Source organism: Gasterosteus aculeatus, chromosome 9, assembly GCF_964276395.1.
Source record: "Gasterosteus aculeatus chromosome 9, fGasAcu3.hap1.1, whole genome shotgun sequence".
Lineage (NCBI taxonomy): Eukaryota > Metazoa > Chordata > Actinopteri > Perciformes > Gasterosteidae > Gasterosteus > Gasterosteus aculeatus.
In genome coordinates, this window is record NC_135696.1 from 13,389,067 (window position 1) to 13,630,394 (window position 241,328).

Consider the following 241,328-nt stretch of genomic DNA (forward strand, 5'->3'; position numbering starts at 1 on the left):
ATGTCATTGGGGATTGTTTTAAATATCTTTGAATTTTCAAATTAAACGTTTATTAAGTAACATTTTATCTGGTTATTTGTGTATTGTATTTTTTATATATTTAAATGTCTTGCTATTTTTTACATTGAGAAAACATTTTACACAACCAAAGGAGCCAATAAAAGATTTTTTTTTTTTTCAAGTAGCAAATGAGGTTTTTTTTTTTTTTGTTTGTTTTTTTTTAAATACATTTGACAAAAACAAAGCTCATCTGAATGACATGATTGAGTCCCAGGCTGTAATATGAAATAATATTTGTTTGTACTGTCCACGCGATTGTCCCCGTTCTGCCGTCGCCATGGCGAAAGCTCTGCGGGGTAATGGATGTGCTCTGAATTCAACTAGTTTCTATCATTTTACTTTCATATATTTGCATTTATTCATGTGTTTATTTGCTATTGAACACTTGTTCATTTGATTGAACTTATATCTTGGTTTGGATCGAGTCATCAACCAGAAGAAGGGAAAAGGGCCTCTCATGAAGAGAAGAATGTACCAGAAACAATCGCTCCACCTCCCTGCGTCATGTACGATCCAGCTGAGATTTATGTCTGAGAGAACCCTTCTCAGTAGCTAAACCGGTATCTTCCCTTCAGGAAATGAGCTTTGCTGCACGAAGACCCCTCAGCCCGCCCTGTTCATCTCTCTGCCTGCACTGGGCCGGCCAGAGGTCAAGGGTCAAAGGCTTGATTTTGACTACTACACCCCGAGCAGTACAACATTTTTGTGACTACCGTTCAAAATGAACAATGCACGCGTACACGACGGAGACGACAGAAGAACATTCCACAACAGCAAAGCGCCAAGTGGCGTGCACATCCTGAGGAAACAACACTCACTTCCTGGCAAATTAGCCAAGCCAACGGCTGCTCGGGTTGATAACCGCCACTGTTCGCTGACCACTGGGTGGCCGATGTAGAGCACCACTTTTGTGTCTGCTCCCGCCCACCATCCTCCCCACACACACATCACCCATCAACCAGCAAAGTCACAATCCTGTTAACCAGCGGGACAGCCGGCAGCGTTGGGAGCCTCGGCGTTCCTCAAGACAGGATGGGCCTGCTACTACTGCTCACCTCCGCGCTCCTGTCCAGCTGTAAGACCAGTGACCTTCCATCTTCTCCTGCAGGAAGTCGTTGGACTTTGTGGATGTGGTTGAAAGATGTGTCTCTAACTTGGTGCTTTTACTTTCTTATCTTGCTCCAAGACTTCCATCCTGGCAGTGTGGTGAAGGCCCAGCGCGGTAAGTACAATGCGAGAGACATTACACTTGCACACATGCAGACGGATCGGAGATTTTTCTTTTCTGAGACGGTGGCAGTTGGAGGAGAAAGTTGAGTTTAGACAGTGCCCAATGTTGATGGAATATGATTGCTTTATTATTCATACACACTCAGTTATTGAGGTGAAAAGACTTTTCAATCTCCCAAATCTCCCAAACACGACGCCAGGAGAATCACATGGTCAGTCGATGGAAACGTCTGGTTTGTTATCTTGGATTGAGTCACTGGAGTCCGGTGAATCCTTGGAAAGAAGCGCTTGGGGACATGTGGGGCAGCGGCGTCGCACGCCTCCCTGTCCTCTTGTGTTGTTTTCAAATTCCACAAGACTGGAGGAAGTGCTCTATATTTTCAGTAATTTTATAAACTTTCCTTTCCTGCTTTAAAATAAAGTCAACAGGAGTATTATCGGTGAAAAGTACTTATTCTGCATACAAATATCTGTATGATGATAAAACATTAGATTGCTTGCACAGACATCGATGTTAAAGCATCATTTTATTGCTGTGAAGCTCATTTATATACAGTTATGTGCTTTCCAGCATGGGGGCAGGATTCACCAAAATGGCGCACAAGATAAATCGGAGGGGTCATGAAATGAGTGATGGAATAGGATGGAAGGAAAAACTAACTTTGTCATATAAATCTTCTGTATAAAACTAATATAATCTAAGATGTTCAGTGGAGAAATCCTTCTTACCTAATTTTTAGAGTTTTGTTTTTAGCTCTAAATCTCGGTGCTGACCTGTGAGAAACTTATCTAAATCATGACATTTATGTTAAAAAAAAAGTTTAAATCCCCCCTCCTCTCAGCCCTCTGCCCTCTTTTATTGCATTTTTCTAAATGATGCAGCGGATGGAGTTACGTTTTAGAAGTTTATAGATTTTTTTTTTTTAATCTACAAGTAAAACTCACATTGCTTCATTCTGAAATGTAGTGGAGAGGATCTCAAATTTGTACGTAAGCGCAGTAAATGAGTAAATGTCCGTTGTCTACCTGCCACAACTCACACGGCCTATCGAGAGCCGATAGCAAATCTCTGCCCCGCACGTCTCCGTCTTCTCATCATCAGCCCTGCCACGTCCCGCTGAGCGATGCTGGGTGCGGGCCAGATCCAGCAGGCTCTGAAATGGTGATCGGTCCCCCGGGTGGCCTGTTTGTCTGACAAAGTGCTTTTCCTGCCCATTTTCTCCCCCCTTGTTTTCAAGCTTTGTTTACAGCCTCACAACACCCTCGTCTGAGCCTCAACAGCAGCCTGTTGTCTCCAATACTCCACCAGATGGGAGATGTGTGGGGGGCTTAACGTTCCTGTGCAGATGCTTTCTGTCTGGTTACACTGGGGAACGCAAAGTTGTTTTACATTTAGTTTAGTTACTTTCTAAAAGACAAAAAGTTTTCTCCTCGGTGTGAGACAGTCGCTTCTACATTTCTCAATGTGACAACAAGTGTCCCGTGCGGACCGCCGATTGCTTTCCACCTGTTTGTGCCGTGAATCACGGGAGGATTTGAACTATTCACGGCTCCGGGATGAGGTGATCACCAGAGCGATGCACCCATCTGAATGACGCAGTCTGGCTGCTTTAATTAATCCAGTCCAGACAATGAGGCTGGGAACAAACTATTGTCGATAACTGAAGAGATTCACGCCGTTTTGATTTAGAAAAGAAATGCGCAATCATTCAGGTTTGAAACAAACACAATGTTTCTGAAGCTGTCGTGAACAAAAGCCACGGGGTTGGCTCACTTTTCTCCCGACGAGCTGAACCGTTTCAACCTACAAGATGAGTGAATGTATTGAACCATCCATGTCAAGGCCCTGAGTGTGGCCCAAGCCGGAGACCTTCTGATCGCATTCATCAAGCCCTCTATACTGCTCCTCTGCAACGGTGGCTCCAGCAAAGCCTCAAAGCTGCTTCTAGCTACTTATAGACGGAAAACGCTCTTTCTGATCTACCTCCTACTTGCATATACTGACGAAATTCCACAGTCACCCACCAGCTCCCTGAGTCCCGCATCAATTTAACTTTAATTAACTTTTAGCAGTCGTCATTTCATATGCCATCAAGACGGCCAGTCGGGAGGGATGATTGGAATGGAAATAGAAAGTGATAATGAGTACATTCGATTCAATCCCCTTTAATTATGTCTGAGAACCCTGCGCTTAAACAGAAAAGACAAAGAAAAGAGCATAAGGGTGCTGACTAATTACAGTAATGCAGTTGTTGTTTGTAATGGTCCCTCTTAGGCCCTCTTCAGCATCTAAAGCTGTAAACAGAGGACATGTATATAGTGTACGGCGCAGGTGTCTAGGACACAGACAAACTTTCTAGGGGTAAAAGAAGGACTACAACATATATTTGTGCACAGATTAAGTGGCATCATTCAAATACAGCAGTAAGTCTTCAATATACGATTCAGAGAAGAAGTAGGCTGTACTTATACATCATATAACTGTGATCGTATCTGTTTAAAGCCCAGTTTGTAGGATTTAGAGGAACATTGTAGCAGAAATGTAAGTAAGCAATTTCACTGCTTTGCTTGTTATTACTCTAATTTGATTGTTATTTCGGGTTTAATCCATTTCTTTCTGCGTTCACTCCCTAGTTGTCATATTAAAAGACATCAGCCTGTCCATGGAGCCTAGTCATGTCGTATCCCGCAACACCAATGTGACACTGAGATGCCGGGCCAACGTCGTCAGCGTCGAGAAGGCACTGAGCCGTGAGTACACAATATACAAGGACGGCAACGCAATCTACAACAAGACCTCCAGCACCTCGGAGGACCTCCTGTACCACCTGTCCGAGGTCAGAGTCTCCGACAACGGCAAATACTCCTGCAGGATCAGCGCTGAGGGGCAACAAGCGACGAGCAGTGCCAAGAAACTCGAAGTCACAGGTTGGTTTGTTGCTATGGATACAGGAGTGATGTCATCTGCCAATGTGGTCAGATACCAGTGAAAGGCTGGAACTAAATAAGAGCAGTGATCTGCAAAAAAAACTATATTTCATAGTTTTCATAAAATCCATAATAATGAACTATTGCATGCATGATTTGAAATCCCTTGTCCCGGGAGAAGTACCGCAACATTGGTGGAAGATCATATTTGTTTACTTTTTTTCAGCATGGTTGAATTCAATCTGAGCACATTTCTCGCATATTGGGTCTCCAGGGCTGTCAAAACCAGTTCTCCACGTTAACGAGCGTGTGGTCGCTGAAGGGAAGGAGATAACAGCCACATGCACGGCGCACGGCGAGAGGGGCTCCATCTTCTTCTACTTCTACGAGAACGCCACAGAGATCGAGGAGAGACAAGTCAACTCTAACCAGATAGAGGTCAAGCTACGCTTAAGCAGCGTCGGCACCCACAGGATTCACTGTGCCTACGCTGTCTTCGTAAGGCCAGATTCCTTTAAGTCTGAAGAAAGCAACGCTGTCTCGGTCACAGTCGAAGGTGAGGGGGCGTTTGAAAATGCGTGTTTAATTTTTCGCAGCATTCCGAGTCACCGCTGGGCTGTTCCTTCATTGTCTTTGTCTCCTCAGAGCTCCACATCGCACCCGTTTTGGAGATCTTCCCCCATTCCAAGATCTACGAGGGAGACGAGCTCTTCGTCTCGTGCAGCGTGAAGGGCCCTCCGCCCACCGACAAAATGCATCTCTATCTAAGCCGAGGGAACCAGCTCCTCGACAGGGGCAACACCACAGTCAGCCACCGCGGCATCGCCCTGGCGAAGGACATCGGGGACTTTGAGTGCAGATTAGAGATCGGAAGTGTCGTGAAAAATGACCAAGGGACGATATCAGTGACTGGTGAGTGGACGGAAGAAAGTTGACCTGTGTGTGCGCGCTGTACACAATCTGATTTGTCACCACCAATTTGGGTTTCATTTTAAAATTATTAATCAACTGTATCCGTATGGAGCTCCAAAACTGACAAAAAGGTTATCGGATGTCCAAAATGTAACTTTGTTTGTACTCTGATTTGTTGTGAATGCAGCCGAACTCAGCAGCTTATGGGGACATTGTAATCCAGGAGTATTGCTTATTTGTCTACTTTAACCTTCATTTTAAATATTAAAATGATCAATATTATTGATTTATTGTTTTTGTGATTTGAAAAACCTTTGGCTACATTTTCTGGGGGGTTTTAAGCTTTGTGTATGTCAGCAATTATACTGTAATATCAATGTAGATAATAACATTCCATGTTTTTTTAAATCTGTCCACAGAGCTGTTTTCGGTTCCCACGCTCACTGTATCTCCTGCGGAAGTCTTTCAAAGGGAAGATATTACTTTGACCTGTAAAAGTGAGAGCTCTGCTTCTGAGAGACTCGGCCAGGAGGGGTTGACTTATGCTCTTGAACCACCCAGAAGCCAACTGGTCCCCAAAGGCATTGGAATATTTTCTGGCAAATCCCCGTCGAACGATTTCAACTACACCTGCGTTGCTCGGGCCAAGAACATCGTGAAGCACAGTGAAGTCCTGACGGTGCGTCCTAAAGGTAAGCCGACTTGATCTCCATCAGGTGCAAATGTATATATGCAGATTAAAGGTAAGAGTGGTTTTAAACCCTTTCTAAACAAACACCCCATAATGTAAATGTTTTAATTTAGGCCTATTTTTAACTACACCTTAGTTACTTTTATGTTGGATGTAGTATCATTTCGGCTGTAAAACCTCCAATGCAGCGCAAATATTTTGTTTTATGTAAAGGCTACTGTAGCCGAGATTCAATGAAATGATGCAACTTTCCAGAATTTTTTTTATCATCCTCTCGTGTTCACAACAAATGCAAAACCACAAAACGCTGCTAGTGATCTGTCAGACCAGGCGGGGTTTTTTTTCATCACAGCGCATGAAAAACAGGGAGAAAAACTGTGTAGTACAGCTCTAAAATTGGTATATTGTTTTTACTCACCCTGACCGAATGTGACTGAATGTCCAGCAAAAAGCTTGATACAAAACATCTGAGCAAATAGGAATTAAATCCCAGCCCAAAAGGGCAATATTCAGTATTTAGAACAAATGACTGCGTGTCAAAGAGGTCACTCTGTAATGAGAATTATCACCAGCACCTCCTCACCTCCGCGGAGAGCTGCGTTGGCTTTGATTAATCATTTTGGTTCACTCTCAATGCTCTTCTGCCTTTTCTTTCACAACTTCCTTCTGTGGAAAGTTTCTGGAGACCCAGATAATTCCCTCAGAGTTGGTAGAGACCAGAAACCGAACTACAAGGGGACTAAATATTGGGACTTACATAGTCGGCAAAACGTTACCAAATAAATGTTCAGTTCGACGATAAGGTTTTTTGTTTACATCGTCTTGTTCATTTTAACGGGAAGAATAATGAGCTCTTTGATAACATTATTAACAAAACTCTCAAAGGCCAAATACAATTAAAATGACATCAACCCGTGTTGCTCGCTGCATGTGGAAACATTTGCCCAGAGGAATACAGTTTATGTTTCTCTTTCTCTGCAGTTCCTGTCACCACCCCAAAGATCTCGGTGGTGGGCAGAGCCGTCCTGGGGAGGCGTTTCACCATCCTCTGCCAGTCGGACATAGGCAGCTTGCCAATAAACTACACCCTGCTGAAGGGTTACGACCAACTGAACACCGAAGCTGTCACGCAGCCCTTTCAACAAGCTCTCTTCACAGTCAGCGTCGACAGGCCCGACGAAATAAGCAAGTTCACGTGCCGGGCAAAGAACAGCCACAGGGAAGCGCTGCTCAGCACAAGACTCAACGCTACCGTCATAGGTAAATGTTCCAATCCGCCGGTTGTTATCCACTGTTTCACATGGTGAGTGTATTCTTTGCGTTGCCTCGTCACCGCTGCTCAAAAGGTTCATTTAATGCATCCTCATAGTTCTTGATGAGCCACTGCGGAGCCAAAATCATTCCCAGTGATCTGTTGGCATAAGAATCTTACCTCAATGTCCACGCAGAAGTTGTCAGATCATATCACATGACCTTCCTCAGCTCATTTTAATCGCCACTTTAATTGCCAATCCATTTGAGGTTCAAGGTTCATTCCTGACCTCTGAAACAGAATTTGACGGATCGTTCCTTCAGTCTCATTTCATTGACAGCGTTGATTAATGTTTCCTCCGCTCTTACCTTCTTTTAGAGCCCCTGAGCCACCCGATCCTCACGGTCATCCCCGGCCTGTCGGAGATATCGGAGGAGGACAATCTCCACCTCATATGTGGCGTTCGAGGCACCCCGCCGGTCACCTTTAAGTGGTACCGCGTTGGCACCGAGCTGCCTTTGTCCACCACCACATCCGACAAGAACAACACGCACTACCAGGTGCACGGTTTGTCCAAAGAGCACAGCGGCGTGTACTACTGCGAGGCTCGCAACCACGCCAACAACGTTGTCCGCAGTGAGCACGTCACCATAGAGGGTGAGACCAATCGGTATTTATACCAAGTAGGCACTCCTGTCCTCGACCTATGGGGCAATGCGAAAAACACAAAGAAATTAAACAAGAAATGCATAAAAGCAACTGTTCTAGCGTAGTTTGAGTCAATGAAAACCGTTTTGGTCATCAGATTGTTTTGTACATTTCAGTCAGTCTAGTCTTAAGAAAAATATTGCATTGCTTCATTGTCCCAGGCCCTGTCGTTTAACCATCCAGATGATGGTCTCGTCATTATATTTAAGTAAGTTGGCGCTTGTGTCTGCCTCAGCGTTTCACCGCAACTGAACATGTTACGCACATCAGACGCGTTGTTTTGTTTGCCGTTGAAGTAAAAAAAATGTCGCCACAATCCTGAAAATGAAGAAAAACGTCTCAGGCACGTAGGAAGCGAGGACGGACCTGCCAGTTATTGTAGGTTTGTGCGATTTTATAGCGGGAAACAGCATTGTTTTGTTTCAAGGGCTGAATTTAGACGGGGCCTTGTTCAAGGATTGCTTTTGTATGAGCAGTTTGAAGTGTTGCTCCAAAGAACGTTCCGGAAAAACCTTCCATATCAAGGAGATGTTGACGCTATTGACGGGGGGGGTCCAGATGTAGAAAGCAGCAACGGTAAAAACGTTCATTCTCTAGTTTGTTTTCATTGACCCAAGTAACCAAAAATCAGACCCCAAAGCAGCAACAGTGGGGTCCAGGTTATGCAGTCAGTTTCTCTGAATTCAAAGAAAGAAGCACTCATTAGAAAGCTTTTCTACGATGCAAGTGTATCTTTTAGATTTTTCGCTTGGATTTCTGAAATAACTTTTGCCATCATGTCCCACTTTATTCGTTCCCCTCATGTTTTTCCTATTTGTCACTTGACTTTCTCTTCTTTCTTTGTGTGCGTCTCTGTCTCTCCCTCTCCATAGTGCGCATGGCGTTGTGGAAAAAACTGATGATCGGCGGTTTCTGTCTTCTGGTGCTGTTTTTGTTGGTGGTTGTGTCTGTGCTGTGCTTCAGATCCAAGAGAGGTAGAGAGACCTACAGTACTTCAGCCGCTCAGCCTGCTTTCGTCTAACCGTGTCTGAAAACCAACCGTCCTTCACCTACTTCCTCCTGCTCCTCTTCTCACATGTCCCCTCTTATTGTAGGTAAAAGAGAAGCAGCTGCTGAATTGTCAGTGTGAGTTGGCTCGACTACTTGATTCCTCTGAATGTGACAGATACTGTAGAAGTTATTGACAGTGTAGACGAGGGTGTATCAGTGGTATGTTTCCTTTTATTTTTAGCCTTCACAGAACCATACTGGTTGTTTTGTAACTCTGGCAAATAGTCACTTAACTCTCCATTAAACCAGATTTGTTTTATAATTAGTAGGCATTAAACAAACAAGATTTAACATGTCAGAATTATAGGTGCTAAATTGCAGATTATGTCATTTTAGTCTTTTGTTTAAGCAAAAAGCTTATCTATTATTATATAATAGATGAAAAATATATTAATCAATTAATCAAATGCATTAAAACAGCAGTTAAATCAATCAATAAGTTGTTAAAAGGTAAATTGGTCGGTGAAACAATTAATTAAATTCCTAAAAATGGCAAAAAAAAATCTTACCATTCTTAATTTCCAGTATACACTAAAAATATAGTTAAACATATTTTATTCTATTTCTGCCAAAAAAAAACTAAATTAAACCTTTAAATAGTTTTGTTGCACATCATTTTGTGCCACCACAACACAGTGCTGATAAGATGTCATAGTGATTTGAAGCGCATCACTTTGATTTTGTGCAAAATGTATTTAAAATACTGGACAAAGATAGTGTGACAGTGCACATAAGAGAAGTGAAACTCGTGATGTTATCAGAGGTGCTTTGATATTGAAATAGAATTAACTGTAAATGCATGTTTAATGGTAGAGAGATATGTTCTGTATTAAAGATAAAATAATCCTCATAAAAGTCCACGAAAACATTGAAAAAAAATTTAACTCAAAAACTTAAAGGCCACCAGTATGGTTCTTGAACTGCATCATTAGTTTGTTTCAGAATTAATTGCACATACTTTTCATGCTGTAGATTATTTTTATTTATTCGATTTTTGTCCGTGCTGCAGACTTGACTTTATTTTTACCATTTCTCAGAAAGCCTGCGAGCCCTAAATCAGATGACTCGTTAACAGTGAATCTAACCCACGACACAGAGGTTTATAACGCAGCCACAGGTAGCTTGTTTTTACTACTCTGCTTTCGTTCCGCTGATTGTCCTCATTAGTCATCATCTTAACATGAGTCATTTCTCCTGCCTCATTCATAGCGTGATTCCTGCTGTAGCATCCAAATCCATTCCCACCCCGAGATGTTCTCACATGCATGCAGGACCCATGTTGTGGTGGACCTGGCTACCACTGTTTACCAATGTTGCTTTCCAGTTGATATCCTGTTAAAGTTAATGAGCATGCGTTGCGTATTTGTTTTGAGCTCATTGTCTTTGTCGGTCTCTGACCTTCTTTTTGCATGCACATTGTGTGTTGTGTCTTAAGTGTGTATTTAAAGAGGCAGGAAAAGCAGGATTGTTGTTAGAAGAACCTACTTAAGTAGTTGTATCTCATTACATGAGATTCTCAATTGTTGCAAACTATTTAGGGCACCAATTATCATCTTCTTCCAGGCGCAGCACCAATCTATGATGGCATGGAGGGGAGAGGGACCAATGGGGTGCGATATAGCGTGGCGTCGCTTCCCGTTGACATCAGCAACAGGAGCAGCTACAGTATCCCAGCCACAGTGTAGAGATGCCCCCAAAACGGGCGGGACATTTTTTTTTTACTTTCAAAGCAAAAGGAAGTTGCATGAAAGTACGTTTAGAGCAAGAATGGAAAATAACGCAAGAGGCAGTAATGTCAAGGATTTGGACACATTTTCTTCAGTGATGGCTTTTCTGAGCATAAAAAGAGGGTCGTTTTATGAAGTGATATAAACCAGGACCTGCTGCTCCCTGTCCCCTCCACCTGCAATCCAGATGCATTTAATTTTACACTCACCGTGATAGTCTTTGTCTTTTGTTTCCTCAATCATGAAGTCCGTGTGATTTTGTGTCCTTTGTTGTCCTCCTCTGTTTGTCTCATGTGCATGTCTACATGGCCTTGATTGATCTGTATATACATTTCATCACCATCAAAGGAAACATGTGTATATATTTGTGGTCGATCCCCCGACTGGTTGGAAGAGACACTTGTAGAATAAAGACGATGGTTTTATTTAGAAGTGTGTCAGTAACATTCATTTTGCTCCATCAATTTTATCTGAGGCTAAAAACCTTTATGCTTCACAAAATGTTTGATTTTATTATCATGACCAAACTAAGACCAGAGTACCAACATAACATTAGGTTGATTCATGTCCTGAAAAGGAACACGCAAACAAACGACATAAAATGTTTAAACAATAGAATCTGCAAAAACGGTCTTTGGCAGAGAGCAGATCAGTGGGGGTGTGGGGAGGGGGGAGATTATTTTGTTAAAGGCTATGCAAGTTTGAATGCATGCAGCAGGCGGAGGAAATGAATCACATGCCTTGCCTGAGCTGTGTGTGAGATTACATTACCAACTGGGAAGTTTTAATGGGAAGTTGTTTTAGCCAGAAACTTATTGTGCAGCCGCTGCTCAATTAACACTCTATTGTGCACAATGCAGCAGCAGATTTCTGTGTTTACCAGATGAAATCTGCTCTTTTATTACTGGTTTTATTTAAAAAGAGTAAATATTGCCACAAAAAAAGTGTTCATCTCTGTAACTGCTTTGTGAACCGAATTTAATATTGATATTTTACTTTTAGTCTACAACTAGGAGGCAGTTAGCGTAGGTACGGTTAAAGCCTGATTACTGGCATGGGGAAACCATTGGACTAGTTTATAAAAACGTTTAAATAATACATAAATACATTTTGAAGTAAAGATTGCAAGTGACCCACTTTAAACCCGCAACTTTACATTTTAACACTGACATCGAACTGGTCTGTTTCTAGACTTAAAGCTAAGCTACGCTAACTTGTTGCTGGCAGTATCTTCGAAGTGAAAAGATGAAGAGTGGTACTGGTTTCACCATACAACTAACCATATACACAGCAAATACGCATGTTTTCTGCCACTTCCTTTAAGAATGACTTAAAAACACTTTGTCTACATGGCAGCTGGCATCATACTTGCTAGTTATTAAGGTATATTTCTTTGTCCCTATTAGTGTAGAATTCTTAATATCTCCTAAAGTCTATGTTTTGAGTGACTTTTGATGTTTGTCCTCGTGTGTTTCAGTGAGGTTGGACAGAGCTGCAGTCAGTGTGTGGAGCGAGCGACCGCCTGAAGAAGGTGAGCCCGGCTTATGATGAGTGCGCTGCCTTTATAGTAATGTTGAAGAAATGCAAGTAGACAAGAGTCAGTGATTCAGGAAGATCCGTAGCACAGTAACAGCAGTAATAATAATGTGCTATTCTGTCCTGTATCCTGGAAAACACTTTGTTTGCATCTCTCGAGGCAACAATAATCTATGAGTATTTCTCTCCCGACTCCTTCCAATATAAACACTATATAAATATATATAAAAACATTTGTACTGGTCCCAGGACTCCGGTCTCCACGTCAGTAACGAATGGTTTAATTTACTTCCGTGAATGTTTTTATTTAACAGCATGATAGCTATGTATAACTCCTATGCCTCGCAGCGCTCGTATATGTTTTTTTAATAAATGTGCCCATCTGTAAGCAACATCGGGACCTTAATCCACACCAATCCGCATTTAATGGTTTATTAGCTTGTAACTAATCAGAACATCATATTTTCGGGGACAGATTGGACACGATTCAGGATAACTGCACACTTGGTTGGGAGGCCTGCTCTTCCTACATGTACGGTCACACTTTATCTCACGGAGAATCTTGTTTGTGTATTTGCGTACAGTGAACGACGAGGAGAGCAGCGTGGCGTCCAACGAGCCGGATGTGGAGTACACAGAAGTGGTGCATCCTCGGCCAGTAGATCCTGAAAGAGGTGAACGAAAAAGAAAATATGTTGCCTTGAATCCTTCGCCTGCTGAGGACTTTTAACCATTCTGCACGTTCTCTGTCTATCGTCCCCACAGAAGAACATTTGTCTCTGTTTCGGCCTCATTCCTTTACAGTTGATGATACAGACCAACACTTCCTGGGAGGAGCATAATTACCCATAATTAATACATCTCCAAGTTGCTGCAACTGCAGGGATTTCAAACACAACATTTCAGACCACATAAACAGGAAGGGTTGAGCTAATTGCCCGGCTGGTTTATGATACTGACTCCTTCTTCACTGCGGTTCTCTGTACTCGGCGTCCCGGGGGGGGCTGAAGGAGGTCGTTATAGAATTTGACACAACCCGCCTACTTTTTTTCTGCTCACGATAGATCTAACACACAGATATCTGCTAAAAATGTTGTCTTTGATGTTCAAGGAGGCTAATGCGTTTCTTTTTATTATCAACAGCCCCCCTGAAAAAAGGCACAGACACTGTGTACAGCGAGCTGCAAAACTCACCAGATGGTGAGTTCAACATTGTGAAAGTTGCACAGATTAAATGGCTTCAATAACCTTTTTTAACTGTCACTTTGCTAGCGAGTTACTAAGAACCGTGAGACTACATTTCGTTACTGCTGGCAGGCAGGCGCTTCCTGCTGTAAGACTCAGAGGGAATATTTTAAGTTTTGACTCAGAGAAAAGTGCCATAACTTGAGTGGTTGCAGTATTGGCCTCCGCAGAGGAAGAAGGTGTGAGTCAGCCAGGCTCAGTCAAGTCATCGTGACTCTCAAGTGACCGATGCATAACTGTGAGGTGAGCAAGTGAGTGAGCAGGACACAATGCCACGCACTCTAAACTGTGTTGCTTCTGCCTTTAGGTGCTGCTGACCATCATGACTACGTGAGTTATTCTTTGCACAAACACACTCGTGTTCTTATGGTTGGTTATTTGTTTTGGTTTACTTCTCCTGAAGCACTAGATGTATTATACGTATGTGATTTGTACACTAAAATGCCCCTTGTGTGTCTGCGCTGGCCGCCTCCCGCTCACAACGAGGCCTCGCAGTCTGATAATCCAGAGCGGCGAGCAGGAAAACGGCCCTCAGAGTTTCCAGTCAAAAACAAAGGCTTTTAGGGTGGGGCTTCCTTCCCCATCGCCTGGTCAGATCAGTTCTGTGGTCAAATTACCTCATTGCCCATCTCAGGCCAGCTCAACTGTCTCCCAGCATGCCTTAATCACCCTGTTTGGCCCTACATGGTGTGAGGGGCAGCTAGAGAGAGTGGAGTCACACAGCAAGGATGTGACGTCACTCTCTAAAAATGGGGGATTCTTTCATCTTCTTGATAGAAGATTATGAGAGGTTTTTTCTAATAGTAGTCGGATTGTCTGTGGGAAACTGTTCAGCGGGCAGAGCATCCTCTAATTTATTAGGTTTTGCTCCATTAAGAACTAAGATTAGAACTTTGTTAAGAAGGTGGAGGAAAAATACATTATGACACTAATGAAGGAGCAATTGTTTTGCACATCAACAGGAGTCACAAAAACGTTTTTAGAAGCTCATGTTTCACATAGTACATAGAAGGCTCTAATATGTGCTTTGGTATGAACTGCTGTGTTTTTAGTGTTTAAGGATCGTGTTTCATTTTCTCTTTTGTGGGTTCGCAGGATTCTGTTCAGTACGCCGAGCTCAACGGTGAACAACCTGAGGTCAATAATTACCTTCTAGAGGTCAACAACCACCAAGACCTTCCTGTGCCGGTGGATTAGAGGATTATCGCCTTCTTCTCTTCACACACTGCTTTGTCTACACTCCCATCTCGAATCCACACTTTTTTTCACCCCATCTTTATTAAGTACAATCTCGGTTTCCAATGAGGGAAATAATTGAGTGCTTAATCAGTTATAAATTGTTGTGTCAATAAATCACAAATCCTTACAGTGTTACTTGGTTTGTGCAACAGCTGGCCATTTTATTACATTTTCGGAGATTTGAGAAAATATCCATATCAATGTCCTGGTAACTCTACTCAACTTCAGTTTAAGTGGCTTTTTTTCTATATGCATTTCTTGCAGCGTTCAAACTCACTGAAATGATGTTACAGGTCAACAAGTAAAAGACAAGCAAGAAGGTGTGTGTAAAATTAAATTAAAAGAGAGATGAACTGTCTTCACTTTCAGGTGAAAAATGGTTTTGGGGGGTCTTCTACTAGAAAATGTTGAAACGCATTAATGATCAAAACACATTATTTTTATCATACTATAGAGATACCTGCTGTAGAGATCTCTCCCTTTTCTTGAATCACATATATTTCCTTAGATTGGGGACTTATTTTTTTCTCAGCCTGCCTTTGGAATCTGAATGATTTTTCCATCAAGACATGAATGTATGAATAATTACAATCCAATATTGAGGTTATTCTAAATTGCAGCATTCTGGATATTGACTACTTTTTACCAGATACATACATAATATTCCTACTTTTACAGGTAACATATTACACCTCTGGTTTGACTGTTTTTACTTAAGTTAAAGATCTTAAAGTAAAGGTACCACAACATTTAAACACAACCAAAAAAGGTTTCAATCCTGTGATGCTGTTGCAGTGCCGTTTGATTTTCCTAGTATTTACCACAAGGGGGCGCCATTGCATTAGTAATATTAGCAAGCCGTTCTTCACCCTCGCTTTTTCCAGTGTTTGTTGGTACCCTACATGGATCCATGTCCATCCATGGATAAAATATATTCCCATAACAATAAGTGAACGGAAGATTGAAAATAAGGCAATGATTGCAATTAGCAGAAATTAATATAAAGTAATGCAAAATTATGAGGAAAAACATAAGTAAGAAATGTAAACGTATTTCACGTACAGGGACCAAAATGAAAAAGATTAATATCAGCGTGTGAGCTACTGAAACTACCACAGGGGGGGTTTGAGTAATTTGCTAGGTGTTAATGTCTGTCTGTCTGTAGAAAGAGTTTGGTCCTGGTTTCCTGCCAGGTCAAGCCCTGCTGCTCGGATCTCCCTCGGGCTCTGCAGTATAATCTTTTCTTGCTGTATTCCTGTCTCTCCCCACGTGTCTGCGCCGCGTTTCACCTGTTCAGGTGCAGATCTGCATGCAAACAGCAGCAGCACCACCCTCTCTAGATCACCTCCTCAGGTCCCTCGCTGATCAAAGAATCGTGCTCGAACAGCACGGCCAAACGCTGACAGCCCTGTTAACTGAGGTAACGGAGTTGTCAAGGACCTCGTTTAACTTGCGGAGCCAACACGCAGCGCAGAACTTCCAAGTCTGCCCTGACCTTTCTCAGCCAGCCAGCAAGCCCTCTCTTCTGCCCGATGAGCCGCTCGTCCTGCTCCTTGTGCTTTACGCTGGTGGTGTCTGAACTTGCCGAGCTTTTTTGGTTCAGTGTTTGTGGGTATTTGAGCAAGGTACCTGCTGAGCCACCTCGGGGGAGCTGCGTTGTCCTGGGCAACAGCAGACTGGGATAACAATCCTCTCTCTGCTTCAACTGTTCCCGCTTCACAGAAGGGATGATGAAAGTATTCGATCATCCCCTCCGAAGTAAGAATGATACTATTAGACTTTTTCACCATCCGTCGAAGCTCCCGCAACATTCAGAATTGCCTAAATGAGAGCGATAAGGATGCGTTGGTGTCGAGGGATGAACCCAGTGGGCTTGATGAACATATGTACCTCTAGCCATCCGGGTCGGCAACCGTCCCTGTGATGCTAGACTCTGGACTTTTCATCATTCCCCTAAATACTACAACCTTTCTCCTGTATTAAACAAGCCCGAACCCTGTTGCTGCTTGTAAAGGAGCATAACACCGACATTGCCTCCCTCCGTGATATTCCTCTGAAAGTTGACTCTAAAAGCCTTTCCCTCTGAATCATCGGTCCTTTCACAATCAACCCCTTGGTTGGAAAGATTCCGGCCTCCCAAAGAATCCCCCCCCCCCCCCCCCCCTCAGGATGGGATAGATGTAGAGGCCACATTTCATGTATGTACCTGTATGCCAATTCAAATACAATATAAGTGATGCAGAAATCACACCAACAGAGGATCTAACACATGACAATTTGTCATGATATTATTTATAAAAGACTGCAGAGCAAAAAGCAGAGGCTTACAAATATATTATTATGTTATGTACAGTATGATTTTGCCGGATGCTATAGGGAATAACTTCTAATGGCTCTGCTATGCATAGTAGGATGTAGTTAATTATATTTACCAATAAATAATGTAAAGATACACAAAAGTTGCAATACGGTACACATTATGAATGGTATGAACATGCTGGCACACTCTAATTTTCGGGCAAGCGGTCAGCGTCTGCATTTATTAAAAACTCGCCTCATTTTCTGAGAGCCCAGTGATTGAATGTCCGGCCTTCGTTAGCCTCAAGGACTCCAGGAGCCTGCAGTGGTGGTGTTGGCATGGCAACTGCAATTGCACTTTTTCTTTTTAATAGATTTATTTAGGGGTCGACTTTTTTTTTTGCCCGTCTCGGTTTGTCTCTGCCTACATCCTTCATTAATTAAGCTTTTATGACCTGTAGTCATCCGTTTTGGTCAAAACATCAGTTCATGCGCTGCATACACGGATCAGCGTGTCCTCGTCTTTTTGTCCTTTCATCCTGCTTATTACCAAACTTCCTTGGGCAGTTGTTTATTAAAAATGACGTTTCCTTTTTGCATGCATGCTTTTTATGTCTTTGGATCAGTGATTCTCAGGATCTCCTGTTGTTCAGGTTTAAAACACAGAGCTGATTATTTTGACAGATGTGTTCTTCATTCATAGAGTATCGTTAAATGCCACATTAGTTACTTTGCAGGAATAAGATATTACCTAAACATACACACATGTCATAAGCTGTGTTGCCTTTTCAGCCACACTAACAACATGGCCCTTAGATTACCCACTGGTGCTTGGTGTGTTGGTCAGCCAGTCCATCAAATTAGTCTAAATCTGAACTTTCTCAAAAAAATAATATCCAATATGTTCATTTTGCACAAAGAGAACATTTGATGCTTTAGGTACATTTTCTCTGTTTTACAGTATCGTTACTGAAAGTGGCTAAAATCAAACAATATATGCTTGAATTTGAAAACCTAGATTGATTAGTTGCTTACGTCAAATCCTGCAGTTTCCCTCAGCTGAACGCAGCACTTTAGTCTTTCAGCTGACTTGTTTTTTTTCCGTCCGCGATTTTACAGCAGCCAGCTTGTTAACGCTGTCTCGAGCTTCGTCTTCTGCCACAGGCTGCCGGTTTCATCAGAAAAGCTTAAAGAACTCATTGGGCGCTACTCCCCAACGGGAGACAAACACCATTAGCAGTTCTTATCAGCATTTGAGACAGATACTGTATGTCCCTCAGGAGTGGAGGGACACAATCTAAATAATATTATATATATATATATATATAAATTACAATAATATAATATTGATATTTGTAAATTGTTTATAGCCTGTTTTTGTTATATACAGGATTTTTATTGTATTGTGTTCCTGCTACTTTTTATTAACTTACAGGATTGGGGATATTATTATACCTGTATGTCTTTGGCTTGATAAAGTAACGATTCTTCAACTTGATTGTGAGTGTTTGGGCTTTCATCGGGTCACTTTAAGGTTGGTCTTCAGGCGTCCACCGATTATGGAGTCTTGACCCTTATACTACTCATTTGATTATTTTTATTTGTTCTTGAATTTACATTTCTCATAATTATATGTATTGAACCTACCTGCTACGTAAAAGATGAACAAACAATAAAAAAATGAGATTGTATCTTATAAAACGTGTACAGCGGCAAAGAGGCAGTAAAAAGACTATTAACAACTAGTATGTCGCTGAATCATCAACTTAATATCATAAAGTATTTTGGCATGAAGACATTTAGATTGTTCTTCAGTGACAGAATAGAGGATGTCGTCAAACCAAGCAAAACCATTTAGCCAACTGGCTCGCAGAGCTTCCTTCTTTTTAAACAGAAGTGGCCAGTTTCATTTATTTCATTGAATGTTGATTCCTTGCTGTAAAGAGAAGGTACGCTCTCGTGGGAGAATAAGGTGATTCAGTAACTGTTTTACAAGCAATATTACTGCCTGATACCAAACCTGCCTCTGTAAAATATTAACAGAATCTAGTAGAGTAATTACCAGTCCACACAATACTCAGTCATTTCCTTTGCACTTTGTGTACGCGGACTTTAGGTAAACCAGCTTATCATTTAGAGGGAAAAACATATCACATTTCATAGCAGCTCCAACGATGGAGATGTATAATTAAGGGAGCTAAGGATGAATATTAATTTGCCTTGACCTTAACTTGTTGCCAGGAAACTGAACCAACTTTTGATGAAAGTTCTTCCTTTGCAGGCTGTCTGCATGCAATCTACTTGGTGTGTTACAACTATTGCTGAGTTGAATGGTTTAAAATGTAAAAACTGACACTGTAATACCTTATGTAAATCTTACTCCAACAGATTTGTTCCCTAAGTCCGCAGTGAACAAGGAAGTTGTCTTAAAAAAGCTTTTGATTGACCCATGCAGACTAAAAGTCGAAATGAGTAATATAATTACAGGACATTCTTTCTTTCTCCTGAAACATGGGAACTGTTGTTTCTCTCCATTCTGTTCCTACTTTTTGACCACCGAAGGCTAAAAGGGGCTTTATTCTCTCTGCTCATATTAATTAGAAAACGCGGTCTTTTGAAGGAAGGAGGCATGATAAGACTGGCAAAATCAGACTTACTTGTTCGCAGCTTAACTCAAGATAAAGTGGAGGTTAACTTAACATCACTTAATTTCCCAATCGAAAAATATAAAAATATAAAAATAAAAATAATATATATATATATATATTATTCATTTCCGAAAACAAACCCCCTCCCAATAAATCAACGAGTTACAATTATATGCATAGAAAACAAGTAACCATCAGAAAACCATTGTAAAAACCGTAGTTACAGCGAAGTTTACCGATTTTATTTATGGCACATATCGCTTTTCACTTGCTTGTACAGACACAAAGAATAATGATGTGGCCACTGTATGATTAAAAATGCGTCCTAACCGTGTGTGTGTGTGTTGCGTTGCCACAGTTTTGCACTAAACCTCTCAGGGCTGATGTGTAGTAATGCCATTAGATAGCAGGGAGCGCCACTCATTCACTTCCAGGTGCAGGCCGCAGCGGTCCAGTCACAATTCAACACGAGCCGCTTTCGTCCTGATAAATGCGCATGCGCACAACGTCCGCTCTCCCCCTCCTCCGGTTTCTGCGTGCGGTGCCACGTTAGTAGCTGTAGACGCAAAAATACCAGCAACTCTTCCCCCCACCGGCCTTAAACAACGACAAGCGCCGCACTGACAACAGCTTGGCAGCCGACCGTTCGTCTGCAGCTCCCGTCAAGAAGAAGAAGAAGGAGAAGAAAAACACTCGAGAGCAACTATGTGGAAGTTCCTGCTCATCTGCACGCTCGTCGTGGCCGCCAGAGCCGAGGTCGGCGAGGAGGAGGATGTCCTGGTGCTGAAGAAAAGTAACTTCGACGAGGCTCTCCAGACTCACCCCAACATCCTGGTGGAATTCTGTGAGTAAGCCCGCAACTACGACGTCTCCCCGGGCCAGCCAGCCAGCCAGCTAGCTAGGTAGCGTTAGCCACGTTTAGCCCCGTTTAACGTTAGCAACGGAACTTTGACACTTGTGACAAGTTGCCGCCGTTAGCCGGGGCTAGCTCACAGTTTATCACGAATCTAGCGTTACTTCATCCGGGTTCCCCGGTGGGCCTGCGGCTTAAACCAAGTACAAATGCACGGGGCCATTTTTTGTCCGTCTGCGGGAGACTTGTCTTCCAGTAAACCTGGTGTTGACTAGCAAGTGTCTTCAACCGTTGGACACCTAGACGAAGCGACTCACTTGTATGAATGTCGGCGTTGAATCGGATCTGTGGTGTAGCCGCGCGGTAACTTGGGTGTTTCGCAGATAACGTTGACTTAAAAACCACCCGATTGCGTTATGAGGAAACCCGGCCCGGGCCGTGCACGGCCACCTTTGTTTGCTCTCATGATAAATGACGCTGTGGTAGTAATAATAATATAATAACGTTACACGGCCAGTGACCCCAGAAGCGAGAGGAGTGGAGTACAATGCGATGCTGTGCAATGTGTACAATGTACAATGTGATGCTTCTACGCCTCTTTTTGCCTGCTGTGGTTTCGGGGGTTTCGTGCAGGCCGGACCGCTCGTGCGCTGTCACGTTCGTGCGAATCTTGACACATTTCCACTATTCACAGGTCGTGTGTGCGTGTTTCACAGCACAGGCATACGTGAGTTCTCCTCCGTGGCACGCAGGCCCACACGCACGCACGCACACACGCCACCATACTTTGGTCGTTGACTGTTGTCTTGCTCATATTTTGATCTGACAGCCCAGTGAGCCACTCACAGAAATGGCCGTGGGGGGCATCAGCCAATCGGCTCGAGGTGGGCGGGATGAAGCTTTTTTTTCCTTCCTCCTTTCTCTCTCCACGTATTTGTCCACTGGGCGGGATCTGAGTGGGACGTGGATTTAGGTTGACGTGTACTTGGCGAAAGTTAATCTGTGCACTAGTTTGGAACAATTACTATTTATTGTCTAGCATTTCAGGTGATGCAATGCAGGTCAGTTTTAAGTGACGTGTCATTGCCGATTAGATGATTATCTGCGGTGTCCATAATTTTGTAGAATTGGACACCATGGCTTAAACAAGTATTTTATGCTAACTGGCTTTGGTCAAGAAAAATGTTATCAAACTAACTTCATTAAAATATGTAGACAAATTTACAAAGGGAAAACCTTTTTATAAAACAAGGACAGATGTAAATTACTGTTTGTGTTCCCTGGATATTTTCTAATAATAAAAGTGCTGCAACTTATTTTCATCAGGAGTCTTCCAATAATATTGTATACAATTTAGGTTGTAACATTTTGGAAGATCCCCAACTCGGTTTTTTTCCTGACCACCACTCTGAAATGTTAGTTTTAATGAAATATACTATAGAAAAATGACCAAATCCTCATATTAAAGTAGCTTAGATAAAAGCTATATAATGTTTGACAAACGTGTATAACCGGCATGTATTGGACATTGGTAATTTGCCCATTGACCACACTAATAATTTCCTCTCCACATTCTACTCTATAAGCTGAACAGATTCTTGGTCGAGAGCTTAGACAATCTTTATTTCATGACGTGTTTTTCTATAGATGATCATCCAATCATTGAATTTGGTGATCATTTGTGACGATGATAGCTCATTCGTTTGAAGTGTTTCAATCTTTTTTTTTTTCTTTTTTTTTTTATCAACTTCAATGCAAACATTTGCATGGTACTTTGCTAAATGTCCCCCTGACATGACCTCCTGCAGATGCCCCATGGTGTGGTCACTGCAAGGCCCTGGGTCCAGAGTTTGCCAAGGCCGCCGGCGTGCTGAAGGCCGAGGGTTCAGCGGTCCGCCTGGGTAAGGTGGATGCGACAGAGGAGACCGAGCTGGCACAGGAGTATGGCGTCCGGGGTTACCCCACCATCAAGTATTTCAAGGGCGGAGAGAAGGCGTCACCCAAAGAGTACTCTGGTGAGCATTACTGTGGTTTCTATTCATGCAGACCCCCTCACATGAGAGGTGTTACCTAAAGGTCAGAGGTTGGGGAATGTATCTATTGCACACAAGTGTTTGCGTGGTGTTGTATTAATGAGTAACTCCTGTCATAGCAAAGTATGCAACTATCAGTTTATAATGTAATCTTATAGATTCCATAAAGAATCCGCTAGGACCGCCCAAGACAAGCCCTATTGGCTGTTTTCGTCCAGGTAACATGATCTGCACAGCAGCATGAACTCCCAAGTTGTCCAATCAGCTTTGAACAAGTAGACTGCAATGGAATGTGGGCTGGGCCTCCCCTGCACAGTCCCCCCTTGCTGATTCTGAGCCAGAGAAGAGAGATGTGCAGTTCTTCACGTTTCCCCTTCCTGGCCGGTCTGGGCCAGTCTTAAGTTGGGAAGGGAGGGGGAGAGTGGGTTGGGAATAGTGGTGTAACAGTTAAAAAAAAAAAATCTCTATGTTTTTAAAAACCTCAGTGACGTATGTGGAAAGCCACATGTTTCGTAGTGAAATTGCTACAGTGTTGCATCACCGGTTCAGTCCGACAGCAAAGTCGTTTTTTTAAAAGTGGCCGTATTACTCCAAAGAAAGGTAGAAATATTTGACAACCTCACAAAGTTGACATATTATTTTCATTTTATACAATTCACTAACAGTGTTTGGATTTGAAACTGAAAACCAATGAGCAGTTTTGTGCCTGGCCATTTCAACCAAGACTTGTGAACCATCAGAAATGCGGAAGCGCTCTGTGTTTGCACATTACCGTTCATGCTAGAAAAAGAGTTCTTGTGTTCTCTTGCGTTGCAGCTGGCAGGCAGGCAGATGACATCGTCGCCTGGCTGAAGAAGCGCACTGGCCCGGCCGTTGTCACCCTCACCACAGTCTCTGAGGCCGAGGCTCTGATCGCTGACAATGAGGTGGCAGTCATCGGATTCTTTAAGGTGATATTCTGATCTCTCACGGTCCAACTATAGATACATTATTAGTCAATCTTGTAGTAAAGCTTCTTCCTTGGTTTTTATTTTGATTTCTAAATATTCTTTGTTCGAACCCTTCACTGGTGATAAAACTGCTTCTTTTCCCATTTGTATACAGTAGGATAACTCCAAATGCATTGCTCAGTTTATCATTTGGCTTTGCCAACGTCGAGCAATGTTTTGTCTTATCTAAAGCAAAATTAAAAACATTTTGGTCTACTAAGGGTGTTCTTTATTTCAAATGTATTTCTTGCATTAACTTTCCTGTTATGTTTAGTTGCTTTCAAAACATAGTTTTATTCATTGGAGATCACTTGCACACTGTTTTTTCTTAACGGAAGGGTTTTTTTTCAACGCGTTTATAGGATGCTGACTCTGCCGGTGCCAAGGACTACGAAAAAGCAGCAGAAACCACAGACGACATTCCTTTCGCTGTGACAAGTGATGATGCCATTTTCTCCAAGTTCGAGGTGTCCAAGGACGGAGTTGTCCTCTTCAAGAAGGTGACTTAAAGTCCTTGAGTTTTTCTTTTAGATGTTGTGATACATAAGCTGCATGCATTGATGTATATTGAAACATACTGTGTGACCACCTTGTTGTTAAATGACATTTCTTGAGCTGCAGATTCCTAATTACCTGACATGTGATGAGTGTTTACCCACTGACCCAGTTCTGGTCATATTGTTAATGGGTGTTTTGTAGCTTGGCATTGGCTTATGAAACACGGTCACATGTGAGCCTTTACTGAGAAACTGCTGGAGACACCCCAGTGTTTTTTGATCTCCGCTCTGGTAATGTGATGCTGTCAACCTCCACAGTATCCGCTGTGTATTACTAATCTCAGCGTTTTAGACGTGCATCTTCCCCTTGTTGTCCAGCCTCAGCTTGTTGAGTTATCGATTGTTTTTTATGATTTGAATACAGCTATTACTGGCAGAATAGGTCAAGAATTATTTAAGATGAATGAAATTTGATTCAGATCCAGCACATCTGTTGTAAGAAAAAAAAAAAAAAATCAATTTCCCAAAAGCAAATACGCACTCATCCTCCAGCCTCTCGCACGGCCTAAGAACATGAGGACTGCTCGACTTGAAAGCAGTTCAGCATTAGTGGGAAAAAATATCTCATTTGCCACCATGTGCTCACAATGCTCCGCTGTGTCTGCTTAAATATGACCACAAGGGTTCTAGTAACAGGGTTGATTTTAGTCATTTTATATTGTTTATTTAAGTCTTGTATTTTTGTTGTTGATGGGCATCATTGTTTGTGGCATTAAATGTTTGAAGCAGATCCAATAATTCATCCCCAGCTGCTTTCAGCTAGTGAAAAGGTAAACTCTGTACCTAACAGTGCTTTTCTGCTCTCCGTCCTTTGAGTTATGGATGATCTTCTTTCATTTTGGCACATGGACCAAGGCTCAGTCCTCCCACTGCCATTGTCTGGCCCCTGATCCATGTCGATATCTCTACTCTGAAACAAACACCACTGACATGTGGGGTTGTTGTTGTTCCAAAGCTGGTGCTTTGTCACAAATAAACACCTGGAGTCTTTCACTTGTTTAGTGCAACAGTGTTTGAGGCTTAAGTTCCCTGGCTTCGGTCAGTGCCCGAGAGGCTGGCGGCATGCCAATGGCCAAATGTCCTTTTTCCCGTTGTATTGCCGGTAAGGGCTGCTATTCTTATCTCCTAATGAAAGTCTACCGGGAGATACTTAAGTGGTTTGTCCGGTAAATCTGTTTGGTGTTCACAGGCAAACTAGGTGGGTGGATGAAAAGTGAACCGTTGCTATTTTTCTTTTTCACAGTTTGATGAAGGGCGCAATACCTTTGATGGAGAGCTGACCAAAGAGAACCTCCTGGCTTTTGTCAAGACCAACCAGTTGCCTCTGGTTATTGAGTTCACAGAGCAGGTAGACGCCATGCACCCCAACACAACCATTCCACCTCTTTCCCACACTGTCCCTGACGATAACAAGTACAAGTATTACCCTCACATGTCCCATTTTAATATCTTTTTGTCTTCAGACCGCTCCTAAAATCTTTGGAGGAGAAATCAAGTCTCACATTCTGATGTTCCTGCCCAAAACCGCTTCAGACTTCCAGGACAAGATGGACCAGTTTAAGAAAGCAGCAGAGGGATTCAAGGGTCAGGTGGGTGAACAGTCTCGAATCACCTTGCATGCAGTTGTCTTTAACCCGTCATGTATAAGTAGTGTGTGCAGAATACAAGTCTAACACTTGAACAGGATATTTTGGAAGATTTGTGAAGAAAGAATCAAGTAATAACCCCCTCTCCCCCCCGTCCCATTCCAGATCCTGTACATTTTCATTGACAGTGATGTGGACGACAACCAGCGCATCCTGGAGTTCTTCGGCCTGAAGAAGGAGGAATGTCCTGCAATCCGCCTCATCACTCTGGAGGACGAGATGACCAAGTACAAACCCCAAAGTGATGCCATCACATCAGAGGCCATCATCAGTTTCTGCAAACAGTTCATTGATGGCAAACTCAAGGTGAAGGCCGAGGAGTGATCCCTTATGCCACAACACCTGTGTTACAGATACACTTTGGTAATACAGTTCATTTTTCTGTCACAGCCCCACCTCATGAGCCAAGACATCCCTGGGGACTGGGACAAAAACCCAGTCAAGATTTTGGTCGGCAAGAACTTTGAGGAGATCGCCTTCAATCCTTCCAAGAACGTCTTTGTTGAATTCTGTAAGATCCTCGTTTTATCATTTCTTTTTGTTGTCAAAGCACAGTTGCTCTTACGTTGGGGGGGTTGGAATGGTTTCTAGCTGAAGGCATTCTCCATATTGACCGGCGCTCGGCTCTTTTCAAAGGCCAATGGTTGAGCCTGCATGGGGCATGTTCATAGTGAGTTTGTCTGCTATACATTGCAACAAGTTGTGCAGCCCTGTGGGGAAACTAACTCAAAAGTCTTCAATGGTCAATATGTAAATGAGCTGAAGCTAATCCACGTGTGAAATCATTTGAATTCAACTACTTTATTGTGTTCTAGATGCACCTTGGTGTGGACACTGCAAACAGCTCACGCCCATCTGGGAGAAGCTGGGGGAGAAGTTTGTGGACAGCGCTGACATCATCGTGGCTAAGATGGACTCTACAGCCAATGAGATTGACTCCGTCAAAGTCCACAGCTTTCCCACTCTAAAGTTCTTCCCTGCAGGAGAAGACCGCACGGTGAGTGTTACAATGGTGTTAGACCTTATTTCTTTTTAAGACTTTGGAATTGTGGGTTGTATTGATCTTTAGGGTTTAATTTGGATCCCAAATAATTCCCAATCATCATTAGTGCCTGTTGATTTAGCAGCGCTCACAATATGCTGAAATCTGAGCTTGCTGGCCTCCAAAGCTACCCCCTCATTGATGCTCCATCCTTCACTTTAGCAATCTTAACTGGGTGGTGTATATATTGGACCCGTCTCTTGGTAAATCCGAGGATTAGCCTGTGACCCCACTCAGATTCTAAATAAGGATGGCGGTACGGTGGTGCTTTGTCGCAGGTCATTATGGCCAGATTTAAATTTTATGGACAGCACCAACGTTTATTGGCTGCTTTTAAAGAAGGTTTGGAGCAGAGACTAAGCTTTTTTGTTTCTGAAATGAAACTCATGCATATGTGTTTGCCTTGTTCTTTTGTTGTGGAGATTAAGACACGATCTTGGACATTTATCAGAGCTGTGTTGGATCAATAGGTGATTGACTACAACGGGGAGAGAACACTTGAAGGCTTCACAAAGTTCCTTGAGAGCGGCGGTAAGGACGGCGGCGCCCCTGCAGGAGATGACGACGATGATGAGGATCTGGACCCCGAGGTAAGATCTTCTTAACTGCGTTTCATTCACACACTTTGCAAAATCAATGCTGTTACAGCCAAGTTGTAGCGTTAAAAGAAGAATGAATCAAGCTCATGGAAGGAGCCGTCTGAGTATTAATGAATGTATTGATGCTCATTAGATCCACCCGTGTTTTTCTGTTGATACCAAATAAAAGAAGCTGTATGCTCAGACAAAACCTGCTTTGTTTAGTTTATGTAGCGATACCTAAAACCAGACGGGACATATTCATATTGAGAGGCAGCCGTGAATGAGAGAAACTGGAGATGACCGGGACCAGAACAGCTGCTGCTACACTGTAACTGCAGCATGAAGTTTGGAGGCTCAATGTTTGCTGGATTAGTTCCGGGACTGATTCATTTTTTCGGGAATGGTTTCATTAACCAAAGTTTCTTGGTTTTCAATAAACAGGGTTCTTGCACGTTTCTCGCATACTATATATGGCTAGATGTTTATCTAAATTAATTGGTTTTGATCCAACTACCAACATGTAGACTGGATGCTGCTTACTGTTGTGTAGCTAAATATTTCCCGACGATGTTGCTAGTACACAAAGGCTGGCGATGAGCAGTATTAAGTGACTTTTCTTCAGCTGGATCCTGTGGCGAATAAGCTCTACTATTGCTGTGAGCCGCTGCAGCTGTTCGCTTTTTCCGGGGCTCTGCCCGGAGACCTGCTGGGAAAAAAATGCATTCCTGTATCGGACTTTCCTCCTTACATCATGTCCTCAGACATAACGGGAATTGTTTGGCAAAATGGAAGATAATCAATGTGCCAAACTGTATTTGTCACTACGTTGATCAGAGAACAATATGGCTGCATAATATCATGGAAACATTGTAATACAGCCGGTGATTAGGCGCTGTATGCTGTTAAACGTTTACATCTACATTGTGTAACTTGCAGATAAAGTTTCTTTTGCGTTAGGTCATTCATGTCTGCTGCAACAACTCATATTTTGTTTTCAAAGGTCCCAAATGCAACCAGTAGACCAATGCAGGATGAACCCTCCGTGAGGCTAAATTCAAATTAGCTGACATCTGATTGGACTAGACCCAGCAAGTCTGTCTGAGCTGGAGATAGTTTGACTGCAGGAATGACAGCTGCTTTATTAGATTGCAGCTATTATTATTATAGCTTACTAGCATAGCATACTGCACCATACTAAAACCACAGATGTATGGTTAGTCTGCAACACTCGTGCATTCACTATGAAGTAGACCTGCATGCTTGACGCCGATTGAGATTCGGTCTTGATAAACGGCCCTCTTCTCCTCTGCTTTTCAGGATTTGGATGGTGTGGACGAAGGACAGGGCACGGACTCTGATGGTGAGGGCGATGAACATGACGAGTTGTAAGAGCCTGTTAAAGGTGAGAGAGCGAGAGGAGACGAGTCCCGCCCCAACCCTTCCAACAAGTCACCATCACTACAGTCACTTCCTAGTGGGCCTTCCCTGTCCTGTGAACATTAATACTTCCGCTTAAACTGCTTGTCAGCAGCCTGCCTCCTGGCCGGCCCACCAGTTGGCCAGTCAGTCCATCGTGGCGTGGTAGGGCCTTTTTGCCGGCCACATTTCCAAACCTGGACCAGACTTGTCATGTCCCACCTTGGGACTCTGTGGAACAGCGCAACACCTCTATGGGAGACCTCAATGCCTTCTCTACAAAGCTCCACATCAGCTGTCTGCCTTGTATATTTTAAACCAAATGTAAAAATGGCATTGAGATGCAGTTTTCGAAACGGTTGGTTATTTTTCTGTTGACTTTGCTTCCCTCTTTAAAAAAAAATTTAAAAAAATACCCTTGTTATTGTTCAGTTTGGGTATGAGGTAATTGGTATTTTTAGGTAAAAGTGGGAGGGGGGGGGCTGGCAATGTTCTTTTTTTCCCAATGATGGACATCCAGAGGATTTTTGTGGTTTGTTGGCAAGGATGGCTCTCTCAGGGGACATGGGGACATCTTATAATTTGTTTATTTTGCAATGTCTTCATTAAAATAAACCCAATAGAGCTTGTCCAGTGTAGCACAAAGGACCCACCCCATCTGTAGCTGAGACCAATTATCTATCTTGTTAGGTGAGAACGCTCTTTTCATTTGTTCATTCCCAAATAATGTCTCTGTTGTCTCATTTCAGCATGGCTACTGACTTCATTTTTCTTTTTTCCTTTTTTGAAAGAAACACTTTTTGTGAGAATTTTATTTAATTGCTTTCACTATGAGTTTTTCATATTCTTTTGTTATTAAGGACTCCTTTTTAACAGTGTACCATTGTAGCCAGCTGGCCCTTGGACACACTCTCAGACTTGGGATGTTTTTTGGAGCCAGTTCTGATAGGTCGCACTGCATTCATGCCTAATCAGAGATTCGCTGTGGTCGCTAAAGACCGGTTGGTACAGTTTACTGGTCTGGTTGGTTTGAGAGAAGCGTCTGTTATATCTGAAGTGGGAGGAAACTATTGCACAGCCCCAGCCCTCACGTGTACTGTACCTCCTGCACCCCTTCGACTCTACACAACACCCTTTTTTGCCGCAACTGTATGTGCGTGCGTGCGTGCGTGTGTGTGTGTGCGCGTGTGTGTGAGGAAAAGAGAGACTGCAGAGTGTGCTGTGTGAACGTATGGTGTATGACAAGTTCATATTTTGTGGTTGTCTATGAAAAGGAGAATAAATGTGCTGGTTGTTTGGCATGGAGGGGAGGCTTGAGAAGAGCTAGATGATGGGTTTGACGGCTACAGCGGTGGGGGAAACTTAATATAACATTCCATCATATCCAAATTAATGTGGAAAACGTGAAATGGTGGCCAATAAATAATTAAAAAACATTGGAAAAAGGTGTCTTCAGTTATGTTTCTTTTTTCCCTCCTGTTGAAGTGCATCTCTAGATGAACTACATTATTGCGCACATGAACCAGGTATGGTCCAATGCCATTGCACTACATTGGAACTTTTCTTTTCGTACGGATATAGAGCTACTTAGAACCCTTTTTTTAATGTCTGTTCCATGTCTCACAAAACATTTTGGGTTTAAGTTTGAAAGTCAAGTAACCGTAGCAGTAATTGCTAATGGTTTGCTAGTGACCTGACTGGTGTCTTGTCTGTTAACAATTTTGGTCCTTAACCCAGAGGAGGAATCTCACTGACTCGTGATCCTTACTTTTCGTCAAGCACCATCATCCTTTACTTTGACCTAATACCTGCGAAGCTAATCATCTTCTTCCCATTCCTCAGCTGTACTTTATTGTGCCAATTTAAACAAAAATATAAATATTGTACCTGCTAAACCCCAGCCTGCTGGAATTAGCAACGTTTTAAACTTGTAGAATGTAAAACCTCAAAAGTACACTGTCCTCAATTGAAGGAAGTATTCCATATTTGGCGTTTGGTGTATATTTATACTTTGATTGATATACTTTATTTGTTTCATCGCCAATTTCCCACCACTGGTAAAGACGTAGAGCGTCGTTTTGGAAATGACCCTTGTGTCTCGCCTGTGATTCAGAGAAGTATCTTAAGATGACACAAGTGCAGTAAATGGTAAACAACCTACACACGTCGCTTGACGGCTTGCACCAAAACAGTGATACGGGAAGCTTCCAGACCGACCCCTCATCTCTAGGGATGTCACCGCTATTTTTAAGTGGTGAGTGTGTGTGATGGTGACAGCAGAGGTTGCTGGCTGTCTGGAGACACTGGAGTTGTGTCAGGCTTGTTGCGTGCTTACAGGCGATATCTGACCAGAGCGCTTCTCATCTTCCAAATTTCGCCACTGGCTCTGTGTGGTGTCGTGTCTTAAAATAGCCAGGCGAAAAGTATAAAAGGTCTGACACGGGGAGGCTTGTTGATAGACGGCGAATCACCAGACCGCAACTGAGCCGCTCTGAGAAGCAGGCTTGATCTCTGCAGGACTACGATTGACCTCTTCTGCTCAGATTTTTAAGACTTGAAGAAAGTCAAACTTAAAATTTGCAAGGGTATTGCTGTTAGGGTATTTTTTTTTTTTTTCCACGATGAAATACTTCCATTGCCCCATATCTCAAACTATGGGAATCAAGGCCCAGGACTGTGGCATCCTGGTCACCTGCAAGAAGGCTGCTTCTCTGAAGCCCCTCCGCAGTGTGCACTTCCCCGATGACGTTGTTTTCCTGGATTATGTTCGACAAGGGGAGCTGGAGAGGATTGGACTTTTCATACGAGCCAGAAGAGTTAACCTGGACACCATCTACCACTCTGGTAGGAGCCCCTGTAGCATTTACATCACCCTGATATGGTAAACCTTTGTGCGGTTACACATCCTTTTTCAACCCCAAAATGATTCGATTCTAAACCGATGGGTTATTTTTCCCTTCCCGGTCATCGCAGGCATGGCCGCCATACACGAGGCCGTCCTGTCCGGGAACCTGGAGTGTGTGAAGCTGCTGGTCAACCACGGAGCCGATGTCCACCAGAGGGACGAGGAGGGGTGGACCCCACTGCACATGGCCTGCAGCGACGGCTTCCCACACGTTGCACGGTATACAGTATTCTTTATATAAGTGTACAAGGATGTAGAAACCAAGGCAACCACCAAGTGTAATGAATTGAGTAAGATTGCATGATATTAAGTTTTACAAGGAATATTGCTAGTTAAGAGAAGCTGGCGGATTTGCTGCATTCTTGCACCCCACTGACCTGAAGTATAGCAGACGCTTGTATTGACTTTGCCAACGTGCCAACATTTGTGCCCTTTCAGTAAGCATGTTGTATTGTGTTCCTTCCAGCTACCTTCTCGAGCTGGGCGCCAACCCCGAGCTGGAAAACGACTGTGGGGAGAAACCGTCTGACCTCATCGACCTGGACAACAGGGAGCTGTTGGAGCTCTTGGGGCTGGCCGTCGACGACTGAAAACATGTGACTTTAAAAGCCACAAGCGTCCGGTCAATCGACTGTTCTACGGCGATCGACAGAAGAGGCCACGTCAGTCCAGCCATCTGATTGGGCAAAGCAGCCTCGGCTCTAGAGGTCAAAGACTCTGGATGTGTGGTGGAAAGAGGGCTGCTGGAGCCCGTCGGCTGACTCCAGACGGGAGAGAACTTCTGCTGGCAAAGGGCTTTACCTGAACTGCATCAGTAGAGTGTTGTGGAAGAGCTGCCGGCCTTTTGGTACTGCAATGAAGTAAATTGAACATTTTATTTTATTTTTTTATTGGGTTGTTGATGGAATTGTGTTTGTTTTGTGAAACTGTTTCACTGTCAGCTCATTAGCACCTCTCTGAAAACTAAGACAATCTTTTCATAGCTGACAATTACAAAACCATGTATTCTCTCCTTCAGACCACTTTCAACTTTATTCAGTAGTTTGTAAAATGACTTTTTATACCTGTCTTTTCAAATAGAACGTACATTAAAAAGACAATTGATGCACCATTTTAGTCGGTTTATAACTCACCTGTCCGTTAATGTTTTTTACTTGAATTATTTTATGGTCTCAAATCAACAATTTTTGCGGTTTGTCTGCTGTGATTTAAAATGTATGTTCGTTCCAGGTGCCTCACCTGACACCTACCTGCTACTTAAATCCCTTCACCATGACACAGTGCCCCCTAATGTCAGCCAAGAATGAATGCAACGACTATAGGTAACAAAATAATAAAACTAAAATACCATTGTCCTTAAATGAGGGACTAAAACATTTCTTAAGTGAACGTTTTCATCAGTTGGAGATCAAAATAGATGAGAGTGAATATTGAACTTTCATTAATCAGGTGGCCAAAAATTACTCCATATGTTGCCGTCTGTCTGGTGGGGTGAATAAATAGATCCACTTTAAAGGTACAAAAGTTTGTCTGGACATTTACATACATTTTATAAAACATTTCATTTAAAAAAAAAACCTCAAGAATCTTGACCCATATTACTGAAGAAAGAAAAATCTTCAGTCAAGAGATTCAGGCAGCTTCAAAGCCGCGCCAGAAGACTTGAGTTATCAACCATACTGATGAAACACTTTGTCACTAAGGGTACTGTGAAAAGCATGAGGCATACAAAAGTAGGTTTATTCTATTTAATCACATACTAAATCCGTCAAAAGAATAATCCAAGTTCTGAATGTCCTTTTGCATTACATGAGATAAGGAATACAAAAACAGTTATGTACAGCTGGTATAAAAATGAAATCCAAGAACAGCCCTCAGCGAGTCTCTGAGTTTCTGCAGGCACCTTGCGTTCATTCTTTGAACTTCCACTCCTGTCGACACATGGGGCACTGCTGCTGGACCTGCTGGGAGTTCAGCCATTTCAAGATGCAATGCATGTGGAAACAGTGGGAGCACTGACCCCAGACCAGTGGGCAGTCATCCCCCGGCACTTTACCTGTAAAATAGGGTCAGTATTACAATTCAGTTACATCAGTGAGAAAAGAATGGTACCCATCAGTACTCATTTAATACAACGCATATTATGTCTTTGTTAAGGCATCAGTCGTTTTACTATTACAGCTTAAGCATTAAAGAGAAAAGGGTATTCATAATGTATTATGTTTATAGGTGTGTTAGATTGAACTTTGCATTATACGTTATTAGTCCATCACTTTACATGATCTCATTTATGATCAGGTGTGTTTTCCCAACTAACTGTAACTGATCATGCAAAGATGATGGATAATTGGGAAAGGGAAAGCCCCAGTACATCCACATGTAACGAACTGATGGAGTTGCCGCTGCAGGAGGTTCTGGACTCAAAAGAAGCAGCAGCCTGGAACCGGTGTCTGGTTAATGCCAGACACCGGCCAGACACCTGCAGAATATGCATTGTATTAAAAGCACAACATCACGTAAGCTTGTCTACTCACAGTCCGGGCAGCAGCCATTGAAAGGCATCCTGCAGATCCCACAGTTGTCATCATTAGCCACCCATAACCAAGAGGCCACTCCGTTCCACTGTCGGATCTTTACCTTCATCGTGCGGTCTGACAACAGAAGAAAACTCAGTGACTCTCTCCCAGAAGGACCACGGCAGCTAACGTTAGCATGTGAGCTAATGCTAACAAGTGACTTGTGTAGCTACCCGAGCAGAATTATCAGCCAACTTACTCGTCGGCGTAGAACTTCTTCAAATGTTCAACACAATTTAGGTTATTGTGTTTCCACGCAGCTTAGAAATCATGATGTGCACAGTTTGATGCTGAACAAGAGCATGCAGCTGATACTTTAGGAAACCGGAGAGAATTTCTTCTTCTTCTGTTGGAATTACAGCCGGCTGTAAACTCGGCGGCTGAACGCTGCCCCCCAATGGTCAATTTAGGTATAGCGCAAATAAATTAGACAAGTTCGTTTGTTGTCCAGAAAACAAGGTATTGAAATAATAATAACATGTTTTTCATGTCAACCTGCTATCAACTCTCAAGTATTAAAATATTACCTATATATATTTATAACAGAATCCATTGTATGCCAACCTGTTTCATAATGGCAGGTACACAGTCACTAGTCTCGGCGAGTGCTTGTTTGCTCTTGAATACATTGTTTTATTTGTATCTGTCACTTCTTATGAATTCATTAATTAGGACCACAAACATATAATTTACGACAACACGTGTATTTTATTAATGTAGGATACAAACCTCTTTACCTCTAAAAACACCGCTATTATTCACACAAATCTGCTACTTTAATTAACTGGGTGGAAATTGTCAATACAATTTTTGTAAAAGAAAAAAAAACGAAAAGAGGCGGTACTTCCGCTATGTCGTCACTTCTGCAAAGTATTTATATCACTTCCGCTAAACGTAACACCGCGCCACCGGAGAAAGCAGCCGATAAACAACCGCGTTTTCTCAACGGAAAGGTTCTTTGTTCGCCCTCGGCCCACAGCACAGCCATCACGATGGCTGACAAGATGAGTATGTCTCTGGACGACATTATCAAGCTGAACAAGAAGGGAGGCAGCGGTCGCGGAGGACGGTCGTCTGGCGGGCAGGGTGGAAGTTCAGGTCGGGCCGGTGGATCGTCAAGGCCGATGCGGAGTCGTCAGAACAACTTCAACCGAGAAAGAAACACCAGATCGGAACCGTACACCAGGGTATGAGAGCGATACGCCGGTACAATGGAGCGGAAACTGAAATTAAAATGGCGCGTTGTTTTTAGAATTCCTCCTTCGTGCCTTTTTTTTGTCGTCAACTGTTAGCTTCTCCACCGAACCTAAAGCGCTAACGATATATATCCTCATTACTTACGTTAGTTACCCGAATTACCACAATCATACGCCGCTTGATGTACATTAACATTGAATGGCGAAATAACCCCCCCACCGTTGTTTCAAACTTTGTTTCGGAAACAATAGTTTCCAAGTAAGCGTCAATTAAACATGTCACCATGTGAGACTCGCGCAGGATGGGGATTTGCAACATGGCTGCTTTGTGTCCGAGTCGGTGCCTTTTTAAAAAGTTGTCCTGTGTTTTGACGAGGATTTGCTTTTGGTCGCAATTTGTTCAACATTAAAATAAAACTATCGTTATACGTTTGAGTTTATTTAGATGCTTTCTTGATTTTGACCACAAACGTGTAATTAAATCCTCAAAAGCTATAGTCATTGTTGTACCACGACACTAACGATAATTCATTATTTAAAATGTCCGTGTGCATAGATGTATGCACACACAGTGACATCTATCTTTTTACAAAAAATTTTAAATTTATTTTTATATAACTTTCTCCATGTTTTCCATTTTAAGGTGACTTCAGTTTTGTTTTTGTCTTATTCTAACAGCCCCGGGAGTTGCCAGACAAATGGCAGCATGACATGTTTGAGGAGCATGCTGGTGGGCACAGAGGACAAAGTGCAGTAGCAGAAAGAAGTGTAGGTGTAGACAACGGCGGCAAGCTGCTGGTTTCCAATCTGGACTTTGGCGTTTCTGACTTGGATATCAAGGTAATTTCTTTTAAAAAAATCCTGCATACCGTATATTGCGAACATCAACGTGTTGTGTACATGGCTGACGTTTCTACTTTGATCCCCAGGAATTGTTTGCAGAATTCGGGACGTTACAGAAAGCATCTGTACACTACGACCGTTCTGGTCGCAGTAAAGGAACCGCAGATGTCCATTTTGAAACCAAGGCGGAAGCACTCAAAGCCATGAAGCACTATAACGGTGTCCCACTTGATGGTGAGGATTCCTTTTTTCATTTTACAATAGAAATGTCATACTGTGGTTGCTTTCATAAGGTGCTCATGTTTTTGTGTATTTTGTTTTCAGGCCGCCCCATGAAAATCCAGCAAATGACTTCCGAAGTCGACATCGAGAGTAGACCTTCTACGCAAAGGTAGGCGATGTGGAAAGGGCCGTGTAGTTAACGTTTGGGGCGCTTGGTTATTAGGCATAATTGTTTTACTACCAAAAAATGTCTGGCTGCAGAACTCTGGCTTTATCTGTCTGGGCCTTTCATAATCTTTTAACGGGCCGTCATGTTTTTAGTTTAAGATGCAATTGGTTTGAGTAAGCCCCATCCTTCACTACTAAGACCAAGGAAACTCCTACAACGACAATATTTTTATTCTACTGTAGCAGGTAGTCCTGTTGTATTATGCAATACAACTTTTTTTTTTTGCCGGTGTCTTAAAATACTGATCTTTTTCAGTTCAAACAAAGGGTTTGACCGCAGTAGACTTGGACAGCCAAAGTTTGAGAGGAGTGATCGGGATGACAGGGGGGACCGAGGTGAAAGGAGGCAACGTGGCGGCGGCGGTTTCAGAGGTCGTGGACGAGGAGGCGGAAACAGACCCCAACTTTCAGCAGAGGAGTTGGATGCCCAATTGGATGCTTACAATGCAAAGGTGTGTATTTGGCTTGTGATTAAGTTTTTTTGTTTATACTTTTACCATACTGTGTTTTACAATTTATGTTCTCTTGTGTAAATTTCAGATGGACACCAGTTAGGAGCGTCTAAAAGGAAGATACTTCTGTCCCTTTTTGTTTAATTTCAATTGATTATGATCAGACTTAATTAAACTTGTCCCATTTTTAGAAAAACATTTTATTGTATTGGCCATTATATTCTGTTTTTTTTTTAATGTTTTTCTTTTCCATGTCATGCTTTGGGATTTTTTTAATTACATAAACATGATTTCAGTGGTTGGACAGATGTAATGTGTAATGTTAATGTGATGCAGTTCTGTATTTTGGTACCGTATACTTGACATGAACATATTTCAAATGGTTTTGTACATAAATAATTACATGGAGCGGTTTTTCTGGTGTTTTTGAGTACTCTGCCTGGGAATAAAGCCCTTTGCCCTTCATTGACAGATTTTTGCCCCTCCCCTTTATATTTCATAATACATCAGCTGCTGGATCATCTTTAGCAGATCAGCTGCCTCTGGTATTACCAGACTAAATTTCTTTAGTAAATATCCATTTTTAACCATGCACTTAAAAGCATTTGTTTCATAACTTAACTAAGTCATTATTTTATTTAACACATGTAAATTGTTAATGGTAGATCTATATTTGGAAATGTTAAAGCATATCACTTCCTGAATGGACTTCATTGTAGATGGGTTGATGGAATCGCTGCCCTGGAAAAGGAAATTGAAACATCTGTCTATAATCAGGTCCCGATAGAAAGTGATCAGTTAAGGAAAGCGGTTGATTCTGCAGGGCCACTAAGTGAGTTAGAACACTGGAAAAAGTTACGGTTCAATTCCATCATCACTCACTCACAAGGCCCAGAGTGGAAGGCAGTGGTAATGGTGCTCTATATCAGCCATTCCAAGATCATGAAGGTACGGAGGCTTGAGGGTCAAACTTAAACAATCCGCAGCTCTATTTCTGCCCCATCAAGAAACCAAGGCGAACAGACCTGAATTACATTACAGCAGTGGTGTTGCCGACCATGAAGTCCCAGTCCCCAGATCACTGGATCATGCATGGGGTTGCCTGCTCTGTGACATCAAATAAAACACAGCTGTCCATTGTTGCTTAAAGGAAAAATACAAATATTTTCAATCCCAAATGCCTGTGCATAAGTGTGTGTATACATGTATATATATATATATATATATATGGTATTTTTACAGTTAAAATATGTATGTCCTGCTATATGACAAACAATCTGGTAGCATAAAGGTATGAGTTTCTCTTTTAATGCGTTTCATTTAATTAGTATTAATTTAGTATCAGCAGTGAATTGGCCAGGTAGAGTGACCTCTCAAATATTGCAATTAAATTACATGTGCATTGTATTGTTGTACACAATCACTCTGCTGGGGTCTAAATGCTGTTGCTTGTTAGTCATCTCCATAACTATGAAACATGCTCTAGAGTTCTTTTCACGCTGGGAGGAAAGAGGAGGACGAAAAATGGTCACCAAAAGCACATTTAAGGAAAAAAAACTAAAATTGATTGATAGAATTCTGTACCAGCGTCAAATTAAACGCTAACACGCTTTCGTATTTGCCGTTGTGTTTTGCACTTCAGGGCCACCGTACAGTGTTGGCAAGTGCCCTGAAACACAACAAGTTAAGATACTAGTAACCAGGCAAGTTATCTTTGCATACATCATCCCATAGCACCAACTGATGAGAGGAAAGGAACCTTCCACCGACCACTTTTCGCACTGGCTCTTATTTGGAAGCCCGTTCCAACACGCTCCTACCGTAAACCCAAACACGTACCCGCACGGCGGAATGACGCGTGTCTACCTCGACTGGATCGAAGTGGAGGCCGAACCTGCCCGCAGCTTATGACTAATGTAGGCGCAGAGTTGCATATGCAATTTGTCAATTAGCCAGCTTCCTTGATCGTGTGCAAACTGCTGTTCCATTGGCTCGGCACCAGTGACGTAGTAAACCTTCCGTCCCTTGACGTAACCTCGACGTTTTCCCGGAACCGAGCTGCGCGCGCAGCCACCTGGGCGGGGCCCTTCCCTTGTTCGCCATACTTGCTCGGGAGCGCCGGGTAACACACGGGCACAGCGCCACTGCAAAGGCACCTGGAACCACGACCGCGTTGAATAAAAGGTAAGTGACATCCGTTTAGAGCACCGCTCATAAACGACCCGTCGCGTGACGTTGAAGCCTTTTCGGTGTCACTCCCGGTCTCCGGTGCGCGGTGGTGACTTGCTAGGCTAACGTTAGCCACGGCATCTGGTTAGTGCGGAACAATTGTTCCCGATTGTTCCCAGCGAGACAGCTAGCCACCCTGTGTCTGTCTGTCTCTCTCTCTCTCTCTCTCTCTCTCTCTCTCTCTCTCTGTGTATGTATGAATATATATGAGGTAGTAATAATTACTGATCCTCCTTAAAACACATGAGCAAAAGGAGAAAACCGCATTTCTTTTGTTTACATCGCCAACGTATTGTTCTTTTCCTTTGACATGTAACTGCTGATTGTAACAGGACTGGACAGGGAGGGCTGCTTCCCTGCAGTTTGCTCTTTCGTTTGATTCCGAAATAGATTTGACAGGAGAAGCTCACTTTCAAAGCCTTTAGGAACCGGTGCGAGCTGTGTGATGGGCTCAGTGCCCTTTGGAGGATCCCACGTTCTGTTGTGCAAAGCACTGCAGCTCATTTTCAGATCAAAGGAGGTTTTTAGTCAGAAATGTCCTCATCTACTTTGCTCTTTCGTTGAATGACCCATTCCCTGCCGCCTGCACAGTCCTTTCCATTCCTCTAATCCAATAACAAAATCCGCGCCGCAACTAAACCACAGACTAATCATCACATTGTGCATTATCTTCTTTAAAATAATCAATCTCAGAATCCTAGAAATCCCAGAAAATCGATGCAACCAGTTAAGTTTACTCTTAAGCATATTCATATTTCGCGACGCTTCTTTGTCACTTGTCATCCCTTCGTTCAGGAGGTTGGGATTGGTGTGTAACGAGGAGCGAAGGAGGTTTTTTGGACCCTGCTCTGGCACGTTTATGTTTGTGACGGCTGCTAATTTGGGCAGTTTTAGAGGATACACTTGTTCAGACAGTGACAATCACTGCTGCCTTTACAGATGTCCACAACAGCCTTATGGGTTTAAGTTATATATGGCTATTTCGCTGCCTCATTCAAAATGTGCAAAGCCCAACTATAGTCCAGATTTTATTTGCAGTATTCAGATGGTTGTGCAGCTCTACTTCCATGTCAAAAAACTGTCTTGGTGCGACGTGCTGATACGGTGATTAATACCGTCTCTGTATCGGTATGTATTTGTTCCATTAGATGTATAAGGATAGATTACATTTGAACACACGATAGTGCTGTAATCTTCACCCAATACCATTTCTTCCCATTTTTAAGATTGAACACACCATAATGTAGCTGGCGAGCTGGTTAGTTGTTTGCTTAGTCCTGAGCGAGAGTGGGACCTCGTGCTGCTCTTTCCACTGTGGTTACTGGGATCAGCAGGTCAATGGATCAATATAATGAGTGTTCACAATATTACTGGCCAAGCAGGACTGTGTTGCTCAGCTAATGGTTACCAGCTCTCCGGCAGATTTCAACTAAGATCACAATGATATTCCACAGCTGCATGAGGCATTTCGCTTGTCCGAACACGTCGCCTATTTCCTATTTACCATCCTAGTGATGATGGTAATATTTCAGAGGAAAGACAGTCGGGGCAGCAGCAGGAGTGTTGGGAGAAACGCTGCCTCAGCACAACCTCCCCGCTGCAGATAAAGTGTGCAGGCGCTCTCTATCTGCAGTCCTCACTCGCATTATTGTTTGGTCATCTGTGCTTAAAGGAAAACTCGCAAAGCGACAAGTGTGTCCATTCAGAACACTGGAGGTTTTATCTGCGTGTTTTACGCTAAAAGGTGTTTCTTTTCTTTTCTCTTTCCTCCGCTTTACCCGACGTATGTGCAGACATGGCTGAGGATGAGGTGACTCCAGAGCAGCTCACAGCAATCGCAGCTGAAAACGAAGAGCCGGTGCCGGTGAACTACCGGCCACCAGCCCAGAAGTCCATGAAAGAGATCCAGGAGATGGATAAGGATGACGAGAGCCTACGTAAATATAAGGAAACGCTGCTCGGCGCTGGGGACTGTGACGCTGGTAATTCATTGTACATCTAATTGTGTGTGTTTGGTTGTTGGAGAGCTTCTAAGACTCATAGATACATGAATCCTCCATCTTTTTTTCTGTTTTCTGCTTTGATAATGAATTTGATAATGTCAGGAACGATGCTCCATTGTTTGGGATAGGTTTGCTTATTTTGGTTTAATCTAAATTGGTGCTGAACAGTTTGAGGAAATATCAAATTGCAACTTTTCCCTCCAATATTGGGATTTTAAAAGGACCTTTTATATTTTATGAACTGTGTCTAAAATGTCACTGGTGGGGCTTCTTTGATCCAGTCTCAGACCCTGATCTTCCAAATGTCCAAGTGACCCGGATGTCTCTGCTCTGTGACACGGCCCCAAGCCCCCTGGAGCTGGACCTGCAAGGTGAGTTCCTTTTCATTAGATCCCTTAATTGTTAAATGAAATGCCTTCTTTTAAACTCGAGTAATACTGACTTGTTGTCGTAGATCGTTCGATCGCCACATGTGTGTTAAGGAGGTTTTGGGACGGTTTAAAATTGTGACTTGCCGCCGTTGGCGTAAACCTTCCCGTAAACACCGCGTAAGAACTCGAGCACGTCGCACCAGTGTTTAGAGTCACGACTAGTGGTGTAACGTCCCATCGTCCACCTGCACGGGGAATGAGTAAGGCTCTGTTTGGTTGCATTCAGGCACATTTTGATTGAAGGTAAATTAGATATTCTCATCATGTAATATAGTAACATTTAGTTTTGGTGCTATTTTGGATTAAAACGTTGGTTTTGACGAGATGTTTTCATAATATAAATAGATAAGAGAGGCAACAATGACCTCCATTGATTTACTCTAAGCCGCTTATAAAACTACCAATGAGAAGATGAGATTTAATCAATTTAAATATCAATCTTTCAAACATTAAAGTATCGCTCATTTCTTAATCAGAAAATCCTCTATTTGGAACACTCTGTTTGTGGAGCACAGAGACAAATCTGTCCTACGCTAACTTGTTTCTCTCGCTCCAACATTAGCTGATCTGTTTCAACAATGTTGGGCTGAACAAACGTGCATGCAGGCTGAAACTCAACCGTTGGGGTTCTGTCGGGAGATGCGGTGACTTGAACCAAGTAAGAGTGGAAGAACAAGTCGGCTAGCTGCTTGGCCAATTGATGCCGTGTGCAATGCCAAATGCATTAAGAAGGGAAAAACTATTGAAACCATGTGTGGATGTTACAGCACACTTGTGGATTTATGTTCTGATTATGTATGTATGTACATTAACTATTAACCGTAGTAATTATTAAGAAAATATTGATGCCTGTGCCTTTTTATTGACAGGAGACCTGGAAGTCTTTAAGAAGCAAGGGATTGTTCTGAAAGAGGGCGTTGAATACAAAATAAAGATCAGCTTTAAGGTGAGATCTGTGCCGTGGAAATAAGAAAATGGATTTTAAGGCCAAGAAAAGACACCGAATTGGTATTGGCTAAATGTATTGTATACATATATCCATGACATTGATCAAGTACAGATCAGGCTGTGCACATAGGACATGTCTGCAGTATTCATTTATAAAAAGCGAGTCATGAGTTGCCATCTCATGAAAGAAGAACTCAGCGTTTTTCCTCCATCTGATGAGATTTAGAGTTTCAGGGCCCTTAAATCGTGAATTTTTCATCCCTGTTATTTCTCTTACCGTGTTTGTCTCTGCAGGTGAACAAGGAGATTGTTTCAGGACTGAAGTATGTGCAGCAGACATTCAGGAAAGGAATTAAGAGTGAGTGAACATGTCTGGAATTAATCCACTGTTGAAATCCTTAAATGAACAGAAGTGAAATAATAACATGTGACACTAATGTCCATTGTCATCTGTTAACAGTCGATAAGTCTGACTACATGGTGGGCAGCTATGGGCCTCGTCTTGCTGAATATGACTTCCTGACTGCGATGGAAGAAGCTCCCAGAGGCTTGATGGCCCGCGGCAACTACGAGATAAAGTCCAAGTTCACCGACGACGACAAGCACGACCACCTGTCCTGGGAGTGGAAACTCAACATAAAGAAAGACTGGAAAGACTAAAAGAGGCCTTCGTGTTGTTTGGGGCGAGGGAACAAAACTGCCCAGTCCTGTGCGTTCCTAAGCCCCCCCCCCCCCCCCCCCCATTCCATATCCACCATTTCTGCCTTCTTTGTTGTGCATTTCAAGTCATAACACCCCACCGTCCTTCCCACCTCCGTCAGCATCCGTAGCAGCAGTCCTCCACCCCCAGACTCCGACCCCATCCAGCACCGCCCTGTTTACTTGACGTTTTATTTATTTCACACGGTCCACCCATGTTCACTGACCACCCCAGCCCCCCCCCCCCCCCCCGAGCTGTTCCATGTAGCACCTTATTTCCTCACACCTAGATGTTTTTTTAAAAAAATTTTTTATTCTGGATTGTTTTGCTGCTTGAAGAGATTAACCCGCCTTCCGCCTCTCCAGAATGGTGTCTTCCTCTCTCACTATGAAATAAGTGGAAAAGCAACTGTACAATCGACTTTTGTTTGCCTTTTTTTATACAATTGTATCAATGGTTGGGTAATGTGACTGTATTCATATCACTGTTAATCAGTGTTGTGTCCATAGCTGACCCCACCACATCACCCCTCCCCACAGTTTTCCTTTTGGTTGCTGTCTTGTGATATAATTACCGATACCTGCCTTGTGAAAACAATTCATTCAGAGCTGCGCCACAGCGCCTCTTTCTTCCCCAAATGTATTCACCCACTCAAATGGGGGCTTGGGCGACGGTGAACACGGTATAGGAACGAGCTGCCTTATGCATCAACCAACGGTTAAAGATGTTTATTTAGCGCGCCTTGTGAGGGAAGGCGGCGCTTGCTGGTCTGTAGTCCAAGAGCTTCTTCTCCCTCCCAACCTGTAACCTCCGGCTGTAGTGGAGAATCTTTATACATGTCGGCAAATACGGCCCGTGGTGTATAAACCGTGACTAGAGGGCACCGAATGCTACAGATCCCGGCTCTCGTGTTCCTCTTCAGCCATGAGGCCTTTGCGCCAACTCTTAATTGTTTTGCATTGTTTTCTTGTCGTTCCCCTTTGCCTTAATGCACATCATTCCCCCTCGTTCGTTTGTAGCCGCGTTCGGGACATCTCGGGTGCTCAGGAGTTGTAGCGGAGGAGGTTGAGCTGCTGCTGGACGCCGTTGTGCAGTCCGGTCTCGCCTACAGAGAACTGAGCAGCCTCTTTACCCACGACGTTCCCACAAAGAAAGCAGCTGACTAACGATGGAACATGCTCACTGGTTAATGAGAGGAGGGTTTTTAAACGCAATGGACCAGATTTTTTTTTTTTTAATCACCTCGTACATATGGATGTAAAACTTGTTTTTGTTTTCCGATAACTATGTATTCATTCTCCATACATTGCTTCACGTTGTACAGTTTCTATGAAAACACTGGCATGCTGGTGGGGTTGTATATTCTCTCATTTGTGATTGCTCTTCTCAGCCAATAAAGATTTTGCTCAACTTGGTCTCCAACCCTGGTGTTTTACAGTGCCGCTCGGTGACGTTCCTGAAACGCGTCACAGGTCCAAGTCTCTGCTTTGGCTCCACAACCAGCTTCAAAGTTTCATGTTGTGTATACAGATTATTTTACATGACAGAACCAGTCCAAAGGGATGTAGCAGTTGAGGCCTAAAATATGAATAATCTGTCTTTATGGAGGCTGCAGGCTAAAACAGTAGTTTATCTAATAATTTATTAGAAAAATACTGAGAAGTTGGAAAAGAAAAACAAGGCCATAATAAATTCATACCCATACTGTATTTTATACTCGGTGTACATTTGCCAAAGCAAAATAGAAATATTACATAAAAATGTATATTGAAAGGCACAGCATCAAAATACAATCTGACATGCACGTTTTCTTTAAAATGGGAGTAAACATTCAAATGATGACCCATCTGGCCTGTCTGTTGAATACTAACAGCCGTCCGTCACAGGGTGAATACTTAGCTTAGGGCTCGTAGCTTTCAGAGGTGTCCAGTCAAAAATGATGAAGCAGAATTACGGCTGACTCAAAGTACTACGGATAGAAGGGAAACGAGTCTGCACTCTCAAGCTCTTGAAAGATCTCACATTTGGAACAAACATTTTCTGTAGAAATCCCTCTGAACACGAGCTGCGACTGACTTGAGCACCAAGAGCAGTCCTTTGTACAACAGAGACCACGAATACGTCAGAACAGATGCCCCAATATACATATTAAATATACATTCAGAGGAGCGGGGAGAAGTTAGCATGCGAATTTGGTCCGCTAGTAGTCAGCCAAAATGGAAAAGCATCCACCCGAGGCTCGTCCTGAGAAACGACACCGACCACTTGGAGTTGTCTCCAAAAGGACAAGCTGAACGGGGGCTGGGATTTGGCACATTTTCGGTACAATTTTTTTCTCCTGTCATTTCATAGTAACAACCCCCTCCATCCGACTGACGCTATTCTTTTTTTCCTTAACCCCTTCAGAGGTCAAGATGGCTATCTAGCACTGTGCATGGCTTAAAGTCTCTTGATACCGATTTTATACAAAGTTTTAGACGGGAAAAGCACATTAAAATATTCAGGTTAAAAAAATACAACATTGAAGACTTAATATAAATGTGGATGTGAGCAGGAACGTCCCGTCAGTCCACAGGCGGTGCAGTTCAGCCTGTTATACAGTAGATCTGCCAAAACATAAAGGCCCGAGCGGGCTAATAACCCTGAAATCTACACTTGTTCCAGTTACTGTCGGATGTGCTATGCAGGGCTCTAATTCTGCAGTCTCCATTCACGATTTTCGTCTTCTGAGTTTGGCAAAAGAAGAAATCCAGTAATACTATTTATTTCAATGTAGGGGTTTTTTTTTGTTGACATTTCATCTCGACAGTTTGCTGATGACTCGAATGAGGGCGGCGTTCTCATCCTTGAGCCTCTGGTTGTCGGCTCTGAGGTCCCCCAGAACCTACAGAAAAGTAGTGAAAGATTTGCGTTTTTAGCTTTAACACGTTGCCAAATGTAACAGCAGAGTTCTGCTCTTTCAGCATGAAAGTGAACGTTTGACTTCATTCAAGAGAAACACGTTGTTAATGTTTGCAGCATTATTTCCCGTTGCCGTCAAGCGAGGTGGTCCAGCTCGGCAGGAAACATTGCGTGATCTTATATCTACAGAATATATATTACATTTTTTTTGTATAGGGTCCCCGCTAACTTTGAAACCCAGTTTGTCTCATAAAATGCTTAAGAACAAATTAAAAGACGGAGGACAGCGCTCAGAGTGGGTGTAGGAATGAGTAAAGAAAGGAATGGTGCGATTGTCTACTTATGTGACACTTGCATCACACATATAAAGATTTTTTCAAAACCCTTCTTTTTGGACATTCTAGTTTTCATCAGAAAGCTGTTTGTGGATCTTATAGTGAACGGAATCACTTGGGAATAGAGCATAGAAATCATCGCGCTAAAGTAATCAGCGATGTGGTCGTCTGTACCTTGAGCTCATCCTCCAGTTCCACCGCTTTCCTCTGGAGGGCCAACTTCTCCTGTGAACAGCGGTTTGAACAAACGGACAGTGGTTACCGGAGCGCAGTGTGTTCCTGCTCCGTTCAACTAGTAGAGCCCTAAACATTAAATCCTACTCTGGTTGTTTATTTGATGTACAAGCTGTTTAACTCTCAAAAACATTTGCTTCTCCACTTACTTTAAAACAGAAATATTAGGTTCTGTATATATAATACTACTGATGTATATAGAACAGGAGGTTTGTTCAGATGCAAAAATAAAACAGACTTACAAATCTCTCTAGTTCCAGGAGAGCTGGTCTGTCTGTGCTGCACTCTTGACTCTGCCAAAGATAAACGGTGTTTAAACAGCTGTAGAACAACACACCTAATGCAATCTATGGCAACTAAAACAGACACAAATCCAAACATAAAATAGTTTTACAGATGATGGGGGGGTGCTGCTTTGGAAATGTGCAGCACCTCCAATCTTGATTGGATTGGAATGATTTTTTAAAAATCTCATCATGGCAGACAAACGAACGCCCATATAGCACAAAACACATTCTTTAAAAGGTACCTGTTGGAGTCGCTCCAGCTCCACTTTGTTTTGGCTCAGCAGCAACTCCTTTTCTTGCAGCGTATCCTTAAGCGCCAGGTTTTCCTGCAGAACCTTTAAGTATAGCTAGTGGGAAATACACAAACATATTCAGACTACGACAACCTGAAGATAGAAGCTATATGTGCAGGTGGAAATATTACAGCCTGCTGCACACATGCCAAACTCAAGTCTCCCAGTGGATCATCTTTGGCCTCCAGCTTTAATTGTAAATAGCTGCTGTCCCTAACACGTCCACCGAGGGGCGCAGCGCGAGTGAGCGCATGCCACATGAAAATGATGGCGCATCATCCGCATCTCTACAGCTCGTTTGGTATCACCCCTGTTCTGACTTGTCTTGTTATCGGCCATAATTCACTTTCAGCCCCGAGGTGGGTTTTCCAGAAATATGTGAGCTTTTCTGAGCGAAAATGGTCGGACACATACCGTTCTGTAGTCAGCTGATAAGTCTCCCAGTCGACTCTCACTGCAGAGACAAACAAGATACTTTTAGAGACGGGACAGAGAACCCTTCTCACAAACATTGGTAAGATTAAGAATGTACCTTTAGTCCGTGAAAATAATACTAAATCCAACTACCGGGCCAAACCAGCAGGTGCACATACAAGTTCAGAGCAGCTACTATCAAATGGTAGAGAGGAAAAAACACTCACAAGGAAGTACTGTTACCGATTCTATCATCCAAATGATCATCCTCGTTTTCATTCTGAAAAACAAAAAGGCGCACAATGTCAGCGGCATTACACTGTTAGAACAGTTAATTTTCCCTTTAATAACTTTAAAGTTGATAAAATCAACGTATTCTTCTAAGGAGTCTGACAGTACAATTTGTATTATCTTGTAGCAGCATTTCATTAACCCTAATTTCAGCAAAAAAGACATTTTTGCTGGTCAACTTTGGCTGAATGAATGAATGTGCTACACTGTTAAGCATGGGTGTTTTTATTTGTGCTAACTATTTTATTTTAGGCCTATAGGCTGGCTACAGTTTGCATGGACTAATATATTTCTTGCCCTCTGAAGCAAATTTGTAATTTGCGATTTTGGGCTATACAAAATAAAATGAATGGAATTTCGAAATCTTCTATGACCAACTTTATTTTGGTTGTTGTCACCCCACCCTCCTCACACCTCCTAAAAATAAACAGGCTTCCTGATTGTCAAGCCTAAAGGCTCTATGTGTGAAGACGTGCCATTATTTTGGCTCTTCTTTTTACTTTGACAACATCACACATGAAGACTTTTATTCTATTTTTAACACTGAGATCTGCTTCTCCTACCGACCTACTGACAAGTAAATAAGCGTTAGTTAAGAGATATAGCTACACATCTATCAACCCTTTACAGGCCAACGGGAGGCGCCCGGTACCTCCTGCTGATTTCAAAAGTTGAATGCATCAATGTTGTGCACTTTAACAGCAAAAACAAAAAGGCTTGGTCAAAGACAAAGAGGAAGTTGAATACATAACATTTTTTCTTTCATACCTCCCCGCCTGGCTGAACGATGCCAGTGGAGCGTCTCTCCCTCCTCCCTCTCCTCCTGTCCTTCACTCCGAGACGCTTCTCTCCCTCCGACTCCACCTCGTTCACCACGTCGGTGTCTGGAACACATGGAAGACGACAAAAAAACGCTCGTGTCAAGACGGTAACTAACCACTTCCCGTGTCAGTGTAAAGTTACAAAGAACAGAGAATTTCATGTAACCAACGTGGCTAAAAGACAAACCGTGCTCGGCAGATACATAACTGAGGCTCAGTTCAGGACTTATCAAAGCAGCCATGCCATCTATGAGCTATATTTATCTTATTTTTCTCTGTTTCTATGTTTCTATTTCAGATTTCTGTTCACTGAGACCATTGAGCTCAGTTAAAATGAACAAAATGCTCTTTTGCTTTGTGAGAAATGTTTTTTTTAAAACTGACTAGGTGTATTTAACTGATCCAAACGGCTAATCTACGTAAACATGGTGTGATCGGATATGGAAACGCTCAGTTCCCCATTTAAAATAGAAAAAAGCACTATGTGTGGGAAAAAAAGGCAACCAAAAAATAAGAGGAAGAAGTAAACTACCCCAAACACCATCAGTAGCAGCCCTTGCATGGAAACCTCACACTTTCAAAACTACCTGGAAGAGAACTCCACCCAAAACATACAACATGTTTATTTTTGTCAGGCTAGGGTTAGAAGTGATTCTAGCACTTCCTCCTCACTCACCCCTTTCAGCAGACGTGACGGTAACAATGGGGCTGACAGGATGAATATTGCGAGGTGGTGCATCTGCAGCTTTAGGCACAGTCTTCTCTGCTTCTTTAAGGTCTGTCAGAGTCACACCCTGCCAGCACAGAGCAAAAACAAACCACTCAGAGGCCTTGTATTGCACTCCGATATGAGCAGTTTCTCTGGGAAATAACACTGTCCCAAGACTAACACTAACTCAAAAAGGTATTATTAAGTATTATCCTCAAGTGCGGGAATTATAAAGTCTTCTGTTGAGCGTATTACTTGTTATTGGTGGGAAATGAGTTTCCCCACAAAGGATTAATAAAACCTTCTAATCTAATTATGTTCACAAAACAAATCCACAGGATATTAAACACAATATGTATAATTGGGGCCTTTGTGTGAGTCTCTGTGGCCAACTCACTTTTACAATTTGGATGTTTATATCGACTGATCGATTATTCATAGTCAACAACAACAAAACATGTCTCTATTGCATCCCCTTCCTTTCCTGCGCCAGAACAGTGGGAAGAATGAAGGAAAACACAACATTTCCTGCTAAAATATTTTGAATTTCAAAATAAGGGGGGCTTTTATTTTGAAGACTTTTTAGAACATGAACTTTGTTTATCATTAAAGCAGAGGGTAAAACCGATGTGAGGCAGTACCTGAGTGGAGCGACGAGACCGCCGCATCAGCCGAGAGCGAGCTTTCCTCTGAGATTCAGACTCTTCGTCTCTGACTGGAGCCTGGAACCTAAACGCAAAGAAAATGTTCCATAAACAGTATCATATAACCACGATTATATTATAATCAGCATTTTCTTTCATATCACTCAACCATTTGGGGACGGCTTTCTATTCAATTATTAAATCTACTGGGTTTTCATGTTCAAAACGCTGTGGTGCGTCTTACTTTCGCTTGTCATTGTTGAGAGCGTTGGGGCTCTCAGCCTCAGGCGCCCTCGTCTGAGGGGTCGGTTGGACTCGGGCCGTGCGACTGGCCTTGTCCTGCTCAGGCTCCTCCTTACTCTTCTCCTCTGGTGTCTGCACCTTGGAAGACACCGACAAAACCAAAGGCTCAATTGTAATCCCCTGTCCAAAATTGAACTGTATATTTTGTTGTGAATATTGAGGATGAGAGCTGAGCTGAAAGAGCTGATTGAATATTTTAAAGCATTGAAATTAAAAGAATAGTAACGCATTTTAAAATCACTCCGGCTTTTCTATGATGTACTTCCAATCAGACACCGATTCTCACCTTGTCGGCAGGACTGGCTGTGGAGGTGGTCACACTCTCTGGACTGGACACACTGAAGTTTTCTGAGAAAAGAGAACCAGCGTCTTTTTACTCGGTAGTCATTTACATGTGATTCATGATGTGTTTTTAATCCACACAGCGGCGAGCTTACCAGGGCTGCTCTCCTTCTCCTCACTCAGCTCCAGGCCCTCCGAAACACCCCTCTCTTTAGACTGGTCCTGCACGTTCATCTTTTCTTTACTACTCATCCTGCACACTGAGCTCCTGCAAGACACGAAATGGGGACGGATGGTGAAACTGGGGAACAGTATATTCTAGTATAGTCTCCTGTGTGACACTGCTAAAAAGGAAAAACTATCTTGCGTTAATTGAATTTCAATGTTTGTCTCACTGCAAGTAGGTAATAATATTTAGCTAAAGAATATGGAGATGTTATTGCCATGTTCATTTGATCTTAGTTTACACCTAGTCAGCGAAAACTGCACTATTTGTTAAAAGGAACCAAAACTTTAAATGTTTTTAATCAGGAAACTTCAAGGACAATTTACAGGTGCACACTAACCTCCGACGTTTGTTTGGTGCGTTTGCAGCGGGGGAGCCTGGTTGGTTTTGCTTGTCCAATATGGACTGCGGAGAGAGACACTGCTTTCAGTACTTAAAAAAAAAAAAATCCATAAAGTAATTTCATGCAATACCAGGTTTAGACAAACTAGCTCACATTTGCTTGTTTCTGTGATAACTCCTTCAGGAGCTCCTCCACGCTTTCATCGGCAACATCAAATGGCGTTTGACCCTACAAAGTAAAAAAAACAATGTGATGAAAAGGAAATTAAAAAAAAAAACACAAAAAAAAACATATACAGTAAGTTCCTCTACAAAGGCTTTGACTGTTATGGTAAATTCTGCTTCTGCAAATGAAAGCAGACTCAATAAAGACATTATGTAACAAGAAACGATTTTCTTGATATTTACAAATCATACCGCATTACTGCGAGCCTCCATATTGCACAACTGTTCAGCAAGGATGCGACAGGCCTCCCCCTGACCCCAGTGTGCTGCAGCATGGAGAGGGGTCCAGCCATCAAGGTCCATAGCAGACACATCCAGACCACATTGACACAGTATCCTGAATAACACATAGAAAATAATATTTCAAATACGTTCACATGTTTTATTATATCCAGTATGACAAATAGTAGGAGATGCTTACTTGAGAGCCTCTAGATAGCCTTTGGCTGCAGCCACATGCAGTGGGGTGGCCCCGGTCCTTGGGTGTCTTACATCAGCTGGTGAGCCCTCAATTAGCCAGGTCCGGGCGTCCGTCATTATCTGTTCCTCCTCCAGCCGCTTGGCTGCCTCCAAGTCCACACCTGGACACAGATAGAAAATGTCACGGTTAGGCATCTTGCTCGGGGACACTTTGACCCGGGACACGTAGCAGCCGGCAACCTTGCGATTACTGGCGTACCCTTTCTACTCCACGCGCCACGGTCGCCCCCCAAAAAACATGGAAGATTACACAAATTAACCTAGTCTTCACATTGTTTCATTTTTAAGATTATATTATTGGTATCAATCACAACAATATTTAGGGCTTACAGTTGGTTTAAATGATACACTAATAAAGAGCATTATACTATTTGTAGAATTAGATTCCAATGATTTATTGTGTGTGAATGTGGTCAAAACTCTTTGCTTGTCTGCTTGCTGCACATAAAGGGATAAACCAACCCGTATTAAAGGGGTAGTCTAGCTGTAAACGAAACACAAACAACACTTCAATTTTTTGGGACATTGACGTCATGAACAGACATTTGAAGCATGGTCCAAAAATCTCAGTAGAAGCTTTGAATGTGAGCAAAAGATAAAAATGACATTTGGTGTATCCCTACAGATCACAAATGATCTGTCATGAGATCCAAAATAAATGGGTGCAGGATTTTAACCACCAATAAATGATAACGGGGTGGCAGGCAGTGAAAGCGCGGCACTCACCCTGTTTTACAGTGTAACGCTGAAGGAGGGACTCAGTGGTCTCATCCAGAGCAATGTCCAGTGGAACGTCACCATCACAGTTCACAGCAGAGACAGATGCACCTTCCCGCAGGAGAAAACTGTCAAAACAAACAAGGACGGAGTGAGAATCCATTTAACTGCAGAAACAGTTACACAAGGACCACCAATTCTAGATAGAGACACCAAATCCCATTACATTACCCTCAAAGCAACGCCAAAACGGCTTTATTTATTGAACAAGAGACTGTAGTGAAAAAAACAATTCATCAACCACTAAATGATTTGAGCTTCATTTATTTGTGCGGCAGACCAGCCCACTTTGCCAAACTGGAAAACAATGTCAGTATTGTCAAATGCATAAATACTTTGGCACCCACGCTGCCTTCTGACGTCTACAAAGCATTACACAGCTGTTACGCTGTGGCATTCTGCTAATTGTAGAGAGATTTACTACTCACTCTACAATGTCACTGTACCCACAGGACGCAGCGACATGCAGCGGTGTCCATCCCTCACTGTCAACCTGGTTTACGTTGGCACCTTGTTCCAAAAGGAAGGACACGATCTCCATGCTGCCATCTATGCAGGACTGTGTGGACGAGAGGAAAACAAAAAGTAAAACGATGAACGCGACTATAAATGTTTCTAATTCATCTCAGCGTCGACCAATCGCTTTGATAAAAGCCCCGCCTCACCTGGTGGAGGGCAGTTATTCCATCGGCATTGGAACAGTTGATGATTTCTGCCACCTCCTCCCCCATTCTTGTTTTGGTTTCTTTAGCCTCTTTCAGCATCAACTGGGCCTCCTCTGTGTCTCCGCTGGCACAGGTCGCCAAGAACTCCGCAGCCCGGTCAAACCTCACCCTTTTCCTACGGACAGAGTACACAGCTAGGTGACCTGCCTGGTTCTCAGTTTTGACATTTTAAAAGAAGAAACTCCACTTGTTGTGAAACGCTTCACAAAAGGAATAGACAAAAAAGAAAAAACCTTAAAATACAGGCACACAGTAGTTTAATTATAGGGTAAATTTGGCAATATTATTTGGCTTTGTTCCTGTCAACAAATCCAATGAAAATACTTAAGCCAAAAATGCATTTTTACAATCTCTTCATATGTTCAGACATAACTATCCTATCAGGGGATCTTTGCATTTCCAAAGCCAGCAAGTCTGCACTGAAGACTTACATATTTGGAGATGTCATATGTACAAAGGCCTAAATAGTGCTCTCAAACGGCTGGTATTTCTGCAATTCAGTTTGTGTGCAATCGATTCAAAGTGAACCACAGTAGGCTAGTTTATTGAACGGAGTTGGATGATGTCACCAGATGCAACAGTGGGACTAACAATCGCAATCTATGGGGAGAAAAAAAAGCTAGAGCAGACTTTTAAACGCAATACTTGCTTTAAGATCAGTTTATCGGGGCTTGTGGCTTCTTCTCGTAGGTTTTGTTGACATTATGAAAAAAGGAAACAACGTTAAAAAATGCAGCAATATTTCCAGCAAAATAACACCTATAAGCAGCCTCGAAAAATGTCAATAGGCGAAAATGGGTTAAGCAACACAAGCGACAAGCGGACCCTCACCAGGACTGACTGTTAGGACCTGCTAGCTAGCTAGCTAGCCACTACAAACACTACAAGTTATGGCCACACAATTAACGACCATCGACCAGTGACAGTTGAGTAAATGTTATTTAGATGAACGGGGCCGGATTGATGCACTTTGAAGACATGTAAATTATGTTATTTCGTCAACCCCCCCGCCCCCCAGTCCACTTCCGAGCACATCAGTCCTCTTTTAGTAAACTCTTCAGATGGTGAGATAGCGGTAAGCTAGCTGGGTGTTAGCCGGTTGTTATTTTAAAACGTTTCGACGTAACGTTTCCTCACCGTCGTTTGAGGAGGGGACTGATTTCATCAGTGGCCACACAGACCGACTGGTCCCTCGGCGGGTCGCCGAACTGGGCCTCCGGCTCCCCTGCTCCGTTCTGTGCATTGCCCCGCCACCTCCGCCTCGGCACGGCCGACGCTTTGTTGGTACACGAGCCGGCCCAGCGCTTCAGCTGCTCCCGCCGCTTGGTCCTCGCCGAGTCCCCCATTATTAATCCGAGGAGGACTCAGTTTTTAAAAAATAAAACATTCGCTGGCGGGGAACGACACACCCTCCATGTGTACACTTCCTGGTTCTTGCTGTAGCTTCGGGTGAAGAGGAAGCCGCTGCTCGTGTTCGCTGGCGTCGGGAGCGCGCAAAACTGCTCAGGCCGGTCTGACGTCACCGCTACCGTTGTTTAGTACAACTAGACCACGTAGCGATAAGAGGGAGGCCGTGAATAAAATAGACCACAGACCGATGATTAGGAGGGTTTGCACGATGGAACCGGTGTGTGGGGGTTGAGGGGGAATGTAATGAGGCGCGATGTCTCGGAAGTGTCCTCACGCTGATGCACACACAGTTAACACACCACGTCTATTTGTTGTGTAACGGTTCAGCATAAAGGGCACGGAGATAAACACACTTGATGGGCAGTGTTTTGTCCAATTTGAGTCAAAACTAAATAATTTTGGACATGATGTGAAACAACATTATAATAACATATCCAGTTACATTACCGTACTGTTTTTAATTGAATTTGAAAGATATATTACCAAATTATAATCTAAACATGTTAAACAAACTGTTCCGTAAAATATCATAAAAATAGGCATGGACATAGCAGGGGTCCTGGTGAACAAGAATACTGTGACACTTTTCTAACAAACATCTAAGGATTTGCTTTAAACAAAGTTTGAATATTGGTTATACTCTACAGTCATAAGGCCACCATGGGTGTTTAAAGAGAAGCAGTCCATATCAGTAAAAGCAATCCAGTTGTTAATCCGATGTGCTCCCGGTTGAGTGGTTTGTATTTCCTAATAATGAGGTGAGTGTTCATAATCTGCACACTGCAGACGATCACCACATCCATGTCGGCACATAACGAGAGTAACGGAAGACCACAAATAACCATCAGTGAAAAGCCTGTTTTAGATAAAGAGGCAGGTAAATACCAGAAGGCAAAATGCAACAGACAACAGAAAATATTGCTAATACAAAAAAAATGTCATGTTGTAATTTTCATTTGTAGTTCAGCAGGCCAATTTTCCTCAAATATGCATTCTGACCTGAGAATCAGAATTGATTTAAACAATCAATTTGAGGTCTGAAATCTCTACAAGATAGCTTGTAAACATTCCAACTTGAACACAGGGTCAAATTCCATGTGCTTTTTTTCCCTGTGACTCTTTGTGCGCAGCACCACAACTCGTCAGTCCGTAACCAGCGGAAATAAGAGAGCCATTGTTGGAAGTAAGTAAGAACCTTATTTGCATTTATTTGTCCTGTTCCAATATTGTGTTGGTGAAAACTATGAAGTAGTCCATGTGTTTCCGAATATGTTGTGGTTGTAATATTTCATTGAAAGCTCTACGTGAAAACAGACACCCTTTGAATGCTGGTTATTCTGAAAAGGAGATGAGGGTTTCTAGTTTTCTACCCATGCTTATGAGACTCTTTAATAGATTAACCTCATGATGTTTCTGTTGTTGCCACTCTGGCATTAATTCTTCTGGAGTATAATATCTGCGTTGGTGTCTTTGCAGGTGTTGTTCTGCTATAAATGATCCACTGTCATTCTTATTTGGGAATAAAAGAGTGAGATAAACATTACAAATTCAGCATCAATCTTTGAAAGTGAAAGGATTTTTCTGTTTTTAGCAGTTCTTGGGAGACAAGAGAGTCCATTGAGTTATATCACCTCACTCCACTGGAGTTTCCTCCACTTTCACATGTATCAGAATGGCTCGGCCCTCAAACAAAGCAGCACACGCCGTCCCCCCTCACACCCTGACTCGGCTGGCACGAGAGTGGCTCGCAGAGGACACGCCAAACTTTGACCTGGCAGGAGTGTCCGTGGGGTCGCAGGAGGTCGAGGCGTGGTTGCTGTGTAAAACCCCACGCAGCGTCCTGGCGGGGAGCCCCTTCTTCACAGCAGTGTTCGCCGAGGTTGGCTGCAGGGTGGACTGGATTCATCAGGAGGGAGCTGAGATTGGTACGAATCAACACATTGTCTTCCAAAGCACCAATATACTAGATTAGAAGTATATTGTCCTTTGAACAAAAGATACAGGACTCAGACTCAACTACATGGTGTAGCTAGAAAGTTTTATCATGGAAATCTATCCATGCGGTTGACTTAAAAGTAAGAATATTTCAGTTTGTGCGGCATCACTTTTATGTAAGTTTGGTGTCTCTCGCGAGTCTCCCAATTTAGTGACAGGGCAAAACACTTTAACCCTGTTTAATCAGCTCAAGATGCCTCTGTTTGCCTTTTCAAAGGTCGACGACTAGCTGCTTGGACCTGCATGTATAAGGTTCTGGTCATTTACATTACTTACGTGGCACGCTGCACCTGTGTTACTTAAACTTGCTGCCGTCTGGTACCTGGCCAAGTTCAACCCACACTCCCCTGTTACTCCGGACCCTGCATGGGTTTCCACTGGCTGTTAACTGGTTATGGTTCTGGTAACTCCAAGCTCTAAACGCTCCAAAGTTTTTGCCTCACCTTCACAGGTCAGGATTCCGTCACGTTGACGGCTGTGGTTCGAGGCCCAGCCAGGTGCCTCCTCCTCGGGGAGAGGCCGGCTCTCAACTGCCTGGCCCGGGCCTCGGGGATCGCCACGCGCTCTTCTCTGCTCCAGTCAACCGCCACAGCCAGAGGTTGGCCCGGAGAAGTGGCCGGCACGCGCAAAACCACACCGGGCTTCCGTCTGGTGGAAAAGTACGCCATGCTGGTTGGCGGCGTGTCCATGCATAGACAGGACCTCAGTGGAATGGTGATGCTGAAGGACAACCATGTCTGGGCATCAGGAAGTATCACACAGGTGGGTGGCAACAGTTTTTTTTATTGACAAAAAACAAAAAACTTTTGCAAGTTTAGCATGTGAGAAAGAAAAAAAGGAGGCATTTAAATTTGTCATTTTTATTAAAAAAACAATATCCACTGTTGAAATTTAATCACCAATCTGTTTCTAGCATTCACATATTTTATTTTCAAAAGCATGTATTTTAGGATCAAATTAACTACATTAAGAAAAAATACGTTTTTTTTACAGGGTTCATGGCATCAGTCTGGCAGGTATACTTGAAAAAAAACTCAAAAATAGCCACCTGATCATTTATTATTTTCATAGAAAAAGATTTGGATCCAACCATTACATCATAATTACAATGGAGAGTTCAAAAAGGTTAAAAACTCAAATGACTGTTTATGGACATAAGTGGCGTCTTTTTAGGGAAGTGTGGTGTCTCTACTGTTGAAACCAGTTGACCGAGACGTGCAACTGTCCTAAAGCATCATGTGCTTCAAACTACAAAATATTACCACTGTTCGTTCTCTAGGCAGTGAAAGCTGCCCGGTCGGTGTCCGGCTTCAGCAGTAAGATTGAGGTGGAGTGCCGCTCTGAGGAGGAGGGCAGGGAGGCGGCTGCAGCCGGAGCAGACATTGTTATGCTGGACAACTTTCGACCTCGGGTAAAGATTATGAAAATAACACAAGCGGTCACTTCTTTTAATTGCCTGGTTTGAACCTACCCTCCCACTCAACCACTAAATCAGGCAATGCATCTCTACTCCACATGTCTCTCACTGTAGGAGCTCCATGTTGCAGCTTGTGCACTGAAGAAGGAGTTCCCAACACTCCTGATCGAGGCCAGCGGAGGAGTGACTCCAGAGAACTTGGCTACGTATTTTTCCCCGCATGTTGACATTATTTCTCTGGGCTGCATAACACAAGGATGCCCCGTTGTCGACTTTTCTCTCAAGGTTCAAAAAGGTTGATGACAAATCCCAGAAAAATGTTGCTGACTTTTCTTTTCACATCAGCTATCTTCTGTCTCTAATGGTCAAGCAACCACTAACATCCCGTTTCCTCACTGTGATTAAAAATAAAATGAAAACAGAAACAAACTTGTACTGGGATCAATGACAATTGTTTGTATTTCTTCAAAAAGAAAATATTGTTTGCTGCATTGCCATAGAGTCACAGTGATATCAAATAAATACAGAATAAAGGGACAATTAAGGAAAATTAAAAGGATTTTATAGGTTAGCAGGCAATCTATGATATGGCCCAAAGGAACATTTTTGTTGTTACCTAATTTTTCCAATATTGGTGTCAAGCAACGCCTGAAATTTTGTCCGTTTTCCAGGTTTTGAGGTTTAACATCTGGTGTTACTCCACAAAATAGAGATGAGATCTATCAATTGAATAATGCCACGATCACCTTGAATCTACATCAGACCATTGACTTGATTATTTTCCCCCCTTTTCAGTAAAATGTTCTTCTGTTGACTCAGTTAACGATATATCCACAAAAAGGACTGCATCCGAATTTGATCAGACATTTTACTTGAGGAACTAACCAACAACACCCATAACAATACGGTGTAAACTGAGGGATTTAGGAGTTAGAAAAGAAAACGGAAGAAGTAGAATTAGATTTTTTCTTTTGCTGACAACTTTTCTGTGCAAGCAGAAGTTTCACAACCACCTGCTACGGAAACTCCCCAGTTTAGAAGCAAACACACACAGGATGTAAAGTCACATGTCTTGAGAACAAGCTGCAGTGCTGTAAGACTAAGAGAAGAGTGATGAGAAAAAATGCACGGGCGGCGTCGCATCTTTCTGCTCACCTATATGGTGGCTGTTGGTAAGATCTCAATTTTTTCTAAATGTGGGGGGATTGTTGTAGACAATATTCATCTGTAAAAGGAAGGATACGGACGTTTAATAATTGAGGAGAACGACTTGATGGTTATTTTGGGTGAGCTCCTTTTGGGGGGTAAAATAATAAAACAAATATTGCATTGCTTGTAAAGTTGTAGAACCATTTAATGTTTTTATTTAAATGTTCATGATACAGATATACATACTCAATCATTTGGTTCTCAAAATTCAGTTTGATGTAATACTGAGCTTTTGCAAAAGCTCAGGAAATCGGTTGTGGTAAACCTACTTTTTACCCTAGAATGGTGCCAATAGAAATGAAGAAAATGTCGGTTTTATAAAGAAACAAATTGTTTTTAAAATGTTTATTCTTTTTAAATGTTGAGCAGCACAACTCTTTATTTGCCAGACGGCAGCAAAAACAAACAAACATACATATTCCCAAACTTCAGAACAAAATAACAGAAAATGACTAACATCACAACTTAACAAAGTCATTTAGGTGAGAGGATGTGAATTGTCAGCTCGTTAATCATCGATCTCGCTGATGGGTGGATGTGACCTTCTATGGTAGCGTCTGTGTGGAGTGGAAATTCAGATGTGTGTGTTGTGTAGTGTTAAAGCGCCTTGAGTTGTTGGAAGACTTAAAAAGAATAGCCGTACTTTTGCCATTCTATTCAGTAAAATTTGAATATTTTATCTTTTTCTCACAAATTGCAGCTATCACTGTCTCTTTGACTTTTAACATTGATACAAAAAATCCAGATGTCCGTAAGGGGGAAAAAAAGGATTTCTTTGGATACAAAGTGCTTCAAAGTGCGGACAAAAGGTAAGTTTCATATGATGAGTAGTGTTTGCAAAATCAGTTATGAAGTTAGAGAGAAGTGTTTCACTTTCTTTGGTGACAACTGTGGTGGTTATGTAAGGCCAATAAAATAAATGAACCACCCAACAGGATAATCGTAACTGCACCGCTGCAGCTAAATGGATCCGGGGGAATATGTACATTCAACCAAAACGAAACAAACAAAACTGACTGCTTCAACGTAGAAGGTATATAAATCTCATATTTTTAATATTATACGATGGATCCTTCAATAAAAAATGTTTTTTTTCGCAGACCAACAAACACCAGTCAAGCTCTTTGGTCTGTCAATAGCTGGAAACTCCAACCGCTCCAGCTTCACTGTGAGAGAAAAATCCCAATGCTCAATCATTTCTTTAAAATAGCCAATACACTTTCTCTGTGGCTTTGAGCAAAACAAATCAGTGTGATGGATTAATATCTTTCACCTCATGCGTTGGATTCTAGGTGTGCAGTCCAAGTCTAGTCCATGAATGTAATGGGAACTCCTATGTGAACAGCGTGTGCTACAACATGACAAGTCAACTTGAGCCAAACTCCTCTTTCAGACCTGCTTTCCAAGGTAAACTTCCAAGTTTAAACTTCTACAACTCTTTTGTTACAACTCGTTCTTCCGCGCTGAAATATGTTCTCAACGCCTTTGTCCTGACTAAAAACCCTTAAAAACTTGCCCTTTTTTCAGAGTGCACAAAAAAGACAGTGGACCTTGTCTTTTTAGTCGATGGATCATTGAGTATGTCCGATAATGAGTTCAACCAAAACAAAGACTTTATAGTAGATATAATGAACACCCTTAAGAACTCTTCAATCAAGGTTTGTGTGTTATTGGAAAATTAAAGCATTCATAGCAGCTGTTTGTTGAATCATATAGATATAAAGTTGAATACTGCACCTTATAATATTGTATGTTTTTATCAGTTTGCAGCAGTTCAGTTCGCCACAGTACCTCGAACTATTTTTGACTTCAACGACTACCAAGCTGGTGGTGATCGCGCGAAACTTACAAATGAAGAACATATGAAATTACTCACCAACACACACCAGGCCCTCACATTCGTGTTGTAAGTTACATCACAAAGTTCTCGGATTCTAAATAAATAACGTTTAAATATTAAATATTTTAATGTTACTTTTACATCTGTTTCAGGAAGGAAATCTTGGAAAACGACGAAGCAGGTGCTTCTGCGGATGCAACCAAAGTTGTGGTACTAATCACGGATGGAGATCCCACCGATTCAGATGGAAATGGCATCGTTAAAATATATGATGATAAAAACATCATTCGCTTTGTCATTGGGGTAAGCTGTGCTTCGATCGATGATCCCAATAGTGGTACATCTTTTCATTCAGCTAAAACACAAGCACATGTAGTGCCTCATGCTTCAACTCTTACTACTGTATCACTGTGAACACATTACAGTCAGACAAAATGTCAGAACATTTTAAAATATTTTGTCCCGTAAAATCTGAATGAATTCCTGTTTTGAGATTCTACGAAATTGTATTGATGATCTGGCTGTCATTAGGACTATCGGATACTGCACTTTTTTTCAAGAAGCATTCTGGTTTCAGATCAAAGCAGCCAATCTAGAAAGATTCCGAGCCATCGCTTCGGAACCAAAAGACAAAAATGCCTTCAAAATTGAGAACTATAACGGACTGAAAGATGTGCTGGAAAACTTCCAGAAAAAGATCTTTAAAGTGGAAGGTGATGTTAATTTCCTTTTTCTTGTATTACAATAATGCTACAAAATTCCTTTTTATCCACCCCGGTGAACCTTTGCAATAGCAACATAAAGTGTGAATGGTTTCTGTTTAGGCTCCAAAGTGGCTCGTGCAGGCGAAATGACAAATGAAATGGCTCAGAGTGGTTTCAGTGCTGCTTTCCACAAGGTGAAAAAAGACGTACTCTATATTTTATGCCCATAAGAAGCCACTACCACAACACTTGACCATACCTGCTTATTTCTGTTTAACAGGATGCATTGATCCTTGGTTCGGTGGGGTCAAACAGCTGGCGCGGGTCTCTCCAAGACCGTCGTGGACAAATAGAAACTCAAATTGAAGATCCACACATGCAGATGGACTCCTACATGGGTACAGAACATAAAGTTATCTCTTTCTTTTCAGATGATCTACTTTATCTTTTTTTTCTTATTTGGTTAAAGACGTTGTTGCTCCGCTTTACTAGAAGACAAGCTCGGCAAAAACGCCTCAGTTAGTTACCAATCTGACCATATGCGACTGACACTTGCAGGATACTCGGTTGCTGTGGGAGAGAAGAGCGGCAATCCTCTGTACTTCGCAGGGGCCCCGAGGTTCGAGCACAAAGGACAAGTTGTACTTTTCAGAGACACTGGCACGAAGTGGAACGCAACCCAAAACGTTTCTGGGGACCAGGTTGGTAACTGTCTTGAGAATTTATTTTTCAAATATCATTTTTTAATCTGTTTTCTACATTCCGAACAAAAAGGGTGCAATACTCTTAGCATGTGTATCTGAATCTGTCACTGCTTTTTTGTTGTACTATTAGAGCTATTGTCAAGACTTTTGTCAAGAATCTATGCTGTTTCTGAAAGAAGATATTTTTTTGTTTGTCAGACAAGTGCTGGGCGTGAAAGGCACATCATATATTGTGTGGTTGCAGGGTGAAACCAGACCACTTCCTTCCACTTGCACCACCTAGTTTTGCTTGTAGAAGAAACTGTGAGAAAATGACATTTATTTATGCAGGCTTTTCAAAAACGGTTAAGAGAGATACCTTTCTTTGAAAAATATTAATCCATCATACTGATTCGTAGAACTTTAATTATATGAACTTTTCAGATTGGTTCCTACTTCGGTGCAGAGCTGTGCTCAGTAGATGTCGACTCAGATGGCAACACAGATTTCTTGCTGGTGGGAGCTCCACTGTATTATCAGTTTCTGGAGAAGAAAGAAGGCAGGATCTACATCTACATGGTGACTGATAAGGTGGGCTGTGATAAATGGCTACGACTATGTGATGGTCAGCTCGCTACTATGACGTTCCACGATCTGCTGGTTTACAATGATTAATTGTTTTGGTTGTACTTACGACCACCCTCGTGAACCAGTGTGTGAGGTCACAGTGACTAAAATCTACTTGATATTCATAGTATATGTAAATATACTGTTGTTGTTTTTTTCAACAGATGGAATTGAAATTTGACCAGCAAGTGTCCGCACCATTCACGGGGAGATTTGGTTCCACCATATCCAGTCTTGCAGATTTAAATGGAGATCAACTCAGAGATGTAGCTGTTGGAGCCCCCCTTGAGAATGATAATACAGGCACTGTGTACATCTACCTGGGGGACAGACACAGAGGGATACGCAGCACTTTCAGCCAGGTGAGATAAACTGAGAAATGATATATTTTTAGCTTTGTCGCATTTTTTGAATAAAGGTAGTCGGCCCTATGCACACATGAAAGAACCCTTTGGTGACCGGTCACTCTGGAGCAGGTACTTTCCTACCCTCTTTTTCTAAATACCTAAAAATGAGATAAGAATTAAGCATTACTCAACAAGACGGTTAGACAAATAGATTTTTTTGCAAAAAGAAAATCGGGTCGGATCGGTAGAGAATTAGATCATCATCAAGGTATTCATCAATGATAGTTTTAAAAACCCGTATCTATCTCACACAGGGCATCTATCAGAGTAACTGAACACAGAACCTTCGAAACAACCATTATTCCAATGCTCATCATGCCCTGTCTATGTTATTCCAGAGAATTATGGGACAGGACCTAGATTCTGGGCTGAGATTCTTTGGTCAAGCCATTGACGGGGACATGGACCTTGGAGAGGACGGACTGCCAGATATTGCTGTCGGATCACAGGGCGCTGTGGTTGTCGTGCGGTATGGATATTGTGAACATCGTGTGTGTACCATTGCTACCTCCTACTTCCTCAAAGCAGGTCTTTATCTCAATGATGAGTTTTCACAACAAAAGAGTTGAGCACATTGCCTGAGAATCCACAAAACCCCACGATACAGTATACGTAGCAGGACAATCATCATGTGCTGCTTATGCTACATGCTGACTGTCTACATGAAGTCCTTGGCCTCTTTTTTAAATGAAAATAAAGTTGACATAAAATGTCATGTTGCCAAACCAGCAGCCATGAACAGTCCAGTGACAGACTCATGGCAGCTTTCTTCAACCAATCAGGTGTAAGGAGTATTGAAGAAGGGAACCTACAGAATATATCATGTGATTAATCATTTTCATTTATGTCTTCCAGGTCCAGGCCGGTCTTCAATGTCACTGCACGTCTGTCTTTCCTACCTAACAAGATAAGTATTGACAACATTGTCTGCCCGAGCGACGAAGATAGACCCTTGGAAATGGTTGACCTCACAGTCTGCTTTGAAATGGTAGAAACAACAAAGCTCAAACCAGGTACGGGCGTGACCCCATAAAGTTATTCATAAGCAGCCGCTGATACACCCTTTCAATATTGGAATCCTGATGTATGCTTTTGCAGCGGCAAGGAGCTCCAGCATGAACATCTCTTACATGCTCCATGTGGATCCATCGAGACTAACATTTCGAGGTTTCTTCAATAAAGCCAACAAGAAATCTAGAAATCTTATCTCCATCTGCGAACTGAAGGGCGAAAACACCTGCTTCAACTACTCCATCTACATGCCAGTATGGGGATCAATCGATAATATATACACCGCATAAACCAATGATCCAATGTACATCTATACATTCCATCCATGTCTCTATGCCCTAGCTAGTTATTCCTCGATATTTCTTTTAGCTCAATGTTGCTAATGTTTGTTTTTTTAACCATTTGATTTTGTCACCGTTTCAACAATATGCAGATGACTCGTATTTCTTTCTTTCAGGTATGTGTGGTAGACACGTTATCGCCAGTCGCCATGAAATTAAACTTTTCCCAGGTTGACAGCGAGCACATGAGTGCCGTCCTGAACAGTGACAGCAAAAGGCACGCCGATGTTATGGTATGTTCAGTGACAGGCTGCTTTGAGTCCTCGCAGGTTTTCTCTTTGCATGTGCGCAAATCAATCTGTAAAAAACGTTTTACACACAAATACATAAAGAAAAGGATCTAGGAGATGAAATGGAAATGGGTTTTTTGTACGGATTTGGCCATGACATTTGTCAATTTGTCTTTTGTTTTATTTTCAAGTTGGAATTTACCTTTAACACTGTGAGAAAAGACCGCCTACTGGAGACCGGGATTAGTCAAACAGTCGTATTTTTGCCCAAGCCAGCTTGACTTTTTTCAAGAAAGTTGAAATGACTTCTCTGATTAACTCAAACATCAGTACAACAATTCATAGGAATACATACAAATTTGTTGAGAAATGTTAGTAGTGGGCAAGGTAGTGGAGCGGTAAACTACCGTTGAGCCTTCGAGCCCGGCACGGCTAAAGTCCGGCACATTGATTGTGGTGAGAGACGGAAAGCGTAAATCCAGGGGCGAGGGCATTCCTGTTGTGTTTCAGTAAAATCATCAGAAAAATCATCTGTGTCCTCAAATAATGCTAAATGACAATTCGGTTTAATTGATACCGTTGTTATCTGGCTTGTTACGTATTTATGAATTAACTAAACGTGCCTTTTCTTACAGATTCCCTTTGAAATGCGGTGTAAAACACATAACATCTGCATTGCTGAACTTGACGTGGACTTCAACTTCACGTATGTATGCATTTAAAAAGTAGCACACAACGGTAACATTACATTATATGACCAAATGCACTCTCTGTCTCTCAGGACTCCAACCTTGTTGGTGGCAAAAGATAACTACTTCAACGTGACTGTTAAACTGTCCAACTTTGGAGATGATTCCTACCACACCGGCCTAACAATATACTATCCCCAAGGCCTGTCCTTCTCCAGGATGACTCTCGTAGAGGTAACTTAAAGGTTTAAGCGTTATATACACACACCTGTTAATCGGCTTGTTAAAGAAGAATATGAACACTTGCGTCAATGTCAGTCGGGGCTTCAGAAAACATTCTTAACTTACACAAATCTGTGTGTGTGTGTTCAGTTAGAAGAGTGCGCACGCGGCCGGCCTCCGAGTTCTGTTTAATGGTGCAACATGTAAATTCTGGCCAACATATTGATTTAGAACATTAAAAAAATTAACCAACATCACTAACCCTGTAGAATGAGTTTACAGTTTTGACGTTATGTTAATGTATAGTTATGTTTTGCTACAATTACTCAGTGAAATTAGCAATAACCTTATCTGTCGCAACAGCGTGTAGCACTGGTATCGGTTTAACTGTGAGTCTGTTTGTGAAATGTTGTGGTGAAATGTGGCACTGGTACTGGAAACTACCGCAGATGCAATTCAAAGTATTTTACCAGTAGCTTTGTGAGAACAGACTTTGTGTCCAAACTTTACAAGTGATTCCTTCAGATCAAAAGTGTCCCAAGTTCCAAGATGGTCTCTAATTTATCTTTACGTTCATTCCATTGGAGAATATTTGAGTAAGTTGTTGCTGAACTACTTGTCAGAAAAAACTTGTGTACATGAACACAATTCGTAAAGCACAATTATTCACTTGCTGCACCTCTTTTATTTAAGATGCATGTAAAGAACAACTAGTCAAAAGTCATGATTTTTCAATGCCACAAAGAACCTCTGCAGGAATGGAATTAATTTAATTAACTTCCCCTTAAGTCAAGTGCAAAACAACTGCACTTTCAGCACCACTAAAAGAGTTGATGACCGATTTGAAACCCATTCAAGATCGACATCGAACCATGAGAACAAATGTTATATTAGATCTTTAGACCTGAAAGATTATGCTAAAAACATACCAACTCGAATCCACACAAATATAGCATCAAAGTAAAACTTAACGCTTTTATTGTCTTAAAATAGGCTACGAGACCCACAGTCTACAGCTGTCAAGACATGGACGGAGTACTTGACAGAACCACATGTGGTGTAAGCCGTCCGGTGTTTCGCAGCCGATCAACCGTGAGTCATTTTGCAACACGACACTCTCGTTCCATACAGAGGTTTCACAAGTGTAGAGGTTTCACGTTTCCTGAAATGAAGAACTGGAACAAACCTGCTGAACTCTTGACATTTATAAATTGTGGCAACTTCTCGTTTAGATATTTCAGTTATCACTCACATCCAACATCATTGTCTGTTTTTCTGTGAAGGCAACATTCCGAATTTCTTTCCACATCCTGAATGACTATGAATGGGATGAAAGCATTACGATGAACGTTACTGGTGAAAGGTAGCGGCTTTCTGGTTTAATCCAAAACACTGATCAAAGACCAAACATTGTCAATGTATCACTAAAATACTATTGATTACTATCCTTACATATTTACTGTTTCAACATTCACAATAAATGCTTTTTATGTCCTCAGTGATAATACAAACTCCTCCTTAGCGGCTTTCCGGACCAAAAGTATCCCAGTGCAATTTGAAATTCAAATGGCAGTAATGGTGTAAGTGTCGCTTTCCACATTTTGGAACTTCTGCTTAGTCATTAGCATCATTTCACTTCTACATTATAATCCAACCCGTGGTTATATTATTCTGCAGCTACCTGCATGTTGTGATTGTCCTCTACGCTTTACAGGAAGGACGACCCGATCAACTATATGAACTTCACAACAGAGGACACTAGACCTAAAAAAATGTTCGCTATATACAAGGTGAGGCTTTAAATGAATGTGCAACAAGCAACTATCAAAGCTCATTTTGACCAATCGTTGAGAAGTTCACTGATCGAGCTGCAACTTTAGACCTGTATTGAATGTTTGGCCTCAAAAAACACTGACGCATCGTCATTACTATAAAAATTTTGTGAGGAAATTGCCACGGCTTACAGTTTCCTATTTACACATCCAGCAGGAACAAAGCAAAAGTAGCATTCATTTGGAGGTTTCAGTTCACTTGATAAACTCTTGAGGTCCCTTTCGTGAAAAAGTCCACCTGAATAAGTTGGTGGTGCATCACTGGGAAGGTAAAGGGGTTTGTGTGGATTCACTCAAAGAGACAAAACATGGCACTTGTGGGCCGGATGTTGGTGCGGGTTAAGCACCGGCACACAGCAAGAGGGTGCGATTCCCAAAATGTCTCTCTTAAAACTGTCTCTCGCTCTTTGCAGGTAGAAAATATTGGTTTCAAGAACTTTCCAGTCAACGTGTCCCTGATCTTCCCGACTAAACTGGAGCATGACTTCGAAATGACAAACTATCAAGTCCAAGTCCAGGAGGTAACTACATTTATTTGATCATACTGCTGCTTTCTTTGTGATTAAAATCACTGTTCTTAAATACCTTTTCAATTTTGTTTTGTTTTTTTAGAACAAAACTCAATGCTCAGGCATTAGTGACGCAACATCTGAAGTACGTAAAATATAATTAGTATCAAGCATTTCTAACTGAACATGTGGAAATTACAATTCCCCATAATAACATGAATTGTTGCTGTGTTTCAGTACTGTTCGCCAGAAAAATATTGTAAAATCATAGTGTGCGACACGTTCCTCCTTGAATCCTCCATTGAGTTCACGTTGTCAGGAGACGTACAATTCAGGGATCTCCAACAGCGCGCAGCAGTACGTAGCAATGCACACAGACAGAATACATACACCATTTAAAGTGGGTACTATTTCATGAATTGATACACTCTTACTTTGCAGAGTATGCCCTTTCTTACGCGGTATTGTGGAGATACCAGAGAGGTTAAATTTAAGAGCTGTATACATGTCAACTATGACAAGCAGCGATATGTGCTGCACTCCCATAAAGAACAGGTATGTCCACGTTTGACCAAAGTTACGCCATTTTAAATATATGACATTTGTTGTTGTTTAGGATAATATGTTGTATATATTAACAGAACTATGACTACATGAAGACGTCCAGCAACGATCCAACAGCGAAAGAGGTACATTCCTTTTAGTACATGAGCAGCCAACCTATTTTATCTACCACACATTTTATATTGTTGATCAAATATTAAGAAGCTACACTTATTTGCATGTTCTCTGCCAACAGACTGAAGTCCGGGTTGAGTTCATAATCCCCCCGGATAAAATGCTGATCATTTTAACTGGAGCTGGATTGGGATTGTTGCTTCTGATTATAATCACTGTCATCATGTTCAAGGTGAGTCGGCGCCCACATTTAATTACAAAACACAACTGAAGAAAAACCTCTGTGTGTCTTTTGGTCTAACGATGTTCTTGTCTCCTCCGTAAGTTGGGTTGCTTTAAGAGGAAAACGCATGGGGACTATGGAGAGCAGGAGGCCGACGACGCTCCTGAAGCGGGGCCTCCCACTCCGTCCACGTCCGCCCCCGCCAACCAGAGTGTCACCCAATCAGAGACTAACGGCAACTGTGACAAACCCTCAGAGAAAGACACGCTTCTTGGTGACGGAAACAACAGCACCGCTCTTCTGGCGGATACAGAGGTGGAGCTGGATTAGAGGGCTGCCTGCATTGTGAGACGCAGCAAGTTTATGGGCAACAGAGATTTGAGACATTTTAATGTTTTCTTAATGCTTTCTCAGCATTGTTTGTCCATCAATAATTGAGGTGGCTAAGTAGGAAACCTCAACTGTTAAATCCAAGTATGGTATCAGGAGAACAAAACTCTTAGAACAAAGTTGCCCCTGAAAACTCCCCACTTGTATGAGCGAGGACAATGAGCAGGTGACTGATTGAACACCAGACAGTGAAGGTGTTCCCACAGCCTCCACTGGGAGAACGTCATGGTCATTGACCAGTTGAAGGAGAGAGAACGAACATTCAGATGCCACAGACATGGATTAAAATCTCCTCTCCATCTAGAGCAAACTCTCATCAACTCTCATACAGGCGTCCGTAGCTACAAGAAATAACAAGATATGAACGCAAAATCTATGGGAAAACATTTACTTATCAATTAATAACATGGTGAAATGCTTTTATATATATTATTCATTTTAAAGATGCACTGCACACATAAGCATATTTCTTTGATGATACACATTTACTCTGTTGATTTAAATCATATTTGCTTTTGTTAAATAGGTGCAATAAGATATACTATGAATTTATTTTTTTGACTACCATTGTTTGGGTTCTGTACAGTATGTATATTTTTCTAATGCCTTTTATTTTATATTTTGAGGGGCAGTGTTCATGTATCAATGTTGTATCAAGGCACAAGTCTGCGATGTGCCAGTAGTAAACAAATTTTAAAAAACACAGGATACCCTTGTACTTGCAAGAGATGACATACAAAGATCTTCATTTTCCAATATAGAAGGATAGATACATATTGAAAGTATGTGTTGTGTCACGCTGAGCCTCCAAACAGATTAGACATTGACGTCCACCTGACGGGACGAACACCGTTCCTCAGATTTTCCCTCATCTTGTGCTTCGATGATGATGGAGGAGGAGAGCGTGGTGGAAAGATAAGATTCCCAAAATGTTCCTTAACTTATTTGACATATACCTTTGTCATTTGGGGATTCCCTTTAATTTATCTCCAATGTGTATAATCAATCTGTTGGGTTCTGAAGTTGGCAAGTCAATCAATTTATGGCACAACTTCAAACTTTAGAAGACAATAACTTTAGAAGGCAATGCTTTTTTAAGTTTATTTACTTGACACGGTCAAATATTGTATTTTTGAGGGCACAAAGTAAAATGTAATATACACTTGAAAAAATCTTTGTGTTGAATTGCAATTTTGATATTACAAGTCTTAAAACTGCATAAAGAATAAAAAATATGATTTAAACACGTGTGCTCTCTTAAGACAGCTGTCAAAACTGACCACGATGCAAACTTAATAAAGACCATGAGTGACATGGAAAAATAACCCAAGACTAATGTCCGAAGTGGAAAACAGAAGTTTCTAAAGTCTTGAAAAGGTCTTTTAGTGGGGTGACCTCCACGTCCCCATTGACCAGCGGCACTCCCTCTGATGCGGGTTTCCGTTGTTGCCCCGCGTGACGCTGCCTCGGCGGCGCCACTGGTATGCGCAGCATGTTGTATGCGCGCCGCATTTTTTCACCTGGAGATCAGCTGTTCCTGGACTGCAGAGGGAAGATCCCCCGGTTGCCTCTGAGGGATTTGTGCAATATTTTTCTCAGTGGGCGGTCGTGCCGGGAGTCTCGAGTCTGAAGATTGCAAGCAGCACCGGGAGAAAAGAGGCACACAGTTAAGAGCAGCCACACAACATCCAGAGTAATGTTGGATACAACACAACTCAAACTCTAGAGCTTGAGATTCCTAAAATCACGCCCAAAGCATCCAAAGTGTGTTTAAATTCACGTACAGAATGTTTCTGACCAACATTAACTACGACGTGGTCATTTCTCCGGGGCAGATTTGGTCATTTGGGGGTTGTAGGAAACCCCGTGCTTTTGCTCTACCTTCAACCCTTTCTCCAACAGGGAATGTTGGTAAAGGGTGGCAGAATATTACTTTGTTTTATGAAGTAAAACTATAAAAGTGAAACAATAATACTGAGCAGTACATGTTTTACATTTAATATTCAGAAGGGAAGAGTGAGTAGAAAAGGGACATTTAGGGACATTGTGCGGATTATCTGCACAATGTCCCTTTTCCAGGTGGAGCTTTCTATTCAAATAAAATGTTGGATATTTTATTGTGTAGTTTGAGTCAAAACTGACGCAGCAAAGTAACAGGGAGCAGTTTTTCAGTGACAATTAGTACTGCACTATTATCCTTCACAGTACAGTAAATTGTGTACAGTCGAGTTGCATAGTGTTAGTTTAGGGCACCAAGGAGTTGCTTGGATGCCGGATCGGTTTAGTCTTTTATCCAAACCAGTTTGTAGTAGAGCAGTGCTGAGTGTCTTTTACATGAATGTCTCTCAGAAGCAGAAACTCTGCTGGCTAAACAGTCAGCCTGCTCTGAACGCGCATGTTTCCCAAACGGCCCAGCACAAGCTCATATAAAATCTCCTCAATTGGAATGAGTAAACATTTTACCTGAAGCGGCCCTCATCCGAATACTGTCCTGTAGCTCTTGATACTATTGGTAGGGGTTCAGAGTCAGGAAGAGACTCTTCAGAACTGAGCCGGCAGTGTCTGCGAAGTGAGGCATTAACAACATAAGTCAGGATTTCCCGGTACATTTGGTATGCGTTGATTATTCCCATACCTTTGCGGGATGCAGCGTCAGGCGGCTGCTGCGGAGAATGGGCTCTGGTTGGACTGGTAGATATCTCCCCGAGAGATTCAAGGATACAGACAGGATTAAGCTGCCGCTTCAAAGGGCCATTCGTTTTCTCCGTTGAACAGTCTGCACTTTTTGTTTTAGCATCAGAAGACAAACAGGAAGATCTTGTTGCACCAGAGATTTCTTTGACAGATCTAATCTGGTGTTGGAGAGTTGTCTTTAAATTAGAGGCCCTTGGTTTGGAGTCTGAGAAATGAGATGTATTATCAACTAACTGGTTTGACTGTTGAGAGGAGGAGGAAGTCCTTGAAAGATCTGGCTGAGGGGCATCACTGAGAGGAGCAGCAAAAAGCCTGAGGAAGGAGCTGGCAGGAGCTTTAACACCTTTACTTCTGGAACCTGCAGGCTGTAGAGCAGGACAGGAAGACTGAATAAAGTCTTGAGGACAAGAGGAACTTGGTTCAGAATCTTCTATAGGCTGCAGATTGTCAAAAAGGGGGCTTGCGAAAAGGCTATGAATCGTTTTTTCGGGGGTCTCTTTACATTCAACTGCAAGAGCACCGTGATGTGCCGTCTCACTACGGCCCTCTGCTCTGATCTCAGATGGACAAGGTCGTTGTGCGTCATGGCTGAGGACGGCTTGTGGCTTTTTAGAGTACAGGCGGATCTCAGTGGGTTGTTTTTCTACAAAATGATGACTGCCAGTGTTTGCAGAATGACTTGTCTTAACGGAGCTGGTGACAAGTTCCACAGGAGCAGCAGCTCTACATTTAAAGTCTGGGAAACCCGAAGGGGAAAAGTGCTTTCTTGGGGCTTGTGGGTCAAATGTCACAACAGGCCTCAACTCTGTAGGATGTTTGGAAGTAGATGTCCGAGTTAATGGCTTAAAAAAATAGCTTTTGCTATTTGTGCATCCAAAAGGAGGAGCACCTTCACTTTTGCAGGCTGTAGTAGACTCATCTGCTACGTTCACAGTAGAATGCAGCAACTCCAACTTGACTTCATCAGCCACTCTTCGGGCAGCTTTCATGGAGTGTGGCACATTGCTACCTTGTGTCTTGTTGTGTGTGGAGGCCAGAGGTAGACTTGGGATGTTCTTTGAAAGCAGACTAGTGTCTACATTGAGCGATGACAGGCCCGTGAATTCCTTCCCCTGGGAATTATTAACGTCCTTTCTGGGATTTATTGAATGCAAGACAGTCTCCTCTTGGGTTTCTGAGCTTGGTATAGGAACAGGGATCTCTGCAGAGTCAGCTTTTGGGGTATAGGATACAGTTTTTGCAGCATAAAGGGTAGGTGTGTGTCTAAAGGTGGAGTTTTCCACTGAATTAGACCTGAGAACAGCATCCACTGAGTATGGAACTTGGATTTGGTTTGAAAGGACTGAACTGCCAGATTCTTCACTTCTTTGAGATGTAAAGAAACTAGGGAATGGTTTGAAAAGTTGCGGTCCAAGGACTGCTGCAACTGAATAACAAACTGGCTCCTCGTGTTGAAGGTCACTTGACGGCAGGATGTGAGGTTGGGCAACATCAGCTGCATGTGCCGGGGAAGCTTCCTCGTGGTCATCAGCCAGCTCTCGAGTCTCACAGAACACGCTTTCCTTCTCAGCATTGGTTTCTCCGCTGTTGTAAAAGTTAGGCCTAAAAAAATAAAAATATCAGCATGGTATGAATGATTGATGCAATAATTACATGAATGTATTTGCAGAATCACATCGACAATTTCAAGTTTGTGTGTGCGTACCTGAGTGGGTGCACAAGTTCATTAGAAGTCCTGATTGGTTCCGACATTTCTGACTCATCTTTGTTCTCTGGCTGTCCGGACGACTCCTGCTCAGCTTTCTTTGCAAGTGCATTGAGTTCATCATCACGTTTTAAAGCCTGCGGTGAGAAGAAGGGAAGACTGATTTGTAATTTCCGCACACATCAATGGCTATGAAACATTGTCATGAAAGGATTGTTACACACGTCATGTAGCAGCTTTTTTGAGGCGTCATTAAGTGGCTCGTGGGAAAACCGGCAATCTTCTCCTTTAGAGCATTTTCCGTGTTGGTGAAAGAACTTGCAAGGAAAGGACTGTGCAACTGAGTAAAGGAAATATTAGATATTTGTTTCTGGCAAAGAGTACAATACTTATCACTGCAATGAGTTTATGAAAAAATTGCGATTTCATTGCGGTTCAACCAAAGGATATTATGCATGTATGGGCAGGTCTCCCCCTTTAAGCAGAATCCTTGAACGTAAAACTTGCACACTGCTTGGATGAGATTGTTGTGTCCTTTAACATGTTCCAGCTGGCATTCGCCTTCCTGTGTGCAGTTATAACCACATTCAATAAAAGGCAATACAAACAAGAACAACACGTGTTTCTATGTTGTGAGTTAGTTTAAACATGTCAACATTGGTAACATATCACTTTTTAAACACATACATACACACAACATAACATAACCTGCCTTGATGCACCGTCCCAAAAGGAAATGCCGACAGATTAACCGCCCATTGGCCAACACGGCGTTCTGGTCCTTAAACTCCTGGGTCATCAACCTTGTACGTTGCGCTCGGAAGTCCTGAGCGGAAAGATAAGCATAATTTAAAAAATTCACAAGTATGTTAATTAAAAGAATTCACAAACATGTTAATAGAGCCATGATGAAAAGGTTTTGAAGGAAGCATTTTCTTTTCGAGACTTGTTCTGAACCCCTCAAGTTTAGACTGATTCCTCTGTATGACCTACAGAAGTGCACAAGAACATCAGCAAGTAGCCATTTTTATCAAATTACTGACCCCATTTTAAGTATTTGGGGGTTTGGATTCCAATACAGTTATCCCTGTTTTGATTGGACATGCAAAGGGGCTAAAAATATCGTAGCCGACCCCTCTCAGCCCGGACAAAATCAGTTCGTGCTGCTTCCATCTGGCAGGAGGCTGAGGTCCAGCAGGACTAAGGCCTCCCGCCACACAAACCGATTTTTCCTGTCGGCAGCCGGACTCATCAACAGAGCCCGGTTCCCCCACTGACTGACTGACTCTGACATCCCCCCCGGTCACTCCCTTCACCCTCCATTTGCACATAGACATACACATACACTTGTCATTTTCACTTGTCACTTTCTGTTCGCTGGTGCGCTTTATTTTTAACTTTTTATTTTTTATTTAAATTCATATTGTTTTGTCTTATCCGTCTTGCTGTCCATTGTTCCAAGTCAAATTCCTTGTATGTCTAACATATTTTAGTAATAAATGTTCCCGATTCCTAATCTTGAATGCCTCCTCTACCACAACAGTGGGTGGGCATGGTGACTGTGTGCTTTGATTCAAGCTGCAACAGATAACTGGCCGATGCTCTTGCTTACCTGCTTGTAATTTGTATTTTGTCTGTATCTTCCACCTTGTCCTCGAGTAGGTTGAGTGTGAGAGCTTCCACCTCTATTGGCAGGTCTTCCATCCTTCTGTTGCTGATTTTTTTGGCGCTTTGGCTTCTTTTTGTGCGGTTGCTGTTGTCGCTGCTGTTGTCGTTGGTGCTGCTGAAATTGTTGTTGCTGCTGCTGCTGTTGATGGTGGTGTTGTGGTGGTTGTTGTTGCTGCTGCTGCTGCTGCCGCCGCCACCGCTGCTGCGGCTGCTTGTTCACCTTGCGGCTATTTTTAGTTGTGTAATTCTGACCTATGTTATTGTGGCCAGCTTTATAACTTTGATCAGCGTTGTGTACGGCCTCGGAGGCATCTTCATAGAAGGACGTAGCATAATTACTTCTGTCTCTCTGGGCTTCATGACATAGCTTCTGTGGAATGAAAATGCATCGAAATCAAATGTCAATGACATGCATTTTGATATTGAAAGTCAACCTTTTGAAGTTTGGGAAGTACAAATACATGCTGTGCAGACGAGCAGCACAAACCGTTTGGGGTTTGTATTTAACAGCATTGGCTAAGTGTATCACATACTGGAAAAAGAGTGTATCTACAATGATACAGATATCTAGAGCTTTCCATGTGATGTAATGGTCAACAAAATCATCTTCAATATTAAAGATTGAAAATAAGCAGAGAGGATTATCACTGGAAACAACTGGCATAAAATGGGCTCAACAATGGACAGCAGGGCTCAGAATATCTTTAGTATGAGTGAACAAGGGTGCCTGCGATGAGCCCGAAGGAAAGGAAAAGGCAGCTTTTTTTCTGCAGAATGTGAGACACCTTAATTATTCCTGCACCCTATACATATAAATGGATTCCGTTTTTTGTCAGTGCCTTTGTTATGTTAATTAGCAAAATGCAACTAATTAAACAGCATCTGGTTTCCTGGCCTGTCGTACCATGACAGGTAAAAGTAAACATGAATCTCACCTTTTCATAAGGTTCAGTGTGCTCCACTGGGATTTTCCTTTTTCTGGCATTGTCTCTTTGACCACTCCCAGCCTCGGTCCTGTAAAACAACATCATTATTATTATTTAATGAATGCCATGGTCATAACATAAACGTCAAAGCTAACTAGAAATCGTTAGGAACCTTTACCAGTGTGTTAAGGTGGGTGGACCAGAGCTCGTGACACCGTCAACGACAGCAGCTAGTCCCGTGAACAGGTTGGAAAAAGCCATTTTATTTTTAACAAAAAAAGCTGCATTAGTCTTCACCGGGTATCCCTTGACTGTTTAGGCCTGAAATTCAAGTTGGATTTGCAGCACTTAAAGGTGTGGTTCACATGGCTTACTCCATCGCTTGCGCGTAATTTCTTGTTCCGTGTTTGAGATAAACGTACCGGCTCTGGACTGTACCAAGTGTGGACGGGGGGGTAGAATACCCTGGCACTTTATTCAAAAACGTTTTTATTTTGACATGCGTTCTGGTGAATTCGTGAAACGTCATCAGTCGCATTCTGAATACTGGTCCAATTCTAGAGTCCGCGTCCCTTCGAGAACGGCCATAAAACTCGGATAGGACTCAACCCGCCCCTTATAATACCGATAATGCATCGGAGCCGACGTCATGTCCGTTCTTGTGAGAGCGACATATCCCAGAATGCATTTCACCTCAGCAACAGGAAACAATGGCAGAGGAAAAGAAACACAATTTTAAATACTACTAGATTTAAGAATTTGATTGTTTCTTACAATTGCAAATTCCATATGTTTTAAAATATTCTCTGCCGGTAATGTGTGGGTTGGCTCATGTAAACCTTTCATGACTTAATGAGACACTTAAATTAAACAAAGGATTTATAATCATTAATATTATCAGTAACATCTGTGCTTTTTCTAGAATGAGTCAAACGTCTGACGCCTTTGACCATCTAAATGTTTTATGCCATTAGATAATGGAATGACTCACTAAAATTTTACCCACTAGTAATATAATGTCAGAGAAAAGTGCCAAGAAGTATTTCATGACTCAGTTTGTATCATTTTGAGGCTTATTTTACATGTTATTTTATCCGTCTTTTGTTTATGAAGCCTTAATTTTTCACCCATTACCTCTCTTTGACACTCCGACTGCCTGGTTGTTTTATGTCCCCCAATTTGAATTGTGCATGTTCCTTTGAGAAAATAAACTGTGCTTTGTGAAAATCATGGTCGTACATGAAAAGTATCTGCTGTTGGGTCTTCCTTGTTGAAATCATCAACTTTAGCCCAAATATAACCTTTTCAGGAAGTCTGTTGTTTTGTACCGTGAGTACACTTTTCTTAATTTCCCCATTGTTCTAGGTTACAATACCTTGCGATTTGGGTAGGCTGAAGACTGACTATAAACTAAACCAAAATATAATATGATGTGGTCTGTACTACAACACCCACAACAGTCTCTTTTAAAAAAAAAGGTTCTATGGTTTCGGTTAAAATCAAATCCAGTCTTTCCAGTTCTAGTTGACACTGTCAAGAGCAATTCACTTTAAATTTGAAACGTGATTGAATCGGCTGAATGGCGAACAGGCACTCTGCCTGGTTAATCAGAGAGAATGACAAAATCTGATACAAGTCAAAAGGACGAGATAGAGGCTGGACTTTGTTCTTCCACATAGAAGGCTGTCCCTGTGTCGCGTTCAAAGTGCAGGGCACACAGAGTTTGATTTTTTTCCTCTGAGTGTGCTAGTTGCCCCTCAGTCTCTCAACTCTTTAGTGTCGATATTGAGCTGTCTGAGCTGCAGGATGACCCGTTGGGCCCACATCGCTCCGCTCCTACTGGGTCTTCTCATCCACGGTGCTGTCAGTCAAGATGCTGAGGATCCTGCTGTGGCACCAGCGCAGGGCCAGGCCGCTGATGGCTCACAGACGGAGGAGGATAACGCAGAGTGGGCAATGAATTCCATCAGAGGCAGCTTTGAGTCGGTCGGCGGATACTTTGATTCAATGCTAGAGTTCATGGGCGGACGTGATGGAGTGTGCCAATACCACTGTCGCTACGGTAAGTCGGTTAAATGGATGAGTAAGTATTGTTTAAGGTTAGAAGAATAGCAGTGATATATCATTTTAGAGGTTGAAGATATTTGATCATTTTATTTTAATTGAAAGGAGGAAATGTAACATTGTTCTCCTGAACACTTATAACATGCAGTGGAAAAGGTTAGTCTTGTGCTGATGTTGTACGATCCGGGTAAATCCACCCTAACAACAATAAAAGTTCTTCAAGAGAAGAGGAAGACAGAAAGCACTTCCTTTTTAAAGTCATTGATAAATGTGATAATGAGTCTGACGATCTCTTGAATGGAACAGCAACGTAACATTATAAAAATCAATAATAATAATGCAATGACACTTGCATATCACCGGTGTACTTATCATAGCCGTTATCATTTGGAAGAGGGCCTGGATGTGGACTATGAGCCCGGAATGATTCATGCAGTGACTGGGGAATGTTACTAATAACATGCTGTATGAAAGGACCAAATAAGTAACCTTTGGCACTATGAGCAGACGTGGGTCAACTTTAAACCCATGAGGTTTCTAAACTGTGGTACATGACACACATCTGATGTTGAGTTTGGTTCCCCTTAAAGGTAAAGATCCTCTTCCTCGTCCTGGTTACCAGATGGCAGAACCTAATGGATGTGGCTCCTACATCTTTGGTCTTCCTGTTCCAGAGGGGGTATGCTTCTTCTGTCTGTTTAGGCCAAAGCCGTGTGGATATATGGAACTTGGACATTTTATTGATATAAAAGCCTGAAACTCACTTCCCATGGGACAATCCCAAACTTAGCACTGTGATATTGTTGCTTCCCCCATTAGATTGTGCTGACTTTGCATTATATTTCAGTTAGTTAAAAGTTATGGCAAATATTGGCTAGTGAAGTAATGGCCTGCACCTTAAAGATCTATGATCCATGTCTACTCTTTTCAAAACTTGCAGTATGGTTGCACCAGAGACGTGTTAATTGGGAAGTAAAGACCTGATACAAATAAATAATTGATGAATCTTTGCATTCACTAAAACACACCTTTATGGACAACGGCACACACAAAAGAGGATGGCTTGGACATGATTATTTATGTTTGTTTTTCGTCCAATGTAAATCTTGAAAGACAACAATCAATTTTATAAAATGCACAATAAATATATATATATATATATATATATATATATATATATATATATATATATATATATTCGCTAGGGATAAATGTTTATATATATATAACCATTTATCCCTGAAAGTCTTTATTTTGCTCGATAACGTAATCTGTTTTGAGTGATATTTGAGAAATAACCACGTGTGAATCCTCACCCTGCTGTTTACCAGATGGACATGGGCATCCCTGCCATGACCAAGTGCTGCAACCAGCTGGATATGTGTTACGACACTTGCGGCTCCAACAAGTACCGCTGCGACTCCAAGTTCCGCTGGTGCCTCCACAGCATCTGCTCGGACCTGAAGAAGAGTCTTGGCTTTGTGTCAAAAGTTGAAGGTGGGTTTTTTGTATTTTACACAGAACCGAGTTACTGATCCCGACTTTGCATCCAATGCACCATTCTGCCTCAACTTCAATTTTAATGATTCAACATCTGATTTGAGTACACGGTCTACTTTCATACAGTGACTCAGTAACTGCCTGAGTGAACAGCTTAAAAAGATGCCATGATTACCAGTTAGGATACTTATCAGCATTTTTTTTTTTTATTTCCCTCCGTGGCAAAAGCGGTTGAGCCCGGAAAAGTTCCCAGCTGGTTTGGGAATCTTTCAGGAGCCTGTTGCATCCCATTTTGAAAGTTACGCCCCTTCCTCAAAAAAAGGAGCCAATATTTAAATTAAATTTTAATTTTTATGCAAGCAACTGAAATCCTCAAGTGATTAAAACCTACTAAGCACTGATAAATCAGAGATTAACTGCTTTTAGAACATTTAAAATGTCATCTTCTTCTGCCCTCTGCTGACGGCCACTCGTGCCTCTGCACCTTTCTCTCCTCAGCATGTGAAACGGTAGCGGACACCTTGTTCAACACAGTGTGGACTCTGGGCTGCAGACCCTACATGAACGGCCAGAGAGCCTCGTGTTTCTGTCCAGGAGAGGAGAAAGATGAACTTTAAAGCATGAAACACTCTCCTATTTATAGCAGTATCAACTTAGCAGGTCTTGCAAAGACGACTGTGTGACTATTTGAGTAACTTATTGTTCTGGTTTTGTTCAAAATGAAGACGTAATTGTTAAACAGTTCAACTTTGTCGCAACCCAAACTGTATTTGTTTATTTGTCAATAGTGTTTTTGTTTAAGCACAAATGTTGGAAAAGAAAAGCAAAATGATTGTGATTGTGAATTTATCTTAAAGACCGATACACACGTATTACATCTTGTACTTGATGTTCTGTAGGAATAAATGTTATGGAAACATGCGTAGATGTGATTATTTCATTTCACTTATGTATTACCTACACGTTGAGCTGGACAAAAGTGTTTTTATAATTCAAAAGCGAGGAGGTTATTTTGTGTTAACTTAATGGACTTCAATGAGCTCGGATTCATCAGGCTCAGCTGGTCTGTTTGTTCTACTTAAGTTAACTTGTAATTAATGTCCACAGTTTTGACCCGGTCAGAATGACCTCGAAAGAGAACTGCACCAATTTAGACTATAAATAAAAATACCATTTGACCCAGACACTATTAAAATAAAAATACATTCCTCATCAGATTAAGACAGAGTCTGCAAAACATACTTTGTTTAATCAAATACATACAGGACCAAGACAAAGAAAGGCTGTTTAAAACAGTAATAAAGTGGTAATATTCACAGAAGTCACCTCACCCAACCCAAAATGGGAATTGCTGGCATAAAAATATATTTTTTTAAATGTTGTTTTCATTTTTTTAGAGTTTGAAGATGATTCAGTGAAAAACTGGAAATATGACTAAACAATAAACAATATATGTTGCACATGATGTCCACATGGCCTGTAGGGTCTCAGAGCGGTTTCAAATAATCAGTCACGAAGAGCCACATATCTACAGACAAGAGAAAAAAAAAGTGAATAAAACGCATGACCGCTACTCAACGGCAAATCTCAGTTAATAATGATGTACATCTTTTATTTCAATCAACATTTTATATTATATAAATTATTACAATATGATTTCAATGTGCCGTTTTGCTGTTTTAATCGCTTAAAAGGAGAATTGTAAACGGATAACATAAAATAGCATAATCACACAATGGTTAATGATTGCTGTGGGAAAATTGGCAAATTTCTTATTCGGTGCTTACGAAACAAAAGCATTCTCAAGCTAGAACATTTACAATGAATAAAGAGACTCCCTGTCAGCATCAGTGTTCTCACACTGTGATTTACTCACTTCACCGGTCGGAGAGGTAAGGGGATAACCAGGCTCTGGCACCTTCTGCTTCATCTTCAGGTTAAATGCTTTAAGCTTGAAATCCAAGAGGAGAAGTTGTTGAACAATGCAGGCATTCATTATTGTGACATTTAGGCTGCAGGGTCAGCATATGCCTCAAACTATAGAATAATCCAAGAACCGAATGAATGTGTAAAGGATTTAAACTAAATATGCAGTTAAGGCAGTACATGAGCAAACACTAACAATTCTAACAAGAACACTTTCTGAAAATAATGAAAAATCCTAAAATATTTCTGAGTGATAATTCATCACTCACTAAAAGTAAATGTTGTTTAGCCAATCGTGGCCCCACTATTCAGCAGATTTCAGAGAAACACATTTGATAGATCTTGCTAACAAGCAGACAAAGAACATGAGCAAAAAGCATTTGGAAGCTGATAAATTGAATATTCCACCAACCTTTTTCCTCAAGTTAGCTTTAATTTCCTCTTCCGTTGGCGGCCGCTGTTCCCCAGACTGCTCGGTTGACGGCCGCTGTTCTCCTGACTGCTGGGTTGGCGGCCGCTGTTCTCCTGACTGCTGGGTTGGCGGCTGCTGTTCTCCTGACTGCTCGGTTGACGGCCGCTGTTCTCCTGACTGCTCTGCTTCAGGGTCATCTTCAACTGGCTGTGGAGTATTCATCTCCGCCTCCATCTGTTTTGCTGCCAATTTTCGTAGTTCCTTCATGTATTTTTTCCTTGCTTTATGTACATGAACAATCTGTAAGTGAACTTTTGTCTTCATATTCATTTGTTTTTGTTGACTTTTTGGGGGTTCCTGTAAACGGCTTTCAGCAGTTGGCTTCTTAGGGTTGACTGTCTGCAGGTAGGATTTGCGTGAAAAAAATCCAATTTGGCCTTCACTCCCTGACAGATCTGGGTTCATGAACAGGTTTGTGTCCAAATACGGGGGGGCATGAATTCTAGGGTGCACCGCAACGCCAGTAGGTTTTTGTTGTTGGTTCTTTACATTATTATTATTCTTTTTCTTCTTCTTCTTCTTTTTCTTTTTGGGGGGGGGTTCCTGTACACAGCTGCCAGCGGTTGGCTGCTTAGTGCTGATAAACTGCAGGCAGCGATTGCCTGAAAAAGATCCAGTTTGGCCTCCGCTCCCCGGCAGATCTGGATTCCAAAATCGGTTCTTTTTCAAAGACATACGTCTATATGGGTCACAAACGACAGGGGGCACTTCAGCGGCAGGAGAGTGTTGGTAGGTGTTTTGTGGATAAGGAGGCCCACTTGTATAAAAGAAAGGCGGCGTGGCAACTTGTGTAGACGTCCAGTGAGAACTTGAAGCAGTGCCGTAGGAGCCACTGTGGTAGGCAGTGTACTGGCAGCTTTGGTAGAAACTGTTTTGTGGAAATGCAGGAGGAGCAGCGGGCTGGCTATACGTATGGTTTTGTTGATAAGAAAACATTTCTTTGGGGTTTTTTTCGTGGTGGTCCCCGTAACTCGGCTCTTCTTTGCGGTCCTCGCTACCGACATGGCAAGCCAGTCCATCTGCCCTCCTGTCACTCGAATGGCGACCGCATTCAGACCGTTGTCTGCTGTGGGAGGACCGACGGCGAGCAGGGTTCGGACTATTGCTTCTGGAGCTTGATCTTGAGGAGGAGGAAGACGAAGAGGAGGACTTACTGTAATGTCTTTGAGGAGCCCTCTGCCGAATCTCCTGCTCTAGTCCTTTGCCTTCGTGCTTCTTTCCATACAGCCTCTCCCGAGTCCGGTCTGCTAATTTGCTCATCTCCTCTACTTCCAGGCTCAACCCCAGAGATTGAAGAATGTTCTGGAGATGTGCACGCTGCTCGTCCACCTCTGGTTTTTCTTCTTCTTCTTCTTTCTTCTTCACTGCAGCGGGAGACTTGGATCGACTCCTCTCCTCGTCGTCATTAGCGGGCGGGGAAAGTCTCTCACCGAGGGATCTCTCTTGACTGGGCTTGTCACATTCCCCTTCTTCACCGTTGGCCCGATGGCAGCCCGGCACTGAGGCTTCACTATCGGATTGTTGGCTCGCTCTCCTGAAGGTTGGATCTGACATGCTCTCTACAGCAGGAACCTCAACGTTGAGGAGCTCCTCACCTAGAGGAAGATCTGGATGCTCATCGTTAACAATCCTGCTGAGGAAGTCCATGTCCACTCCTTCGTTGAGAATGCTGAGGAAACGCTGGAAACCCTTGTGGACGACATCCTCGTTGTCTGGTGAAGAGTTGCTTCGGCAGGGAGCAGGCGGTGTGAGGTCAGGGGCCTGGGATAAATCACACATACAGAAGCATTACTCTTGTATAAAAGGCACTGTCTGTTAAGACATCTTGACTCCAGTTTGAGATAGATGCTGTTATTTTGCTGTTGGTCATTTGGACGGAAGCTATTCCTTGTAGAAAGAAAATGTAATTTGGGATTAAACCATAACATTAATCTCATTGTAATTAACACCGACGACCAAGTGCAGTAATAGAGGTGGTGCCGGGGCACCGCCTACCAGCCTAAAAAAAACGCTAGGTGGGACACAGGTTTGTGATGGGAGTTGGCAAAGGGGGACAACAAGGTTGCCGGGGTTACAAATTGGGTTAAGACAGAGCAATGGTTCCTATAATGGGTAGTAGAGAGGAACAGACCTTCCGGAAAGAGTGGTAGGAATTGGTGAAACATGGAGCAAGCCTAACCATTAAATCCGCCTGTCTTCCCCCAATATGACCTACATGCTACATGGTCCTACACCATTAACACTAAAACACAACTCAATGGGTTGTAAAACCAGCCTCGAGGCCCCTAGCAGCACAACCAGGTGCTGCTGTGTCTGGCAGCAGTGCTTGAAAGGGGTGGAAGAGTGTCAATGCCCTTCCTCCTCACGACAACAGAATTTGTCCAGAAAGCAGAGTTTCATACCAGACTCATCAGATTCAGGCCAGAAAGCTGGGTGGGTCACATGATTGGAAAATGGTGGCGGATGCAAGCAAGAGGCGCTGCTTCACAACTGAGATGGAATCAAAAAACCTCAGGACATTACAAACCTCTTCTCTTGCTGGCAAAAAAAATGAATCGCTAAATCTTCTGTGCTCAATCAGTGCCTTCACTCTGAGCTTCAGAGGATGGTCGTCCCGCAGCAGACCATTTTTAATCAGGCTGGATGAGTTCATTCTCTCTTTGGGTGAACGGACCTGAGAAGAAAAAGCAAAACAGAGAACAGTATATTAATTGGAAGAGAGTTGGCCAGCGCAAGCTGAAAATATTGATTTTCAAAGTAAAATAATGATCAAAAACCAGCTGAGACGCGACAAGCTTTTACCCACCGTTGACAGAAATCCCGAAGGATGACGTCGTTGCAAAATTAAATTCACGCGGTCTTTCAGACTGGCAACGTTGCATGTAGCCGATTCATTCAAGAAAAAGTCTGGAGAGGTTGTTTTCTTTAAAAGCGGTTCAACTGTTTTCAGGGCAATAGCAGCTCTCTTAAACATAATTTGCTCCTCTATCTCTCTGAGCTCTTTCCGCTTTCTCTTGAGCTCTGGATCCTCTTCATCGACTTCAAGTGATTCTCCATCCGGGTCCTCAACTTCAGCGTCCTTAACGTAAAAGTTACGGGAGGGAACACGGAGCTCCTCCCTTGCCACATTTCCTCCCACCAAGCTTTGAGCTTCATCAACAGTGCGTCTTGCATATCTGCAGAAAGTGCGCCACTCCTCACTGGTGATTGAGTCGACCCCCCGACTGTTGACCTCAGTCCGGCGATCTGGAATCAGACTTCTCTGCAAAGACTCACTCGCAGCGTGATTCCAGTCAACTGGATCCATCCTCACACCAGTTTATGCAGTCAGTGCTCTGCAAAGTAAGATCATGGTGGAGGAATTAGTGACCAGTGTGGTATAATAACTTAATGATAGTTGTATACATAAGGCTTTGTTAATGTGGTGGAAATTTAGAGTATAGTGTTCCTGTGAGAAATCTTGAGCTGGTTTGTGATTAACATATAGAAACAAACACGAGCTGTTTGTTTAAGAAAAAACAAATGGATCGATCCAGAACAAATGGGTTGCAGCTGTAAAAACAAGACGCCACATTGAAGTAGTTTTGGGTCACAGAGTTTCAAGAAGAGGTCGCAGTGTGCATGAGGTACATTTTGACACAATCAACGTTATTCTTTCATCAATCCCCCTACATGGGAGCTGGTAACGTTTTCAGTACCTCAGGTCTTCCACTTGGTGTCCACTGACTAGTCTAAAAGACCGATCCTTGCATTTGTATTAGAAAACCCAACTTCTATACGAAATGCTGTGAAATAACACGTAATGATACGCGTTGGGCTAAATTACAGCCTGTAAAGTGACTGGCGTTATAGGTTGTTGTCAGTTAGCTTAGCTTGACTGTTTACCTGCTGACGCGGGTCGAGCTAGCATCTGCTCTCTCCCACCGCGCAAAGGGCGTTATTTTAGAAGGACGTTACTTCGAAAAACAAAGCATTGAGGAGTGAACTGTCAAAACTGACCTTTAGTGCGCTTCAGCAATAGGTAAGGAAACCCGTAGTTAAGTGTTAAAAAAACACAACAGCTAGAAGTAAGGAAGAGTGGCCGAGGAAGGCTCTGCGTGCTGCGGTGCTGGCGGGTGGAGAGTAACAGCGCCTCCTGCTGGACGGAGGCCCGACACCGCAGCGAATGAGTAAAGGCCATCAACTAGTTAATGTAGACGGGTACCAGTGATGTTCTGGGCCATTCGTATAAAATGCCAGATTTTATTGTTCCCATTCAAAATGTTTTCTATTGAACCCCTGCCAAAGCTAAATAGAACTTTGGTCTTGTGGAAACAAGAAACAAAGCTGCCTGACTTGCAGTGATGCCATCCTGATCTCACTGCTTTACACTGTTACATGCAGACGATGCCATGCGACATGTGGATACTATATTCAATGTAGTCAACCTGCTTGTTATAGAAATGGAAAAATGTTATTGAAACATACCAAATGCTAACAATTTGTTATGTTTCAACATCCTGATTTCTCCCATTCTGATGTTGCATTCTTCTGTACAGTCTCAACTGAAGGTTTTTCATAGCCTGTCATGTAGGATAATTTCGACTTCAGTACATCCCATCCAGTTCCCTTCTCTAAGAATCTTCTTCCTATATAGTCAGGAAAAACTGGTGCAATTAAATGTTTTTTAGCAGCTTACATACAATGATTGACTTTAACATTATGCTAATCAAATATTTACAACCCCTTTTCTGCATGTGTACAAAGAAAAGAAAATAGCTCAGCTATGATTATAGCACATTTTTTATTAAATTTAATGTCCAAAACCCTACAGGGACCAGACTATGGTGCTATTTGATTACAATATTTCAACAAAAGTGATAATTGATCAAATCATGAATAACAAAATCAATCAAATAAAGATGTTCAGAGATCAATAAATACTTTATACACTGTGTTTTTCTTCAATGTAACATTGTGTTGCGGTTATAAGGACAATGGACTCAAAGACCCACAAACCAGGTTTGCCAATAAACCGGTTCATTTCCGTGTCAGTGAGATTTTGTCAATGGACGTGTGAACTCTGTGAAGGCCCTGCAGTTTATTTTATGAAGACCTTTTACAAATCTCCAGTGGGAAAAGACCATTTGCATTACAATTGTCAGATTTCCGCCCCCTGTGCACCCATCTTCATCCCGGTTGTTTGGTTTCAATGACTTGCAAAAAGCGAGGCCTTGACAATGGTTTTGATTTCTGTGTGTTGTTCAGTGGTGGATTGGGGTTATTACCTGACAAGTTAAAAAAGGGTGGATTGCCAACGCGCTGTGGGAGTAAGTGTCTTGCTTGAGCCAGTACTGCTGGAAAGATACTCACAGGTGGTGCATGGGGGAATGGGAAGAAGGGAGGCATATGAAGCCCGGTTCCAAGGTGGGGCAAGTTAGGAGGAAAGGGTGGGTATGAAGCCGATAAGCAGTCTACTGGCGAGTACACCGGCATTGCAGGTGTAGGAGATGGCTTTAAGAAAGTGTATGCTAAATTTTGAGAAAATGCTTGAGGTGCAGCAGTGCTTTCCTCAGACCAAGTCTCACATTTGTCACTCTGCTGTAAAGTGCTACTTGTGCTCTTCCGGCCATATTCAACACCCTCATGCACCGGGTCTTGGTGTACCTCGGTTACATCACTCTGAACGCTGTAGGAGTCTTTTTTCTTGTAATACTTCTGATTTAACGGACTATAACTAGATCTGCTTGATGAGGATGATGATCGACTGTCAGGTCTTGGTGAAAACGCTCGCCTGGTATCCATTTCCCTGCTTTCTCTACGATTGCAGTCTCTATCCTTTTTTCCATATAACCGCTCTTGGATCCGATGAGACATCTGGCCCAGCTCCTCAGATCCCAAATTCATGCCAATGGCTTGCAAAACACTCTGCATTTGCCTCTGCTTGTGCTCCTCTTCAGGAGACAGTGTTATCTTTTGTTCTCCTGAGGGGCACTTGGATCTACTGTTGGAGCTTAAGTTACTTGGTTCTTCGTTGCCCCTTTGCACAGACTTTTCGTCAGACAGAGACTGCCTCCTTGGGCTAAATGACCGCTCACGAGGCTGTGAAGAAGCCAGTCTCTGAAATCCTTCGCTGTCACTCCAATGGCCGGTATTTTGGTGGCTTCCATGTTGCCCTTCAGCATAACTGGGAGACCAGGAAAAATCAGTGTTCACGAAAGAAGGAGGACTTGACCGATCACTCACTTCTGTTGAGGACTGAGTCACTATTTTGGTGAGTGTGGCAACATTTACACCCTTGTTGAGCACATTAAGGAAACGCTGGAAACCCACGGTTGACTCCTGCTCTGGTACAACAGCACTTTGGTTGGTGACATCACTCTCAAACGACTGATGGGAAACACAGAAGAAACTGGTTTATGGAAACAATCGTGCATTATTTGGTTGATAAAGAAACATGTGCAATATGAAACATGATCTTTGAGAAATTTGAAGCTAAAAACCCACAAAAAACACTTTGTGTAATGATTCTACAGCTTGGGTAATGGTCTCCAGAAGTGTAAAAGATATCCATCCGATATTATGTAGAGATAATAAACAACCTATTTGACTCTGATCCAATGCTAAATCTGTTGAACCCTGCACTGCTGCAAAATTATAATAAACCCACCTGTCCAGAAGATGCACTCAATGGAAATCGTCCTATATTTTGACGATACTCCTCATGATCCAGGGAGGGGCTGTCATTCCGCACTCTGGGTTTGACATAACACTATTGGACATGGAGGAAAAAGTTATCAAACTGCATTAAAAATAAGATTTCACATTCCTTACAGGAACACCAATTCATTGTGACCAACCTTCTTGGAGCGATCACGTGACTTCCTCTCTTGTGAACGATCTCGGCTCCTTTGGTGACCCACTCTATCTTTGTAATATCCAGACGATTGTCTGCAGTTATCCTGTTGTTGCCTATACGTGAACTCATCATGCACATATTTGTGCCTGGAGTCTTGAGGTGTTTTCCTGTGTTGGAAATCCTCTTCTTGTGTTAGCATTTGTTTAAAATCCTTTGTCACGTGCGCCCGTGAAAAACTGTTGGGTGACCGCCTGGTTGTATCGTTCTCAGGCTCGAGCCTGTACCTGTTACCATCCTCTGCATTTCTTTGACTTTTCTTTTCAAAAGAACCCCAATCAGGGGAAGACATACGTCTCCTCGCTGAGGTCTTTCTGCTCAAGTCTCTGTTCAAAGAGTCTTCGCTGTACAGCATCTTAGGCGAGTCACTGTATTGTCTACTTCTGCTTGTCCGCTCTTTGCTACTACAGCCATTTCCACCATATTTCTGATATGAATCCTGCGGTGGATCTCTCGGAGGTTCACGCCTTTCTTCCCATCTATGATCATAGTCGTCCTTTAGCCTTGGACTTCTGTCGCGGTATTGCCGCCTGTGACTGTGCTCAGACCGCCTCGATTGCATAATCTCACAAGCGCTCCTGCAGCAAAGTGGATGTCAAAGCCTGCAGAGAAAGGAAAAAAACTTTAAAGTAAATACAAGAGTTCAGACAGATTTATATGTCAAACATAAATGCATGTTTTTACATTCACTTATATCACGTGGATTTCTTGCAAAACGGCGTACAGAGGACTAAAAGTATACAATCAAATACAGTAATGCTTGTAGGTCAAGCCACTTCAAATGTGTTGCGATGTTTAGAGGCGTTAACAAAAGTGCATGTAGAAACATTTACTGTCAGTTGTCATAAATCATGGACAACCGCTAGTAGTGTTGATTTCAGATTAAAGAAACGAATGTCTTCAAATACAAATATATCATTTCTTTATAGTAATGTTAACTTTGGTTGGCTAGCTAGTTAGCTCCACTGGCTATTTGCTAGTGGGTTTGACGCTAACGTTACACAGCAGCAGATGGTATATGCTTTGCGTTTGTTGGCTTTTTCGAATACCAAAATAGGCGAAATCCCCAAACGGGTTTTTAAAATTCCACCTACAATCAACAAATTTGCACGAACCCCCTCGTCCTGATGTTTTTAATACGTCGAAGCTCGGGTGCGGGGAGCATTAACGTAACGTTAGCAACACTCACGTTGAGTAGCAACCCAGCGTTACGTTACCTTCTCCGCCGGACGACTCCACTTTCTTTAAGAGGATAAACAGCCGAAAATAATTAAACCAGCCTGGCCTAAATTCAAAAGTTCTTACAACAACGAATTGTTTAGCGTTTGGCTAATATTTGTGGCGAAGTTGGTGCACCTCGCTCACCACCAAGCCGTCGGAGTGCCCCCCAAACACAGCAACACGGAATGCGACGACACCCCCCTGCTGGATGGAGTGTGAACAGCCGGCCCTTTATTATTTTAGTGGGTTGGAATGTCAAACAGCGGACACTGGGAAACGATCTAGAGAGGAAATCCACCAATAAAGTCACATGTAAGTTAAATTTAAAAAACGCAAATTAGGGTCAAATACTGCTGGGTTTTTTTCTTTGGGGATTTTCACCGCTTGTGGTTCAAGAAGGGGGTTCATTTCCACAATTTAAACAGCTGCACAATGTTATATAGTAATTTATAAGTGTGTAACGGTTTATCGGTATGTACGGTATGTATCGGTAAGTCACTTTGAAACGTCACAATAGGAAGTCACCAAGTTGTAGTTATAAACAATTCAACAAATGAAAGTAAGAGTGAATAATCAGTGAATAGTGACATAAATCCACAAAATAATCCATACTCCACTTTTAGTAAGTAAGGTGCAGTGATGATGAAAATAAATAGCAGTAGTACCAATCATTAATGATGCAAACAGCTGCACAAATACAGTGGCTAGGAAGCTCACAGCCCTCACAGAACAGACTATGCACATTCTTTATTGGATCATTCCCTACAGGGAGCCACAAATTACCCCCCATTCAATTGCAACAACAAACTAATTGTTAAACAAATTCCTCACTCCATTTGTGCAACTTCACATAGCTCTACATAGGCGCTTGTGTAGTCTACATCATTATACTCACTAATAAAAGTGCACTCATTGCTCCCCGGGTGATAGAGACGATACATTCGCTCCAATCAGTGCGGTTTAGAGACTTAGTGTGTGTTAATGATAGACGTGTGTTAATTCAGTGAGGCAGAGCCCAATCAGAGGACAAACACAGCTCGACCAGCTTAAGAGATATCCACCTGAGGGCGCCATAGAAAAACGTTAAACACAGCACACAGGTTAAGCACCTAATGAGATATGCTGGGAACACAGTCACAAAAGGTTGTTTCTCTCTTATGTTGGTTTTAGGTGCTTTACACTACGAAAATTGTCACAGTATTGATGAAGAAAAACCAGCACGATCACTGTTACAATGCCGCAGCATGCTGGACAGGTTTCAGCAGTCAAGTTCATTGAGATTAATTTGAATTGTCTCATATTCAGTTAGGGGGAAATAATATTTTTAAACACAGTGTATCAGCAAAGTCTGTTCTTTTTCCACATACAAAGGCAGACTTCCGTAATCTAAAAAATCATCATCCAATTGTGTTTGACACAGATGTTATAATGTGTTTTCTTAAGTTATGCACGACCCTACATTAGTTAACACAACACATAGAAATGATTGACTCAACTCTTCCTACAATTATTTACTGGTTTATAACCTAACCCAATGTGTTCCTTAATCCATAGTGTTACTGAAAGTGATTCTATCTATCGATGGGTATTTATCACTATATTACAGTTATTGTGTCTTCAGGGTTGGAGCTTCTCTGCTCCCAAGTGGCAGTCGAAAGTTTTCCTTCAACAGCAGGAACACGTTCATGAACAACCCACAACCCCAAACGGCTCCCTAAGCCTCCCACCCCCTCACTGGTAGAACTTTATTTCTGTGTCCACGGTATCAAAAAACAAGTCCCCCAGTTCTTCTCCTGGTATCTCTCCACTCAGCATGGCTGAGATCTCGCTCAGACACTGCGACTCCAGTTCCCTCAGAATCCCAAAGACAGATGAACCCTCGTCCTGGCAAACCGAGAGAGAGAGAGAGAGAGAGAGAGAGAGAGAGAGAGAGAGAGAGAGAGGTCAAACAAAAGCAATACATTTTGCATTTTGTATGTTTTAACAGAAACAAGCAACAGAGTCATTGACCTGACGCCTAAACTACGGCCAAGTCCAACAACAAGTACATATAATGTTACATAGTAACAACATGTACATTTGTGAGAATCCAGAATTCAGTTTCAGTCTTTTGAAAGTCTGGAGCTAAACTCAACCAGGCGTTAGTGGTGGGAGATGCAGACCAAATGACAGTAGTTATCTGTCAGCTATCACACACCTCCATTTACTCTACAGGCTAATCTTGGTGTGTACAAACTCTTGTTGCTCACCAAAACAGCAGGTAACAGTTGCGTTCCAATTCCATACTACATACTGATGATGAAACACATCAGTATGTACATGAAAATGTACTATATACCAATTGCCAGAGTAAACTGTTTTGCAGCTGGTAATCTACCATCCAATTTAATCACGGGAAAAATAAATCTATCCATTTAACTGCTATCTATAAAATATAAAAATCCATGCACCTTAATACATTAATACAAATGTCCACAGCCAGACGAAATCGTAAAATAATAAAATTATTACACGCTGTTTAAAACGCATCACGTTGGCTAAACGGCTTAGAAGGAAAATGTCACTTTGTTTTGAAGTGCTAATCCTTCCCGTGAGGTAGTCGTGATTAAAACCCTGCTTTTTGGCTTTGAACGTGTCCTTGTACTGTGCTCATTTTTAGCCTGCTACTCTTGCCATGTGTCTTCTGTGCACTAACTTGCAAGGCCCTGGTTTGTTTTACTCTGCTCAGTGAGTCTAAGTTGGCTGTAATTTATCACCAATAACTGAAAAACAATAAAATCCATTCTGCTTTGGATGTATTTTAAAAAATGAATAAGAGCTTCCAACTCTGCCAGAATGTGCACATCACAATCATTGACCCAGGTCGTCCATCAGTCCCCACCGGGTTGTTCTCCATGGTGCTGACCGCCTCCTGGTGGGCCTTGTACAGGTCATGTCTTCGGTCCACCTTGCTCTGAAAGCGAGGCTGCTTCCTGACGGGGTCGTCTGGGCCAAACTGTGGGGAGACCACCCTCAGCACCGGGGTAGAAAAGTCCGAGAAGATAAAAGGCTTGAATATAGACCTAAGAGTAGGGACAGGAAGGAGAAAAAGAGACGGAAACTCCCATCAACACAAAGTCAAGACAGAACGCAGAAAAGGCTAAAAAGGAGGAGGGAAAGAATGGAGGGTAGAAAGCAGGGACACATGTGTGGGCTTAAGGCCGTGTTCACACTTGACCTGTCTTTTTTTAATTAGAAAAACATTTTTGAGCGTGGGAATTCTGCAACATCAATAACGGGAATCTTTCTAGCGATACATCATCATCCATTGGTTATCGACTACTTATTGTTAGCTAGCTATTATGGCGAATGAAATGCAATCACTTGCTTTAGCTTTAGTTTGAGGAATCTGTGAACAGCCGTTTATGGCTGCATGAAATCCTCCTCATAGGGAGTTGCTGCAGCTCGCATTCCGCAACCTGTTTCAGGAGCTCCGCCCAGGCGACGCTAGGTTTCCTTCTTGGTCTATTTTGAGGGAACCGGTAATTGAGGTGGTAGGTAACTAGGGAAGGTGCATGCGTACTTACCCTCCTCGTCCTGATTGGTCAACTGTCAGAAAGGCACCTGATATCACCTCTACTAAAAAGTGGAGAAAATTGGGCGGGGCGCTATTTTAAAAATGCATCTGCTTTTTAAAAAAGTGTGAACACGGCCTAAAGGTATTTTCTGTGTTTCATGTTTAATTGTGTTGACTGTGTAATGTTAATTTTTCCTGTTTGGTTGAAGTGTGTTTCAAGTTTTTAGTCGGTGGTGTTGTTTTTAACATTGAATCTGAACAAATCACGATATTAGAAATCCAATTGATATAAAAATCATTTTTGTGAGCCAATAGCGGCTAAAGATGAATGGATTTTGCCATTGGTGTAAAGATTTGTAATTCTCTTTAGTTTTTTTATTTTGTTTTCTAAACTTTACTCGGTCAAGGCGTGTTTAAGGTGTGACATACTTGCTAATTGCTTGCAGCGAAAATAATTATGCCTGTAGACTATGGAATGTGTCAACTAAAGCGTAAGACGTTTGGATTGTGCAGTGGAACTTGCAGTCCTTGCCTGTAGTGATTCATCAGTAAAAGGCTTAAATAATGTGTTGTTTATATATCCCCCTCTCTGTTAAAAAGAACAACACACAGAACGCTTTTTCTGCACTATAAGGCGCACTTAAAAGCCTTTAATTTTATAAAAAAAACGACTTTACATATGGATCAATTGGTTATCAGTTGATCCATACTGGTTGTACACGGCGCTCAAGGCGCTCGGCCAAACATGCCAAAGCTCGGTCTACGACGGCGAGATGCTGAGCGGCGCTCAAGCGCGTGAGATATGGAGCTTGTTTCAGGGCGCGTCGGAGAAACCAAGCTGTTGTTCTCGCCGAGCACTTCATGAGATTAAAGAGCGAGAGACGGTGCCCTTTTCTTTACAGTAGCTGAACCATCTTAACGGGGAAAATAAGCTATTCTAAAGGCTGGCGCATGTTTCTGCTTCTGTGTCTGCGTCGTTGCGATGACGCACTCGTTTCAATTCATGGTTCTAAAGTCTTGCGTGTGTTGCAGAGCAAATCACCGCCAGAACAACAGGTGGAGTAACGTGTTTTTGTGAAAGACGACCTAGAGAGTCACGTCTTTGTGTGTGGAAGTCGTTGGTTTGTTTGTTTATTTATCATAGACTTTATTGCCCCGTGCATCGCCACTGCTGCTTTTCATCGCGGACACATTTGTCCCGTATTTTCCTCCACAACTTTGTTCCCCTCGACCGGCAAACCGCCGTTTGCGGAGATCTCCTTCCGTGAATCGGGAAGCCGTCCGCGCGTCCTTATAGTCCGCCAATGACGGTTTGTATAAGCGGTCATATTTACGCATTTCTACCGACAAAAGTTCTTCAATCTGATCTGTTTTCTTGTAAACATTCTTCCTTTTAATAATGGCGGTATTGTGCTATGAACCTCACAGCATCGATCGGACCCTGAAAGCACCAAACCAACGGGGAAAATAAGTTATTCTAAAAGGGGCTCTTGGCAGGCGGCGTGGCCGGAGAGCAGCCGAAGATTTAAGGCGTGTGTAAGTTGTTGTTGCACAGGTGTTCCGGTGTGGGGGCTTCTGTTGTGAAGGGGGAGATGGAAGGAGAGGAAGTTGAGGTGGTGTTCAACTGGGGGTGTGGTGAAAAGGGTGATAAAATTAAAGTTGCGGCCGGTTCGGCGCAGAACTGGAGCTCCGGGTTGTTTCTTTTGTTATCGACACGAAGTATAGGCGCACCCGAACCACTCGGCTACATGTGGATGGCGAGGGGGGCGGCGGGAGCGGACGCACCTCGCAGCATCGATCGGACACCGAAAAGCACCGTCTCCACCTCCCCCCCATCCACCCGCCCCGACATCAAAACTTTTGACTGCAGTATCTTATGCGCCTTATAATCTGGTGCGCCCTATATATGAAAAATGATAAAATGATAAAATAGGTCATTGATTGAAGGTGCGCGTTATAACCCGGTGTGCCGTATAGTGCGGAAAATGCGGTACACTAATTGTAATTTCATGTTGTGATACTCATGGTTTATTACGGTCTTAACAGCTGTTGATAGTCTATTCAGGGACGTACCGGGAGGGGTCTGGGGTGGCGGTGAAGAAGTGGATGCAGGGCAGGCTGGGGTCTCTGGGCAGCACAGATACCATGCTGCCTGTGGTGCAGAATCCTCCAGAATCCATGCAGATACCGCTGGGCTTGTCCCTCAGAATAGACATCATCACAGCTGCCGTCACTGAGCCTGAGACCAGAGAAAATGCCGGAGAGACGAAAAAACAGTAACTATCATGTTCAAATGACTGCTGTCTATGACTGAATGCTACATGGACAGTAATGCTGTAAAGGAGGGTGTCCACAAGCATTTTTGGAAATGTAGGACTCGACCACCCTCACCGTCGTGTTGCTTGAGTAGCTCTGTGCCTCCCTTGTAGCGCTGTTTTGCCAGCTCCATCCTGGCAGGCGGGTTCTCGGGACTGAACACCCGTGAGAAGTTGAACTCACTCTCGCCGTCCCACCAGCCCTGAGCCTGGGCCGCACGCCGCAGCTCTGGGTGCTCTGCGGTGACCTCCGCCCCGATGGTCAGCTGGTTGGAGATGTTCTTCACTCCCTCTGGGAAGAGAGAGTGGCCGTTGGCAGGTGAAGAAGGAAGTAGTGCAATTTGTTTTGCAATCCGAGAACTCAATGCATAATTCTTTTTCCTGAAAACGCTTTTAGCTATGCTAGTGTTTGTAGGAATAGAAGTGGCGGTCTGCCGGTTGGTCCACAATGGAGGTCCGTTCTGAAGAATCTGAACTACTAGATACGTAACAAATTTTAGTGATCCGTGACTCCATCTGGAAAAATTGAATTTGTTTAGTTTAATTTGTGTTTGGTCTACGTCCACAGCCTGATCAGTAATTTTGTAAGTGTGATGGGCAATGCAACTTATACCAAGGCAACTAAATGGTGCCTTTACTTGTTTTACTATTTTCAGCCTTGGATTAATACATATTTGAGGGTATCGGGACTCTGGACTTTTTAACCATCCGTGCTTACCTGTCACTTTTTGGGCCACCCACAGACGTCCAGCGGTTTCCAGGACCCAGGCCTCGTTGCGGTCCACCAGGAGGAAGGTGTTGTGGTAGCTGAAGGCCACGGGGTCCTCCTTGCACTGCCCCCCCTGGCCATGCTGCTCCAGGAGACTAGTGATCACTGTCAGTGCCGACCAGGCACTGTCGCCACGCTCCAACCCCAGCCTGGTGATGACGAGTCATGCAAGATTACTTAAAACAACAACGTTCACCACAGGCTTTAGTAATGTAGTTAGAAATGCTATGCTTTGATATTTAGGCATGTATCTTTCTTAAGTTCTTAACCAACTCTGTAGACCAGTTAAGCCTGTAGGCAATGCTTACACATACTACACTGCTATTTTCACACGCACAGATGAATACATAAGTGCTACTGTTTTCAACAGCATTTACTACACATATTATAAAATGACAACCTACACTCCGATCAAACCCTAATAGGTTTAAACTGTATTTAATTAGGATGCAGTGAATAGCTGATTCCAGTCTGGAGATTTTAATTATTTATTGGTAACATTAACATTATCTTTTTTTAAGCAATACAGAATCAAAAGGTTTTCTGTGCTGACCTGACAAGGTCCATGCCAAGCAGAGCATCTCCGGGGCAGACAGGCTCCCTGGTCCAGATCGCCTCATTGCCAATGCAGACCCCCTGGTCATTAGCTCCCATTTCAGCGCCCCACATCCAGGCAGGTTTGCTGAGGACGACGGCGCGGGTCCGCTCCACCTGAGGGATCTGGATGTATGTGCACTGCAGAATAAGAAGAATGCTGTGGTTCAAATTAAGGTCCCTTTGCATTGCACAAACTACTTCACTGAAATATGTACTTTATGCGGTATGTAAAGCTGAAACACGTGTCTGTGACAAACTTTCACATAAGTAAAATGCAATGGTCAAAATCCCTTCCTCTTGTCACATAAATGAACCAAATCATACTGATCTGATCAGTGATCAGGTCGATCAGTCAGTGTTTATTATACTAACAGTATAACACAAATGGTAAACACGTGTTTCTACGTGAGTCCTCTGTATAATATTTTACCATGTTCACACAGGTTCATTTGGAATATTAACATATTGTGGGCAAATATATGATTGAGGATTTGTTTTTAATGCATTTTCACCAATACACCGGGCCGTGTGCGTGTGCTGCACGTCTGTTAATATGCGTATTTCTTTGAATGACTCATGGGGCCGGTTTGGGACGCGTGGAGGGCAGGACCGCTTCACCTCCAGCGTGGCGCCTGCAGGGTGAGACGCTCCGGGGTAGTGGGCCACTTCTTGCACCTCGTCCCGGGGACGGTCTGCGTTCTTGCCGAAAATAACGTGGTCATCGCGGGAGCCAGGCGGCAAGGACACGAAACAATCACACGACACGGGGACCTCTGCCATCCTGCAGTTACAAAGAAACAGAACAAAAATGAATAACAACAGTCGTGTTTTGAGGAGGCGTTTAAAGTGGTCGCGTTTAAAATACGCACCCTGCTCGGACTGCCGAACTGGTCATGAGAGTCTGACCACGCGTTTGACATTCAGCCCGAGTGAGACTACACCCTGTTGACCATAATGTGCGTGTGTGTGTGTGTGTGTGTGTGTGGAGTCAAGAGGAAGAGTCTCCCTGTACTCCCCGCCCGGCTTTCGGCGGAAAAATCGAGATTCCGCCGGTGCAGCGCGCGTCCCGTTCACACAGGGATTAGGAGGCAGCACTTTATTGACTGTAATCTTCACAAATCCGACCGCAGCGTCGGTGTACCGGGGGCCACTCGTCGCGCGCGCTCGGGACAATTGAACCGCGTACAACCTGGAAATAAAAAAAAGCCCCGGAAAAAGTGCGCGGGTGGCGGATCCATCCGATAATAAGGGCCGCAAGCGCGCGCCCACACCGACGGTCACTGTCGGCGCAGCGACACGCCTTAATCGTTGCTTCGTGTGGTTCCGCCATTTTTTTTGGGTCATTTTTTAGTCTTGGGGGGAGGGGTTAAGTACAACCGTGAAGTTCAGGGTTTGCTAGTCTGGGAACTAAAATCTAATCTGCGAACGCCGCTACAGATTTACGTTTACCTTCTTCTGTTTTGTGTGTGTTTGTATTCGCCGGTGAGAGCGGGCGACCGGGCTGAGAGGAGGAGGGCAGGTTGGAGATGCCGGGTCACGTGACCGAGCGATCCAAAAGGTGTGTACTTAAAGGTCTCGTCTCGTCTGGCCGCAAGCACGCGGCTCACCGTGTCCACGACCTGGGAACGACTCCTGCAATCGTGATGTGGCTCCTCGTCGGGAGTCGCTGCTTCCGCCGCATCACAAACCCATTTACTCTCAATCTTTTTATCTTCGGCTTCATTTTTATAATCGTTTCACCACATTTGTCGAAATAAAATAAGAATACAAATACTTAAAAATATTGGCCCTTTCATATCACAGCACAAGTTCATGTATTTAAGTAAATACAGGGGAGGATTTGACTGCTAATGTGCTACCTTTTCTCTCAGTAATCAAAACCTGTTCGTAAAAATGTATACGAAAATCTTGAACATACAAATTCGTAGTGATACATACGAAATAAATACGGACTGCAACTGATGACGTCACCCTATTCAAAGTGAATGGAGACCTGCACCCCGTAAACACACATTGCAAAGTCTAACGATGTAAAATAAACGTGTTATGATTGCATTTTTAACGAGAAATCAATGTTAACTTGTAAGAATAGAATACTAACCCTAACCCCCTCAAAAAACCCAACATGGCGGAGAGACGTTCACTCAAGAATCCGACATGGTCCGCCATGTTGTTCACTCAAGGGGCGTGTTTAACCACCGCCAGTTCGTATGTATTGTTACGAATTTCGTATACATTTTTACGAACAGGTTTTGGAGATTACGTTGCAGTAGTTGGTGGAGACCAAAGCAGAGCTATACAGGAGGTGAATGAATATTGCACAGGTGATAGAAACACAACACAAGGATAATGTTGCTCTTCTAGATGTAGTGTAAATGGGTAGCTTAGTCGAGTTGCCTCCAAGTGGCCCACAATTCCTGAATACTCTTAAAGTGAACAGCTCTTAAACGCTATCCATAACTAGCTGCTGTTGTGTCTGCTTAAACATTAAATCCATTGAATAGATGCATCATCAGTACAGACTGAGTAGGGCAAAACTTCTTTCCAAACCCAAATAAGCCAAATCCGACTGAATAATGAAGGGTATTATAGGGAAATGTTATGAGCACACATAGAATTTCTTTCACTTTCAGTGTGAATGAACAATGTGTTTTGTGATGACTTGGATCACAGCAACGACTGTTGGTGGTTAATGTTAAAAATGTTTCAGACAACATGAAGTCAAACTAATAACTTCCCCGGTGCTCACAAGAGTTGAGAAAATAACTAACCTGCATTGCAGTGACGTCCAAATCAGACGGCTGTCGTGTCAGTAGTTATTGCTCATCAATATGCACGTCAGTTGTCCTCATTCCTAAAACTGACTCACGGTGGATCTTATGGCGGTGCAATCAGTTTTATGGCAGTAGAGTAATAACAGCTCACACGCACACCTGAGCGCATAGGGAACAGGGAGCGCCATCCAAGCCGATTTAAAATGTTTGACGTATGTTTGTGTTTTGACATCGAGCACCTGGGCCTTACTGGCATTCAGTTATGGCCAAATTTCTTAGGAGGTGTTGAGTTAGTTTTTGAAGCAGCTCGGTGGTGAGTGGCGCTCTCTCGCAGCCCAGCGGGAATGCTGAAGGCAACACGACTGAATACTTGAGAGGTTTCTGTACAGACAACCTGTTACCTGAAAGGCACCCGGCTTCTTCCACACCCTCTCCAGCCTTTCATCTCCTCCAGCATGCTGACAAGCACCGCACATCCTGTCTGCCCTCGCACACAAACAGTAAAAACACCATGAGAAGTAAACACCCACCTGAGCCAAACGCAGACACACCCAAACGAGACCTTGCACACACACACACACACACACACACACACACACGCTTCAATACAGCTGCAAGCACAGACACAGTTGAACTACAACCTGCTAGTGGGGGGAAGCAACAAATAAAATCAGGTTGATGTGATAAATTGTGTGATCAACTGATGGAAATGGAGATTAAATCAAGTAAAACCAAGATTGGATTCCTTTACTTTTTTGTAATAATTTATATTTTGAACCCCAGCTCCAGTGTGGAGAAGTGACTGCACCAATAGCAGAGAAAGAAATTGAGACAACAAATCCGGATAACGCTTCAAATTAAGACTGTCTGTGTTTGTCCTTCTTTAAGTGGCTGTTTTGAGTTGCGTGGACTTCATGCCGTTTAGTGAACTCACATATCGACACACACACAAACACGCACACACACACACACACTGTGCTAAGCCAAATAACTCTCCTAGAGCCACGCAGGCATTGTGGCCCAGTTTGTAAACCCTGCCATGTGAAGCGGAGGGCCGGCTGGAGGAAGATGAGTGGGTGTTATGGGACGGAAACAGCTGGTGAGAAGCCCAGAGGATATTAATCTGAGGGGGGAGACAGGATGGCAGGAGAGGCCGTCTAATAAAGCATGGTATTACTGCAGCAAAGGTGTGTGTGTTTGTAGGTGTCTGTCTGTCTTCCTGAAGGATTACTGGTGATCTAGAAAAGAAAATGTAGGGACATTTGTGTCCATCTGGCTACTACCAACTTTAAGTTCTGCGTTTGAAAAGAACATTCAGGTTTGAGTTCTCTGTTCATAGCTGGTAGGAAATCTGTAATCGGCTCCAGTTCATCCAGTTAATCCAGCAAGGCGCATTTCAAGTTTTACAACCCTTCACACACACACACACACACACACACACACACACACACACGCACACACAAAAAAGGCTTTTTGAAAATTAGATAAAATAAAGCATCCACATTTTCTCTGAGCAATTAAAGTTCCGGTTGAAAGGCAGAGGTGGAAGATGGGAGGGGAAGCTGGGCGGCATCAGTCGCACAGACAGTAATGACGGCGCCACTGCTGTTTAACAATCAAAGATGGGAGGCGGGGGATCGCAAGGAAGTCTCTCCTTGAAAAATACAGGTGTTTGGTACAATCAAAGCGCAGCTTGCAGAAATGACTGGGTTTGAAGTTTAAAGGGTAGGCAGGAGGAGAAGGGGGGGAGGCGTTGTGGTGAGTGAGTGAGTGCATGTATGAGAAAAAAAAAAGTGACTCAGTCAGAAGACGACTGTGGGCAGGTCTTTCCTCCGGGATTTTGAATAATTAACAAGGATAAGGAAGTTGACTACTAGGTGCTCACTGTTTACTTTGTTTAGATTTTTCCGCCTCTGGAAGGGAAGTGAGGCTTTAGCCGGCCTAGCTCTCTGGAGGCTGGCGTGTTGGCAGGAGGATTTGTCTGGGACAGCGGTGCGGTTCCCGTGGGACTAGAGAGGAGTCAAGCCAGCCAAAGGCCGGTGAATCAGAACCAACTTTATATTGGGAGAATCTTGTATACAAAACAGCTGTTCTTTAAGAAAAGACCCAAGTTGTACACACAGAAATACAAATCACACACAAACCGTGAGCTTGTGAATACAGACTGATGTCCCGACTAATCACTGTAATTAAAAATTACAATATACAATGTTAAGGTATGCTCAGGCTGTGAAGGACATGGGCCATTTTTTTAAATTCCAGTAATAAAAACTATTAGTTTATTGGCTTTCTATCATCTTTGGACTTCAGCTTTACATTCTTCGGAAAGTAATTTATGTTCTTTCTTCCCGAAAGATTGATACAACGCTCTATATAGACTTTGTCAACTGAATGGCTCCGGCCAACGATAATAAATAAACAAAAAACTTATGACATGTAGGTGAATTTGACTACATTTTGACTAGTTTCCATCACCCAGCTGGTATTGTTTTTACCTGTCGAACAGTGTGCATCATTAGAAAATAGAAAATGACCACAGAAAAGGTTTTGAGCACTGTTCCATATCTAGTATATGCATCTAGTTTCTGACTGGGACAGCCTCATAAATGTGCAGGATGCAGTCACTGAACTACGTGTTCATTTTTAAAGGAACTACATGTCTGTAGCCGAGCTCAACAATGTTCGAAGATGGGTGTGGTCCGTGCAAGAGGGCCCACGAGTAGGCGGGGTAGGAAGTGGTCGCAATATCGTCTGTGGTTAAAACAGTTTTCACCATTCTGCTCCCGAAGGACCGTACACACAATAGGACAATGAAAACTGCACTTTGAAGCACATTCATTTTTCGAAGGCTTCACGGCGCCAGGACGCCGTCGTCGTGCAAAGAGAGGGTACCTCGACTGAACAGCTGGATTGTACACGCACACAAATTCACACCATAAAAGATAAAATAATCCCAATTTAGAATATTTTCCATCTGGTGCTGCTAAACATTGTAATCCTGGAGTACAAATCACAAAATGAAACCAGCAAGAAAAACAAAATGAGTATTTTCGCTTGAGGTGAAGCTACTAAAAAAACAATTCCGAATTCTTGGAAAAGAATTCCACTATTCATGACGCTTTCAAAGTTCAAGCTGTGGCACACGCCCTGTAATACTCTGGACTACATCCAGCATCTGGATCTGCTTTATGTGTGCCAAGCATTTGTATTAATTGATAAGTACATTGTGCGTGCTTTCTACCGGTGATAAGTGACAACCGTTGGTGGAAAGGTGTGATCTGAAAACAACACGTCAAAGGTCAAATGTGCTGCAGTTATATAAATAGATGCCGTTTCACCGCTTTGACACGGCAAGGCTTTTGCTGGATTGATGACAGGAGGACGAGCTTCCTTGAAGGTTTTTAAAGAACTACAGACAATTTCATCTACAGAGCAAACGACAGAAAAAATATGCAAGCAGTAAATGATACAAAAAAAACCTGTCAAACAAGCTATCTAAACACATCTAAATCATTAGGAGAATTTGTAAGCCCCTTCTTGAATTTGCACTGTAATTTTATTTCAGGCAGTCGCTTTCTGATTGTGCTGCATTGTATTCATGGGGAAATATATTTAAAGATGTCTGTAAACAGCATTTAAACAGGGTGTGTGGTCTTTCTTTTGGAGAGATGATCCGTAGATAAAGCAGGAAGTAGATAAAAAGGTATATTAGATGTATAAGAGACATTTTCCACATTTGATTCTGAAGTTTTTTTTTATATGTGTCAGTGAGAAATTAGCAATGTTTCAATATTTCTGTCCGTTCTTGCAATTATATCAGAATGCTCTTTGATGTGCTAAATTCTAATTTGTGGTCTTGTTCTCGCTGGCCAAGAAATGCACTCCTAGAACATTTCCTAATTAGTGCGATGACACTTGTGTGATGTATAAATCTGCCAAGGCGCGTGCTGAATCAAGACTTTGTCTATATTTGCTGATCGCGCTGCGTTTCCATTATATGACCGACGGGTAATCAGTCTAAACTCAGTGGCTTCGGCTAAAGAGCAGAAGAGAGGGTAGGAAGTCACTTCCCGCCGGCCTGTCTGTGGTCTGTGTTTGTCTGTCGATTTGAAGCTGCACCACCAACATGTTGTGACAGGAAAGGAATTAACTCAGTGAGGAGACAAAATTAAAAAAGAGCCCTCAAAGGAAGATGATCTTAAAAACTCTCAAATGTGTAATGCACATTCAATGCCATTGCAATCAATTGAACTCTGACAAAGTCAAGATTTGGCCCTTAGAACAAGTCTTTAGTGGGCCTTTCGATTGTGATGCTGAAGACAGTTGGTACTAACATATGCAGTTTTTTTTGTTGTTCAGGACCTTAATAAGTAGAATCGGTGCACGGTTTTCTGCAAAGTAAGATCTGAAGATTTGCGTATTGCGCCTGTGTTTTGGCTCGAGCCAAACCACCTCTCAGGAGTGTCCGCAATCAAAGGATTTCCTGGTCTCAACGATATCTGATTCACAGGCTGCAGTCGCTTTACCGACCAGGTTCCTGCGTCAACGCGTCACAGTGTGTGAGGGTTCGTCTAGATTTAATACACTAGTGTAAGTACGACAGGGTCCAGTCAGACAGTACTAGGTTCCACATCTATTTTGGTTTGTGTTTTGTATTTAATGTTTTTTTTAAATAAAAGTGCTGCAAAAATAAAGTAGAATACATTAATACATGAATACATTAAGTAGAATAAATTTTGAGTGCTCCAATTTACCGGACCCCAACCTCCTGGGGACCAGCAAACAGCAAAAACAGAAGTTGTAATTTGACCCCCCCTACCCAAAAGTTTTGAGCTTAGACTTTATGAAACTGTTTTTCAAAATGTGTAGAATTCTAATGCTAAGAAGTTACAAAACCGATCACGTTACTTTGATATGAACCTAAATGTACATTTTGATAACTAAAATAACTGTTCTTTTCATGTTTTTATTTTTGAATTGTTGACGGAGAACTCTGGTCTTTTACTTAATCAAAAGCAGCAATACTAAACTAAAGAAAATAGTTTTGCAACAGTTATATTTCAGCAAAGGTATTAGCAACTAAATATATTTTAGACAGTTAGAAGTTTCACAAGTAATCACTTATGTAGAATGAAATCAGTTATGAATATATTATTGTCATCATTATGCATTAAGTTCTAGACTGATGTTGCAGATTGTCAAAGTGGAATTAATTTGAACGACCTCATGTGCTTTTTAGATTTTAACAAATACATAAATCCAATTCATCTCTTTTTGTGCGTATTCTTGTTATTTGTTAAATTCCTTGAATTTTACATGTTAACGTTAAAATATTTTATGAGATGAAATAAGACAATATGTTTTGTCTGTGAAATCTCAAACTGAAGATTACGTTAAGACAGCTGACAAATACATGTGTTGGAAAAAAAACCCTACAATAACTAGAATATTATCATAAATAATCATATCATCCTTTAAATATATACAATAGAAGCGTACAACGGGTAACAAGACAAACTTCGGAAAACTGTTTCTTAACGTTATACTTTGAACAGAGTCCCAACGAGCCGTTTGCTCACCTCCAGTCTCAGAAGGCGCATCTGCAGAGGCGGAGACGGCGCGGCGGCGGGGGGGCGGAGCCTAGACGCACTCAAGACGCGCAGCCTATCGAAGAGTTCGTCAGTACTCAGAGCGCTGCTTACCTGTGCGCCAAAACGCAGATGTTACCTCAGTTGGACCGTCTGCAATGAAGAAAACCAGATGAATATATGATGAGGATATTATTTTTCTGCGCATGTTTCTCGACGGAAGGAGGAAGCAGCAGAGCTGAGCTGAGATAAAAGTTCCTTATTCCGAAGTGCATTTATTCCCAAAAAGATAGTAGCAGTTGCTCCAAGGACAAACAGGTAAATCGGGATTTTTTTTCCTTTGCAATTACTGCGACCTACATTCAGCGTTAGCGTTATGTTTAATATTCTAAAATTGATTATCAATGAACTGTCTAACATTGAGTAATTTATTAAACTGCCATTATACATTATTGTATGAGAACATGAAAGTAATGTCCTATTAAATGCAGACAAAAAGAAAAACTTTATGTACATATGGAATAAAAAGAACATTTAGTACAGAGGCCATAGGAGCTGCTACCTATATATACACATTAATTAAGATTTATTCATTAAGATTTGTTTGTTTATTTATTGCTCCTTATTTCCCCGTGAAGAACTGCTTTAAGGTTTTCATAGGAATGATTCTGCAGGGAGCCTGTGAGATGTATCAATAAAAGACAAATATATAATACATGCAATAAAAGGAACATTTGAATTAAGATTATTTAGCACAAACCGTGCGTATACAAAGTATACGTGACAGGTTTTGATAATATCCATCCAATTAGTGTGGTACTTCAATATGGGCCTTCTGATTGGAGTTTTAATTCATTCTCTTTGATTAGCAAGCGTTATATTTTAGTAATAAAATATTTTAACACATGCCCTTATTTGATGGCAGAGAGATGGAATATTTGGAGGAAAAAGGAGGCACAACATGCTTGGGTCTCAAAGCTTATGTCTTTTACACCAATCTGGTATAGATAAATGAAATATAAGATGTCTACAAATGTAAGAGATAGAATAGAAAGATATATGTGCATTTGAGAAATAAATACTCAAATAATTTACCTAAACCAAAAAGTAGTAATGCCACAAAGTAAAAGACAAGTAAAGATATCAAATTGTCCTATTTGCAAAAATACTAATATGCAGAATGGCCGTGTTCCACATTATCATATTTGTGGATCATTATTATTGGTTGAGGTGGAACTTATGCTGTTGGGAAGTTTAATTGAAAAACAATGCACTTTTAATAAACTCAATGTGGGTTTTGAATTATTGTAATTCAGAAAATAAACAATAATTATTAGAAAAAAAGGTACTTTATTACATGTTCATATAGTACAATTTGAAGTGTAAAGACAGACCTCAAATTAATGTTGTTAGTATCTTTGCACCACATATCAATCTTGATAACCTGGATAGTAATCAAAGCTGAACTTGCTGACTCACATTTCGTAATGTCATTTGATTGTACAACAGGTTTAAGATTTGTAAATCAAACAATTTTCACATTAACTGCAGTGAACACTGCTTATGAATGAAGAAGTGTCTCACAGACCCTTAAATCAGAGGTGACATAAAGAGGTCATCCGTAAAAACCTCTCTAGTCTGCACTTTATCTTGCAGTTAGTTCAGAGAAGCAGAGATCAGCCTTTGCCTCTGCAGCTCTGTATCTCTCTCAGCGGTGCAACTGACATTTTAATTCATACATTTCAGTATGGAATCAATGTTGTACCTCATTATTGCTCCCACCAGATTTGTTACCTGTGGGAGGTCGTACTTTGGGCAACACACCGCTTGTTTGCGTCTGCTTGAGTATGTTTTTGAGGTGCTCACAAACAAAGGTCCCTGAGCAAAGGTCAGAGAGCTTTGGATCTAGCAGAAACGTTTTTGAAGTTCATTGTTGTACTTTCGTCTGACAGCTTACCTGACCCCGGTTGAAAAGGGGGCTTCCATCTTCTCCATCCATTTTGTCCTCTAAAGCCTAGTTTATGCTTCTGGGTTTTCAGAGCGACGCAAGGACACGCAGACGCAAGAGCCCCTTGCGTGCATGTGCAAGCCTCCTGCAGCGCACAAGGCTGTGAAATGTCTGCAAACTACATCCTTTACGGAGTCCCACATTTCCGTTTTCATAGCACAATACCGCCATTATAAAAAAGAAGAATATTTAAAATACGGGACAAATGTGTCCGCCATGAAAAGCAGCAGTGGCGATGCACGGGGCAATAAAGTCTATGATAAGAAACCAGTTGAATTGGTGAATTCAACTGGTGAATTGCTCTGCAACACACGCAAGACTTTTAGAACCATGAATTAAAACGAGTGCGTTGACGCAACGGTGCGTAAAGACGCAGACGCAGAAGCATGCGCCGGCCTTAAGCAGGAACAAACTACGTACTTGTAAATGCCATTCGACCCAGACTGGTTGGTTCCGAGTGTCCACAGACAATCAGCGCAAATTGGGCCTGTAAATTATTTATAAAAGTTGACGTCAAAATGTAATAATGCGAAAGTTGAAACAAAGAGGTGAGGAGTTTGAAGCAAGCAACTTATGTTGGAAAACACTAATCGTTCGGCTCTCGTATCAGAACAAAGGTTTGTCAAAACTAAGGAAGACTGCACTCGTGTTCTCATTTTAAAAATGAAGACGGATGTTTCCTCCCTCTTTTTTCCAACAGCAGACATGTAAACCGGGGTCTGTGCTGGATCTTGGTCGGGCAGGTTTTATGACCAAGCCTCTGTCATTGCTCAGTACCATCTTCCTCCACCCAAGCTGCCGTCCCCCTGGGGGCCCCCCTTGTGCCAGCTGTTTCCCTTAGGAGCTCGTAGCGCTCCCAGCACTTTGGAGAACGGAGGAGGATGCTGCTGTCGTCGCTTGTTTACGGTCATGTCACGAAGAGCAGAGTGGGCCATTCCGTCGAGTGTCTGAGTCGCATTCCCAAAAGATTAGAGAGCAGCGGCTCTGGCTCCGGGCCGACATAAAAATAAATCAGCTTGACCTTTAACATCAGGCCTTTCATTTGGGAATTCCAAACTAATTGCTTTACAATTTCATTGCATCTACAAGCATCTCTGAGTTGGTTTGTGCGAACCTTTGTGTATAAACCCCTTGGTTTTGCTGTATTGACCCAACAAATTGGGATCTACCAAGGGGGACCCTTCGCTGTCTGTCAAAGGGACACCACCGGTGTGTTGAAGCACATGCATGCTCCTCCTCACTCTAACGTAACTACACACCAGACAGTATGTACGCCACTGGAGCCACACCCCTTTTTCGGGAACCTTTGCTATACATGATAGTAGATATAGTTGATATAACAAGGGACTCGGACGTCAACCTCGAAAGCTTTAGTTGTCTCTACTATTTCCTGCTCTAAAGATAATTGTGGATGTTCGAGGATGTGGGTGTGGTAGAAGTCAACAACATTGTTCGGGGCTAGAACATGTTTGGAGCCAAGTACCGGTCTTGCAAGCTGGTAGCTTCATGTCATAGATTTCTACAGTCTGGTCCAACTTTAACAAGCTTTGTGACACCTTTGGAAAAATCAGAGCCAGGATGGGGACGGGATCCTGTTTTGGAGCGTGTGCCCCTAATCATACGCATAAAGCAATGTGATTGCTGGTCTCCCATTCTCAGGCCGTGTAGAGGCATTCTGCCGTTTTTACGGGGCTCCTTTTGTAACTGGCCTGGAGGGCTGTTGTTGTAAATTATGTGTGATTCATAAAAAACAGGTTCCCTTGTCTGCCAGGTTTCACAAACCTCAGAGACGTACAAATAGACTTTGGCCTGCAGCCATACCTCCCTGGAACTTCTTCTTTTACCGAACTGCTCGCCTGTCAACACTCCCCTTCACTCTCGTCCCTCCCACAATCTCTCCAGCATTTACCCCCCCTCCCCGCCTTTGCTTCTGCACAGGGCCAATGATGTTGTTTTCTTTGCGCTTGTCTTTGACTGTCCTCCATGGGAAGTACCTGGCAACGGATGCATGTGGCAGGCTTCTGCCTGGACACGTCTGTCTCCCCCTCTCTTCTGTCTCCTCGACCATGCAGCGTGAGAACTGCAGTATCCATGGCAATGAAGGTGGTGTGCTCAGGGTTTAAACGTTGTAGACAGGGAGGCTTTAGGCCTGAAAGTCTCACTTCTGAAGTTCCGAAACGTTAGATCAGCAGAAGCTCAGCAATTTCAAAGCCTTTCAGACTTGAGAAAAATGACCTCAAGGCTTTAAATTCATTGCACGTGGTTCCGTGAAGTCATTGAGAAAATGCAACTGAGTGAGAAGGTCTGAGTTGATACCATTTCTGAAGGTAACAGTTTGTCTGTTCTTTATTTCTGCAGGTTTTTTCCATCCTACCATGCGCTAAACTCCTCAGCATTACCCAGATAAAAAGTAAACATCTTGAACAGCCAACCTCATCGGCAGTCTTGCACCTGCACGAGCTTCTCCCATGGCCCACCCGTACGAGCCTTGGTTACGGACAGCCCCACCGAGTGGCAGCCAAGAAGACATGAACATCCCCTCCTGGTGGGACCTCCACAGGGACGTCCAATCAGGGAACTGGATAGACCTGCAGACGGGGCAGGGTGTCAGCTTGCCTTCAGTAAATCAAGGGAGCTCCATGGGGTTGCAGCACTCTTTAGGGCCCTACGGATCTGACCCACAGCTGTGCACCCTACCTCCTGCTCAACTTGCTCACGCCTCACATTCATCTCATCTATACCCCCAGGATGGCTTCAAGATGGAGCCAATGGCTCCTGAAATGCTGCAGCAAGAACCGTTCTCCATGGAGGAGCCACAGGAGAACACTGTTTCTGCCCGCCCCAAACCGCAGCGCCGCTCCTCAGCCAGAGGAGCCGGCCAGGCAGCGTGTCGCTGCCCTAACTGCGTTCACGCTGAGCAGCTGGGCCAGAGCACCGACGACAGCAGGAGGAAGCACATGCACAACTGCCACATCCCTGGTTGCGGCAAAGCGTACGCCAAGACCTCCCATCTGAAAGCTCACCTACGATGGCACAGCGGGGACCGTCCGTTTGTCTGCAACTGGCTCTTCTGCGGCAAGAGATTCACACGCTCCGATGAACTGCAGCGACACCTTCAGACGCACACTGGTGCTAAGAAGTTTAGCTGCTCATTATGTCCTAGAGTGTTTATGCGGAACGACCACCTGGCCAAGCACATGCGCACACACGAGTCACCACCGGGACACGTGGAAGAGAGATTAAATGGAGAGGGGAGGATGGATAAGGGCTTTGATGCACCTGAAACTCCTCAATCCTCCTCAAACGTGTCCGGGTCAGATGCCACGGAGCCTCTGCTGAAGCTGAAATGTGAGACAGACCCCTCAGTCTCAGGTGTGACAGGGTAGACCGGTTAATTTCTTCAAACTTCATAAGAGTTTTATTTGTCTGTTGTGTTTTGCTGTCATAGTTTTAAGATAGAATAGAGAATACAAAAAAGGTTAGGACAAACTTTTTTCTGATGAAAGCTGGACAGAGAGAGTGTTCGTCTGTGGTCCGGTAAATTGTAAACTGGGCTAACTCAGTGATACTCATTACAAACATTATTGCACACAGAAAAAAAAAAAATTTAAACTTTTTTTTAATACAACTGTGTTTAAAATGGGAGGTGGCTAAAGGATTGCTGCTCAAGCTACAGAGACCATTGAACTAAGAGAGTGGGATGAGTTTAATAGAAGGTGGCTTGTTAACTTGTTTACAAAGGAATTAATCAAACGTGTCAATGGAAGTTTTGGAGAGTTGTTTGACTCCATGCTTAATATAAGAATTTTAAGGGCAGCATGCCAGCTTTGGCCAGCTTTGAACGGAGAAAAGAGACAGTGATACTTAGTTTTTGTCTCCAATTATGTGTGTGTAGTCTACTCTGCGAGGTGTGATCAGACACTGGAATACAATACAGAATTGTATCATTTTAAAAAGGTCAATAACCATTTGGAAGGTTGAAATGCGTACCACAAAACGGTGTGTGTATGTTGGTATGCAATAATTAACGCTCTGGTTTACATAAACAAAACACAACTGTACAACTGACATAATACTGTGCTGTGGCAACTTGCCATAATGTTGATAATATCCTATGTAAAAATGGTAATTCCATCCACTACAAAGAAGTGTTCGTTCTGGTGCCACCTTAGGTACGATGGCCAATCACATGTTAATCAGAATAATCACGCAGTGGGAGGATGTGGACGTTGGTTCTAGGTTACCAGGTGGACCACGACTATGCAAACGAACATGAATTAAGTGTGACGAAGATGTGAAAAGAGGAAACTCACAAAATCACAACTAATGTAAACTAGAAATGAAAAGTGGTTAGAGCTGCTGAGGAAATAATGTGATGCACTTGACTTTTGGCACGTCAATAATGACAATAGTGTAAACTGAGCTGTGTGATAATTTTTGCTGAACATGGACAAAAATGCTGCATGGTCAAATGAATCTGTTACTGCTACTAACACGACTCCACAGGTCCGTCAATACAGGCTGCTGGTGCAGCTCAATGAAACTCGATTGGGACATTTTCTACAGTCGCCTCTGCAGTCACATAATGTAAAGGTGAACTAATCGCCTAATTACTACACTAATTACTCTCACACAACTCAGCGGTGTTTTTGATATTTTAGGATATTTGAGAAAGTTTGGTTTTCAGGCCTCCAATTTTACCTTTTAATTCAGCCTTGCCATATCTTTGCACGGCGATGAGATATCAATTTTGTAAATACAGTTAGTTATGTTGTCATCACATGTCTAAAGAGTAAATCGGCTTTGATTAAGGCAACAGAAGATCTTAAAAGAGCTGTTGTTAAATTCATGCCTGAAGAGGTTCCGGCGGTGGTTGAAGCAGTAGGTTATCCTACCAATAGTATCCAGGTGTACCTCATTTAGCCCCAATCGTCAGCAAACAACGTGCGAGGGGCTTGTCTATCAACATACTATATGAGGAGCCGTTGGTGTGTCAGCAGTTCTTTCATGTTCAATGACATAACTCCTTCAACAAAACATGTTTTGAAACATCTCTGAATTAGCATGCAGAGAACTACTGTGTTAGCATAGAATCAAATGTAGGTTTAACAACACAAGCATCAGAGCAAGCATCACTTGTTTGAAATAGTCAACTTTCATAATCAATAATATGTGATTAGTAGTTCTCTAGCAAGCAGTGTAGGCAGCTTTACAGTTTAAAATACTATTAGGATGTATGTAACCCATCACAGACACTAGGCGGAGATTTCTATATATTTAGGGAGCTTGCATTATTGGAAGCTCACAATTGCTGTATTTATGTAAAAGAGATAATAAATGGAAGACTATGCTTCACATGACATTAGTCAATTGTTGTGTTTTGACTATTTATATTATTTCTAATAATAATAGTCTTATTTTATTTTGTTCAGTAGAATAAAATGGACAACTCTATTATGGATTTGTTGATGTAGTGAATGTTTAGTTGACTTTTAAAAAAGTTCTAATACTTTGAATAAGTTAAGTATCATGGTGTTATAACTTGTATTTAATCTATTTTTGTCCTTTTAATAAAAAAGAAATATATATATTCTGTGTCCATGTTGAATATTTATTTTGATCAAAGATGTGCAAATTTGTACTTAAGTACCACCGACCCACTATTATTACTATTATTATTATTATTATTAGCATTTATAATAATATTATCATCATTATCAGTATTAGTAGAAGTAGTAGCAACACGTGGGATGTCTCTCACAGCCTGTAAATGTTTATCAGATATCACACAATTAGATGTGGCGTTAGAAACCTGAAAGGAGTATGAGCCACTAATTAACGCCGTAACAACCCTTGAAACACGCACAAATAAAAAGTCAAAGCGAGGCGTATAGCTGATTGTTTTGGTTTATTCTTGGCGATGGTGCTGTAATGTCACGACATAACGATAGGGCGCCTGAAGCCACTTAGAGAGCCGGAACCGGAAATAGAATCATACAAAACCGGAAGTATATGAAACAAACAACTTAACGTTCAGGCGTCCGTGGCTCCATTTTCTCACTTGCGTTGAACTTCGTTGTTCTACCCGTTTCGGTATAGACGGTTTGGTCTTTTTCAATTTATCGCTGAATTGAAACCACAAAGTTTCCAAGATGGGGGGCGGCGATCTGGTAAGTTTCTCATCCAAAACCGGCGCCTTCTGTTCAGAGACGATTGATACCAAACTCCCGTTTAACGTTACATGTTCGCTAGCCTATTGTTTTCTACCTGTGTCTGTTACAACATGAAGTATTACTTACTGTAACTAGCTCCAGTTTATCAATATTCACTTTAACTTCGGACGTGTCCTATTATTTTAATAGCGGTTGCGGTAGCTAACTTAACTAATAGCGTAACGGCTAGTTTGCGTTAGCTTAAGGTCAACTGACTGATCATCCAAAACAGTTCACTATTCGTATGGATGTATTTTAACAAGGTGGTACAATGACAGGTAATTTAAGAGAGAACGGGTCTGCTCACCAATAAAACGTACTAAGGTTACTCGTTACAGACGTATCAATCCTATATAACGTTAGACACACGTTCAGAGTTAACTGTCAAATTGACGAATTCAATGATTTTCGTTGGAATATTCAGTTTCACCATCAAATATTTCCTTGCCTAATTTACCAGAAGAGGATATTTCGTCTGGTACATTATTTATTGTATATATTTGTCTGTTATAGTCAGTGTGTACATGAATAATTGTTTTCTTTCTGCATGTCCTGCATGTACCCAATGCTACTCAGTTACTAAATGTCAACAATCGTTTCTTCTTGCAGAATTTGAAAAAAAGCTGGCATCCCCAGACTATGAAAAATATTGAGCGTGTTTGGAAAGCTGAACAGAAACATGACGCTGAATGCAAGAAAATCGAGGAGCTCCAGAAAGAGCTGAAAGATGAACGCGCTCGAGAAGAAATAACAAGATTTGCACAGCAAGCCGGTTCCATCAAGTAAGTTCTGATATTATTATGGAAGTAATTTTGTTGTCGAAGAAAAACGTAATGTCAAAGTCAGAATATCTTATTTCATTGTGTAAGGAAGAAGGATGACCGCCTGGACTGGATGTACCAGGGCCCTGCTGGTCAGGTCTCCAGAGATGAGTATCTTCTGGGCCGTGCCATTGACAAGCAGATCACCGACCAATATGAGGAGCCTGAGAGCGGTCCATCTGCCGAGACTGGCCTCCTGCCTGGGTCCATTTTCAACCCCACAACTCCTGCTTCAAACCTCGACCTGGCTGCCAAGATCAGAGAAGATCCACTGTTTGAAATCAGGTTGGTATAGTCCTTATTTTTTGTAATTTGTTCTAGAAATATGCCTGAAGTTGCAATTGTACTATTTATGTTTTGTTGGTTTTCTGAAGGAAACGTGAAGAAGAAAAGAAGAGAGAGGTGCTGAGTAATCCAGTGAAGATGAAGAAAATCAAAGAAATGGTAAAAATAAAAAATGACTTTTTCATGTATTTTCTTTCATTGTATCTTTTGGCAAAGTTTAAACTAACTTTATTGTCAAACAGCATTTGTGTTTGAGATTTGTTTAGTGTCAGGGGGGAGATTGTGAAGAATTTCTTATTTCTCTTACAGCTGCGCCAAAATCTCAAACAGAAGGAGAAGAAAAAGAAAAGGAAGAAGGACAAAAAAGAGAAGAAAGGGGACAAAGAGAGAAGAAAGGAGAAGAAGCATAAGAGAAGGAGTTTAAGTTCCAGCTCAGAAGAGGAGGAAGAAGAGAAAAAATACAGGTAAGGGGATTGTTTTCTATTTTCCATAGATGTCCGCTTGATCAGCAAAGCCCACTGCACTGATTTTATCTGTTTTTAGGTCACATTCCCGAGATGATTCTTCAGCCGATACTAAAAATCGTTCCCATCATCATCATCATCATCATCACCATGCAGGCTATGGCCTACTGGTTAGTAAGCAGCAAGGCAATTTTTCACCATGTCTTCCATTCTTGCTCTGGATCAGAACCCATAAGTCCTAACAATTTATATCTTCCCTCTTAGCTGCCTGCTGGCAGACACCACCAGGCCTCATCTCCCTCCAATCACTCGGGGCGCCGTGGGAGGAGCCGCTCTCAATCGCCGCACAGAAACAACAAGGAAAGTCACTTCAACTCGTCTTCAGACAGAGGTGTGAAGAAGGTCGAATCGAGAGCCTCCAGCCAAAAAGGCGAGCGCTACCAGAGATCGAGGCACCCTGTGTCCAAGTAAGACTTCTCTTAGTCAAATGAAGATTCATTACCTGCCTGCATTCAAACACGTGCTGATAATGTTTATAAGTCAACCATTCCTCAATAAAATGCAGTGTTGGAGTTTCTCTCTGGTATTTAAATGTAAATCCACAATTTTCTGCTGCCACAGTATATATCTCTTTAACCGTAAACTTTTTTAGTAACACAACATTTTATTCAGGCTAAGACAGAGTTATTCTACTCGGTATATTAAAAAAAGGGGGTAAATTTGCCATAAAACAGTTTGGTAGCTGTACCATTTATGTCTCAAGTTACTGAGCGTATTAATTTTATTATGCTTACTCTATGGTTTGGTTGAAGAAACCAGTTTTTCAGAGCATTGTCGTAATTACCACCCACATTGAATTGATTCCTGTAATTTTCTGTATGATATAGGAAGCTCTCTTCAGATGAGCTGGAGCGCAAGAGGCGGGAGATGATGGACGAGGCCAAGCAGAGGGACGAGGACAGGGAGAATAATGTGAAGCGATACAAGAGGCAAGATGAGCAGGAAAAGCAGCGAGAACTAAATGTCAAGCATGACCGCTATGCTGGCTTCATTCAGTAAGTTTCTGAGCAACTAGGACACAGATAATCAAGGGTTGTGACATGCATGTCTACTACAACTGTTATTAGTGTTTTATACTCAAATAAAGCCTTGCTTGAATCGTTCGCTCCAGTAACAAATCTCCTTTTTTTCCTGTCGCAGTAACATGAAACTGGACAGCGCTGCAAGCTCTACTGTAGAGGACCGAGTAAAGAGGAACATCCACTCCATTCAGAGGACAGCAGCCTCACTGGACAACTTCATGAAGAGATGAAGACACAACACATGTATAATACAGATGATCTCAATAGAAAAAGCTCGGCAACCAAATGCGACACCCACTCCTTTATCTGTCTTTTCAATGTATTGAAGCAGATGTGCATTTATTAATGCATTGAGGTTTGATTGTGGTGGGAATCTGTCAGGAGTTCAAACAAGGAACTACAGGCTCCTGCCTACCTACGGATGCTTTTATTTTGAAAAGTATTCTCCATTATGGTAACAGAATGTATATTCATGGCTATCATGGCTCATCTGTTACTTTCTTAAAAGGCCAATACCCCCTTTTAATGTTCATGTAATCAGAACGTTGTACACTGTATTGTTTTAGTTTTTACTTGATAGTGTGACCGGTTTTTACAGGTTTTGTAATATGTTTGTTACTTATGTGAGTGGCACATGTAATAAAAACATATTCCCCACTTTGGCGTTAAGATACTAAAAGAAAAACCACCATCAAACATAAACGTGGCTAAATGTCAACAACAACACTTTATTGCTGGAACATATCAGGTCCAGCAACATAAATGTCCTATTTTATACCATAGCACAGTACCTCTTATATGTGATGATGTGTAGGGACAATTTAACTAACGGTTACAAAATCCTCAGTTGTAGGACTTCTATGACTCAAACATCACCCAACAGTTGGTACTAATACATTTAGCCAAGTTATTCTACCGCATACATTATATTTAGTCGTTTACGGTTTACTAGCCCTTGGTAAAATATTTTTTTTGTTTTGTTGTCATTCGTTATTATGCAACTAGTAGAACTAACCAATCATTGGGTGCAAACTCAATTTATTTTAGTAAACTCTGACGCAACAAATAATTTACTCACATTACTGGATCAGCTGTTTCCGCACTCGTTTTTCTCGATATCTCCGGACAAAATGACACGAGCAACTAAACTTGCACAATTGGATCAAATCTGGAGAACTCCTTAATTTTTTGATATTACATAGGTTAGAATATAGATTGAGTTAGTTAGAAATACTTAAAAGAAACTGTATTGTTTCCGGTTTGCAAACTGTTCTTCGTCTCATTTTAGTGCCAAATAAACACCATGCGGAGTCTCTGGCGCCAACTTCTGACAACAACGTTACATTGCAACTGAGTTTTTTGGGTCGGTGTACCGACACGCACATTATGGACAGTTATTTTTGTCCGAAATATTCACTAGAAATACGGTTGACCATTAAATAAAACACTGCTACTGACAATTAAGTCTTACAAAGCACATTTCAAAGTATGGAACTACACCTCGGTTTTTAATTTCACTTTAACGCCCATCGAACAAACTATGCACGCAACGATCGCCTCTGACGATATCCTCCAATGAGAGCAGCGTTTTGCACCCGGTACCATTCGTCCAGCCAATGACTTCTGCTGAAGCGGTGACGTAGCAGAATCATGTTTCTGTGATCGCTGTGTTTCTAAATCGTGTAGTCACTCTTGGAAACAACCAAGTAATTCATAATAGTCAAGAAGAAGTGGAGTTTGGCAAGTTCTATCGTTTGGGAATTCACTGCAAACCTTCACGATGGTAAGAACCACATACACCAGGTTATATGCTAACGGATTTTGAGGGAAAATCGTCCAACTAACCAGTTAATAAGGATGATGGTTACAAGAGCAAGGCTAAGCTAATCTTCGTAGCTAACTAGTGATGTGCATACACATCTCTAGAATCCACACAGAAGTTAATATTAGCTAACGACTCTCAAATGTATTGATTATCAATGTAATTGTTTCAATCCGCAAAACAGAAGAAACATGGTTATGGCTGCGGAAGATAGCTGTACAGCTAAATAACGTGACAGCTAACGTCACCCAACACAACGTTAGCTGTACATAAGCTAACTTTGCCTTTTGTACAATTCCGGTGTCTTGGTTTGCTTTCATCCAATAACCGTACAGACATTTGATTGTATTCCAAGGTTAAGTTTAAACAGTCGTTCCCTTTGTGTCATCATTGACTAACGTTTGATTGGATTGTGTCATCTTGATTAGCGAAACCCTCCATTTAATGTAGTTAACTTTAGCTAGTTAGCACTTGGATGGGCTAAAGTAACGTAATGACGTTTTCCACCGTCTTTTCACATGGGTTTGACATAATCAGCACGTGCTTTATTTTGAACGTATTCTGAAGTAAACTCATTTTAATAATTATATTTTGAATACAAATGCATAGATTATTATTAATATAATAGACATGGGCCAACATAATATAATTACAGTAGTCTTTCAAATACCACTGTTCTGTGTTTGAAGTTACTATTTATTTTGATTGTTTTATTGTTAATTATGTTTATCTCCTAGTAATTCATTATCATTTTATGGGTGTTTTCTCAAGCAACTGATTGTTTGGTCAGTTAAATATCAGTTACAACATAACATGTTAAAGGTTTTTTTTTAAGGTGAAAATAAATTAAGTGAATTCTCCTTTGTCATCCAGTCTATTATGTCCTATAATGGAGGGGCGGTCATGGCCATGCGGGGGAAGAACTGCGTGGCAATAGCTGCAGACCGGCGATTTGGCATTCAGGCTCAGATGGTCACCACGGATTTCCAGAAGGTCTTCCCCATGGGAGAGAAGTTGTACATCGGGCTGGCTGGACTGGCCACTGATGTTCAGACAGTGTGAGTGTGTTTAACCTCTTTCTTTCTTGGTGGCAAAACAGTTATTTCCCCACCAGGGCATGATGACGGCACGTGAACAAAACCACTTTGACTACTTTCAGATTTCATGAATTGGTATAACTGAGAATGATGGGGAAACTGGTATTAGTTATACTGTCAGTGGCAGCTAAGAAAGTCATTTAAATGTACGGTCTTTGTGGTTTATTAAAACAATTTTGTGAAATGTCTCAGGAATGATGATGTCTTTTCCTTGTGTGTAGATCCCAGAGGTTGAAATTCAGACTGAACCTGTATGAACTGAAGGAGGGTCGGCAAATCAAACCCAAGACCTTCATGAGCATGGTGTCCAACCTGTTGTATGAAAAGAGGTGAGATTGCCACGGTTACTATCGACACAATTTAGTTTAGACAAGACCCAAGTCGAACTTGCAATCTGCAGATAGACGGCACACTGTTGGCATACATTCTTACAAAAGAATACCTTGTTGATATGTGACTTTTTTATAAGGTTTGGGCCATACTATATTGAGCCTGTGATTGCTGGACTTGATCCCAAAACCTTTGAGCCATTCATCTGCTCTTTGGATTTGATCGGATGCCCCATGGTGACCGAAGACTTTGTCGTCAGTGGCACCTGCTCAGAGCAGATGTATGGCATGTGTGAATCTTTGTGGGAGCCAGACATGGTAAGTAGTGTGTTAAGTTTGAGCTCACTGTTGAGCTGGTTGTTTGCAAATGGCTATCGCAAAAGTATGATGTTCACAAGATCCCACATGGTAATGAGAAGCCTTGTTTCTGCATACACATGTATTTGCTAGTAGTCTCATTTTGGTAAATTGTCTGCTTCAAACTTTTGGGGCGGCGAATAATACCATGAGAATGGTGTCTTTACGCCGCTGACAAATGGCAATTCAACATAAAGTTTAACTTTTGCTTGAAAAAATCTGCTGCCTTTTTATAGTCGGGACATCTATTGTCTGCTCAAAACATTTGAACTTCGGAGGCCATTTTCTAGAGACATAACTCCTCTAGTAAAGTGTGATGTCTAGCTAGAGTTCAGACATGCTGCAGGAATTCTTCAAAAGTATTTGATCGTGCAGGAACCAGAGGACCTGTTTGAGACCATCTCCCAGGCAATGCTGAATGCCGTTGATAGAGATGCCGTGTCCGGTATGGGAGTCGTTGTTCATGTCATGTAAGTATAGTGAGCACAGGTTATGCTTAAGTGGAATTTCAGCTTTGGAGGGATTGACAAACTTTTATTTTCTTCTTTGCAGTGAAAAAGACAAGATCACCACACGAACCTTGAAAGCCAGGATGGACTAGAGCTTCTGTTTCTTCCTGTACGTCACCAACACACACGTTTTGTATAAAAATAATAAACAATCCTTGTTCTGTCTTTCTTCAATAAATGAACGAATGAACTTGACTGATGTCATTAATGGAATACATTTGACTACATTTCCGGCATTTTTTAGTTTTCATTAATATTGTGAGAGCTGAATTTACTGGTTCTGCACCAAACCAAGACCGTTATCCACCTCTTTATACAATAACTAGCTTGGACTGTACACCAGTTTGAAAATAATAGTTAATATTCCAGAAACCGTTAAGTGACTCATCATGTCACACTGCCAGTAGCAGCCGACTGAGACGTTGTAGAATGACATCTCCATAATTTATGATGTTCTTTTAAAGAAATCCCATTCTTTATTTTAATTATGAACCCTCTGACCAGATGGGGTGAAAATACTGTAAAAGTTGCATTCTGGGAAATGTAGAATACTCAATTTTTGTGAGTTTGACTCATACTGAACTCAGCAACATTAACTACTGTAATTAAATGTTATTGCTTAAATGTTTTCTGGTGTTTTGATAAAAAGCCTTATTTCGTCTCCACTTATATTCATCATTCGCCTTGGTAGATTGAATTGTCAGTTATCTAGTGATCTAAATAAAAGTCACTGAAGAAATAAGCATGGCCAAACAAAAACAAGATAAAACTCCCTTTAATATGCAATGAATAGTTTTCAAGTAACTTTTTCCTCTAATGTCTGTTGGTAACAAAACAATACTGTATACAAACACAAAATTGCTACATTAATGTAAACAAGATATAAAAATGACCATTATGGTAATAAAACAAGTATTTGCTGCAGAATTCCCCTCTCTCTGTGAATATTTTTCTTTGACCAACCTCCACCGAGCTCACGGGTAAAATTTCAAAAGTAGTCAAAAACAATATGGCAACGTAACATCCAAACACCAATGTTTATCTTTTTTCTTCTTTTGTCAGAACACTCAGATGCTAAGTTCAGTGGTATGATGTTTTGACTTACTGGTGGAGTCTCATGTACACATCAGCCATGCATTTTTGATATTGCATTCATTTACTTAATACACCATTATATATTAAAGTGTATATCCCCCGTTACAATTTGTCAGCAGTGTTTTAGATTCTTTTTTACTGTGAGAGAAGCCTGATGGCAACTGTCAGGAGTGTTGGTCATGCGATCGGACCATTCAGCGCCTGTAAAAGTTGTTTACACTTGTGTTTGTGTCTAATAGAACTGAGAAGAACAACGACGACATGAACAGAAACGAAAGAGACTGTACTGACGGACCGTTAACAGCTCGTTCAAGGCATTAGTGAGACTGTTTCCGTGCTGGCGTGAGGAGTAACAAGGTGGTGGAGGAGAACTGGGAGGCAGAATATTAAAAGAAAAAAGAAAACAGCAAGATTATCTCACGACTTCAGTGAGCGGTTTCATGGGTTTTTGCAGTCGGCTCGTACATGAGGGAGTTGGGGAGGTGTGTGTGCTTGGAACAGTGTAACAGGCGCGGTGCATCCGTCCTGCCAGACTCAGGCTGGCTGTTGGAGGACACTGGTGCGGTTTTTATTCTGGGCGTAGAGATGCAGGAGGGGTGGGGGGGGGGGGGGGGGGGGGGTGGACCTACACTGAGGTGAAGGAGAAGAGAAATAAGTGCGTGGAGTCTATGATAAGATGTTGGACATGAACTCGTAGAATCGTTTCGAGTACTGCTCTGGGTTCACCGTCGATATTTCTGCCCCCGCCTAAGAAACACACACACAAAAAAAAGCTCAGCAACCCAAATTTTAGCAGCTAAATCCTGTTAGCATACATGTATGTGAGGCTAAGGGCGCATGCGATTGGCTGAAACTCCCACTGTCATCTAAAAGGACTAAAGACAGACGCCAGGAAAGGGGACATTTTTTAAATAACGATGCAATCAAATGAAACGGTGAAGAAAGAAAGAAAGAAAAGCATTCCATCATATCGCTGTATTTTGTTTCAATGACTAAATAAACATACAATTATTATGTTGTATGTATTGCTTTACCAAAAGTATTTTGCCAAAGGCTTAATAACAGTTTAAGAAATAATTCAAATGATAAATACCACTGTAATCTGAATTGTAGCCCGAGAGGGACGGATCATAATGCGTTGACACTCACCCCGTGTTTCACAGTTTTGGCAGCATGTGCAGCCTTTTTCTTTGCGTCATAGTGTGTGAGGATGTCGATGATAGCCATGAAGTACACCTCCTTCTTCACAACACCTAACACAAGAACAACACATCGCAAGAGGTTACATGACATGGTTAGATTACGCTGTACGGCGAGACACACAATTCTCTCTTACGAGGACTTGAGCCTTGAGTTTTAAGCGCTCCAGACAAATGATAAAAATGAAGATAGTGCTTCTCGTTTTTCTTCTAATTAGCTGCCAGCGCTTTATTTAAAGCTAAGCGCTGCGAGTCAGATGGACGTCCGAAGCGACCCTCACCGTCTTGGCTCTTGATTGCGTAAACGTCCACAGAGGGGTCGAACTCCCCGGGGCCAAAGAATCCTCCACAGTTGAGAGGGTTTCCGGGGCTGTCGGGGGGCGTGCCGAACGAGCCGGTGAGAACGCCTCCGCCCATCCCGTCGTTCTCGTACTCCTCCTCCTCCCCCACGCCCTCCACATCCATCTCCTCCTGCTCTGCCCGCTCCACATCATGGATTCCCACCAGGAGACTGTAGTCCATGATCTTTAGGGTGGCCAGGAACTGAGACACACAATACACAAATAACAGGGTGAGAGTGAAATGCCTGCTTGTCACATCCACATGTTTTTGTTGTTGTTCATGATTAAGAGGGCTGGACTGTGATGCTTCATTCATATTGTTGACACTGAAATTCTAAATAAACATTTGAAAACTGATATGAAGATGAAGCAACACCGAACGCCATTAGTATTAAGTTGTCTGTGGAATTAGATTTCATTTCCTCAATGTTTTAATACTTACATTACAATAATAGTACATTACAATAGCTGAGTTACCAAGATATTGTTTTATATGCTTGACGTCTTCTAGTAACTACAATATAAGTTTATAATGTAAATCAAAGAACAAGTAGAATACAGATCCCACCTGAATTTGATGTGTGTTGATGTTGGACGCAACAGACACAAACGCATTAAGGTTTGATGAACATCTCCAGCAAAGTAATCAAATTATGATTTTTTCTTTTAAATGTACAAACTTCTTTTAGTTTCTTAAATTTCAAAAATGTTTAACATTTTTTAGATGTTCAGGAAAATCTGGATATGTTTTTTACCTCTACATCATGTTTTAGCTTCTCCAAAAAGTATTTCTTGTTGTCGTCTCCTATCGGCAGCTTCTGGCCTTCATTCAAGAAGTCGTTGTCTTTAAAAGTTGGGAGTTCTTTTGCCTGAAGAGAGACGAGTAGTTATTTATGAAATAGCAGCAATAATGTCTTTATGAGGATGATTAGTGGTCACGTACAAGGTACTGATACTACTGCTAAGAGTTACAATTACACGGTGATTCATGTTATATTATGGCAGATACATAACGATTAGATCAAAATAAATCGTTCAATGATAAAGATAAAGTTGCATTAAAAAAAGAATTACAGTGAATAGTTGTCTACTGACATTTGTAAGTACCAACTAACAAATAAAAGTATTACACACCGACTCCATGAGGCCAGTGCAAAAGGGTGCGAGTAGAATAAATCTGCTTAAACTTGCTTAATTTAGCTGCCATTTGACAAGTTTGCCTTTGAGGTGAGCTCAGAGCCTTTGTGTTTGTCCCATCATGTCAGCAGCCGTCACTGCACAGAAATAAATAGTACCTTCTCCTTGTCACTGGCTTCCCTCGAGACCGTAGAACCCTGCAGATGAGAGAAAAAGAGGATAATAATAGAATTCATGAAAGCAGCTCAAGACACCTTGGAGGCATTGTTGCATTTTACCCGAGACAGACTGTCAATAGCCATACGGTTGTTTTCTCCAGAGATCTTTTTTTTAAAAACGAGTTTCTGCAAATTTTAACATGAGGGAATGGACTTTTTCCTATTTGTTCCTCCTGGATAATCACTGCAAAATGATTATTGATTCTAGGATGTTGTAGGATGTTTAATAAACATCAATTATGATGTATAGAAAAGAAAAAATCGCAGTGCTCGGACTGTTTTAATGTAATTTATTGAATTGCTTTTCCATTTATTTATAGCAAAAGATATTAAAGTAATATAAAGTAACCACTTTGCAAACGGAGAAAGCTGGAGAGAGCAAATGTTTTGAATTTTGGCTTGACCTGTACGAATGATGAATTAAAATGAGTGATTTTCACCAGATTAATCAACTAATTGCTTCAGCAGTAAAATTAATCAAAAGCTCGTCCCCTCTGATTATATAATTTTCTCGTGGTATTATTTTTCTTGTTGTAGTCAATTTCTCAATTTATTTCGTGCTAATTTGTGTATGTATTATATATTGTTACGTCCCCATGTTATATATTTTAATTAATCCATAATTTTACAAATTAAAGATCGCTCTCTGTATTCACACACTTTCTCTTCATTGAATTAATTCAACGAGCGGTTACAGATGTAAAGAGAGACTGATGTGTGATTTAAGTCTCTGCTTATAATGTTCAGTGTGTAGTTTTGTCCTGTAAAGATTGTGTGATCGATACACGTTTCCGCAATGTAGGAAAGCAACACGTGTTTACCTTCAGGTCATATTTGCGGTGCACGGTGAGGCGGTGGCTGAAAACATTCCGGGTCACCACCATGTACGTTTCTACCCCGTCCACTGTTAGCCTGTACATGCCCAGGAACTGCGGCAGCAGCGTGTTGCCATGACACTCCACTATAAACTGGAGAGAATCAGGGGAGAAGTGTGGGAGTAAGGCATCAAATATACAGTACAGATTGAAACCGGACACGGCAGCGCTCCACAAGTCATTTCATTATCATTTCAACACTTCTGCATCATTTACATGCATGAGCAACTTTCGATTCAAACTGAGGAAGCACATCTTAAATTAACATGTCTTTTCTGTACTCCATCTATACAAACAGTGAACATTTACATTAAGTAGTCCATCAAATGGGGAGGGGGTGTGTTGTATTATGATTGGCATTTTTTGTGTGGGTGTGTGTATGCGTATGTATGTTCATTGTAATGGATGGCTGATTTTAATGCATATCAATAAACAATATGTGATCACAGGAAAAAAGTATTGCATGAAATATCAAAACCTCATTCCCAACATTACACATAGTACAGATGTCTTAAGACGTACGTTCCGGTCGGCCTGTGTGTGAGGAGTGTGGACTTCTACCTGGTGATATTTCTTTAGGATGTTGTGCATCTCAGCGATATCCTCGCTGGACACTGTTTTAATAACAAAGCGGTGGTCGTAGCTGGACAGGAAGCGGTTGCCGAAGCGACCCTGGGAATCGCTGTTGAGCGGGGCGCTCCTCGTTAGAGAGTTCTGCCAACAACAAAAAAACACAACATCCAGTTGTATTCTTACCTAAGAGTAGACATTTTGCAGGACCTCGCTCCCCAGAAATCCTTTGATTGTAACCTCTGACCAGGGACGACTTACCTGGTAGTCCTGGTCATCGATGCAGAACCGCTCCCTCAGGTTTCTGAACACCATGGGGCAGTACTCTTTGAACTTAAAGCGACTAGGCAGGTTTTCTCTGACAGGTAAAAGACACAACCAGTGAGTACGACAAGCTCGACGCTTATTACGGAAAATGTGAAAGAAGAATGTTGAACATCGGATTCATTTCTGCTATTGTGTGCAGAGACAACAATTAAAATTCAGTTGACATTTACAGCATCAAGACAGCAAGACATTTTTAATGCCATCTGAGCGAAGGTTTTCTATCCACAACTGAAGACAGACGTGTAGAAATCTCTCATCTCTTTACGTAACTATAGCACTCTGCTATACGTGGTCTCAAAGCAGTTGTAAACGGACAACAAAAAAAGGTGCATTAATCAAAGAAGCTACAAGATAATCGAATGTGTAAAGACAGCAGATACATAGGATGAACAAAAAGGGAGAGTAGCCAACCGGGTTGACTTTTAGGAGTTACGTAGGATGTTTTGAACGCTGCCGTTGGGTCGAATGTGCCTTTGATAGACTGAGCTGACAGTGCATAAGCTGTGATGTACCTACTTGTTAAATAGGTGGTTGTCCACTTTGATCTTACTGTAGGCTTTAAAGTCATCTGGCATCAGCATTACTGGTACAGGCACATTACTTAACTCGTTAATCTGGGGGAGAGAGAGAGAGAGAGAGAGATCAGACAGGAGCCCGGAGCTGATATTCCCACTTACAGACTGTAATTAAGAAATCAAAGCAGAAATATTGAATTTCATCATTTCACAGTTATAAATTAAACTTAAAACAAACACCCGCATGAAATACCCCACTGTCATGCAGTTCCAGACAAACTCAATATGTGCTTCATTTGGCCCTCATGTACCGAACCTGCTCAGCTGTGAATACCTGCAACAGGCTTCAGTATTCAAAGACAACGCCAAGTGTTTCCCAGCACCAATCGCCCTGTGATTGGTCCATAGCTGTCTATGGACCAATCACATCGGTCCATAGACAGCTGATGAACACCCAAACTCTGATCGTATCTGCTGAAACTCATCATCACACTCATGGACCTCTGAGAAAATGTAATTGATTAATACACCTCCATAAAAAGGGGCCACAAAGCCGTAAAGGGGAAATGGGAGGGAAAGACTGAAGAATAAAGATCCACAGTCGGTAGAGTGGAGTCAAACCGCCCGGAAGTTACCACAACGTGATGACCCGCGATGAACTACAAAGGGCGACGAAGGAGCAGACAATTATTGAATATTTTCCTTCATACACATCTGATTACGTTATCTTAAAAGGTGTTATTTAATCATGCTGAATGGGCCCACTCATTAAAATACAAACACTCCCTCAACTTGAAGCTCTGATGAACCTCAGTGGGCAATTATTATAATTTTGGACATAAAAAGAAAGTCCATGGGAATGGCAGCATCACACAGGCGGTGTACAGCCGTACATCATTTAGACACTAACTGACACTGTGCGGGAGTGAAGTCTACATAAAACTACATAAAAGCAAGTGCACTATTAAACATAACACACAACTCCTGACTGGAAGAAGAGGACTTTGATGACCAGTCTGTTTGATGTATTGAATTGGCTTCCCCCCAAACACCTCAAATCACCCGGCCTGTGAGCTGCAGCCACACGCCCACCGCCAAAGTTCACCCACCGAATCAGGAGATGCTGCAGGGGACGACAAGATCATTAGCTGCTGGCTTAATTCCTGTGTTTGGATGATCCTACCATGTGATTGACAGCTGAGCTAGTATTAAGGATGATGTTTTTTAGAAGTGTGGTCAAGACACAAACACATCTGCTGTGGCTATTATCAATTACATAACAACCATATTAATGTTTGGAAGAGGAGTCAGTTTACCACCCAATACTGTGGCTGCATCAAAACGGTGTATTTTAAACCCAAAAATGAAATAAGTGAAAAATGACACCGGACAGCAACGATGAACTCTAAACACAGATAACAGGCTCATCTTGTATTCAGAGCAGATCAAAAAGTTTCCACCCTGGGAATAGTGTGAGAAGCGCTTTTAATGCACAAGCAAAACACGGACAGTGTGTCATGTGTGTTGCACAGCAGGTGAGAGGGAGCTGCTGGTGCAAACCACCTCCATCACTGGCGTCCCATCCGCCCCTCGCTGCGCGTTACCACACCACAAGAGAACGCGATTTATTGCTTACTGTTAGCTGTCGATACGTGAATGAAGCGATGCAACGAGCTGCAGCAGGCAGACGCATGCACCGTTTTTGTTAAACAATGGCCAGGCTGATTGTCTGCAGCTGAGCACCAACCTCCTGTAACCTGCTGCTCCAGCTGGCGCACCCCTCCCACTCCACCAGCGCAAAAAAAACAACACAAAAACGCCGCTCACGACTGGGCTCCCAAACACTTCACCGTCCACGACGGCAGATTGTTAGCGCACCTTCAGATTGTTAAATGCCCCTTCAGTGCACAACCGGGCGCGGTTGTGCATTTTTTTTCTCCCCCACAGCTGAGACACGCGTCAAATCGCTGCGAAAAAACCCCACACACGCTTCAGGCGAAGCAAACCGCGGTCGCAAGCAGCGAGCTATTTAACAAACTGTGCGACAACAGGCGGCTGGGGGTGCAGAGTCGGCCAGCAGACGTCTGCGTGCGTGCGCTTTAAGCACTTTGTCAAAATAGGGAACCTTTAGCGAACACCGGGGCGCCGCTGTGACAGATGAGCGCAGCCGGCTAACGAGCTAGCAGGCTAGCGAAATCAAAACAGCGGCAGCGTCAACAAACCAAAAGAGAACCGTGGCGTTCGAGACCAAACTCACCGTGTGGTTGACCCCCCACATTAAAATGCTGAGGATGGGCTCGCTCGCACGGAATAATTTCACTTTCTGTCCTATAAAATGCTTCTTTTTCGTCTTGGTTTTGCTAGCGCTGACAGGCGCCGCGCTCGTGCAGTTGGATGACATGTCTCCGGCTGAGAATTTGTAGGGGTCCGCGAGACAGCGCTCACACAGCCTCACCGCACACAAGAAAGAGCTAAAAGCTAAAGGGGGCGTTTTTTTTTGAAGAAGAACAAAAAAGGGTCTATAAGTGCATCTTGCTCGTCGTCTTGACTCGCAGCGAGCCTCTGGTCTTATTGGGAGTCAGCGGTAGAGCATTTTGCGCCGTCACCACCCTTCCTCCTCCCGAGCAGGCCGCGGTGGAGTCCAGAGAGCAGCTAGCCGGTCATCGGGCCACAGCGCTGAACTCTCTCTTTAAAAACAAAACAAAAAAACAACAACAACCCGGAATGGTGAACGCCCGCCGGACTGCGCCTCTCCCACCCCCCCTCCCTCTCAACGTGTGCAACGCAGAACCGGTGTGCTGCTGTGTTACTGGTTGGTGAGTAATCCCATCATGATACGCCTGGCCTGAGATTGTTGTTAGTCACCAACCAGTTCGGGGTCTCCTCAAGATGGCGTCTGTGATGCTCTCAGCGGTCAGCAGCGCCCCCCGCAGGCCGCCGGTGGAGCTGCAGGGGTTCCCACATCTCACGCGGGACCAGACCTGCAGGGGAGATACATGGGTTGTAGGCTGGGGTCGAGGGGTAAAATACAGACACCAAGCCCTTCCAAATTTTGGAGTTTTTATATTTCATATTTTAATCCAATTCAATTTCCAAGATGTGGGTCTGAATGCCGTTTACATTTTATGGGGTAGACTAGCTTTGAATAGTCTAAAAACAGTTATACTGTATACCACTGTAGAAACACCAAGTGTTTTTATCCCTCAATGTTCTTGTTTAATTTAGATAACAGCTTGTCTCCTGTTTCTATCATTTAGAATTGGACATGCATCAAAGCTGTTTGATAACGAGTCACAACAATTTATGTCATCGTGGTTAAAACTGTTGGCAAACCAGACGAAATCCCTCTTTACCACATGTTTCACATACAAAAACAATAGAAATAAATGGTTAAATGATTTCAATGCACTATGTATTCAATTATGAAGAAAAAAACCCGAAACAGACATTAAGACGAAGGATCTTCCATGCAATCTCCATATACCTCACCACGTTGCATTTCCGTTTAAAATGGCCATTCAGTTAGAAAGCTTTCATCGTAATGTTTACATCACTCACAGTATTCATAATTCCAGCTAACCCTGGGATTGTTACGAGAGCTTTGATGTTCTCTGCATGTTCCCAAAGTCTCCATTTGTACATCGTATTGTTCGTTAGTATTCAGCTGCCATATAGTCATCTTTATTTTGTCCAATCTGTATGATATTTTGTCCCATATGTGCTGCTATTGTTGTGGTTACAAAGTACGCTGTAAAAGGAGATCTCCAATCTCAAATGGTAAGATTTTAATTTAATACAATGAAATTAAAAAATCCCCGTTTCCCTGAAATATTATAAGAATTGTGTGTGTTTGATAAGGCATTCATAACATTTTCTGACTGTGTAAATCATAGTTATAAATATTTTTTATTGTGCATTGATTTATGGCTCCACCCGCCATTTCTTCTATTGATATATTACATGCAAATAATGCATTTTAATACATGTAAAAAAACTGGAGCGACAATTTACATTTCAAATGAAATCCCACCACCACACCTCTTTGTGGGTCAACCTATGGCTCGGGCCCCCGGGACAGAGGCCTGCAGGGCCTCTGGGACAAAACCATTTAACATTAGAATCTAAGTGAGACAAGCACAGCGCCTGGCTATTCCTTCTCCCGTGCAACATATTGAAATTAATTAATTAACAAAGACAGTAAAATAAAGAAAGAAAAAATGTGAACGTGTTGTCGGGCTCATGCAGGGAAACTGAATGTGTAAAAAGTCCGCGGGGCCTGATAGCCAGTCTGCCCCGTGAGCGAGGCGACAAAATAATATCACGTGATCCAAAATGGGCAGTCCTCTGACGGTGCTGAAAAAGCCATTTTCTGGCGCTGCTGCAAATTCTGCCCAAGTCCAAGTAATTTACCCGGATCCTCGTAGGGAGGAGAGGGGGGGGACCCGTATGTCTAAACCAGGTAGGAACGATGCATCAGCGATCGCTCTTTGTGCGGCGCGTCGCGCCGCCGTTCGCCGCGGCGCGCACAGAGCGCACGGTGTCACATTTTGAGTCTCTCTTGTTCGCCTCCTCATACAGCCCTGTCAGTAAATTTAAGATGGCTGCTTTGTGTACCAGTGTGTGTGTGTGTGTGTTTTTTTCTTTCTGTGGCTCCTGCATCCCACTCCCCTCACACAACCCCCCCCCCCCCCCCCCCTCCCCGATCCCCAACATCAGTGTCCGTGTTTTCTCTGGATGCGTTTTGTGGGGAATTGCTGCACGCGGAGCTCCGCTCTTTTGTTGGGTCCGGTGGTCGCGGGGCAGAGCTGGATGCACAAGCCGAGGCCACTACAGGGGCGACTCTGCTGCCCGCAGGCTGTGCACTAGCTCACCGCCTGCATTCAGCTGCACGACACCACTCCCCTTCCCTATCCCCTGCTCCACACGCGTTATTACACGTCGTTACAGTCGGACTCTTTGCCCACCAACCCCCTTTGTTGTGGTTTCCCCAACCTGCTGTCCCAAGGACGAGCCGCAGACATTGTCTGAGGACACTCGCCGACTGCACGGGAAAGACCTCGTCTTCTCACCGAGGACGCGAGCGTGTGGCTGCTGTGTGTTTCTCTGTCACCAGAAGCTCTCATGTTGTTGTTTGTTTTCCACTGCAGATCTGTCCAGATGGATAAAATGCAGCCCAACCGGATTAAAATCACAGATCTGAATCCACACCTCTCGTGCCCGCTGTGTGCTGGTTACTTAATTGATGCTACGACCATCGTAGAGTGCCTGCACTCCTGTAAGTTGCTCACGTGACAGCGTTGCCTTACATGCATGCATACTGTTGGCTTCAACGCCGGCATGACATTAGCACAAATCTTAAAACTGTATGTGCATTTAGCAGAGCTGCGGTAGTCGCACACTGTGACCTCACCTTAATGTTCTTTTTGGGTAATCTAACATCTGTGTGCACAGTAATGATGCGTGTGACATACTCCCATTCATGTAGGCAATGTGTATGAGATGTAAGACGACGAGCAGCGATGTAATATTGTATTACATTGAATTGAAAGTGCCCATGATGGTCCACGTCACACTGCAATATACACAGCAGTGGCTTAACATAAGTCGATGTCCTTTCTTTCTCCGTCCAGTTTGTAAAACTTGCATCGTTGCCTTCTTGGAGACAAATAAGTTCTGCCCTCGATGTGACGTTCAGGTCCACAAGACATGTCCACAGCTCAGCATCAGGTAAGTTGTGTTGATGTATGAAGGGCATCCTATGAAAATACCTCTGGGTGTCATTCTTATCAACAAGCATGTCTTATTGCTTTGCAGGGCAGACAAAACTCTACAAGATATTGTTTATAAGCTCGTTCCGGGGTTATTCAAAGGTAGGACCATGTTTCTTGAAGCAAGCTATACCACTTTATGATGCCTTATGTTGCAAATGGACACGTGTGTGTGTGTGTGTGTGTGTGTGTGTGTGTGTGTGTGTGTGTGTGTGTTTGTTTGTCTGATCGCAGATGAGATGAAACGGAGGCGGGACTTTTACGCGGAGAATCGCGTTTTGGAACCGGGGGAAGTGGTGGAGACGTTTAACATCGCTGAGGATGAAATCATCAGTCTGTCTATACAGTTCTACGAGAGGAACAAGTGAGTCAAACACATCTCAGTTTTTTACAAAACACAGCACTGTGGATTCTTAGACAATTTTACGAACAACGCAATGCAACTATATGGTCATCGACAAAGCAAACGAGAGAGGAACGACTTAAACATGCAATTAATGAGTAGTTACGTAAACAAAGGGGGAATAAGATCTGTGTTGCCACTCAAAACGATTCCATTCACACCTGCTGTACGTCTCTCTGAACATGGATTTCTGTATGTGTGGAAAGAATTGTTCATTATTATTTAACACCTTCTCTTTGTATTTGATATTTCCCTGCAGAAATAATGAGAGGCAGCATTCAGAGTTGGAAGGGGACAAGGTAAAGCCTGATCTTTGTATAAAAAAAACAATGTTGGTTAAAGCAGTGGTTGAAGCCCGCTACTCTTCATGTCTAATGTGGTTTTGTGGTCTTCACCCTGGATTTATGTGTTCCCCTCTCAGTCCAATGGTAAACGCTTCCTGCAGTGCCCAGCAGCCATGTCCGTCATGCATTTGGCAAAGTTCCTCCGTAGCAAGATGGATATTCCCAACAACTATCGGGTAAGCGGACACTTGGCAATACACAAAAACTCCTGCCGTATATTGATTGGAGTTACAATTCATTCCACACAAAGTCAAGTTGTTATCACCGTCACAAAAGGGGGTTGAATTTGATTGTATGCAATTGTCTGCTTTTAAAGAGAAACCCGTACTGTTATTGGAGCTGTGAGAACATGATCGCTAACAGAATTCAGAATACACCAAATCATATGTGCTCAAACAGAGTGGCATTGCTGCAAAATCAAAACTGCAAAATTGTTGCAACAAAGCAGCAACTTTGCTGCTTCAGTTGGCTTTCAGTGCTTTCCCCGGTTTTATTTATTTTTAGCCAAGATATTTACTTTATCAATGAATAATTAACAGTTTTGTTCCTGGCTGCAGTCGTAGCGGCGAATGAGGCCCAACTTTCGCCTCATCGTTTAGCATTTAACAACTGTGGTTGACTTGGTGCATGCGGTCGGTGCCTGAAATATTCAAGGACATTTCCTGCATGGAGAGATGTGTGAATGGGATCAGGGATGCATATCCAAAAAATTCTGCGCTGCCAGCGTCAAAGCCCTCGGAGCATTTCAGGGAAAATTGCTTGGCACCAGTTCAAGTTAAGCCGGGATAACGGCCCAGTTAGTATTCCCAGTACTGATGATGACTTCAACGAAGGATTCGTATTTTATACAGTGTTTTCTTTTCACCTCAGCTCAAAGATACTGGTATCAGCCTTAGATGATCAACAATGATCAAACATTTGCGTAGAGTAGATCTAAACTTCCAAATGAAGAAATCTAAACATTGTGTTTAGTAGTTTTTTTTTCAAATGTGTGTTACAGGTGGAGGTGTTGTATGGAGATGAACCCTTGAAGGACTACTACACACTAATGGACATTGCCTACTTTTACGAGTGGCGACGAGTGAGTTGCATCTTTCATTCCTTTTTTTAACTGCAAACCGCAAATACAATGCTGTCATAGCTCTCGGCTTCCTGTAGCTGGAATGCTTTCGTTTTTATTCCCATCTTTGCACTGACTCAAAGTTTACATATTAAATGTCCCTTGACATTACTGCTGGCAATAGTTTTTCGTATTTTATATGTTCCTAAATTGATAATGTGAAGGGTAGCCAATAGGATAGGCCCACACGTTTGATCAAATGTGTGTTTCTTTGACAACGGGTCAAACGATATTCCGTTTATATGAAAGATCGTGTGACCTAATGTAATACTGGGTCTCCTTGATGTGTTTTTAGTTTCTTTTAGATAAAAAATAACCACTGTGGCAAACAAACCTTTGACACTGAAATGTTTTGTTCAGCAAAATACTCTACAAATTAACTCAACTTTTATAACTTTTGCGAGAAGTAAGAAAACTAACACTACAGCAGAATTAAATTACGTCGGAGCAAAAGAGCGACTAGTCCTGTCATTGTGTGTACGTGTGTGCAGACTGGACCCATCCCCCTGCAGTATCTGGTCAAACCCAGCAGGAAGCGCCGGAGGCCCCCCCAGTCTGCCGTGCAGGGCCACTCCGACGGCGTCAACACCAGCCCGACATCGGAGAGCGATTCCCACAGCGACAAAGTCCCCAGTCCCACGGCGGCCCAGCCGCCCAGAGCCTCCTCGCAGTCCAGCCCGGCGTCCCACAACCTCTCCCCCGCCATCCAAAGCTCCAACGGCACCACGGTGACCAACAACACTCAGCGACACACTCTGGCCTCCAAACAGGGCGCCAACGCTCGGAAGGTGACTGTCAACGGCACGAGCTCCGGGGCCAGCAAAGAGGAGGCGAGAGGAGGCGACAAAAGCGGCTTGCCCCCGACGACCTAACGTGCAGGAAAGGGGGGAGCGGGGAGGACAGTGTTTGAATTGCTCCCCCGACCGATCTTTCTAAATGGAGAGGAAAAGACGAGCTCGAGCCTTCTGGACAAAAAAAGGAGGCAGATTATGGTTCTCATCTTTCAGCGGGAAAGACTGAGAAGGGCAGCCAAATAGACACCTGTGTGCGTGTATGTGCGTGTATGTGCGTGTGTGTGTGTGTGTGTGTGCGCGCGTGTGTTTGTGTGTGTTAGACTAGAACAGTGCACACATACAAACTGTACAGTATGTATCAAATGTGGGCATGTGTGCATACATATGTATAAACTTATCTTTTATACAAGATATTGTAATCGTTTTGTATTGTATATGCAGTGGGTCTTTCATTTCCATACTGTAAATGTATCAACATCGATCTGCCTCCATAACACGGGACAAAATGCTAAGAAGGCATCGCAGTGTTCGTCGCTGCAGGAGTTGGATGTAAAGAGAAAAACAGTCATGTTAATTACTGCTGTATGTGTCCATTAAAAGCAAATGTTCATCAGGTAACAGGTACATTACATTGAACGGTTGATGCACTTTGTCACGGTCAGCTCACACAATCCAACAAGTATTTTCCAACTGGAGAAGCATTTATATTTACAAAGTTCCTCGCACTACCACGCTTGTGAAAAGACGTTTGCCATCAGGCCGTGTTCTTTTCTCTCATGGCAGTTGAAGAGCTCAAAAAGGGATTCGAATATTTGGCCGTGTATGTTGTAGTTCCATACATTTCAACATTCCTTTTGTTTCTTTTCAACGATACTTTTTTTTTTTATCAGCCATATGTGCATGTTTTAGGTCAATAAAATGTTTACTTACTAGGTTTTTCTGACCTGATTGTGCTGTTTATGATTCCCTGAATGTGATAGGTTGTAAAGCATGTAGCAAGAATGGAGCTTTAGATTAAATAAATTTTGCTTGACTTTTAATATGAACAGCTTGTTTCTCACAGGGAGCTAACCTGTGTATGAAATGGAGGGACTGAAGTGTTAGTCACTCCATTACAATAATATACATACTCTATACATTATTCAATTAAAATTTATGAGTAATAAACTAAACATGCCATGACACATATCACTGTTTCCCAACCTTTATACAGCAATAACATTTCCTTGTTGTGGTGAGGTGGATGTTCAGCTGGTCTCTCTTTTGAGCGGATCGAACTGACACATGATTAAAGTCATGTGACCAATAAAAGGCCAAACCCTCTGCTTACCAGAATGAATTTAATCACAGTTCTATAATATCACCACAGAAATCTAAAAAGTAATGTGGTATATACGTCACTGAGATTTTACTCAAGCAGCCTGTGCTGAATCTGAAAACATAAGATTTTGACAGATCTTTTTCACTCTGCATGTACAGCAAAATGTCAGTCGCCAACAAGCACAGCCACCTGCTGTGGGATGCACACAGGTAAAGTCTTCTCTCTCTCGATTTGTTATCAAGGTTTATGGTTTCTGCATGCAGTACATGGCATTCTCAATACCGAGGCTCCATAAGGGAAAGTGTCTTAAATAATCATGGCATCAAAACCTGCGACCCAAGTGACTGCTTATTTCTTAAATTTAAATTAACAAAATAAATTAATCTCGTAAACAGAAAGATATTTTATACATGGGGAAGCATCAGCCAAGTCAGATTGTAGTTCCAAAAATCACACTTATAGGATGGTAAAATATACAGTGTACAGTCTATATATCTTCAAAATCTGATCCATAACACGAGTCAACCACTCTTTAACATCCCTTTTATATGGACTTCCTGTATCATTTATAACATTGCCCAATATGGCGTAAGAAAATAAAGATCTCACAGCAATCTCAGTACAAAACAGTAAAATGTCTCTGTATGCTAACCTCTATTATACAACAGATTATCATCATATAGTCCAACACTCAGCGTTAATGCAACATTTTGTCTCCCATAGAAAAGACAAAGCAAGAAAAATCGAGATTCAAAAACTGAGATGTACAATGTACGAAAATGTGTGCAACAGCAACATAAATACGCAGAGCAAATTCATCTGACTCTCAAGAGTCTTTATGTTTGTGCAATGTTGCAGAAAGAACGAAGGCTTGCTTGTGCGTCCCGTCACAGTAAGGCGGGTTGTTTGAATACTTGCAACCACACAGCCAAACTGTGGCATCTTTCTCTGGGACAAAACGTAGCGGTGACAGGCCTTGGGCTTTGGTCTTGTGGGCTCCGTCGCAGAAAGGCTGAAAGATGATCAGAGAATATTTAGGACCTGTAAAGGACTCGACAGGTGTGATGCGAGATGAGAAGTCAACGAGCGGTTTTCACCTGATTCTTGCTGTGTCCACAGGCGCACCACGAGTAACGCTTCCCACCAATGAGCTCCACCTTGAAAGGCTTCTTGAAGGGGACAACAGGTTCTGGAGGAAGCGTGGAGAGCTGCACCTGCAAACAGAGGAACAGAAGAGTACTTGGTTGCATTTAAAAAGTCATGCAGTAACGTTGTAGGGTGGGAATACTCTAAAGTCAACATGTTCCACATCGTCAAAGTTGGTTGACATAAACACATTTGAATTCTCAATTATTTATTATGAAAAGAAAGCTTGGTGCATGCTCTTATAGCAGTATTTTAACAGATGCCTGCATGATTGAACATTCAAGGAGCATTCTTTGTCTTATCTGAACTACCTGCATCCACATTCTCTGTGATCAGGTGTCTCAAATCTAACATTGAACGGCTAACGAAGGCCAGAGACAACGTTCTCTTAACGTTAGCCCAAACATGTCTTATTTACAAAAGCCCAGGGCAAATATAGGACTTCACTTACCTTGGTACCTGCGATAGCGGTTCTCCAAGGTTGCCGCAGGGTTAAACGCGTCCATTTGAAGTCTATTCTGGTCACCAGAGGGTTCATGTTTCCAAAGACTTTTCACGTCGCGTCAATGTGACGTCTACTTGTGAGGCGCTGCTAAGTGTCGCTCACAACGGGATTGGAGGAATCACTTCCGGTAGAGTGACGTAGGAGAAATTGAACCAATCCTGGGGCGGATACCGGTTAGCGGCGGATTAAATGGATGTGATTTACTGTCAAAACATACTGTAGGCCGGACCTTCAAAAAAAGCTATAGGGAACCAGTACACATTTTCGCAGTCTTTATTTTTTTTTTTAGAATTTGGTAACTTTCATCATTGGAGCGGAGGAACAATTTGTCTTCTAATGTAATCATATTTTTAAAAAAGTAAAAATATTGGTTAAAATCTCATAGGAAAAAGTATTAAGATTAATTAAGAGAATGCTATAGAGAAACCCCTGGAGATATGACTTTTACAATAAGATATTATAGTCAGCTGTCACTGCTCCGCTTAAGGTAGCTTCCACCACTGTCAATTAATAACTTGCTACAATGGTGTGCAAAAATGTTGGCCCCCCTCATCAACACGCTGATCAGGCGATTAGCCACCCAGATCATCATTGGTCCTCATCTACCAAGCAGGCCGTTTGTGACATCAGCTTAAAAAAATGTTTTTGTCTTAAAGGACACATCATTACTTTATAGCATATTTTTTCTTTCTTTATTCTTATTTTTTAAATTTATTTTTCTTTGGGAGGGTGCCCAAATCTTCACATACCACTTCATGCATGTCATCTTCAACACTTATTTTTTTCAGCCATGTTTTAATGGGTAGACGATATTCTGTTAAAATCATATTATCAAAAAAGCAATGTAATTCCTACAAACAAAATATAATTTTGAAAAGTATGAAAGGAAAACATCACAAAGTGTCACTTTGTTTGTTTACTGCACCTTAACCTCCAAGGTTAGACGCTTTGCATGCTCTTCATTTAGACGCCTTTAATCGACTTCACTAAATCCTGGAAGATGACTTTCAAGTGTGAGCCGTCGCAGTACGGTGCGCCCTTGGTTTGCTTGCAGGCACACAGCATGACGGCCTTGTCTTTGTCAGCGGTGAAGCGCAGAGGTTGGATAGTCGGAGCTTTTGACACGTGAGTTCCGTCACAGAAAGGCTGATAAAGAAAAAAAGAGAACGCGTGAGGGCTGTAGGAAACAGTCTTGGGTAATGTGCACATATTTAAATGAGTCATTTACAGGGCCCTACTTCTGATTCAGGGATAGTTTAGATTATTTGACGTGGGCTCGTATGAGATACTTATCCATAGTCAGTGTTTTACCGTAAGCAGAAAAAGATCTGATTGCCCCCCGGTGGGTAAACAAACAGGAGTAACAGCACAAAGGCAAAACGTTTTATAGACACCTGAAAAAAGACTCAGCTGTGTTGTTAATTTACAGATTTTTATCAATGGAGTCATGGGGCTTAGATGTCTGACACCAAGTTAAAGCGGTGAAAGTAATCTACAAATAATGTACGATTAAACCTTTTTTTTTTTTTTAGGTAGCTAAAAACATATTGGCCATGACAGCTTGCTGCTTTGATCTCGTGCTGGTACACGTGTGTGTTTCTCCAAACCGAGACAAGCAAATAGAACAAGACAAAAGTGTATTTGCGTGGTTACACCTCCTGCTAGTCTGTAATGCAAACAAAAAATAGCACAACCCTGATTTCTGTCTAGATATGTGTTGATTGACCAGGATTTCTGGATTGGAATCTTCATCTGTAAGATATATATATAATTATATAATGGAGTTGAGGATCTCTGGAAATATCAGACTAGTTTGAAGTGAAATTACATAAAAAAAAGATGACCTCAGCCACCGGTTGGTGATCTTCATTGTGGTCAGTCACAACATTTAATTTGATTCTCCACCAGCAAACTGCTACGCCCCATTCGAACCGGTCAAACATACTCACCTGTTTCTTACTGTGTCCACAAGCACACCAGGCGTAGCGTTTCCCAGCAGACAGCTTCACTCTGTAGGGCAGCCGGGCTGCAGCCACAGGTTGTGTGGACTGCAGGCAGCACGGAACCTGCAGGCAGAATGATAATCACAACATGTGACACAGCACAGAGAATATGTAAGCAAATTATATATATATACAAACATTACATATTTATATAAAAATATTGATACATCTTTTGTTACATACAACAGTAGGAGAGCTGGTCTAACCGGTAGGTGTCGTTTTGGGGGTTTACATTGAAGCGAGAAAGCCCACATTAGATTTCGTATCATGACTGGGCACTAATTGTGAACGGGAAGAACTAAAGGAGACCGGGCGACGGAAGCGGGAAAAAACGCTCGACATAGAAATACTTTGTAGTTTGTAAAGACCGCTCACCAGGGAGGGAGAAGGTCTCCTGAGGCTCTGCGTCCATCCTCGGCGCACTGCGACTAAACAGATGCTCGCGTTCATGTTCACGCCACCGGACGGGGAAGATCCCGCAGGACCGAACGAAAAGGTGCCTCACGAGAACTTCGGACGGACTTCAGTGGAAGCTGCAATATGGCCTCTGCTCCGCTGGTAGCGCGTCCCGAAGCCCCTCCTACTACTTTCTGCCTCAGCCGACTTCCTCGTCAGACACCTTCATTCATTACGTTTAAAAAAAAAGGTACACGTGATCCGCCCGTCTCTTAAAACTACTGTCAAATAGTGCAGTGTTTGCTTATAACGGTAAAAACTCAAATATGTGAATTCATCTCTACTCGAGCGCACAAACTACTAACAAAGAGAAATCATTCAACACCGGAGAGAAAATGTCAAACAACTCGGTAAAATACATTTATTGACAAAAAAAATCGTCTTAACTCAGTCTTTTTAATTCTACACACAAAAATATCCAAAATACTTTACAGGGCTTTTAATCTGAATAATGTCAAATTGGTTTTGATCAATTCTCTCAAGCAAATACACTGTACAATAACAACATGCTTGTCCTTTTTTTAAATTTCAGTGCTCGTTTCATTTAATTTCATTTTTTCAGGAAACAATGCATTCAAAACTATGCATAGTTATTACTTGGTACTTAGCAACACATCTGAGATATGTCACTGCATTTCATGCAATTCGTATCTCAATAGGTAACTCCCTCTCCATCAAACCTCATTCAGAATCAGGTGCTTAAATGTTGTAACACATAAAAAAAGATACACAGTACGACATTCAGAACATGGATTATCTTAGTTACCCAAACTTCAAAAGCTTAAAAGAACGAATGTGTTTCTACACAAACATATTAAAATATACATTGCTTATTCCAACAGAATTGAAAAGGTACTAAAAAACGATTTTACAATTGGGCCCAAAGCGCCCCAGTGCAACATGAGAAAGAAACCGCTTCAGAAAACCCTTGCACCACAATCTCTGGAACACGGTTGTGTGTCTGAACTTTGCCTCACTTGAGAGGTGACTAATGAGGACGTACTCGGTCGACTGCAGACCTGCGACGCGTTGGCTCACGTCTCTACGGACAGGATCAACATTCTCCTTTTGTCACTGCTACAGTGTTCCTTTATGACGTCTACAGTGGCTGCTAAACAAAATAATCTAGCACTCGAGATATCACATGTAAGGGAGATCATGTTCAAGATTGCAAACAAGTGAGAAACACAGGAGAAAATATAATAAAAGTAATCCCTTACTTTGCGAATAGCCTCCGTTGATAGAACAGAGCCAAACGGAGGCATCGTATGATGAAGTGAAGCTGGAAAGAAAGACACGCTTATCTCTACATTGGCTTCAGTTATTAAACGGACTCACACGGCCCTGCAGCGAAGGTCGACAGTAAAGCCGCCGACCATTCACCGTCTGATAACAGCTACACTATGCATCGCACAACGTTGTGACGGAACAACAGTTAACATCCTGTCTCCTATGACCCCTGCTGTGCAGGAGCTTCTCCTTCAGTCCCCGTAACTCACTTCTCTGAAGCACAAAACAACTAAAGGACATTGCAACTCAGCACAAAAATGACCACTTTAAAATGATCTGACACTTCGGTCACCACTATACGGTTATTCACACAATTCCACTTTTGAAATCCTCGCTTAGCTATCAAAAGTATAAACAGGTTTTTAGGAAAGGTCTTTTCACCCTCCTTGTACCCCGAGATAAAAAACACTATCAAAGAAAGACGACAAGAGAGTAAAAGCCTTTGGGCTCGTGGTTTTCTCTGTAAATCTAGCATCATTAAGGCATTATCTATCCAGTATTGCTAAAAGAACTAGTCAGTGAACATGAAAGGAATATATATGCATGGAAGTAACATAATAAACGGACACTTCAGGAAGAGGAGTGCAAAATATTCACATAACTCAAAAAGCTGTCAGTCCCTAGTGGGCTAGTAGGTACCGAGCATCCTTCATAAAGGTACTGTGTTGATGACTAATTTGCTTTGTTAGCTACTAACATGCAAAGTGCACACTTGTTTAAGAAAAAAAAAATCATTTCTTACTTACAATTTTCCAAATGTTTGGTTTCGTCTGCTTAATCTCGATTGCAACTGGGAAAGATATACAATTCTTTAGAAACTCTCAGGGAGGTTTTGAATAAAATCTGGAGCCCAACATAATTCACCGCGTTGAATCCAGGCTCTAGTGGAGAACGGCGCCATTTTGGACACGTTGGCTAAGTGCTATTTTTACATTTACAGGGGTTATTACCTTTCAGATAGCAGTGACATTTTTGGTGGGCATTTATATCCAGTGAAGGCTATTGCGGTAATAACTGAGCACGAAATGTTAACAAGTGGCAGAAACATCTGAGGTAATAACTAGCTTAAAGTTGAAATGCCACTAACCATAGATCAGAAATGAGTATAATTATCCTTTACATAGTAAGTGCCTTTGAGAGGCTGCAACATATTAGAAGATCTGGATGAAGATTTAGGTGGGGTGAACACAAAGGGAAGACACAATATCAAGGAAGACAGTTAAAGGTTGCAAGAAGTGCCAGACGTTTGTGAGTCTCACTGACAGAAGGGAAACTCTCAGTGCTGTAGAAGAACCGCTCTGACCTCAAGTTCACTCTTTAACCCCAAATCCTCCACAGCACCTGCAGGGATGAGCAGGAACTCGGGCTCTGCCTCCACAAGCAGCCCCGTTGGTCTGGTTAACAAATTAGTGCAATTTAAGAAGAGACCACCGTATTCATGCTCTCTGAAAGCTGCCTACATAAAAAAAAAAAACCTATGAGAAGAACCTCTGATTTGAAGAATTCCAAGAACACGAAAAACTTCACCTCGACGTTTAAGTCCATCCTGTTATACATTCATTCCAGAGGGTGGAATATAAAGATGACAAAGGAAGGAGACGCGTCCAGGAGTCACGTCAGATGACCGTAGTTCTTCAAGCAGGCTGCCGCGCACCGTTTCTTCATTTTCGAGAAACGTCACCCGTTCTTGTCTCCGCCCTTCTCTCCCGGCGCCTGAGGACACAAATCACACGACGCTTCTTCAATTCAACCCAAAAAACGTCTAACGCCGTCGATTCCCAACGAGAAGGCCCGCGGCGCCGCTCACCCCGGGCTTGTGCAGTGCATTGTCCTGCAGGCCGAAGAGGCCGCCTCCCTGGCCGCCCTGCAGGGGGGAGGCCGTGGCGGAGGACAGCAGGGTGGGTGACGGGGCGATCAGGGGGGAGTTCGGGTTGGAGGCCAGCGCTCCCGTCAGCGTGAGGCGCTGCAGCTCCCTCTGTCTCTGCTGCTGCAGCATCTGGCACACCATCACCTGCTGCTCCTGGTGGGTTATGCAAGGGGGGAAGATTTTAAATGTGACCATGAGAATATCCATATGCTTTAAGAATGGCATTTGCTAAAAAAGCATCATTACAAGTATTCATTCTGCCCAGCATGTTACATGTTTGTGAGAGACTCTACAGTTCCTTTATCGTGAGCAACACTTTAATAGTAAACAGTGGAAACGTCCAGTTCTCTGTGGTCTTAAATGTACCATAATGTCACCTCAAATAAACCCTAAGCCACCAGACACTAATGAAAGAACCAGTTGGCAATATTAGTCCACAAATGAAATTGTCATGCTTACTAGACAAAGTAAAGTAAATTGAATAATGACAGGATGCTTTGACTCCCCAGCGTATCAAAAAAGAGAAATCTTCATATTGGATGATAAGATGTAATGGGACAGTAAGTGTAAATGATTACCGGAGTGAAGTTCTGTGAGGTGAGGAAATGTTGCAGCTGCTGCTGCTGTTGCTGCTGCTGCTGCTCGAGAAGAAGCAGCTTCTGCTGCTCCGACAGGAGAGACGTCCTGAAACACACGTAACGACACGCGGCCTCATTACACACGCGGAGACCAGTCGAAACGATTTGATTACTTCTACCGGACACAATGGCAACGCTCCCTGAAAACAAAACAAGAATTTGCTTCCAAGTGACTTTTCTCCCTCGGGCCGATTTGAGGGCAGACTTGGTACTTACGCGCTCACACCCTTGGGGAGCTGGAAGCCCTGTGCCAGAGCCTGGGGGTTGAGCGGTGGAGGCTGGGGGCGCAAAGCAGGCAGGGTGGGCTGAGGGGCGTTCTGCACAGGAGACTGGATCACGCCGTTCAGGCCGCCCAGCACGCCGTTCATATTCAGCTGAGGACTTCCTGCCAGCGACGACATGAACCCGCCCACCGCCGGCAAAGAGGAGCCGACGGCCTGATTGGAGGGGCCCAAGCCATCAGTGAAGCCTCGACTCAGGCCGTTCGGCACGGGCTGGCCGAAGGAGGCGGGACTCTGTTGAGGAGGAGGAGTACTCTGGAAGGAGAGGGAGGAGCTGCTGCGGGACGGACTAGCAGAGTGGAGCTCCTGAAACAAACGCATGGTGGCGATTCAGCGCTCGGCTTCAGATGTGAATTCATTGCCGTCGCGCTGACGTTCACAGTAGGGCTGCACAGTGCATCACATACAAATCGTATAGAAGCTTTCAAATTGAGCTTTGAATGTCTGTTCTATCTTATGACATCATCAAAGGAAAACAATAGTATTTAAATAATTCCAACCTCCCTTTGTGTGCATCAAGCAGGAGATAACTATCTACTTCAGGGAAACTGTTTTTGAAAGGTTAAATGCCAACAAAAAGCTTTGAAAGCAAGATTTCTTTTTAGATAAAAACATTTTAGGAGTACTCGAAATCATTACATTAACATTTTTTACCTTTTTACAGCAGTAGTTATTGGAACATTTTGGTTCAGAAACCGTACAATGCAGCCACAACTAGAATTTGATGTAAATATCTAAACAGTATAACACTAATATTGGTAGTGTGGTATATTCTCTGTGCAGAAAGGCCAGAATGCAGAATGCAATACAAAAAAGCATAAAAAGCCTTATATTGATTAAATAATGTTTGTTAATTTGAAAAAGTCATGATTGAGGCTTGGAACTACTCAGCAGTTTTCTTTACATGATGTCATCAAGGTCAGAAAAGTGTCTACAGGTCCTCACCTCAGATGAGGTAACAAAGGAGGTGTCATTCATGAAGCAGCCTTTGGACAGGGGACTCTTATTGGTGCCCAGGAGGTCTGAAGAAAAAAGCGGCACACGGTTAAAACTACCCCAAATGTTTTTTTTTGTTAAATGGATGTTAAACTGCTTTAAACGTCCAAACAAATCACCACAGCATCTTCCATTTGCAGCATTTTGGTGTACATGGACATAAATGTCAAAATTACGTACTGCCTCCGCACTGCATTTTACAATATGTTATTTTTGCGATACCAGACATGATTTTATGGGACATTAATCTAAGGCATTGCGGGATATTGCTTTGAATATCAAAATCAGAAGAAGTGCCTAATTTCCAGTGCAGAATACGTAAATTAACAGTCAGTTGAAGGGACAGTTTATCCCCCATCTGCCATTCATATAATTTCTGTCCTTGTTTGAGCGGCGTATAAGAGACAAACAATCGAACCGTGGCTGGATGACAGGAAGTTGATCTGGGCTGAGGTGTGCACGGGGCCGTGGCCGGAATGAAAGTGTGGAGGGAAAGACACGGCCAGGTCCGTGTTGAGCAGCTGGAGCCGCTCTTTCTTGGCCGTCAGGCCGAGGATCTGGTCCTGCAGGCGCTGGTTCTCCTGCTGCAGGGAGTGGAGCGACTGGAGCATCTCCACAACTACAAAACGCAGGGAGGACAGACGCGTCAGCATAAAGGAACAGCATCTCAGGGGAGGCATGCTTGCGATATTTGACTGTAGTTTGGAGTGGGATGTGATGCGGGAAAGGACTTTCCAAATGAGTTGGGAAACAACCACAAATCATTAAATGTGAGGAGTTTGGAATTTGGGGCCGTTTTTCTGTTTTTTGTTCTGTTCCAAAAATTGTTCTGTTCCAATTTTGTCAACAATTCTAAATTTGTCAGCCCTAAGTGTGTTGTTGATGTCAATAAACTGAGGACTGAGAACTGATTTTATAATGTTCCCATTAGCTGTTGCTTAAAAAATAAAGTGCATGGGGAAATCTCCATCCTAAAGAGGGGACAACCCTACAAATGATGATGACTGGTAATCGTCTGACAGGTCAATTTACTGCTCACTAGAAACTAACTAGTGTTTATTACGTAGGATAATTATCGTCAACTCGTGGCCCATAAATTCGGCCTGCTGAATATTATTTCTTGCAAATTGAAAAGAGTGCGTATTACAGCTATCTGACAATTCAAGCAACATAAAAAATAGTGAAGCAAATATCTTAATTAGGAAAATTAACCAACAACACATATCTGCGCCAGTTTCGAGCTTAAAAAAAAGGAAACAGGAGAGTGAGCAAGACATCAGTTTCTTTAAGTGTGCACACATCCACAAAGTCCTTTCCTGCTTCTAAGGCTTTAACAAAGCAGAATATGTAGAAACATGGTGGCGCATTAGAGGTATATGAATTATTTAAAAGGCTAGTAGTTTTAATACAATAGCATTTGTACACACTTTTAGTTATTACCACTCAAACACTTTCTATTTGGGACAATCTTACATGCTCAACCAACCTTAGATAAAATTGTTCTGAAACAAACATTTGTAACTCTTTCTCAAGTTTCTATAAACCGTTGTTAAAGATGTGCAATTGAGAAATTACACTTCACTCTGGAATAGGAAATGTTAAAATGAGCTTGTGGTTCCTAGACTTGCTTTCATACCTGGCATTACTTCACAGCAGTGCCATGAGGTCTGAAATAGCAATCCAACCCCGTCCTCTTAATGCTTTCTAATTGATATTCTATGGAGCTGTCAGTGCAGCATGTCCTGCATCACAGACTGGGAGAACAAATATACTTTGAATGTAAAAATGTAAGTGTATGTTGAAGCTTGAAACGTCTTGTGTCATATTTATGCATCATCCCCTTAAAAAAATTATTCTTTATGTGCCAAATCTGAATGCATCAGACCGACACGTTCATAAATATAATGCCTTAAGCTACACAAGTTAAACAAATTCATCATTTTAAATATGTTGAAGTGGTACAAATTATATTACTCTTTTCTTAATATTCAAGACCAACTTTACAATTGCAATTTTTTATTGTTTTACGTTATTATTCGACATAATTATGAAAGGCAACCTGTTAATTATCTAAAATATGTTATTGTTTTGAGATTGCAAAGTAATAATAATAGAAACTCATAATAAAAAAGTGTTTTATTTTTTAAGGTTTATTTAGGACATTTTAATACCAATTAGGCCTTATTTCTATATTAATGAAATCAACACCTTTCAAGATTTTGTAAAAGGATTTGCAGGGATGGTGAGAGTAGCCTGAAACTTTATCTATGCTGAAATACCGGTTTTACACACAATGAATAGACGGGCAAAGACTAAAACTAACGCAAACATTTTATAAGAGACCCGACGAGGCAAAATGAACAAATCATCTGTGTAGTTTTGCCTGGGAACCACGAGGTAACCGCTGGTTCATCCCACTCACTGTTGACTCCCATCTCTCCATTGCCGTGTTTCTCCAGCAGGAGCTCGATGTGGGAGCTGGCTGGAGGAACGTTCTCAGGGCGAGCTCGCACTCCTGCACTCAACACGTCCCTTTGGTCAAACAGAAGAGGAAGACAGCTCATAGGAGACCTACGTGTGGGGGAGGAGAAGAAGAAACCCACCGGGGAGTCAGAAAGAAAGACGCAGTCATAGCTGGGAAACTACCATCAAAATCCTGTGGCTGTGGTTAGTATTTCTTTCAAATCTAGTCGCTTTGTTCGTTAAATCGCTGCCATTCACGTCCTGTTTCCTGTTACTGGTTACAGAAATAGAAACAGAAACTTCATCCAAAAGATGTTTCCTTTGATGGATCTGAGAGAAGCATTTTGAGATTCCCGCCTGCATTTTTAATACTTGGCATTAAACATATCAATAAAAATGAAATGAGACATACTGTGAAGAAAGACTCTCTCTCGGCGAGATCCCCTGACACGGGAAGCGACAGTCATCGAGGTCGGACTCTGAAAATTGGGACAAAGAGTTGTGAACTTTACTTAATTTAGTTATTTAATGCAAGCTCGTACCAAATTGAGAGATTGCATTCATGTGGGGGAAAATATGAGTAAGAAGGCATTTTTAAAAAAGCTGATCTAAAACTAGCTTCAGTTTCTAGACAAATGCAAATAGATCCCGTTGACTTCTGGACCCTGATGTCCCGCTCACCTGGCAGTGACGTCTGGGCCTGGGTCAGTAGCGGCGGCAGTGTCGGGGCTGTGGAGAGACACCCGGCGAACGGCTGGGTGGAGGTCAGGCTGTAGCTGGTGCTGGAACCCGGATGGACCTACGAGACAAAAAAGAAATCTCTTTATACGGCCGACACAAAATAAGAACAGCGGGCGCACAGTGGAGCACGAAGGAAAAATGTCTCTATTTATTAAATCGTTATGTCTATGGGGAGAAATAATTTATAATAATAATCAAATTATGAAAAATGTGCACAATAATTTTCCAGAGAATAAGGAGATGTTACCCAATATATCCAGCAAATACTTGAGACATTTACTTTACTAAAATGTATATGACAAAGAAAACCAGAGGATAAGCTGGTACTGTTGGTCTTTTTGGCTTGTAAACTAACTGCATGGTGATTTATTATTTATTTATTTAAACTTTCCCAAGACGCAGAGATAAAGACGAGGTGCGGTGGCACTGATAAGAAGCGTACAAAACCGATCCCACTGGGAGCCTTCGCGCTGACGCTCTGAAATACCTGTGTGCTTGAGACCGCGTTGACTGAAGGAAGTGAGAGTCCCGAGGACAGAGGGGTGCTACACATGCCCCCTCCCAGGGACAAGGAGGTGTTACACACCCCTCCACCCAGGGAGAGAGAGGTACTGCAGACACCCACGCCCAGTGCAAGAGGGTCCTTCAGACTGGAGTAGATACCTGAGGGACAGGGAAGATAAATTTAGGTAAAAATGTATATATATATATATATATATATATATAACTATTTTCCTCTGTGAGGTTGGAACACATGGCAGCTCTTGTGCACACAAGAGAATCAGTCTGTAAGTAGGGCAGGAAATGTGTGCAGATCACACAAAAAACACCATCTAGGGCAATATACTGAATTTTAAACCCCTGTGTATGCAAACAGTGACATTTACATCAACAGTGTCTTATGGCTTATTATAATACACTCTGATGTTCTGAATTACAGATATGCTGCTACTGTGGACGCTGACATGCTAAATGTGAAATGGAAACATTTCATCACTGTAGAATCAACCTGTAAATGAAGTGTTGTTTTTTCTACACGTGCTCTCTCACACAGGAAGCCGGAGGGCTACCACACAACACCCACCCACGAAGACTCACCAGAACTGAGCAGAGAGTTGCCACGGCTTGTGGAAAAAACGCCGGCGGAGGAGGAGAAAGAAGAGGAGGAGGAGGAGGAGGAGATGGCTGTGGGAGGCAGCGTAGAGGGGAAGGCGGGGTGAGGGGCGGAGGACGGGCTCGGGTGGAGCGAGGAGGTTAATGCTGGAGGAGGAGGTGGCGGCGGCGCCGCGCGGTGGTGGTGATGCTCCTCTTCCCTCCTCTCTCGGTTCTTGCTGCCGCGTGGGCGCCCTGGCCCGTGGCTGCTCTTCTTGTTGCCGCGGTGCCTCCTCTCTCGGGGGAGCGGAGGGGGCGTGGCTTTGTCCTCCTGGGCCGCCTCCTCCAGGATGGGCGGCGTGCTGAGTTGAGACGGCTTACAAAGACTCTTGGAGGGCTTGTAGTCCCCGGAGGAGGAGATCTTTCGGATCTTGCTACTGCTGCCCAGCCCCGACGAAGAGGTGATGCGCATGATGGACCCGAAGGTGGAGATGGTGACCTTGTTCTCGAAAGGGCTCGAGTTGCCCTCTGACCGGTCGTGACCCTGTGACCCTGCCAGCGGGCCATCAGCAGGAGTCAAAGCTGGTGGCTTGTGGTATTTACTGTCCTCCTCCTCCTCCTCATCTTTGTCCTCCTTTTCATCGTCCTCTTTGTTCCCCTCCTCCTCCTGGACTGCCGGCCTCCTGTGGCGCTCCTCGCCACCGTGGTCGTCACCTCTTTGGTCGTGCTCGCGCTCCAGCCGCGCGGACGACGAGAAGGAGTGGAAATCCTGGGCGGAGGTCAGCGAGCCACCTCCAACGGAAACAAAGACGGGATTCGAGTTAATTGCTGTTATTACCCTCTGTGTCACCGGGTCGACGTCGTACTCCGTCTCCGGTTTCATTCGGCACGTCGTACCTGTGTTGAATGGACTGGAGGAGCAGGAGGAGGAGGAGCAGCTCTTGCCGGTGCTTCCCGTCTTCTTGCTGCGATGACTGTGGCTGTGTGAGCTCAGCTTCTTGGACTTTCCTTCACCGTCCTTGGTGTTGTGGTGACTGGAGGATATCTTTACCGCGACACACATGTTACATCTAAGATTAGCGGGACGACTTGCCAATGTCGCCAGAATATCAATAGTCCTCCTGTGGGCTGGATTTTTATACCTTTTCTATACTGCTGGTCATCACGGATGAGCCCAGGCTGTCAGAGGACTTCTTGTGCCGCTCTTTCTGCCGGATCTTGTCCTTATGACTCTGAATAGACATCGAGACGGGTGTTTCAAAAGCCAAACCGGGTTGTGCAAACATAAACACAAACAAGCATACACACAACCATAACTACATGGACTTCAATTTCTCTAAATCAGTATTTTAAAAACCTTGAAATTTAAGAACTTTAAATGTGTTTCACACATTTTCACAGTGAAATGTGTTTTCATGTGAAGTTATAATGTTGCTTTCAAACTGACAGACAAGAACTTTATCTCCGTAAATGGGTGAAAACTGGTAAAGTTTTACATTCAGCACTAACGCTTACCTTCCTCGGTCTGTGGTGGTGATGTTTGTCTTGTGGCGGAGAGCTCGACAGCCTCCGGGCATGACTGAACGAGCTACTTGTGTTTTCACTGGAGCGCAACTTCTTCTGCTGTAAAACCCCAAAGGAAAAAGTAAGCATGGTCTCAAGACCAAATAAAACTTTTAAAATGTGGGGGCCCCCTCAACTAAGCAATAATGTTTCGCAATGTTTTGTGCGAGGATGTCGGTTTGTAGCCTTTAGTCCATCTCACCATTTTGTTGTAGTGGTGCTTGCAGTAGCCGCAATATTTCACATTGTCAGCTTCTGGGCCTTCCTCCTCGCACAGCAGACCCGCCATCTGAGCACTGAACGCAGGGGGTCACGGGGTCAGACAGGAGAGGAAGAAGAAGAGAGATCACACACACACACACACGAGAGCTTTTGTCATTGATCAAGACAGGATGGATCAAATGCCTCTGGAAACATTATTACAGAGTTGATTTTAATGAATGCGATGCGATAGGAATAGCTGCAGCTATGTGTTTTATAATAACTAAGGAGATAGGGGGTCGGGTGGGAAAAGTACAGCACACAAATCCTCTGCGGGTGACTGACTGCAACAAGCCATCAATTGTGCAGCTTTTTCACCACTCATTGCACCAGTCAACAAGTAAAATGAATCACGTTTATCTGAATTCAGACTACGCCTTGACCATAGTTTGTGTCATTGTGTGACTGTGTGAAATTTGAATGGTTAGTTTGCGTTCACCAAAGTCACACAATGACACAAACAAACCTGATTGATGGAGGCGGCGTTAAACCAGCAACTCATCCATTCTACAACGTCCGTTTACAGTTATTTTACCAAAGGTCATTCTGACCACACCACTACATTCTTCTTCTTTTTCTTTCTTCAAAACTGAAAGTGGTACCATGGATCAGCAGCTCACTCACTCCACTCTAAGACTTACCAGGTGACATGGAAAGCCTGTCTGCAGCCCTGTCTGTTGCAGGTCATGCAAGCTCCGCAGGCCGCCTTGCTCTCCCTCCCGTGGTCCTCACAGATATAACAGGTCTGATGGACAGAATAGAGGAGGGGGGGGGGGGGGCAGAGACATATCAGTGATTAGTATTATTAACAGGTGCTACATTCCGCTGTAGATAAAAACAAGCCTTTGCCATTAAAACAAAAAAAAGAACAGAACGTGGAAAGACGGGTAGCCCTCATTCATTCGCATGATTTGGCAATTGAAGATAGCCATCGTGATTTTATTACTTTGAGTCCGGCCGCAGCTGTACTGTAAAAGAGGTTTTGTCAAGACAACAGATGGAGCTTTCAAGCAGAACAGTGCTTTCCACTTAGTGCGGCAAAACTGTTAACCAGATGTTTGGGAATGTTGAATGAAAAAAACAAAGCTGACACTGAAGAGCATGTGGAGCGCTTTTACTTTGAGGTTTTTCTATCAGGAGGCTACTAAAACGTCATCATTTCCTTCTAGAATTGGTGTAAAATGGCTTCATGAGAAACTGCGGGGAACTTTGATGAAAAACAAAAACATATGAATTACGCGCAGCCGTGATAAAAGAAAATATATTAGATACATAATAGAGCTTCAAGCTTTCCTCCAGCATGACGGCAGGATCAGGTTCCTCTGACACATGTCCCCAAAATACTAAGCAAACACACAAAAGCAGACAAACACATGAACGCACACACAGAGCTTTTGTACTTCTTTCTCAGCCTCTCCCTAGTGAGCGGGGCAGACTGCTGGTGGGGGGGGGGGGGCAGAAGAGGCCTAGCAACAGGTGCAGGACAAAGGAACAGCGGGCTCTTTACCTTTTTGCTCCAGCTCTCCCTTCATTTTGCCTTTTCTCTGTCTTCCTCCACTTCCACACACTAACTCTACTTTCCGCTCTCTTCAGGGGGATGTCGACAATGTGGTGAAAGGCCACAGACACAACGCACACAGAGCGCGTAAAAAGGAAGATCGGCGTCTCAGGTTTTCACTGTGCATTGAAACGCTGTCTAGGAATGCAGGCTGCAAAATCAGGACGAATGGCTCCGACAGGCAAGGTCTGCATGCAATTTACTGTAGCCAACACAGTAATATGAAACCGGGAACTCGAGCACCCACATGTGTACATTTATATGCAGGCACACAGACAAACTCACATTGCCTACACACAGCACGTAAGCCACTGTCTAGTGAGTACATCCGTCAAATATTGATTTCTTTGCAGTGGGCATTGCTTTGCTTTGCCTGCTCTAATGCACGCTGGCCAGACCGGCGCAAACTACTACCGTGTGCCAGAGACTAAACAGAGGTGCAAATGGATAAAGTCACAAAACAGCGATGTATCTTAAGGGTATAATGGTCTTAAACTCTTACACTATTAGCAGAATACTTTGGTATCCCTTCTGAATATCCGAGGCTTGTAGATTCAATTGTTAACTATGTAAAAATTATTTAGTGCATCAACTTCAGGAAGTTCTAATTCAGGAAGCTTCCAGTGCCTTTGCATGATATTTGACTTTAAACTAATCTCTCCAGAGAAAATCAGTTGATTACAAGGTGTATTTTAGAGCCGTACTCAAGCGTCAGGATTTTATCTAGAAATATTCTCTTACAATCCATCTTTGTTGGTGTTTTGACTCTCAAAAACATTTTCACTACGGTTCATTCACTTACTTATTGCCCACAAAGGGAAACACTCGCCTGTATTAACAGGGCAGTCTAGCAGCAAACAGCACCAACAATTGCGTCTATATAGCCACAATAACAAGATATCAAAATTGTTGGTGAATCATTACGTGCACATGAACCATTTGATGTACTTTTTCTGTACTGTTCTCTTGAACAGTCGCATCTACTTTCGGCGGTTCCAGTAGTTTCATGGAACCGTGGCTGAAAGAAAATAGCTCCTACATGAAGCCGCTGACAATGTGGTCCGTGGATCATCTCCAGTAATCGAGCAATGATTCCTGGAAAGAGACAAATCAAATTCTTTTTGCCCCTTCAAGCCCCCCAAGCTGAGCGCCATCCAGTCCCTTTGGTCAATACCTCCAAGGAAAGAGAAATAAAACACATTTTGCATTTTGAGGTCCCTTTGAAGGATGAAATATCGCCCACGTTTCCCAGAATGACTTTAAACCACCTCCAGAGGAAGGGCGTGACCGTGCCACATTCCGCAGGGGGTTTGTACGGCGCGTGTAGGTGGAGAGACGGTGATGCGGTGGAGCGACCCATTTTTTTTCTCGGTTCACAGGGGAAAGAAGAGTTGTGCCGTTTCCCAGATGACTAAAGCTGTGTCTGTTGTAGCTGCTGTCGCTGCTAGAGAACCTTCTAAGGCTTTCTTCTTTTATGATGGATTTCTCTCTGTGGGATTTGTGACGCTAAAGAAAAAACCCAGAAAGGCACTGCTCTGTTTGGTCTGACACCAAAGCTGACAACATCTGGGCTTAGATTAGTTTCTATAATCCTTGCTCTCAGTATGCAGCTCTTTAATGGGGCTCTTAAACAAGTACAAGCGCCAATTCAACTTTGATGTTCAATTCAATGTTCTTTTTCTTAAAAAAAGTTCAACATAAAAATCACAGGTGCAGGAAGTATGAATTGGACCAAACATTTAATGCAATTTTAATTGTTTGGTTGGAAATGATGGATGTCTGGTCATCGATTGTCATAGGTGTTTTTTTTCATCAGTGTCTCAGATGCTCCAACAGGTTAAAAAAAAACCTGTTTACATGTGGATACCACATGTCCAGAAATAGAAAAAAAAGCTGTTCTGAATATCCTTAAAATAAGTTTCTAAGCAGGGCACCAGACCTCAATGAAGTCCCGCTCACTAAAACTGTTCATTTTCCAATATTAATACTGTTTTTATTCAGTCATTTGTGTGTGTGTGTGTGTGTGTGTGTGTGTGTGTGTGTGTGTGTGTGTCAGTACCTTGATGTATCGGTCGTGCGGGACGTACTGCAGGATGATGGGCTCCATAGTGAGGACGTTGGCAAACTGAACCTCGGGGATGTAGAGCGCGCACACGACGTGCGCCCAGCCTGACGGAGAGATCGGCAAAGGTTCAACGACATGATGAGGTTTGTAATGAATGTGTGAAGTGAAAAACGGGTTCAGTAAACTCAGGAGAAGCAGTGGGACGGGCAGAAGGTGGGATTTACCTCCACTGTCTGTCCTCTTGAGGGCACCATCTTTGTGGGGACACAGCTCGCACCTCTGAGGCAGGACAGGAGAGAGCAGAGCTTGCTGTGAGCGGTGAACAGCTGAAGCAGTGGATGGGTGGATGAATGGATGGGTGGGTTTTGTGTCACGTTATGTTTTGGCACACTCACCACGCGGGCTGCCCTCTCCTGCGATTCACACTTCCGACAGAACCACGGACCGGTGGGAACCTGGACTATGCCGTAACATGCTGGGAGGGAAACACGTGCACACACACACACACACACACACACACGGGAGAGGTTGATGATACTATTTTTAAAACATGGTCCTCTGCAACTGTTTGACACATACGTGACTGTGACACATTTTTGATACATACAGACATAAAAGATGTCTTTCACATTGCTATGGTTACCGTTTTCCACTTCCACTTATTTTTTCACATATCTGTTATAATGTGTTAAGTGTTTCTGTAATATTGGTCAGAAGATATTAATATTTCCAGTTGGAACTTTAATTTGAGATTAAATAGGAAATAAATTGACCCCGTGAAGACCGCTCTCAACTCAGCCTCCTGCGTCAGCATCCAGCTCATCTTTCTTTAATTACATTTTGCAGCACTTTCACTGACTTTTACAGGAACAAAGTAATCACCGCTTTAAAAAAATAAAAAAAACCCTGCATATTAGGAAAGTCAGCCAGGCATAAATCCGCAGCAGCCTCCTCCGCAGACGATCAGCGGCAGAGCTCATAAAAGTTAACAACTCACACACTTGTTTTGTCTCATTAAAGCAACAAAGCAAGTGGACACAGGGCAACATAATCGACCCGGCGGGCCTCAGTTTGGTCGCAAAAACACGCTTCTCGCAGTGTGTCGCGGGGCCACACGGCCGCGCACGCACGCACGCACGCACGTACGCGGACCTGAAGTGGCATCAAGGCGCCATCCGGACTCGGTGTCACACTGCGCCTCTCGGCCCTGTGTGTTCAGTCCTGTGCGCGCGGAGGAAACAACAAACCGCACGCCCACCTACCCCTCCCACACAGACACACGCGCGCGCGCACACACACACACACACACACACACACTCACGCGCGCACGTACGCCGCGATGAACCCGCTGAGAAGCGCCCCCCACCAGCAACCTCTGGCCGCCTCCAGCCGCGACAGCTGCCCGCCAATCGAGGCTCCGACGGCGGCTAAAACGTTACCTTGGTGAACGGCGACGCTGCAGCCGTGTCCATCACAGTAAACCAGCGGGTTCTCCGCCCAGCCTCGCTCGTCCGAACACACGCAGCAACCTCCAACCATTTCCCGCATGCTGCTCCCATACGAAGAAATGTATTTCCCCTCCCAGCTTCCACCCACCCCCTCCCCAACCCCGGCGACGGCTCAGACCTCGCCCGGGCCTGTCAAGCGGTCGTCCCGCACTTTAACGCCGCACCGGGCATGGCCGTGGGGCCGCTTTGGTCGCGCGCTGTCGGCGCAGCGGAGAGGCGAAATCTCGGCGTGGGGTTGTTTGTGGTGCTGCTGCTGCGTTTTTTTGTTGTTTTTTTCCGTGATGTCCTCCCCGTCCCCATAGAACCGATGCAGTGCGCATGCTCAGACCCGAGCTTGTGGTTTGGAGTAAAGTCACAGCGAAAGGTAGCAAGTTATTGTTATTCTGTTAACGGGAAGCGTTTATTTTCTTTTTCGCACCACGTGTTTTCAGGCTTTAACGTTTAAAAAAATAATAATAATTTAAATTTTTTATCAGCGTGGCAGTATATTGTACCCGAATTCGTGGAGTAGTTCTAGAAATTAGATTCGAAAGAACATGTCGATCAATCCGTCAAAACCGCTGGCTGCGTTTCTTCATTCAAGTTTGTTTCAATAGCGCCATCTTCAGGATGTCCACGGAGAAGCGGGACGAGAATTACAAGCTATTTCACCATCCGACGTCCTGATCTGAAATTCAAAACACCCAGTGTGAACGATACAACTGTGTGTGTGTATCGACATTTATATTTTACTTTATTGTGATTCGTTCCATTCCCAAACAACTGAATCTACATCCATTGTGTATTATTCTTTCTATCTGTGGGATAAACTCTTTCTATTCACAGCCCAAAACATTACATATACGTTTGGATCCAGTCAACCTATATTTGATTCCTCGGTTGGTGTGTTATTGTACCAGTTATACTTCATCACCATGGATCTCGTTCCTCTTTTTTTTGGGACATTAAGTTGAATCATTTAATTCAGACAGCAGATGTCACCAGAAGCCCCTCGTTTTGACGAGCAGGCCTCTTTTATGGTGGATAAGGGACTCCAGAGACACACAGTTGGTGCAGGGCCCGTCTAGAGGTACGCCCAATGCTTTTTTGTTATTTGGTTATTTCTTTGTTCTGGGGTGATGTTTCAATACGTGTTCCCTTATGAGTCTGTACAGAGTCCACTATCTTCCTCAGCAAACAACAAAAAAAAGAGAAGCTGCTTTTTTTTTTTAAATGACATGGCTTTTTAATCTAACCTACAGACACAACGCTGTCATGACAGTTGTCACTTCTCATCAAGCCCAAGGAGAGAAAAGGGAACTGTCTCTGATGGAGAGGACAGATAGCAGGGTGGCAGCTGGATGTAGCTAACACCCTGTTCTGGTCGGAAGGCCGCAAAGGCGTGACCGAGTCCCCTGTAGCGCATCCAACTTCATCTGCACACGCGGCTCCCCGCACTGACTCAGTTGCTAGTCAGAAACCCGTTCTGCGCGTGCAGCTCCACTTCAGCGGAGGTTCCTTGAGTCTGTCATATCCAAAATGACCTCAAACCCTCGATTGGAAGCTACTTTGTTCCATCACACACACATAAATTCCATCCCTGAGTGTTACTGGCAGCCGTCACTTGCTACCATGTGTTCTGGGGGTGAAGTGAAAGTTGGTGGGAAGAGTGAAACTATTGATTGGAATCATTCTCTCGTTGAGTTGTCGTCTAGTTGAAAATGAGCGCTATTCTCTGTTTAGTTTGGGAGCCCCCTCCTGCCCCATTTTAAAGGGTCCCAAGAGTATACTGTAAAGCACTTTGGGATCCTACGTGTTGAGAAGTCATCTCGTGCAGTACCACGCTTCTCCCAGCAGATGGGAGCTGGTGTGAAGAGACATCCACTCACATTCATTTCCTCACCGTGGGGCTGGGAAGGAAGAGACGCTGGTGTCTATTGACAATGCCTCCACATAAGACAAGTGTAATTTGTTATTTTTTGACCCTAATTTGATCATTTTCATATCGTACCAATCTTCTATAGTGCAGTGGCTGATATTCCTGGTTACCGGATTAGTGTGAACGCGTTAATATGATTTCAGAGAAAGCTTTCGGTGTTCAACAGCACTTGACTTTAATTTTAGAATGACCTCAACGTTCATTTATATCCCCGATAGTCTCTAACTGCTAAGTATATACACGGTTTTGTGCGCCGACAACGTGTCTGTGAGTCCTTTCTAACTTTGTTTGAGTGTTTAATGTTGTGAGAAACCAACACATGCTGCAGAGCGAAGTGATGTCCTTTGAAGCTGTTTTCTGCACTTCTCTCAAACCACAGCCTAAAAGGAGACATGTGACCTTCTAGATAATAGGATTTTTTTTTTCTACAGTCTTGAATTGGCAAGTGCTTTTAAGAGAAGATAAACCTCTCGCAGGAATTTGCAGGTCTTCGTTAGGTGAAGGAAAAGGAGTTGTTGTCTTTTATTTTAACATCTTTACACATATAACAGTGAAAAAAAGAGTAAATACACAAAACATTCATTCTCTTTTGCTATCTTGATGAACATTTAAATGCATGTATGGCTGACAATATTATATAAACAGTGATCGTTGACTACTAATGTAAAGGAAAAGGAAGTAGAATTACTCCTGCATTAACTTCAGGCACGCATCTTTTCAGATGAGTGCAGTATGACTAAGAACACACTGACAACGCTCCTATAACGTCTATCTCAATAGCCCGGTCTTACACACAAACTCATGCTCCCACACACTCACACAAACACCACACACAGCCACCCACAGACCCTCATACACACACACACACACACACACACACACACATACACACGCACACAAAAGACTTCATGCTTTCATTTCTAATACTACCAGCTACTTATATGAGTAAATCTGTGTGTGTTCTTCTACAGTGTTATCTTTCTGAGCATGTGTGTGTGTCACAAGCATGAATGAACGCTACTTCAGTTCTAGGCGATGCTCGCCGCGGGCTATGTGGGAGGAGAACTCGTAACGGTCCCGACTGCGGTGGCCGCACACGTTGCACTCGAGCGGGTCACGGAAGCCGTGGCACCCCATGTGGATGGTGAACATGACATAGTCCAGGAAGATCACCCTGCAGTGACCGCAGGGGTACACCGCCCCGGGCAGCGCTCCGCCCTCGCCGTCTACCCGCACCACCCGTAAAGCCTCCAGCGGCGACAGGGGGATGGGCTGGGCGTGCGGGTGGGGGATGCCGTTCTGGTGGTTCAGCCCCCCCAGCAGGTGCCCCAAGTTGTACATTACAGGCTGGGACATCTGGGAGCCGTCGGCGTGGAACGAGTCCACGCCGAGGGGCGGCTGGTTGCCGTGAGGGAGGCCGAGGACCGGCATGCCCAGCTTGTTGCCGTTAGTGAGGCCCATGGGGCTGAGGTCGTTGCGGCCCAACTGGATGGGGTAGGGCCTGCGGGAGGCAGCCGGGTTGCTGTCTGGCCGTGTTGGTTGTTGGTGGGCGTCAGGCCCCGGGGAGCCTGCCGGAGGGTCTTTGACCTCAGGACGGTAGACGAGCTCCCTGTTAAAGCTCAGGTCAAGGCAGACACCATTGTCGCCTAGACCGGCGGCATGAGAAAAAAAAAAAGAGCATTGAAGACATTTTTTATCATAATTTATTCAACACCTTACCCAGAGAAATACCACAAGGATGTAGTTGAAATAGTAAAATCAATCTTTAAAGGACTCTTTAAAGTGTTGGTGTTGACAATACGCAATTAGAAACAATGTGCACCTACGGGGCCACACAAAGGAAACCTGGAAGATTCCCAGATCCCAGGACAGAAGAAGCGTTAAAGCACGAGGGGACCCCGAGGCAGCAGTGGAGCTGGGAGGCGTGAGAGGACAGAGGGCTGAGAGGAAGCAGGAGACGCAGACGAAGGCCTCTAGTGCAGCTGCACCACAAAGAATAGTCAGAGAGGCACCTGCTCACGTTTCTCGCCTCCCGCCTGTTCTCTTTCTCTCTCTCTGTGGTTGCAGACATTACTTCTCTTTTCCCCCTGTGGTTGTCATATTGAAAGATCTCACTTCATTTGTCAACCTGATAGAGACATGCAGGAGTTTTTTTTTTCTCACTTTGTGAGCAGTTTGAGATATGGTCTACCCAGTGTTCATGCTTAATGAGAGAGGGGGGAGCGAACTACTAAAAACATGCAGCTATTTATTTAACCATGCATGGTTACCAATACCCACCTACGGCATATTTCCCACAGAGAATTTAGGACAGTGTAGGCCCCTCTGCGGTATGAGGCAGGTTTTCTGCCCTCAATTCCTGTTTGGCAAGAGATGAAGGCCAGCAAATACAAACAGACTGACAAACAAGTAGCGTATACAGACAACTTGAAATGTAACTTCTATAAAAGCATAAGCACAGCAATAAGCATAAATGGCGTAAAAACGTAGAAAAGAGATCTGCATCTTAGAGCTGCACAAGATGAACACAAAAGTCTGTAAAACAACTGAACATATAAAATATGAAGTAGCAATTAGGTATATAAACATATCAATAAAACCTAGAGAAAATGTAGAACATTTTAAAACCACAATGCTGTTTTTATCTTGAGGTCAGTGGCCCTACTCAGCCCCTTTGTGTCTGTGGGCCCAGCTGCTCTTACCGGTGAACTTCTGTGGCATTGAGCTCTTCCGTTTGGCCACGTTGCTGGCGAGCCTGTCGAGCAGCAGAGCGCGCTCGGTGCCCATTTGAGTCCTGGATGTCTGGCTGTCCTCTGCTCAACGGCGACAGAGCGAGAGAGTAAGTGCAGTGAAGAAATGAGGACCTCTGCTCGATCGAGCAGTTTTAAAGATACAGGCAGTGCACCGAGCTGCAACTTTCCATCTGGCGAGGCTTTTGAGGTTGTAAAGTGAAGTTAAAAAAAAAAAATCAACCCCACAAGACACGCCAGCTGTGCTCGAAGCTGAGTCACACTGGGAGGAACAAGATATTAATTTCTGATCAGAAGATCCTTTGACTTTGCTTCCTTGTGGGTTTTTACATCAGCAGTGCAGGAGTGGAGACCACAGGATGAGGATGTACTTCCTCAACACTACGGCACTATCAGGCATAAACTTACAACATTTTGGTGACCACAGAGGCATCTTGTGTGCAACCGTGCAACTGTCCTATACATAAAGGCATTTTTGGGGGGAGGCCAATTTAAGTTCTGTTGATGTGTGGACTTAATTTGTTACTCTGTATTGTGTGGTTTTCTTTTATTGTATGCGTGCAATCAATGTTGAACTGTGCTGCTTCCTTTGCCAGATAGATTGTATCTTAACGGATATTATCTGATTAAATAAAGGTTAAATAAATAGAATTTGGAGGGTTTTGTGTGTGTGGGTGTGTTGAGCGGCTGGGTTGAAACATTTGCCCTACATATTTGGCTTCCCCTTTGCCGCTTCAGACATTAGAAGCGGTCTTCATACGCTGTGCCTCCAAACCACAGCAGCCATAACCTATTTAGCTGTAATGATGGGGTAACTGTCATAAGCTCATTAATGCGCACGAGGCTATCATAACAGAATCTGCTAGCAGTAACAAGCTATAACTGTGCCCATTTGTTGCAATGGGCCTGTGTAAGCTGTGCCGTGGTCAGATGACATCAGCAGTTACGTGTGCATGTGTGAGGTGTGTCTTGCTGTAGTTTCAAAGCTGTTGGCGACGCAGAGAGTGGCTGCGTTGGTGGCGTGCGCTCACCTCTCTCAACGGGGCCTTTGCTCTGAATGTACACATGGCACCTCTCTCTGTGCTCCTCCAGGGAGCTGCGCTGCTTGTAGCTGCGGCTGCAATGGTTGCACTTGAAGGGTTTCTCCACTGGGAGCAGAAGGTTCAGTTGATCACCAACACATTAAACATCCACGCCGCCTTAATGCTGCTGTGAGTGTTTTTCCTTGAGTAGGCTTGTTTCATACAAAACTGACGGTAAGCATACTCAGGTAAAACACGTGAACTGAAAATGAATGAGTAAGTTTCCAAAGGGAAATGAGTAACACGCCATATGTGATGAGCGTAACCATATGAGAGGGCATGGCAGGTTGTTACTGGAAAAGCGCACACGGCAGACCTCGTGTGATTCAAAAGGAATGAGAAACCAACACCAATGGGTGGCAAACCAACAAACATAAAAGGATGCACAGGTGCATACAGTATCAGTGCAAATCAGCTTTACACGTGAGTGAGTGTGCGGCTGGCTCGTACCAGAATGGGTGCGCAGGTGCCCGCTCAGAGCATCGCGCCGGCGGCAGGCGTAGCTGCACATGGGGCATTTGAAAGGCTTCTCCCCGGAGTGCAGTTTGATGTGGCGCAGCAGGTTTCCCTTCTGGGTGAAGGAGGCCCCGCATTGAGTGCAGTGGAATGGCCTCTCACCTAGGTGAAAAGAGACACGCCATGAAGAACGAGCCTGCAACATGACATCTGCACATTCTTTTTATCGCTGTAAAGGATCTGTTGCTGTAGATGCATTGTGTCGGGCTGGGTTACAGTTGAAATGCATGTAGTGTACAGATCTTCTTAAGTAGAAATGAGGATATCTTAAAGGTTAAAGAAATGTTATGTGTGTTCATGTGGCTGACAAGTGACAGTAGTAGTACAGTGTTAGCATGCACCATATATACAAGTTATTATAATACGAGTTATTAATCAAGAATTGCATAACAGGGGAAAAGTACTAGCTGTAGATGTACTCTCATGTGCTCTGTTCACAAACAAATCACAAAATGATTGCGTGCGCTGCACATTTGAACAATGGAGAATATGTTGCAACCTCCTGCTGTTAATGCAGCACTGGTTAGCTCGTCTACGTCACGTGTGACACAGACCCTCTCGTTGTTAAACGCAGCTGCGCGATGAAACATCTCGACCTAGTCAACGCGAAGGCGATATCTGATAGTGCTATCGACAGAGAGGAATTGCGCAACGGTTGTGTTTGAGGTCAGGTACTTAGGGCTGTGTTCCTGTGCTTTACCCGTGTGGCTGCGTTTGTGCACCAGCAGTACGTTGATGCTGACGCAGGACAGGCCACAGATGTCACAGTTGAGCTTGCCTGTCGTCTGGATGCGAGGGGCCGCGGCTCCAGACACGTAGGTCCCTTCTGCGCCGGCCGCCGCTCCTGCGTGGGTGTCCAGCAGGGTCGCGCTGTTGTATCGCGAGTAGTCCATCAGTGACAGGTCCTGTGGCTCATTCAGGGTATCTCCCTCTTCGTCCCCCTCCCCGTCCCTCTCCTCGTCATCGTCCTCCTCTGTTCTCTCCTCGTCGAATCCTTCCTCCGTGCCGTCCTCACTGGCCCCCTCCGCTTCCTCTTTCAGCGATATCTCTCGTTCTTTTTCGGCCTCAGGGTACAGATCGTCTTCCTCCATCTCCTCTGCCTCGATCTTTATCGCATCTTAGCAAGGAGGAAGCAAGGGAGAATAGATTTGGAGTGACATCGGATGCAAACACATGCAGAGACTTAGACATGCGAGACATGCCGTCCATATTTAACGGTCGATTTTTGTTGTAATTTCCAAATAAGGCGCTAACTATGCATGATTAGACTCCAACCAGAATGTAAAAACCCAGTCACATCTTTACTTCTACATTTGTATTTATAGCTGATACAGTTTCATATTAGTACAAGCACGTCTCCAATGCGTGGAATCTTAATTTGGGCTTATGTGAAGTGTCACAAAGAGATTCAAAAGATGTGCACACAAGATAAGGGGGAAGGCATTTCCTCTGAATTCACAGAAACTAGAACCAGGGCAGGAGACAGAGAAAACAGGCGCCTCGCACAGACAACACCAATTCCTCATTGCTGTTTTCAAAAAAGATTGTTTGTTGCCTGCATCACCGAGGTTGAAAAACATTCATCTGCAACAAGCCAGCAGGGCTCAAACTCGAGTCCATTTCTAGCATTTAGTTTTTGTGTGTGTGTCTTTTTTGCGGACTATTTCGTCTTGGCCACGGGTCCCTTTCCCCACTGTAGGTCAAGCTTCCACACCTTACAGGATCTGCTCAACTGTATTTCAATTTCTCAACGCCCACGTTGCACCTCGAGGCCTGGTTAGCAGGACCTCTCACCTAAACTCTTGCTTAGTGTCAGTGTGCTCGGTTCCATCCAGAAACCACACTGTGGTCTTGGCGGCGACTGGTGATGAACTGAAGAGCGTCGGCTTTTATCGTGGAAAGCGCTCAGAGGTGCTATGGAAACTTTGCAGATGCACAGCTCAGAGGGGCCCGATATAGAGTCCAGGGTCTCAGAGAATGAACCGCAGGCTGCTCATCGCATGCAGAGCAGGGCTTTAGGAAGTGCACCCATTGGGGCAGATGGGTGGCGGTCAGAGAGAAATAGGAGTGCTATCTGTCACACCGTGTTCTTTTTGAGACAAAAAAAAAACTAAGGCCACAAGTCTGAGTGAAGACATTTCCCAACTTGACATACAGTACTGTGTGTGAAACAATGTTTGAAGAAATGGCCATAAGAGGAATCAAGATGTAAGTTTCATCGGACAATACAGGACAAAAACACGACTGGTGTTGATTGAGCCGTCGCGTTGCTCACGTTCCTGCTCTGGATCTACACTTACTGTGTGGAAAGCAGATCAAATCATATTCTCAGAAGGGTTTTCTCAACCTTGCATTGACTAACAAGGAGCCTTTAACTCTACCCGAGGATGACTACGTGACCTTTCCTGCCTAATCTGTGGGAGGAAATACAAAAGGATCCAACACTTGTTCATCATATGTAATCTGTCACTAGTTGAAGATATTTTATTACACCCACTGTTTATTTTAAATCATTTTGAGTGAAAAGACTTCCCCTTGTTGCAATTGGTTTAGAAAAGAATCTCGAACACTGGTTTACAAAATCCCCCCCCAAAAGTTTGTAAAATAAACATAGAAATGGTAGTAACTAGAACACTAAATCTTTTTCTAGCGTTCTGGAATTACAGTGGACCAAAAGATAAATTGTAAACTGCTGGATGGTGTAAACTTGAAAGCTAAAATGCAAAGCAGAATGGAAAGATGTCACATGTGGGCGTGTGTGTGTGTGGGTGTGTGTGTGTTGGTGGGGTGTACATACGTGAGGCCGTCACACCTTCAGCACACTGCATTCCATTTTCACCAGATGAATTATCTTCCCTCTCTTCTTGTTCTTCCTCCTGTGGCTTCAAGTCTGCAACATCACTGCAAACGTCTAAAAAGTGACACATTGTGCAAATGCTCGGGTGTTACTTTTTGTTTCATTTGGAGAACTTCAACACAGTAAACTACTGATGCCTGTTAAGAGTGCTGGAGTATTAAAATCCAGTAAATGCGCAGGAGGACTTTTTCACGCGGGTGAACGAGGGAAACAGACGGACGGCCGTTAAATGCAGCCGGTGCCCGTCCAGTTCTCAATACTTTTCAGACCTGTGTGTTGAGGCTGTGTGGCAAGCAGGATGTTGGAAGCTGTGGAGAAATGTGTGCAACCTCATAGCGCACATCGTCACCATAAAGACGAGGAATCAGACACTCACCCATCCCGTTTCCCTCTGTGGCGGTAAACTCAGGATCTTTGTCTGCGTTCATGATGAAAAATGTTCTGTGGAGAGGAGTTACAACGCGCATCAATCAGAGACAGATAGGAATCCAAATGAATGCAACCAAGTCAAGTTACATTTGTTTACGGTTTAAGTTTAAAGAGCAATGTGGAGAGAAAACATACTGTATAGCACTTTAAACAAAAAAAACAAAGACGTTCGCTGGATTTATTCAAAATGTGGACTTGACACATTGGCACTAATATACCTTCTTAAGGTTTTCAACACCATTAAAAGCCTCCCTTACTATTGTGAAAAAGTGAAGAAACAGAAGCAACATGTGCATCTTACTGTTCCTGTTGGTCGGACAGCATGAAAAGAAGTTTATTAAAAAAATATGTGTGGGTAAAAGCCTACGGTTGATTGCTCAACTGTGTCACTACATTTAGCCTTATGAGAAAGAGATGATGTTCACTGCACATCTACTTCCTGCCAGATCTGTGCACAGGAGCAAGTGTAAAAGCGCTTTCAACCCCAACAGCCCGTGAGACTCCCAACACTCACAAATGAAATAGGAAACAAAAGCTTTATAAACACTGTTACCCTTTTCATTGATCGACCAAAAATTCCCAGAGCACGAATTCTCTTGTAGGAGAAATATATATTTTACAAGAGAAACCGTAATTAGAATAGAAACTGGTTACGAGGGACACTTTTAACCATATAGAGAACTACTCTTACATCACATTCCGTGAAGAAAATACTGCAATAACAAACTTTCTCACAAGCTCAAAATGAAATTGAAAAGCACATGTCCAAACCATACAAAAAGAAAAAAAAAAATCCACCGCACTTTTTTTTGTGCTTTCTAGTTTGCTGGACGACGACATTAAGTTTGAGTAAAGATGAAATGTTCTGACCTGCTTTTTGCTCAGCACCTGGAGGAGACTGCTACCACAGGGAGGAGATTCCACACTCCGCCGCTGGACTTTCTGTGCGTATGGAATCCACTGCGAGCGGCGTCACTCCGGTGAAGCTGGAGAGATCCCTTAAAGGAACAGGAGCACGCGGTCTACCGAGGTTGCGCAACAAAGGACCGAGGCGCGTTCACGTCGGGTCCTCCTCGGCGAGTCCGTGGTCGCGACATGAGCGCTCCTCTGCTAAACCTTTACGAGTGGAGTTTATAACACGGGACGTTATTTAGGAGTAAAACAAAAGCACAAAGAGCTGAGTGCGGGTTCAGAGTCGATTCAGGCGGTCCAGACCGTCGCCGAGCGTTCAAGGAGCTGTCGCTCCACCTTGTGGCTGAACTAGAACACTACTCCTCACTCGAACTTTTCTCTCCCCAGTTGAGAGATTTTAAACACATTTTTGTTTTGTTGCGTCCCTCTTGTTGAGTTTAACACGTGTATGTTGCTTTGGACAAGAGCATCTGCCGATGAGATGAAAAAAACAACAACATTTTTAGTAATCAATCCATCACATTTTTGTTTCAGACTCACAGTCCAGAGAGTACAAAACAGTAAAGAAATAAAGATGTACAATACATAGACGGTACAAGTAAAGTACATAGACCTACAAATGCCTTATGAACAGACAACTGTACCAACGTCTCCAGAGCTCAACAAACATTTCACTGGCACTTCACCATCTCGGCCTCTCTAGTAATATTCTCATGGCATCATTATAAGCTTCTTGGAGTCTCTGTAGGCTTGCTTTTTTAGAATTGTAACACAATAGTGCAGAGTGCGGTACAATAAGCTCTAAACGGAGACATCGTCACCCCACCTGCACACATACTGAATTTGCGTGAGCGAATGTTAGCTTGTGCATACAGCTTACGCCGTTCCCTGTAGATATTATCATCATCGTTCATCTGTTCTGTAATAAAAATGTCCAAGATATTTTACCTTATCACAGGCAATGAGGTAATTATCAGACAATTTAAAATCAGGGATTTTTAGAATTCTGTCCTCTTTTGATCTTTTGTTCTACACATGAAGATAGCACTCTTACTGGTATTGCATTTTATATCATGATCCACACCATAGACAGAACATGTTGTAAGATCACAAGATCACCTGCGTACATAATGTGATTAACTAAGTTATTACCAATCGTGCACTCAGTATCAGCTTTCGACTGCTTGGAAAATCATTAATGCATAGATGATCATAGAAAAAAGACTGTGGACAAAATCCCTTCTTGTTGGACACCATTGCTGCCCCCAAATGGGGCTGAGACACTTTGGCCACATTTTACTTGCATTGTCTGGTGGACAACCGGTAAGTCAGAATTCTCACAATGTGTTTGACACGGTCAAAAGCTTTGGAGGCATCAATGAAACACATGAGAACGTATGAGCTTTGACAGTTTCCTTTAAGGCATATATACACAAGTGAGTGCCATGTTTGGCTTTAAAGCCAAACTGGTTATCTGGGAAGTGAATAAATTTATTCAGTCTGTCCATTAGGATTATTTCCAGGACTTTTGACAGAATACTGGTCAAAGCAATGGGCCTGTAATTATCTACTTTACCAGCTTTGTTTTGACAGCATTGAGTCCGGTAACAAGCCGTGAGTCATGAGGCCGGTAAAACAGATGGCGGGAAGAGGAGTTATGCTCGGACTTGCATATTTAAGATGTTCAGCAGTAAAATAGTCTAAACCACTTGCTTTGCCATCAGCCAGCGTATTCATAGCTTGGTACACCTCTAGTGACATGATCGTCATTGGCGCGATCGTCCCCACTAATAGGGTTAAATAAGGTACCATAGTGCTGCCTCCATAACTCAGCAATGATGTCTGCTCCTAAAATTCCGTGCACGGCAAAGAGGTTTTACAGTTACAGAACTCTCACTTCTTCCCAGAAATCAACTACTTTAACCAGGCTTATCATTTCAAGGTAAAGATACACCAACTAAGAAACTCACACCACAAAACCGCCTTAAAATAACAAAATCAATACACTATCTCAGCTAATAGTGGAGTATTGGATTAAGGGGCATTGAAAGAACAAACAAAACAATCAAACCATTTCCTATACACTTACATCAGGAAAGAGATCAATTAGTCAACTAGAAAATGCATTTCCTGCTGAAAATGCGTTGGAATGCAAAAAGCTGAAAGCTGAAATGAACTTTTTAAAATAGCTGAAAATACAGAAAGTTGAAGGGAATTTGAATACATTTGCTGAAATTATAGATATTAGAAAAGCTGAAATGAATTTGAAATTGCTGAAAATACAGAAATGGGAGAAGCTGAAAGGAATTTCAATAGATTTGCTGAAAAAGCAGAAATGAAAACAGCTGAAATAAATTTGAAATATTGCAAAAAAATACAGAAATGAATATTGAAAAATTGCTGTTGATAGAGGCATAAGAATAGCTGAAATTATTTTAAAGAACTGCTGAAAATACAGGAAGTGGGGAAGCTGAATTTCAATAGATTTTCTAAAAACAGAAGTTGCAGGAGCTTAAATTTGTTTAAAATTGTTTGTAGTAATATTAGTAGTAGTATTAGTTATAATCGTGGTATTAGTAGTACTAGCAGTATAAGCAGTAATAGTAGGTTTAGTATCAATAGCAGTAGAAACAGCTGGAATACTATTAGCCATAGTAGTATTTGTAATAACATTAGTAGTAGTTGTAGTATTAATAGCAGTAGAAATACTAGTAGTATGGTAGTAGAAGTATCAGTTGTAGTACTAGAAGTACGAGTAATATTCGTAGTGGGAGACAGAATGTTTGTTATTCACACTTAAAAGTTTTTAATTAATAGGCCTCATCACAGACATTACAGTAAAAATTCCCTCCATGGGGCTTTTATTTTGAAATTATTGGATTGGGTGGGGTGGGGGGGAGTAGATAGAGGGAGGGAGGGTGAGAGGGTGAGGAAGGGAGGGGTGGTGAGGAAGAGATAGAGGGAGAGAGAGAGAGGAGAAATAGACAGACTGACTGACTGAGTGATTAACAGTAAGTAGAGGTCAGGGTGGAGGGGGGAGGGGGGGCCAGTGTCTTTATTATATTGGTCTGTTGACAGAAAGCATAGCTGCGTCATGTGACTCCACTAATCAGGTCATAGGAGCAGCTGTGAGTCACACACAGAGATACTGCAGCATGTGAGTGCTCGTAACCACGACAACGCTGCACCTGTGATCATTAACGAGCGGCTGCAAAAGACAGAGACATGGCAGCAAGTTACACAGAATCCACACCTCAAACAAATGGGAACCAGCGCAAAACTATAACAGCTATCTAAAAAATACGGCGTTTGTATGAGACCCAAGACTCTACCGAACGCGTGGATGTGTTTTTATGTCTGTCCGGTAATAAATACGGCTCCTATGGCCGTTTACAAAACGTGTACCTTGTGGATTTTTGTGAGAAATATGTCGGCAGATTTGTATTGGAGCCTATGGGGCTTTTGGCAGAGGTTGTGTCACTCAAACACACCTTGCGCCAAAACTAAAGAACTCTGGGATTCCATGAACACATTAATCCAATCAGCACAACCATACCCTCATTAATCTGAAGAAATGAAGCCTCTAGAGTATATACTTTGGCTGCAAGGACAAAAGTTCCATATTTTTTTAACCAGATTCCTGCGATGCCCCACACTCTAGCCTCGAGCTCTCCACTCTAGCAGACGCAATACACACTCATGTAAAAGTCAGAAACGGAGCGAAGAACTAGTGAAACATAATCAGTGATTATGAAAAAAGTACAATAGATATCAAGAAGCAGTTTTTTTCATAAAATAGTTGAGACTTGTGTCAACATTTGAAAGTTTAAATGGTGTCTGTAGCTGAAAGATTGGGGAAGCTGAAAAGTCTGAAAGTTGAAGAAGTTTAAGGAGGATTTGAAAACAATTTCCATTGGAAAACCATGTTAAAATATTTATGATTATTGATTTATATAAATTCAAGCATAAGTGGTAGAAAGCTGAAAAGTCATAGCCTTAAAGCCAGAAAGGAGCTGAACATTTTAATATTTGAACGGTTTAAATAGCTGAAAATGTGAAGGAGTTGAAAGGTCGCGCGGAAGAAATAGAATAACTAGAAAAAGCATTTCCTGCTGAAAATGCGTTGGAATGCAAAAAGCTGAAAGCTGCACTGAATATTTAAAAATAGCTGAAAATACAGAAAGTTGAAGGGAATTTGAATACATTTGCTGAATATTTAAAAATAGCTGAAAATACAGAAAGTTGAAGGGAATTTGAATACATTTGCTGAAATAAAAGATATTAGAAAAGCTGAAATTAATTTGAAATAGTTGAAAATACAGAAATGGGAGAAGCTGAAAGGAATTTCAATAGATTTGCTGAAAAAGCAGAAATGAAAACAGCTGAAATAAATGTGAAATATTGCAAAACAGAAGTTGCAGGAGCTTAAATGAATTTTAAAAAGTACAGAAATAACAAAAGCTGAGATGAATAAAAAGAGGTTTAAAATTGTTTGTAGTAATGTTAGTTGTAATTTGGGTATTAGTACTAGCAGTAGAAGTCGGTTTAGTATCAATAGCAGTAGAAACAGCTGGAATACTGATACTATTAGCCATAGTAGTATTTTTAATAACATTAGTAGTAGTTGTATTAATAGCAGTAGAAATACTAGTAGTATGGTAGTAGAAGTATCAGTTGTAGTTCTACTAGAAGTACTAGTAATATTCGTAGTGGTTATAGTAGTATTTGAAAGAGCAATGCGTATTTCAACGAAACCACTTCATGGTTAAGGTACAGATAATCATTGAGGCTTTTAGTTTGTAATGATGGAATTGGGTGAGGGGGGGTTGGGAGACAGAATGTTTGTTATTCAAACTAAGAAGTTTTTAATTAATAGGCCTCATCACAAACATTACAGTAAAAATTCCCTCCATGGGGCTTTTATTTTGAAATTATTGGATTGGGTGGGGTGGGGGGGTGTAGATAGAGGGAGGGAGGGTGAGAGGGTGAGGAAGGGAGGGGTGGTGAGGAAGAGATAGAGGGAGAGAGAGAGGAGGAGAAATAGACAGACATACTGACTGAGTGATTAACAGTGAGAAGAGGTCAGGGTGGAGGGGGGAGGGGGGAGGGGGGGCCAGTGTCTTTATCATATTGGTCTGTTGACAGAAAGCATAGCTGCGTCATGTGACTCCACTAATCAGGTCACAAGGAGCAGCTGTGAGCCACAGACAGATCCTGCAGCATGTGAGTGCTCGTAACCACGACAACGCCGCACCTGTGCGGCTGCAAGAGGGCAGACACAGAACAGCAAGTTACACAGAATCCACACCTCAAACAAATGAGAACCAGCGCAAAACTATAACAGCTATCTAAAAAATACGGCGTTTGTATGAGACCCAAGACTCTACCGAACGCGTGGATGTGTTTTTATGTCTGTCCGGTAATAAATACGGCTCCTATGGCCGTTTACAAAACGTGTACCTTGTGGATTTTTGTGAGAAATATGTCAGCAGATTTGTATTGGAGCCTATGGGGCTTTTGGCAGAGGTTGTGTCACTCAAACACTCCTTGCGCCAAAACTAAAAAACTCTGGGATTCCATGAACGCATTAATCCAATCAGCACAACCATACCCTCATTAATCTGAAGAAATTAAGCCTCTAGAGTGTATACTTTGGCTGCAAGGACAGAAGTTCCATCTTTTTTTAACCAGATTCCTGCGATGCCCCACACTCTAGCCCGCGAGCTCTCCACTCTAGCAGACGCAATACACACTCATGTAAAAGTCAGAAACGGAGCGAAGAACTAGTGAAACATAATCAGTGATTATGAAAAAAGTACAATAGATATCAAGAAGCAGTTTTTTTCATAAAATAGTTAAGACTTGTGTCAACATTTGAAAGTTTAAATGGTGTCTGTAGCTGAAAGATTTGCGAAGCTGAAAAATCTGAGAGTTGAAGAAGTTTAGGAGGATTTGAATACAAACTCCATTTGAAAACCATGTTAAAATATTAATGATTATTGATTTATATAAATTCAAGCATAAGAGGTAGAAAGCTGAAAAGTCATAGCCCTCAAGCCAGAAAGGAGCTGAACATTTTAATATTTGAACGGTTTTAATAGCTGAAAGTGTGAAGGAGTTGAAAGGTGCCGCGGAAGAAATAGAAGAAGTTGAAATAAAGATTCGAAGAACAATACTTGGAATGCATCGTTAATGCATTCCAACAATAACTAGAAAAGGCATTTCCTGCTGAAAATGCGTTGGAATGCAAAAAGCTGAAAGCTGCACTGAATATTTGAAAATAGCTGAAAATACAGAAAGTTGAAGGGAATTTGAATACATTTGCTGAAAAGCTGAAATGAATTTGAAATTGCTGAAAATACAGAAATGGGAGAAGCTGAAAGGAATCAATAGATTTGCTGAAAAAGCAGAAATGAAAACAGCTGAAATAAATTTGAAATATTGCAAAAAAATACAGAAATGAATATTAAAAAATTGCTGTTGATAGAGGCATAAGAATAGCTGAAATTATTTTAAAGAACTGATGAAAATACAGGAAGTGGGGAAGCTGAATTTCAATAGATTTTCTAAAAACAGAAGTTGCAGGAGCTTAAATTTGTTTAAAATTGTTTGTAGTAATATTAGTAGTAGTATTAGTTATAATCGTGGTATTAGTAGTACTAGCAGTATAAGCAGTAATAGTAGGTTTAGTATCAATAGCAGTAGAAACAGCTGGAATACTATTAGCCATAGTAGTATTTGTAATAACATTAGTAGTAGTTTTAGTATTAATAGCAGTAGAAATACTAGTAGTATGGTAGTAGAAGTATCAGTTGTAGTACTAGAAGTACGAGTAATATTCGTAGTGGGAGACAGAATGTTTGTTATTCACACTTAAAAGTTTTTAATTAATAGGCCTCATCACAGACATTACAGTAAAAATTCCCTCCATGGGGCTTTTATTTTGAAATTATTGGATTGGGTGGGGTGGGGGGGAGTAGATAGAGGGAGGGAGGGTGAGAGGGTGAGGAAGGGAGGGGTGGTGAGGAAGAGATAGAGGGAGAGAGAGAGAGAGGAGAAATAGACAGACATACTGACTGACTGAGTGATTAACAGTGAGCAGAGGTCAGGGGGGAGGGGGGAGGGGGGCGAGTGTCTTTATCATATTGGTCTGTTGACAGAAAGCATAGCTGCGTCATGTGACTCCACTAATCAGGTCATAGGAGCAGCTGTGAGCCACAGACAGATCCTGCAGCGTGTGAGTGCTCGTAACCACGACAACGACGCACCTGTGCTCATTAACGAGCTGCTGCAAAAGACAGAGACATGGCAGCAAGTTACACAGAATCCACACCTCAAACAAATGGGAACCAGCGCAAAACTATAACAGCTATCTAAAAAATACGGCGTTTGTATGAGACCCAAGACTCTACCGAACGCGTGAATGTGTTTTTATGTCTGTCCGGTAATAAATACGGCTCCTATGGCCGTTTACAAAACGTGTACCTTGTGGATTTTTGTGAGAAATATGTCGGCAGATTTGTATTGGAGCCTATGGGGCTTTTGGCAGAGGTTGTGTCACTCAAACACACCTTGCGCCAAAACTAAAGAACTCTGGGATTCCATGAACACATTAATCCAATCAGCACAACCATACCCTCATTAATCTGAAGAAATGAAGCCTCTAGAGTGTATACTTTGGCTGCAAGGACAAAAGTTCCATATTTTTTTAACCAGATTCCTGCGATGCCCCACACTCTAGCCGTCGAGCTCTCCACTCTAGCAGACGCAATACACACTCATGTAAAAGTCAGAAACGGAGCGAAGAACTAGTGAAACATAATCAGTGATTATGAAAAAAGTACAATAGATATCAAGAAGCAGTTTTTTTCATAAAATAGTTGAGACTTGTGTCAACATTTGAAAGTTTAAATGGTGTCTGTAGCTGAAAGATTGGGGAAGCTGAAAAGTCTGAAAGTTGAAGAAGTTTAAGGAGGATTTGAAAACAATTTCCATTGGAAAACCATGTTAAAATATTTATGATTATTGATTTATATAAATTCAAGCATAAGTGGTAGAAAGCTGAAAAGTCATAGCCTTAAAGCCAGAAAGGAGCTGAACATTTTAATATTTGAACGGTTTAAATAGCTGAAAATGTGAAGGAGTTGAAAGGTCGCGCGGAAGAAATAGAATAATAATAAGTCGGAAATAAAGATTCGAAGAACAATACTTGGAATGCATCGTTAATGCATTCCAACAATAAGTCGGAAATAAAGATTCGAAGAACAATACTTGGAATGCATCGTTAATGCATTCCAACAATTATTCATCCCTCTTTTTTTTTAGGTAAATCAACTTTCCGGCATAGAAGCATTTTATATGGGTCAATGGACGATGAGGACAACCGCAAGATCAAGATAATTCTATGGGCCCCGTGAGACGGAAGGTGGCAAAATACTGGGTATTTTCAGCTGAATTCTCGACACGCAAAGTCAAACCTTTATTGCCTAACTATTAGGCTATTATTGCACCACTGCTTAACTTTCATAACAGGCACAGCAATTTACAATTGACAAACTGCAGACGCACACTCAACTACAGCTGTTTGACACACTTTGAACACCTGAACATTCCGTTATGTAGGGTTATGTATTGTAAAATGACAAAAAGCACACACGCACGCACGCACGCACGCACGCACGCACGCACGCACGCACGCACACACACACACACACACACACACACACACACACACACACACACACACACACACACACACACACACACACACACACACACACACACACAGTAAAACACATCATAAATGACACATGATGAAACTGCTGGCTTTCTCATGAGCTCCAGAACCAGAGAGCAGCTCCTCTTAACTACCGACTGTTTTGGTACATTGTTAGTGAGTAAAGCGATTTACTTTATGTCAACCAGATGCTGTTTGGCTTTAAAACCTTCGACTTGCAATGTGGAAAGTGGCTGAATCACAGCGGAGATCTCAAACAACTCCTGATGATCTTCCAGCGCCGGATGAGGAATCTGGGAGCGGTGAAACGAGCAAACACACCCTGCTGCAGCCACCTGAGTGGTGGACGGCCTTGTAAGGCTTGGCTGCAGCCCACGGACCGCCTATGGCAACCGGCAACCGGCAACCAGACGGAAAAGCAAAGCTGAAAGAAAAGCACCCTCACAAAGGCGTTACAATACATGCTGGGTTTCCATGGCGAAACGCAGGCAAAGGAACACGGGGGGAAAGAAAGAGACGTGGAACCAATAAAAGCCGCGGTTCCAAACCCTAAAAAGAGGAGTGTGGGGGGATATCTGCACACACGGGGCAAACAAGAACAAAGTGACACACTGATTTACAGACTCTTTCAGGATCGGACACACACACACACGCACACACACACACACACACACACACACACACACCTAGTAAACTGGCCCTTTTTGCAGCGTTGTTATGACTTATCCTGCGATCACACTGGTAGGAGGCTTATTTAGGACCGGTGGGGGCAGGGCAACAGCGAGGAGGAGGAGGGGGGGGGGGGGCACTTCAGCTAGTAGGAAGAGAGAGAGAGAGAGAGAGAGAGAGAGATATCAGGGGGAGGATATGATGGTGGGGGCAAACACACACATAAGCACACACCGGGAGCAGACATGAGGCTGCTTTGTTGATTGAACAATGTTTTGACCCCAGAGGCACATACGTACGTGCGTGTGTGTGTATGTGTGTGTGTGTGTCTGTGTGTGTGTGTGTGTGTGTGTGTGTTAGGCATTGGGGGTTGTTTAAAGTAAAAGGCTGTTATGTGTTCTGTCTTTTGTCGTGTTTTTTTTTTTAATGGACCCACATGTTTTATGAAATCAATGTATCCGATTGATTGGGACATGAAGTCACATGCGTATGACTGATGAGGACAATAATGGAGGGCTACGCGTAATCAGTGTGTGAGCAGGCAATTCAGCTGCTTCGTTTCTCAGCCTGCACTCAGGGTTGAGAAAGGACAAAGTGAGGGAGTGTGTATTTAAGCTTGTGTGTCTGAAAAAGAGAGCTAGCGAGTAAGACAGAGGGAGACAGAGGGAGACAGAGGGAGAGCGCTTGAGCCTGGGTTTTCTTTGCCGTGCTTTTCAGCTCCTCTCTGACTGGAGAAAGAGGCGTGTCCATGGACCAGTATAAAGTCCAAGGAGAGCCACTCGTGTTGAGCCATTCTCAGCAGTGAGCCCTTCACACTGCACACCGGCAAAAGGAGGAAACTGCAGCTGTTATTCAAAACGGTGCCTTTTTGATTCCCTGCTTTGCATTTGGACACTTGTAGACCAGATTCTTTTTCTTTTTTTTTTGTGTGTGTTTCAATACAGGGTCGGTCGAGCCTCCGGACTCAAACTGGAAGAGAGAGCAAGACCCACCTGAACACAGTGGTGGATATCCGTCCTGCAACTGTTCATTCCAACATAACAAAAACTACTTCTTATCACTACTACATTCGCCAGCCGAGCAGCTCAAGCGCAGGCTCCAATTTCCACGCTGTGAAATTGAATTAGAGGAACAGAGAGGCAATACAGCAGAGGATTTGTATCTCTGCAATTGAAACACAACAACCAGCTGAAAACCTCCTGTTGAAGTAGAAAGCGCTCACAACATTCAGAGGAGAAGGAAGCAGAGGGGAGCGCACACGCGGGTGAAGGATTGCGTGCAGGCGCCTCCTGGGCTGCCATGGTGCGCGGAGGTGCCGCAGCAGTAGCGCCGTCCTGCTGGGGCCTTTGGGCATTTGGCGCCCTGTCGATGGTGGCGCTGTGCTGGTCGGACCAAGCCATCCGTTGCCCGCTGTGCTCCGAGGAGAGGCTGGCCAGCTGCCGCCTGCCGGACGGCTGCGAGGAGACCGTGCGGGAGGCCGGCTGCGGTTGCTGCCCCACCTGCGCCCTGCCAAAAGGGGCGCACTGCGGTGTCTACTCGCCCCGGTGTGGCACGGGCTTCCGCTGCTACCCGCCGCGTGGCGTGGACAGGCCACTGCACTCACTGATGCACGGCCAGGGGGTGTGCACTGACGAGAGGGAGGTGGAGGAGAACTCAGGTGAGACTGAAGGGGTTCCGAGTCTGTGTGTGTGTGATCTACCAAAGCGTTCGCACAGTGCAGATGTGTATGTCAACATGCTCTCATAGTACCAAGGCTCTCCCCAACTTGTATCTATGTCCCTTACGTTCTGTGGACCCGGGCGGACCAGAATGTTGTCCCTCTGCGCTCCCTGGGCCTTACCTCCGCCGGGGCGGGGTCGCAGTTGGGCGGGTGTGGTGGGGCGGGGTCGGGGAGGGGTGACAATGTTCTGCTTGTTTACACTAATCTCGGCTAAATCCTCAACCAGAGGGGGGACACACACACCGGCTCCTCACGCATGGCCTGATGGGAGAGCGCGCACAGTCCCTCCGCTGTCTTGCGGGCCGCTCGCTGGTGAAAGGGGGGGCCCTGATGTGAGACGCAGAGCGGGCTTCAGAGGGGACAGCGCTGTGGGGATAGCTGAGGTGGGCATGTGTGCATACGAGCGTGCATAAGGACTCATTCTACTGTACGTGTGCTGCACTCTTAATGCCCGTGTGGCCTGCAAGTCAGTTGCATGTTTTAGTAAAGGGAAGCATGCGTTTATTTAATGCAGATCTCCTCTCCCATCTACCACTGGATGTGCAATTACCTCATCAGGCCAACGTTAAACTGAGATCCTTTAGGCAGTTGTGTGGTGCAGGCAGTGAAATGAAATGCATTGTAGTAGTACTGGGAACGTGAGAGTCTAAGGTTGTGTGAGGAAGTGTATGTGTGTGTGTTTGTAATGGGAGGAGGTAATAAAAGCTGCTGTATGAAATGAATGTAATGTGGCCAGCCTGGGGCTATTAGAGCGCTCAGTAATTCACTTGGTGCTCTTTTCATGGACGCCTCCATTCCCCCGCCTGCTGCTGCAGATGTTTTACTCTTCATTTACTGATGATGCATCTATCCCACTCTTGTGGTGTGGCTTCCTATTCTCCCCTTCATTGTTGCATTTTTCTTGCACAGGACAAAGTGTGTTTCCACTTTCGCACGGTGGAATATCTAATACTGGATGTCATCTGCGGCTCCAGTTCCCTGCTTTGACGTTAACTTCTTTCTACTGACGAAACACTCTCCACTGTTTGTTTACCTCCTCTCTCCATAAAGGGAGGGGTGTTGGTTTCCATTATGCCGAATGAGACAATTGTTATAATGTGTCACGCACAATGTGGTTTTTGCATTTGTTCCAGATGATCGACTAACAAGCCTGCTGAGCCCAGGCTCACAGATAGTTACTAGTTATGGTAGTTGGCTATTGGCTGGCGCCAGAACACCACGGATTTCGATTAACTGCCAATTGAAAACTCCCAGGACTCTCATCTTCATTGCAGCATCTGTCCCCCCCCCCCCGCCCCAACAAGCCTTTGAGCGCATCGCCCACCACGTCCAGCTCCTACATGAGGATGAGCTCATCGGCACTCTTGCTGCCAGAGCTGAAATGAGAGCCTTCTGCTCTCCGTGCAGGGCCAGCGTAGGTCAGGCCGGCACAAAGCATGACTAAATGGAATCAGAAAGAAGAGGAAAGCTGGTCACGGCACGATAAAACAGAGGGGTGCAATAGCTTGGCATGGCTCTGTCCCTCCATATCAGTTCATCTCGGGGAATATGCATTAGTTCCTCTCTTTGATGCTGCGTTGTGTGATCAGCTGGTCCAGAAATGTTTTTTTGTGCTCTGGGGGAGGAGGGGGGGGGGGGTGGGGGGGGTCTCGGGGTCCCCTTTCTAGTAGTAGACGGCAGTGGATGGTCGATTTTTGGAAAGTTCATAAGTTTTGTTTTTGGTGGTCTGTAATCTGAGTGCTGAGTTCTGTTTACCTTCACGCTCCTTCTCGCCCCCGGAGTTTGTCATAACAAAGCGGGGAAGGTACTGCCCAATAAGTCTCTCCGTAAATCAATTCTTCTGGGCAGCAGCTCAGGAGCGCTGCATAAGAATGTTCTATGTAAACCGTGGCAGCAGAGAGACAATCGGAGAGGCGTGGGGGAGAGCCGGGGAGCAGCTCCACTCACAAGCAGGAGATCTCCTTTGTGGCGCATTCACCGTACTTATGCATTATTAAACAAGGGGGTGCATCTCCTGAATACGTGTCCGGTACTGCCCCACTCCTAGCAACAGTGAACATGCCGGATAAAAATAGAAGAGGGTTTTCAAAATCCGAGAGAGCTCACGATGAAAAGAATTTAGCAGCCCATTAAAAGCATTTTAGGATGTTGGGGCTATTAGTTGAAACTACTCGACAAAATGCAGCATAACACTTGTATCACAAAGAGTAGTGCTACTTTCTGAGTAGATCCATTTTAAGGCTGCTTTTCTTCTAACTACCAACGAAAGAAGCTGCAAAGTTATTATTTTAACCAGGCCGTTGCCACAGATATGCCATTGGTCTATATCTCGTGGGTCAAAACGGTGTTGTTCTCTTAGAAAAAGGCTAATCTTGAACCACATTTCCATGGCAACAAAAAGGATTACCATGTACCTTATGACAGGCCTCAGTGCATCTTAATATTGCATTGTTAGAAACCCTCTCTATTGCAATACTTGGAATAAATGATCACGCGTGTACTGGCATCTGTTCCTGGCACACTTCCTTCTGACAGTGAAACGGATGTAATTTAAAGTCTTACACCTACAGGTGGAGCTTGAATGAAGCCGTCGGTGGAGACAAACTCTGCCCAACTACACCCCGGTTCACTGTGACGCACACAGGTCTTTATGAAAGCAGCGTGCCAAGCTAGATGTTTCTTTCTCACATGAGCGAGGGACCCTCGGTATGTTTTGGGAGATGTTCCCCAAACCTCAGATGTCCCTTGATGTCGCGTACTTGCTTTTTTGGGGTTGTGCAGCATATTAGTACCACTGAGCATGATTTCCCCCCCTTCTAGTGTTGATATATAGACAACCCGACATTGCCATGGAATCCAAGGAGAACAGTTAATCCTCATAAACTGAGATTTCGTAAATTAACCTATTAATTTGGTAAGAAAAAATTGTAATTCGCAATTTAAAACAATTTCAATGTTTGTTACAAATAAGGTAAAACATATATTAAATTTCCTTTCCTGGGATTTGAACTCAAGACCCAGATTCTGTGCATATATTAAAACAGGAGCAATCCACTCCAAATTAAGTTAATGATGTAGCTCAAAATAGATTGACCCAATTCACAACAGCTGCAGGTTTCTCTCTATTCCTACAAGTATTCATCACATGTAAAGGTAGTACGAGTGCATCAGCAAGGGATAGATTAGCCCAGCTTGCAACTGCACAAAAGCAGGTTTTCTTTCCACCATCCAGTATGTTTGAAGTATTTGCTATGTAAAATATTGTGTGAAAGATGTAATCAAACCGCTCAGCAAACTGTTGCTGCTCTGCATGTCGGCATCGTCGGCCAGTGAGCAGCTTTCCTCTGCGCTAAGGCTGCCTTTGTGATTCACCGTGGATTTACGTAGATTTAACTTCAGGTCACGTCTTTCCTTTTGACAAACGTGTTCTAAAAGGTACCATTGGCCTCACACTAGTACTAGACACGAACGGAGATGATTAACCGATTCAAAGAATCCTCCTGCCTGGAATCTAATATTGACTGAAAAGAACAATTTCTTGGTAGCGAGCCCTTGTGATGTTTGAGCTTGCTGCCAGAATCTGCTGAAAGGACATTCACTAAAGTGTTGCAAAACCTTTGGAGTAGCCTCCCCAAAGACAATACATTTCAAGTATTTCAGGTGATTAGTTGCTGTCCATGCGCTATTCCACTTGGTATCAAGGACGGTTTTGCTTTTAAGCCAAAGTCGGCGAGCTGTGTTTTGTATTTTGTTAAAATCAATATCTGTGAAACATAGATGAATAAGAAATGAGCCTGGCTAAGGCTCAGACCTCGGTAATGGAGTTGATGCCTGCGTGCTGAGCAGAGGCTCTACGTTGCACTGAACATGTGGGATCTATTAAATGCCGAACAAAAAAGACTGTATATAAGATTAATAAAGTATAACTTAAGATCACAGCAATGCTGCTTTCACCAACCACAATTCAATTTCAGCCTTTTTTCTATTTGACTACAGTAATGCTTTTACTGCTCTCTAAGGTTACATGCTTTAATGTGCGTTTGGTCATAAAGTGCTATGGCTGCAGTATAAAGCTCCAAGTGTATCGAAAAAAATGGATACCAATTCTTCACGAAATTCACAACATGTTTTTGTTGAGCAAAATATTCCGCTTCGATCCGTGTTTGTTGGCGTTCAGCCTTTCAAATGAAACACGTTCAGAGAAGGAAACTCCCCCTGCGTGCGACACACAAAGGGAGGATCACACCTGTCTTAAGGGAGCGGTCCAACATTCTAAAAGAACCACACCTTACATTTAGGTAACCGCAATAAAAAGGGGGGGGGATGGTGTCAGAATATGTAACAGACTTAAAACAACAAGTTCCATATGAAAAGGCCAATGGAAACCGTGATTGAAAACATTCACAGTTCTGCTGAGCCGCACCTATTATAACGGACCACACCCAAGAGTCATGTCACATTCCTACATCTCTGCAGCTAATTAAGAAGTCGAACCACAAACGGTCAGAAAGACACAAGGATCTTCGTCTATATAGGAAAGTAGCGGAATAGGAGTTGTTTTTGTTAAGAATTGACCTGTGACTGAGTGGGAGATTTCACGGTTGGTAAATATATCTGTCAGTATTCTCACATATGTTCTCGGATTTATTGTTAGGTCAAAACAAATGCCAATACAGTGATATCCATGACAAGCTTATATCCATGCCGGTACTTCAGCCAGGCTCTATGTAAGCAAGCAGTTCCTCTCTCGCTGTTTTCAAACTACCGGTAACAATCCTCAAAGGTCCGACGCAGTGGATACTCTTTTGTTTAAGACCCAATATCTGAGCTAGTGGAAGTATAAACCATAGGAAAGCCCTCTGCCAATCTCCCTGAGCATAAGTAAATATTCATTCGAGAAGGATATTTATCGCTGATGTTTTTCCAGTTCAGCCTTAAAGCCGCGAACACTGGAATTTGAAATCTGATGAGACTCTGCCACTTTTTCACAGACGGAAGACTTGGCATGGGCTTGTAATAATGTAAATTAAATGATGTATACCTTTTCAACAATGTCTGATTATGTGACAACAAATGTTCAAAAAGGATTATTTGTTAACTCAAGATTTGTCTCTATCTTTGCTGTGCACCTGACTGGCAATATGTCAGCCCTGGCTAATGCACCGTAAGAATAATATTTTAAAAGACAGCTGCTCTATTGAAACCACACAGAGAAGTTGCAACTTCCTCCATCGAAAACAGCAGTGGTAGCAAACAGGACATGCCACCCCTGACCCACTTCTAAATCACTTTGACTCGCCCTGCAAAACTGCGTCGAATGTTGCAAACGAGGCGAACAAACAACTTCGAACAAAGGAAACAGCTGAGGCCCTGTTTGCTCTTGGGAGAAGAAAGCGCTGATGGGCAAGACACTTCTCCCTCAGACAAACACTGTCACCTCCGAACCCCCGGTCTTGTTGTAAGAACAGAAGGTGGCCCAGGATCGATATCCTGAACACACCAGGGCCAGGATTAGCTCACCAAGTAGAACTACAACGAAAAGCTCACTGCTTTGGATTGTGTGTACGTACACTTCATGCACTGTGCACCTGAAGGGAAGGCTGCTCACGAGGCTACGAGGCCACCTCCATTTCTCTCTCTGCCAACGGCAAAGCGTTGAACGCCTGGGAGTCGTCTTAAACGTTAACCAGAGCTCGGATCGCGTTCGGAGCAGGAACGGCCTCCAAAACGCAGCGCTCTGATTCTGGTGCCAATCTGTAAAATGCCTTTGGTTACGAGCGGAAAGTGTGTACTCTGCCAGCTTTTACAAGCCACAGGTGAAAAGCCGCACGCACGTGCACGCAGCCAGGCACACACAACTGCTGTCCTTCATCTTGCCCGACTTGTGCCCCCCACCCCTCTCTCCCTCCCACCCTCAGCCACCAACCACCTCGCGCACAGTTGTGCCCACTGCAAACATCCTCTAACGACCTCCATCTGGCACAGTCCGACGTTGTTGTGGAGGGCCGGGGAGTGGAAAGGGAGGGGGGGACATTTCCTGAGGAAGCAGCTGGCTGCCTGCCGGGCCACGGCGCTCCAGCTATCGTTTGAAAGGCCTCAGAGCTGGTGCCATAGCTGTGGTGTGGTAGCTGCAGAGCAAGAGCCGAGATGCAGAGTGAAGAGTCCTCCCCTTCGCCCCCCCCCCACCCCATGAGATTGACCTGGCCTAATATTTAGCCTTCATCTCGCCGTGCTCAGCGATGCAGAACGACAAAGCAGAAAGGCAGAAAAGCGCTGGCTCTGCTAATCGTTACAATATGCTGCCCTAAATATTGCCCGTATAATTCAATTGTGATATTAAAAGCAAATGTGTTTGACTAACTGTTTATGTTATGCTCGAGCACACCTTTGTTGATGGATTTAAGTAAGTAAGGTATCATTCATTTTCTTTCAGCGATGGACAGGCAGGATGAGATCATTCCTGACCACCCAAACAACAGCAATATCCGCTGCAGTCCGCAGGACAAGCGTTGCATACAGAAGAACCTGGCGAGGCATCCTCCCAAATCCACTAATCAGAGGAGCAACACTGCCAGGGAGGAGACCAAGGCAGCGCTGGTGAGAAAAAGAGTCCCTCTGACGTCTTATCAGTTTCACAGGGAGCTACGAACCTGAGAAATCTCCTCTGCAGCAGCACATGCCTCCAGCCGCAGCACGTGTTTTATATTAAGGCCTTTTTTTTAGTTCCAAAGCCACAAGCGCAAATGTCCGGTTGTAAATGTACAAATTAGTTATTTAAAGGCCATAACATTTAATTGCAGTCTTGCAAAATAACGTGCAGGTGCACATTGACATCAACATCAGCAATTTGCTGTTTTGAGATTGGCGAGGGCAGGATCATAAAATCCACGAGAATGTGTAATAGGCTTTTTGTGCTGTATTTTGTACATTCCTTTACCATAGAAAAGTGTATTGTGAATGCACAGTAACACCACCGTCTCCCACACATGAAACGAATGATGTTTTTAAAGACTTTCTAAGAATGCCGCTGGCGATTGGTTGAAGAATCTGCCAGAATGGTGCGTTCACATGGACTCATTAGTTGGCTCAGGACTTTTGTGTGTCAAATCAAAACCGTACCTCACTAAAGCACTTGGACTTTGACATCAATAAATAAATAAATTATTGTAAAATAAAAGTTTATATTTTCCCAGTTTGCTTCCTCTGAATGCTTTACTTAAAAATGGGCATTATTAAAGAACTGGGATTTTTTAAAAATTCATTATAAAAGTGCATCTATGCATATTTTATGTACACACTTTCTATGTGGACATGAGGATGATCGTGGAGAGGAAATATTTTTTTCTTTTTTATACTGGTTTCCACTTTATCAATGTTTTATCACAGAAATATACAAGATAATAATTAGCATTCTTTTATAAACAGCAATATTTTGTCAAAACGGTAAATGTCTACAAACATCAATTGACGAATGATTTCTCCTACAGGCGCCGTGTCGTGCTGAGCTACAGAGGGCGTTGGACAGACTGGCGTCAAACAGCCGCACACACGATGATCTCTTCACCATCCCCATCCCCAACTGTGACAAGAACGGAGATTTCCATCTCAAACAGGTGTGGGAATTCAAGCCAACGCCTGTTATGAGCTTTAAGGAATTAATGAGCAGACCGCCATTTCCGCTATTTGGCAGAGTTTCGCGCAGTAGTTGTATTAAACATTCCTATCTTTGTACTTTAAATAGTTTCTTTGAAACAAGCGATATGTGTGGCTGTATCCTTTGGACATTTATAAGAACAACACAAAAGTGTCTCCAAGCAGACCGTTGTGGGGATGCCGTGTCCTTTCTTTCCTCCTGAACCCACTTAAAAAGTGATCAGTTTGTGTCCAGGAACAAGAGTTAAACATCTTGTGCAAAGTGGTTTCCCCCCAATCATTAACGATAATCCCTTTATTGCTGTGATGGATGAAATGTTTTGTTGTTGTTATTTTGTCTTTGCAAGATTGGGCAACTATGCAGGTAATGGGGGAGAGAGAGAACACAAAAACACAGATAAGACTGCAGCGACTCGTCTAAGCAATCAAAGCAGCAGACGCAGAGTGAGAGATAGAAAAGAAAGCTCTGCGAAGGCACCAGTCACCAAGCGCCTGAGTTGATTGTGTAACATGGTTAAAGGATCTCTGTCTGCTCAGAATCACAGGCATCTGTTTACTGTTTAACTAAAACTGCACTGCGGTAAACCCTGTTGGGAAGTAAAGCACAGCTCAGGGCGGACGACTGGCGATCATTTCATGGCAGGGTTGCAAGTACAAAATAACACTCAACTTTTTACTGGCGGAACGTTTCAAAGTTCACAGAAGGAATCATATGATCTCAGCTGTCAATATAATGATTTATATCTATATCTTTAGATATATACATATACAAACGTGTAGAAACAGGATACCACACCACAATTTATGCAGGACAGGGTGTGCAAAACAATCAAAACATCTGCAGGTCTGATGCTAACATTGGAGGAATATGGCCCGCCAACAGAGCATCGAGTGCTATTCTGTAACCTCTAACTTAGTGCTCAGTTTCATATAAACCTGCATTACTTGATTTCTAGAAGGAAGCACAACAAAGCTGTAAACACAGCACGAGACAAATGGTCACCTTCACCAAACATGTTCACAAATAGTTGCCTATTTACACATCGAGCAGAGACAGAGAAACACTCCAAACAACATGGAGTTGTGTTTCATCCTCCTGGCAAACTAAATATTTGCCCCGTTTCAGCTCTGTTTTGCTCTCCACCAAATGTCAGACTGTGCTCCGCGGAGGCTAACATGTTACTTTTTCCAAGTCCAAGTCTCAAATGTTTCAGCAAAGGTAGAAACCAGCTTTTTTTAATAGTCTCAGTCCAGTCTCTGGTCTTTGTGTTAGAGTAAAGCCCAAATAATCGCAAGTCGACTTAAGTCCAAGTACCCGTCTGCGGTCACCAGCTGAAATTAGCAGCAACGACTTTTACGCTACTCGTGCTGCTTTAATCCACCGTTGAAAGAAAACAACATTTGACTGCCTTTGTATTATTTGAACCTGTAGTTAAAGACGTCTTCATACTATGACGTTTGACATCCCTCCCTGGCCACAGTGTCATCCTGCACGCGACGGCCTGCGGGGAAAGTGCTGGTGTGTGGACCAGAAGACGGGCATGAGGCTGCCAGGCCCACTGGAGCTCCGAGGGGATCTGGACTGTCACCAGCTAATGACCGCAACCCTGAGAGATTGAAGGGGGCAGAGGCAGCGATGGGTGCAGCACCAGCGGGATTCTACTGCGCGTATACTAGTAGAACTACACGAGGAAAAGACTTTACTCTAGAGCCTCAGCTTCACCTGAGGCCAACTGTACTTTGAGCCTGCGCAACAAAAAGGAAACTATTGTTTTGAGTTCTTTTGCTATCTTGTTTTTGTCCGTGAGAGTATGTGAGTCTTTCCAGCACTTGCTGTGTGTTGTGTTGTTTCCACTATGTGAACTTAACAGCGTTACGTCTTATGGCCCGTGTGCTTTAAAGTTACGTGTGGAAGAAGAAAAAAAAAACTTTCCATAGATAACAGTTGTAAATGTGACTGTTGTTGGAGAGCAAAATAGAGTCAGCCGGGATTTATTGTAAAAGTATGAAAATGTTTCAACCCACCAGATAATCAGACCCACGCTAGGACAGGATGTGTAAACGTTTGTTTTAATCTCTCTGGGAGCACGAGGCCAGGTGCAATCACCGCATCAGGGCAATCCACAAAGATTCGTCAAAGGATTGCAAACTAGTTTCTTCACACAATTGGCGGAATTGGTTGTAACGCATCGCTCTGGTTCAACTGCCCTGTATGTCATAAACGCCGCTCATCTGGTCAGAAGGTGAGCGCAAAGCACAAGAGTCTGGTTTAAGAGCAGCGATAAAAGAAGGGACGAGAACAGATAAAGTGAAGGAGGACACAGGGGCAACAAAGGGATCCAACAAACCCCCGCTGTGTGTTACCAAATGATAAGCCATAGCTTTTCACAGCATCAAAGCCAAAGTGAAAAGTGAGATTAGTTTGAACGACTGTATCTCTGAAAGGCCAGAATAGATTTGCTTCATGTCCCGGTCGTAAACCCTTGTTCTTCCTCTCTATCATCGAGCTCCAAAGGACTAGAAGCTCTGCGCGCCGCTGATAGGATAAGTTACAGTGTGACTTTCATTTCTGGAAGAATGTGGTTCAAAACACAGGATTCCTCTCCAAACAGACTGCTTGGCAGACCTTTGGTGGTGCTATGTACTTACTGTGCCAAAATACATAATAAACCTTTTGGGGCATTTGGGGGGATTGTAACCGAAAACTTACCATCACTATGTGTGAGCAACAGCAACATGTGTGACGGTCTGCACTAACTGTTGAAAATGGCTTCTTTAAATGAGTGTTTTGAATGGTAATGTTAAATTATATGAGAAACATCCCGCCATCACCGCGGCTACAAATGGCCTATTGTTTCATTGGCCTGTGTTTTAAATTGCAGGCGTGATGTCTCTTTAATATCCAAGTTTTAATGATTAAACTCCCGTCTTGGGCAACATGTAGCTTTGAATGGAGGAGGTGCAGCAGTAAAGATAGTGTGGTGTTTATGTGCAAACAATAATTTCCTTTTTAATTTGACTGGTTTTATATTGTCTGTAGGGCCTCACACAAATAATTAAACAAGTGTTTTACCAGTACAAGTGACGTAGTGACTCATCAAATATTTTAGATACTGCAGGCAATATTATTAAAGTTCAGGGCAGAGCAGCAGGTTTAAGCTACTGATGGTGTTTGGACAGCCTGCTCTTTCAGTTTGACGGAGTACCTTATAGACGATACAAGCACAAATTCATCTCGTGTGGATAGAAGGACAGTATTAGCGTTGCTGCCCGCGCAGAACATCAAATGTCAACCTTACAAATCAACGGCGTGGGTTCTGCAGTGTTGTGTTCTTTCTATGCTTCCACATGCTGATATCATCCAATAATCTTAGAAGTATTAAAAGCACAACCCTCTGACGGGAGGTCCATTCAGCTATAAACAGTTATTAACAAGTGCCATGAAAACTATTGATGTTATCATTATTATAATGTATTTTTGCAAATTTTTTCATTATTCAGTTTGGTCAAACCCACCCATGCCGCCCCACCTAAAATGCAACAGTATATGCATATATGTAGATGGCGGTAAAGGAGAAAAGTCAATTCTGGTGCTATTCTAATGCTGTTCAGTGTTTCCCTTTGGTTTACACCATCAGGGGGGATGGAGGAGGGGTAGTAGTCAGTCCGCTGGTGCTCTCTGTCCAATGGTGTGTGCACAGACCTATTCGCACTCGTGTCGGTGCAGAACTATTAGAATTATTATTATTATTTTTATACCAGACCTATTAAGGGGGGAGGGGGATGGGGTTATAATGATAGGGGAATTGTGCAAAGTAGAAAAACATGACAACTTTAGCAGCGATTTATTGTTGCCCTCCCCCAATCTATCTTCAATGCGTCCGGAAGTAACATTTTGGAAAACAGGCTTTCTACTATTTGTTAACCTAAGAACTTGAATGGTGTGTTTTTTGTGCACTATGACTTCTATCACTCTGCTACAAAACAAACGCTTTTGCAATATATTGAAATCCTGTATGTTTAGCCGGTATAAACTAATCTAATAGAAACAATGTAACAAAACTACATAAAGGGTGAAACATTATCAAATCACTGAAACCACTAGTTGTTAGTCGCTGGAAATTGATGACCAATTTTGCTTGTCACTACAAAAATAAATGTGTTCAAAGGCACTACGGTGAACTACCGTTCACCAAAATGCAGACAAATAGACAAAGATGGCGTGGATGTGGATGTGGAATCATTGCTACGGCTTAAAATGGTCAAACACCAAACAGCACAAAACTTTGTTCAGTTACCTACATGCATAAACTCTTTCTAATCATTCATCAAGTAATGCATAGTTACTGAACACAGGTGACATCTGTCGAGGGTTTTGGCTTTGACATTGTAACTTTTAACTAACATAAGCTGTGTATTACGTAATCTATAGTAAGTTGCTTGATCTGTAACTGCATTTCTCTGGAACAGACTGTCATGTTTGGCTTTGATATTATCGATTGACGTCTAGAAGATATTCATTCATGTTTGCATGCATACATTGGACCAGGGTTAGAAACAGTTACGCCGTTGTGTATCTTGTCCAGAACAGGACCGTCTGCATCACTGTGTGATGAAAGAAATGAGACGATCAGTTACGTTGAACATGTTAACCAATGAAACAGTACACATTGTAATACATCAATTAAAACCCTTTTTAAAAATACATTCTTTTTCCTGTCGCCGTTATTAGTAGCAGTAGTTAGTAAGTTGTAGCATTGTAGTATTTTAGCTGATCGCAGATATATGAGAACTAGCATTTATGTTGGCCTATAAGTCACAGGAACTACAAAACGCCATTCTGCAGGTTTGTTTTCTATTAGCTTGTATCACATCAACTACATACAAAACGTACAGATACATTAGGAATGAAGTAGTACATAAAGATGAGCTCCTCAATGGCTATTTGGTCAAAAATGTAATTAAAAGCCAAACCTTTGAGATAGCACACATATGATATGATATATGATTAATTGTGTTTAATGTTCGCATAGCTCAGTAGTCTATTATAGTTTTATAAAAGTTTATTTACCTTTACGTTATTACTGACAGCAATGTGATGATTGTCAAAGTTTTGTGTTACTTTATTGCTGTTTTAGTTCTTTGTTTGATAGCCACTAAAATGCTCTCATCAAGAATTAATGCTATGTGACTATTTCTAAATGCTTAGATGGGATTTGGTAAAAAATAGATTTCCCAAAATCTTGCAGGAAACACATTTTTGGATAAAAGGTTGTAGGTGCTTGATAACATATTGAGCTGTGTTCTAGTTTTTACTTTACATCCGAATGTACAACCAGAACAGAGCTTGCAACAAATCAAATGTGTTGCCTCAAGTGAGAGGCCAAAAATTAAACAATTACGGCTCACATTTTGGAATTCATGAAACTAACCAAGTCAGTAGGAAAATGCCCCATATGTGTCGATGGGTAGGATGACTGCTGGTTTGACAAACCGGTTATTGATAAAAACTAATTCGCATTTTTCAAAGAAAAACCTCTGGAATGATACATCATAATAATCTGACTGCGACAGCTTTCTAAAAATATCCCCACCATCCACCACCAGAGCAAACTTTCAAGTCTGCTTAGTTCCACTGTCTGAGTCTATTTTGGGGAGGTCTAAAGGCTTAAGAATTCGGGTCCGAGGCTGAATAACATGAACAGCTTTAGGGGTTTGCCTTTGATTGATTTAAAATGTCACAAGCACTGCTGCCTCTGGCCATCCACAATCCCACAGCTGTGCCTGGGAGGCCCTGTGCAAGTTTCCGTGTTAAATCTGCACAGTAGCTTACAGGAGGCATGTGACCTCCACCCTACCTCCACCCTACCTCCTGGTGGACTCCATCACAGGTGTCCGCCGCTATGCAAGGTCTTCCTGCCCGCGCCTCAAGTGGATTCTGCTGCCGACGTGTTTCTGGCCGAGGCCCGGTTGATGAAAAGAAACACAAAACACATGCATATTAGACCACAACATGGTCTGCGTGCATATTATAAAGGATACAGGTCAAGCAGAAATAAAATAAGCTCTCAAGTGTGCAGTGCAAACAGACAGAAATGGGGCAACAATGAACACAATCAATTAACAAACCCAAAACAAGTTCTATTTGGGTTGAATGGACATAGATGGAAGCTAAATCCTACAGGCTTTGGATTGTTATCTTAAGGGGAACACACTATTACAACTATGGACCTGGGCGGCTCTCAAACAATGTGAACAAGAATGCAAAGTATTTCAGTTCTAACAACAATGGAGCAGTGAATAGGGCAACCTCGATATTCTCCAAAGCTTAGTGGCCTGTGAAATTTCTGTAATACAACTTGCTGTATGGTGACATAATTGATACATTTTTCAAACATTAAATAGCCTGAGATTATTACCTCTTGGAAAAATGGGTGTAAATTCTAGAGTATCTGCACATTTTTGACACAACGTGACTTATTTTGCAGTCAAGATAACACTGTAAATCAATTTTTTTTGCCTTCCTTATGTTTGCATGTCAAAGATAAAGCTATTAAATGTAGACTTTACACTGTCAAGTTACCTTCTGTTTTAACGCTAACCTCATATATTATACGGGGTGACTATTGTTGAGGAGAAAGATATTCTGCTGTTATATATTGATCAGTGACAGCTGATGCCGATGAGCATCGGCATCGATGCAAGGCACATCTGTAATGAGGAAAGGGTGGGGGGTGCAATTCTGGAAGATTCTGCAGGAATCTTACGAGTGGACCCCATTTCATCCGTTTATTGTGGGGACTGTTGTAGGAGCTAGGTGGGTTAGCAATCCCCGTCAAAGCCACGACTGTGGTGGGGGGATAAAGGTATTAGGGTGAGTTTTCTCACTTAACGTTAAGTATTCAAGCTCGCTTGTCACCACCAGAATCTATGGGCATGTGTTTATCTCTAGATGTGTTGGTTTGACTTGACGTTGCATGCTAATAATGATCGTATTTATGATTATTTTCACGTAGCCAGCTAAGCTGCGCAACCAGCCCAGCTAACGTTAACTCGGCCGACGAGACGAGCTTACAATGTGGTATCTATTTATCAAACTACCGTTAAAATAATATAATTACAGTTAACAAACGCTGTGTAGGCGGCTGGTTTTCTGCTGCATGCTGGCCCACCACGCTGAGGAGAAACAACGAATTTCAGCAGCTAACGTTACATCACCGGCTAGCATGCTAACATTAGCTCGATAGCTAAATTGCGGTGCGTTCAATGAATGAACTGCGCTATAGACGTAGCGTTTAGCGCTAGCCCGGGGCCGACGTGGGGTTCGGTCCCAGCTACTCGTGCTAGTCCACCTCTTGACATTACCATATCCACGTATTTCACGTTTCGTGCGACCCCCAAACAAAGGAAGGCTGTTGTTGACAGCCTTCCTTTGTTGTTGACAGCTTTCCTTTGGCTAACTGAAACGCCCAGCTGCTCAACATCTTTCCGGACTGTCGGTTTTGGTCGTGACGTAAAGCTAATCCCGTTTTCTTTCGAGCTTTATCAACGGAGGCTCTTTGTTGTTGTTTTTGTGCCAAGTAGAGAACGAGCCCGTCCACATTATTCCCGTCATAAACATGATATCCAAGGCAATTGTGCTCTACAATGTGTTTATTACAGAGTCAATGACTGGAATGTGCTGATTCCCTCTCCTCACTGCAGACATGTCAAGTAAGGATCTGGGGGTGTTTTAGCTAACGTTGGTTGTGATATGAACCTCCTCATAGGTGATGAGGTTAATATTTGAAATGCATCTGTTTCCTTTAATCAATCTCCCATGATGCAGTCACAACACATACATACACATACATACATACATAGAATTAGATCTAATTTATTATTGATGTTTTTATTTCATATGGACAGTATTGTGAGAAGAAATAACTGGAAATAGCAAAGGATAGCTCAGGGTTAAGTTGGATGGTTGCAAATAATATGAATATGATGTTTTATTTTGACTTTTTCTTTTACAACAGAGAGACCGTCCTATGCCCCCCCACCTCCCCCGGCCCCTGCAACAGTAAGATCTCCTAAAGAAGTGTAGCACCACATATTGTTAAAACATTATTGCTGTTTGGACACTTCTTTTACGTGCATGCTTTTAATATATGCTTCAACGTACATTTTTGAAAGAGATCACATTTTTGTTGAATCCACTAACCCTGTTGAATGAATGAATGAATTTTAATGTATTTTTTCGAACATGTATGAAAGTAAAAAAAAAAATGTTACTACCTGCACACACAAAGAAAAAACAAAAACCATAAAAAAAATAGAATAACAAAGAGCTAAGACACAACAAAAAAAAACAGTTTGAAAAAAAGGAGTGGGAAGAAGCATGACACTTATTTGAAGTCCCACCCCTCTTCAACTGCTCTTCAGCCAGTACCCACACAGAATACTACATAATACACCTACATACCACATACACTTCACAAATATACAATCACAAAAACAAACATACACCACATACATATCCCTGCAAACATACATATAACATGTGTATATATATATATATATATATATATATATATATATATATATATACACATATGCACATAGTGCACATATATACATACACTAATAATTATAATATTTATTTAATAGTAATTATATACCATATACACCATATATACTAAATACAATATAACGTAGTTATACCATTCACCTCCCCTCTTCATCAAAGTACCTGTTGAAAATCACCAGTTTGAGCCTTTTTTTAAACAGAGTCTTGCTTGGACTTTGCTTCAGCTCCTTTTGAAGTTTGTTCCAGACCTTCACACCACTGACTGAAATGCACATTCTCTTCATGGTGGTTCGAACCCTCAAGGTTCTGAAGTTAAGGTTTTCCCTGTAATCATAGCCCCCCACTCTATCAGTAAACACGTTTTGCATGTTATCTGGTAGTTGTCTATTTCTTGCTTCATACATCAGCGTAGCTGTTTGAAATTTTACTAGATCTTGCAGTTTGAGGAAGCAGGACTGTATAAATAATCTGTTAAGGATACAAACGAAGTGTTGATACACCACTGCTTCTGAAATTATGTTCCTTTATTCCCTCAGCCTGAATGCAAATGTGAAAAAAATCTTTAGTCTTGCTGTTTCCTCCCTTCTTCCTTTAATGCGATTTCTCATGCATATTTTTAAATCTAACTTATTTCCATCAGCAACTACCCAACACTGCCGGGTTTGTGGGCTACAACCCGTACAGCCACCTGGCCTACAACAACTACCGCCTGGGCGGGAGCCAGAGCAGCAACAGCCGGGTAACGGTAGGAATATTAAAAATAAGAAAATAAGCTGACAAAAAAAAAAAAAAAGTCAGGCAGACACAAATCTGTAACGGTTCAATTCCATTGAAGTTTGAATGGGGGTTTCTGCAATCTTCAATAGCATTGAGCTTTTTGCAAGATAGGCGTTTTATTTGTTCGGTGCGAGTATGATTAGACACTTGCCACTGTTAAAAGATCGGATGCTGCAAAGAATTCAGTATGAGAAGCCTTAGTCACTTACTCAGAATGAAAACGTTGTGGGCGTCACTCTGAACCGCCTCTGCTGTCTGCACCACAGTGTGTATTCAAATTACACCTCCATCTATATTTCTGACAGCCATGTAAAGTAATCCATGCCACCAGTGTTGTCATGGCATTACAGACTTAATGCATGGATCTAGAGTCTAATTTGCTGGATGCAAGCTGTGGTTGGTTGACTAATAATGGCACTATGGGCAAAGCTCCGCTTAAATTGGGCTTTTGTATTTTTCTTTCACAGTCAGCGCTATTATGTTGCACTCAGTAGGGTTCCTGACTTGTGTATGGCCTCAAACTGTCATTGTATCAAATCAGGATAATTTAATTGGTACAACAATCTAGCTATTGCTTATTGCATAACATGCACCTGCACAAAGTCTCATGCAATGTCCTCAGCCTAGTCAAGATGGTTTCAAAAGTTGCCTTATCCAACAAAAGTGCCTTAAGGTGACTTTTTTTTCTTCACTTGCCAGAATTCCTCTGGAATAAATATTCCGAAGCCGCCAAAGCCACCCGATAAGCCATTGATGCCATACATGAGATATAGCCGTAAGGTAAGTACACAGTGTGCAATTGCTGCATTTTGCAAAATGGTTTGCTCTGTTGGAAGACGGGATGCTTTGCTCTTAGGACGTTCCATTAGCTCAGAGAAATTAAGACGTACATTTTGTTTCAGACACCAATAGCTGTTTATTGAGGTAAGTGTAAAGCCGCATCACTTAGTGGGATTTTTTTTTCAACTTGGAGATGGAGCTTAAAGCACTCGGCCTCCTCTGGTTTGTGACCTCTCTGCAAAGAGATAACCACTTAAAGCCCCTCCAACCCAACCCAACTCTACACCCATGTCTGGTTCTCCTCACCAGGTTTGGGATCAAGTAAAAGCCTCCAATCCTGATCTGAAGCTATGGGAAATTGGGAAGATAATCGGTGGCATGTGGAGGGACCTCACTGATGAGGAGAAACAGGATTATTTGAATGACTACGAAGCAGAGAAGGTTGGTTGTTTAACAATGGGCAGTTTTCTGATGGGTGTCTCCCTCCTGTCACGATTCCTCACTTATCAGTAAACTTCTCTCCCTGTCATGTCGTAGTTGATAGAAACGTCGTGTCTGCTTTCCATCTTTTATCATTCCTTTTTTTTTAAAATCTTCTCCACCGTAGATTGAGTATAATGAGAGCATGAAGGCCTATCACAACTCGCCAGCGTACCTGGCCTACGTCACTGCAAAGAGCCGGGCCGAGGCGGCCCTGGAAGAGGAGAGCCGCCTGAGGCAGTCCAGACTGGACAAGGGCGAGCCGTACATAAGCATCCAGCCAGCGGAGGATCCAGATGGTAAGGCCACTCCGCTGAATGCTCCGTCTCCCAAGGATTAGAGCGATGTTACAGAGCTGTATTTACTGGAACACAACCACACAGAGCTGCCAGTCCGCACACCCACACACTGTCTCACCCCCCCTCCCACCGCTACATCCACATTGTTGGTCATTCTACCTTTGAAATGACATATTTGCTTTCAAGCAGCCAATGGAAAAAAACATTCTTTATTTTGCACAGTTGTTTACAGTACATTGGTTTAGACATAATTGCAGAATTTACATTCTTTTGTCTGTTGTTTTTAAGACTGACACAAACATACACACACACACACACACGCACATATACACGTTCACATAGACGATAGACACCCAAGCCAGAAGACAACGTTTGAGTTACACCCACCTCAAGGAAATGATGCTTGTCTGGGGTCTGGCAGGGTTACAGTGGAAGATAATGATGTACAGGAAAACTACAGATAAAAACAATTGCTATCCAGTAACACCCAAAACCATAAAAATGTTGGTAAACGACTGCACATACGGCATGAAATAAGATTTAGCTCTCTGGGTGGCTTCATACTCAGAGACTGGGCTCTATTAATAATAAACAGTCTTATAGATGTTGTGCGCGGAGCTGCTGCCACGTATCACTTTCTGCTGTTCGGTTAGACACACATTTGAAAGCAAAGGATGGTCGATCCTGCGTTTTTGGGAGGACTCTGTATGTTGTTTTCTTCCAGCAGTGGAACCAACAGTCAACATGAATTCAACTGTATTTGTTGATTATTTGTGTATTTTTTGGAGAATATTTGCCTGTTGGGAGGCCCCGCTTATACCTGAAATAACATTAGTCATGTGCAATATTGTCAGAGAATGTTCAACACCTTAATTCTCCATTACTTCAGAATAATTTACTTGACTGTTTCCTGTTGTAATGTTAAACTGCTTGAGCACCTTTGAAACTTTCAACATGGCAGAGGAGATTCACTTTTCTTTGAAAACCCACACAGCAGGAACTAGTTGAGGGGGTGAAAGTTTTGTTCCATCACACAGAGGTTCGGCAAAGTTTATATATATCTATTGTGTTCAAAGGTGTAAACAAGGGTAATTCTTCTTACACCATCACCTTGTACCTAAATGTCAGTAGGGAATACATTCAGGACAAAGAAGAACATTTGCTGACTAATGAAAATGCAGACTACATTTTTAAACAGTCACAATGGATTTTAATGAACTGCTTGTCCCATTTGCCTTACAATAACGGTTCTGGCATAATGGCCTATACTTATCTGTGTATAAATATTAGCAACATTTTCCCCATGTTTACATCCACGTGATACAGCAGTACTTGCATCAGCCCCCTCGTCCTTGTGAATGGTGTCTGTGTAACACATCTCTGCTCTTTGCCTTTTGACAGACAATACAACGGTTTTTATTTCTTCAGATTACGACGACGGGTTTTCCATGAAGCACTCGGCTGCGGCTCGTTTCCAACGCAACCACCGTCTAATCAGCGAGATTCTTAGTGAGAGCGTCGTCCCAGATGTGCGCTCAGTCGTTACCACCGCTCGCATGCAGGTCCTTAAGCGCCAGGTCCAGTCTTTGATGGTACACCAGGTATGATCGAGTTGTGGCCCTCTAATCTTCATGTCATGGTGGCATCGAGCAGACAGCTTTGTTTCTAATGGTTAAATCGTGTAATAACCATGTAGAACTGTGTGTGTCACAGAGAAAGTTGGAAGCAGAGTTGCTTCAGATCGAAGACCGCCACCAGGACAAGAAAAGGAAATTCCTCGACGCCACAGAGTCGTTCACGAATGAGCTCAAAAGGGTACGCCGTCTTTGACGTCACGGTTCTGGTCAAATGCCTTTGCATTTTGTTTACCAATGCAATGCAATGTGCAGCTGTGGTTATGTGCCAGCGTGCATCTGCCTTACAGCCACCAGCTGCAGCGGTTCTGTAATCGTATAGCTGGTAGTGGTTAAAATGTGTCACGCTGATGATAACTTTTGTTCTGAATGAGATGCAGCAGTCAAATGCACTTTCTACTGTTCACAGCAGGCGGCGCCATTGAATCGTTTTCAAACATATACCTACACGTCGTTGTCATTCAGTTACATTTTTTCTTTTTACAGTAATTTTGTGTTCAATCTGCACATGCATGTTTAGCCAATACTTAAAAGTGAAAAGAGTGTAGCGATTGTTTTCACCATTCTACATTAAATCCCAAATTGCTGCACTTTAAAGCTGTGCTGTCTGAAGGTGGAAGTGGACATGGAGAAGATCTCTGCAGAGATTTCTGCAGCAGAGGAGGCAGCTCGCAAACGAATGTCAGAGCGGGATAAAGACGTAGGAGACAGAGGCGCAAGAGACGCCCGGACCTGTGTGCTGGCAGAAGAAGAAAAACACATTTGTGCAACACATGGGAACAAGCCCCAGCAAAACTCTCAAGGTGAAAGCAGCAACAAAGAAGGAGAGGAAGCAGAATCCAACCCAGCACATGCACCAGGTGTGGCACGCAGGCTTTCACTACGGGCTTCTGCCATCTGAGCACGGCTCTGTGTTTTTAACATCATGCTTTTGTGCTTCTTTGACTCAGGGAAGCCAAAAGTTCCAGACGAGCTTGAGACTCGTCCAGGCGGTGAGGAGGGGGCATCAGAGGACAAGGAGAGTGTCCCAGAGGGAGCCATGGAGGAGGGAACCAGCGACAGTAACACAGGCTCAGAGACCACGCTGACTCAGACAGAAGAGGCCCCGACTAGTGAACCGCCAGAGGGGCCCGGCAGGGCGAGAGCAGCCCACTGAGTCTGGCATATTTGCATATTTGCTCCTGACTCATCATCATCATCATCATCAACCGTAAATCATTACCTCTGCCGGTCTGCAGCATCACTCTCTAAAAACACACATTGGGCAGTATCAACTTAGTTCAAAAGAGAATGCCCTCTGTCGAGCAGACCCCGGACCGTCGCTGGTCGAGACTGGCTATATGAAAATAGCTGTCCTATGAAACAGACATTGTTCAGTGTTATATTTAACTTTGTCCTTTGTATTGTAATTCCTTTGTCGCTTTGATTGGTATTTTTGCATGATGCAATGTTAAAAATAAGTTGGCATACTTGCCATGCTGCGTGACGTCTCCTTGGCAGGAGAAAGTTTTTTACTTTCCGTATCAGTATTACAGTGGCAGTATTGTCTCAGGAGTTTGTAATCAGTAGTAGTTATTTATTATCAGCATTTTGATTAAAATTGTGTTTTGGTTGTCCCAGTTCATCCGATGAGTACGTCACATAATCATCAATGCTGTACAATGCCTGACTACCAGTGTTCTCAAGTTTGCTAGCTGTCAATCAAATCAAAAGCAGTATGCTTAGAAAATATCTGTGTTATGAAGAATATTGCAATTTTCTGTCCTGTAATTGTGTACACGGTGTAACGAGGTTTGCTTAAACATGGCCTTTTCTGTCGTGAAACCGCTTGAAGAACTCATTAACATGCAGTCTTACAATGAATTTCCTTTTTGCATATTTATACCAATAAACTTTTTTACCCTGAACAACTTCTCACTTCATTTTTTTTACTAACAACTTTTTATCATCAGACAGACAGCAATCAACAAACAGTATTCTTTGATGACACTACGTTAATCAATCCCGATACATAAAAGTTAAAAGTATGCGATAAACCGTTGTAGTACCAGTCAAAAGTTTTCACACATTTTCTCTTCAGAAAGCGTGTTCAAACTTTTGACTGTTGCTGTACGCGGAGGCTCGCATCCAACAGTCACCAGTGCACGCTACCTGCACAGCTTTCACACAGCGTGTGTCCTTTGCACAGAGTAGGTAAGGGAAGTGGGTAAGATGAGAGGGAATGGTTCCGATTTCCTGTTATCAGTAAAGAACTAGCAGCCGTCCCGAAACTTCTTTTGTGTTGTCACAAAATGCCGCCTTAGAGCCCAGAGGAGGAACGCTGTACGTGACATGTCTTCTACGGCCTCAGCCCCTCGTTGGATGATCACACTTCCCTAATGCTGCAGCCTCAACGTGACAGCAGTGCGCCTGCATTGCCGCTCGCCACATTTTGTTCCGTGTGGTTACCACTGCCTGCAGTGAAAGCAAGCAACCCAAACCGCAGAGATACAGGTGTGCAACAGCCTGAGTGGAGCTTCTAGTGGGCCTCGTGTGATGTCCGGCACAACAACCGTCGATGCAACGCAAAAGGTTGTTGGCGGTACCAGCTGTTTTAACAGAATTATGTATTTGAGAAAAGCTTTTTAAAAGGAATGTCTGTTTTTATATTTTGCTAAATACTTTATAAAACTGTATCAGGACTTGATATTTTAAGGAGGTTTTTTTTCACACTGAAACGCCATAAATATGTCTGAAACTGGGTTAATATGCCTCGGTGCATTTAAAAAAAAGAAGATTGTATTGGTACAAACACTGAAATAAATATTGACTTGACACTGTTAGATACAGAAGTGAAAAGGAAATAAATGTACACCATTTAAGAAAAGACAAACTGTTCTATCTTGGTAATCATTGTATTTCTCCAGAATAAGACCACATAGACACAAGCACGAACTTCTATAGTAAGCAAGTCAAGATAAGAATGTAGCGCCATGCTGAGCTTCAGAGGACTGTGACCCTACACAGATAAAGATACACGCAGACCCATAATTAGTAAAAACAAAACCAGGGTCTCCGTCATACCCGTGTAGACACCACCAAAAGACAAAAAAAAAATCGATGCAAATTCACACAAGTGGTGCTTGTGTTTCATTCATGTGGATAACGTGTGCACATTGTCTTCAACATTTTATTTTAACAATTGGTATAGATTTTGGTTCACATTTTGATTGTAGTCTGTGGTTTTCTCACATGATACTTCAGGGCTGAGGAGACTTTTTTTTTTTTTTTCATTTCAACAAAAGGGAAACCACCATCAAACGCAGACATTAGCTTGTCGTGCTCGCTGGCTTTGACTGCAGCGGGCCTCTCTCAGTCAACATGACGTGTGTCAGCGGTGAGTACCTTATTACGGTTTAACTAAGATAGTCAAAAGTATGTTGTACTTACTCTAGTGAAGGCATACATGTAAAAACAAGGGATCAAAATGATCATAAAATATTTCAAAGCTAAAAAAAGGTCACCTAAAATGCCAATAGAAATTGTATCAACCGTGATTAACATTTCACATGGCGATGGGTAAATGAGTAAACTAATAGAGCAGACGGACTGAAACAATAAGGCAACAAAGAAATGTTTTGAATGTTTTTTAATCAGTAAGAACTGAACATATTAAATAATTTAATACTTATCCTCGTATTTGTATTAACTATTACTGACATTCAACCTGTAAACATTTTGTTTTTTAAGTTATATGTCTGCATTAAAGTGTAATAATTCCCCTTTTACAGCAGTGTAAACAATAATAACACAGCTTTAAGAAAAATGCAGAACTGACTAAAACCCCATTAACAGTCACTTCTTAAAATTGGCAGAGCAACGCAACGACTCAAAGCAGGAGAATCGGACTAGCAGGCAACTATTAAAAGTGTAACGCCATCTATTTTCCCACAGTATACCAGTGATAAAAAGAACTCCTTTGTGAACGCTTTGTGACGTCTAGTTAGGTAAATAATCATTTTAGTCTTGGCGGACACACGTGTGACAACGGCAGGTCTGGGTTACATGGGTGCACATGGCTGTATGTACCAGGCAGGTGAATGGAGAAATGCTACTAGTTGTGTTAAGGGCTAGTGTAGCATTGTGGCATTGCTGCAGTTCAGATGTCTTTGGTTTTGGTTTTGGTGAACCTTTTTTTGTAAATCGGTCTGTACATACCTTGCCATAGTTGACCGCTTCAGGGACTCATTCTATTACTCACCATCATTACACATACTGGTTGTCTAGACAGCTCACTAAGGATGCTGGTAATCATGATATTACAGTGCTTGGTCTTCTAAAAAGGGAATTAATTTGTTTTTTTCAGATCTCCCACACCTTCTGCCAGCTGTGCTGATATGGTTTATCACTTTCAAGGTAAAATTAAATCCCAAGTGAAGCATAATCTTATTAGAGTTATGGACATGACAGATCACACGATGTTAACACGTTTGAAGCAATTTGTATCTACATGGTATTTGCTGAGAATAGGCACCAGGTGACTAACCACATCCCTCTCCTCTCACGCACCCTTTCAAATGAAGTGGTTAAACGCCACTAAAAACAGGTTGTCAATTGCTCTACCTAACCTGCTTTTATCTGATCATTGAATCTCACTTTGGTTTCAGTGTTCCATGTGTTACCCTGAATTCAATACAACCGACTACAATTACTCCGCCTTGTATGACCTGGACTCTAACTCCAGTCTGGACTACAGTGACTTTCCTGAGCTCTGTGTTACAACATCCAACGGCCAGTTCCGCAGCTGCTTCATGCTGCCCTTCTACATCATCATCTGCCTTCTCGGGCTGGGGGGGAACCTGCTCGTCATCCTCACCTTCTTCTACTTCAAGCGCCTGAAGACCATGACGGACGTGTACCTGCTCAACTTGTCCTTTGCGGACCTGCTCTTCGCTCTGTCGCTGCCCTTTTGGGCATACAACTCCACCACAAAATGGAGGCTGGGTCTGACCATGTGCAAAGCAATGTACACAATTTACAAGGTCAGCTTATACGGCAGCATGTTTGTTCTCGCTTTCATCAGCGTGGAACGCTACTTTGTCATCGCCAAGGCCATCTCCGCTCACCGCTACCGCTCCCGAGCACTGTTTCTCAGCAAGGTGTCATCAGTCGGCATCTGGTTGATGGCACTGATCTTCTCCATACCAGAAATGACCTACACCGCAATCATTAACAACACCTGCACGCCTTACAGCAGCTACTCTGACATGCTCCACGTCAAAATAGAGGCCAGCCAGATCGCTTTGGCTTTTGCTCTCCCGCTCCTGGTCATGAGCATCTGTTACAGCAGGATTGTCCAAACCCTGTTCCAGGCTCGCGGCTTCGAACGCAACAAGGCCATCAAGGTGATCCTCGCCGTGGCGGCAGTCTTCCTGGTCTGCCAGATGCCCTACAACCTGCTCCTGCTCCTGAACACGGTCGTCATAGCACAAGGAAGAAGCGAAGACTGCAACTACCAGAACACTTTCCTCTACGTCAGCGATGTCGCCCAGTGCGTGGCTTTCCTGAGGTGCTGCCTGAACCCCTTCGTCTACGCCTTCATTGGTGTCAAGTTCCGCCATGACCTCCTCAAGCTCATGAAGGACTTGGGCTGCATGAACCACGACTGTTTCATCAAGTTCAGCGGGGGCAGGAGGAGGAGCTCAGGGGCCACCGACACGGACACCACCACCACATTCTCTCCTTAACGCTGTTTCAGTAGGAGAAACATCCCATTCACAAGCGCAGACCCCACAAAGGACGATTGAACGCGATGACAAATGTCTCACCTGAAACCCAAGACATATGTAACATGTACATAGCAGAGGTTAAATGACAATTTTAAGGTTTTATTTTTTTTCTCTTTATTACTGCATTTTGTTCAGTTGGGACAAAAAACGGTTATTTTTTTATCTGTACATAACAGTATTTCAAGAAATTCACAAAATCATGAAAACTATGTTCAATAAACTGAACAAAGCACATTGTCTTTCTTTCCTGTATTCTAAGCTACTTGTAATACTGTAAATAATACATTAACTCATCCTAAGGAAAGTTGATAAAATATAGGAAAAATGTTTCCTAGCATTTAGCATTTTATTAAGGGATTTGCTATCAAAAGGAAAACAATACTTGGTAGAAAAGAATTCCATTGTTCTTGTCAAAACCTTTCTTAGACTTTGATCAAGGGTTCTATGCATAAGTAGACGCATAAGACCCCGTCCTGGTTAGGTGTGGTAGTTTTACTTTTGAAGAAAGTGAACAACAAAACAAAATGATATGAGTGAATTCAGACATAGACCTGGACGATTAGCTAAGGCAGGTGATCTGCCCAGACTCTTGTTCTGCCAAATACTTGATGCATCCCGCCCACTTTGCAGTGTCTGTACCTCCTCTTAAGCTTAGAATTCCTATTAGTGTTATGAAACACCACAAAGGTTTCCTGGCAGAACCTCGTTGGGAAACAACTTTTCTCAACAGACCGTAATGATTTATACTTCTGTCGTGCCCGTTGTGTGCGGCCCTTTTGTCCGGGCCAGGAACATGTACTACTGAGAATGCATGTCATTGATTTTTATTTGGACGGGCAGTTTTTAAATCACTCTTCAGGCAGGGATCCCAACTCCTTGCACGGATTTTGTATCAAACTTCAGAGGCAGTCATGCTAAATTCCGCCAGACTTCCGAAACTCGGAGACCTTGTAATCTTCTCGTGTGGCTTCTGCCTGTAATTGTGTCAGTTTACGTTTCTATCGTTTCTTTATTGAATTAAGTCAAAAGTCGGAGGAAAGAGGAAAAGGCCTTCATGCCATCATGCCAACAGGAGGCTACATTAGAGCGGTTGGCAGGTACTGGAGATGGAATGGATTTATCCAGCTAAGGGCCCACAGCTGATGTAATGGCAGCAACAGAACCTGACACAGGGGGGTGGGGTGGGAGGTCTGAGTGGCTACAGCAAAAAGAAACACAGATTTTAGTTTGCTTCAAGGAAAATGAATGGAAAATGCAGCTTCTTCAAGTCTTTTACACACCAGACATTGTGATTCATCCAGAGATGACTCAACTTAAAGGTTAAGGAAGGCAGGAAACCCCACAGTAGACTTTACTTTACTTAATCAAGCTATATTAAAACAAATAACCATGTACTGTTAAACACACCAGAATGAAGAGTGCGCAGGATGACTGTAAGTCAAATTATATTTTATACACTTAATATCTATGGTCTACTTTACAGGTGCAGCTTGAGTTTATAGCATGTTTCCCTTCACACGTTGATTAAAATCTAAATACTCAGCAGTACTAATGAACTCGTTGCCACACTGGCTTTGTAAAATGTCTAAATTGATGACTGACAGTAATGCAGCACACATTCAACTTGTGCATGTTTTAACAATTCCTACGACACACATTCTCTGCAAACACTCCATGGCCACTAAAGGCTCCTCATGCCAGGGTGGAAACAAAACTCTTTTGAAGCACTTCAGTACAGATAAAGTAGTAAAAAAAGAAAGCCCACAGGCATAAACTTTACACTGCTGCAGTGACATCATCCGCCTGAGCCACATGGATTAGTTATCCTCACAGCTGATAGGCTCACAGGAAAAAAGGGTTTGGATTCCATTAACAAAAGCATGCAACTCACAAAATGTTAGGTAATCCAGTGAACGGCCCAGGAGGAAAACATTGCATCAATAAAATCTCAACTAGAAGTAAATAAAAAGGTAAGCAGACCATTCTTTACCTCAATCTTAAGATATTTTATCAGTTGCAGTTAAACTCTGTTTTATGTTGCTTTATGTTTATGGAATTACTATTACTGCAGACACATAACACACTATTGTAGAGCTAATTAAGATGCCTCCACGTGTACGCTCTTGTTCACCAAAACTAAATACTCCTGAATAACTCAGAAGTTGCATTACAGCTCATATTTCACGACACGCTGTTATTGAAGAAGGTGAGGAATTGCAAAACTAAGTGGGTGCTTCTTAAAGTTGTTAAATTATGATACTTTTCCATAAGACAAGCATATTTCTGTCTGTAGACTTGTTGAATGTTTTCACTGTTTAAGGAAAACACTAATGTAGCCACGGTAACCCAGAGTCACCTGTGTGACTCACTGAGCACCACTCCTCGTCTGAGGGAGACACATTATGATCTGATCATCCCTCATACGACACGCCCTTCCTGAACAGCTATTCATGCAGATATCAGCATTGAATTGACACATTTACTCAGCTTGTGTCATTATTCACCGTATTGTTTTCTGGATGGGTTGAGAAACATGAAACACCTTGGGCTGCGTGCACTCACTTATGGCCTGCGGGTCACTAATCATTTACCACTGTTAAGTTATTTTCCCACCGAGGGAAACTCTGTTACCTTTTATGTGGTAGTCTAATCAGTGTTGCTGGTAAACCTAAATAGACTGACTGAATAATCTCATTAGTTTGCAGCCGCAAAACCTGCTGTGCCTCCTGCTTCTATCCGCATCACTTGCTGATTTTAAGTAGTTCAACGTAAGGAAGAACTACAAGCTGCTGTTTCAGCTTGTATTTGGTCCCTACATCTGGGATAGTCAGTCGTATTCATCTCAGCCAGAGTTTACAGTATGATGTGGCTGACGCCGTGGCTTTGAAGGGTGGGTTTTGCAAAAAGCAAAAACGCGGGCATATCCTTCCTGTGAGGACGGTGTAACCGATCGCTCTGCATTGTATCTGTTTCAGCAGTGGTCCCAAAAGACTGAGCTCTCCTAACATGATGCCTACAGCTCGAGGCATGTCCCAAATGATACCCAATCACATCCTGAGAGTGGGTCAAACTATCCGTCTGGACTCAGGGCCACAGGAGACAGTCCATCGGCACGCCAGTCTCACGGAACCAAACGGTAGCCATGGTGACTCTGATCTTGATATTTCCCTGAGTAATCTCAACCAGCTCATCCTGGAACTGGATCCGACATTTGAACCCATTGCGGGCAACCATAGTCCTTTGTGCATGAGCCCGCCTACAGGTACAGTGTAACTGTATGACATCCCTTTGTTTCTACGCTTTTCAAACATTTAGGGTAACTATTATTAAAACACGGTCAACAGAATGACAGAAATAACTCCTCCAACCTACTCGGCTGGGACAAAGAGTACGATAAACCCCAGTCACGCATACGGAACAAAAACACCCGTAGGATGTGAATTTGTAAATGTACCTTTTGCAATGCTTTAAATTGTTTTAATTGGTGCCCAGACTAGTACCACACCCTGCAGATGTTGGGCTGCAGACACAGAAAAGCCCAGTGAAGTAGAGTCAGGCTGAGCGGTGTCTTCACTTAGACCTGCTTTGATGAGAAAGTGCGCACAAGAGACAGCAAAGCATATAAATGGATTTCCTGTTGCTCATCTTGTGTTGAAAGATGTTTGGTGACATGTTTACGAGTCAGAGTGCTCAAAATAAAAGGAAATCAAGCAACAGAAAGCAGAAAACAGTTAAAACAGTTAAAACCGAAAGTGAATATGCTCAGTTTAGTGCTGCTTTCCCATCAATGCAAAACACAGTATTTCACCTTAAAACAATACTCAATACGGCACCCGCCTGTAGTCTAGACACATTGAGCTAATTAGTCATTATTATGAAAGTGATTGCTGAGGCTACCAGTTACACATTGCTCACCGGCTTCAGTGTCTTCCTCATAAAATGAACTCACTCCGTGCTAATCAACACTGTAGGGCAGGCAGACCCCCTAGAACAAGTTGGGACTCCACAAGGTGACTTTGTATCATTGCTACAGCAAACATGCAGTATGCAAAGCACATATTTTTGAAGGAGTGACGCGAGTTGTGCAAGCAAGTACCTGCAGGAGAAATGCGACCCTTTTGCTGGCTCAAAACCAGACAACGTGCAGGGTTCTTCCTGCCTGTTCCAGAGTTTTAACACTTTACTCTCCATTCCCAGATGACTCCGATGAGGACGTCTCCCATTGCGTATTGGTCGCTAGGGGATGTTCTCCCTGCTCCCGGCCTGCCGCGGTCCCATCCGTGTCCCCCAGCATACCGATCCCTAGATCCAGCCGTGCCAGCTGCAGTCCCCATGGCTCACTGGTGTTCTCCAGCTCACCTACGTCCTCCCTGCCTCCGCTGCCGTGCGGCAGTGGGGCCCGACGGCATCCTTCACCAAAACATGATGCAGCCTTTGCACAAGGATCCTTGCGCCTGTCACACTCCAACAGAAACAGCGCCGTCTCCCTTCTCTCCATGTCAACATGCTCAGACACCAGCTACATCCTTGGCAGGTGAGAATCAAACTCAAAAACAGTGTAACTAATGAATATGTTGCTGCGGCATGGGGTGACTTGCAAATGTGCAGCAAAACCATAACTGCGCTGTATTAAGAAGTTGACGAAACAGGAAATGTAATAATTTATTTACAGACACAATGTGGTGACTTCAATAATAAAATGTTTACCTTTACTTTGCATTGATATTTACATTTGTAACACATCGTCCTCCTCCCTACGCAGCAACCTGTCCCTGGCCAGTGAGGACGCTGACTCTCAAGAGTTCATCAACACTCCCACGTATGGCTCCTTAAACGAAAGGTCCAGAAGTACAGCATCTGAGAACAGGCAAAGCCCAGAGAAGCCGCCGCTGTACAAGCAAGGAAACCTGCAGGAGCGTCAAGGGAAAGGAGCACAGAGATGTCCTGCTCCACATGTGGGGTCCTTCAGCAGTATTCCTGTGCTGCTAATCAACGGTGAACCCCAGCAGGATCTGCACACCCACTCTGCTGGACCAGAAGTTGACTTAATGCAGACCGCCCTTAATGTGTCCAACTCAAAGCCCATTTCTCCTCAAAGTGAGTCGCATGCCTCAAAGTCTTCTATTTCACGGCCAGCTATCTCATTTAAAAACAGTATTTGACCTCCCTGTCATATTTTTTATGGTTGTTAAGGTTTCCAAGGCCGTTTTAACGGCAGCCAGCCCTCAATGAAGTTCGTCATGGACACTTCAAAGTTTTGGTTCCGGCCGCATATCAACAGAGCAGAAGGTGAGAACCTCAAAACATTGATAAAGAAAAACCTCTAATGACGGACTAGCTCAAGGGTTTTCTTGCAGGACCAATACCATTTTGTTACTGCAGGGATATAGGACTCATTCGCAGTACAGATACAAACATCTACCACCGCCTCAAAGCATTTTTCTGTGATGTTTCATGTATTCCAGCTGAAGCTCTGGTAAAAGACAAGGAAGCAGGAGCATTTGTTGTGAGGGACAGCACGTCCCACAGAGGCAGTTTCGGTCTGGCTATGAAGGTGAAACAAACGGACACCAACTTCACCGCTACCACCTACCCAGGTAAACATTTACTGACACTGCATGGGCTTTCCCTTATTAGACTACAAAGCTTTATAAATCCACAGTCATGAATCTCATTTGGCAACAAGATCAACTCATACACATAAGAATTTACAGGTGTTCCAAATAGACAATCATAATTGTTATGGCTACTTTTTAATCAAATTGTTATTATTATTATTATTGTTATTATTATTATTTTTTATAAAGGTGACTGTTTGGTCAGTTGCAGCAAAGATAAGGTCACGAGTGCCTCAACTCCCAGAATCACAGACAATTGTCGTCGTGAACATGGTGTACCATAGTGCAGCTTTGGTCATATGTCTACAACAGAGGCCGGGAAGGCACAAGGGATCACTTACCCAACTGTGCTGATGGGAATGGGAATGTCTGAGGACCTCCAGCTATCCGCGACGAGGCAGAAGACAGTGCCGTTACGTTTTCCACCCACAGCACACGCTGCGTAAACACAAACGTTAACGCGCTGATTATGGCACTCGAAGCAATCAGCGAGAAAACCAGAATTACCACCTCGCGGTTTTATGCCTCCGCCAAACCAGTCATGTTGCAGTTTAAGTCAATAAACTGTCAACATTAGCATATCAGGTTGAAAGCATCCTCCCTTTCTTTGTGGTCACAGTCACCAAACAAATTAGTTCATCCCTGAGAACATTTTGAATTTTTAAGAATTTCCATCTAGGCATTCCTGGGATATTGCGTTAAAGGATCCAGCCAGAAAAATATAATATCTACGCGAAGGCGCCAACTGAGGCGAAGAAAACTCAATGACATAATGGGAGGGCTGATGAACAACAAGATCGGTTTCTAAGTGCAAACTTAGAAACATGACAGGACCACATATTAAATATATAATCTCAAAGTGTCAGCAGCTTGTGCTACGCTAATCCTGGCAGATGAAGTCGACCGGTATAGAGGCATTCCTGAGGAGCCATGTTCATCTGTGTGATGTTGGTATTCATAAAGAGGATTTAGATGTTCCCATGTATAGTAAACCAACAGAATCTACTGTCTGATTTGGTTGTCTGAAGCCAATGTGATCCGTTGGCTTTTTAGTAAGTTGGAGGTGGGATCATCTTGTTGCTCTCCAGAGTCTTATAAGCCCATTTGGGGAGGACCTGATGCTGCGTAAGATACTATCAATCAACATGTAAAAATACTGAAAATGTCATCTTTTAAATGGACCACCTGAAAGCCATGAAATAAGTAGTGCCAAAACTTATATGTCTACATTTGATGTAATGATCATTAACTCCACTAACTGCATGCAAATTATTTTCTGAAAATATGTCTTTTCATCGAAACAGGAGAGAGCGGCTCAGATCTCATCAGAAACTTCCTTATTGAATCATCGGCTAAGGGCGTACGCATCAAAGGCTCTTCTCAGGAACCATACTTTGGTAGGTAAAGGTCAACTAGAAGATAACTTTGTTGAATAAGATCTAAAAAGGGAACTACCTATTCAACTCACTCGAAATGCTCTCGCCTGCTCGACATTAGTACACACCCTGGTCTGATGATGATGATGATGTTTGGCTCACCAGCAATGAGTCAGCCCTGTCGGGCCTTTTAAGATGTGGGTGGAACCTTTTCTTTTCTTTATTCAGTATGATTTTACAGGGCGTATTCCCAGAACCACAGAGCTATTATCAGGGCTTTCCTTCTCATCTGCTGCCGCTGAATTTTATCTTTTCGTGTGAAATCTATCAGTTCTTGATGTGTAAAACCACCACGCTGCAATTTGATACACAAGTTTGTTTTCAATTCTATTTTAAAAGTTTGTATATCACGACAAAAAGAATGCCAGTGAAATATTAGCTGACAATTTTTTGTCTGAATTTCTCCACGGAACTCTACCTTAACCAAAGCTGTGCTTGTGTGTCATCTTTTCAGGTAGTCTCTCTGCCCTGGTCTACCAGCATACTATGTGTGCTTATGCTTTGCCCTGCAAATTACTGATCCACTCCAGAGGTAGGCCATTATTACGAGACACAGGAGGTGTGTGTGTGTGTGTGTGTGTGTGTGTGTGTGTGTGCATGTGTGTGTGTGTAGATACATGTAAACCTGTATATCTTTGCATACACAGATCTGGTTGCAGCAGAGGAGAGCACGAATCACAAACCAGCATCAGAGGACGAGAGTAAAACAGGTGGGACGAATCAATAAATACTAAAGAATATAAACACAAATTGCCTACATGAACTTGTTTACAGTTGTCTCCCAAGTATTGCTTATACAAAGACACTTAACTAGGAGCAAACTAAATATAAGTAACCGTTAGAAAAAGAAACATAACGTTACACAGGAAAACTTGAAAACGTCATCAAACTGCTGATGTCAGTGGGATTATGGATAGGATACAAATGAACAACACATTACAGTAACACAAGGCATTAAATGAACAAATACAACTTACCCTCTGTGGTCAAATAGGAATGTTTTGAAGGGGATGCTGACAGTAACGCAAGCTTGTGGAAGACAGCTTAAGTTAACTAAAAGCTAACCGTTGCTAACGTTAAATAACAGTGTCAGAGGTCACAGTTTGTCTTTAGAAATCCTCTGACGCTTTTTAGAAACTCTTCGATGAAAGGTAACAACATTTTAGTAACGTTATAACAACTTAAGTTGTCTTGAAACTACAAAAAATGAACAAAACAGATGAAAGGAGCCCAAAAGACCTCAGAGGGTTGAGCTAGCTGACAAAAAAACAGAGGCTCGGTTGTTTGGGCCCTTATCAGCGCCATTGTGTAACAGGAAGGAGCTCACACAGGTGTTACTAATCCCTAACTAATGGAGGCTGCTCTCCTTTAAGGTGTGCCACTACCAAGCTAGAGTTCGTATGGTTGATGTGGTTTACCAGAATCTTGAGTAGACAATTTGTGTTATTGTTCATAACGCTGCAGCGTTACCTGCTATTAAGAAATTGGCTGTGGATTAGTTGAGAATAAACCTGTACATTGGCCCAAGCAGACTTTTCTCAGTATAGTTCCAAAGGATACCGTGTCTCCTGTAAGCCACACAAATAAGGAAAATAGCTATGTATGTATGTAAATCTATGTATTTTTCGAGAGATGCTAATTGAATCTACAACCCTGGAGGGAGTTTTACTAACTTAAATGTACTACATGCATCATTAATCCCCCTTCCCCTCTAACTCCAAAATGTTTGCCCCTTCCATAGCTTGTAACTTTGTCTACCTGAATGCTGTCCCCACTGAGATGCTGACGGGCCCCTGTGCAGTGCAGAAAGCGGTGTGCTCTACACTGGAGAAGGCCCCCGGTTCCTTCACACCGATCATAGTCAACATGAAGGTGTCTTTGAAGGGCGTCACACTGACAGATATCAACAGGAAGTAAGACAACACACATCCTGTTATCCTGCTGCCTGGATTTTACTTTTCTTTTTACAGTACACAACAAAACCATGGTTGTTTGCATGCAACTTTTTATTAATACTGATCAAATCTAATAGCTGTATTCATTTCTTCCCAGACTCTTCTTCAGACGCCATTACCCTGCTCACCTGCTTAGCTACAGTGGTGAAGATCCAGACAATCGACGGTGAGTCGAAAAAAAAAAATATATAAATAAAAGATACCCTAAAATGTCACATTCATTTCATTCATTACATTCATCACAATACCAGGGCTTGAACTGGCACACCCTAATAAAGGATTCATTAATATTACCGGTTCTTCTTCTGCCACGACATTGAAATATCGTTATTTTTATAACACATAATACATTTCATAAACAAAAGATTTATGTTGACATATTTTAATCTGAAACTTTCTTTTTCTACTCTTACAGGTGGTTGAAAGGCTCGAGTTCTGGTGCAAGGTAAATTTGAACTTTAAATGCTTTAAAAAGTCAGAAAAATATTTTTCTGTATTTAACTTTTCTACATACTTTTTACGTACATACTTTTTGTGGAAACCGCCGGTTGGCATCAGCTCACATGCTTATTGGTCGGGGTTGAGATACTTCCTGTGCACGACGAGAGGTTGTGGTTGGTAGAAAAACTGTTAGTAGCATTGGAAATCATTAGAATATATTATATGTGAGTATACAATATATCTGTTTTTCTGATATTCTGAGTTGGTTGCTTGTACAAGCCACAAAGGGAAACAAAAAAGTAACCTTTGCACCAACAGTATTACCATTGAGAAACTATGGGGGAGTTAAAAGGTTTTCTATTGCCACTTAAGAAAACACTTGCTCTAGAACTTCCAGTTGATTGTTTCTTCCTCCTGACAGGATGTTTGGCTTCGTAGCAAAAGGCGTGGAGGTCGGCGTGGAGAATGTTTGCCACGTCTTTGCAGAATATGACCCTCTGCAGTCTTGCAACAAAACGATTGAGATCATTCAGGCTGCTACAGCAAAGCCTTAAAAACACGAGGACTGAGACAACATGATGACCTTACCTACACTGACTGTGTTACACTGTACTTTTCTCAGTGTGCATTGTGGTGGTCTTTGAAAGTCTCTTCATCGAGTAAGACTGTTTCTACCAGATCACAATACCACCGAAATTGGATTTCGAAGCGCCTTAGACGATCTCGACTCGTCTCATGGTCCCACGATTAATAATATTTAAAAGAGAGATGTAGATACATGTGGAGATATACTGCACAAGACAAGCCGTCAAGCAAGGACGTAATCAACAGGGAACCAGCAATACATTATTGTAATTATATGACGCACTGCTGCTTTTATGATAATCTCCAGCTAGTTTGTAAATATGTTAAAACATTCCACAATATTTTACCAAATCTTGATATATGAAGCTCGCAAAAAATATTTCAATGTAAAATGTTTTATTTTTTTAATGAAAACGCTTCAAACTACTACTTACCTGGAGGTTAGGTTATGGTAAATTAATTGATTTGTGCAATACAAGGTTATTTCTGCACCTTTGTAATCTATTTATAGTGGTGAGGAATTTCTAAGGTTTCGTTAATAGACGTCCTTTCATTTCAAGTTACATACACCCTAGTTGTATTGTTTAAAATGTATTTACTATACAGCACTGTAAACAAGTTATTCTATATTCATGTTGTTTTATGTTATGTCAAATAAACATGTAAAACCAATCCAAGTGTGAAAGATGTATCTCTTCCTTACCGTCATCTTAAAAGTAAAGTAAAGTAAACAAAATGGATAAAATGATCGTTTACCACGTTGCGTCTTCTAGTGGTGAAACTTAAATTAAGATGATAAACAATCAACAGAAAACAATTTCTTTTATTTACTCATTTTTATTTAATCAAAGTTTTAGATAAAAGCATGATTTCCTCATTCTGAAGTTACAGATCTTCAAAAATGAAGTGTGCGTCATGAAGCAAAAAGCAAAATTAAGCACAGAACTGCATAGATAAAACCTTTATATATGATACCTTCGGAGGCACTCAAATGCAATGCACTATAGTCCTTTTCTTTTTACTATTTTTAGTGCAACTCAAAATTTAGCATAAAATCTCTTAATCTAAGGTGCAACTGATCTAAACATCTTGAGTGGAGCGTTGACTGAATAGTTATCTCTTTACAAATACTGCCCTCCTGTGGCTGAGGCAGGTTCTCTGAGACCCACGTTGAGCATTAAGAGCCTCGGTGCTGTAAAATCACAGTGAGCTGCGTCGCTGTTGATTTCGATTTTTTCTCAATAATGCATCGTAAAATAAAGCTCAATATACACACAATCAGGCTATCATCTGTCAGTGCTGACATTCTGCTGCAAGTGTCTGCAGTGCAAGTATTTAGGGACTATAGAAAAATAATTAGCGGGGTGGGCGGTACATTATTTTCACCTTTTAAAAAGCATGATCCTCTTCAGGCATCCTTCGACTAAGAAAACATTGCAATGTTAAAGTAAGACAGCTCTATTCCAAATACATTTGCCATTATAACTTAATAGAAGCACACAAATAATATAGGATTTTCTTATTCAAACATATGGCCAATAACAGAACTACACTAAAGATGAAATAAACACCTTTCACTTTATGTTTACGGAAGCTGTGTTGAGATGCAGATTATGGTGAATATTGGATCTGCTTTTGCAATGTGATAGCAGAATCATAAAGAGATAATGTTCGATTACTAAAAAAAAACAGTAATTTCCTTTTTGGTACAGAACTCTCCCCTTGCTAAAAAGAATGCTAAAAATCCACTTTTTGATAGTTCACAGCAGTTCATAGTTATCTCCATCTACCTCCATCTACCTGTGAACCTAAGCGTTGATTAGAATAAGTTAAACAGAGTTATATGGTTTAATCTCTTTAGTCTAAACCTCATACCTCATACAGAAATAATGACGGTAGTCAGAGACACTTTTCTTCATCCAATGATGATGAAAAGAAATATGTTTACTGTAAGGTAATGGATGTCAGTCGAATTTGCTTAGTTTTCTGAAAGTATAAACTCATAGTAATGGGTAATACTTATGGTGCCAAAGTCCAGATTTGATGAGAGAAATTTCAGCTCAATGAAAGTTGTGATTGAAAGAAAAAACATATTCAGTGCAGTGGCTATCGATGGCAATACCCTAGAAGTCAATGATCCAGATGTTATTTCTGTAACTTCATCTTCATGGGTTCTGCAAACCACTGCAATGGCAGTTAGAGTCACTGTGGGATAGTTGGGATGCTGCGAGATCTCGTCATAATCAGACGCACCTCCACGTCGGGGAGGCTGTTCCGTTCGGTCCGGTTCCCCCCCTCGTCCGCTGCAGCCATGTGCAGATCGAAGCGCAGTGACACCGACTTCTTCCGCAGCTTAGGATTCCCTCTGAAGAAGGAGCCCTCCCACTGCTTTATCACCGCGTCAATCTTCTCAGTCCTGGAAGGAGACGGGTTAGAGGCTGCGGCAATAATAGCCCATGCTCGGGTGGAACATTTGTAGTGTATGATACGCAGAAATAGTTTGTCAACAAAAGTCCTAAAGCTATTTTAAAATCCTTTCACTCATTCATTTATTCATGTTTAACGCACCTGGTTGCACAGGAACACCAGGGGGCAGTGAGAGGGAACACTTTAGTTTGGGTTTGAGAATAGGTGCCGTAGATTTGATGGGTTTATAGAAGAAGAACGGTAAGAGACTTCAACAAAGGCACCAAAAACCCCTCATAACTTGGGTAATGAATGTGGGAGATGTTTCCTGGGGCCTTATAGGACTAATTTAGGCCACTGAGGGGCATTGCGACACGCTTTAAACTCAATTTTAACATTTTATTACATGCTTGTTGCTAAACAGTTACCTATTTGGACATTCAGCAGACATTCAAATTTATTTGGCGTCTCTCTCCACAGGATGAATTTAAGTTCAGCATTCTCTCTAGTTTCACCCGTAGAAAAATATCTGTCTCTGTAGCAGCTAAATATTCCAGCGTGCTCAACAGCTAGCTGCATCGTGGCAGACAGTGGGGTCATCTGCGTGTGTTTGCTGAGAACGACTGGAACAAAGGTCTATGAGTGAAGAGAAAGTGAGCCAAGATAACACATTTATATAGCAGCACACCACAATTACACCACAATGCGGTTAAGGGGTAAACATTTTACTCGGTAAGTGCGTAGCACGTTTTTCTGTATGAACACACACACACACACACACTCGGGTACAATTTACCTGCGGATGCTTTTTCAGTGAGCTAAGAGACATCCGCGAGTGAAAAGATTGTGTAGCATCGTGGATCTCAGATCCTTTGACATCACAGCTTTTGACTACGGCTGTGGTGGGAACAGCGTCTATGACATGCACTTTGTGCGTTTTTTGTGAGGTAGTTTTATTGGTTTGGGAAACATTCAGCTGGTTCACTGGTTCCTTCGATACGGATGTAGATGACTGGATGTATTACCTTTACAAAGTAGTAGTCCAACTTATTCATTTAAAGGCATCGAGAACTAGAGGCAGTATTTTCGAGGCAATGCATCCTGTCGGGTGGAAATGACGAGGATAAAGAGTCACGGAACATCCAGGTGTCGGTTGCTATCAGTTAATAATCAATCAAGTGACAGGCAGACTTTTACTGTGGACCACTGCTCACAGACAAAGTAAATATTCTGGCTGGGCTGGCTGTGCATGCGTGTAGCTCTCTTATCATATAATGTGCCGCTTTTAAAAAAATGTGCGTGTAGGTCGTTACACCTGAAGCATAACCAAAGAATTCCGCCCCTGTCTAACCAACAATAGCAGGTGCCACGCCCTGGAGATTCCACGCCGCGCCAGTATCTCCACATCAAACACAAGCCATTAAAGGAGGAACATTCCCATGCAGCACCATAATGAACTCATGGGAACCTGTGCGGCCAACTAAACGCTTGATGCCTCGCAACTTGTTGAACGTGTACTGATTATTCTCTTAAGAGCCTGAACATCGAGTCTGCTCGACCAGACGTTGCCGGGGCGGGGATGACATGTGTGGTTGTGTAATCATAACACGAAGAAGTCATTAAAACATGACTGAGTCAAAGCCTGAGAGGTGCAAAGGCCCCAGGAGATTAAGCACGCAAGGAGCTACGTTGTTAGCAGTCAAAGAGGCCTTTATCTGGTCAATGTAGTGCAGGACTCTCTGAAGTGATGCTGTTAGTGCTCGCTACACCAAACTGCCAACCAAAATGTCGGACTGAGCGAAAGCCGCTGACTACAAGTAAATGGGGGAGGGGGGGGATCAATACTTACTCAATGGTGCCGTGACCCTCAGCACTCTCTCGCACCACATTGCCCTGAAGGATCTCCTGAGTCTTCACAGTGGAGATTGGCAGGTCTTTATCTTTTTCTGGCCCTGCGAGAAGACATTAATGACAAATCATAGATCAACATATGACTGCAGTAAGAGTCTGTGTGTGTGTGTGTGTGTGTGTTTGTTACCTGTGAGTATCACAAGGCTTTGCTGTCTGTGCAGTATGCATGCTGGGAGGAGTGAAGGGATTTCAGGCAGGGGTTCAGACTTGGGTTCATCCGGAGTAATTGCAGGATCACTGAAGCCGTTCTCTAACCCGTTCTCCTGCGGCTCCTCCACTGAAAACCTCGAGGGCCACAAACCCGTCGGCTGCCCACTTCGGCCCGTGTACCTGTGGGCAGAAGAGCAGACCAGAATGATGTAAACCAGCGGTCTTCAACGTTTTTCAGGCCAAGGACCCCCGAACTGATGGCGAGATGGAGCAGGGCCCCCTATTCTACGGAGTTTGGTCCTCCATCTTTTATTTTTGAGCTTCCCGCTCTTTAGACGTGAGCATAAATGCGTTCATGTTAGTGTGTATTTAAAGACATTAAATACAATTCTGATTCTGAAGACATAGAAAAAATTGGTTGAAAAAAAAAAAAAACAGCGGACCCGCTGTTGAAGACCTCTGATGTAAACAATAGACTGTATGTTTACATGCGTGTATATTATACTCCTTATATTAGAAGACTGCCAGGAGACAGTTAGCTCAGCATAACTTACAAACAGGAAATCCAAACTTATGGGTGGTCAGTTAGTGGATTTTCAACCACTCCAGGAACTACAACCCCGATCGACCTGGTGGAAGTTCTGACACGTCTACCTAAGCTCACTGGATTAATGCGATGAACATTTGTGCGATGGTATTACATTAGAGTCATCTTCATTGTTTAGTTCCATGAGAATAACTGAAAGAGTGTGGGCATGTGATAAAGTTGATTCATGACTCATTGAAACATCATCTACTCCTCCTCGCTTCCTCCTTCTTCCCTTCCCTAACTCTCTTTGCGGTGCCTGTTAAAAGATGATATAAAAGTATTGTGCACTGATCTTTCAGTATGATGTTTTGTTCCTTTCACTTGGTTAATCTACAAAAATACCCAACAACTTGTGTGTGTGTGTCCAGAGGCTTCCGGGAGAAAGTGTTTTCACTGTATGAGGACGTTCTCCTCTCTTATTTTCTGTCACAGAACCTTTTGTGCCTCATTCATTCGCCACCCTTCTGAAATATGAAAAACCAATGCAAACACCAGGTGCCGCGTCCTGTCTCTCTCCCGGATCAATGACTTCACTCAGCCATATCATGAATGAAAAGCATTCAAAGAAATATGGTAGCACTCCAGACTGCAGGTAACCTTTATATGTCAGAAAACCAGTAAGAGCAAGCCTAATCTAGTGGGTCCTTTGTACTGACTACCAAATATTCATTACCTGGTTGACACTGAAACCACAAATTACCAACTGAACTATTCCTTCCTTCTTCCTCTAAGGTTTTCCTTCCTCTCTCTGCGTCTCGACCTCACCTGCCCTCTTCGCGCTCCAGCAGACGTCGGTAGGTGCCGATCTCTCGCTCCAGCCTCATCTTGGTGTTGAGGAGCTGGCCGTGGAGCTGGCGCTGTGTCGCCAGCCCGCTCCTCACCTGCTCCAGCTCGCTCTCCAGCCCGCCGATCACCTGGGAAAGGTCCTGCAGCTGGCTGGAGTACAGCTGCTGGGTGTTCTGCAGGGAGCTCTCCAGGCCTTTCTCCTAAAAATAAGCCGAGAGGTGCTTTTGGGTTAATGATTGCACAGTCACCCTGAAATGTAATTAAGCGCGTGGAAAGTGGTTATGTTAAAACGTGACATAGTCTTATAGTTCTAAGAAAGAAGCGAATCATCCCTCGGCACAAACAGCGTCAGTTCTGTGTGTTCATGCTACATTGTGAATTGTTTGAGTTTTTATAAGCCACGATGGGCTGGTCGGGGTGATACGGTATGGTGTGTAATTTCCTACCAAGGCATGCAGGGTCTCAATCTCCACCTGCAGCGAGCGCCACTGCTTCCTGGCCTCAGCCAGCTCTGCCCGGGCCTCCCTCAGGGCAGCGCCGCCGAGGCTCACCTGCATCCACGCTGCCTCTTCCTGGGCGAGGGGACAGGGGTCGCATGTCAAAAGAGGTACACAAACGCCACTGCCACTACACCTAAACGCGCATTTTAACTTCTAATCCCAAGTTAACGTCATCAATGTGCAACACAAACGCACACCTGGTGGGGAACAGTTTTTTTCCCCCCCCGTCGGCACCCAGTCAGAAAGTCAGAGGCGAAGCAGAAACAGGTGGTGCTGTTGGTAGTGTGTGTTTCAGGGCAGGTAAACAGACAGCAGGGCAGACACCCGGACCCGTCTGCACAGTGTACACACAGCTGAACACGCTGTGTGTACACTGTGCAGTTGTTAGGCGCTTCACACGCTCCGTTCAAACGCAGTCAAGCAGCAAAGCTGTGTCTGCACAGTTACAACAATATTTTGACAGTAAAAACGAAGGGAGATGGCTCAAGTTATCCAAGTTATTTTGTAATATATTACTCTACTGATTTAAATTGTTTTGTTTTAACTAAAGTTAAAGTTGAATGTAATCTCAGGCAGTGATGGATGACACTCGTTATTACAAATGTTAAAGCATGCATGCATCATGCATAGGCTGGCTATATATGATACACATACATACTTAACATGTACTGTAAGTAGCATTTTATAAGCATTTGAGATGACGTGAACTTAAACTAATACTGTTTGGTGGCTAGATAACAATGCATCTTATCTATTTGGCAATCATTTGCTTTGTATAAAAGACCTATTTTCTATAAAGAAGCTTAACTGAATGAATGAATAAAAAAGCTTAACTTAATTGTTTTCATTCCATATTGCTCTTATTCATATCCTTCTATTTTATACTGTAGATTTAAATAGAAAATTTGTAAATTGAACATCTTCTTTCCTGCACTGTGTTATTTGTCTTGCTGTCCAATGTTACGCACAAACCGCCATGTCAAATATCTTGTATGTCAAACATACTTGCAATTAATGTTCTTGATTCCTGCAGTACAAATATTATGGAAAGTACCTTTAAATTGTTCTTAATTGTTACTGTACTGTTCTGATCTCAGGTGTTTTTTCATAAATCACTGGTCTGATTTTGTCAACTAATGGTGTCTGTAAAACTGTAGATATCATTAATGATTTAAAGTTTATATTATAAATCATTCATCTATTCTGACTTAGCAAACCTTAAAGGTCCTTTATGTAGATTCTGACCACCGGTGGCGCTATAGAGCAATTTTACAAGACACTGTGTTGATAAATCAGACAATAATTCTTACACTTCACTGTAACGTTTACTCTTAGAGCCTATCCTATTCTAGCTAATGTTCTATTCTCTTGGCTTTTTAATGTGTATCATTGTATCAGAATACAAAATAGAGATAATGTTCATTTCACCACTTTAGCACTTCTCAAAAGGGCATTATTTTAATCTTTAAATTCAGACCAGGGTTTTGACTGCTCCATTGCGTAACTGTTGAGTAACCACTGTGTGAGTTTGAGCCAAAAGACTCATGTAAACACCAGCGTTTTTATAAAAGCTGCTCCATTTAAGCACAGTGGTTTCTTTGCAGTGCTTGTCAAAGAAACGTTATGGTCGCTTTGACACCACAGTCATTCTTCTGTGGCACCGGAACATTTGGATCATAAAAGGCACCCACACTGCGCTTTTCCCAGTAATAACAAACAGGAAGACAGCCAGCAATGCTGCTATGAGTGGATAAAGGATGAGACATCTTCAAGAGATATTAGAATACATAAAATAACATTAAAAACTGAGGAACTAATCTATAACAGGCACAGACCTACAGCACCTGCTAACCATTCAACTCCAGCCGAGCACAGGCATCCACCAGCCGGCCTTGTGGGGCAGCCGGGAGTCGGTCTTGAGGGTGCGTCGGACTGGCAGTGAGCCAGGACAACATAAGAGACAGAACCCCCCCCATCCCCATAACTAATGCAGGAGTAGATGCGTACCTCACTGAGAACTCCTCCGTGTGTTCCGGACGCTGCTCCAGAGCGGGCCGGATTTGACGCGGCACCCGGGCCGAGGGGCCTCTCGCCCAGGCCCGGAAGTCTACCCTGGTCACACTGCGCTCTGATTCGGTCGAGGAGCTGGGTGAGCTCCATCCCTGTGCCATCCTCCTCCTCCCCTCTCGCTACTGCTGCTGCTCTGGCCGTCGCTAACAGAACATCGCACGAGCCGGCCCGCTGCAGCTGCAGAGCCCGGGCTGCCTGCGAAACAGCCAACCAGGGGATGGCGAGAGAAGGGGGGCGAGAGAGAGAGAGAGAGAGAGGGAGAGGGAGAGAGAGAGGGAGAGAGAGTGTGAGACAGATAACAGGGGAGAGGATAGGGAATGATGTGGAGACTGAGAAGAGAAGAAACAAGACAAAAAGGGAGATGAAGCTTTTTTTGTGGATGAAAAGATGCAGAAGAGAAAGAAGGAATGAATGTCGGTGTGTGTGTGTGTGTGTGTGTGTGTGTGTGTGTGTGTGTATGTGCGGGCAAAGAGTCCACGCAATGCAGCGGTAAGAGACAAAAGAAAAATCTGTGATGGAGCCCTACGTGTGCAAGTGAGCATGTGTGTGTGTCTGTGTGCAGGAAAATAACCTCAGCATGAATAAGGAGATGAAGAGAAGGAGGCAGGAAACGAGGAAAAGAAGATGGTTGGATGAGGTCAGAGTAAAGGGACTAGGCATCATTTGAAACCAACCACACACACACACACACACACACACACACACACACACACACACACACACACACACACACACACACACACACACACTGCAACACTAATGTCAGGGTTGGAAGTATAAAGTACAACAGGATACTTATAATCGTAGTAACAATGATTTAGTGATTCAATGATTTAGTGATTCATTTCTTTATACTTTAAATAGAATTTGTCCGGGTCAGAATCAGCATCAGCTCAGTACAAATATCAAGACGGCAAACAGCAATGTCATCTGAGCTGACATTGCACAGCAATGTCTGTGCAAAGCAAGGATTCAACAGCCACCCTCGATGCTCTGGAAGGTTGTAGGACAGGCAGCAGCTAAAACAGGTATTATGTAATCCTTTACCTGCGTTAGCTCTAGCATGGAGCATGGACACTGACTACCTTTTACAAGATATTCTCCCATTCTTGGATACACTGCACACAACTACTGACTCAGTGGTTGAGTCAATGCAAGGTTTCCCCCGAACTGGCAAAGCTTGCGCAACAGCACATCTGCACAAAGTGCTTAAAATGTGCCACCCTGGCCAATTGTAACGTCGCATCAGCCAGCTACCAAACGGCTCAACTACCATTAGCAGGATTGGGCTATCCAAGCTACTGAAAACTCATATATTGTCACTTTGAAATGGAAAAGGTTGAAGTGTGAGACTGTGCATCCAGTTGGAAAGAACCCCACCAGAAATAAAGATAGACAGGCACAAGGTTAAAGGAAAAGAGTTAGAAAGAGAAGAAAGACAAATATGTCATAACACGCATTTGCGGGCAACACCTTTATTGACCTTAAACTCCTGGTGCATCTCCTGCAGATTCGACATGGAGTGCCGAAGGTCAGCCTGCAGCGTCACGCTGCTCCGATCTGCCTTCGCCTTTGACTCCCTGAGCAGAACAACCTGTCGCTCCAGACGCCTGGTGTTCCTCTCCTCCGTCTCACACCTATAAAGTGGCGTCTAGTGAAAGGCTATTTACTGACGGCATACTTTTATAAACACAGCAGAGAAATAAGGCCAAAGAAATTCATTCAAACAGAGGCCCCAGACCAATGTCCAGTGGAAAGTATTGGCATATGCTATTATGATAAATTCAAATATAATCCTTTATGTAAAATGTAGAATCCTGAATAAATATTGTTCTTTCAACAGAAGGTCTTCAAGCCAAAATAAAACAGATATCATGAGCTCTAACATTTTGCCTCTCGCAGCTTATGACAAATGATCATAAACGCTAATAACAATAAGACAACAATAAGATATAAAAATCAGTCATATTCTCATCAATTGAATTAATCTACTTTGTTATTTGGTTTTGGGAAGGAAAATATAATATTGATATCACCAGATAATAGCTGAGTATTCTTAAGGGGTTGAGCGTTTTAAATGTATGGCAGTAAAGAAATCATAACTACTTATAGTCCAGGCGCGAAAGAGACCTTGACATGATTTAAACGTGTCATAAAAAGAGTCTCACAGTCCCACTCAGTCAGTAACACATCAGGTAGAGCTGTAAATGGAACAGGGTGCCACTGTCTTTCAGGGGTTAATGGCTGACAGCGGAGGGTGTGTGTGTGTGTGTGTGTGTGTGTGTTGAGGATGGGGGGGGGGGTTGTGACACTATGCATCAATACATAAGTGAAAGTGCTGACGCGGCACGAAGCCCAGCCTGGATTTGCATGCAGGTTTGCTCACAGGCGCAGGAAATGATGAACGAGGCAGATAACAGTGTTTGTCATTCAACATATGCCTCGTATGTTGGAATGGCTTTATGGGCCAGTCACATTTTTTCTTGCATGCTACCTGCTTTACTATCTCAAATCAGTATCTCCCTTCTCTGTACCTAATCGCTTCAGACATAAGCGGTGTGAATGACCGTAACATGTTTTGGGGATGCGACCTCCTGCATCATATACTTAATAAAAAAGAGTTTTCAGGAAAACTACAGCCAAATACAGCTGACCTGGCCTGGATGTCAGCAGCTCTGGACTTCATGCTGTCAGATTGCAATGCCAGCTGGGCATTCTCCATCAGCAGGTTACCAACCTGACGAAACAAAACAGGAACACAAAAATAGACTCAAATCAAGGAAAGTACAAAGCTATTTCCAATCCTATAGCTTTTACTATGTGAACTTGGTGTCGGCTGAGACATTAGGACGGAATCCGAGAGATTTCGTCTCGTCACACAACTGGAGGAATAACCTTCCTGTCAATGATGACAACGTATCTCCTCGTCATACAATAGTATGAACTTCACTCAAATATTTGATGCTTGGCCTTCGGCGTTGCTGCTTTCTTGAGGAACGCTCATCCAAACAACGTCACTCCCCCAGTCCCTTGGGGTCTAGGACACCTTTTATTGTTCCCAGCCTCTCAATACCATTCACGGTGCTCAGTAAGACACTCGCCAAGTGTAAAGACAATCAAATGAACGAGTGACAGACAAACATTTTAACCATTCAACCACAGCTGATTTGATTTTCCATATTATTTCACTTGTTTCACAAAAAAAGAATGCAAAATTCATCCACTCACCTAAAAGCTGCAAAGACTAAAAGATATCTGACATCATTGTTGCTGCATTTGTCTTTTAAAAGATGCCCACAACTAAGACATCTTAAGATAAACATTCTCTAAACCTATTAATCTTTTATGGAACAACAAAAATCTGGGTGAGGTAATAGTTTGTAGTAATGATTTTATAGGGCAATAAAGAGTCTGTTGTAATCCAAATGTTTTTTTTTAAATTGTTAAATATATTGAAGTTGAAAGCGTGACAAGTAACATTCAAAACAATTTATCGTTAATCTCTCAGTATGTAATAATGTTCACACACTGTACATGGAATTAACTTAATGTGTTCAACACAGCCGCCAACAACAACTCTATTTACATGTTGAACATTGGAAGAGGCTGAATTGTACAATTCTTTGCCATTCTTTGCGAGAGGTGCCGCCGTGACTTTTATCACACACAAAGATGTTAACACACCCTTATTCCTTTTTGTTTTTTCGCGAGTGAAACTCTTAGGACCAGACACACCCATGTTGGCGGGTAGCCAGAGATAACATGACATACACCCAATAACATTCGTAGCTTAAAGACACACTCAACATCGCGAAGATGTTCCAAAACACAGTCTTGTTTCTGGGCCTCAGTGAGATGATTAAAATCCACTTGACAAGACACGATTGACAAGACCTGTAATTATTGTCTTAGCATCTTTCGTCTTTGTGGTACACACTGCATGATGCGAAGCCCTTCTCGAGACAACAAACAGAAAAGTAATCCAATATGTTAACATAACCACATTCCCTCAATGACAAATAAAGCATTTATCTTCATGGGAACATCAGTCAATGTGACGCTGTGTGGAAAAAGTAGTTAAAATGTCTGTCAGTGACACTTACTCATTCAGAAAGAGACACTAACACAAGGGAGCAGTTAAAAACCATCATGTCGGGTCACGTGATTACCGGTTAGTATTAATACAGGCCGTATTAATAATCTCTAAGCTTACGTTCAGGCCTAGGCCTGTAGTTTACGTATCCTTCATCCTGGTCCTACTCCTAATCGCATGTCGTCATCGTCCGGGGCTGTCAGTCATTCTCATCAGCCGGCCACATTTACGAGCTCCAAGGTTTAATCAGCCACATCACAATTCAGTTACAAATTTCCTCGTAGAGTCAGTGACCTTTTGTCAAAACTTCATTTCCACAAATCGCCTCTTATAACAAAGAATTAATTCACTCGTGTATGCTGAGCTTATTGCTCAGTTGCCCTCATGGGCCGACTACTCGTAATAGAAAGATCTCAGGCTGCTGTTGAATTTTTCGATGACGGTTGTAATTAAGACTTCTGCAGAACTTCAGTGTGTGCAAGCCGACATCTGTCTGGCTGTAGCCCGCGGACAATAACGCATAATCCTTTGCAACAACTTTGTTTGATGTAGCGTTACCTCCCATATAGACTTACAGTGTACTGACATTCACGTCACATTTCTCGATTGAGATCTGGGTGTCTCAAGTGTCTTTGGGAATTAACCCCCCGCCCCAAATATTTGGAAGAGTTGTGCACTTGAACCATAGTTACAAAATAACTAATATCAACTTGGTTTTGAAATGGGTATACTTTTATATCCTTTTCTGGCAAAGCAGCTGTACACTTTTCGGCAATATCCAAAGTGTTTGAATTGACATTACATTACAGGTCATTTAGCAGACGCTTTTATCCAAAGCGACTTACATTACACTTTTAAACCCATGGCTTTTTTCACATTTTGCCCGGGGAGCAATTAGGGGTTAGGTGTCTTGCTCAGGAACACTTCAACATGGAACTTGGGGCAGCCTGGAATCAAACCACCAACCTTGTGCTTCCCAGCACACCTTCTCTAACCCCTGCGCCACGATAACCCCAACATCTTATCAGCTACAAAGTCTCAACAACAAACAAAGAGTGTTTTACCTGGACGCGGAGCTCCTGGACAGTGTTTTCCTGCTGGGACCAGTCCCGGGACCGTGATGTGCTCCTTGCGGACCAGTCGGCTATCTGAGCCTCCAGCCGCTGGTTGGCCTGCTGCAGCCTGTTTACCTGCTCCAGGAAGCCTTTCAAACGGGCGTTCAGTCCCCACATAGTGTGTCTGGAATCCTGCAGCAAATCCATGGAGACCTGAGACAGCAAACATCCGAATGCTTACAGACGCACACTGCCACACGTTTCCATCCAAATGACACAACCGGCAGGGCCCGTGACGGCCGAACACATTCAGACAGTTGAGCTACCGAGAGACTTCTGTATTATGCCGAATGAACGCACGGTAATACAAAGTTACAACAGCGGATTTCCACCCATTTTGGATCACACGGCGCAGAGGCGTTGACAAGGTAAATGTTTACCCAGCGATACTCACCTGTGGCAACGTGACCTTCTCTGAATACGGCACAGTAAGTGTAACGAGGCAGCAACAGTCCCTCAGTCTGTTCTCGTGGTCACACTGTACGGATCCAGAACTCCCCACGGCTCAGCCGCATTCCTCTACAGTGATCCGTTCAACCCTTTCTCCTTCCCACTGTGTCCCAGGTCATCATCAGCAGGACTCTGAAACAGAGCACACCGGCAGTCTGCAAGTATCACCGACGGTTTGTTGTCTTCGGGGGTTCCTCCCTGTCAACCCCCCGCCCTCCGGGGGCAGCATGTGGGAGAAGGGAGAGCAGTGGGGTTCGCACTGGACACAGTGCTTGCACCACCAGCACTCTGGGGCCCTTTGTACTGTCAGATCCAGGATTACTGAGCCGCATTCAAATGGGCACCAACACAAGCTGTGAAGGGAATGTTCAGGGAGACACAGCGACAGGACCTGTGTGGGTTTGTATTTTTGTGTTGCTGTAAAAAGGGGTTACCATTACATGTACTATAATAATGTATCAAGTCAACTAATAAACACTTTGTGCAGAGTTACCTCTTGCATAATAACACTCTTGGCTGGTTTGAGAATAGCTGAGTTTGTGTCAGTCTGGGTCAAAGGTTTAATCTTATAATTACTGTGATGTGGCTTTCAATATGTCCTTGGGTACAATGTTTTAAAGACGCTTGCTTCCGCTAAATTGAGACTATATTGCTGATCCAGGCTAGATGCTCAAATATAGCATGGCGGTTAAGTCATGGCAAAAAAGTGACAGTGTGGTAACATCTATGTGTGCACCTTTGTGACACACAGTGATGCAAGAAGCAATTCCCCTCGCAGAGGGTGTCATTCATGTTAGCTTTTCTGCAATATTTATCTTAAGAGCCGCTGCGGTGAGCCAACCAGTCGGGCACGCTCACGCGCACAAACCTGGAATTAAGGACACGCATGGCAACCCATACATGTAAACAGAGGAGGAAGGACCAGCTTGGATGACAACATACAGTGCTAGAGCAACTTTCTCCCATTACTCCCTGATGTCTTCACAGAGTAAATATCTGTTTGCTGCTATATTAATAGTCTGAATATCATATAGAAGCTTTATGGGTTTGATGTGTGAGCGGTACAGTTGAGTCTGAATCTATTTCAATACAGGGTTTTACTGTTAAGCGTTTCACTGTTAATCTTCTTTTTGTTATGTGTTCCTCCCTTGTGAAAACCTAATTTGCCCTCAAGGAGCTACATTTGTATCGGAGTGTTTGCTAATCATGTGGCTTAAAGGTGGCAAACATGTCTGCCTTGCTGAGAGATGTGGGGATTATTCACATAGAGCTGAGCCTGCACTTCCCCCCCTTAGTTTCTTCGGCAGTTGAGCGACGGAGGAAGAGCCAGATTAAGTTCCTGACGCCCTGTTTTCCTGACAGGGTGTCGGGGTTTTGGTTACCCCTCCTGATTGCTGAAAACGAGGGAGGAAATGGTGAAATGAATTTGAATAAAACATACAAAAGAAGCTGACTACGCTAGCGAGGAAATTTGTCGTCATCTCACTCCCACACCTTTTCAGCAAGGTGGCCTCAGCAGCAGCGATGATGATCATGATGACTACGCCTATGAGATAAAATTCCTAGGAAAACAGAACCTGTCGGGGCGTATTAACTCTGGTCTCAGTGTCTGGGACGGATGATTTCAGCTGTGACTGTGCACTGGGAATGTCACCGAGCCTGTTTTTACACGTCACGCCGTTTCTCCCTCAAAAGGTCCAAGAAATGTCTTTCGCTTTTTCTCCTTGTCGCACGACATTTGTAGGAGTGTTCGGCCAGGGAAATCCCATGATTGAGCCTCCAGTGATATTCAGGTAGGGATTTGTTAGTGAAATGTCAGGGGGAAGAGGCGGAGGCTTGGTGGTAGACGCGGCCTTTGAGAGGATGAAAGCAAAACAAGTCGGTCTCAGATTACAGGTTTAAACCGTTTTCGGAGCTCCCCCACGTACCCGACCTCGGTGACTTTGCATTCGTCCGCTCGCGTTGCCAGCGAGCTCTTTGATCCTTTCCTTTGTGAGCCCTCATTTTCTGTACAAGGGCCTGAAAAAATAAATATCCATTACAAAAAGAATATCAAACTTTGTTCCGATGTGTAACAATGGTAAACAAAACTCCTTGCCGTGAGTTTTTTTGTCTGCACACGTTAGAATTGCGCAAACCTCATTAGTTCCTGAGTGGAAGATATTGTAGCGTAAATCCAAAGCTTTAGGAGGGATTATCTTCACATAAACTCTTTACCAAACTGTGCCGTAAGGGTTATCTTCAGATAAAACATGTTTCATGTGCTTTTACTACTTGTTCTCTTCCTACGTCACTCAACCTGTAAATTGCGTCACTCACGGCAGGCCCGTCTTTGATTCAAGCACACGTCATCTCAGCCTCCACTGAAAATAGTTCTTGTTGTACCGGCCATTTCAATTTGTGACGTAAAAGAGATTCCCCCCAAGAAGGAGCCACATCCACGGTTTACCATTTTTAGCATCAGAGAGTCACCAGAGAGTTCAGTCCCGTTTTTCTCATCGTCCTAATTTCACATTGTCACATAAAGGAATAACACCTGTGTGGACCCTCTCACAGCTAAAGGCAATATGCGTACACGTGTTGTAAACAAATGTCGCCTTATATCGCAGCCATCCAGACAGGTTAACCTGAACCCAAGAGGAAGAAGACACAGCTTTTTACAACCAGATGTGCACATTTTAACAACTATTAATTTAAACCTCTTTTAACTCTTTAACTTTCCTTTGCCCTCCTCTTTTAACTCTAACTTTCCTTTGCCGTCCACACCTCAGATCTTACTAGATTTACTAGTGAAGAATTTGTGGTTGCCTCCCAGATGCACATCATTCCATTCGTATCATAGTCTACAAGACAAGTATGTTTGAAGATGTTTCACTACTTTACCACAAAGGAACCAACTAGACTCTGGACACACATGAATGAACCAGGTAGGCTGTTTCCTCCCGACTGAGAGGATAAATATGATGCCGTGTGGAGAACAGAATCCTTAATGCTGCTTTGTGTCATTGGTACTCAAAATCAAAAAAGATTTTGTATTCCCCTCAGAAAGATAACTTAATTAAGGTCAAAAACTTGAGGAAAGTCTTAAACACCTAAATTAAAGCCAGTATCCTTAAGTAATTACATTATAAATACAAAGTTGTGGTGCAACAGGGGCCCAAAAAACGATTATCCTTGTCATAATATGTTTTTTCAAAGCAACTCAAATTTACTTTTGCTTCTCAAATAACAATTAAATTAGGAGCGCCAGACTCAGCTGTCATTTAACATTGTGTAATACAAGGTTGGGCAAATATTTTTCACAGCCCGACAAGTCAAGGCCGGGTTCCTGAGATTCTCCTGCCGATAAGTGGGGTCAGCAGAGAAGCTGATGACGGGCGTGTGTATGTCAAGCAAGATAATTAGTCAGTGTGAAGAGGCTTTCCTTTGTTTGATCTCACCTGGCAACATGTAATAACGTGACAACACGAGGAGCCGAAATCACCACCTTCTACCTGCCACTAGCAGAGGCCTTCAGCGGAGGAGTGATTACATTCGATTAGAACATACTTTAAGTGTTTTTTTCTACACAGGAAAGCCTACGGGGTTCATTAAACTTGTTGAATCAGAATCGGTCAGTTTTACTTTTAATGTTTAATCTCTAATTAAGCAATGAGGTAAGAGAGGCTGTGGTTTATCGTCAATAATGTTACAGTTCAAGGGTGTTGTTAGGCCCGACGCGTCTATATAAGTAGCAGCTTCAGAATGACATTTAATACATGTAGGGGAATTCAGGCCAAAACCTAGCAGTGATGTACAATGCACTCTATGTTATATTTAAAATAGTTTTTCTCTGTCTGTGCCACAGCTCAGAATCTTAAGTGTGTTTTCCATTATGGATGTCCATCTTCATCTCCATGTCAATCTGCCACTGTTTGCGAATGTGGTCAGTGGAGTAGTTAAGATTAAGGCCAAAGGTTGCATAGACATGAGAAATGCACCTTTTTGGTATGTGTTGTGTGAAGATTTCTTCCAAAGAAAGCATGTCGGCTTTTGGGTATGCAAATGTCTTGTTTGCAGAATAAATGTGACTGTTGGAGAGAGTATTTGCTCTTCAGAAACATCAAACGAGTCCATTGCTCCTCCTTCGTAGAGGTGGACAAGTTGGTCCAAACCTGCAGCTCATCCGGTAATCGGCGCCTTTCTCCGCCCACAATCCCCCACATTACGTGCAAGCGAACACAGCGCTTCTTCTCTCATTCTATCATGGATCAGCCACAGTCAAAACAGCGAGAACAAAAAGTCAGTGACAACGAAGTGTTATCTGGGCATCAGTGGCGGGTAACTTAATGTTTGGACCGATGCGCTGTAGCAAAGCGTGAAGTACTTGTGGTGTGATGCGGCTGAGTGCAGACTGCGATAGTCCCGCTGCTGATGCTATGAAATGACCCCGATTCCAATAATTGGAACGTGGCGCGGAGTCAGGGGAAACACAGGACTGCGGTTGGCTATCAAAACATTGGCCGAGTGACGCGTTTCAGGCCTTGTGATCAAATACAGAATCCCTTTGTCTTGATTTCCAAAAGCTCGCATTGAGACATACATCACCGTATTTAAGACAGTCGCTGTGTTGTGCTAGTGTCTCAATACAAAAAAAAAAGCATCTAGGTAAACCCATGGTCGTGAAGATTTTCACTTTACTATTTGCATGAGGGTGGAATACACAATTAGGCGCACTTTATGCATCCCCTCCCATCTCGTTATGGGCAACTCCCACTTTCCCCTTAACCCCCCACACCCCTTTGTGAATGCATATGCTCTACACCGAAAAGCTGAATTTGCCTTTTCGCGACTTGCGGCTTGTTTGTGCACACCTCGCCATGCTTTAACGCGCACGTTGCTAAACAAATAGGCCTGAAGTGGCCGTAAAAGCGTTAGTACATGAGGGGAGGAAGTCTGGGTTTTCTCCTTGAGCCAATCACCTGATCAGCCTGATCATGTTCCAGATGTCATGATCAGAAGTGTGTTCTGTACAATAAAGTTATCTTGAACCTCCAGCTTTGCCTCTTTGTAATTTACGAAGGGACAGTTCTTTAAAGTGAGTAAACCACAATTTGTCGACTCTACGTCAATCCATGGGTTTATATTTGCCCATTCATGTACCACGTCTGTGCTGCCCATAGTAGATCTTTATGATAGGGACTCCCAGGCCTCCTTGCAGCTTGCTTTTCTGTAGTTCACCTATTTTCATTTTAGTACCAAGAAGTTTGAAACGTTTCCCGTCATACAATACTCGCTTTCAATCCTTCAAAAGATTGAGACCAGATTGGATTTGTTTAATTTTGCTTGCAGGCTCTTGCCCTCATGCGTTTACTGATTTTATCCAGGATGTGAGTGGCCCATACCTGCAACAGCTTTAAAAAAAAAGAAGAAAAAACTCATGCCAGTATGACATCCCATCCCGGTCTACCAGTAGGGGATTTCATGACACTGCTGCGGTTGCAATTAAGTTCACTTGAATGAAAACATGCTGACAGACTGGCCGACACACCTGCTTACATCTAAGTACCAACGATTATCTGAACACGAAACCTCTGTTTATCTGTAAAAGGGGATCTGGAACGATTCTTGTTTTTAGTCAAATCCAGGTTCTGAGATTGGGTAGACAAAATAGATGAATTATCGAGTTAAAGCACCACTAAGAAAGAATGTAAATAGAATGATACTATGATAAGAGGCATTCTCATTTCAGCATGAAAAATGATGTTTCTCTCCTAAAGTGTAACAGAGATGTGTTCATAAGTGTCCTGAAAATAAGTTAACGTATTGACACAAAACAACCGATTAGATTAGAAGAGGCAGCACAAGTCCACAAGCCCAGAGTGTGCGAGTGAGAAAGTTGCTCTTCAAGTTATTCAACGTAATTAGTTTGAGCTTACAAAACACAAAACGGCTTGTGCATCAGCCGCCGGAGGCAGCAGGAAAGAAACTAATAGTTCTTCTGAGCAATCTACAGTGTGATCCCTTGGGAATTGTGCCAAGATCGCCCAAAAAATCTTAAAAAAACATTGCTCCATGGCGCCTTGGCAGCAAAGGGTATTATTGTGTAAACAGCGTGGAAGAATAAATATGTGTGAGGCAATATACTAACAGGGGTTCAATACTTTTCCCTTTTTAAGTAGGCTAACATTTGTTGAGCTTTGTGGCTCAAGTCATGGTAATGCTGTTCAATCGGCCAGTTGGTTGGTCCACCACTTTGGTCCAGATGGGAAATGTTGTGATGTGCCACGATGTGAGCGCGGCAAACCGCTTCTACTCTCTGGTCCGTGATCCGAAGCAGGGCGGCTGTTACGAGGCCAGCTGGACGCAGACGTGTATGACCTGGTCCCAAGAGTGCCGGAGGTCTACAAAGCTGCAGACATTTTGAACTGCCTCGAGAAAGATGTATCGAGTTGCTCATTATTTGTAAATTGAAGTCCATTTTACATTGCCTTTTCTTTTCTTTTCTGTCTGAACTTTTTGAGAATATTCTGTTAAATTCCACTGAATATTTTGTTTAATTACAGTGCAGAATTTGTTAGATATCTGCATGTTATAATGTAAAAACTATTTATTTTAATGCGAAAAATTATGATTTTTGCAACAAAACATGGTGTTGCTCAACTATAAATTGTCATTTGAAACAATGCATAATTTTAAGTAAAATTAACTAGGGAATTAATTTCAACATTTCCTTCTAACTACAATAAGCGGGTTGAAATAATTAGTTAGACCTGTTAACAGAAAGCATGATGATGAGTTATACATCTTTTAAACTCGTTTGTGTACCAGACTTCAGCTGGTTTAATTGAAGGTGACAGTTCTAATTAAAAATGCCTCACAAACGTATACGCGCACTGACAGCCGTTACTAAATCCTGAATGACAACCCCTCCACGCCCTGTGCGGACACACCTGAGCAGCATCTTTCCCGTCCGGGCCGCTCCCACCTCCAACGAGGAGGCTATAAAGTCCATCCTCCGGGCCGCCCTGTGCTGCATCTCTCCCGCACCGCTCCTTGGGTCCTCACAGGTTCTCCCCGACTCCACGCAGAAGACGCATGACGATGTACGGCTCTGGCTATTCCGCCCTCTCCATGTCCTCCGTGTCCCGGTCCGCGGGCTACAGGCGCGGCACGAGCGTCCACGGCGGCGCAGGCGGATCCAACGTCCGGGTGTCGTACGCCTCCAATGGCCTCGGCTCTGGCTTTGACTTGGCGAGCGCCCTCGGCGGCGGCGGCGGCGACGGGAGCAGCTTCTCCATCTCGGGCAGCGAGAAGCACACCATGCAGAACCTCAACGACCGCCTGGCCACCTACCTGGAGAAAGTGCGCATGCTGGAGGGCGCCAACACCACCCTGGAGCGTCAAATCCGCGAGTGGTACGACAGGCAGACCCCCACCGTCAACGACTACAGCAAGTATGAGGCGATCATCGAAGACCTGCGCAAAAAGGTAAACTTTCCCCATGAAAACTTTCCCCCTTCAGCTGGTGACATGGCTGATAACCATGTATATATTTATATATATTTTTTGTTAAAGGATTTCTGAATGCAAGTCAGTCAATTATTTAAAAAAAACGCTTTCAGAAAACGAAATGGTTGTATAGGTGGTGAAGAAACTACTGCCAATGCTCCTTTTTTGGGGTCTTCTTTTTTTTTTTTTTGTAGATCAGTGTTGCCACACAGGACAATGCCAGGCTGATGCTGCAGATTGACAATGCCAGGCTGGCAGCAGAGGATTTCAGAATCAAGTAAGTATAAAGACGTTTTTATAACCTGATTGCCGTTGTTTGTAATGGAAGAATCTGGGATTTTAAGTTGCAATATTCTGCAGCACTTCATCCCAACATCAGCAGTTTCAGGCTTTGTGTATCTTTAAGTGTTTCCCAAGAGGCGTAGCGGTGATCAAAGTGATTCAACTGGTGTAACTAGTTTCACTGCGCCGCCTGCACAGTCTCTGTACAGTTGTTGCTCTAATTCTAATTGAGCGGGCGCACCAACAGAAATGTTTGTGCTTATTTCACGCCAGGTTTGAGAATGAGTTGGCGGTGCGCATGTCGGTGGAGGCGGACATCGCCGGGCTGCGCAGGGTTCTGGATGAACTGACCATGTCGCGGTCTGACCTGGAGATGCAGGTGGAGGGCCTGAAGGAGGAGCTGGTCTACCTGAAGAAGAACCATGAAGAGGTGAGACTAGTACTGTAAGGATGTAGCATCACGCCTAATCGTCGTTAGATTACAAGTGGTTTGGGCTCTTGTAAAAGTTTTACAGGTACAGTTCTGTGGGGCAAACGCAATATCGGAAAATCGTCTCTATAGATGCAAAAACAGCTCTTCTAAATAATCATCAATGTGAGAGAACCGTTAAATACATCAAATAATGGTCCCATTGGAGAAATGTTGTATCAGCATGTTAATCAAAGTAGGTAACGGTAATTTATCAAATGTAGTAAAGAGAGGAGTCCAAATAAAAACGAGTACCTAATTCAGTGAAGTGACCTATAGATGTCAATTAGAATAAAATAATCGGTGGAATTTATCTTTGACCTTTTACTCTCTTTGTCGCCCGTAGGAGATCGCAGCCATGCGCAGCCAAGTTAATTCCAGCTCTGTCAACGTGGAAGTGGACGCCAAACCTCAGGTGGACATTTCTGCCACTATAAATGAGATCAGAGCTCAGTATGAGAGCATCACTGAGAAGAACCGCCGCGAAATGGAGGAGTGGTACAAGGTCAAGGTAAGGGGAACGAGACTAATCTTTATGTTCATATCATGAATAAACAGTGGCATGAGTAGCGGTTTTGACCATTTTCCTGTCCAATTTCACGCCTTCCAGTTTGACGAACTGAACAGCCAGGTGGCATCAAGCACAGAGACACTTCAGGTCTCCCGAACTGAGATCAATGATCTCAAGAGGACCCTGCAGTCCTTGCAGATCGAGCTGCAGTCCCAGCAAAGCCTGGTAATTCAGATCTCAGTCCCCATTTCCCCCCGCAGTATCATTCTAACCTGTTGCGCTCTTTAAACCTTTTGCTAACTGTTTATAACAAGTTTCTCACTCTGCTTTATGTTTTACATCTGAGGTAAATTAAGTGGAACGAGTAATTAGGGCTTAATTAACTGACATCTCCCCATGTGTTTTTTTCTCCTGTGCAGAAATCTGCTTTGGAGGGTCAGCTGGCAGAGACAGAGTCCAACTACAACATGAAGCTGTCTCACCTCCAGATCCGGGTCAACACCCTGGAGGAAGAACTCAAAAATGTGAGGGCGGACATCGAGAGGCAGGCCTATGACTACAAGGTGCTGTTTGACATCAAGACCAGGCTGGAGATGGAGATCGCCGAGTACAGAAGACTGCTGGATGGAGAGGAGTAAGGAAATTCTTCATTGAGATGTTTGTCTCAAAAAGTATTTTAACTTAACTAAAGTTACAGCTTACACTTTTCTTTATTAATATGGTCAAAATGACAAGAACTGTGGCTTTTTATTAGAGTGAAATAACGTTACCCAAATAATACTTATATATTACTTTAACAAAGAACTTTATTTATTTTTTACTATTGTCTTTACAAACTAAGCTAGCTGGCCACTGGCTGGATCTCTGTGTTTAGCATACAGAGGTGGTGGTCTTCTCATCGAACTTAAGAGAAAAGAAAAAAAATGAATTCCCAGAATTTCCAGCAATTATGTTTTGATTATTTATCTTCACTTCGTATTAATTAAATATTACTTCCTGTCTTCTAGGAGAGGGTCAGTGGAGATCAAAGTGGTGGAGGTGGTCAAAGGTAAGTCAACACTTAGGTATACGCTTCGGTATTGTCTCGTATATTAAATATGCTTGATATTTAACTTTGTTTTCATTTGGTCCACAGCTAAACCAGTCGTAACCCAGAGAAGGAGGATTATGATTGAGGAGATAGTTGATGGAAAAGTGGTGTCCCGCACAGAAGATGTAAACACAGAGGTCATCGAGTAGACGGACCGGTTGCCAATGGATCAAATTACAAAATTACAATAAAAGCTGTTTTCCTCTTTCTGACACCCAGTTGATGTTCTGCCCGCCTGAAGTCTACTCAAACTGACTAGGACATCTTTTACATATTCTTTCCAAATATTTGTGCAGCGTTAAAATTTAGTAGATTTATTGTCAGAATTATTCATCCTAATATATTATCCTAAGAAAACATACATTGCTATTGAAAAACAAAATGGTTTAAAAAGTAAAAAAAGAATTTGTAGGTTTTGGGGTCTTTTCTTTCTTGTCATACCACCTGATTCATTAAAGACCCATTGACAACAAATTTACTGACTTTGTTTTCTGTTTTCATTTATGATGCTGTTGAAATGGTGTTGAGTATGTAAAGAAGAGGTCTGCTTTTGTTTCTTTGCAGCTGGTTTGCACATCTTTGTAGTTGTTGTGGCATCTTAGTCATATTTTTCTATCTCCTTGGGAAGTTAAAAGTTGGTGGTTATTGTGGGTGCTGAGAAATAAATAATATTAAATGACTGTGCAACATTCATGTTTTGTTATTAATTTGAATGGCCAACAACACAACACATGGTTACACATGCAATATTGACAAGTAATAGTACATTGTTTAGAATGAGGTATGGGTGCAAGGTTAAAGTAACAGAAGTGCAATGTAGAGTTTATTTTAAATTTAAATTGGAATAATAAACGTTTTACCTCGCAGTTACAGTCTTCTGTCAAGAGGTGACGCTGCAGGCCCCTCAACACTCACACCGCTTTGTCGTAATTTCGTGGCTCAATCCCAATGTCCCCACAGAGACCTTAATTAACACTGAACCATCAGGGACCCAACTGACGTCACCTGCTAAATGCTTGAGTGAGAGAGTCAGTAAGGGTTTTATATAGTGTGGGATATGATGCAGCACAGTGCTTACAATAAAAAATGTATTATGTCCATGTGTTTCACATGGTATTGTTACTCTTATCCTGGTTTGTCCATGACTCGCTGAGTGACATTTTGTAAATGAAGGACCCGTGGGCCATTAACACATTCATGGTAACAGACATAACCAGGGTGCAGACTTTACGACCTCTCCTGATATTCCAATATTAGCGAATATTTACGCATTTAGGATTATTCTGTCATTGGCACTTGAGACAAACACAGCAGCTGATAAATCAACGTTATGCGGTCTTGCTTTCTGTAATCTCAAACATTATGTGGCTACATAGAGAATCATGTTATCTATATATGTGTATATGCAGTGTTTTAAACTTCCCACTAGATGGCTGTAGTTTGACTTAAAGTCTGGGATACTGCGATGTCCACGTGTTTCTCTAGAAATGTCTTCCTAATGCAGTACTTCAGAATTCAACGTAAGAAATGAAAACGAGTCTCTATCTTTACTGCTTGTTTAAAAATAAAAAACTATACTCAACACTCCCTGATCAAAAGTTTTAGTCATTTCTTTTTTATATTGGTGGCATAAT

The 241,328-nt window shown here is 42.8% G+C and overlaps 29 protein-coding genes and 1 long non-coding RNA gene across 79 annotated transcripts; 18 read left to right on the forward strand and 12 right to left on the reverse strand.

Moving 5' to 3' along the window:
- The first annotated feature begins 932 nt into the window (after positions 1–932).
- On the forward strand, positions 933–14,713 carry pecam1b (platelet and endothelial cell adhesion molecule 1b). Of its 13 annotated transcripts, none has more exons than XR_013468785.1 (16): positions 939–1,135; positions 1,247–1,282; positions 3,925–4,218; positions 4,493–4,774; positions 4,864–5,130; positions 5,550–5,822; positions 6,803–7,081; positions 7,452–7,730; positions 8,654–8,755; positions 8,876–8,906; positions 9,873–9,948; positions 12,036–12,089; positions 12,679–12,768; positions 13,238–13,294; positions 13,647–13,669; positions 14,435–14,713. XR_013468785.1 is itself a non-coding variant. In XM_040187157.2 (16 exons), the coding sequence occupies exons 1-16, from the start codon at positions 1,093–1,095 to the stop codon at positions 14,534–14,536; spliced, it is 2,292 nt and encodes a 763-aa protein (XP_040043091.2). In that variant the 5' UTR covers positions 939–1,092; the 3' UTR covers positions 14,537–14,713. The 13 variants fall into 13 exon arrangements, 8 of the variants coding, with proteins under 8 accessions (XP_040043093.1, XP_040043091.2, XP_040043092.2 ...); XM_040187157.2 differs by having other exon boundaries at positions 9,869–9,948; XR_013468782.1 differs by lacking the exon at positions 13,647–13,669 and having other exon boundaries at positions 9,869–9,948; positions 13,238–13,582.
- A 5,208-nt stretch (positions 14,714–19,921) lies between these two features.
- On the forward strand, positions 19,922–30,086 carry p4hb (prolyl 4-hydroxylase, beta polypeptide). Its single transcript, XM_040186541.2, has 11 exons — positions 19,922–20,368; positions 22,186–22,392; positions 23,227–23,360; positions 23,762–23,899; positions 25,200–25,304; positions 25,420–25,545; positions 25,708–25,908; positions 25,993–26,113; positions 26,418–26,599; positions 27,115–27,234; positions 28,543–30,086. The coding sequence occupies exons 1-11, from the start codon at positions 20,230–20,232 to the stop codon at positions 28,612–28,614; spliced, it is 1,545 nt and encodes a 514-aa protein (XP_040042475.2). The 5' UTR covers positions 19,922–20,229; the 3' UTR covers positions 28,615–30,086.
- A 1,009-nt stretch (positions 30,087–31,095) lies between these two features.
- ppp1r27b (protein phosphatase 1, regulatory subunit 27b) lies at positions 31,096–32,655 on the forward strand. The gene is made up of 3 exons (XM_040187491.2): positions 31,096–31,485; positions 31,615–31,765; positions 32,013–32,655. The coding sequence occupies exons 1-3, from the start codon at positions 31,263–31,265 to the stop codon at positions 32,134–32,136; spliced, it is 498 nt and encodes a 165-aa protein (XP_040043425.2). The 5' UTR covers positions 31,096–31,262; the 3' UTR covers positions 32,137–32,655.
- Positions 32,656–33,280: 625 nt separating this feature from the next.
- anapc11 (APC11 anaphase promoting complex subunit 11 homolog (yeast)) lies at positions 33,281–39,023 on the reverse strand. 3 transcript variants are annotated; one of them, XM_040187495.2, is made up of 3 exons: positions 38,903–39,023; positions 34,081–34,197; positions 33,281–33,602 (listed from the first exon to the last, which is right to left on the reverse strand). In XM_040187495.2, the coding sequence occupies exons 2-3, from the start codon at positions 34,187–34,189 to the stop codon at positions 33,457–33,459; spliced, it is 255 nt and encodes an 84-aa protein (XP_040043429.1). In that variant the 5' UTR covers positions 34,190–34,197; positions 38,903–39,023; the 3' UTR covers positions 33,281–33,456. The 3 variants fall into 3 exon arrangements, with proteins under 3 accessions (XP_040043429.1, XP_040043428.1, XP_077965083.1); XM_040187494.2 differs by lacking the exon at positions 38,903–39,023 and adding an exon at positions 34,322–34,518; XM_078108957.1 differs by lacking the exon at positions 38,903–39,023 and adding an exon at positions 34,296–34,476.
- Positions 34,942–37,534, forward strand: LOC120825699 (THO complex subunit 4-A). Its single transcript, XM_040187479.2, has 6 exons — positions 34,942–35,309; positions 35,997–36,158; positions 36,248–36,395; positions 36,486–36,552; positions 36,868–37,063; positions 37,152–37,534. The coding sequence occupies exons 1-6, from the start codon at positions 34,974–34,976 to the stop codon at positions 37,164–37,166; spliced, it is 924 nt and encodes a 307-aa protein (XP_040043413.2). The 5' UTR covers positions 34,942–34,973; the 3' UTR covers positions 37,167–37,534.
- A 10-nt stretch (positions 39,024–39,033) lies between the features above and the next one.
- Positions 39,034–44,784, forward strand: LOC120825707 (rho GDP-dissociation inhibitor 1). The gene is made up of 6 exons (XM_078108956.1): positions 39,034–39,247; positions 41,086–41,274; positions 41,577–41,666; positions 42,596–42,672; positions 42,969–43,032; positions 43,135–44,784. The coding sequence occupies exons 2-6, from the start codon at positions 41,088–41,090 to the stop codon at positions 43,332–43,334; spliced, it is 618 nt and encodes a 205-aa protein (XP_077965082.1). The 5' UTR covers positions 39,034–39,247; positions 41,086–41,087; the 3' UTR covers positions 43,335–44,784.
- Positions 44,785–45,062: 278 nt separating this feature from the next.
- ppp1r12c (protein phosphatase 1, regulatory subunit 12C) lies at positions 45,063–55,379 on the reverse strand. Of its 2 annotated transcripts, none has more exons than XM_040187441.2 (20): positions 54,801–55,379; positions 53,604–53,778; positions 53,367–53,497; positions 52,888–53,006; positions 52,103–52,262; positions 51,874–52,018; positions 51,611–51,685; positions 51,455–51,519; positions 51,044–51,156; positions 50,893–50,954; positions 50,548–50,684; positions 50,301–50,388; positions 49,627–49,744; positions 48,898–49,013; positions 48,066–48,118; positions 47,839–47,878; positions 47,374–47,478; positions 47,087–47,137; positions 46,785–46,835; positions 45,063–46,258 (listed from the first exon to the last, which is right to left on the reverse strand). In XM_040187441.2, exons 1-20 carry the CDS (start codon positions 55,007–55,009, stop codon positions 46,172–46,174), a joined length of 2,100 nt encoding a protein of 699 aa, XP_040043375.2. In that variant the 5' UTR covers positions 55,010–55,379; the 3' UTR covers positions 45,063–46,171. The 2 variants fall into 2 exon arrangements, with proteins under 2 accessions (XP_040043375.2, XP_040043376.2); XM_040187442.2 differs by having other exon boundaries at positions 50,548–50,678; positions 54,801–55,347.
- Positions 55,380–56,158: 779 nt separating this feature from the next.
- LOC120825701 (nicotinate-nucleotide pyrophosphorylase [carboxylating]) lies at positions 56,159–58,914 on the forward strand. Of its 4 annotated transcripts, none has more exons than XM_040187483.2 (5): positions 56,159–56,256; positions 56,665–56,998; positions 57,520–57,830; positions 58,348–58,479; positions 58,600–58,914. In XM_040187483.2, the coding sequence occupies exons 2-5, from the start codon at positions 56,746–56,748 to the stop codon at positions 58,783–58,785; spliced, it is 882 nt and encodes a 293-aa protein (XP_040043417.2). In that variant the 5' UTR covers positions 56,159–56,256; positions 56,665–56,745; the 3' UTR covers positions 58,786–58,914. The 4 variants fall into 4 exon arrangements, with proteins under 4 accessions (XP_040043417.2, XP_040043418.2, XP_040043419.2 ...); XM_040187484.2 differs by having other exon boundaries at positions 56,164–56,256; positions 56,668–56,998; XM_040187485.2 differs by having other exon boundaries at positions 56,166–56,256; positions 56,745–56,998.
- Positions 58,915–59,505: 591 nt separating this feature from the next.
- On the forward strand, positions 59,506–71,324 carry LOC120825683 (integrin alpha-M). The gene is made up of 31 exons (XM_040187434.2): positions 59,506–59,657; positions 60,395–60,503; positions 60,630–60,727; positions 60,795–60,862; positions 60,987–61,101; positions 61,222–61,352; positions 61,458–61,600; positions 61,687–61,837; positions 62,112–62,247; positions 62,359–62,432; positions 62,519–62,636; positions 62,797–62,939; positions 63,366–63,512; positions 63,713–63,910; positions 64,294–64,424; positions 64,811–64,968; positions 65,054–65,220; positions 65,424–65,540; positions 66,173–66,243; positions 66,319–66,460; positions 67,442–67,540; positions 67,732–67,811; positions 67,948–68,028; positions 68,163–68,238; positions 68,694–68,801; positions 68,893–68,934; positions 69,027–69,146; positions 69,231–69,344; positions 69,431–69,478; positions 69,589–69,699; positions 69,793–71,324. Exons 1-31 carry the CDS (start codon positions 59,609–59,611, stop codon positions 70,018–70,020), a joined length of 3,573 nt encoding a protein of 1,190 aa, XP_040043368.2. The 5' UTR covers positions 59,506–59,608; the 3' UTR covers positions 70,021–71,324.
- On the reverse strand, positions 70,453–77,728 carry LOC120825685 (uncharacterized). Its single transcript, XM_078108938.1, has 10 exons — positions 77,252–77,728; positions 77,083–77,161; positions 76,092–76,517; positions 75,188–75,305; positions 74,929–75,040; positions 74,704–74,812; positions 74,480–74,616; positions 72,716–74,376; positions 72,544–72,642; positions 70,453–71,706 (listed from the first exon to the last, which is right to left on the reverse strand). Exons 1-9 carry the CDS (start codon positions 77,332–77,334, stop codon positions 72,587–72,589), a joined length of 2,781 nt encoding a protein of 926 aa, XP_077965064.1. The 5' UTR covers positions 77,335–77,728; the 3' UTR covers positions 70,453–71,706; positions 72,544–72,586.
- A 1,001-nt stretch (positions 77,729–78,729) lies between these two features.
- Positions 78,730–81,558, forward strand: LOC120825705 (group XIIB secretory phospholipase A2-like protein). The gene is made up of 4 exons (XM_040187487.2): positions 78,730–79,135; positions 79,728–79,816; positions 80,469–80,634; positions 81,136–81,558. The coding sequence occupies exons 1-4, from the start codon at positions 78,880–78,882 to the stop codon at positions 81,252–81,254; spliced, it is 630 nt and encodes a 209-aa protein (XP_040043421.2). The 5' UTR covers positions 78,730–78,879; the 3' UTR covers positions 81,255–81,558.
- A 309-nt stretch (positions 81,559–81,867) lies between these two features.
- On the reverse strand, positions 81,868–87,600 carry LOC120825686 (uncharacterized). Of its 5 annotated transcripts, none has more exons than XM_078108940.1 (6): positions 87,035–87,600; positions 85,842–86,370; positions 85,563–85,709; positions 82,976–84,796; positions 82,514–82,588; positions 81,868–82,165 (listed from the first exon to the last, which is right to left on the reverse strand). In XM_078108940.1, the coding sequence occupies exons 2-6, from the start codon at positions 86,340–86,342 to the stop codon at positions 82,148–82,150; spliced, it is 2,562 nt and encodes an 853-aa protein (XP_077965066.1). In that variant the 5' UTR covers positions 86,343–86,370; positions 87,035–87,600; the 3' UTR covers positions 81,868–82,147. The 5 variants fall into 5 exon arrangements, with proteins under 5 accessions (XP_077965066.1, XP_040043374.2, XP_040043372.2 ...); XM_040187440.2 differs by having other exon boundaries at positions 86,921–87,229; XM_040187438.2 differs by lacking the exon at positions 81,868–82,165 and having other exon boundaries at positions 82,223–82,588.
- Positions 87,601–87,799: 199 nt separating this feature from the next.
- On the reverse strand, positions 87,800–91,380 carry LOC144382928 (uncharacterized). Of its 5 annotated transcripts, none has more exons than XM_078108941.1 (4): positions 91,148–91,380; positions 89,875–90,532; positions 89,685–89,786; positions 87,800–89,404 (listed from the first exon to the last, which is right to left on the reverse strand). In XM_078108941.1, exons 2-4 carry the CDS (start codon positions 90,490–90,492, stop codon positions 88,205–88,207), a joined length of 1,920 nt encoding a protein of 639 aa, XP_077965067.1. In that variant the 5' UTR covers positions 90,493–90,532; positions 91,148–91,380; the 3' UTR covers positions 87,800–88,204. The 5 variants fall into 5 exon arrangements, with proteins under 5 accessions (XP_077965067.1, XP_077965068.1, XP_040043382.2 ...); XM_078108942.1 differs by having other exon boundaries at positions 91,120–91,362; XM_040187448.2 differs by having other exon boundaries at positions 91,296–91,315.
- Positions 91,381–91,847: 467 nt separating this feature from the next.
- On the reverse strand, positions 91,848–118,911 carry scrn2 (secernin 2). 5 transcript variants are annotated; one of them, XM_078108946.1, is made up of 10 exons: positions 118,701–118,909; positions 106,742–106,903; positions 101,564–101,643; positions 99,007–99,169; positions 98,345–98,526; positions 97,741–97,940; positions 97,099–97,314; positions 96,781–96,946; positions 94,033–94,213; positions 91,848–93,035 (listed from the first exon to the last, which is right to left on the reverse strand). In XM_078108946.1, the coding sequence occupies exons 2-10, from the start codon at positions 106,760–106,762 to the stop codon at positions 92,883–92,885; spliced, it is 1,362 nt and encodes a 453-aa protein (XP_077965072.1). In that variant the 5' UTR covers positions 106,763–106,903; positions 118,701–118,909; the 3' UTR covers positions 91,848–92,882. The 5 variants fall into 5 exon arrangements, with proteins under 5 accessions (XP_077965072.1, XP_077965073.1, XP_040043386.2 ...); XM_078108947.1 differs by lacking the exon at positions 101,564–101,643 and having other exon boundaries at positions 118,701–118,911; XM_040187452.2 differs by lacking the exons at positions 101,564–101,643; positions 106,742–106,903 and having other exon boundaries at positions 118,701–118,901.
- sp6 (Sp6 transcription factor) lies at positions 106,741–114,348 on the forward strand. The gene is made up of 2 exons (XM_040187480.2): positions 106,741–107,068; positions 111,117–114,348. Exon 2 carries the CDS (start codon positions 111,227–111,229, stop codon positions 112,142–112,144), a length of 918 nt encoding a protein of 305 aa, XP_040043414.1. The 5' UTR covers positions 106,741–107,068; positions 111,117–111,226; the 3' UTR covers positions 112,145–114,348.
- Positions 114,747–118,279, forward strand: cwc25 (CWC25 spliceosome associated protein). The gene is made up of 9 exons (XM_040187473.2): positions 114,747–114,928; positions 115,580–115,752; positions 115,840–116,076; positions 116,166–116,235; positions 116,386–116,540; positions 116,620–116,710; positions 116,805–117,007; positions 117,428–117,595; positions 117,741–118,279. The coding sequence occupies exons 1-9, from the start codon at positions 114,911–114,913 to the stop codon at positions 117,850–117,852; spliced, it is 1,227 nt and encodes a 408-aa protein (XP_040043407.2). The 5' UTR covers positions 114,747–114,910; the 3' UTR covers positions 117,853–118,279.
- Positions 118,912–119,222: 311 nt separating the features above from the next.
- psmb3 (proteasome 20S subunit beta 3) lies at positions 119,223–121,926 on the forward strand. The gene is made up of 6 exons (XM_040187489.2): positions 119,223–119,405; positions 120,318–120,502; positions 120,763–120,870; positions 121,011–121,188; positions 121,603–121,697; positions 121,780–121,926. The coding sequence occupies exons 1-6, from the start codon at positions 119,403–119,405 to the stop codon at positions 121,826–121,828; spliced, it is 618 nt and encodes a 205-aa protein (XP_040043423.1). The 5' UTR covers positions 119,223–119,402; the 3' UTR covers positions 121,829–121,926.
- A 569-nt stretch (positions 121,927–122,495) lies between these two features.
- Positions 122,496–130,982, reverse strand: LOC120825694 (phosphatidylinositol 5-phosphate 4-kinase type-2 beta). 2 transcript variants are annotated; one of them, XM_078108954.1, is made up of 10 exons: positions 130,883–130,982; positions 128,015–128,112; positions 127,433–127,529; positions 127,163–127,315; positions 126,548–126,694; positions 125,667–125,705; positions 125,127–125,240; positions 124,312–124,573; positions 123,981–124,084; positions 122,496–123,578 (listed from the first exon to the last, which is right to left on the reverse strand). In XM_078108954.1, exons 2-10 carry the CDS (start codon positions 128,077–128,079, stop codon positions 123,498–123,500), a joined length of 1,062 nt encoding a protein of 353 aa, XP_077965080.1. In that variant the 5' UTR covers positions 128,080–128,112; positions 130,883–130,982; the 3' UTR covers positions 122,496–123,497. The 2 variants fall into 2 exon arrangements, with proteins under 2 accessions (XP_077965080.1, XP_040043405.1); XM_040187471.2 differs by lacking the exon at positions 130,883–130,982 and adding an exon at positions 130,271–130,624.
- LOC120825698 (polycomb complex protein BMI-1) lies at positions 130,164–137,482 on the forward strand. 3 transcript variants are annotated; one of them, XM_040187478.2, is made up of 9 exons: positions 130,164–130,829; positions 133,161–133,288; positions 133,644–133,740; positions 133,828–133,883; positions 134,016–134,145; positions 134,444–134,483; positions 134,606–134,704; positions 135,529–135,609; positions 136,140–137,482. In XM_040187478.2, exons 2-9 carry the CDS (start codon positions 133,171–133,173, stop codon positions 136,518–136,520), a joined length of 1,002 nt encoding a protein of 333 aa, XP_040043412.1. In that variant the 5' UTR covers positions 130,164–130,829; positions 133,161–133,170; the 3' UTR covers positions 136,521–137,482. The 3 variants fall into 3 exon arrangements, with proteins under 3 accessions (XP_040043412.1, XP_040043411.1, XP_040043410.1); XM_040187477.2 differs by lacking the exon at positions 130,164–130,829 and adding an exon at positions 132,314–132,472; XM_040187476.2 differs by lacking the exon at positions 130,164–130,829 and having other exon boundaries at positions 133,007–133,288.
- Positions 137,483–137,768: 286 nt separating this feature from the next.
- Positions 137,769–139,699, reverse strand: LOC120825709 (uncharacterized). Its single transcript, XM_040187492.2, has 3 exons — positions 139,361–139,699; positions 138,861–138,977; positions 137,769–138,775 (listed from the first exon to the last, which is right to left on the reverse strand). The coding sequence occupies exons 1-3, from the start codon at positions 139,445–139,447 to the stop codon at positions 138,590–138,592; spliced, it is 390 nt and encodes a 129-aa protein (XP_040043426.1). The 5' UTR covers positions 139,448–139,699; the 3' UTR covers positions 137,769–138,589.
- LOC120825710 (uncharacterized) lies at positions 139,672–142,027 on the reverse strand. The gene is made up of 3 exons (XM_040187493.2): positions 141,793–142,027; positions 141,364–141,480; positions 139,672–140,560 (listed from the first exon to the last, which is right to left on the reverse strand). Exons 1-3 carry the CDS (start codon positions 141,865–141,867, stop codon positions 140,378–140,380), a joined length of 375 nt encoding a protein of 124 aa, XP_040043427.2. The 5' UTR covers positions 141,868–142,027; the 3' UTR covers positions 139,672–140,377.
- A 184-nt stretch (positions 142,028–142,211) lies between these two features.
- LOC120825684 (protein AF-17) lies at positions 142,212–158,545 on the reverse strand. The gene is made up of 20 exons (XM_040187435.2): positions 158,128–158,545; positions 157,084–157,163; positions 156,913–156,967; positions 156,683–156,792; positions 153,707–153,810; positions 153,007–153,100; positions 152,757–152,864; positions 152,384–152,473; positions 152,139–152,286; positions 151,248–152,033; positions 150,637–150,812; positions 150,090–150,207; positions 149,821–149,887; positions 149,368–149,516; positions 147,364–147,564; positions 146,895–146,971; positions 145,885–146,255; positions 145,609–145,714; positions 144,971–145,183; positions 142,212–144,876 (listed from the first exon to the last, which is right to left on the reverse strand). Exons 1-20 carry the CDS (start codon positions 158,234–158,236, stop codon positions 144,841–144,843), a joined length of 3,198 nt encoding a protein of 1,065 aa, XP_040043369.2. The 5' UTR covers positions 158,237–158,545; the 3' UTR covers positions 142,212–144,840.
- LOC144411594 (uncharacterized) lies at positions 158,424–177,150 on the forward strand. The gene is made up of 2 exons (XR_013468786.1): positions 158,424–158,560; positions 176,986–177,150. It is a non-coding gene; the product is annotated as an uncharacterized LOC144411594 (long non-coding RNA).
- LOC120825692 (zinc finger protein Aiolos) lies at positions 160,613–169,005 on the reverse strand. Of its 5 annotated transcripts, XM_040187461.2 has the most exons (10): positions 168,619–169,002; positions 167,696–167,760; positions 167,260–167,373; positions 165,163–165,579; positions 164,397–164,564; positions 163,896–164,012; positions 162,817–162,927; positions 162,395–162,473; positions 161,941–162,201; positions 160,613–161,760 (listed from the first exon to the last, which is right to left on the reverse strand). In XM_040187461.2, the coding sequence occupies exons 2-10, from the start codon at positions 167,745–167,747 to the stop codon at positions 161,739–161,741; spliced, it is 1,341 nt and encodes a 446-aa protein (XP_040043395.2). In that variant the 5' UTR covers positions 167,748–167,760; positions 168,619–169,002; the 3' UTR covers positions 160,613–161,738. The 5 variants fall into 5 exon arrangements, with proteins under 5 accessions (XP_040043395.2, XP_040043393.2, XP_077965071.1 ...); XM_040187459.2 differs by lacking the exons at positions 161,941–162,201; positions 162,395–162,473 and having other exon boundaries at positions 165,241–165,579; positions 168,619–169,005; XM_078108945.1 differs by lacking the exons at positions 161,941–162,201; positions 162,395–162,473 and having other exon boundaries at positions 165,241–165,579; positions 167,275–167,373.
- A 1,572-nt stretch (positions 177,151–178,722) lies between the features above and the next one.
- Positions 178,723–192,144, forward strand: LOC120825704 (insulin-like growth factor-binding protein 4). The gene is made up of 4 exons (XM_040187486.2): positions 178,723–179,723; positions 186,220–186,383; positions 187,274–187,399; positions 188,921–192,144. The coding sequence occupies exons 1-4, from the start codon at positions 179,366–179,368 to the stop codon at positions 189,056–189,058; spliced, it is 786 nt and encodes a 261-aa protein (XP_040043420.1). The 5' UTR covers positions 178,723–179,365; the 3' UTR covers positions 189,059–192,144.
- A 1,832-nt stretch (positions 192,145–193,976) lies between these two features.
- On the forward strand, positions 193,977–201,885 carry LOC120825693 (SWI/SNF-related matrix-associated actin-dependent regulator of chromatin subfamily E member 1). 12 transcript variants are annotated; one of them, XM_040187467.2, is made up of 11 exons: positions 193,977–194,313; positions 195,102–195,152; positions 195,458–195,501; positions 196,649–196,753; positions 197,485–197,565; positions 197,875–198,006; positions 198,173–198,344; positions 199,773–199,945; positions 200,058–200,159; positions 200,577–200,838; positions 200,929–201,885. In XM_040187467.2, the coding sequence occupies exons 2-11, from the start codon at positions 195,146–195,148 to the stop codon at positions 201,132–201,134; spliced, it is 1,284 nt and encodes a 427-aa protein (XP_040043401.1). In that variant the 5' UTR covers positions 193,977–194,313; positions 195,102–195,145; the 3' UTR covers positions 201,135–201,885. The 12 variants fall into 12 exon arrangements, with proteins under 12 accessions (XP_040043401.1, XP_077965075.1, XP_040043397.1 ...); XM_078108949.1 differs by having other exon boundaries at positions 194,058–194,305; XM_040187463.2 differs by having other exon boundaries at positions 194,063–194,313; positions 199,746–199,945.
- Positions 201,886–203,087: 1,202 nt separating this feature from the next.
- ccr7 (chemokine (C-C motif) receptor 7) lies at positions 203,088–205,980 on the forward strand. The gene is made up of 3 exons (XM_040187474.2): positions 203,088–203,354; positions 204,324–204,373; positions 204,625–205,980. Exons 1-3 carry the CDS (start codon positions 203,339–203,341, stop codon positions 205,702–205,704), a joined length of 1,146 nt encoding a protein of 381 aa, XP_040043408.2. The 5' UTR covers positions 203,088–203,338; the 3' UTR covers positions 205,705–205,980.
- Positions 205,981–207,626: 1,646 nt separating this feature from the next.
- Positions 207,627–216,453, forward strand: LOC120825690 (tensin-4-like). 2 transcript variants are annotated; one of them, XM_078108944.1, is made up of 13 exons: positions 207,627–207,716; positions 208,725–209,008; positions 209,944–210,280; positions 210,509–210,843; positions 210,940–211,035; positions 211,212–211,343; positions 212,669–212,761; positions 213,255–213,332; positions 213,448–213,510; positions 214,542–214,713; positions 214,853–214,921; positions 215,171–215,200; positions 215,618–216,453. In XM_078108944.1, exons 2-13 carry the CDS (start codon positions 208,753–208,755, stop codon positions 215,748–215,750), a joined length of 1,794 nt encoding a protein of 597 aa, XP_077965070.1. In that variant the 5' UTR covers positions 207,627–207,716; positions 208,725–208,752; the 3' UTR covers positions 215,751–216,453. The 2 variants fall into 2 exon arrangements, with proteins under 2 accessions (XP_077965070.1, XP_040043390.2); XM_040187456.2 differs by having other exon boundaries at positions 207,650–207,716; positions 208,722–209,008.
- A 145-nt stretch (positions 216,454–216,598) lies between these two features.
- On the reverse strand, positions 216,599–236,909 carry krt222 (keratin 222). The gene is made up of 11 exons (XM_040185697.2): positions 236,784–236,909; positions 229,796–229,983; positions 229,351–229,554; positions 226,848–226,930; positions 225,677–225,830; positions 224,131–224,388; positions 222,070–222,195; positions 221,603–221,823; positions 220,226–220,428; positions 220,037–220,139; positions 216,599–218,197 (listed from the first exon to the last, which is right to left on the reverse strand). Exons 3-11 carry the CDS (start codon positions 229,546–229,548, stop codon positions 217,984–217,986), a joined length of 1,560 nt encoding a protein of 519 aa, XP_040041631.2. The 5' UTR covers positions 229,549–229,554; positions 229,796–229,983; positions 236,784–236,909; the 3' UTR covers positions 216,599–217,983.
- On the forward strand, positions 236,909–240,168 carry krt97 (keratin 97). The gene is made up of 8 exons (XM_040185701.2): positions 236,909–237,321; positions 237,537–237,619; positions 237,898–238,054; positions 238,440–238,604; positions 238,704–238,829; positions 239,024–239,238; positions 239,612–239,652; positions 239,740–240,168. Exons 1-8 carry the CDS (start codon positions 236,929–236,931, stop codon positions 239,841–239,843), a joined length of 1,284 nt encoding a protein of 427 aa, XP_040041635.2. The 5' UTR covers positions 236,909–236,928; the 3' UTR covers positions 239,844–240,168.
- Positions 240,169–241,328: the final 1,160 nt, after the last annotated feature.

Excerpts from the sequence above, each read along its gene's own strand:
- pecam1b (XM_040187157.2), top strand. The coding sequence starts at position 1,093 with ATGGGCCTGCTACTACTGCTCACCTCCGCGCTCCTGTCCAGCT. Across the intron at positions 1,283-3,924 it reads TGTGGTGAAGGCCCAGCGCG|TTGTCATATTAAAAGACATC; the intron begins GTAAGTACAATG and ends TTCACTCCCTAG. Across the intron at positions 9,949-12,035 it reads GGTTTATAACGCAGCCACAG|TGAGGTTGGACAGAGCTGCA; the intron begins GTAGCTTGTTTT and ends CGTGTGTTTCAG.
- p4hb (XM_040186541.2), top strand. The coding sequence starts at position 20,230 with ATGTGGAAGTTCCTGCTCATCTGCACGCTCGTCGTGGCCGCCAGAGCC. Across the intron at positions 25,909-25,992 it reads TCATTGATGGCAAACTCAAG|CCCCACCTCATGAGCCAAGA; the intron begins GTGAAGGCCGAG and ends TTTCTGTCACAG. Across the intron at positions 27,235-28,542 it reads ATGAGGATCTGGACCCCGAG|GATTTGGATGGTGTGGACGA; the intron begins GTAAGATCTTCT and ends TCTGCTTTTCAG.
- ppp1r27b (XM_040187491.2), top strand. The coding sequence starts at position 31,263 with ATGAAATACTTCCATTGCCCCATATCTCAAACTATGGGAATCAAGGCC. Across the intron at positions 31,486-31,614 it reads GGACACCATCTACCACTCTG|GCATGGCCGCCATACACGAG; the intron begins GTAGGAGCCCCT and ends CGGTCATCGCAG. Across the intron at positions 31,766-32,012 it reads GGCTTCCCACACGTTGCACG|CTACCTTCTCGAGCTGGGCG; the intron begins GTATACAGTATT and ends TGTTCCTTCCAG.
- anapc11 (XM_040187495.2), bottom strand. The coding sequence starts at position 34,189 with ATGAAGGTAAAGATCCGACAGTGGAACGGAGTGGCCTCTTGGTTATGG. Across the intron at positions 33,603-34,080 it reads CAATGGCTGCTGCCCGGACT|GTAAAGTGCCGGGGGATGAC; the intron begins GTGAGTAGACAA and ends CCTATTTTACAG.
- LOC120825699 (XM_040187479.2), top strand. The coding sequence starts at position 34,974 with ATGTCGTCACTTCTGCAAAGTATTTATATCACTTCCGCTAAACGTAAC. Across the intron at positions 36,159-36,247 it reads TTTCTGACTTGGATATCAAG|GAATTGTTTGCAGAATTCGG; the intron begins GTAATTTCTTTT and ends TTTGATCCCCAG. Across the intron at positions 36,553-36,867 it reads AGTAGACCTTCTACGCAAAG|TTCAAACAAAGGGTTTGACC; the intron begins GTAGGCGATGTG and ends GATCTTTTTCAG.
- LOC120825707 (XM_078108956.1), top strand. The coding sequence starts at position 41,088 with ATGGCTGAGGATGAGGTGACTCCAGAGCAGCTCACAGCAATCGCAGCT. Across the intron at positions 41,667-42,595 it reads CCTGGAGCTGGACCTGCAAG|GAGACCTGGAAGTCTTTAAG; the intron begins GTGAGTTCCTTT and ends TTTTATTGACAG. Across the intron at positions 42,673-42,968 it reads AAATAAAGATCAGCTTTAAG|GTGAACAAGGAGATTGTTTC; the intron begins GTGAGATCTGTG and ends TTGTCTCTGCAG.
- ppp1r12c (XM_040187441.2), bottom strand. The coding sequence starts at position 55,009 with ATGGGGGACTCGGCGAGGACCAAGCGGCGGGAGCAGCTGAAGCGCTGG. Across the intron at positions 53,007-53,366 it reads GGGTACAGTGACATTGTAGA|TTTTCTCCTGCGGGAAGGTG; the intron begins GTGAGTAGTAAA and ends TTGTTTTGACAG. Across the intron at positions 49,014-49,626 it reads CGTCACGTCTGCTGAAAGGG|ACACCGACGTGGTGAACGAG; the intron begins GTGAGTGAGGAG and ends CATGTGTTCCAG.
- LOC120825701 (XM_040187483.2), top strand. The coding sequence starts at position 56,746 with ATGGCTCGGCCCTCAAACAAAGCAGCACACGCCGTCCCCCCTCACACC. Across the intron at positions 56,999-57,519 it reads TCAGGAGGGAGCTGAGATTG|GTCAGGATTCCGTCACGTTG; the intron begins GTACGAATCAAC and ends TCACCTTCACAG. Across the intron at positions 58,480-58,599 it reads TGGACAACTTTCGACCTCGG|GAGCTCCATGTTGCAGCTTG; the intron begins GTAAAGATTATG and ends CTCTCACTGTAG.
- LOC120825683 (XM_040187434.2), top strand. The coding sequence starts at position 59,609 with ATGCACGGGCGGCGTCGCATCTTTCTGCTCACCTATATGGTGGCTGTT. Across the intron at positions 60,863-60,986 it reads CCAACCGCTCCAGCTTCACT|GTGTGCAGTCCAAGTCTAGT; the intron begins GTGAGAGAAAAA and ends GTTGGATTCTAG. Across the intron at positions 65,221-65,423 it reads ACTACTCCATCTACATGCCA|GTATGTGTGGTAGACACGTT; the intron begins GTATGGGGATCA and ends TCTTTCTTTCAG.
- LOC120825685 (XM_078108938.1), bottom strand. The coding sequence starts at position 77,334 with ATGGCTTTTTCCAACCTGTTCACGGGACTAGCTGCTGTCGTTGACGGT. Across the intron at positions 75,306-76,091 it reads AAAATACAAATTACAAGCAG|GACTTCCGAGCGCAACGTAC; the intron begins GTAAGCAAGAGC and ends CTTTCCGCTCAG. Across the intron at positions 74,813-74,928 it reads ACCTGCCCATACATGCATAA|GTCCTTTCCTTGCAAGTTCT; the intron begins TATCCTTTGGTT and ends CTCAGTTGCACA.
- LOC120825705 (XM_040187487.2), top strand. The coding sequence starts at position 78,880 with ATGACCCGTTGGGCCCACATCGCTCCGCTCCTACTGGGTCTTCTCATC. Across the intron at positions 79,817-80,468 it reads GTCTTCCTGTTCCAGAGGGG|ATGGACATGGGCATCCCTGC; the intron begins GTATGCTTCTTC and ends GCTGTTTACCAG. Across the intron at positions 80,635-81,135 it reads CTTTGTGTCAAAAGTTGAAG|CATGTGAAACGGTAGCGGAC; the intron begins GTGGGTTTTTTG and ends TTCTCTCCTCAG.
- LOC120825686 (XM_040187438.2), bottom strand. The coding sequence starts at position 86,342 with ATGGATCCAGTTGACTGGAATCACGCTGCGAGTGAGTCTTTGCAGAGA. Across the intron at positions 84,797-85,562 it reads TTTTGCCAGCAAGAGAAGAG|GCCCCTGACCTCACACCGCC; the intron begins GTTTGTAATGTC and ends GATTTATCCCAG. Across the intron at positions 82,589-82,975 it reads AAGCTAACTTGAGGAAAAAG|CTTAAAGCATTTAACCTGAA; the intron begins GTTGGTGGAATA and ends TTGGATTTCAAG.
- LOC144382928 (XM_078108941.1), bottom strand. The coding sequence starts at position 90,492 with ATGCAATCGAGGCGGTCTGAGCACAGTCACAGGCGGCAATACCGCGAC. Across the intron at positions 89,787-89,874 it reads CACGTGATCGCTCCAAGAAG|TGTTATGTCAAACCCAGAGT; the intron begins GTTGGTCACAAT and ends CATGTCCAATAG. Across the intron at positions 89,405-89,684 it reads TGAGTGCATCTTCTGGACAG|TCGTTTGAGAGTGATGTCAC; the intron begins GTGGGTTTATTA and ends GTTTCCCATCAG.
- scrn2 (XM_078108946.1), bottom strand. The coding sequence starts at position 106,762 with ATGCGCCTTCTGAGACTGGAG. Across the intron at positions 99,170-101,563 it reads AGAAGCCGGGTGCCTTTCAG|GATGGCAGAGGTCCCCGTGT; the intron begins GTAACAGGTTGT and ends TTGTAACTGCAG. Across the intron at positions 97,315-97,740 it reads GGTGGCCCAAAAAGTGACAG|AGGGAGTGAAGAACATCTCC; the intron begins GTAAGCACGGAT and ends CTCTCTTCCCAG.
- sp6 (XM_040187480.2), top strand. The coding sequence starts at position 111,227 with ATGGCCCACCCGTACGAGCCTTGGTTACGGACAGCCCCACCGAGTGGC.
- cwc25 (XM_040187473.2), top strand. Across the intron at positions 117,008-117,427 it reads TCGAGGCACCCTGTGTCCAA|GAAGCTCTCTTCAGATGAGC; the intron begins GTAAGACTTCTC and ends TGTATGATATAG. Across the intron at positions 117,596-117,740 it reads CGCTATGCTGGCTTCATTCA|TAACATGAAACTGGACAGCG; the intron begins GTAAGTTTCTGA and ends TTCCTGTCGCAG.
- psmb3 (XM_040187489.2), top strand. Across the intron at positions 120,503-120,762 it reads GCCACTGATGTTCAGACAGT|ATCCCAGAGGTTGAAATTCA; the intron begins GTGAGTGTGTTT and ends CCTTGTGTGTAG. Across the intron at positions 121,189-121,602 it reads CTTTGTGGGAGCCAGACATG|GAACCAGAGGACCTGTTTGA; the intron begins GTAAGTAGTGTG and ends TTGATCGTGCAG.
- LOC120825694 (XM_040187471.2), bottom strand. The coding sequence starts at position 130,414 with ATGTCATCCAACTGCACGAGCGCGGCGCCTGTCAGCGCTAGCAAAACC. Across the intron at positions 125,241-125,666 it reads AAGCCAGTGACAAGGAGAAG|GCAAAAGAACTCCCAACTTT; the intron begins GTACTATTTATT and ends GTCTCTCTTCAG. Across the intron at positions 124,574-125,126 it reads AGCTAAAACATGATGTAGAG|TTCCTGGCCACCCTAAAGAT; the intron begins GTAAAAAACATA and ends TGTGTGTCTCAG.
- LOC120825698 (XM_040187476.2), top strand. The coding sequence starts at position 133,135 with ATGTTGTTGTTTGTTTTCCACTGCAGATCTGTCCAGATGGATAAAATG. Across the intron at positions 134,705-135,528 it reads ATATTCCCAACAACTATCGG|GTGGAGGTGTTGTATGGAGA; the intron begins GTAAGCGGACAC and ends TGTGTGTTACAG. Across the intron at positions 135,610-136,139 it reads ACTTTTACGAGTGGCGACGA|ACTGGACCCATCCCCCTGCA; the intron begins GTGAGTTGCATC and ends ACGTGTGTGCAG.
- LOC120825709 (XM_040187492.2), bottom strand. The coding sequence starts at position 139,447 with ATGAACCCTCTGGTGACCAGAATAGACTTCAAATGGACGCGTTTAACC. Across the intron at positions 138,978-139,360 it reads CCGCTATCGCAGGTACCAAG|GTGCAGCTCTCCACGCTTCC; the intron begins GTAAGTGAAGTC and ends CTCTGTTTGCAG. Across the intron at positions 138,776-138,860 it reads GTGGACACAGCAAGAATCAG|CCTTTCTGCGACGGAGCCCA; the intron begins GTGAAAACCGCT and ends ATCATCTTTCAG.
- LOC120825710 (XM_040187493.2), bottom strand. The coding sequence starts at position 141,867 with ATGAACGCGAGCATCTGTTTAGTCGCAGTGCGCCGAGGATGGACGCAG. Across the intron at positions 141,481-141,792 it reads GGAGACCTTCTCCCTCCCTG|GTTCCGTGCTGCCTGCAGTC; the intron begins GTGAGCGGTCTT and ends TTCTGCCTGCAG. Across the intron at positions 140,561-141,363 it reads GTGGACACAGTAAGAAACAG|CCTTTCTGTGACGGAACTCA; the intron begins GTGAGTATGTTT and ends TTTCTTTATCAG.
- LOC120825684 (XM_040187435.2), bottom strand. The coding sequence starts at position 158,236 with ATGCGGGAAATGGTTGGAGGTTGCTGCGTGTGTTCGGACGAGCGAGGC. Across the intron at positions 157,164-158,127 it reads CAGCGTCGCCGTTCACCAAG|CATGTTACGGCATAGTCCAG; the intron begins GTAACGTTTTAG and ends TTTCCCTCCCAG. Across the intron at positions 146,256-146,894 it reads CCTTTGTTACCTCATCTGAG|GAGCTCCACTCTGCTAGTCC; the intron begins GTGAGGACCTGT and ends CGTTTGTTTCAG.
- LOC120825692 (XM_040187457.2), bottom strand. The coding sequence starts at position 167,747 with ATGAACGCAGACAAAGATCCTGAGTTTACCGCCACAGAGGGAAACGGG. Across the intron at positions 164,565-165,162 it reads GCACAAACGCAGCCACACGG|GTGAGAGGCCATTCCACTGC; the intron begins GTAAAGCACAGG and ends CTTTTCACCTAG. Across the intron at positions 162,928-163,895 it reads CAAAGGCCCCGTTGAGAGAG|AGGACAGCCAGACATCCAGG; the intron begins GTGAGCGCACGC and ends GCCGTTGAGCAG.
- LOC120825704 (XM_040187486.2), top strand. The coding sequence starts at position 179,366 with ATGGTGCGCGGAGGTGCCGCAGCAGTAGCGCCGTCCTGCTGGGGCCTT. Across the intron at positions 179,724-186,219 it reads GGAGGTGGAGGAGAACTCAG|CGATGGACAGGCAGGATGAG; the intron begins GTGAGACTGAAG and ends ATTTTCTTTCAG. Across the intron at positions 187,400-188,920 it reads GAGATTTCCATCTCAAACAG|TGTCATCCTGCACGCGACGG; the intron begins GTGTGGGAATTC and ends CCCTGGCCACAG.
- LOC120825693 (XM_040187463.2), top strand. Across the intron at positions 197,566-197,874 it reads ACATGAGATATAGCCGTAAG|GTTTGGGATCAAGTAAAAGC; the intron begins GTAAGTACACAG and ends TCTCCTCACCAG. Across the intron at positions 200,839-200,928 it reads CAACCCAGCACATGCACCAG|GGAAGCCAAAAGTTCCAGAC; the intron begins GTGTGGCACGCA and ends TCTTTGACTCAG.
- ccr7 (XM_040187474.2), top strand. Across the intron at positions 204,374-204,624 it reads TATGGTTTATCACTTTCAAG|TGTTCCATGTGTTACCCTGA; the intron begins GTAAAATTAAAT and ends CTTTGGTTTCAG.
- LOC120825690 (XM_078108944.1), top strand. The coding sequence starts at position 208,753 with ATGATGCCTACAGCTCGAGGCATGTCCCAAATGATACCCAATCACATC. Across the intron at positions 210,844-210,939 it reads AAAGCCCATTTCTCCTCAAA|GTTTCCAAGGCCGTTTTAAC; the intron begins GTGAGTCGCATG and ends ATGGTTGTTAAG. Across the intron at positions 213,511-214,541 it reads AGAGGACGAGAGTAAAACAG|CTTGTAACTTTGTCTACCTG; the intron begins GTGGGACGAATC and ends CCCCTTCCATAG.
- krt222 (XM_040185697.2), bottom strand. The coding sequence starts at position 229,548 with ATGGATTTGCTGCAGGATTCCAGACACACTATGTGGGGACTGAACGCC. Across the intron at positions 226,931-229,350 it reads TCCAGGAGCTCCGCGTCCAG|GTTGGTAACCTGCTGATGGA; the intron begins GTAAAACACTCT and ends TTGTTTCGTCAG. Across the intron at positions 220,140-220,225 it reads AAGCCTTGTGATACTCACAG|GGCCAGAAAAAGATAAAGAC; the intron begins GTAACAAACACA and ends GTCTTCTCGCAG.
- krt97 (XM_040185701.2), top strand. The coding sequence starts at position 236,929 with ATGACGATGTACGGCTCTGGCTATTCCGCCCTCTCCATGTCCTCCGTG. Across the intron at positions 238,055-238,439 it reads TGAAGAAGAACCATGAAGAG|GAGATCGCAGCCATGCGCAG; the intron begins GTGAGACTAGTA and ends TGTCGCCCGTAG. Across the intron at positions 238,605-238,703 it reads AGGAGTGGTACAAGGTCAAG|TTTGACGAACTGAACAGCCA; the intron begins GTAAGGGGAACG and ends CACGCCTTCCAG.